Genomic DNA, 287,772 nt, shown 5'->3' on the forward strand with positions numbered 1-287,772 from the left:
CCTGGAGTAGGAGTGTGGTATTCAGCCCTGTATTATTAGTCAAGGTTCTCCAGGGAAACAGGACCAATGGGATGTGAGTATATAAAGAGATACATTTATTTTAAGGAACTGGCTTGTGAAATTGTACAGGCTGTAAGTCTGAAATCTGGAGGGCAGGCCAGCGGCCTGGAGCTCCCAGGAAGGGTGGATGTTACGGCTAAGTGTAAGGCAATCTGAAAAAGCAGAATTCTCTCTTTCTCAGGGCACCTCAGTCTTTTTCCTTCCCACTGACTGGATGAGATCCCCTCACATTATGGAGGGACATCTGTTTTACTTGAAGTTTACTGCATTAAATGTTCATCTCATCCAAAATATACCTTCACAGCAACATCCTGATTGATGTTGGACTCAGTAGGTATTATGGCCTAGCCAAGCTGACACATAAACTTACCAACACATCCACCTTGGTGAGCCTCCAGCTAGTCCTGCCTGTAAAGTGCACTCCGCTTTTCACTATGCTGCACCCCAACGTGGGAAGAGCCAAGTGGGCCTGTCATTTTCCTCATTTTTACAAATTTCTTATAGAAACTCCATGAAAATCTGACTTTAGAATTTCTCTGGGGAACACAAACCACCTTTCCTTCAAAGTCCAATGACTGTTTTGTGCATGTTTTATCTTAAATATTTGCGGGAACACAAAGACACCCTCGCATGGTTTATATTAGCTTCTCAAAGGTATCAGTGGAAGTTATTTTGAACAAAGACATTGGGTATTCCATTTCCCTGGGCCCAGCTGGCCTCACCTACCTTCTCATTTCCTGCCTGTCTTCCAGCAGGTCAGGAAATAGAGAACACGCCATCCTGGGATGCTCCCGAGGCATGTTCACATCAGATACGCAGAAGGACTGCAAGGCCCGAAGGGATAATGGGCAGGCATATTCACTCCTTTAACTATTTCCTCAAATTGACGTGGTCACTGCGGAAAGCTTTCCATTGCTGGTGGTGGGTTTGCCGGACACAGAAGCTCATAACATATGTAAAGGAAAGATCAAATGAAACTAATGCAAAAAGTGCCTTGTGGCTTAATGGTTTGCAAAAGTCCCTCTTTACTTCCTTAATCATGGGCCATGGTACTTTTCATTCTTAGAACTGGTCTGTGACCCACTCTTTGCTCCAGGGTGTGTGACAGTTGCCTGAGCCTGTTTCCCAGCCTCACCCAGGGTCTCCCTCTCTATTTTAAGAGCTCACATTTTCTCACTCATGACCATTTTGAATGTTGACCCAGCTGCCCTCATAACCGTGGGCACTCTGTATGGAAAGCCCACATGGAGAGTTAGCCTCCAAATTTTGTTTTCATCCTTCCAACAAGCTTGGGCATAGATATTTCCTCCCCTCTTACAGGTAAGTAAACTGATTCTGAAAGTTTAGGTGCCTTGGCCACAGCTACCCTAGCAGGCAGGGCCAGGGCAAGATCAGGACTCAGGTTGGCTGATCCCAAAGCCCTCTGGCAGAAGTGGAGCGTGTCCTTCTAGTTCCTCTAACCCTCTCCTTCTCTGTGAGATGCCTGGTCTCAGGAGCTGGAACTCTCCAGCTTCTCCACTTCTGCCCAACATCACTTTATTTCAGAACAGATTAATAAAGTTATCCATCATGAGGTGTGAATAACTGAGGTTGATTATGTATTCCTTCTCCCCGGGGCAGTAGGGGAGCTTGGCAAAGTCTTTATTTCTGGCTGAGGCCCAAGGAATGACACTTCTCATCGCCCCAAAACGTTACAGTTCTGCATGAACCAGGGGGTTCATATCTAGTAATGAAATTTTGGGTAAAGTCATGTGGCTAGGGGAGGTTTTGTTTAATTTCTATTTGTGGGAGCACAAAAGAACCTTCCTTTATCCTCTAGGAGGCATCGCCCCGTAGCATGCTTTGCTCATGAACTCGCCTGAGAGCCATTCTCTGGGGGAGAAGCCACTCTGCAGCAGAGGTCAGGGACATATTCTCTTTGAATCTGAGTCAGGAATGCAGTCTCATTTATTTCTATGTGTCCACAGGGTCTAGCACATCAGAGAGGCTCAAGAAATCCTCGGTGAACTACTCTTGAGTTAATGAATAGGCTTATTTGTTTGTTCATCCAACACAAGGTTGTTGATTACCTCTGATATGTTGGCCCCTCTGCAATGTGCTGGGTACACAGGTGAAAAGATAGACATGATTCCTGCCCTGAAAAGATGGACACAAATCAGGGGATGCACAACAGTGTAAGTGTGACATAGGGCAGGTGACCCATCCCTGCCTGGGGCTCAAGGAAGACTGTGGCAGGGCTCAGTAGATGAAGGGCAAGCAAGGAACTGCAAGAAAAGAGAACATCATGCACAAAGGGCTGGAGGTAGTGGGAGCTGTATGTTTGAGATACTGCACATGTCTAGATACTGCAGATTCTGCATTGTGACCAGAGAATATCGCAAAGCAGGAGAAGTAAAAGAGGATCCTGGAGAGTTGGGCCAGATCCCAAAAGGTCTTGTCTACTAGTATTTTTCAAACTTGTCTTGACTGCAATCCAGGGTAAAAAATAATAATAATAATACATCTTACAATTACACCCAGGGCACACACCCAGGCATGAATCAACAGTCACAAACAACACTGGCCCTCATCATGCACAAACCACTCTACAGTATTTCTATTCTATTCTACTTTTTAAGTGCTGGTTATTGATTTTACAACCTTCTAATGACTCTGCATACACCTTTGTAAGTCATGGAAGGGAGTCTGGACTTTATCCCAAGGTTAGGAGGGAGCCGTTGATGGGTTTTAAACCGGGGAGTGATGTGGTTTAGCTTCCTTGGTGGCATGACACTGCAGAGGGTGGATTGTGGCCGCTGCAGAGGGTGGATTGTGGTGGATGTCAGGAGGGCCACCCTGGGGCCTGCTGGTTGCTGTGATCCAGTTGAGAGAGGAGCACACCCCAAACGCAAGCATTGATGGAAAAAAGTGGATCGATTTTTGAGATTCCTAAAACAGAGAATAGATGGTTGGCTGGAACCATGAGGTGAGAGGAGGGAGAAGTCAAGTGTAACTCCAGGATTCTGCTTTGGAAATTGCAAGGAAAATAGGCTGTCTGTTGAGATACAGAGCGTGGGGAGAGCCCCCTGTGAGGGTGAAGGTACTGAGTTCCATGTTGGGCAGATTGGGTATGAAATATCCAAGAGCCGATGTCCCATGGATTTTGGTACTCAAGAGAGGGAGCTGGGTTTGGTGTGTGGAATTGGGCTGAGCAGCATTCCAGAACTTAGAATAGAGGAGGTATCCTAGAGAGGGTATGTGAGAAAAGCAAGGACAGACTTGGGACACTCACAGTCCTTCTCCAGAGTGATCTTTGAATCCGAGTAAGAATCAAGTCATCATCTGCAATGCACTCCAGGCCTCGGATAATATTACTCAGAGGAGGTTAACACAGAACAGGCTTGTGTTTGACCTGATTGTTAAAGAGTGTCTCAAGAAACCTGACCTGAGCCTCCATTATGGCAAATAAACCTCTTCTCCTGGCTGAATATGGGGGAAGCCACATGCAAATTGCTAACCTGGGGGCTGGTTCACTCCTGTGGCTTGGCCATGTACTTCCAGTGTTTTCCATCTTGGCTGTTTTTGAACTGAATGTGTTCCTCATGCTGGAGAAAACATGTGTTTGATGTTATTAGAAACCTGAACAATTAAAATATGTTGGAAATTACTAGAAATTGGAGCAGCTGGTTTTGAAATATTCTAGCCCTAGGTTTCAATGAGTAAGTTGGCTTCCTTGATAAGCAGTAGTATTAAATTCCAGCCCCCAAATTTGGCAAAGGACTTGGCTGCTATCCAGGATGCGGCCTGAAATAGCAGGTTCTGTCTGTCTCCCTCTCTCTCCCTTCATCTCACTGTCTCTGTTTTCCATTCCTGCCCATCACATCCAAGTATCTTGAGTTAAAACAGAAATGGCATAAAGTAGAAACATATAGATAAAACGCTACTCGCTTTTTCAATTGGCCTTTTCCTTATTAGCAAAATATGTTAACTGCAGAAATCTTAGAACATATAAGTTAGCAATGGAAGAAAGTAAAATAATTCATCCATCTCGTAAACGTTTACTTAGTGGCCACTCTGCTCCAGAGACTTTTAAAGGTGCTGGAGACACAATAGTGAACAGAACCAACAGGAATCCCTGTCTATCATGCATGTTAGTAATAAGCGCTAAGAAGAGGACAGGGGCATGAAATAGCAGTGGGTTGGTTGTTAACATGGTCACTATGATGAACGGGGAAGGACGCACTGAAAGGTGACTTCTGAAATAAGACTTGCAGGCAGTGGGGGAAGGAGACATGTGGAGAGCTGGAGGAAGAATATTCTGGGCAGAGGGAAGGGCACATGCAATGGTCCTGAGGCTGGAACATGCCCCATATGTTGGAGGCGCAGCAAGGAAATCAGTGTGGAGGAGCAGAGTGGGGGGTGGGGGAAGGAGAGAATATGGGGGTCAGAGAGGAAAGGTGGAGCTGAGGGAAAGAGCATAGAAAGCTTTCTAGATTTGTAAGTAATAACTTTGGCTTTCCCTCCCATTTCCAAATGAGTTTGGGGCCAATGGAAAAACTGATGCACAAGAGTGACTTGATCTGATTTGCATCTGACCGGGAGCACCCTGGCTGCTGTGCTGATGAGGGACTTCAGGAGGGGGAGGTGAGAGGCAAGGAGATCAACGGGGTCAGCCCAAGACAACCATTGCACATGCACACTTACTTCCAATCTTGTTTTTAACACTCGCACACGTATAAATGGGTCAAGCTCTACAAGCTCTTCTTGAACCTTCATTTTGTACTTGTTTATTCATGAACATCTTTCCATGCCATTGAATATTTGCCTACAGTGTGGTTTCTGGTGCCTAAGACAATTTTGTTTTAGACATTATATGGCCAGGCAGAAGGATTAAAAATCTAGCCTGTACCTAGTGCTTACCATATTCTAGCCACCGCAGGGCTCTTCCCCATAACGCTGAGAAAGGGAATCTCAAGATGCCCATTTTCAGATGAGGGACCAAGGGTAAGGAACTGGCCCAGGTTCATAAAGACTCACAAAGAGCAGAGTTAACATTTATCCTAAGTGCTATATCACCTCTCCTCCTAACCAACTTGCTGTCATTGAATTTTGAATGAGTTTGCAACTTCTCTCTTTTATAGGCATAAAGCATCCCTGTAGCTAAATCTTTGTAAATGTCAATAATTGTTTTCCTAGAACCAATTCCTAGAATGGAATTTCTAAGTCAATTCATTTAAGGTGACAAAGAAATGATATTTGTTTTGTAAATTAAACAATTATGAACAAATTGTTTCAGATGCTTGGAGGAACCATATTTATTGAACACGATAACTGACAATTGATTTACAAGCAGTAATTACTATTGGTCTGATGGGATTTCTTTGAAATGTAACTTCCTATTTACATAGTTTCTCCTGAACAAGAACTTGACTGAGCATAAGCAGGCATTTCTCTAGCTCCGGCCCTTGGCTCCATGTGCCCCAAGACAGGTTGGTGGCTGTACTCTACAGCAGACACCCACACCAGATCCCACCCCTCAAAGATTCAGGCAGATGCCTCCTGAATAGCTATGCTGCACCATGACAGTACGCCAGGGCAGAGAGGCACTGTCACATTCTAGATGTCCCTCCGGCCCCCACCCCAGCCCAGGAATGAAAGGATGGAACAGTATTAGAGTTAGACCTTCAAGGACTGCCCCATAGCCACCCTGCCATCCTGGGCAGACGAGCTATGCAATCTCTAAGTAGAAATAACCCCTACCTCTGGGTTTGTGGTAAAAGTTAAAATTTGACAGTCTATTATGCTAATATTTGGCCTAGATGAGGCTCTCAGCAAACCGTGGCTAATACCATCATCAGCTTCATTCAGATTTACCATCATGTGTCCTCCCTCCTCTTATGCTTCCCTTCCCCCTCCCAGCCCTCTGCTACCAGAATATAAATATGTGCTAAGAGAAAAGAATGTGCTTATATGAGAGACTTAGAGTAGTCAAATTCATGGAAACAAAGTAGACTGGTGGTTACTAGGGGCTGGAGGAGGGCAGAATAGGGAATTCGAGTTTAATGGGTACAATTTCTGTTTTGCAAGATGAAAAAGCTCTGGAGATTGTTTGCGCACCAGTGTGGATGTACTTACTACTGGACTGTACACTTACAGGTGGGTAATGCACTAAATTTTATCTTATATGCCTTTTACCACAGTTTTTTTAAGTTAAAAAAAAACTTTTGTTCAGGAAATAATGTGCTTACACCACAATATTCTCATTAATCTTGGTGGGTCAAGGCAAGGGTACGCTTTATGCTTTCTGGTTATCATTTCCAAAGCTCCCGCACAGTGAGCTGGGCCCCTGCCCTTGTCTCAGACTCTCCTCTTCCACGTCCCTGCCCCATGCAGCCCATGGAAACCACAGCCGGGTGGCAGGGTGAACACATTCCTGGCAGGGTAAGATCTCTTTTAATGAAGTCTTGTTGTGTTTTTTTTGTTTGTTTGTTTTTTGTTTAATGTAAATGTAAATCCAAGTCTTCGATATCCCTGTGAAACAGGTATTATGACTTTAGAAAACACAAAACCTTCCCTTGACCCTCTGCGCCTAGCCAGCCTGCTGCATTTCTCCCACCCACACCCTCCACCTTTCAAAAATACTTTACTTTTTGACGTCTCCTCTTCCACCTCGGCTTACATCTCCCTGTTTTAAAATGCAGGTTTTATTATTATTCAGGTATGGTGAGGCTGACAGATCAGGGAATGACTGCCATTGAAAAGAGTTTATTGTTCACAGTTCCCAAAACAAGGGGGCATGCCACGCCACACAGGGCCACACGGGAGAGCACCAGGGCCAATCCGGGGAAGCGGGGAAGGGGCAAAACATGGCAGGAGCCTTCATTGTGGTTTCCTTGAGAAAGGCGAGGCAGGCCAAGGATAGGCTAGTTTGAATTTCTGTGAGCTCGGGCGCATACGCCCTAGGTTGTCTGGTATCTGCCCTGGAGTGATTGGGGCAGAGGATAGTGGCCGGGAGCGTGAGAGCCCTACAGCGGAGGTGCTTGGAGTGTGGGCGCTGGATTGTTTGGTTGGCAGATGAAAGGCACACCGGCCGGGCGCGGTGGCTCACGCCTGTAATCCCAGCACTTTGGGAGGACGAGGCGGGTGGATCACCTGAGGTCAGGAGTTGGAGACCAGCCTGGTCAACATGGTGAAATCCTGTCTTTACTCAAAATACAAAAAAAAAAAATAGCTGGGCGTGGTGGTGCGCGCCAGTAATCCCAGCTACTCGGAAGGCTGAGGAAGAAGAATCCTTGAGCCCGGGAGGCCGACGTTGCAGTGATCCAAGATTGTGCCATTACATTCCAGCCTGGGCAACAAGAGCGAAACTCCGTCTCAAAAACAAGAAAAAAAGAAAAAGAAAAAATAAAGAAAAAGAAAGGCACACCCATGGGTGCATCCTGTGTTTGCTATCGCTAAGAATTGGCTAGCCCTGGGAAGGGCACTCCTTCTAGGACCAGTAAAGCCTCAAATGTCAGAACATCAAGCTAAGATGCTCTCTCTAGCCCCTCCCCACTGCCCTGAATCTCCTCTCTCCGTAACTGCTAAGTCCGCTCTTTTCTTCCAAGGCTTCGCCCTTCACCGCATGATATCCTGTGTCACAGGTTCTCACCCCTGGCTGTCCAGAGGAATTGCTAGAAGGGATATAAAGATCCGAATGCCCTGGCCTCGCCTCCCACCAGTTATGCCACTCCAGGGAGAGGCACAAGCGCCAGGCAGCTTTAGGGTTCCTGATAATTCCAAAGTGCAGCTGACGCTGGATTTAACCCCCCTTTTCACTCCTCCTTAGGAAAAAATACCTCATTCCCAAAACCCTCCTCCTCCTCGTGCTGCTGTTTTCCCATCACTCAGGCTGTTGTTTCTCAGATGTGCTGCGTCCACACAGACTGAAAATAAGCTAAACAAAGGGAACTGTGGCAATGACGCAGCCCAGGGGTTCTCTGTCATGGGGCATTGCAGAATCACTCAGGTGGGTGCTGGGGGTGCATTTCCTAAGGCTCACCCCCAAAGTGCTATTCTGGTGGGAATCTGCTCTGCTGAGAAGCACCCAGTTTTTTCCACGTTTTCCCCATTCTGTGACGTGCTTTCTGCTTTCTTCCTTACTGAATCAAGTACCTACAAGAGATCAATGTTTTGCTAACAACTTTATAAAATAGAAAATATTGCACTGAGAAGATCATCATGTAAAATAGGTGAAGAAATGTTTATCAGTAGTTGTGAAGAATACAGAAGCTTGGGTCTCAAATGGGGCAACTATGTATTTCAAAACATATCCTGAAGACTGATCTAGTTCTAAAAGTTTATTTGCTCTTCTTTCCTTTCTCTTTTTTGCATTTCATAGTATTTTGGAATTTTGTAACAAGAAAATGAGGTGCATTAAAGTAGAAAAACTTAAAGGACAGTAAAGTACGATTGCTTTGCTTCAACTGAGAAGGGCTCTTTTGTGTACACAGTCAGCTTTCGGACCTCCCCCTGATCATCTGTGGCCAGTGGAGAAGAAAGGCCTGACCGGGAAATTGAAGGAGCCAGCAGGGTACCTCCACATGATGGAACTCTTGGAAACATTCGAAAAACCCCACTCCCATTCTCAAGATGAAAAATACACCAACCTGGCCCCGCGGTTTCCATACCTAGTGAGGACACACCGGGGAGGTGGTCAGGGGACTGCGGTGATTATCCACCTTCACACATACAGAGGAAATACGGCCTCAGATGCAGGCCATGTGCCCCTCTCCTTCTTGATGTAAATGTTTTTCATTATTCCTTTCAACTACAGTCACATCAGTCAGAATTAAAATAGCCTTCAAAAGTTTGGCTGTCGAATCTACCTCAAGTCATGGCTAGACTCCAAAGCCCATATTCATTTTATTATAATAAATTTTCTTGGCCAGGAGCAGTGGCTCACACCTGTAATCCCAGCAATTTGGGAGGCCAAGGCAGGCAGATCGCTTGAGCTCAGGCGTTCAAGACCAGCCTGGGCAACGTGACAAAACCTGCTCCTCTATAAAAAAAAAAAAAAAAAACACCCCACAAAAATTAGCTGGGTGTGGTGGCATGTGCCCTGTAGTCCCAGCTACTCAGGACACTGAGGTGCGAGGATTGCTTGAGCCCAGGAGGTGAGGTTGCAGTGAGCCCAGATTGCACCACTGCACTCCAGTCTGGGCAACAGAGCCAGATCCTGTCTCAACAAACAAACAAACCAATAAATATAAATATTCTGTAAAAAGTTGTAGGAAAAATATTGTTTCGTATTAATTTTTTCTAAGTTTTTTAATCTTTCAAGCAAACTAATGTACTGCCATTAACTCCTGAGGTTGTAAAAGAATGGACAGAGAGGAGGGGGAGAGAGACAGAGAGAAAGGCTGAAAGGAAAGAAGAACTTTTTTTAGGAAATGAAAACTAAAATATCACTTTTCTCTTAATTAAGAGTAATTTTCTCCAAATAGTAATATTCTAAGTCAGAGAGCTTTTATTATTATTATTATTATTATTATTTATTTTTTGAGATGGAGTCTTGCTCCATCGCCCAGGCTGGAGTAGAGTGGAGCGATCTCGGCTCACTGCAATCCCCGCCTCCTGGGTTCAAGCGATACTCCTGTTTCAGCCTCCTGAGTAGAGTAGCTGGGACTACAGGCACACGCCACCATGCCCGGCTAATTTTTGTATTTTTAGTAGAGACGGGGTTTCACCATATTGGTCAGGCTGGTCTTAAACTCCCGACCTCAGGTGATCCACTTGCCTCGGCCTCCTAAAGTGCTGGGATTATAGGCGTGAGCCACCACGCCCAGCCCAGGGAACTTTTAAATACCTTCTTCTGTATTATTATGAATTCTCTGTTGCCAAAATTAGGTTTGTTTTATCCATTTGGGCTCTTTTCAATTCATAGATTCAAGGGCACTGTTTTGTGTTATTTATTTCAAGGACAGCTTCAGAAACAGTTCTTTGAAAAGAGAAACAAACAATATATAATAAGTCCAGAAGGGTTTTTTTCCCAAATCAGTTTGCACAGTCAGTCACTGGGGGAGTTTTTGAATGGTCTTGGAGTTCTGGTTTGGGTAAAGATGATATCCGGACTTCAGCTGGTCCCTCCATGCTACCCCTGTCTAGAAGGGGCCTCTGGGGATGGGATCTGGGAGCAGAACAGACCAACTTGTTCTTATTGATATTTAAAACCTGCTGTGCTGAACCTAAATGGCCCTGCACTGGGTTGGGTATTGTCCCCACCAAAATTCACATCTACCAGGAACCTCAGAATATGACCTTATTTGGAAATAGGGTCTTTACAAATGTAACCAAGCTAAGATGAAGTCATACTGGATTAGGGTGCAACCTAAATGCAATGACTGGTGCCCTTACAAGAAAAGGAAAGGAGGGGCAGAGACACAGAAGAATGCCAGGTGAAGGCAGAGGCAGAGATGGGTGGGATGCGGCTACAAGCCGAGTGCCAGGGATTGCCAGGAGCCACCAGGAGCTGGCAAAGGCAAGAAAGGATGCTCCCCTAGAGCCTTCAGAGAGAGTGTGGCCCTGCCGACACCTTGGTTTTGAACTTTCACCCGCCAGAACTGTAAGAGAATAAATTTGTGTTGTTTTAGGCTCCTTAAGCTTGTGGTAATCTGTTATGGTAACCCTAGGTAGATTCCAGCCAAAGAGGCTAGCATTCATTGGGCCTCACTCAAGCCAGATCAGTAGATGCTACAAGATGAAGCAGCCCCCTCATGGCCTAATAGATTAATAATAGATTAATAACATCAAGTCTTTAGGGATGACAGAGCCTGGAATTGTGGGGAGGAGAAAGAGAGCAATGGGATGGAGGAAGAGGAAATAATATCTTAGTAACAATTTCAGTAATAATAACAGTCACTGTATTAAGCACTGTGCAGAGTGCATTATGTATTTCTTACACCAACCCTGGGTAATGAATATTATTGTCTATATTTTATATGTCAGGAAAATTAATTGAGAGGGCTAAAGGGCTTCCCTCCAGTCATGCAGGTTGTAAGAACCAACTCCGAAGCCCCAGTACTAACCATTCTGCAGTGCCTCCTCTCAGAGCACAGGTCTTCCTGGATTGGGGTTTCCAAAGGAGCCTTCCAATGTTAACCTTTTGAGCAGCAAACATTATCACAAGGGTGGCTTCTGGGTAACTTAGATAACCACTTAATTAGTAATGCATTAAGCATACCACTCTCTCTGGGATGTATCTGGATAGTCAAGAAGGATGGAGGGACTCCATGGCTAATATCCTCTTCCCTTTGCTAGCAAACATGCAAATATCACCCTCTCCCTCAGCCTAATGTGAGCACTTTCTATTTAAAATGATGGATACTTAAAAAGTGAGGGTGGAGTCCACTGATCTTTTACAAAAGAGCAAAGGCAATAATACAATGGAAACAAGACAAAGAGAGTCTTTTCAACAAATGGTGCTGGGACAACTGGACATCCATGTGCAAGAGAAATGAATCTAGACACAGACCTATGTCCTTCACAAAAATTAACTTAAAATAAATCACAGTGTAAAATGTAAAACTATAAAATTCCTAGAAGATATATGGAGATTGGAGATTTGTTTTAGATACAACACCAAAGGCATGATCTATGAAAGAAAGAATTGATAAGAGGGACTCCAGACTCCATTAAAATTAAAAATTTTTGCTCCACAAAGACATAATGAGGAGAATGAAAAGACAACCCACAGACTGGGAGAAAAATATTTGCAAAAGACATATCTGATAAAGGACTGTTATCCAAAATATGTAAAAAGCTCTTAAAATTCAACAATAAAAATGAAACATCTGATCAAAAACATGGGCAAAAGACATGGAAGAGGATAGACTAATGGCAAACAAACATATGAAAAGATGGTCCAAAAGCCTATGTCATTAGGGAATTGCAAATTAAAACAACAATGAGATACTACTAAACACCGATTAGAATGGCCAAACTCCAGAACATTGACGACGCCAAATGCTGAGATGGATGTAGAACAACAGAAACTCTCATTCATTATTGGTGGTAATGCAAAATGGTATAGCCACTTTGGAAGATAGTTTGGCAGTCTCTTACAAAGCTAAACATACTCTTATAGTATCCAGCAATCACACTCCTTGGTACTTACCCAAAGGAGTTGAAAACTTAGGTCCACACAAAATCTTGCATATGGAGGTTTATAGCAGCTTTGTTCATAATCCCCAAAACTTAGAAGCAACCATGATTTCTGTCTTAGTCTGTTCAGATTGCTGTAACAAAATACCACAGACTGGGTAGCTTATAAACAACAGAAATTTATTTCTTGCTCTTCTGGCAACTGGGAGGTTCAAGATCAAGGTGTCAGCGGATTCAGCATCTGGTGAGGGCCTTTTTCCCTGTTCATAGAATGGCACCTTCACTGTGTCTTTACATGAAGGAAGAGGCAAGGGATCCCTTTTGGGCCTCTTTGAAAAGGACACTAATCCCGTTCATGAGTCCTCTACCTCCTAGCCTAATCACTTCTCAAAGACTCTACCTCCTAATATCATTACCTTGGGCATCAGAATTTCAATGTATGAATTCTGGAGGGACACAAACATTCAAACCATAACACTACCCTTCAGTAGGTGAATGGATAAATAAATTGTGGTCCCTCTATAGACAATGGAATATTATTCAGTGATATCAAGCCATGAAAAGACATGGAGGAAACTTAAATGCGTATTACTAAGTGAAAGAAGCCAGTCTGAAAAGGCTACATACAATATGATTCCAACTACAGTCTTTTCCTCAATATCCATGGTGGATTGGTTCCAAAAATTCCTTCAGATACCAAAAATCTTTGGATGCTCAATTCTGTGACATAAAATGGCATAGTATTTGCATATAACCTAACCACATCCTCCCACATACTTTAAATCATCTCTAGGTTATTTATAATACCTAATATAATGTAAATGCTGTGTAAATAGTTGCTGTAGTGTATTGTTTAAGGAATAATGACAAGGAAAAAATACCCAAACATATTCAGTACAGAAGCAATTTTTTTCCCCAATATTTTCAATCTGAAGTTGGTTGAATCCACAGTTGTGGTGCTCAGAGCTACAGGGCTGACTGTATATGACATTCTGGATGAGGCAAATCTATGAAGACAGGAATAGATCAGTTAGGTGCCAAGGATTGAGGAGTAGGGAGGGATGAACAGGCAGAGCATGGGGGTGGTTAAAGACAGTAAAACTATTCTCTGTGACACTACAACCCTGGAAATTATACATTTGTCAAAACTCAAAGAACATACAACACGAAGAGTGAACCAAGGGTGATTATGATGTGTCAGTGCAGGTTCATGGCTGTAACAAATGGACCACTCTGGTGGGAGATGTTGATAATGGAAGAGGCTGTGTATATGTGGGGCAGTGGATGGATGGGAAATTTCTGTACTTTCTCTCCATCTTGCCGTGAACCTAAAGCTGCTCCAAAAACAATTATTAAAAAAAAAAAAGCAATGGGGTGGGAAGTAGAACTAACTAGGCACGTAGATCTCAGCGCAGGCAGGTTCATATGACACCCCCGCCAACTACCCAGCACAACCGTATAAGACACAATCTTTTATAGCTTCTCGTTTCATCAGGAGTCTGACACAATTCTTTTATTTATTTATTTATCTATTTATTTATTTATTTATTTATTTATTTATTTATTATTTTTTTCTCTCGCTGTGTTGCCCAGGCTGGTCTTCAACTCCTGGCCTTAAGCAATCCTCCCACCTCGGCCTCCCAAAGTGCTGGGATTACAGGTGTGAGCCATGGTGCCTGGCCCACAATTCTTAATTGTAGATGATAAATTCTCTTTGCATCACAAGGCAGCAGAGATCAGCCTCTTTCACTTCTCTGTGCTGTTACCATCCGCTGGCAGTCTCGAAGGTTGGGGCATTAAGAGGCCTCTGAGACCAGAGTCCTGGCCCCTTAACCGGGTATTTTAATCCAGTGAGTCTGCCATGGGGCCCCAGAATCTGCCCTCTCAATAAGCAGCCCGTGTCATCTCTATGCAGCTATCTGCAGATCACATCTGGAGAAAAGCAAATCAGATTATAAAGCTCTAAAAGGCAGAGCTCACCATTGACTCCCTCCTGCCTGCCCCATGGTAACACTACTCAGGAAATATTAACTGAACAAATTAATACATTAATTTCTTGTCCAGTGTCTTAGAAAGTTAGGAGGATTTTACATCCAAGTTTTTTTTTTTTTTTTTGACGTGACAGAAAAGGAAAATGGCATAGTGTGCTAAGTTTGCCGACCGTACTGGGGAAGGAAGGGTCTGGCACTCCTTGGGATTCTGGATATGTGCTTTCTGCCAGCTGGAGAGCTCTAACCTGCTGTTAGGGAAGAATGGCAAAAGTCCAGCTTGGAGAAATTTCAAAAGGATAACCCAGGTGACAAGCTTCAGCCTCACTATGCAATGCTGTGTGACCTCATGGGAGTAAAACAGCTCAGATAATGAGACCATGAAAAGTTGTACAAAGCATTAAACACCATACATTTAAAACATTTAAAGTTGACTTTATTATGAAGCAAAACATTCAGGAAGAACTCAGGACTCCACCCCAGGGGACCCACATATCTACAGTTGGTTCAGACAGCCCCCAAAAGCTGGCATGCTGTGTGCTTGGGACAGAACTTACCAACTGTCCCAATAAAGACCCTTCCCAGGCTGGGCATGGTGGCTCATGCCTGTAATCCCAGCACTTTGGGAGGCTGAGGCAGATGGATCACTTGAGGTCAGGAGTTCGAGACCAGCCTGGCCAACATGGCAGGAACCCCGTCTCTACTAAAAATACAAAAATTAGCTGGCCGTGGTGATGTGCGCCTGTAGTCCCAGCTACTCAGAAGGCTGAGACACAAGAATCCCTTGAACTTGAGAGGCAGAGGTGGCGGTGAGCCGAGATCACACCACTGCATTCCAGCCTGGGTGACAGAGCGAGACTTTGTCCTCCCCACCCCCACCCCAAAAACAACCACCACAAAAAGCACAAGACCCTTCCCTACCCCTGTCTAGTGTTTTGTGATATGCAGCGTGCTTTTCTACGTATTGAATCTTCACAACAACCCTGTGAGGTAGGTACCCTCATATCATTTTACAAAAGAAGAAACTGAACAGTTGGGAATTTTTCCCAGGCTATAAGGCAGAACCAGGACTATAATTTCGATCTTCTGAGTCCGAGCCTTGACTAGGACTTTATTACGGAGGGCCTCTTTCCTCCTGTATCTCATTGGTTCATCATGCCTTTATCTTGGTTGGTACTTTGGTGGCTTTACATGGGCAAATAAGTTTAGCTTGTCCCACCTCCTGCCCCACTAATACTTCCTAATTCAGATCATGGATATTAACATGGGACAGGGCACAAGGGCTCAGTGATTTAAATGTTGTTCTAACCTTGCTCCTCCACATGTCATGGGCCTGGGTAGGAAGGGCAGAGGTGCTGCTAGAGTTACCCGGCTGTCAATTAGACTTATCAAGTTATGGCTGGAGGTGAGGCTGTGGCTCACTCCTTCAATCCCAGCAATTTGGGAGGCCAAGGCAGGCGGATCACCTGAGATCAGGAGTTGAAGACCAGCCTGGCCAACATGGTGAAACCCAGTCTCTACTAAAAATACAAAAAGTAGCCAGGCTTGGTGGCGGGCACCTGTAATCCCAGCTACTCAGGAGGCTAAGGCACAAGAATCGCTTGAACCCGCGAGGTGGAGGTTGCAGTGAGCCTACATCTCGCCACTGCACTTGAGCCTAGGCAACAGAGCTAGACTCTGTCCCCAAAAAAACAAACAAACAAAAAAAAAACCGGAATTGTCAAGTTCTTGGGTTACATTAAGAACACTTTTTTCAAAAATAAATTGGAGCAATTATAAAAAGTACAATCAGCTGACCACAAACAGACATGAAGGATCTTTTTGGAGGTGATGAAAATGTCCTCAAAGCAGATTGTGGTGATAGTTGTGCAACATTTTAAATTGGCTAAAAATCATTTAATTGTCCACGTGCAGTGGGCAAATGTCATGATACATAAACTAGATCTCAATGAAGCTGTTAAAAACATTCAAATATCGGCCAGGTGCAGTGGCTCCCGCCTGTAATCTCAGCACTTTGGGAGGCTGAGCCAGGCGGATCCCCTGAGGTAAGGAGTTCGAGACCAGCCTGGCCAACATGGTGAAACCCCATCCCTACTAACAGGACAAAAATTAGCCGGGCGTGGTGGCAGGCTCCTGTAATCCCAGCTACTCATGAGGCTGAAGCAGCAGAATAGCTTGAACCTGGGAGGTGAAGGTTGCAGTGAGCCGAGATCACACTACTGCACTCCAGCCTGGGTGACAAGAGCGAGATTCCGTCTCAAAAAAAAAAAAAGAAAAAATTCAAATATCAAAAATAATTTTACTAGAGTAAGTAAGCTGTGTCTGTTTTCTTTACATTACAAATGAAAAAGTATATTTTTTACCAGGCTTAGGGATTTTGTTTGTTTGTTTAGAATTAGGGCATAAAATGTCAGAAAAAAATGCGCAAATAAGTTTAAAATTAGTTTTTGAGAAAGTCAGGTGAAAATGTAGTAGAGGGCCCTGCAGATGTAATTTTGGAGAAGGAAACAGGTTTTATAAAGCAGCCCTGTGAAATCTGATGTGTCAGTACTGGGTTTTTCTCCTGTGTAAGCCGCACCTGTCCCGGGAGCCCCTGGGTATAGGCTACTTGAGATGTCACATGCTCTACCTGGAGAAACACAAATTGGCAGGTATTATTTTTTAGCATCTTGAAAAAGTGCTAATTGTCTCAGATTCTGTTAAAATATAAAGCTCCATTTTTAAACAAGTGCCATATGCTTTGTGCCTCTAGCAAAATCTTCCTACATGGTTTGGGGACTTTTAAAATCCTACCTTAGATGTAACACCTCTAAATTAGTTAAGAAAGGAAGTGAATAAGTTGGCTTTTAATAGTAAAATGCACAAACAACATTCTCGAGGATTAATTTGGAAGCTGGTGACCCTAAGTGAATTATACGCTTTGGCCTCCTCTAAAGCAGTGGTCCCCCACCTTTTGGCACCAGGGATCCGTTTGTTGGGAGGCAATTTTTCCACAGGACCAGGAGCGGATGGTTTTGGGATGAAACTGTTCCATCTCAGCAGATCATCAGGCATTAGATCATCGGGCATTAGATTCACATAAGGAGTGCGCAACCTAGATCCCTCACGTGCACAATTCACAATAGGGTTCCACTCCTATGAGAATCGAATAATGCTGCTGATCTGGCCAGAGGCGGTGCTCAGGTGGTAATGTGAGCGACGCGGAGCAACTGTAAATACAGATGAAGCTTCGCTCGCCCTCCACTCACCTCCTCCTGTGTGGCCTGGTTCCTAACAGGCCAGGGAAAGGTACTGGTCTGTGGTCCCAGGATTTAAGAACCCCTGCTCTAAAGAAAGGTGGTAGCACAAAGATACTTAAAAAATGAGTATTTTATGGCCATCCTGTGGGTTATTTTGGACTTTTCAGAAGTTCTTAAATAATCAGTTGTTCTTTCTCATAACCAGAGCAAGCATAGGCAGTCAGTCTGAGCCATAATCTATCTGAATCTGTAGAAATAAATTTGTCCACACTATGAAACCCTCACGTACACTGAGTGGGTACCACTAACATGGGGCTTGCCCAGGACAGAGGGAAGGAGGGAAGAGTCAAAGAGTAAAAGAGAAGATATGACTCGATTTTCCATTCTTCCATTTGTATCTGCTTAAGCAAATCATCTCATTGCATTGATTGAGTTTCCTCATCTGTAAATGGGAATAGTCACGTATCATCCCAGTGGCTGTGAGAAAGAAGTAAAAGCACATTTTAGATGCACTTTGTATATTTAAAGTCTTATTCTAATACTACCTATCACTGTTTCTTTGGTCAGAGCAACATTTCAGTCATCATTAGATTGGGGATATGTAAAGGCCTGAAATCTTCAAGCTGGACTCTAAGATTAGAGTCTCCCAGCCACCAGCTGGTATGCAAGGCTCTGGAGCTATGAATGGGTTGCTGGGGTGTCTGAGGCAGTAACCTCTTAGCCCTGCCAGCAGCAGCACAGGCCTGCGGTCGGTCTCTCTAGTGTGCCCTACAAATAACATTTTCTATACGAGTCTTGACTTTAGAAGGGTGGGGAAGCACCAAGGATTGAACAAAGAGATGAGACAGTGTCTGAATCCTCACAGCCACCCTGCATCTCCCATGGATCTGGCGTTAAATCCTACACTCTTGACAGCCAGCAGATTTTACATTTGAGGAGACAAATAGATCTCATCCACATTTGCTTGAGAAGCATCTGCAAAAGCTCCCGCATCAGATGCACACACGGTCCTACAGGCCCAAGGGCATCCTGTGTCCTGAGTGCCTGCCAAGACACCCGTAGCCCTGTGACAGTCCCACACACACGCCCTGCACCCACGGCCTTCACATCTTACCTTTCCTGCTGAAAGACATCCTTCCTGTGGCTCCCAATGCTGACTCATTCCTGATATAAAAGTCTGATAGGAACTGCTAGTTACATCATTATCTGAGTGGCCTCTCTCTGCATAGCCTAGGGGTTAAGGCATGGGCCCTGGAGTCAGACTGTCTGATTCTAATGCAGGGCCCTACTACTATACTTTCTAGGTAAATAACTGTGCATCCAGTTCTTCATCTGTAAAGAGGAGTCAATGTGAGGGTTAATTGAGAGAAACCATGTCAGTAGTTCCTACAACTGAGAACGTTTACCCTGGATGACTTATTAAAATGCAGTTTGCGCCCCCTGGCGTCCCAGGGTTTCTAATTCAGTGGGTCTGGAGTGGCCCTGAGAATTTTCCTTTCTCAAGTTCCTAGGCGATGCGGATGCCGAAGACGCAGGGGCCGAGCTTCCTGACCACTGAGCTATGTAAGGGGCTTAGCCTGGCATGCTATCAGCACACGAGAAATGTTAGCCATTACTAAGAAGAATAGGCAATGAAGATTTGCCTCATTAAAAGACTTCCCAGTTGTGTTCTACTTGAAAATTTCTCCCCAAGAATCTTGTTCAAGTCGAGGAATAAAAAATCTGGTTCCTTTCAGCTCACTTTTCTTTGAAGTTAAGACACGTGGCACGACACCTGTTTCTAAACACAGCTACTTGATGTATTACTTTTGGCAGCTCTTGCATATTTTTTCATCGCCAATAAAGTTATTGAAATTGAAATATACCATCTGTTTGAGAGTTTGTATCAAAAAGACAGGTGACAAGGTTGCAGGTAATGACAGAGTCAAGCTGTTCCCACAGCAAAGGGCTGTTCCTAGCTTCCCCGTCTGCCAAAATTGACTTCATTTCTTAGATTTGACATTTTTGAACCAATATGTTCTTCTGGAGCAGGGATTAAAAATCCAATATCACAAAACCAATTGGTTTTACCTGCAGCAATATTAAAGACTATGGAGAAAGAGCCCAACAAATTTCCCACCATTTGGCTGAAATAGAACCAGCAGAGAGAAAGCAAATTCTATCAGATGTACATATATATGTAAATGCATATATATATATATAATTCAAAATCTGATAATTAAAATGTAGATGTACCTGTGTGTAGTGTGTACCTGACTTTTTTCTTAATGTTTGTGAAAAACAGTTCCAAAAGAACTGCGCCTACTCCCACTGCGCATATGAGCGCTTCCTTCGCGGATCAGGGGTTGGCAGCCTTACACCAGGAACGCACCTGGGCGCAGCCTCGATCCCACAGGGTCCAGGTGCAGAGGCACCGGGATGCACGCAACACCTTTCGACGCAGAGCTGGGGAAGGGGCCAATAGGAATGGATGCTCCGACAGACGAAGCCACGTGGGAACAAGGACGAGCCCAGGGCAGCTTTTGCTGGAGGTACAGGGGCAGTGTCACAGGGGGCAAGTGGAGTTGCTGGGGAGGATACGATAGCATGTGGGATTTGAAGGTGGGGAAGATTCCGTTATTTTCCTGAACACCTAACAGTGATGCTGCAGGCTTTCTGGACGGGACGGGACCTCAGACACAATAATCCATTCCGCCGTCGCCACGCAGTGCCTTTCGACCATTCAGTTTCAGCGCTGGGAGGAAGGAGAGGCGTGCGCTCTTGCTGAAGGTCGCGCGGGGCTCACCGACCGGTTGCCAGGAAGTCTACCTCCTCCACGTGGCAATCGCCGCTGCTGCTCGGCTCCCTGCCACGGGGCTGCCCCGACTGTGCCTCCGCAGGTCTCTCTGGTTCTGCCCGCCTTTGTCCCCTCGCAAGGCATTATCCCTCCCCGCTTCAATCAGGGTCCGGCGGATCGTCTTCACGCCTGATCTTGAGGATGGGAAAGGGAGACAGGATCGTCTTCACGCCTGATCTTGAGGATGGGAAAGGGAGACAGGCATTTCTTACCTTCTCCTTCCTGACCACTTAAAGCCAAACATATTCCCAGCCGAAGATGAGAGTTGCTACCTGAAACGCCAAGTTTGCGAGCAGAAGGCCACTCGAATCCCCGCTTGACCAGGCCTTAGGAGGACGGTAGAGTCCTGGAGAGCTGCCCTGGCGCCGCTGCAGGGACCTCCGCTGTGTCCCCCAGTCCCTCAAAGCTCTCCTGGGCCGCATTTTCCCCTCTCATGTCTGTCTCACGAGGCCACTCACAGCCTGGCCTCCTCTCCCCAAGAAAACCTGGCAGGATCTCCCTACTGCACTGGAAACAAAAGCCTGGACGGGAGGTGTATGTGGACCAGGAAGTGCCAGCTTAAATGGAAGGAAACGGAGGGAACACAGCTCAAAAGCGTAGCCAAGTGGTGCTTTGCTATACTATGTTATCTCTTTTTGCATGTTTGAAATTTAACATAATAAAAAGACTTTTAAAGTTGGCAAAAGAAAAAGGGGAAGAGAACAAAGAAAGATAAAAGAAAGAAATGAGAGAGAAAAAGAAGGAAGGAAAAAAGAGAGAAGTAAGGAAGGAAAAAAGGAAGGAAGGAAGGAAGGAAGGGAGGGAGGCAGGAATGGAGGGAGGGAGGCAGGAAGGGAGGGAGGGAGGGAGGAAGAAAGGCTTTGGCAGGCCAGACACTGATACTTCCTAGCCTCCCGAGGCTGCCCCAGCGCGCCCCCTGGTGGTCGCACATAGAGTTGTCCTATTTGGAGAGCAAAGACAAAGGTTCTTTCCCTCATCCTCACTAAGTTCTTTTTTTTTTTTTTTTTTTTTTTTTTTTTTTTTTTTTGAGACGGAGTCTCGCTCCGTCGCCCAGGCTGGAGTGCGGTGGCGCGATCTCGGCTCACTGCAAGCTCCGCCTCCCAGGTTCACGCCATTCTCCTGCCTCAGCCTCCCGAGTAGCTGGGACTACAGGCGCCGGCCACCACGGCTGGCTAATTTTTTGTATTTTTAGTACAGGCGGGGTTTCACCATGTTAGCCAGGATGGTCTCGATCTCCTGACCTCGTGATCCGCCTGCCTCGGCCTCCCAACATGTTGGGATTACAGGCGTGAGCCACCGCGCCCCGCTGAAGGTCAGTTTTTAGAAGCCCATTCTTTATCTACTGGGAAAGGAGAACAGAGTGGGATTTTGTTTGAAATTTGTCTGTACCTCAACTGGTGTAGCTTGGGGGTGGGAGGATGGTTTTTCTTTTCCCTATGCTTGTCAGTGTCACAGACGTGAAGTCATCCTCCCCAAGCCACCGTCCTCACCACAGAACCATCTTTCTGTTGGAGTCTCAGCTTCCAGTCTCGGCTCCACTGGTCACTACTTTGCTGAACTGGGGCTTGTCGTGACTGTATCTGAGCTTCCCTTTCATAATTTCCCTGCCTTCTTGCCAGGCGTGAGGATGCAGAGGGAAGGCTTTAGAAAACCTTGCAGTAAACACAATGCATGGGTGGCCTCGTGTCCGCTTTGCTGAAAGCGCCTTCTATCTTTTGCGTGGACACAGCTCACTGAAGCCTCTGCCAGAGCACAGCTAGCCACACCATGGCACACAGCAGCACACAGCCTGGTCACACTTTCCTTAGTTGATTAATCACACTTCAGTCAGAGATGAAGATTTACCTCCTGACACTTGCACAGCCTCCCAGTTCCAGGGTGAGATCATTTGGAAAGGAACTAAAACAAATACCTTGAAACGGTTCAGTTCCCAGCTCGCTTCTTTCACAGCTTTAAATTCATATTGTGGCACCCATTTCTCATCGTGAAAGTCGCTGGAGACGGTGAGTGCTGTTACTCCAAGAACACCAGCAGAATATTTCTTGTTCACTTGTTACCTTTTACTTAGATCTTAGTGCCCTAGTCCCTTGTAATAAAAGCACTGTTGATTCAGATATTAACAACAGGACTGTGACCAAAATGCTAAATTAAAATACCTAAGACAGGTTGTTGTCCAGAAGCCAAAAGAATTTTAATCAGATTCAACCACAAGACATATACATTAAAAAAAATACCTTGCACTATTTGTTCCTTTAATTAAGCATGAAATCACTCTCTGTAACTATCATTGTGGGGAAAATCTAAGTTTATAGCATGGAGAGGAATGCAGATGAAGGATTCACTATCGGCTAAGATTGACAGGCACATGGATGCACGATACTGTGTTTTTTCTCAGTGGTCCTTTATTCTGTGCTCCAAGAGGAGCTTAATCCATTAGGGCTTCCTACATGCATGTCATGGTTCCTGCCATGAACAAATTTGCAGTTTAATCCAAGAGACAGAAACCCCTAAACTTGAAACAGTGAGGGAGATGGAGTTAATTTATTAATGCCCTTCTTTTACCAGACATTGCACATTATATTTACCAACTCTGGAGGTAAATATGTAATTACCTCCATTTCACAGATCAGAAAATTGAGATGAAGAAGGGTCATAATTTTGGTCTGAATGAGAGATAATTCCCACTTATAAATTAACACACCAGGTTTCTGATTTTTATAGCTCAGAAAAAGTTTGGATACTGGTGCCCACCACTGAGAGATGAACCCATTCTGGGTGTGTTTGGGAAGGAAGACCAAGGATTGGTTGGGTCTAAACTGAAGTATAGCATCACCAAGACACTGCCACTCCCAGGTCCTCTAAGCCTGCTCTGAGGCCTCCTGGCTTCTTACATTGCCCACATTCCTCTCAGTGTGAGTTATCTGTAACAATGACCACAAGGAATTTAGAAAAGAGAAATTTCTTACAAGAAGAGGTGCATCCAACAGCCAGATGTCCAGGGTGGATAAATGGCGCAGGCTGGATTTCCCCCAGCCCAGGCGATGTGACTTCAGACCTGAGCTACTGAACACACTCTTGCCACATCAGTGAGACAAAATTAAAATTATATTTATCTTTTTGAAAGTGAAAGCAAGTTTATCAAGAATGTAAGGAATAAAAGCTCATTTCATTTACTTTTTTTTTAAGAGACAGGGTCTCACTCTGTTACCCAGGCTGGAGTACAGTGACACCTTCTTAGCTCACGACAGCCTCGAACTTCTGTGCTTGAGCAATCCTCCTGCCTCGGCCTCCTGAGTAGCAGGGACTATAGATGGAAGCCTGGCTCATTTTTTTGTGTGTGTAGAGATGGGATCTCTCTATGTTGCCCAGGCAGGTCTTGAACTCCTGGCCTCAAGCAATCCTCCTGTCTCTGCCTCTCAAAGTGCTGGGATTATAGGCATGAGCCACTGCACCCAGCTAACATTGTATTTTAAAAGGCCTTACCTTTGGGGAAAGTTCCCTTCTCCCAGTCTGTGCTTCCAGAAGTAATAGTATAGCAGCCCCACAGTTATCCAAGATGTTACCATTAGGGAAAACTGGGTGAAGGACACACAGAATTTCACCATAGTATTTATTATTATAACTCCATGTGAATTTACACTTATCCATGTGAATTTACACTTATCAAATAAAGTTAAACAAACAGACTTACAATTTCTTTTAAAAAATTAAAACTTAAAAATGTATACTTAAAATTTGCTAAGAGGGCAGATCTTAGGTGAAGTATTCTTACCACCAAAACAAAATGATAATACTAGAAAAATGGCAGGAGAGAGCTTTGGCAGGGGGAGTGGGATATGTTTTTGGCCTTGGTGGTGATGGGTTTCTGGTATATTGAGATGTAAATTTGTACAGCTTTTGACATGTCAGTCATTCCTCGATGAAGTGGGGTTTTTTAAAGCTAAACAAATATTATAGCAGCAGCATCAACTATCACTTATTCATCTACTCAACAAGCATCCAAGTGTCCTCAACAAGGACACTTACTGCATGCCAGCCACTGTTGTCAGTACTGGGAGATAGCAGAGAATGAAACAAGCAAAACCTTTCTCTTGTGGAGCAGGATTCTAACGTTAGTTGGCTAGACCAAGGCTTCATTCCGACAGGTTGCTGAAAACTCAAGTTATTACATAAACACTAACTACAAAGTGTACTTCCTCAGTTTCCTCAGAAGATAGCTGATTAGGTTTTTCTGGGCTGCTTGACAAGACTCAGACAGTATTTGTGAATATCAAGCTTTGTCCCACGTGGTAAATAAACTTGTTTAGAAACACCTGTAAAGCTTAAACGCGTGCTTTCTTCAACGCGTTTGGAAACTCTAACCCCCTTCTCTTTTGTACTTTTGCTTGCTGTCCACTACAGAGGGTCCAAGCACGAAGCTGTGCACAGAGTCGCTCTCCACAGAGATGCTTAGGATGTGATCCATGAATCGCAAATCCCAGCTAGTGCTCACAAAGACGGACATTTCTCCCCAAGACCATTCCAGTGCCCCAGAGGTCCACAGACATCCAGGAAGATGCAGCCAGCAGACAAAGAATGGCAGCCACCCAAGTGCTGAGGGGAGCCCTCCCGGCCATTTCTGTCCCAGCTCCAAGGGTCTCTCCACGATGGCCTGCAACAGCACGTCCCTTGAGGCTTACACATACCTGCTGCTGAACACCAGCAACGCCTCAGACTCGGGGTCCACCCAGTTGCCCGCACCCCTCAGGATCTCCTTGGCCATAGTGATGCTGCTGATGACCGTGGTGGGGTTCCTGGGCAACACTGTGGTCTGCATCATCGTGTACCAGAGGCCGGCTATGCGCTCGGCCATCAACCTGCTGCTGGCCACCCTGGCCTTCTCCGACATCATGCTGTCCCTCTGCTGCATGCCCTTCACCGCCGTCACCCTCATCACCGTGCGCTGGCACTTTGGGGACCACTTCTGCCGCCTCTCAGCCACGCTCTACTGGTTTTTTGTCCTGGAGGGCGTGGCCATCCTGCTCATCATCAGCGTGGACCGCTTCCTCATCATCGTCCAGCGCCAGGACAAGCTGAACCCGCGCAGGGCCAAGGTGATCATCGCGGTCTCCTGGGTGCTGTCCTTCTGCATCGCGGGGCCCTCGCTCACGGGCTGGACGCTGGTGGAGGTGCCGGCGCGGGCCCCACAGTGCGTGCTGGGCTACACGGAGCTCCCCGCTGACCGCGCCTACGTGGTCACCTTGGTGGTGGCCGTGTTCTTCGCGCCCTTTGGCGTCATGCTGTGCGCCTACATGTGCATCCTCAACACGGTCCGCAAGAACGCCGTGCGCGTGCACAACCAGTCGGACAGCCTGGACCTGCGGCAGCTCACCAGGGCGGGCCTGCGGCGCCTGCAGCGGCAGCAACAGGTCAGCGTGGACTTGAGCTTCAAGACCAAGGCCTTCACCACCATCCTGATCCTCTTCGTGGGCTTCTCCCTCTGCTGGCTGCCCCACTCCGTCTACAGCCTCCTGTCTGTGTTTAGCCAGCGCTTTTACTGCGGTTCCTCCTTCTACGCCACCAGCACCTGCGTCCTGTGGCTCAGTTACCTCAAGTCCGTCTTCAACCCCATCGTCTACTGCTGGAGAATCAAAAAATTCCGCGAGGCCTGCATAGAGTTGCTGCCCCAGACCTTCCAAATCCTCCCCAAAGTGCCTGAGCGGATCCGAAGGAGAATCCAGCCAAGCACAGTCTACGTGTGCAATGAAAACCAGTCTGCGGTTTAGGGGGTCAGGGGGCCACAGAGAAGGGGCAGCTGAGCCCCAGTCCCAGGGTGGATCTGTCCTGCTCTGTTCCCTGGCATGTTGGTCATAGTCTGCACTTTGTGGTGGCAATTTAAGCACAAAGGTACTCATTTGTAATCAGATGAGCTGCAGCTCCCAAATTTCAAATTTTGGCACGATGAATTATTTTTGTTTCTCTTTGCAGAGAGCCAAATATGGGGCTGATGGGAACTGCAACGTCATTAAGTCAAAAATGGAGTGGGCTGGGGAGTGCAGAAGTTGGGCAGAAAGGGAGGAGGAGGGCAACAGGGAATGAAGCTGGTTGAGTGTGGGGCAGGAGGACTGGTCAGTCACAAGAGCTTCAACCTGCCCTGCGAGCCCTCTCTGCACCTGCTCAAGAGAAACCCTGAGAAACCCCAGTAGGTGTGAGCTCCTGGGTGTTCATTCATTTTGTTTGACACCAGGGTTCTTCAGCTATTGATGTTTGTGGTGTGTGGGGACTCACATGAGGTTCTTTATGTTGATCAGATGTGCATTTCTTCCCATGCCTAAGTATCTTTTCTAGAAAGAAACCAAAATCACACGGGGAAGCAGAGTGAGCCTCTGTGCTTTGAGCTCCCTGCAATGACGCATGGGAGGCCTCAGAGGCTTGAAGCCCAGAGAAGGTCCTGGGCAGCCCAGCTGAAGTGAGAAGCACATCCGGGAACTCCTGCATGTCCCCAGCGCCCCCCACCTGCTGGGCCCACCCCGTCCCTGCACCCTGAGGCCACTAGGCCTCCCTGTCTGCTGGAGAGCCCCTTGGCCCTTCCCTCTTTCCTCCACCCCTCTCCCTGCCTCCCTTCGTTTTCCTCCCATCCATATCCAGTGTGCTATAGCTCACCCGCTGAGCAAGCATCTGTAGTGACCTGCTTTCAGTGTCAGCAGTGAGCAGGCTGGGCTTAGTTTACACATTTCCTTTGGACACCCTGGAGCTCCAGAGCCCTTCAACCCACCAAATCCACTTCAGCACTGGACCCGCTGCAGGTGCCACACCAACGAGCCCAATTCTCGGGGTCCCCACTGGTCTCTGTGTTCCTCCTACCTCATTCAGATCCACTGCTGCCATCCTGTTTACCTACTGGGACCAGATCCCAGAAGTGAAGTTGCCCAAAGGGGGCTTCTCTGCTTGTGCTCTATTCGGCCACCACCAGGGGTCCCCACACTGGCATATGAGGGTCCTGAGTCCAGGGCATAGCACTGAGCCCACTGAGCTCTCTTTATTGTTCCAGATCTGAAGAGGGTGGGAAATTTAAGGAGAGATTTAGAAAATCTGATTCCAGGTCTGACTCTATCAGGAACTAGTCATTTGACCTTGATCGTTTCTCATTTCTGTGGGCCTCAGTTTCCCCATATGCCAAATGAGGAAGCAGATCTAGATGATTTCCAATGTCCCCTTTCATCTCTCAAACACTCTGATTCTGAAATGTGTGTTTTCTGTCTGTAGTCATCAGATCCCCTGCATTCATTTATTCATCCATGCAAAGAGCATGCATTAAGTGCCTACTAGGTGTAAGGCACTGTGCGGGAGATAGTGATGAATGAGGCATCATAGGCCATGCCCAAAAGCAGTTGTCTGATTTATCTCAGGATCATGGTAACTCAAATTCAGCCTAAGAGCACAGAAGCCCCATTTTTGCTTCACTTCCCGTTTCTTTCTAAACTGCATTAAGAGCCAGCTCCTCCTTCTCATACTTTCTTCCCGCAGTAGTGGTAACATGGGCAGAGAAGAAAGGGGGGTGAAAGGGAAAACATCATTTCTCTTAACCCTCCTCTTCAGCCCAGAGGAGGGTTAAGAAGATAACTGACACTTGTTCCCCCTCACCTCCCTCCCTGTTTATACCCAGATGGAGAGAGAGGGAGAAGATGAGCAATTGATGTGTGACCGACGGAGGTGGGTTCCATCAATTCTGTGTCCCCAGGTCCCCCAGCAAGGTGGGGATTTGCCTTCAGCTCCATGGAGCAGGGCTCTAGGGCCTCAGTAGTGCCCAACAGCACAGCCAAGTCACCAAGGGGACCAAGCCCATGGGCACCTCCCCTCTGGTGGGCATTTCAGATAATTTTCTTCAGGAGCCTTGAACAAAAGGGAAATCACAACTGAATAAATGAAGGTACCAAAATTTACATCAATCAGTGTTATATGATGTATGTTGGACAGTAATATATATGTTTCAAAGTAATAATTTTGTATATATTTTAAATAAAGTATTATTGCTCTTTCGGTGTATAAGCCTAAGTTCTTGCCAAAATTTGCACCAAGACCATACATATTAAGCCCAGGATCCAATACCCAATACTCCTATATCAGTTTGTTCAGACTGCTGTAACAAAATGTGTTAGATTGGGTAATTTATAAACAACAGAAACTTATTTCTTCCAGTTCTGGATGCTGGGAAGTCCAGGATAAAGGTTTAGGTAGATTCAGTGTCTGGTGAGGGTTCCTGCTCTGCTTCTTAGGTGACGCCTTGTTGCTGTGTCCTCGCATGGCAGAAAGGGAAGGGGCACTCCCTCAAGCCTCTTTTCAGGGGCACCAATCTCATTCACCTCCCAAAGGCCCCATCTCTTAATACTATCACATTGAGTATTAGTTTCCAACACATGAGCTTTGGAGACACCAATATTCAGGCCATAGTGATGCCTGAATAAGACAAAAGACTTCAGGAAGTCTAGAGCCTGAAAGTTAGTAGCAAAGCTGGAAAGACTAAAGATAAGATGACAACTGGGAGACTGTTGCAATAACATGGGTCACAGCTGGGTGCCCAGGTGTTTTGTTTTGGTTTTATTAGGATGCTGCTAAATCACTCCAGCCAGTTAGTCTTCTCTGACTTGCAGTGTGCCACTTTCATAATCCTATCTGGCCTTACTTGAACCTTTAACGAACGTTGATTTCCTAAGATACCAAGATATCTGGTTCTGGTCTCCTTCCCTGAGACTCGCAGGATCAGCACTGCTTGATTGTTTTATTTTTTTGAGATGCAGTCTCACTCTGTCACCCAGGCTGGAGTGTAGTGGTGTGATCTTGGCTCATTGCAACCTCCGCCTCCTGGGTTCAAGCGATTCTTCTGCTTCAGCCTCCTGAGTAGCTGGGATTACAGGGCTGTGCCACCAAACCTGGCTAATTTTTGTATTTTTAGTAGAGATGGGGTTTCACCATATTGACCTCCTGACCTCAGGTGATTTGCCTGCCTCGGCCTCCCAAAGTGCTGGGATTACAGGTGTGAGCCACCGTGCCCAACCCATTGATTTATTATTATTATTATTATTTTGCATCTTCTCTCTAGTCCTATGGTTCACCCAAACCCTGGACTCTGTGTGAAGTCTGGGCAGCTTCACAGCTAAATTGTCTTTGTAGGGCCTTATGCAAGAGCTGGAAACTGGCTGACCATGATAATAACCCTGGAGGCAGACACGGGATCCTTGGGAGATTCTTGCCTTAAAAATGAGACACAAGGAAGTCTCAGAAGTGTCCTCCTATTTGTAACTACTCCTGCAAATCTGCCACCTTTTCATCTTGAATTGTAGTCCCCAAGGTCAGGGTGAAACAAAATCAAAGGTTCCCTAGGATGTTCTGATGACCAAGATGAGCAGCAAATACCTAGATCAATTCTTACTTTGCCATTCTGAGCCCTGGGTGTATTTTCCCTGCACACAAGTCATGGTGAGTGCTTTTTTTTTGGACTAAAAATACCTTCTGCGTTAAGTATTTTCAACACTGCTCAGCTCCCTTGTTCATGTAGTTGGGAACTTTGGTCCCAGAACCCTCACAGTTGCAGGAGTGCCCAGTGCTCAGTTTCTGCTCTTATGGAAACACAGGGGATGTGGAGTATGTGCTTGAAACAGGACAGTCTGAACCCCAGGGTACCTCGCTCTCTGTGGGTTTCTGGGCAAGTGACACGGCATTCCTGTATCCCACCTGCCTCATCTCTGAAATGGCAGAAATACTCCCAGCCAGAAGACCACGGTGAGGAATAAAAAATATCATACATGTAAAAGATCTAGTCCAAGGCTGAGTCCATGGTAGATGCTGAAGACACAGAGGCATTAGAGTTGCACTGTCAACCTGCTGATAGCCAAGGTTTGTTCTTTTTGGGCAAGGGTGGAAAGTTCTTTGAGAAAATGGCTATTTGGTCATTCTGGAAAAAAACAAAAAACAACAAAAAAGCAAGCAACTCTCTAGTGGAAAGCAGCTGGGTGTCCTGTAATTCAATTCAATACTGACACTACCTACCTGGAGTTAGAGTCAGATCCCACAGGTTGAGGGCTCGGTCCCACAAGACTACCACCCCCATTTCAGATGCCAACCACAAGTAGTTGGTCACCTGTGCTCCTGGCCCACAGGCTATAAATGGGAGTTTCTCACAACCCCTTTCTCAGGTTTGATTAATTTGCTGAAGTTGCTCATAGAACTCAGGGAAGAACTTTATTTATGTTTACCCATGTATTACTGTATTACTCTGTTCTCATGCTGCTAATAAAGACATACCCAAGACTGGGTAATTTATAAAGGAATGAGGTTTAATTGACTCACAGTTCCACATGTCTAGGGAGGCCTCACAATCACGGCGAAAGGCAAATGAGGAGTAAAGGCACGTCTTACATGGTGGCAGGCAAAGAGCTTGTGCAGGGGAACTCGACTTTATAAAACCATCAGATCTCATGAGACTTATTCACTACCATGAGAATAGTATGGGGGAAACCATCCCCATGATTCAATTATCTCCACCTGGCCCTACCCTTGACACGTGGGGATTATTACAATTCAAGGTGAGATTTGGGTGGGGACAAAGCCAAACCACATTAATTACAAAGCTATTACAAGGGATACAGGGCAAGGCATGTGGGAAGGGATGTGGAGCTTCCACGCCCTCTCCCAGATCACCACCAGGGACCTCCACACGTTCAGCTACTCAGAAGCCCATCTGAACCTAGACCTTTTCAGGTTTTATGGAGGATTTATTCCATAGGCATGACTGATTACATCACTGGCCATTGTTGATCAACTCAACCTTAGCCCCTCTCCCCTCTTCCTTCTCATGAGATTTTGGGGGTGGAGTGAAAGTCCCAACCCTCTAATCCTGCCACAGTCTTTGTAGTGATCAGCCCTCCTCCTGAAGCCACCTAGGGGTCCCCAGCCACCAGTCATCTCATTAGAATACAACAGACACTCTTACCACTCTGTAGATACTAAGGCCAGGAACCAGGGGCAGAGACCAAATATATAATATATTATATCACAATATCACAGACTCGTTCCTCATCCTCATGTGGTCTAGGATTTCAGGGTTGAGTTGACACTAACACCACATCCACAGAAGCCAGGAGCATGAGTTTGGCTTTAAAGAGCAAAATTCTACTTGCTGGCCTCAACTGCACCACTTCACTCCATTCAAAACTCTCCCTAGGTTGTAAGCTGACCTCACAGGGATGCACAGAGGGATGAGATGGATGTATGATGCAACCCATTCCCATGCCTAGAAAACACAGCCTCTGGTGCACATCACTGCTCTCAGGGCTGTTCTGAGGTCCCCAGGGCACTGTGGAGCCTGTCTGGGAATGCAGAGAGGCAAGAGGAGGGTGGAGGCAGATTGGGTAAAAGGCTGCTGTCACAAAGACAGCCAACACTAAGGGCCTGAAACAGACAAACTTTGTTTCCCTCCAATTAATAGCCCAGGCAGCCAGGTGGGTGCTCTGCTCTGTATGGTTGTTTAGGATGCAGTTGCCTTCCATCTAGTTTCCCACTGTCCCCGGGGCACTGTCCTTATCTTTATGGTCACTCTGGGCTGCAGCCACTTCCATGTTCCGGCTCATGAGGAGGGGGAAGAGGAGGGGGAGCATGTGCAATAAGACACCCCACACTCCACCCTGGTCTTCCACCACCAAGAGTGGAGGCTGCTGGCCACACCTAGCTGCAAAGGAGCCTGGGAAATGGAGTCCCTCATCGGGAGGCCGTCTGCCCAGCTGCAACCTACTGTGGAAGAAGATGGGAGCTGGGTGCAGTGGCTCACATCTATAAGGACAGCACTTTGGGAGTCCTAGGCAGGAGGATAGCTTAAGCCCAAGAGTTCAGTTAAAGATCAGCCTAAGCAACATAGTGCAGACCCTGTCTCTACAAAAAAATACAAAAATTAGCCAAACGTGGTGGTTCACACCTGCAGTCCCAGCTACTCAGGAGGCTGAGGCAGGAGGATTACTTGAGCCTAGGAGGTCAAGGCTGCAGTGAGCCATGATGGCGCCATTGCACTCCAGCCTGGGCAACAGAGAGAAACTCTATCAAAAAAAAAAAAAAAAAAAAAAAAGACGGGAAGGATTTGGTGGACACCTGGCAGTGTCTGCCAAAACATTACACAATTTTGAAAAAAACAGGAGATCCTAGCAACACATACAAACTACGAATTTCACAAAGAGCCTTTGTTTATTGTAAAGTAAGCATATCTCTAACACATCAGCCAAAGATGGTTGCCTCTTTCTTTATCCCAGCCCCCAACACACAGAGTTCTACGTCCAAATACAGAAAATACATGCATTTATGCATGCGGTAAGGAAAAAAAGGCACCACATTTAACCTTTCAGACACAAATGGTGGAAGACATAAAATAACTAGACTGAAAATCTGGAGCCACAAGGAGATGAACTTTGCCAGGATAAGAAAAAAAATTACTATTTAAAATAACAAACAGTCAACACTGATTACGATCAACTCTGCCCAAGAATTTGATTACATTAAAGGAAAGAAGGTAGTTTCAATGCTCTGGCTGTTGAAAGGTGGAGGCTGGTGGCCACGGCACAGAGGGAGCACCACAGAGTATGCGCGGGGTTCAGGCCAGGGCACCATAATTTAACTATTCCAGTGGACGGAGGGCTTGGGAACCCTCACTGGGAGGTCAGCATCTGGATTCTGTAAGAATAGAAGGATGTTTGCATGCAAAAGTATGGTGTGTGCATGTGTGTGCGTGCATGCACAGGTGTGTGCATTATTATGGGCTGGTGTCCAAGGTTACTTTAGCAGAGAGTTCCAATGTCCTTTCTGCTCTCTTGCCCCTTCATCTGGGAGGAGCAGGGAACAAGGTGTTCTAGGAATAGGAGAGGTGCCAGCGATTGCCATGGTCAAAGAGGGAACCAGTAGGAGCTGCAGCACAGACTTCTCTTAGTTAGTCTGATAAGAACGGAAAGAACTTATCTGTGTGAGAAACACTTAGATGAGACCAGAACTTTACCTTCTGCATCCACCAATCCGAGGGCACTGATATGCAAGTTCAGCCTCCTGGGTGTTCAGGTAAACTCCTGAAGATCCCCAAGGTCCAGTTAATGAGAACAAATTACTTGCCCTGGGTCTCTATGTTCCATCTCCGTTCTCTCTGCTGCTGCCTCTGGCATCTGCTGTCCCTCTGCCAGCTATTCCTGTCTAGGAAAAATAACCAAGTTCATTTTCGGAAGCATTTTTTAAAAGAAAGTCCTGCTGTTCTTTATTCATGGTCCTTTGGAGGAATATATTTCTCATTTCCTCCCTCATTAAAATACTGCTGCCGGGAAGGAAGGAAAGAAAATTGGAAAGGCTCCTCCTCTCCCTCTCCCTCCTCTCCCTCTCCCTCCTCTCCCTCTCCCTCCTCTCCCTCTCCCTCTCCCTCTCCCCACGGTCTCCCTCTCCCCACGGTCTCCCTCTCCCTCTCTTTCCACGGTCTCCCCCTGATGCCGAGCCAAAGCTGGACTGTACTGCTGCCATCTCGGCTCACTGCAACCTCCCTGCCTGATTCTCCTGCCTCAGCCTGCCGAGTGCCTGCGATTGCAGGCGCGCGCCGCCACGCCTGACTGGTTTTCGTATTTTTTTGATGGAGACGGGGTTTCGCCGTGTTGGCCGGGCTGGTCTCCAGCTCCTAACCGCGAGTGATCTGCCAGCCTCGGCCTCCCAAGGTGCCGGGATGGCAGACGGAGTCGCGTTCACTCAGTGCTCAATGGTGCCCAGGCTGGAGTGCAGTGGCGTGATCTCGGCTCGCTACAACATCCACCTCCCAGCTGCCTGCCTTGGCCTCCCAAAGTGCCGAGATTGCAGCCTCTGCCCGGCCGCCACCCCGTCTGGAAAGTGAGGAGCATCTCTGCCCCGCCGCCCATCGTCTGAGATGTGGGGAGCGCCTCTGCCCTGCCGCCCCGTCTGGGATGTGAGGAGAGTCTCTGCCCGGCCGCCCCGTCTGGGAAGTGAGGAGCCCCTCCGCCCGGCCGCCACCCCGTCTGGGAAGTGAGGAGCGTCTCTGCCTGGCTGCCCATCGTCTGGGATGTGAGGAGCCTCTCTGCCTGGCTGCCCAGTCTGGAAAGTGAGGAGCGTCTCTGCCCGGCCGCCCATCGTCTGAGATGTGGGGAGCGCCTCTGCCCCGCCGCCCATTGTCTGAGATGTGGGGAGCACCTCTGCCCTGCCGCCCCGTCTGGGAGGTGAGGAGCGTCTCTGCCTGGCAACCGCCCCGTCTGAGAAGTGAGGAGCGTCTCCGCCCGGCAGCCACACCGTCTGGGAGGGAGGTGGGGGGGGATCAGCCCCCCGCCTGGCCAGCCACCCCGTCTGGGAGGTGAGGGGCGCCTCTGCCCGGCCGCCCCTACTGGGAAGTGAGGAGCCCCTCTGCCCGGCCGCCACCCCGTCTGGGAGGTGTACTCAACAGCTCATTGAGAAGGGGCCATGATGACAATGGCGGTTTTGTGGAATAGAAAGGGGGGAAAGGTGGGGAAAAGATTGAGAAATCGGATGGTTGCCATGTCTGTGTAGAAAGAGGTAGACATGGGAGACTTTTCATTTTGTTCGGTACTAAGAAAAATTCTTCTGCCTTGGGATCCTGTTGATCTGTGACCTTACCCCCAACCCTGTGCTCTCTGAAACATGTGCTGTGTCCACTCAGGGTTGAATGGATTAAGGGTGGTGCAAGATGTGCTTTGTTAAACAGATGCTTGAAGGCAGCATGCTCGTTAAGAGTCATCACCACTCCCTAATCTCAAGTACCCAGGGACACAAACACTGCGGAAGGCCGCAGGGTCCTCTGCCTAGGAAAACCAGAGACCTTTGTTCACTTATCTGCTGACCTTCCCTCCACTATTGTCCTGTGACCCTGCCAAATCCCCCTCTGCGAGAAACACCCAAGAATGATCAATAAAAAAAATAAATAAATAAAATAAAATAAAATACTGCTGCCGTATTTCCTCCTTTTGGCATTTTTGCGGTGGTCTCATGAAGACTTTAGATGCTTTATTACACCATAACAAGAGAGTCACTAAGCTCACTGTACAAGATAAAAAGACTGAATGATTTTAAAAATGCACAAGGAACAATGGGAAGCTTAATTTGCTTTGAAACTATCTGAAACAGGAGGCTCTTTTTCCCCAAGGCCTTGGAATTCTCTCTGGAATCTGAAGGGGCTCTTGGGGAGCAGCCAGTCTAGGCCACTAGAAAGTCCTTTCCCCCTTGCAGGGGGTTCTGGGGAGTGCCGGAATGCATTCCCTTCAGACCCACACAGGTGGCTGTGGGCACCATGCGGTTTCCCTCCAGCCAAGCCCAGATGGGGCCCCTGGCTGCTTCCACATTCCCCAGGATGATGATCCATGATTTTTTGTCCCACTCATCTCTAAATCTCTGTTATACTTCATGGGAGCCTCCTTTTGCCTGCATGTCCTCTTCATTCCCCTACCTTCTTCTCTGGTTTCCTTCTCCTTAAACCATGCAATAAGCAGATACCAGCCCTTCCTGTGATGTGAGATGATATTAACATCTTTTTTTTTTTTTTTTTTTGAGACAGAGTCTTTCTCTGTCGCCCAGGCTGGAATGCAGTGGCGTGATCTCGGCTCACTGCGACCTCCACCTCCCAGCTTCACGCCATTCTCCTGCCTCAGCCTCCCGAGTAGCTGGGACTACAGGGGTCCACCACCACACCCGGACAATTTTTTTTGTATTTTTAGTAGCGACGGGGTTTCACCGTGTTAGCCAGGATGGTCTCGATCTCCTGACCTCGTGATCTGCCCGCCTCAGCCTCCCAAAGAGCTGGGATTACAGGCGTGAGCCACCACGCCCAGCCAAGGTGATACTAACATCTTAAAACTTAAGTTATAAATTGTGTACAAGAATGACATATATGAATAAATGCCCCTTAGTTTTTTGTTTGCTTGTTTTTTGAGATGGAGACTAGCTCTGTTGCCCTGGCTGGAGTGCAGTGGTGCGATCTCGGCTCACTGCAACCTCCGCCTCCCGGGTTCAAGTGATTCTCCTGCCTCAGACTCCCGAGTAGGTGGGATTACAGGCATGTGCCATGACACCTGGCTAATTTTTTGTATTTTAGTAGAGACAGGGTTTCACCATGTTGGCCAGGTTGGGCTTAAACTCCTGACCTCAGGTGATTCGCCTGCCTCGGCCTCTCAAAGTGCTGGGATTACAGGTGTGAGCCACCGCGCCTGGCCTTGTTTGTTTTTTTTAAAGAACAGGGTCTCACTCTTCCTCCCAGGCTGGAATACAGTGGCGTGATCATAGATTACTGCAGCCTTAAACTCCTGGGCTCAAGTAATCCTCCCAGCTCAGCCTCCTGAGTAGCTGGGACTACAGGCGTGTGCCACCATGCCTGGCTAAATTTTAAAACGTTTTTTGTAGAAAGAGGGTCTCACTATGTTGCCCAGGCTCATCTGGAACTCCTCGGCTCAAGCAATTCCCCCACCTCAGCCTCCCAAAGCACTGGGATTACAGGCATTAGCCAATGAACCTGGCCTCCTAGTTTAAAAAAATTTTATCTCCTGATTCTTTAAAATTATAAAAGTAACGTGCTCCTTGTAAAAACAAAACAAAAACCAAACAACCAGTGTGTTTATTGGAGGGTTTTTAAAACTAGTTTTATTATTATGTATAAAAATATGCTTTTTCTTTTGCAAAATTCAGATCATACAGCATCACAACTTTGTGGCCCGGTTTTTATCTTTGTTTTGGTTTTGTTTGCTTTTGTACCATTTTTGGAAGTGATTTCTGGTGGCCAGGAGTTCTCCATTGTGGTGATATGCCTCTGATACTTAAGGCTTCCTATTTTGGATATTCAAGGTTTTTTTTTTTTCTATTTTTTACCATTTAAACAAATGCTATAATGAGCATCCTTGACATAAATTTTTCTGCCTAGCTGCTGATCATTTTCCTAAAATAAACTTCTAAAAGTGGAAATGGTGGTTTCTGGTGCCATAATAAAATCGCTTTTCAGAAAGTTAGTGTCAAGTTATTCTCTCACCAGCTGAGCTGGAGAATTCCCAGAACCATGGGAAAGTCTTGGAGAGGTCACGAAGTACTTCTCATCAGCCACCCCTGGCCCTCACAGGCAGGCTGTGTCAGGCTCCTTTGGGCCACAGGTTGGATTATGAATCAGGTTAAGAAGGTACTGGGGAGAGCAAACACAGCCTTTTTGACTTAGGAGGCATTATTCAAGAACTTTGCAGTTTTACAAAAGCTAAGACCAATTAATATATATTTACTAATTATATATAGGAGAGTATAAAAGAAACAATTATTGAAAGTATTTTGCACCTCCCAGAAACCAATTTGGGCTGGAAGAATTGCTCGTGGCCACTTCAGGCCCATTTGAGTCACCTAGACTCAAGAAACCCTTTGAACAAGCAGAAGTAAGTATGCTTTCTGCCTGCCAGGCTGGCCTAGGAAGGGTTTCCAGACTCGTGTCCTGTTTCTGGCCCCTTCCTACTACTATGGCATGAATTGCGTCTCCCTTGCCAAATTCATATGTTGAAATCCTCACCCACAATGTGATGGCCTTAGGAGGTGAGGCCTTTGGGAAGTGATTAGGTCATGAGGGTGAGGCCCCCATGATGAATTAGGAAAAGAGGTAGAGACCCCAGAGCTTCCTCTCTCTGCCATGTGAGGACGCAGCATGAAAGGGGCCATCTGAAGCCAGGAAGAGAGCCCTCTCCAGGAACTGAATCTGCTGGCATCTTGGTCTTGGACTTCCAGCCTCCAGAACTGTGAGAACTAAGTTTCTGTTGCCTAAGTCTGCAGTCTGTGGTATTTTGTTACAGCAGACCAAGCTGACTAAGACAGATACTCGGAGGCAAACTTTTCTGCCTTGTTGTGAGAAGTATATGAAAATTTTAATGTTCTATTCTCTGTCCTGAGAAGCAGAATACAATTTCAGCTGTCCCAGTGGCCTAATCAAAAAGATATAGTAACCATATTTTCTATTTTCTGTAACTGATGCTTTGATAACTGGGCCCTTGCTGACCCTAGAGGACAGACTGCCCCTCCCAGCATCAGCCAATTCCTAGAGGCAGTAAACAGCTCGCCCACAAGCAAGCTTTCCTTTCTTTCTTTTTTTTTCAGTGACAGGGTCTCACTGTGTTGCCCACAGTGCAATGGAGTGCAGTGGTACAATCATGGCTCACTGCAGCCCCAAACCCCTGGGCTCAAGTGATCCTCCTGCCTCAGCCTCCTGAGTAGCTGGGAATACAGGCATGTGCCACCACACCTGACTAACGTTTTACTTTTTGTAAAGATGAGGTCTCACTATGTTGTCCAGGCTGGTTTCGAACTCCTGGCCTCAAGCGGTCCTCCTCCCTTGGCCTCCCAAAGTGGTGAGATTACAGATATGAGCCACCCCACCAAAGAATGCTTTTCAAATGCAAAACAACCATTCCAGGGCTTACACCCCAACCACCTCCTTTATGGAGCTCTCACCCATGGGGTCGCCATCCACCTGTGCCAATCACCCCAGAGCCAGGTACCAAACAATTAGGGAAGCCCCTGCACCCCAAAGCCCACTGAAATCAAACCAGCCAATCCTAAGCCTGCTCACCCTGTCTCTCCCATTCCTTCCCATGGAAGCCACAACCACGGGAAGGCTCCTGACCACATTCCCCACCCCTTCCTCTGCCTCCTGACCAACCTGGTGCCTCTCCATGTGGCCCTGCATGGGATGCTGTGCCCCTTCTCGTGGGAGCTGTGGTAACAACCAACCTGTTCAGCAGCAGTCATCTCCTGATCTGTTGGCCTCACCATACCTCACGTTTTCTATTAATACTCTCTATTTTAAAGCAAAGTATTCTATGATGAGCTGATTGGCTAAAACAATTTGCATTCTGCACCCCCTCCCTTTCTTATGTTTTAAAAAACTTTGACTATGCAAAGCTCAAGATGAACAGGCAGAATACCAGAAGGAAATGTTGGCAGTGGCTCTCTTGGGTGGTAGAATTGTTGCTCTTTCCATAGCTCAAATACTTGTATTATTTTGCTTAGAACCAGGAGAAAGCCTCCCCTCCAGCCTTATCTCTCACCATTCCTCTGTTACTCCCTGGGGTCCTGGTTACTCAAACTGACCCCTTTCTCTCATTTCCAAGGGGCCATCACCTCGCTCACTTCTAGGGTTGGTCCTGCTGCTCCTTCTGCCTGGGGCACTTTTCCCCGACTTAAGGCTCCCCTCCTGGGCTTCTGGCTTACCCGCACTGCCCACTCTAGCATTTGTCCCACTCTGTTGTAACTGTCCCTGATTGTTTACAAGATAAAACAATGTAAACGTCTAAAGAGATTCCATTTCTTTGATTTTAGTCAGTTTACAAGAAGGTATTCCCTTTATATGAGTACACAGTCAAAAACTCAATTTTAAGCCTGCCCCGCCCAAAAGACAGGTTATCATATTACTGGTCTGGCTATATTTAAGTGCATTTTCCATGTATGTTAGTGTCAGAGGCGTCTGAACCAGAGCACTCCATCTTGAATAAGAGCTGGGTAAAATAAGGCTGAAACCTACTGGGCTGCATTCCCAGATGGTTAGACATTCTAATCACAGGATGAGATAGAAGGTCGGCACAAGATACAGGTCATAAAGACCTTGCTGATAAAACAGCTTGCAGTAAAGAAGCAGCTAAATCTCACGAAAACCAAGATGGCGATGAGAGTGACCTCTGGTCGTCCTCACTGCTACACCCCCGCCAGTGCCATGACAGCTTACAAATGCCATGGCAACGTCAGGAAGTTACCCTATATGGTCTAAAAACGGGAGGCATGAATAATCCACCCCTTGTTTAGCATGTAATCAAGAAATAACCATAAAAATGGGCAGCCAGCAGCCCTTGGGGCTGCTCTATGGAGTAACCATTCTTTTATTCCTTTACTTTCTTAATAAACTTGCTTTCACTTTATTCTATGGACTCGCCCTGAATTATTTCTTGTGCGAGATCCAAGAACCCTCTCTTGGGGTCTGGATCCGGACCCCTTTCTGGTAACATTAGTATTCTTGCCATTTTCATACTGTATTTTTTTATGGTGGTAAAATATACATAACATTAAGTTTATCCTTCTGACAGATTTTAAGTGTATAGTTCTGTGGCATAAATACATTTACATTGTTATGCAATCATCACCACCATCAGAACAGAAACTCTGTCCCCATTAAACACTAATTTCCCCTTTCTCCCTTCCCAGCCCCTGGCACCCACCATTCTACTTCCCATCTGTATGAACCTGACTATTCTAGGTGTCTCATAGAAGTGGAATCACACAGTATGTGTCCTTTTGTGACTTGCTTATTTCACTTGGCATAATGTCCTCAAGATTCATCCATATTGTAGTGTGTGTCAGAATTTTCTTCCTTTTTCACACTGAATAATATTCCATTTCATGGGTTTTAAATTGTATATTTAGTTACAAAAGTGTTATGTGCATAGACTATTTGGATGCATTTTATATAAAATTAGAATTGCTATTTCATATATTCATATCAACATAAAAAATATAACCCTATATCAGACCATCTAAAAGTCATCTGCTTATTGCCCTAATCCCTCCCATTGGGTCCAGACAGACCAACAAGCAAAGCTCCTGAATGGTCTAAGGTGGGCCCTTGAAAATGGGTTCAAAATCAGCACAAGGTCTTTGCCAAGACCTGTTGGTTTTTTCATCATTTTATCCACAGAACTTTGCACAATGCCTGGCACACTGCAGTCTCCCAACATATACTTGTGGAATGAATGAATAATTGAACACATGAATGAATGAATGAATGGAAAATGGAAAAACTGCCCCCTTTGCATGAAACACAGTTCTTGATGAGTCCCTCAGTCCCTGAGCTGCCTCCCTCTATGACCAGGTTATTGCTAATTCTGCAGTTGCATGAACATGATCATAAACTTGGAGTAAGTCACTGCTGCTGAGGCTCTGCCCCAGGAGGAAACAAGGCCACTCGCCAGCTCATCAGCCCCAGATGCTTCCCAGACAGAAAGATCCTTCCGTCTTCCTGGCCCACTGGATGAATGTGATGGTCAATTTCATGTGTCAATGTGACTGGGCCACGGGATGCCCAGATTAAACATTCTTTCTGGGTGCCTCTGTGAGGGTGTTTCCAGATGAGATTAGCTTTGGGGTTGGTGGCCTCAGGAAAGATCTACCCTTCCCTATGTGTGGGCATCATCCAATCCACTGAGGGCCTGAATAGAACAGAAGGCAGAGGAAGGAGGAATTTGCCTTTTTTTTTTTCTTAACTTGGCTCAGTGCTTGAGCTGGGATATCTCCTCTCATCTTCTCCTGCCCTTAGACTGGGATTTAGACCATCAGCTCCCTGGTTCTCAGGCCTTCAGACTTGGACTGAATTATGTCACAGGTCTTCCTGGGTCTCCAGAAGCTGATGGCAGAACATAGAAACTTCTCAGCCTCCAGAATGGCCTGAACCAATTCCTCACAATAAATCAGTCTCTCAATCACACGCCCTTTCTCTCCCCACCCCTACACACACACACACACACACACACACACACACACACACACACACTGTCTCTCTCTCTCTCCTATTGGTTCTCTTTCTCTGGAGAACCCTGCCTGTTGCAATGTGCATCCTGGCACGGCCATGGCAGTGGGAAAAGCTGACCTTCCCTGTCGGTTGCTGCTTAAGAAGCAGCTTGTTTTCCAGCATTTGTGTAAACACAAGATACCTGAAAATTACACCAGTAGGCGCAAATCGAGCACAGATGGGAAACTGGCACTGCCACTGCATGTTTCCAATGTTGAGTTGCATGAAATTACAGTTATGGGAGCAGAGATAATGATGGGTTTACAGGAGGCTCTCAAGTTTGATGTGATGTGACAGCCAACCTTCCCTCTGTAATTGCATAACCTTTGCTGTGGTCTATTCCACACGGAATCGCCCAGGACACTGGCCTGCAATGCAGGTGTGGAAATATGTTAGGAAATCTACAGCATCAAGACACCACAGCAGTGGGAGAAGGAGCCTGACCAAGGAAACAGGCTGGTTCTAATTTGCTGAGGCGCTGCGCCCCGACTGATACACAGGGAGAAGTGAATACCAGCCCTTCCCCTCCCAAGCCCAGACACAAACACGCATGCTGTCTATACTGCCTGCAAAGTCACTTCTTGCCCTCCCAGGAAAGTGAGGATAAATGTCCCCTTACTGTCCTGTGATCAGCTTCAGCAGCTCTCTGCACTTCCAGATGTCATGCAGTGGTGACCCTCTCAAAAACAGGAATTGGAACCCTACTAGCTGAAGCAACCATCCAAGAAGGGGCATGACTAGAGATCTGGGCACACAACACACCTCCTTCCCTTCCCAAAAGATGTTGTAGAGGTTTATATGAAGAGGGGTTGGGAAAAAAGATGGAAAATGTGCAAACCTTCATTAGGGGACCTGCTAATGAAACACACAGGGCAGGTGGCCACTCTGTCATCTGCTCTGACCTACAGGGCAGCAGCTGCCCTGTCTCTGGCCACATTTTCCTGTAAGTTAGTCTGGATCTCGTTCTGAATCAGCTTTACACAGACCTCTGCATAGGAACAAGTGTCACATCATGGATGGGGAAACCTTTGTGCCTTTCCTTGTTGGCAAAGGATTTTGAACCCATTTTCAAGGGACCACCTTAGACCATTCATGAGCTCTGCTTGTTGGTCTGTTTGGACCCAATAGAAGGGATTAGGACAATAAGCAGACGACTGTTAGATGGGCTGATATAGGGTTATATTTTTCTATGTTGATATGAATATAAAAAATAGAAATTCTAATTTTATATAAAATACATGCAAAGAGTCTATGCACATACACTCTTGGTGACTACACTATTTTAAAATCATGAAATGGAATATTATTCAGTGTTAAAAAGGAAGAAAATTCATGGCTGGGCATGGTGGCTTATGCCTGTAATCCCAGTACTTTGGGAGGCTGAGGCGGGCAGATCACTTGAGGTCAGGAGTTCGAGACCAGCCTGGCCAACGTGGTGAAACCTTGTCTCTACCACAAATACAAAAAATTAGCCAGGCATGGTGGCATGCGCCTATAATCCTAGTTACTTGGAGGCTGAGGCAGGAGGATCCCTTGAACCCGGGAGGCGGAGGTTGCAGTGAACTGAGATCTTGCCACTGCACTCCACCCTGGGTGACAGAGTGAGATTCTGTCTCCATAAAAAAGGAAGAAAATTCTGACGTATGCTACAATATGGGTGAACTTTGAGGACATTATGTCAAGTGAAATAAGCCAGTCACAAAAGGACACACACTGTGTGATTCCACTTTTATGAGACACCTAGAATAGTCAAGCTCATAGAGATAGAAAGTAGAATGGTGGGTGTCAGGGGCTGGGGAGGGAGAAACAGGGAGTCAATGTTTAATGGGGACAGGGTTTCTGTTCGGGATGATACAAAAAGTTCTGGAGATGCATGGTGATGATGATTGCATAACAATGTAAATGTATTTATGCCACAGAACTACACACTTAAAAATTGTTAGAATGATAAACTTAATGTTATGTATATTTTACCACAATAAAAAAAATACTATGAAAATGGCAAGAATATTAACATACATGCAAAATGCACTTAAATATAGCCAGGCCAGTAATATGATAACCTGTCTTTTTTGGGGAGGGCATAAAATTTGAGTTTCTGACTATGTTTACTCATATAAAGGGAATACATTCTTGTAAACTGACTGAAGTCAAAGAAACTGAATCTCTTTTGAGGTGTACATCATTATGTCTTGTAAACAACTGAGAAATGCTCTCCTGTACTCTGTGTTAAGAAAGTAAGTTTAGGATTTCAGTTATATTCGTTTATAAGCTTCAGTCAATAGCTGCCTGTAAGTCAGCAACATATTAAAAAACAGTTTGGAAATAGTTGGTGGGGTTTTACCATAATGTGCTGGCTGCAGAGGCGGGAGTGAGGGAGGGTAGGCCAACTGACCACCCCAGTTCTATCATGCACATTGCTGTGGAGGTAAATCATAAACATGTGTGGGCAACCAGACAGAGGCAGGGGCTGGGTGAGTCAGCTCAAAGCACGTAGCGTCATCTTAGCTCACATTCCTGTTGAGGTCAGGTTGGGGATTGGCCACCCCAGCTTCGTTGCACACACATGGATTCCGAAAGGGAAAAACTGATATTTCAAGCAAGACAAATGGAAAATGTTCTCTAGAGAAAGAGGAAGGACTTGTGAAACCTAGAGCACATGAGAAAAGGCAAGGGGAGCCGGGCACAGTGGCTCAAGCCTGTAATCTCAGCACTTTGGGAGGCCGAGGTAGGAGGATCACTTAAGGTCAGGAGTTCAAGACCAACCTGGCCAACATAGTGAAACCCTATCTCTACTAAAAATACAAAAATTAGCTGGGCATGATGGCATGTACCAGTAGTCCCAGCTACTCGGGAGGCTGAGGCAGGAGAATCGCTTGAACCCGGGAGGTAGAAGTCACAGTGAGCCGAGATCACGCCACTGCACTCCAGCCTGGGCGACAGAGCAAGACTCCATCTCAAAAAAGGACAGGACAGGCAAGGCAAGGCAAGGCAGAGGCTGGAGGAAAAGGGGCAACTGAAAACCACTTGAAAAAAGGTATGTGTAGACCAACTCCTCTCCTGGGTCCAGCTGGAACCGGGATTGAGGAGTAGAGTGGGCTAGAGTCACTTTCCAAATCAAGGAACCATGCAATGAGATTCCGGAGTGCTCAGACACACCTGTGGGGGCACATCTGTGGGATGTGTGCATGAGTCCCTGTGCTGGGTGCTTTCAAGGGCCACCTGAGACCCTGGTCCTAGAGGACATCTTTTGGTAATGAAGACTGAGACCACACTGCTACCCTGCCCTGACTTCCATTGCTTGGAACAGAAGGTTAACACGAGAAGGGAACTCAGATACTGCCCAGCTCCACCTCCTGCTTATGGACGATGCCACTGATATGGTTTGGATGCGTGTCGCCCTCCAAATCTCATGCTGAAATTAACCTCCAGTGTTGGAGGTGGGGCCTAGTGGGAGGTATTGGAACCCGGGGACGAATCCCTCACGAATTACCTCCCCGTGGTAAAGAGTGAGTTCTCACTCTGTTAGTTCACGTGAGAGCTGGCTGTTTAAAGGAGTCTGGCACCTCCTCCTCACTGTCTCTCTCCAGCTCTTGCCATGTGATGCATCTGCTCCCCCTTGGCCTCCCACCATGGCTGGAAGCTTCCTGAGGCCTTCCCAGAAGCAGATGCCAGCACCACGCTTCCTGTACAGCCTGTAGAACAATGAGCCAAACAAACCTTTTCTTTATAAACTATCCAGTCTCGAATATTTATTGAGAGCAATGCAAAAATGGACTGACGCAGGCACGGAAGTCTGGGTGACCTGACTTGCTGAGGACCACAGCCAGGTGTGTCAGAGCCCCAAGAAGCCCACGCTCCCGACACCTGACATTTGACTTCTCAAGTCATGCTCGTCCTGTTGAGTTGCGTGCGTTGCTTTCCAAGCTCTTCTTGCCACGTGATCTCATTTAACTAATTTACGACTCTGGACTGCAGGCTGAATGATAGCTATTTGTTTCCCTCCCCCAGTTGCAAGCTAAGGAAAAGTAGGCTTCATTAATTCAAGTGCTTATCTCCCAACAACTGCTAAGCCTTGGACGGTGCTCCAGCCAGTTAGCTGTTTTGAGAAGGTGAAAGGGCCTCTAGTCCATATGGTCTAGATTCTTGTACAATTTCGTTTCAAACGCTAAGGCTGACAGATCTGCTAAGAGCAAATGGGGTGTTAGTTAATATCTAATTACTCTAACACGAGTCACAGCCCATTTAACTGAGTCAGACACCAGTCTTTGCTTTCACTGACAGACACATTTAGGACATCAATTTACATACTCTCTCTCCAACCACTTAGCCTAATCTGCCGTTGTAACATTCTCACAATGCAGTTAGTGTGAATCTACATGTCTTCCTTTCCAGTCAGGTTTATAAGTCTAAAGGCCCCCTCTTACTTATTCTCTAATATGCTAATGGGCCTTCAGATACCAATGAGGTAAAAATGAGAAAAGAATATTGCACCTGCTGCTTTATGATTTTCTAAAAACCGCAATGCGATGGTTGGAATCTAAAAGCCAATGCGAGTCCACCCTGGGCTGTGTTCTGGTTATCTCCTCATGGTTGGTGAAGCCCCAGGTGGGAGGACCTGCAGGTGGGAGCCACAGATCTAGCTTGGCACCTCCTCCAACTCCAAGAAAACACGCTTGACACACTGCACCTCAGCTTCTTCAAATTCAAGTATGCGTGAGTTCATGACACCTTGCCTCTATTCACACGTATTTGGGATTCACCCCAATCCACTGAAATGAAATAGGGTCAGAATACTCGGGGGGCCAAGCATGGTGACTCACGCCTGTAATCCCAGCATTTTAGGAGGCCAAGGCAGGTGGATCACCTGAGGTCAGGAGTTCAAGACCAGCCTGGCCAACATGGTGAAACTCTGTCTCTATTAAAAATATATATTTTTTAAATTAGCTGGGTGTGGTGGACGGGCACCTGTAATCCCAGCTACTCGGGAGGCTGAGGCAGGAGAATCACTTGGACCCGGGAGGTGGAGGTTGCAGTGAGCCGAGATCACACCATTGCACTCCAGCATAGGCAACAAGAGCGAAATTCCATCTCATAAAAAACAAAACAAAACAACTCAGAGGATTATCATGTGTGTGAACATACCCCTTTCTTCAGGGTGGGAATAGCACCTGGAATTAAAGAACATGAGAAAGTGCTCTGAAATTCAACAGGATAGCTGAAAGACCTGCCATCAACAACAGTGTAGGGGATGAAGCAAAATTTAAAAGGTACGATTTTGTAAGAGTTATGTTCTTTGAATATGCTCAGGGTTAGAAATCCAAGAGTGCAGCCTTATTTAAGAGTATCTGGCTAAAAGGTAAAGTAGATAAGAAGTAATCAGAAGTCTCCCTGGTTGAATTCCTCAGTGCATGATTAATCTGATGGCAACCAATGTCAAGGAGCACCCTAAAATATGCATTGGGTAAATTCAGAAGCAGACACGTTAAAATTTGGTAAAACAATAGCAGAATTTAAGGGGTTGGCAACTCAAGTCCTCTGTAGGTGCTAGGAAAAGCAAGAAGGTACAGATTCTAGAACTCTTTATTTAGACTAGGTATGGTGCGAGTGAAAACCATCACTCCATCAAGGCAATTTTTATTTTAAAAAATTACAGAAAGAACAAAGAACTAAAAGAATTTTAATAAAATGAGCAAGTTTACATTTGTACATTTTGTGTATCTGGGACCCAATCGGGACAAAGGATAAAGTTGCAAGGACAAAGGTTTCTGTGGGAGAGCAAGCAAAAAGCAAGGGCTGCCCCAGTTGCATCATGGGCATCCATTCAGAGCTGGGACCCCGCAGCCACCTGCCTGTGCTCCGGAAGTGAGAAGCACATGTAAGCACGCGTCAGTGAGAGCGTCGCAGTTGAACTCAGCCCAGTGCAACGCAGCCTGAGTGACATCCCTACATTAATACTTGATAGGGAACAGCAGATAAACAGTTCCAAAAACCAAATGGTATTGCCCATAGAATATGAATGTAAACTGAGTTCAGTTCATGCTGTTTTAACCAGAATGGTTCCACTGAACCTAATGAGGGGAAAAAGGTCTGATGGATCTAATTGCTCTATTCGATGGCACAGTTACAAATCAGCAGGCCTGTGAGAAAGAACCATACATTTCTCTCAGAAATATGATTTGAGAAAAGGGCCTTGTAGGAGTGAGAGAAAGGTTAGAGAAAAGTACAGTTTTAACATATGAGACAATTCTTCATACTGTAATAGAATGCTGCTTGTGGTGAAGGATTTGGTAGAGATGGAAAACTGCTCAACTTTAATTCCCATTATTCTAAAGGATGACAAACATTTTAGAGTATTGATCAATGTTCAGTGAAAAAATAAAAATGACTAGTGTTGGCTGGGCGCAGTGGCTCACGCCTGTAATCCCAGCACTTTGGGAGGCCGAGGCAGGCAGATCACGAGGTCAGGAGACCGAGACCATCCTGGCCAACATGGTGAAACCCCGTCTCTACTAAAAATACAAAAATTAGCTGGGCGTGGTGGCATGCACCTGTAGTCCCAGCTACTCGGGAGGCTGAGGCAGCAGAATCGCTTGAACCCAGGAGGTGGAGGTTGCAGTGAGCCGAGATTGCGCCACTGCACTCCAGCCTGGGTGACAGAGTGAGACTCTGTCTGTGTGTTAGGAATGAGAAATTACTAAGTTTTTTCAAGATTTTACCCATTTTGTGTACAGAGAAATAAGCTTTTAATGGCGCAATGTTGCATATACGGGTAACTTGTTCTTTGAGAAATATAAACTCAAACTCACAAGTTGTCATGATAACATATGCAGTAATATGACCATTCTACAACAGAGTCACCCACAGGTAAAACACATGACTGGGCTTTGAGCTCACACCAATTTACACAGCATACAGTTGTGCTACAAGGAGAATTTCTTCATCATTTATTCTTTAGTTAATTGAAACATAGTCAGGAAAAAATGGTGCCAATTCCCCCCAAACAACACATGGATGTTTTTGCTTCTTGACCCACTTAGAGTCCCAAAAGGACAAAAAATACATGGACCAATATTAGTTCACGAAACATGTTTTAAAGAACAGAGAATGAGGTCTTCATCCCACCTCAGTAAGGCTTGGGCTGATGAAGAGAGGGTGTATTCAGGGTCCTCTCTTGTCATATGTACAAGCTGACGCTTGTTTCCCAAGCATGATAGTAGTGGGTAGACTGCCTTTATTGTTAGCCCCTAATAGAATCAGTCAGCACAATGAAGAAATTCCAAAGAGGGCAGTGAAGTGACAACAGCTTCAGCTCGTCATCGATGTTATACAGAAACACAAAAGGAATCCCCGGCCTGTGATGAAGGAGAGGCCGTTGCTGTGTGTTCAGGACACCTCAGAGCAGGCACATAAAGTGCTGGAGGGTGACACAGCCTGTCTGGATGTCCTCGGGAGGGTGTGCCATCCAGGAGGCGACACCCCCATCCAGCACACGGGCCCTTCCACCCGCTGTCGGTCCTGCTAAAGGTACGAGGCTAAAACCGGCCTCTCCAGAAAAGAACGCTCAGTGTGTGCTGACCACACTTCCCTTTGAATTTCCCGAGTATTCAACAGGAGATACATTTTAACAAGAAAAAATACCCCTAACAAACAGGACAGATGACTCTCTCAACAAGAGAGCAACTACGAACATGATACAAATTTAAATAAAAATGTTTAGTTCAACGTGTTCGTCATGGAGTTTCAAATCAGCAGATGCCATGACAGGAAAGGAGCACACAGCTGGGCCCTTGCCCGCCGTGGGTTTCCCGTGTCCGCGGCTTCTTCAAGGAGGGGAGAGCAGCTTCTCTCTTGGAGCGTTCTCAGTTTCTCAACAGATCTTCACTTGCTAGGCAGCCAGAAGCATTAGTTCACCCAAGAGTGAGTGCTTGGGTACACAAGGCAGAATCTTTTGGGAGCTGAGAGCCGGAGAGGAAGAAAGAAGGAACAAAGGTACTTCTCCAGGGTCAGCCGTTTCTGAGGGCAAAGGCAGAGCCCACGAGGTAACCCTGGGAAATGGGCCCATGAGTGAGCGGCGTGGATGGAGAACGTGTTTCTGCAGGAGGGCAAGGCTGACCCCCATGAGGCTCTGTGCCCTCGCCACTCACCCAGGCAAGAGAGGACTTTGTCGCCAGCCATGGTGAAGCCACGTTTCCAGTGCAAACATGAGTCTAAAGGTTGGAGTGTGGGGGTGGTGGGGGATCCCCCACCTGGGTCTGGACTGCATGAGGAAGACTCCCTTTTTTTTTTTTTCAAAGTAGACCTCTGTCTTGGATTACTATGTACCTGGACAGGTGAACTCTTGTATGTTTCTGTTTTGGGGATTTTTAGGGGTTTTCCATGTACATTCATAGAGCCTGGTCATTCCATGTACATTCATAGAGCCTGGTCAGCAGCGAGGAGTCCTTGTTGCGTATGGACGGAAGGCTCCCTGGCACCCAGATGTCTCCCTTCGTCCTGGCTGACACAGAGCATGGTGGTCATCTGCTCTTCATGTCCAGCAGGCTCAGAAAGAACTCGGAGTTCCCCTCGCACCCTTGGGCCAAGCTTTTCAAGTCCGAGTGCCAGGACTGGATGAGCTGGGGTTTGTGTGTCTGCTGGCGGCACAGTGGGTGTGCACAAGACCACCATTTGGGTATCTAACAAACACAGGCTCACAAAAGGGATTTTGGCATATCTGACAAAGCTTTTTGTCTGAGAGTTGGATTGAGCTTCCTTTCAACTTCATCTGCAAGAAGAAACCAAGACTGAGAATGCTGTCATGTGTTAAGTATATTTAAAGTGGCTACGTTCTAGTTTTGCAGAGTTGACATGCATTACTCCATGGGTTATTATTATGATGAGGATTTCTTTAATATCAACTTCTTGAAATGAAATGCTAAAGGTGTAAATAAAACCATCCTTAGTAACTGGACAAGGAAGAAAGTTACACAATTGCTTTTCTTATTTCACAAAAGTAATTGTTGCTTGTCTGGCTGAGGCATTTCTACTTAAGATCCTCTCTCCAACATTCTCTGGCTCTGATCATTTCAAGCAAGGCCTGTTAGAAAGTCATGAATGTTAATGCTGAATGAGACCATATAATAGTGTAACTCCAGGGTTCTCTCATTTGCAAATAAGAAAAGTAAAGCACAAACAAATAAGGGATGTAGTCAAAGTTACACAGCTAACAAGTGGCATATTCCTGGTTGGTCCTGGGAGACACCCTTCCGTTTCCTTAGAGGTAACTGGTGAAACTGAGTCTTAATGCCATCGGTCCCTGTCTGATCAACAGGACTTGAGTTCTGAAAGTTATAAAGTTTTTCTACACAATTCACTCGTGTCAACCGAGGCAGGTTGGTCTATTGGCAGGATCAAGCAGCAACTTAGCGATTCATCCTGCACTCCTTAGTTGCATCAGTCATTCCACAAACACGGATTAGATGCCTTCGACATGGCAGGCTTAGCCCTACAGACACTGAGATAAAGAAATGAAGTTCCCTGTCCTCAAAGAACCCAAACTCTAATAGTAGCGGGTAACAGCTGTGAATGCGAACACCAAGTAAAAGTGGGTGAAAGAGAAGGTGATTACTCTACTTAAGAGGTATGAGATGGCTTCACCAAGGGAAAAAAATAAAGGCTAAATTTTGACTGGGCATTTGCTGGGGACAAAGAAAAAGGTAAGAATATCTCAGGCAGTGGGTACAGCATTTACAAAAGCAACAAAGTATGAAATACCAAATCACATCTGGAAGGTTGTGCTAAAGCCAGGACATGAGCTGGGAAGCAGAGAGAGGTGGGGAGGGATATGCTGAAGGAGGTGGGACTGCATCTTCCAGGACAGGGAGCGTCAGCAAAGGCTTCTAAGTGGGAGGGGAACACGTCGGATACCCGCTCTGGAAAGAAGACTCTGCCAGCCATGTGGAATTTAGGCCCACAAGAAAGAAGTCTCCCGAAGGTGAGTACAGTGTGGGGACGAAGAATGTGGGGTTCTCAACTGGCCTGGGAGGCAGCTCTGGGCACGCCCATTTCCTGAGCATGCGACTGCTCTCTGCCTCAATTTCCTCTCCTGTGAAATGGAGATGCTGACAGTAAATACTGCATAAAACTGTCATGATGACAAAATGCAAGCATGACGTAAAATGCCTAGGTCAGTGCCTGGCACACAGCACATGCTGGGTAAGCGCCTGATATTCTGATGCTGCTCTCCTCCCTACAGACTCTCTTAATCACCAGCGTCCAAAAGGGGAGAAAAACTACACCGATGTTACACCTACCAGCCCAGCCTCTGCCTCTGCTCACACAGACCTCAGTTTCTATGAGTAGGATCAGATATTGATGTGTTGTAGTCATAGAGACAGAAAAAAGAAAAACCAACAAAGACTATTTTTCCATCAGTAAAATCTACCTTCAGTACAATGTTGACTGACCAGGAAGCAGCTCGTGGGGGCCAGCACTTACCTTATCGTAGGTGTAGATTAAGTTTTCGGACCTGGCCAGGCCGAGAGCCACCTGCATGGTCCTCCTGGCATGGATGCTGTCCCTCATGGCCCCCATCAGGAATGGGCAGAGGAGCTGCACTGACCAGGTGTCAGGCAGCATCTGCAGCACCTGGGCTGCATCAAATTCGGTGGCGTGGCGGTTCAGCAGGTCCACGGCAGCCACGGCCAGCTCGTGGGCAGTGGGGCCAGCATGCAGGTAGATGGCCAGCAGCGTGTGAAAGAGTTGCTGGCGGTGGGGTGGGTCTCGGCCCTCGGAGCACCACAGGCAGTAGTCCTCGGCCGCTGCAAAGTCCTGCAGCTCGTGCACCAGGATATGCAGCGCCTTCTCATGCTCGCCCAGCTTCCCGTGCAGGATGGCGCTCTCCATGGGCAGGCCAGCTCCCTGCAGCCTCTCTGCAAGACAGAACCTGCAGCTCAGAAAGAAAGGGGCTCGCCGGCCACCCGCCCAGCGACTGGCCTCCTTGCTGCTCTGGGCTTCAGGAGGGGAAAAGTCAACCTGGCTCCCTCACAATGCCAAATGCTGCCACCCAGATGACTGAGGGTAGGTTTTCTTGCATTTTCACACTGTGAATCCAGGTGTTAGTAAAACAGAAGGCAGACTCTACTCAAAAGTATAGCTGGACCACAGAATAATTCCTTTCTCTAGTGTTCAGAGGATGAAAAGAACAAATGAACCACAACTACAGAAAGGCCCAGTGGCTCAGTGAGTATCAGCCTTCCAGGTCTCCAGTCACTCCATCATCACTCCTATCCTCCCAGGACAGTATCTTTTGACTAAAATAGAAGGACACTATGTCCCCTAAAATCCTAACAAACACTACTTCCCCCCAAAAGATGTGCTGAACCCCTTTATTCCAATGTAAAGTAGATTTCATTGAATGGAATATGAGCTCATATTATTCAAAATCCATCTCTACATTACTCAACAGAAGGTTGCCAATAATAGGATTTTTTTGTTTGTTTCACCTGCAATTAAGCTTCCAGGTCCTAAGGAAAATGACATAACCCAAAGCGTCATTCCTGACCAAGGCCCCACCCTTAGTGGGCTGTGTCTCACGGGCAAAGTCACCTTGCTTCCTACCCCATCTGTAACCCCATCTGTAACTTCCCACCCAGCCCGTCTGGAACTGCACCAGCCCTTATCTGCATTGCAATTAAACTCTGAGTCTCTAAGGACCAGAAGTGAGGCTCATCTGTTTTTACATCCTCAAGAGATTATAAGATCTCTTCCTACTGTGAAGAAATATTATGAGGACAACCCCTAGTTTAGGGTCAAGACTAATAATCAAATTATAGGCATTTGAATCTTGGCTGTCGCTTAGGCCTGAAGAACATGGCAGACATTGCTACCTGTGTAGCCAAGGGCTGGCCCTGCAAGGTACATCCCTTATAGCACTAGACACAGAAGCCACAATACGCAACGCCTTCATCCTCACAGTGGAAGGCCAACAAATAATTACTAAGTGGCTGCCATAGTTAAGACCCTGGGTGAGGTACAAAGACAGTTAAGAAAAGATCACTGTGGTGATTTACACTTCCACATCTATCATCTCATTTATATTTGACTCCCACAGCCACCCCGAGTGGATAGGTTGGGCTGGAATCGTTTTTACAACTTCCCTAGACTGACATTTCCCCAAGTCATCTAACTAAGAAGGGATACAAAATCAGTGTTTGGATTTCCAGTGCTCCTCCCACAGTGCTGCGGGGGATACCCCCATTGCCTGAAAGCTCCCCTGTGCTACCTGCAAGCCCAGGCTTATACCTAATGACTGCTCATATAGGGCCTCTTCCGGGAGGCTGCCTCTGACCCCTCCACCCCAAGGCACAGCTCGTGGGTTCCTCGGCCCTTCTAGAACTGTACCTGCCCTTAACTGCATTCCAATTAAACTCTGAGTCTCTGAGGACCAGGACCAAGTCTCATCCATCTTTGTATCCTCAATGCACAGTGACACACTCTACATACTCAGAAAAGCTGGCGGAATGCAAACATTGAACCACACACTTGTGGCTGGCCTGAGAGTTTTATAAGGAGATTTGTAAAGCAAAAAGAATAAGTCAGGAGTGAGTAAAAATTCAATAGCTGGGACACCCTGGCACTGATCAGTCAGGGACGGTGGCTGTGAGTGAACAGAGATTGCACAGCGGATCGCCACAGAAAGTCCTAATGTAGGTGCAGGTACAAGCCAGAACTAGTGTTTGCTGGTTTCATGAAATACCAACCCACACCTGTGTTCTGGCTCTACTGCTCGTGGGCTGTGTGACCTGTGGCAAGCGGGGTAACCTCTCTGGGCTTCAGTGCACTCTTCTGTAAAAATGGAGGAAAAACAGGCCTCACTTCACAGGGTTGTTGTGGAAACTGTGTCATAAGGCAGCCTCAGCGTTTCAACCTATGCTGGGCATATCTAGTCAATCCTCATTATTTGTGGATTCTGTATTTACAAAGTCATCTACTCGCTGAAATTTATTTGTAACCTCCCAATCAACACTCGCAGCAGCTTCAAGGTCATTTACGACAAGCACAGAGCCTGATGCAGAGCTGAGGCCAAAGAAGGAGCGCCCTCCTTCCTTGCTTCAGCTGTCGTACTAGCTACACGTTTCCTTTTCACGGGCTATTTATTGCCATGCTTTTTTGCATTTTGGTGCTTCTTGTTGGTGATTTCAGTGTAGTGCTGAAGTGCTGCCTAGCGCTCCTAAGCTCTGGAAGGTTGTGATGTGCTTTATGGAGACAACACGTGTGTTAGATATGCTTTGTTATTGGTCAAAAAATGGTATTAAAGGCCATTAAAGAAAAACACATCACTAACCCCAGTGAGTATAAATGCAGAAATTCTTAATGTGGCAAGAAACTAGTTAATTCTACCAGTTGCAAGCACCATGCTGCGCTGTGGAACTTTACACAATACAGAAACTGTGGCCTCTGTACCCCTGAGGAACAGAAACCCAAATGCCCTCCAAGACACCTGCATAACCTTCTTGCTTAGAGCTCGAGGGACCTGAGCCTTGAGCAGCTCGGGAATGGGTCGCTGGGGGCAGTGCCTACTGCAAAGCCTTGATCAGAGACTGAAGCCGTCAGAGGGAACTATGACTCAGTGCTTTGACATTGAATAAAGACACTGTGTGTCAAGAGACACACAGACGTCTAAAGTCTACCAGGGCAGCACCAACATCATCAATCAAAGGGCACCGTCCATCTAGAGGCACGGTCCATCTCTAGAGGCACGAGAAGCCTTATTTCTCCCTGCAAGGAGGCTGACTCTGTCAAAAGAGGCTCAAGGGCTGAGTGTGGTGGCTCACGCCTATAATCCCAGCACCTTAGGAGGCAGAAGCAGGAAGATCACTTGAGGCCATGAGTTTGAGACCAGCCTGGGTGACAAAGCGACACCCTGTCTTCATTTAAAAAAATCTTTTTAAAAAAAGAGGCTCAAAGAATCACCCTGTGCAATCAACCAGCAGCTGTGCCAAAGCCCTTCTCTCTGCTTCCTCCCACCCGCTTGATATGAGTTTTTTCCAAAGGGAGACAATACTGAGATCATCCTCACCGAGAAGAAAGTGGACTCGGTATAAATCAGATTTCTGGAGCAGCCGCCGCAGCTTGGCCTGCGTCTCGGTGGCCTCTGCACCCTTGCCACTGGCGGAGGCCCTCTGCAGCAGCACCTCTTCCAGGTACAGCACAGCTAAGTGGGTGTGATACTCTTCTTTCTGCAGGAAACAGGGGGAGCCAAGCAGACAGACAGTGTTTTCAAGTGGGAAAGTCAAAGCTCTCCCCTGTCAGCCAGGGCTTGGAGACCGCGGCTGCACTGACATGAGCTGGGCAGATGCTCACTTGCTGGATCGAAACCCTCTCAGAAACCATGATACTGAGATGAGTTTACCATCTATGGGGAATAGAACAAAATGTCACCTCTTATTTCAAGAAGTAAGGGCCACAGAATTTAGATAACCTACAAAAAGGTATAGCTCCCTTTATTTCCTTTAAGGATAATAACAAAGAAGGAAAAGAGAGGAAAAATAAAAGCTGAGTGGGTGTGAGACGGACGGAGAAAAAAATAAAGCTACCTATTGCTCCAGGTCTCTTTCCGCAAGCCTCAAGGCCGCCATCAGACCATCAACAAGTACGGATGGATCACCCAGGGAACAGACATTACACAGAATCACATGCCAAAAAGTGTTCTAGTTCAATTCCGTCTCTCCAGCCCACACTCTTTAGTCTAACTTCTGCAGTGCTCACCTGCAGTCTCTTGTCTATCACAAGATGTTCCAGATACTTCACAAGGGCTTTAGGGTATTTTTTAAGGCAATTGATAATGTCGTCTGGATTAAAACTGTTCTTCTGCTGTTCATCCAAAGGTCTCTTGGTGAAAACCTGAACTCCGACCTGAAAGAGGAGCGACAATACAGTGACTGTGCTTCCCAAACCCACCTTTCCTTTAACTTTATTTTGGTCATTGCACATTCAAGCTTTGGATAAAATCATCACTTAAAATATGATTAAATTATTATGTATGCACAGCTTTTTGTATGTCAATCATATCTCAATACAGTGGCTTAAAAAATATAATTATGGAGAAAAACAGCCCAGCATGAAGCACTGTCAAAGGCCAGAGGGCAAAAAATCAAGATAGAAAAGCCAGCCTATACCCTGAAGTCCTCCTCACACACCCCATGCAAATTGGAAACTGAAGAACAAAGCATTTACTGGTGACAGATTTTGACAACCTATAATAATAACATTAAGATCATCCAAGAACAGGGATAGCCAGTTGCAGAACAGTATGTGAAAAGATATCAAAAGTGCTGAAATTTCTGTACAGTAAACTCACTTCTCTGAACATGGATTATCTACTCTGGGTTATTTATGATAGATGGTTAATCTGAGATCTGAGCTTCCAGTCCCTGAGTAAGTTTCCGGGCTGCCTTCCTGTGTCCATCAAGTGGAGGCACTGGTCCAATCCTCTGGTTCAAGGAAAGGACAGTGAGGCAGGCAGGAAAGCAGCTCTCCACTGCACCTCCCCTGAGCACTTACATGTGGGAGGTTCTATCATGTGCACGCACACACGCACCTCCCCCCTCCAAGGCCAATACATTCACGTATCATGTATTATGGTATGAATTTTGGATTCTATAAGCCTGGATTTGTGTCCCAGCTCTACCAACTATAGCCTCAGTTTCCTCATCTGTAGCTAATGCCCACTGAGGGGCTGCTATGATGTTTAAGCGATGACCTTTGTCAGGGGATTGTCCACCGTGCAGTATCTGCTGTTATCATCCATAAGCATTGGGAGAAGCCTAAACCTTGCAACGGCACTGAGATCCATGTTGTAGGTGTGTGTGAGCAGGTCAGGATGTGCTCTGCAGGCGTGTGCACAGAGGCAAAGTAAAGATGGAGAAACAAGTATGCAAAGTGCAAGTGCCTGGCTCTGATTTTCCAGGGAAGCCAGCACCACGGAGGATATGAGAATATATTCCAACTCAGGTCTTAGAAAGGCAGATGCAGCACTCAGAAACTCTCCATTCAGGACCAACGTCCTGCATCAGAAAGCTCATTTTGTCTCTCCAAGGGGAGCCATGGAAGCGTATACGTTTTTCACGATGAGAACTGAAATGCTTGCTGTCTTCTTCCCAGTCACCTGTGGTCACCTGTGGGGCTTTACTAAGGATACTGTCCTGAGCCTGCTACCTTCCCTCTAGCCAACAGGTGCTTTTTCACTGCCAGCATTTCTCAGCCTCCAGGACAGGCCGAGTCTTGCTCATGGCTCCCCTCCCTCCTCCAGGCCCACAAGCTCCATGTTGGCAGTGGTGGGAGCAGGGATGAGGGCCCAGTGTGGCCCAGGTCTGGGTGCTTCCTCCTCCCAAAGATCAAGTCCTTCAGGGCAACCACCTAATCCTGCTCCAGAAAACAGCAGTGTCAGACTTCTGAGGGGTCGAGGAGCGGGGTTCACAGACACAAGTTCTTAAGAAGATGCTAAAAATGCAAGCTGGCTATGTCTTGCTTTTCTATACAAGTGACTTGCCCCAGCAAGGGGATTCTCAATGGAATGTCTCAGCAGCAAGATGCAGAACTGCCCTAGAGCTAGAATCCAGAGAGCTCAAGGGAAGGTATTAAAAGGGGAATAATAACAACAACAAAAAACAGAGGAGGAGGTTGAAATGTAGCTTTCTTTTCCCCTCCTAAAAGCAAAGCTTTTGGGGTCTGTTTTTACCACCTCCCCCAACCAAAGAGAATGCATTTTTACGAAGCACAAACCTCTTCACTTTTCTGCAGGACCCAATCAGCATAGGCCCACACTAGTTCCTCGTCTAAGCAGTAGGTAAGAAAATCCACGATGTATTCATACAGGTCTGAGCGTGTGGAGTCCTGGACATCGCCATTCACAATGTTCACCCACAACTGGAAAGGAATCAAAAAGAAAAAAAGAAAAAGAAAAGAAAAAACAATCATAAAGGCACATATCTCAGAATTAGTTGAGAAATGGCATATGTTTACTTATTTGGCTTTTTAATACCTTTTAAAGTAGTTGGAAAAACTGTAAATGCTTAAATTTTAGTTTTTTTGGAGAAATAAAGAAATGTAAAAAGACATAGTCCAAGAAATAAAAAAAAAAATTAAGCTCTAGGTTCTTTTATCTTTCTTTCTTTTTTTAACAATAACACAGTAAACAGAATATATGCAGGGAGGTGAATATATTAAAAATGTTTCTTCATGAAATAAAGAAAACGGTCACTGATAACATCTCGACACAGAGAAGATTCACCTACAACCATCAGCCAGGCTCTGTTTCCATCTTCTCCGTCACAGACATTCTTGATTTTGAAGTCCCCTTTGGACTGTGATAGGCAGATGTTGTGCTTTTACAAAAGCTTCAGTGATTCTGTCCCCTGAGTTCACACTGCCTTTTGCACAGGGGGCTCAGGATAGACTCCAGTGATAAAAGCCTTTTGCTTTTTCAGCCAGAAACTTCCCTACCATGTTAAGTGAAGCCTACTTTCAGGACCCCAGAATGAGGCAGCATCACTTGGGGGTAGAAAGGATGACGGTTGCGTGGGTTCCTTCTGCAATACCTGCATGGCGTGCCTCACCCACCCATACACAGCACCACCCCTCCAAGCCACAGCACCAGGAAGGAGCCCAGAAACAGGGGTGGCATATGAATTCTGGAATTCTGATGTCAGCATACGAACATTTTTTATGATACTAGTTTCTTCAACACAGAATTGCTGAAACCAAATAATCACACATACCTTGAAATATGCCATTTTATATAAAATTCTACCACGTATGGAGATTTATCCCATATCACTTCAAGTTTGCAAATCTATCTCTCTACAGCTCTGCTAAAGTTATTACTATACTTATATAAAGCTGTAACTGAGAACACCAGGTTTTTGAAAATGAAAATTTTATCACTGACACCCAAATCTACTCTTGGCCATTGGGTACGTGTTAATTCACCCAACTCCATTTTTTGTTGTTGTTGTTGTTCTGCTCTGCAATCAGGTTACCACAATAGTCTCACAAAGCAATCAAACACTAAATACATGTTCAGCCTTGCCAGAGTCATGAGGTTAACTTTAGCTTGGGGAACATGGCTGATGCTCTTGGCCCCTCACAAAATAAAGCAAAAAGGCACATCAGGAAACAACACGGTGCAGTACAAATGCATAACTAATAACGAAGGGGAGAAAGTCTCCCCCTGAGAGTGTGAGATGAGGCTTTTCTCAAGATCAGTAGCAAGATGTAAGATACAAAATGTGACAATGCTAATAAATCGATGCCATTTTGATTAGGGTGCAGGACCCCTGCCAGGCCAATGGAGCGCGGTTCAGATCCCAGATCTACCACGGACACATGGCCTCGGGCAAGCAACTGGCATGCATCAGCTTTGGTTTTGTCACAGGTGACACAAGGATAATAATGTACCCAGCTCATTGGCAACAGTGATCATCACTAACAGTGGAAATGGTAAATCCGACTATCATTCACTGCCTAAATTTTCTGATAAGGGTAGTGATATATTATGACTTGGAACTCTGTGAGATCATATTTTCATTTCTTAAGTTTTCAAAAACTCAGTCTTGATAATGTTCTTTAAGGAGATGGAAAGACAATGAGAAGAAAACTCTTGGCCAACATTTCTCCAGGAATTCACTTTCTAAAACAGAATCATTTTTATTCTGTATAAAAGGGTGTAGATCAGGCAAAAGTGGTCTCTATCAACTTGTGAATTTTTTTTAAGTAACACTAAGTATTACTTACATGGTGCTGATTTTTAAATCATGTGGAAACCCTTCTAGACTCACCTGAACTGCAGCAGCATCTTGGTTATTATAATGATAGAGCAGTCCAAGTGCAAAATACCTGAAACAGAACAACACGGTAAGTACAACCTCTCCCCATCAGCTCCTGGAGGCGACCTTCACACAGTGACACCCCCAGTCCAAGCTCCCCATATTCTATTCAACTCGAGTTCAGGCTCATGCCTGTAATCCCAACACTTTGGAAGGCCAAGGTGGGTGGATGGCTTGAGCCCAGGAGTTTGAGACCAGCCTGGGCAACAACATAGTGAGATCTTGTCTTTATTAAAATATTTTTAAAAATTAGCCAGGTGTGGGGCACACATCTGTAGTCCCAGATACTTGGGGTGCTGAGGTAGAAGGATCACTTGAGCCCATAAAGTTAAGACTGCAGTGAGCCCTGATTGTGCCACTGCACTCCAGCCCGGGTGACGGAGTGAGACCCTGTCTCAAAAAATATATGTGTGTGTGTGTGTGTGTGTGTGTGTGTGTGTGTGTGTGTGTGTAGTTCAACAACAACAAACAAACAACCAAAGGATTCTCATTGCTGTATATTTACTTATGGTACTAAAAATATATGCTCTATCAACTTCCAAAAAGAATCTGATTCCAATCTAAGATGAGCTGAAAAAGTAAACTATGGAAAAATCACAGCTGGAGTTGCTTTACAATTTGCTTCAAATATTAATATAATTTCATATGTCTTTGGTCTACTACTATTAACCCACATGAGGTACTAGAAGAATATGCAGAAGCTACTTTGCCTAAGCAGAGACTGAGAAGGAGGGCAGGGGCTCTGAACATGAGGAACAGCAGGAAGTGCTAGTGTCCGGGACTCGCAGACCACAGAGTCAGGGAGCGTCCTGGGGGAGAGTGCCCAGAGTTCAAGAACCTGGGTTTCAAGTCCAGCTTCATTATTTATAACCCGCGTGACCTTGAGCAAGTAGGTTAACTTGCCCAGCCTCTAACTCCTCACCTATAAATGGAAAAGATCGGCAATAGCATTGGCATTGCCTGGGCAGTGAGCCCTCAGCACCCTCCCAAAGTCTGCAAGGGTGCCACACTCCTGGTCCTCCTTCCCAGCAGGAAACTGGAGTAAGTTGACCAGTGAGGGGTCAAGCATCTTCCCTCCAAGGGCACACTCTCAAGATATTGAGGCATCTGCTTGAATCCTTCTCTTTTCCTCAACCTTTTGGAAAGTCATGCTGACTCTACGGATCCCACCATCCCTTGTCACTACCATAAGGTGGCAGTGTGTTTTCTGGCTCCTGAAAAAACTAACACTGATTCCATAGCATATCCGAGTGGCTGATGGAAACTGCTGAAAAGGCCAATACCCACGTGGAAGGCTCTGACATCTCAGATACTAGCACAGTGACCCCAGGGTCTCTGTGGGAGTTCATCCACGCTTTTGTCATTTCAAATCCTTAACGAAAATCATAGACCGAAAAAATCTTATCCTGTAAATGGAGCTGAGGGATCACCCAACCCCTCTCATTTTTAAAGATAAGAAAAGTGAGGCCTAGAATGGTTGGGCTATGTGTTAGCTGCCCAGAATGGAGAAGCTGCTGGCCCCAACTAAGCCAGGCACTATGCATTAACAGTCCATGATACATAAGGCCATCTACTAACTCATGCACATAAGGAAGGCAGAGTTTTTTGTTTTTTTGAGACAGGGTCTAGCTCTGTCTCCAGGCTGGAATGCAATGGTGCAATCACTGCTCACTGAAGCTTCAAACTCCTGGGCTCAAGCAATCTTCCTGCTTCAGCCTTCTGAGTAGCTGGGACCACAGGCGTGAACCACCACACCCAGCTAATTTCTTCTTAATTTTTAGTAAAGACAAGATCTTACTGTGTTGCCCAAGCTGGCCTCAAACTCCTGGGCTCAAGCAATATGCCCACCTCAGCTTCCCAAAATGCTGGGATTACAGGCATGAACCCCCATGTCCAGCCAAGGAAGGCAGAGTTTAAAACCATACCATGTATCAACAAAATCAAGAAGCCTCCCTTTGAATCTGTTTATCTAGCTATCTATTCAATTCAGTTGTCAGTAACTAAAATGCACTGTAAATTTTACCAATAAACATGTGGCATCTCCCACAAGTGAATACGAGGCTGACTACAAAGGAAATTGAAAAATAACTTCATGGCTGGGCGCAGTGGCTCACCCCTGTAATCCCAGCACTTTGGGAGGCCGAGGCGAGCAGACCACCTGAGGTCAGGAGTTCTAGACCAGCCTGGCCAACATGGCAAAACCCCGTCTCTACTAAAAATACAAAAATTACCTGGGTGTGGTGGCGTGCACCTGTAGTCCCAGTTACTTGGGAGGCTGAGGCAGGAGAATTGCTTGAACCCAGGAGGTGGAGGTTGCAGTGAGCTGAGATCACACCACTGTACTCCAGCCTGGGTGACAGAGCGAGACTCCGTCTCAAAAAAAATAGTCATTAAAAAAAAAAAAAAGAAAGAAAATTAACTTCATTTACTCACAAAGCATATTACTAGTTCCAAACTATACTCCAAATTATTAAAGAATGGGAATGAGAACAAATGCCCTCCAAGACCCCTTCAAGGGGTCTGCAGATGGTGGAGACAGAGAGGGCATCTGAGGAGCACATGCATCTGCTGTCACTATGATTTCGTGGCAGTCACCTATAGGTACTTGGGAACATAAACATCACACTGGCTAAGTCACTTCACGAGGATCTCCCCAGCAAAGAGCCTCAGTAAGGGTGCAGGGCGGGAAGCCCTGATCATATCAGGAAGGGAACACTCACTTTTTGTGCTTCTCTAGCCAGGCAGCACTGTCCGTCAGAAGACAGAAGTTCTCAGTGACCAGGAGGTCCAGCAGGCTGTCGTGGTCAGCCTCTGCATACAGTTTGAGCAAGGCTGTGTCGATGTCCTCCTTGTAGCCATTTGCTACCTCTGTGCTGCGGACCTCGTTCAGGTAGCTCATGAGGAAGCGTTTGCACTTGGCCATCTTCTCCTGGTCCCCCTGGGTCAGCTGGTTCAGGTCTGCGTACTCATGAAGAGGAGGGTGGGACCGGGTGAAGGAGGAGGAGGTGGGCAACAGGAAGGGGTAGAGAGAGATCAGCTCCCGGACATCAAGCTGGCCGCTTCTGCAATTACAGTGTCAAACTAAATGAAGCAAAAAGAGAGAAGAGTACACATAGGCACACAAAACAGCACTGGAGGGGAGCGCACGGTGGCACACGTTCACAGGGGGCTGGGGAGCTGGGGACAGGGTAATCATGTCAGAGCAACCGTTCTAATCTGAAGTGCAGCAAAGCACCATCCAAGTGGGTGCTGCCACCTGGCTCCAAAAAAGAACAGAAGGGACGAAGGTGAAAGACACATACAGAACTGGTGTGAGAGTGGAACACCAAAATGCCTATGATGAAGAGAATACCCAGCTGAGCCTGGAAACCAAGGCAGAAAAGCAACACCCAGGATAACACGCCATCAGAGTCTGCGCAAAGGCACCATCACAGCTCTGCTGAAACCAGCATTTTCCTGGCACTAAATTACAAACAGATTTGTTGAATGGTCCTTGAAGAAGGGACTTTATAAAAACAGTAACTTACAACTTCCTCACCAACATCTCACAACAGAAGACACAGAAATATTCATGTGGCCATTTCTGTGGGGACTCTCGTAGAATTTCAGAGCCTAACATTGTAATGCAACAAACAGTTCCTTTCCCATCTCCTCTCCGGAACCTCCTTGTCCTGGCTACAATCAGAGCAGGAGCTGTGGATCTCAAACCTGGCCCAGTGTCAGACCCAGCTGTGGAAAACCTCCTGAGGGAACAGAAGCAGGGGCCACCCCACCCCAGACACATGGAATGGCGAGGAAGGACCCAGGATCCATGCTGCCTGCGATGTTCAGAGCATCCTCCTTCATCCAAGCTCTGATCAGCTGTCCTCCTCTACTGGCTTCCACCTCTGGCTGCCCTTCCTTCCACTTCACTCAGCCTCTCCTGACCTCCAGTGATTTGTATAACCCACAGGATAAATTTCAAATCTCTTAGTATGGCATTCAAGGCCCTTCCCAAACTGATCTCAAGCTACCCTACACCTTCAGCCTCAAGCATCCCTCCCACACCCCAACACTTCTACTAGACCCACTTATGTTGCCAGTTTGTACATTTCATGACTCTCAGCCTTTGCTGTGGTTGTTTCCTGGCCTAAAGCAGTGGTTCTTGGTGAAAAGCAATTTTGTTCCCTGGGGAACATGTGGCAATGCCTGGAGACAATTTTATCATGACTGGGGCGGGGGTGTGCTATGGCATCTAGTAGGTAGAGGCCAGGGCTGCTGCCATTAAACACCCTGTAATGCACAAGACAGTAACCCCCTGCCCAAAGAATTATCTGGCTCAAAACGTCTACAGTGCCACAGCTGAGAATCCCTGACCTAAAGTACAATTCTTGATTTGAGAAATTTCTGCTCATTGTTTAAGATCCAGGACGAATCCAGGGAAGATTCCTCCACTGGCTGATGTGAGCCCATGCAACGCTCCCACAGCAGAGCAGCACCTGTGCTGCAGGAAAGGCACACATCCAGTTTCCAAGCTAGAATGGGCATGCCAGAGAAGCAGGCACTGGGTTACCCTTCCATCCATTGCTCAGATGCTCAGGCCACGTTTGCTGAATGAAAGAAGAGCTGAACCTAGCTGATACAACGACAGGGTGCAGGTGGTCTAAAGGAAGAGACACAGAGCCCACATCCCCAGGTTATGTATGATCAATTTTCTCTTAAGTTTCAACCATAACTAGCTGGTAACTGTGGCCTCCGGCACGGCACTGAGGAGTCAGAGGACGGGTCCAGTTCAACGAGGAAAAGAAAATCACAATTTATTAGCAACATTTGCTGTGAGCACAGAAAAGGAAGTGGAATCATCTTTGTCTTAGAAGTATCTTCTTCAAATATCAATTCTCAGGCTGGGCCTAGTGGCTCATGGCTGTGATCTCACCACTTTGGGAGGCTGGGGCAAGAGGATGACTTGAGGCCACGAGTTTGAGACCAGCCTGGGCAACACAATAAGATCCCATCTCTACAAAAAATAAAAGATTAGCCAGGTCCCGTGGTGGCATACACCTGAAGTCCTAGCTACTCAGGGGTCTGAGGCAGGAAGATCATTGAGCCCAGAAGGTCGAGGCTGCGGTGAGCTATGATTGCACCACTGCACTCCAGCCTGGGAGACAGAATGAGATGCTGCTTCAAAACGAAAAAAAAAAAAAAAATCCGTTCTCTCAGCCACACTTTGGACCAAAGACGAGCAGCAATTTAAAGTTAAGCCATTAAGAGAGTGAGGTGCGGAAGTACAGGAATGTCATCCTAATAACAGGCCCCACATCTATTCTCTTACAAAATCCGAGGACTCTTCTAGGAATCCATCTGTGGACAATCACCTAATGTTTCAGATTAACCCATAAGAGAAAGAAGACACCTTGGGATACACCCATGACCCCGGTGAGGAGGTCTTCAACACTGTAGGGCTAACACAAGATACGGCAGAAAAGAGCCTAGGTCCAAAGGGGCAAAAAACTGACTTAAACCCTGAAGCCACGGGTCTTTCCAAGAACAGAGAACAGCATGTAAGAGTTGTACAAGAAAAAGTTATATGGGGCATCATTATTCAAGGAATGATTCCTCCTTTACTTAGAAATCCATTCTCTACAACCGATTGTGTAACTGTAATCATTTTCAGTAATGCCATTCTTCAAATATCCAGCATAGAGTGAAAGATTAGAGCCACCGTGGATGTAAGGACGTGGCTGGTCATGGGCAGACCTCCTACAGAACAGGCAAGGGAGGCATTCTGCTCAAGTCACTACTTGGATGAAAATATCTATTCAGGGGCTTCCTATACATGTTATTTCTTAGATAGCTGTAAACTGTGCACAATCTATTCTGGAGAGACATTTTGAGAACTTACTCTAAAGGCAGTGCCTGAGTACGATATTTCAAGACTCTCATAGCAGGTCTAACTTAATCTTCTGCAAAGAGTGCTGAGCAAGGCCTGGGATGGCTAACTCCTGCCTCACTGAGCACTCAGCTGTGGGACAAGGGCAGCTGGAGGTGGCATGACAGCAAGGCGTGCCTGTAAGGCAGGTGTGGCGGGCAGGGGAAAGGGGAGAACACAATCAACAGCCCACAAGCACATCCGACAAGCACAAGAGTAATCACAGTGCCAGAAGGGACCTCCTTAAGAGAAACTCAACTTTCTGAGAGCTGACCAGGAATAGAACATTTAGAAAGTCTTTAGAGGATGACAGAAAGTTTCATAAGTCTTCCCAGAAGCACTGTCTTTTCCCCCCTGCACTAAGCTCATAGCTTCTTGTAAAAACACTGGAGAGAAGCAAGAATGAACCAAAGCACTTTCCTAGGGGTCCTTTGCGTGCTATCAGATCCGCTCTTTAGAATTTTCTCCTGGCAAAACAATCTCGATGCCTCCACAGGACTAGTGTCTGTGCCCTTTGTCTGCTCCCACTCTAAGACATAGGCCAGTTAAATTAAGGCTCCGGGTGAGGGGTGACGCTGAGGAACCAGCATTGGCGGGGTCTGCTGTCACGAGCTACCCCCACCGTATCCACCTGAAGCACAATCTAACCATGCAACACATCCCACCGCGACGTCACACCAGAAACGCAGGTTCTGGCCACAGAGGGACACTGTAGTGGCAGTCTTGCTACCAGCACCTCAAATTACCTGAAGAGCTCTTTAGCTTCCAGGAACTGAAGTTGTGCAAACTGTATAAATCCCGCCTGCTGCAGAATCCTTCTGTACATTACCTGCAAGGAAAGACGGGTGTAATCTCTTAGTGAATCTTGAAACCATCACGGCAGGGTTAAATTTGTCTAACCCTAGATAAGTGTTCGTTATAACATAGAAATGTAAAATTACAAGCTGAGGAAAAAACAAGGTGCATATGAAATTATATGTATCTGTCTCTTTATGGTTTTATTTTTGTAATTCCCCAATCTTTCCCAAATGCACGTCTTGATCTCCAATACTCCTCCTCATTAACTCACAGGGCTTCAACGAGTCCCTGTACTTGTGATTGCTGAGATGGATATCAACAACCCTGGTGTTTCTGGCAGTCCAGGAACCGCCTGGCCTTCTTCCACTCTTCTGGAATTGAACTCACAGTACCACCTTTCAGAGCATCCCTCAGAGCACAGGGCCGACTCATTTCATAATGAAACAGACAAACACCCAGGCTTTCTTAGTCAGAGATGCAGAAATGCTGCATGTTCCATCTCCTGCTGGTGACGTCCAACCCACATGAACACACCAACATCCGACACTCCTGCAATAAAGGGGCCAGTTTATCTTGTTTACTCCACTATGACCCACATTTCCATGACCACTTTGTTCTTGTTACATCCAGCAATAGCAAAATGCACATTAGGAACCTGCTGTGTGGTGTCTCTGATCCCACGCCCCACTCCGTCACCGTCCAGCATGGCTGGTGTCCTCGTCTTGCCATTGTCTATATGAAATGGCTCCTGGACATGTTTCTTCACTCTGTTCCTACAGATGCCAACACCATAGCCCAGGCTCTAATCGCCTCATGAGTAAAGACTGTGTTTTAATTACTCTCTCTGACTTTGACACCTCCTCCTTCTAACTCATCCTTCCATTTGACAGCCACACATTTTGTGAAGGCACGGCAAATACATCACTCACCTAGCGTCTCCCACTACTAGCCATGTGTCTGCCATTCAGTCGGTGCTTACTGATCAACTCTCTGATCCATTTGTATGAAACTCCACTTCCATTGTCACTCACTATCCCCATCTTACAGGTACAAAAACTCTGCCCAGAGATGCTACGTTTTTAGACCCAACTTACTAAAGTAAGAATTGTTGGACCATGATTTAAAACCAGGCCTTTCTGATTCTAGAGGCCAGATCTTTCCACTCACTGATTCCTCCAGGTACACAGCAGGCAGCTGGTGTGTTACCCACTGAAGGTACAACAGAAGTGGAACCTCGGTGTTGAAATGCTATCAACCCTGTTCTCTCAAATTACCTTTCAAAGGGCTTTCACTCAGCACCATAAGACAGGGTGGAAGAAAAAAAAGCTTTCACTACACAGTAGTTTTAAAGGACTCTCAGAAGCATAGCAACCATTCCTCACCTACTTCCAGTAGAAATCCCTTTAGAGATGTCAGACAAAGCAGGCTGCTTAAACCTTTCAGTTTTCCCTTTACCATCAGTCTTTAATTTTCTTCACTGAAACCAGCCATTTCTGACCTAAAGACCAAATCAATTATACCACCCAACAATAAGCAAAAGGGAGCAAGGCAACGTTCTGTTGCCTGGGAATGCCAGTAACATTTCTGAAAGCAGAAATACTAGAGGCCAGCCACTTAGCAAAAGGGATGCAAAGGACCCATCAGCTGCAGTAGAAGAATTCTCAATCACACCCAGGCTTGTTGAGGAGAAATCAGAACGGCAATTTATTCCTTATGGCGGTAGGATTCAAATGGCATCCGCTCTTCCTCTATCTGCAGGGAAATGGAAATTACTCCTGTGGACATTCCAAATCTCCAAGAATAAGGGGTTATTTTCTATAATCTAGTCTGGGAATGCTACATGCACACTTGGAAGGGGAATGCAAAGAGGTTCTTCATCCTGGATGTAAGCATCATGGATGCTGAAGCCCAGGATGATACAGAGAACACCGTCAGATTCCACCTAAAAATGCCTGATCAGAAATTTTACCAAGCATGGCCAATTCTTGGTTCTCTGAAGGTGACGGTCTCATTTCCAAACTGTCTACTACGATCAATGCCTCCTCCTGCCCTCTGCTCAGATGATCCTGAGCTATAAAACCTGGAGCCAGGTAGGCTGTCAGGGAAAAGACGAAAAGGATGAGTACATACGAAGGACAGAGAACAAGAAAGTCCATTTATCTCCAGAGCTAACTCATCAGTGGATGCTCCAAGTTTCTTTTTTCATTATCAGCTCATCCTTCATTATAAGGCAGTGGTGCAAATTGCCAGGTGAAGAGAGTAAGTCAGCAAACTAGCCCTCTAAGGAGCCACTCTATGTCTACTCTGTACAGAGGCTACAGGCCAAACACCTGGCTTCCGGCAGGCTTAAGAGGCTGCATGGATTCTGGAAGCAAGTTGAAACTGAAGTCAAAATCCTTATTATCAGTATTATATTTCTGAACTGAGATTTCTAACATTTGTGATTTGGGGAATTGAAAGAAGATTCTAATCTAAAGACTTCTAAACCTGTTTCCAAGGCTGCATTGTCCAAGTTAAACATAACACAAGCGCTTCTGGAGAGAACAGTTCTTCTAAGCACTTAATTCAAAGGGCAGCTTCTCTCATGGCTCTTTACTATGCACTGCCTAACAAAATACACCTTTCTAACTAATGGAATGCTACTCAGTCTTAAAAAGGAAGGGAGTTCCAACACAGGCTGCAACACAGATGAACGTTGAGGACAACGTGCTCAGTGAAGTCAGCCAGTCACAAGACAAATACTGTATGATTCCCCGGATGCGAGGTCCCTAGTGCAGTCAGATTCATAGAGACAGAAAGCAGAATGGGGGCTGCCAAGGGCTGGTGGGGGTGTAGGGTGGGGAGGTGGGGAGTTAGTGTTCGGTAGCACAGCGTTTCTGCCTGGGAAGATGAAAGGTCTGGAGATGGTGGGTGGTGACGGCTGCACAGCATGGTGAATACACTCAATGCCACAGAACTACACACTTAAAAATAGTTAAAATGGTAAAATTTATGTTATGTATATTTTACCACATTACAAAAAAAATAACTTCTCCAGGTAGATTTTTTTCCTTTACTGAATTTTGGTAGTAGCCAAAGGCTTCTCATGTCTGTGGTGATCTGTGGTGGAGGCTGAGGTGAAACGCTCTAAAATCAGAATGTGTGGGTCTGAGTGCAGGCTCTGCTTGTCATTAGCTGTGTGGCCCTGGGTGGGTTATTCTATCCCTCCACGCTGCATCTTCATCTTTATACAGGGAGCAGAACCGTGCAACCTCAGAGTTGGGGTGAGGATTAAGAGAGTGCAGCTGGGTGTGGCCGTCACAACAGTGCCTGGCATGCAGTAAGCACACAATAAATGTTGTCTGTCTCTTCAGGCTGAGTCTGTAATTAGCACTCCTAACTAATCCCAGGCTTTAACTTTTTCCATCACCTTCCAGGTCTATCTGCTTGATTCTGTCACATCTCTGTGAGTAATGGAGGGAGGTGGATAAATCCTTTTTTAATGAAAGAAAGACTTGAAGAAAATCAGATTTTAAAAGGAAACTTCCTACAAGCACCTGGAACAACCACACGATGGCAGCACCGACACCTTCACGTGACAAAAGCCAGTTCCTCAAACATGGGGCCTCAGGTGGCTACACCAACTCCTAGGCCAAATGTGATACAAAAACGCATCAAGTGGTGAGGCGTGGATAAGGAATATAATGGAGTCATTTACTGCAACTCAGAAAGATATTTTCTTTCAAGTCTGTAAAAACTGGGTAGGTCAAATGTGAGCTCAGACTAGAATATTTTTCACAGCTATAGTAAGAATTTTTTGAGAAAGATGACAACCACAACCAAATGAGTCTGCAAATATCACAGCAGGACACACACCATGTAAACCCTGGAGCTGAGGGAAGATGAACAGGCACACGGGGACGACACAGACCCCTGAGCCAGTGCACCCCTGAGCCAGTGCTGAGGACAGCACGAGCAGGCTGCCTCTCCCCTTCCTGAGCTCTCGGCTCTCCAGGGCTCTCGGCTATGGCTAATTCAGGGACAGGATGGGGCTAAGAGGCAGTGGGTCACCCTGGCTAGATTATACGATCAACTGCAGACCTGGAGAAGGGAAACTGGCAAACACAGTTGTTGCCAGCCAGCTACCAAAGCGCAGAGGACAGTCTACTCCTGGCATGGGGCAGACCACTGAGATTTATGTTATAATGCCCCATAACATGGAGAATATAACAGGAATATATGAGACATAAGTATCATTCTTGTAAGTACAGCTAAATTCTAAACAAAAATTGGCATGAGTGTTACCATTTTAACTATATTCATACCAACCCCTTTTTTTAACTTATTAAAAAACCATGTAAGTTATTGTCTAAACAGAAACATCTTTCCCGAAATATATTAGGTGGAACATGAGGACCATGGCATTCTCCTTGTTAAAAAGGCAATGTGTCCTGATTGAATAAATTTGTAAACAGGTGTGCATGTATATGTGTATATATATCCCTTTGTGAGGGTGCACAGAAAGACAATAAAAATATAATAATATATGATATATACCCTCTTGGGGAATCACAATAAGTGTTAGAATATTAGAGGCTCTGAAAAAACCTTCAATTAAGAAGCCCAATTAACTTAGCCTTCCAAAATAGAATCTTCTTCCCACCCTGCACCTGTTACTGTCCCTGCACATGTGTTTGGTGAAACAAACTGGAAAGCCTTGATTCAGAAGGAAGCCTGCAATGGACACATTCAAAGCACAAAAGGTGGTCAATTCCAAACATGGGAATGGGGAAGGGACGCAGCGAGGTGGTGGCAAGAAAAGAGGGAGAGCACACATAAGCAAAATTTACAAAAAAAAAAGTGGGGGGGTGCCAAACTCTCTTGGGAAGGATATACACAAAAAATTGCAACACTGGTGACTTAGAGAGAAAAATGATGTGCTAAGGAAGAAAAAGGGACTTGCCATTTGATTTTTCTTTTAACCACATGCATGTATTTTTTTCTCCTGTACTTTTCAAAATTCCTAAGTAATATATTCAATATGGCTCAAATTTTGAGGCATTGAAAACGGATACAGTGAGCCCTCTCATTCCTGTCCCTGCCAGCAGATGCCCTCCAGAAGGAATCAGTGCTATTAATTTCTTGGGTAGCCTTCCAGAGATATGTTATGTATTGAGGAGCAAATACTTTTATGCCATTTTAATAGTGGTAGCATGTTATGCAGGCTCACTTGCACTCTGTGTAACTTGTTCTACCTTAATGCTATGTGTTAAGCCCTACAGGCCTCGAAACTCTTCCTGGCTGCACAGCGCTGCAGCACCCCTCTGGGCCATAATACATTTAATCATGCCCCACTGGCAGCCTCTAGGTGTTGTGGTTGTTGCTTTTTAACAAACAATAATCGAGTGAAAAGTTTTCTACATTTGTTATTTCGAATTTCAGTGATCAGATCTGTAAAATACACTTCTGAGTATAGAATTGTAAGTTTTAATGTTGACAGATATTCTTGAATTGCCCTCCCAAGAGGCTGTATCAATTTAAATTATTACAGGACACCTGAAAGTGTCCATTTCCCCACTTTCACCAATACGGTATTATCAAACTCTCTGATCTCTGATAATCTAAGGAATGAAAAATGTATTGGTGTATTCTTATTGTGCATACCGCTATATGAGACAAAAAGCATCTTTTCATACATTTATTAGATAGGCAATTCTTTTTTTGTTGTTGTTGAGACAGTCTTGCTCTGTTGCCCAGGCTGGAGTCCAGTGGTGCAGTGGCACAATCTTGGCTCACTACAACCTCCGCCTCACGGGTTCAAGTGATTCTTGTGCCACAGCCTCCTGCGTAGCTGGAATTACAGGTGCATGCCATCATGCTCAACTAATTTTTGTATTTTTAGTAGAGATGGGGTTTCACCATGCTGGTCAGGCTGGTCTGGAACTCATGACCTCAAGTGATCCTCCTGTCTCAGCCTCCCAAAGTGCTGGGATTAGAGGCGTGAGTCGCTGCACCTGGCCAGCAATTTCATTTTCTATAAAATGTGTTCATATTCATTTTTCTATTGGGCTATTCATATTTCTTTCATATAGCCCAAGGAATTCTTCAGATATTAGAGAAATTAGCCCTCTTTTTGTGCTGCAAACTATAAATATTTTTCCTAATGTGCTATTTTTCTTGAATTTGTTTATAGGTTTTGCCATGCAGGATGTGTATATGAGAGAAAGACAGAGAGAGAGAAAGAGAGAGAAAGAGAGAAACAGAGAGACAGTGTGTGTGTGTGTGTGTGTGTGTGTGTGTGTGTGTGTGTGTGAATTTAAGTTTTCTTTGTGGATTCTGGGTTTTCAAATAAATTATTTTAAAATGTTCCAAAACCAGCTGGGCAAGGTGGCTCACACCTGTAGTCCTAGCACTTTGGGAGGCCAGGATCGGCAGATCACCTGAGGTCAGGAGTTCGAGACCAGCCTAGCCAACATGGTGAAACCTCATCTCTACTGAAAATACAAAAAATTAGCCAGGTGTCATGGCACGTGCCTGTAATCCCAACTACTCGGGAGGCTGAGGCAGGAGAATCCCTTGAACGCGGGAGGTGGAGGTTGCAGTGATTGCGAGATTGCGCCACTGCACTCCAGCCTGGGTGACAGAGAGAGACTCCAACTCAAAAAAATAAATCAATAAAATTTTCTAAAACCAAGGTATCTGGGAAGGTGGTGGCTGTTACGGACGGAATGCTTGTGTCTGTGTCTCCCTAAAATTCCTATGTTGAAACTATTCCCCTGAGGGTATTAGGAGGTGTAGTCTTGGGGAGGTAATTAGGATTACATGAGGTCATGAGGGTGGAGCCCTCATGAATGGGATCTGAGTAGTGCCCTTATACTAATCCTGAGAGAGCTTGCTTCTGTCTCTGCCACGTGAAGACAGAGAAGACAACCATCATGAATCAGGAAGCTGGCCATCCCCAGACTCCAAACGTACAGACACCTGGATCTTGGCCTCCAGAACTGAGAAATAAATGTTCCTTGTTGAGGTCACCCAGTTTACAGTATTCTGTTCCAGCAATCTGAGATGACTAAGAAAGTAGAGGTGTAGTTTTTTAATCTCTCAGTCTCCTCTGAAAAGAGAGAGAATGATTGGTTCATAACAGCACTACTCACCACAGCCTAAGGTGGTAGCAACTTATTCATCGACAGATGAATAAGTAAACAAAATGTGGTAGGTACATACAATGGAATATTATTCGGCCTTAAAAAGGAAGAAGATTCTTCCATGCTGCAACATGGATGAAGCCTGAGGACATTATGCTAAGAGAAATAAGCCAGTCACAGAAGGACAAATATTGTATGACTTCACTTATGTGAGATTCCTAGAGTAGTCAAATTCATAGAGACAGAAGTGGAAGTGGGGATTGCCTGGGCCGGGTGCGGAGGGAATGGGTGGGCATACAGTGGGAAGTGGGAGGTGATTTTGCAGGCTCCAGTTTGCCATGTGTGCCAACATGGAGAAATTTGACATAAAAGAAATTTGTATGCTTTGAGCCTCTAAGCAAAAAGATCAAGTCACTACAAGGGAAAGAAATCCAGATTGTCATCAGATTTTTCACTGCAATTCTATCATGGTAGAACATATTTAAGTTCCTCACTGAAAGATGAGTGGAGGATTTTGTCTCCAGCCAAACTGGCCCTCAAGTATAAAGGCTGCAATGAACTGTCACTGTCATCAACAAGCACAAACTCAAGAGACAGTGTCCCCATATTCCCATTGTGAAATATCTACCATAGGACTGCTTTAGAAAACCAAAATGACTGGAAAGACATCAACAGAAAATTCAATGGTGAGCATTCCACACATATTTGTCCACAGAACTAAGAAACCAAATAGCATGTGGAAGGCTCGATGCTCTGAAAAAGTACAGACAATATAACCATCAAAAAATAGGGAAGAATGAGAGATTATACAAAAAAGACAAGATGCTTGCTGACTGCCTTCCGGGTATCAGCTGGGAATTGAGGGCTATTCCTCCAAAGCAGATGCTGAGGAACACAGGGGAAGAGTGACGAAGATGTTACTGGCTAATTTCAAACACAGCTCCAAGTGGGGAAGCAACAGACAATAGAAACCCTCCCAAAAAAGAGAACATAAAGGAATTTTATAAGATGAATAATATCAAGGTAATCATTAAAACAAAAAATACAACACAAACATTCACATCAAAAGGCAGAGAAGAAGGGAGGCAGAGAGAGAGACACAGAGGGACAGTGGGAAGGGAAAGAAAGAACGAGGCGGGTAGAAAGGTGGGAGGGGGAGAGGGAGAAGGAGGGAGAGAGAGAGAGAAAGAATATATGCAAATAAAACAGACCAGACAGTAAAAGGGGGGAGGCAGTGAACAGAGTGAAGGAGAGAAACTGAGTTTAGACTTCTTTGAATATACTTTGTTTTACTGATTTGACTTTTGAGCTATGTAAATATTTTATAAAATTATAAAACAAATTAAATTTTAAAAAGCAATCCCCAAAAAACCAAAAGTCAAATGAAACAAATGAACCTAACTACATATGTAAGAGTTGGTGGCAGAACCACACAGAGGAGAACTATCCCATGTGACATTAAAACAGTAATTTGAGTGTACAGGCTAGCGAGATTTTTCCCTAAGGATTAAAAAAAAAAAGCAAAAACATTCACTGGACGAGTTTGGAAATATGAGCACTGACCAGATACCCAGCACACAAAGGAATCAGTGCTGATATGGGGGAATGACGACAATGGTACTGCGGTTACATTTCAAAGGGGGCATCCGTGCTTTTAGAGACATGTATTGAAATGTTTTTAGATGAAATGGAAAAAAAAATCTATCGGAGCCCAAGCTTAAATATAAACACCATCCATATTATGTGACAGAAATCAGGTAATATTTTGTGTGTGTGACACAAATCTTTGTCTATAAAGCAAGATGTCCCTTTACTGTCTCTTATTTTAAATACAGCATTCTAAACTGTAATATAATTTAAGGCTTGCTTTCTAAAGTTCTGAACAACCCTTTTGGATCTCCTGAAGAAACGATCCTTAATCCCAGCCCCACAGTCAAACTTCTTGACAAACCCCTTGCTAATTCAGAACTCAGAGAAGCGAAACCAGCCCTTGCTTTAAATGAAGGGAAAGGAGTGCAATGGTGAAGAAGTCTACTGAGCTCAAGCTTCTCATCCTCTCCCTTCCTGGTTTCTCTAAGCTTAGGGTCTAGCATGTGGTCACAAACACTCTAAGACTAAAAGAAGCAATGTAGTTAACCATATGAGCTGAATATAATCCTTTAAAACATACACATTTATGAAAAGTCATTTCTAAACCTTTTTTTTGCATCAATATTGTTTTATTGTTTAAGGTTTCTATTTCAAACAAAAACCCCGTGCTGCCAATCCATTATATCACAGCTCTGCTGGAAGGCCAGTTGGAAGCTCTGAATTACTCATTCATTCTTTCCTTGGTATTAAAAGGGAAGAACCTACCCAGGACCTAGGGGAGGGAGAAGTATGGCGCTGAGGGGTGACATGATAAATGGTATGGGCCACAAATCGCAGGTGCATGAGGTAAGAAGTCTTTAGCTCTGCCCAGAGGAAAGGGAAGGCTTAGTGAAGAGGAGATATTTATGCGAGGTATCAAAACTATTTTTTCGAGTAGAGAAGTACCCTCCAGTAATTGCAGGGTAAAGGGCCCTGTGGGAAGCGCCAGCCTGACTTAGCCAGCCTGATGCCCAGAGGCATGGCTGATCTGCCATGTCTTGTCTGTGAAATGAGGACAATTGTACCAGTCATTACCGAATTCTTTTGAGGGTTAAAACAACAAATGTTTTTAAATGCCTTGAAGCGTTCCTGACATACTATCCGGCTCACTGGTTGTTTGTTCTCTTTGTCTTCCACCCTTTGAGGCAGAAATGTAGAATGTAGGCATGTGCTTCATAGGAGTGAGGGTGTGTGTGTGTGTGTGTGTGTGTGTGTGTAAAAGACAAGGAGGCCACAGAAGAGGGTGGGGTCAGCCATGCTTCAAGGTTGTGGACTTGACCTGGGCAACGAGATGCCCCCTAAAGTATTTTAAGCAAAGGACTCGGTCCGTAATGGAAAAAGATCATTTCCATATAGTTGCATGGATGATGGACTGCAATCACACAAGGAGGCTGTTAAAAACGTGGGCAAAAGTGAGCATGGTCTGAATACCAGCAGTAACAGTGGGAACTGAGAATAATGGGTGAACTCGAGATAATTCTGAAGGTGTATTTCCAGGGCTGGAGATAGGAGCTTGCAGTAATACAGGGAGAAGCGGGAAGCAGGTTAGAAAAGAAACAAACAAACAAAAAAACCCTGAGATACCAGATTGGAGAACAAGATGACTAATATTTTCTAATACTGACTGTGTAGCTCTACCCTGGCAAAAAGCATAGGGAAGAAAAGAGCAAAAATCAGATACACAGCATTGAAAGCCTCTGTAAGAAAATGCTACACGCTTAAAATGTGCACATGGTGTGTGTGCAAGAAGGGAATACTCCACAGTGGCAGCTGGAAAACCTTGGAATGTGGCCCCCCTGGACTTCCACACATCCACCGAGAGCAGCTTGCAGGAGAGGAGAAGGGGCTGAGAGCACATGCGGCAGTGGCAGGCCTGGGACTGGCGATCTGCCTCTGGTCTGCACCCTCCCCTCCAGGGCACAAGAAGCTCAGCAGCTTTCTTCTTTTTGCCTTTGCTGCCCCCTGCTGAATGCTAGTAGATCAGTCTTACTCAAAAGTTAGCAACAAAGATGAAAACTTTATCAACGTTTAAATGTAGAAAAGAGGTCCTGCTCACCTTCACAGCCCACAACCATAAATCACACAACCTGTCTTCTTTCATTTTCAGAATCTACCCTTTTCTGCATAAAGCACCTGAGGCCAAAGAACATATCATTCCACAACAATTACACTGTCTTCTCTAAAATCTGACCAATATTAAGAACTTTTTCATTATTAATTTAGATATTCATACAAAGCACACATACATAGCAATATTATGTTTTGTTCCCCTCAAATATGGAATAACCTGTACAACCTAATAACTCATCAAGTAACAGTTTTTAGGAGACCCGATTTATATCAATTGCATTTATTATACCAAATTATATTTAAAATGAGTGTTTCTTAAGTGCATTAAAAATGTTCTCCTGGCCGGGCACGGTGGCTCACGCCTGTAATCTCAGCACTTTGGGAGGCGGAGGCGGGTGGATCACGAGGTCAAGGGATCGAGACCATCCTGGCCAACATGGTGAAACCCCATCTCTATTAAAAATACAAAAATTTGCTGGGTGTGGTGGCGGGCGCCTGTATTCCCAGCTACTCGGGAGGCTGAGGCAGGAGAATCGCTTGAACTCGGGAGGCAGAGGTTGCAGTGAGCCGAGATCGCGTCACTGCACTCCAGCCTGTCGACAGAGCGAGACTCCATCTCAAAAAAAAAAAAAAAAAAAAAAAGTTCTCCTAAGGAAATCAACTAGATGGGGTTCCTACAATACCAATTTAGTTAGCAAAATGGTTATCAATATGTTTAGTAAAGCTTTTCCTACAGATGATAGAAATCTAAACTTTAATTCAACCCCTTCCTGACAAATACAAATTCTAAATTCAGAGACAAATTAACCTGACCTCACTCTTTTGCTTTATAAGAACTATGTTATTGATCCTTCTCTGAAGGTCCACGGAAGAGGAAAGTTGATTAGAAATACAAGCCTATATCTAAAATAGCAGAATTAAGTCACAAGTTAGAAGCCTGACTTCTCCACTCTTGGCAGTGCCTTCTCAGTCACAAGCTGTTTGACCGCCCTAAAGCCTGTTTCCTTATCTACACAATATGTATTTGTTGAGAAAATTAAACAACAGATATAAAAGCAGTGTGTACAGCCCGGTACACAGGAAGGGCCGATGCATGTTAGTTAAATCTGAATGTCCTCTAACTGGTGACTTAGAGGCATATTTCTGTGACCAGTTAATTACAAACCTGAAATTTTTCCTTTGGAATGTTCCTCCGGGCTCCTTTTGCTAAAACCAAAGCCTCTTCTACTCTGCGGCTTGCTAGAAGATCCTGTATTTGTTTTTCCAAAGGTAATGGAACCAAGATGTAAACTCCTTTACTTGTGGCAACGATCACTCTTCCTGTGAAGAAATTCAGCATTGTTGGAAAGAGAAAAAACACACTGCCTGCAAAAAAACACACTGCTTTCCCCAAACTGGATCATTACCTGATTTGTTCAACAACTTCACCATAGTTTTCTCAAAGGAATTCCTACAAAAATTATAAATTATAATGCTTTTCTTTTTCCCACACTGTCAACTGTCAGAAAAGGGCAAACTCTTACTATGACATTTCCAAAGAATAATATCTTGCTTTCTTTTTTTGCCTTTTTTTTTTTTTTTTTTTTTTTTTTTACTGAGAAATGCTGGTAAATGTAAAATCAGTGTAGTAAACGCATAATACATAGTCCAGTGAAGATGCAGAGTTCAATCAGGGAACATTATCAATAAGAATACACAACATTTTTAAAACATTCTTTTCCCTCCAAGTTAGTTTATATAAAATTAAAATTTTAATGTGATATTTTGAAGCATGAGATAATATTTCATGCTCATCTGCCAACCAAAAATACCTCCAAAGTCTTGCCATTAATGTATTCATCTCCCCACAATCCTGCAAGTTAACCTGGCCCATGGTCAACACTGCCATCCTCATTTTACCTGTGAGCCCCTCCACAGGTAGTCTGTGGAAGAGTCAGAACTGCAGTCCAAGACTAGCTCCTACTACTAAGCTTCCAGATTAAAACTGGCTCCCTTCTGCAGAAACTTTCAGCTAAGCACCACCTGTTCATAGGAAACAATCTAACTCTTTCTGTCTTCTGTATCACAACTAAGGCAGTTTTTCTCATTCTCAAATGACATTCTGTCCCTGCTCTGCCTGGAGTCACTTTTCCCAGGAAGCCTCCCTGTGTTCTCACCCTGGGCCTGTTACATCATCCTTCTCTGTGTGTCCACCACACCCTGAGCCCGACTCTACCACTCAACAGGCACCGCACCACAACACTGCTCTGTGTGTGACCCCAGCGCATGCGCCAGAGCCCCACCGGAATTAGCCCACTTAATGGCAGGAACTGTGAGTCTTCTTATCTCCTATAAGCATCTATAAGACAGCACTTGGCACAGCAAGGGTAATGTTTGGTGAACAAAAACCCTTAAGTGGCAAATGCGATGCATAAATCTAGATTCGTTCCTGGTTGGAAGAAAATATGATAAAAGCCATTCTTAGGTCAACTGGGGAAATCTGAATATTGGCAGGACATGAGATGGTATTGTAAATTAATGTGAATTTTTTTCAGGTGTGAAAATGGCATTGTGGTTTTGTAGGAAAATGCCCTTATTCTTGGGAGATATGTGTGGAAGAATTTTGGGATTAAATATCATGATATCTTCCTCGTACTTTCAAATGGCTCAGCAAAATGTTAACAAGCGTTGAATCTAGGTGAAAGGTTTCTGGTGGTTTACTTTGTCTCTCTTACCACTTTTCGGTCTGCTTCAAAGTGTTCAAAATAAAACTGAAGAAAAGTAGAGTAAATCCTTCAAGTGGCTCACCATACACACGAAATGAAGTCCCTCCTGCCTCCGCCACCCTGACTACCCTGGTCTGCTGCAGCCTCAGCTCACGCTGCCCCTTCAAACACACCATGCACTACAGTCACAGTGAGCTGCTTGAGTGGCCTGAAGCCCATAGTACCCTCTTGAACAGATTCGCATACACCTTTCTCTCTACCAGAAGGTTCTTACACACAACATCTGCTTGGCTGACTCCTATGCATCCTTAAAGGTTTGGCTAAAACAGCACCTCCTTCAGGAAGCCCTCCCTGATATCTCTAGGAAATACTTTCTCCTCTGCTCTCACAATGGGCCTTATTCCATCGTGATCAAGCTTTTATACTGCCATAGCTATTTGTTTAAATGTCTGTCTCCCCACTAACTGTGCAGCCCCTGAAGCACAGAGACTGTATTGGAGTCATCTGTGTATCTTTTATGCTTAGCGCAAGGCCCAGTTCCTAAATGATATTTACCGAAGAAATATCATAAAAGAGTTAAGTAAATTTCACTAAGACTTCTATGTGAATGAGTACCTTCAAAGTCCTGTAGGATATGGCCCTCCTTAAAGGGCAGCGTCTGCTTCTGTTGCTGATCCAACATGCTGTGGACTGTGATGAATTCGTCATCGAGCGCTATGACGTATGGAAAGGACACAGCCGCCCCAATCACATTCTCCGACCAGTGCACGGGGGCGCGCTGGGATATCCCTGCGACTGTGGCAAACATGCCTAGAAGTAAGAAGAAAGAGTTAGGTAGGCTTCCAAATAAGCATGGTGTCATTTTCCTGTAGCTATGTCTGGATGCAGACCGACCCCTGCCCACCAGCAATTTTCCTGTACAGTCTTATATTTCAAGGAAGGAAAAACAATATAATATGCTGTATGTGTGAAGAGCCCTACAGGAATTTATTTCTGTGAAGAGAACTACCTTACCCAGAATGTATATCTGATATTTACTTCCAATTAAAAATGAAGTTGTAATAATATTACCACAAACTTAGCAAAATAAAAAATAAAATAGGCCGGACGTGGTGGCTCACACCTGTAATCCCAACATGTTGGGAGACAGAGGCGGGCAGATGGTGCTTGAGCTCAGGAGTTCAAGACTAGCCTGGGCAACATGGCAAAACCTCACCCTTACAAAAAATATAAAAATTAGCCAGGTGTGGTGGTGCACATCTGTAGTCCCAGCTACTCGGGAGGCTAAGGTGGAAAGATCACTTGAGCCCTGAAGGTCAAGGCTGCAGTGAGCCGTGATCACGCCACTGTACTCCAGCCTGGGCGACAGAGTGAGAACCTGTCTAAAAATAAGTAAGTAAAATAAAATAAAAATGAGGTTAAAAATACATTTCCATATAAGCCACATGAAGATTGACAAAGCATGTGTCCTCACGTGAGGACAAAGTGACTTTCAAATAGGGCGTAATCCTGAGGATTCTGCTGAATTTCTGCTCAAGTAACATGCTCTAGACAGCACAGCTCTCATGGTCACATGGACACCAATAACATCGCCCAGCCTCACCCTGGAGGTCAAAGAGGGTCACTGCATTTACCTGCTTAAGGCTGAACATCGCCCAACCAGAGAACTATGCAGCACAGAGGCCCTGATGAATGTTTTTAAAATAAAAAGGGCAAGGACCTGGGGCAGTGGTGCGTGTCTATAATCCCAGCTACTTGGGAGGCTGACACAGGAAGATTGCTTGAGCCCAGAAGTTCAAAACCAGCCTGGGCAACATAGTGAGACCCCACCTCAAAATAAATAAATAAAGGGCAAAGGATGAGGAGTCAGTAACAAAGGCATCCACGCAAAAAGCAAAGCAAAGCTTTCACTAGAATAAAAAAGCAAGCAGTAACTGGCAAAAGAGGAGTCCAGGACAAGCACTAGGAGAAGCCTCGAAGCCCCACTTGGGAACAGAGGGGACTGTGATCAACACCCACAAACTAATTCTATTCTTGCCAAATAGGTGATAAAGTCTATTGTTTCTGTAGTGCTGCAGGAGTGCAACTGCTGTCAACAGGCACATGTAACAAATGTGTAAATGGCACACCTTTTAAAACCATTATTTTCAATCGTGTACCCTTTATGTTTCATCCACCCCCTTATCTAAGCTGGGAGAAGGAGAGGGAACCATGTGTGGTGAAGAGTAGCTGAATTATTTACCTTCTTCAAGAAGCACTGTCATAGGACAGGGTTTAAGACTATAAACCTCTGGTTTAAAGTCTGGTGGTTACTATGCTGAAGATAGAATCTGTATATAGGTACTGTGTGATAGGCGTTACAAGTAATCTTTCAATTTGCTTATAATTGTGCCAGTTACAAGCAGAACAAAACTTAAGAAGGTTGGTTCATTTAGCCAGATGCCCATGTAGCTGAGACACAGTGCATCATAAAGATTATTGACTATTATTTCCCATCAATCCTAACACTACAACCAACATAGGATAATGGAGTAAAATCTTTTTTTTTTTTTTTTTTTTCCGAGACAGTCTCGCTCTGTTGCCCAGGCTGGAGTGCAGTGGCACCATCTCGGCTCACTGCAACCTCTGCCTCCCGGGTTCAAGCGATTCTCCTGCCTCAGGCTCCTGAGTAGCTGGGATTACAGACATGCACCACCATGCCTGGCTAATTTTTGTATTGTTAGTAGAGACGGGGTTTCGCCACGTTGGCCAGGCTGGTCTCGAACTCCTGACCTCAGGTGATCTGCCTGCCTCGGCCTCCTGAAGTGTTGGGATTACTGGCATGAGCCACTGCGCCCAGCCTATCAAATCTTTATAACTAAAACAGTTAGGTATTGGCACGTGAATAGGCAAATGAACTGACAGAATAAAACAGAAAATCCAGAGACAGACCCAATACATTAGGAAATTTAGTGTACATTAAAGGCCATCATCAGTGAGGAAAAGATAGACTCTTTAATCAGTTTGTTAGGATAACTGGACAGCTATATAAAAAAGATAAAATTGAGGTTGGCCGCAGTGGCTCACACCTGTAACCTCAACACTTTGGGAGGCCAAGGCAGGCAGATCACTCCAGTCCAGGAGTTCAAGACCAGCCTGGGCCATGTGGTGAAACCCGGTTGCTACAAAAACTACAAAAATTAGCCAGCCTTGGTGGCGGGTACTATTCCCCAGCTACTAAGGGGAATGAGGCAGGAAGATCACTTGAACCGGGGAGGCGGAGGTTGCAGTGAACTGAGATTGTGCCACTGCACTCTGGCCTTGGTGACAGAGAAATACCCTGTCTCAAAAATAAATAAATAAATAAATAATTTAAAGAGATAAAATTGAATGTATTCCTTACACTCTTCAGTATAAGAAATGAAACTGGTCAGGTGCGATGGCTCAGGCCTGTAAGCCCAGCACTTTGGGAGGCTGAGGCGGGTGGATCACTTGAGGTCAGGAGTTTGAGACCAGCCTGGCCAACATGCTGAAACCCTGTCTCTACAAAAAAATACAAAAAATTAGCCAGGAATGATGGCACCCACCTGTAATCCCAGCTACTAGGGAGGGTAAGGCAGCAGAATCATTTGAACCCGGGAGGTGGAGGTTGCAGTGAGCCGAGATTGTGCCACTGCACTCCAGCTTGGGCAACAGAGCTAGACTCTCTCAAAAAAAAGAAAAAAAACCACACAGGTACTAGAAGAAAACACAGGTGAATTTGTCTTTAACCTGGAAGACAGAGAAATCTTCCTAATTATGACTCAAACTCAAGAAGCAATACCTGAAAATATTGATACATTTGATTATACAGAATTTTCTTTTTCTTTTTGAGATGGGGTCTTGGTGTGTTGCACAGGCTGGAGTGTAGTGCCTAGTCACAGGCACAATTACAGAGCAACACAGCCTCCAACTCCTGGGCTCAAGCGGTCCTCCTGCCTCAGCTTCCTGTGGCTGGGACCACAAGCACATGCCACCACACCTGGTGAGATCATATCGAAATTTTTCAAAAAGCTTTTTCACGGTAAAATATGGAAACAAATACCTGAAACTTATATAACAGAGAAGTTGGTATCTCAAACATATAAAGAATACTAAAAAAAAAAAAAAAAAAAAGGCCTAGAGATAAGAAGAGATAATTCCCATCGGAAGAAATGTAAATGGCTTTTAAACGTGAAAAATGTTCAACCATGCACATAAACAAGAGAAATGGAAATTAAAACTACACTGAAAAACCATTTCTCATGTACTAGACTGGCAAAAACACACAAGTTTGGACAACATCCTCTGTTGGCAAAGCTGGAGGGAAACAGGTACTTTCATAGGTTGCTGGGGAAAAATAAAATGGTGCAACCTTTATCAAGGGAGACTATCGCAATACCTCACATTTATACTTTGACTCTGCTATCTCATCTCTAGAAAGCTTTCCAACAGATACACTGAAAACACACACACATACACACAAATATAAGTCCCCAGGAATAGCTAAAGACTGAAAAAGACCCCAAATGTCCATCAATAGATGGAACGCATTATGGTACCTCCACACAGCAGAATAGTGCGCAGCTATAAAATGAAGGAGGAATACCTCTACACTCTGAAGTGATCACTTTAGTATATTAAGTAAAAAAAAAAGCAAGGTGAGGAAAAGTACTCTACCATTTAGCCAAGGAGGAGATACAAATATTTACATATTTATGTTGTATTTTAAAATGAAAGAATAAACCCTAAAAATAAAGGTTACCTATGGGAGAGGGAGACTTGGTAAAAAGCTAGCTGTGAGCTTAGACCTCTTTGACGATATCTTGCTGTATCCGTCTGTCTTGGAACTTTGTAAACATTTATATAATAAAAAACACACCAAAGCAACTTCTAAAAATCAAAAGTAAAATGAAACAAACAAATCTAACTATAAATCTAGTTGATGGCATAACCACACAGAGGAGAACTACTCCAAGTGACTTTAAAACACAGTAATTTGACTAGATTTCTAATACCCTAAGGACAGAAAGAACCACAAACCATCAGAGTTTCCAATAATTATACTGTGGGAGCGGTAGTGCTGGTCCTGTTACTCTGTTGTATGTACTGTGGGATAAATCAAAGGAGTAATTATGTTGAGGTAGTAGAGAAGTCAGATCTTTGGTGTGGTTGAAAGGAGATACAGGTACAATGATGGATTGGTTCTATCAACATGATTTCACAATGAAATTATCTTTACAAACATATACTTTACCCAGGTGCAGTAGTGCACGCCTATAGTCCCAGCTACCTGGGAAGCTGAGGCGAGAGGCTTGCTTGAGCCCAGGAGTTCAAGGCCAGCCTCGGCAACATAGCAAGACCTCGTTTCTAAAAGAATAAAATAAAATAAAAAAGACATACTTCCCAGCACTGTCTACTGAAAGAAGGGCCTAGAAACAATGAGCAGTAAGCACCTCTGGCTCCCAGACTGTGGTCTGTAAACATCAGGGCTTTTTGGAGAAATGGCTGAAACCAGACCCAGGGCAAGAAATGTACGAGGTGATCTAGGAATATCCTGAAACTCAAGGAAGCAATCAGATTTCTAGTGGCATGAAAAAGGGACTGACAAGTCCACCTGAATAAACTCCCACCAGGCATGGATGAAACCAAGCACATCACATACATTTGCGTCCACGAGTTTATAATGATACTTTTCAGAAAGCCATTTCTGTAAGACAGAAGAGATCCCCATATTGAAAACTGAGTAACTGAATTGATCTGGGCAGTAACTGTCAACAGCTGCTAACATTACAGAGCGATGAAGGCATTATGCAACCTTGACAGAGGTACTCCACCACTAGGAAGTGGTCTTGCCTCCCCACAAAACAAGCAAATTTTTAAAAACCCTGAATCTCCTAATTACTATTTGAAGAAAACACAGAGGTCAGAGAGGCATGTTAAACAATACTATGGGAATGAAATCATTAAAATCCAGATTGTGGGACACCATACATGAAACCATCCAATTTCTTCAGCAAAAAAAATTAAAGAAAAGCAAAAAAGAGATGAAGCAGAAAACTGAAGATTAAAACAAAGTAACAGATCAATCAATTGCAATGTATGGGCCTTGTATGAAACTGATTCAAACAAACTAAAAATAAACATACAAATACTTAAACATAAGTGTATATATATATTTACATCGATTATGGTGTATGCTAATAGGGGAAATATGACACATCTACATATATTTGATATTTAGGAATTACTGTCAGGTTTTTTAGGAATTGTGGTTTTCTTAGGTATCTGTAACTTAGAAATATGTACTAAAATGTTTACAGATGAAATGCTATGATGTCTGGGATTTGCCTCAAAATAAACAGAGGGCATGATGTGTATAAACTGAGAGTGCCTGATGCTAGGTGATGTCTCTACCAGGTTCATTATGCTATTCTCTTTATTATATAAGTTTACATATGTTTTCTACAATAAAAAATTTCACAGTACAGAAATCCTCAATTTTCCGAAAAAAATGTGGCTGGGCTAAAGAATGTTTTCTTCAAAAAGTAAGAATCTATGGTGTGAAGCCATAAAAAGACATGGAGGAAACTTAAATGCATATTACCGGCTGGGCACAGTGGCTCACGCCTGTAATCCCAGCACTTTGGGAGGCCGAGGCGGGTGGATCACCTGAGGTCAGGAGTTCAAGACCAGCCTGGCCAACATGGTGAAACCCCATCTCTACTAAGAACACAAAAATTAGCTGAGCATGGTGGCACATGCCTATAGTCCCAGCTACTCGGGAGGTTAAGGCAGGAGAATCGTTTGAACCCAGGAGGCGGAGGTTGCAGTGAGCCGAGATGGCACCACTGCACTCCAGCCTGGGCGACAGAGCGAGACTCCGTTCTGGGGGTGGGAAAAGAGAAAACCCTATGACTAAGCGAAAGAAGCCAATCTGAAAAGGCTACATACTGTATGGTCCCAACTAGATCACACTCTGGAAAAGAAAGAAAAAACCCCATGGAAACAGCAAAAAGATCAGCGGTTGCTGGGGCTTAGGGGAAGGGAGGGATGAACAGGTGGAGCACAAAGGACTTTTAAGGTGGTGAAAGGATTATGAATGACACTACAATGGCGGATTCATGTCATTACACATAACACATTTGTCGAGCATGGCCCCTAATATAAACTATGGGCTTCGGGTGCTAATGATGTGCCCCCTGTACCACTGTCGTGTGGATAACGGGAGGGCAGGAGGTCTACAGGAACTCTCTGTACTTTCCCCTCAGTTTTGCTGTGAACCTAAAACTGCTCTAAAAAAATAAAGTCTATTTTTTTAAAAAGTGAAAAACAAGAGATATACATGAAATAGTTCATGACAGGAATTCGTTATCACAAGAAAATGTGTTTGCACTCAGCAATTTGAAATGAGGTGACTATACAAAAACTTGCCAAGGATAAAAAATACCAGTGTTAAAAGGAATGCGCTCTCACCAGCATCCCTGTACCATAAACACATACACTAACTCTAATATGAGCCACCCCTGGCTGGAAGAAAATACCAGGAGACATCACTAAGGTTAAAGCACTGATTCTTCATCTTGATAAGGCTGTCCAGAGAATTAGTTAAGTCCATAAGAGCACTGCTAAAGCCCCTTTTGAGGAGCTAGCTACAAAAAACTTTTTGGTGGGATGAAATGACAGGACATAACAGAGAGAAAATGTTATGGACATGACATTGAAAATACTTAGTGAGCTACCTCAAATCCTTTTTATTTTTATTAATTAATTAATTTTATTTACTTTTTTAGACAGAGTCTCACTCTGTCACCCAGGCTGGAGTGCAGTGGCACGATCTCAGCTCACTGTAACCTCCGCCCAAGTGATTCTCCTGCCTCAGCCTCCTGAGTAGCTGGGATTACAGGTGCCCACCACCACACCAGGCTAATTTTTGTATTTTTAGTAGAGATAGGGTTTCACCTTTTGGCCAGGCTGGTCTCGAACTACTGACCTCAGGTGATCTGCCTGCTTCGGCATCCCAAAGTGCTGGGATTACAGGCGTGAGCCACCTAGCCCAGCCTCAACAACTTTTTAGAATGAGGAGCAAAAACAATCAAATGACAACCCACTCTTGTGGGAAAATCTTACCAGGAACCCTTACGGAGTTTTCTGGTTTTTTGTTTTTTGTTTTTTGTTTTTTTTTTTTTGAGACAGTTTCCCTCTTGCTGCCCAGGCTGGAGTGCAATGGCGTGATCTCAGCTCACCGCAACTGCTGCCTCCTGGGTTCAAGCAATTCTCCTGCCTCAGCTTCCTGAGTAGCTGGGATTACAGGCATGCACCACCATGCCCGGCTAATTTTGTATTTTTAGTAGAGACAGGGTTTCTCCATGTTGGTCAGGATGGTCTCGAACTCCCCACCACAGGTGATCCACCTGCTTTGGCCTCCCAAAGTGCTGGGATTATAGGCGTGAGCCACTGCGCCCAGCCCAGAGTTATTTTTGTAGTTATTTACTTAAAAGAATTTTCCCACTGTTAAGAGTGGGTAGATAGCTAGCTAGACATGAATGGGAGGGAAGAGCCCCTGAGAAAAGGGAGGTCTGGAAAATCCCACATCCCAGAGACCATCAAAAAGATGCATGCTGGCCAGGCATGGTGGCTGATGCTTGTAATCCCAGCACTTTGGGAGGCCGAGGTGGGTGGATCCCTTGAGGTCAGGAGTTCAAGACCAACCTGGCCAACATGGTGAAACCCCATCTCTACCAAAAATACAAAAATTAGCCAGGCATGGTGGTGCATGCCTGAAATCTCAGCTATTTGGAAGGTTGAGGCAGGGAGAATCGCTTGAACCTGGGAGGTAGAGGTTGCAGTGAGCCGATACTGTGCCACTGCACTCCAGCCTGGGCAATAAAGCGAGACTCTGTCTCAAAACAAAACAAACAAACAAAACATGCATGCTAGATATGAGCAGAGAGGAGGGAAAGAGGGTAAAGGAGAAATTCCAAAGAGACATTCAGGTGCAGTAAGTATGGACCTAACCGCTGTACAACCTTCCTGGGGTGGAGGTAATGAGCAATGCAGCCATTAGGTGGGATTCACATCCAACACCGGCTGTACATGTGCACCAACTACTAGTAAGAGAGGGTCCCACAAGCTTAGAGTAGAAATTAGGTGGGAGGAAAAGGTGGGGACTTAAGGCAGAAGCGGGAAAACTAGACAAAGGAAAAAGGCAGAAACTTTAAGACAGAGGTGGGAACTTCAAGAAAAACTCCAGCATCATAAAAACCCGATGCAGAACTCTCAGGGCTGCTGGCTCACTCTCTCAGCATCCCACTCTGCCTCATCTTTCAGAACGTACTGTCTCTCTCCATATAAATTCTCTGTTCTCTATTTCCCTTCAGAAAGCTCTCTGCTATCTCTGAATTGTCTCTTGGCCAAAATCTTTCTCCCAAGATGACTAAGGGCTGAGAATATCCCCACTTCCCGGTAACACCACCAGAGCTGTCTTCAAGCTCCACTTTAATGTGAAAGAAACTGGTTTTATGACTCCAACCCCACGTTCACAGAACAATCGAACTGGATTTCATCAAGCACTGGTCAAGCACTGCTACCTCTGTCTTGCCACACACGCCCAATGTCACTGAGGATTTATTCTGCACAGCGCCAATCTCACTCTCCAGTTTCAACACGCAGTCACCGAGGCCACCCAAAAAGATCAGGCGCACAAATGCATCCTCCTCACCCAGCCCTCCGGGGCCCGCCAGCAGGAACTCCTGTCTCCCTATCCTCTTGACGATCGGCGGCCTCTCCTCACTGCAGTAGGGAAACAGGTCCTGGGAGACGCCTGTGCTGTAATTGTGGATGATGTACTGAGTGGTCAGAGCCAGACACAGGAAGTGGCCGTCCACAGCCACAGCGAGGGGCTGCTCGGCAGTCGACACCTCCTTGACGATCTGCACCCGGTCCTCGTACACCAGAAACATCTGGATGGTTCTGCGTTTGACAGAGATGATGCAAACTTCTACACAGAAGGGGTCCCCACTCACAGGGTTCTCGTTCAGTGCAAACGTGGCTGCCCCCTTGATGCGGGCCCCCGAAGGCACTGGCTCGAGGTTCAGCATGTTGACCAGGCTGATGGAGTTGTCACACAGCACCAGCAGCCTGTTGAGTGCTGAGGCCGCACGCAGCTCGTTCACGGGCTTCTTGAAGCCCAAGTGTCTCTGCAGCTGTTTGGTGGCAGTGAACGTGGCTGGCCCAGCAGGCACTGGCCTCTCCTCCAACAGGAAGTGGTAGACGAAGCAGTCGTTGGTGCCCACGTAGAGGTCCCTGCCGCAGCACTCCACGCACTCTATGTTGACGCGCTCCTTGTCGCCCATCAGCAGCTCCCGCTCCACAGCAGAGACAAGCGTAAAGGCTTTGATGCTCATCATGTCTACTGGCTGATCTGCTGGAAGAGAAAGAGGAAAACTAATTTTAGAGGAACAAGGAAGAAGCAGAAACAGAGGCTGCAATAATGATACGTGGATTCCCTAGTTGTCATTTTCATTAAAGAAAGTCATTCCACGCTATCAAAAAATGGAAAGAAACCATTTCCCCACAGACCTCCCCCATCAGACAGCAGAAGACCCAAGAAGAAAACCACAGACACATACACACACACACACCCATATACACATATGTATGTGCTTGTGATCACGTGCCATCCTGCTCAGTCCCCACACAGAGTCACCTGGAGCCTCCTCACATTGCTCCTGGGAGACACGCTTGAAGGCAGAAGACAAATGCATGCATTCACCCACGGGCAACATAACAAAAGGATTTCTGTGAGGCAGGAGGATGGCTTGACCCCAGGAGCTGGAGGCCAGCCTGGGCAATATAATGAGACCCCATTTAAAAAAAAAAACAAAAAGGATTTCTGAAAAAGGCAGAAATGATCCTCACTGATCTTCCCTGAGTTTCTACAGCTACTTGAATATGCACTTTAGTCAATGAACACAACCACAGTCACAGGATCCTGCCAGGAACACCGAGGCAGACGCCAGGCCTTGGATTCCTTTGTGTTCTTCCCAATAAGGCAGGCGCATCAGCCTCAGCTCCGGAGTAAATGTATTCATGTGGAGAGTAAAGGTGTGCCTCGGATCTCGAAAGGCTTTCAGATGGTGAGTGGAGCTATTTAGTGGATGTGTGGACCGACCGGTCCCTGGCTCCCATTGGAAGTGAGACTTTCCCACACACTAGCCCGTCGCCTCCTACTTCATCTTCTGCAGAGAACTGTGGCTTCACACTCCACAAAGTCACAGGGAGAAGATCAGGCAAGGTGGCCTTTCTGACTTCTCAGGCAGCCAGAAGCAAACTCAAAGGCACAGTCCCTGTGAGCGGGAGCAGGGCAGGGGATCAGAGAGCTGGAAAGAGGACTGCAGAGAATGACGGGAGCTGCAGGGCAGCTGGCTGGGCTTGCGTCAGCACTGCTGCATGTTCAGAGAGCTTGAAGTGAAAGGCTGCTATCACTGTCACTTCCTCATCTCAAGTTGTCTGAACATGGAACAGTGCTGCTTCATGAGAGCTTAAGTTCCTAATACTTGGAGGCATTCCAGCAAAGCAGGGAAGACCTCTCAGAAATATTCAAGAAAGGTTCACGCATCAGGGAAGGGAAGGAATCAGAGAACTTCTTTGGTGCCTTTCAAATAGAAAATTTGGAATTCTACAATTTTGTGTCTGCCCCCATCCATGGGGGCAATGACAGCTACACACAAGTGAGACTCCAGCCCCCTTCCTTAGCTCTACAAAACCCCCAGGAGGGAGGATACCCCAGGGTTGAGGAGGAGGCTTGTCTGTAGACACATCAGTCCTTCCTGTTTTCTTCCCATCACTTGAGCAAATTACTTGGTGCTATGGTCAGAATGTCTGTGTCCCCCTAAAATTCATATGTTGGAACTTAATCCCCAGAGTGGTAGTGTTGGGAGGTGGGGAGGTGATTAGGTCATGAGGGTGGAGCCCTTATGAATGGCATTAGTGCCCTTATTAAAGAGGCCCCAGAGAGCTTATTTGTTCCTTCCATCCACTATGTGAGGAGGCAGCTGCAAGGCACCACCCCTGAGGGATGGGCCCTCACCAAACACTGAGCCTACCATGCCTTAATCTTGGACTTCCCAGCCTCCATGAACGGTAAGCAATACATTTCTATTATCTATTAATTACCTAGTGTATGGTAGTTTGTTACAGCAGCTGGAATGGACACTTGGCTATTCCAGCCTCAACTGCCTCATCTGTGAAATGAGAATAACGGTACCTACTTCATAGGATTGTTGGACGATTAAGTAAGTGACCTCATATAAAATGCGGACAGCTGGCACACAGCACTCAAACTTTTGGATCTCATCATAAATACTATGATTCCCTCCCAGTCTGGATCAGCTCTCACTCCTCTCTCAAACTACCAGCTTGCTTCAGGTGTTTATTTCCCAAGCTGGGCACCAAGAGATTAGACTATGCTGTCTTCTGTCCTCAGATATGGGTAACCTGTTCACCTCCGCCAAAACACAGCCTGCATCATAAGCCAGAACACACACTCACACACCTGCCCCACCCCTAAGACATCTTCACACTCACCTACGGGAGCTCATCTTCACAGAAACTATGGAAAAGAGCTGGGGGAAGTGTAGAGGGAGGTTCTAAAGGCACCACAGAGAAGGAATCATGTCCATCTACCTCGGGGCTGTGGGAACATCCCCAGAATCCCAGGTGAGGCCGAGTGCAGAACTCTTGCAGGCTTCTACAAATAGTCTCTGGCACAAACAGCTCTTAAACAACATCATGTATTTGTCCCAACCAAACATAACCACCAAAACCCACCTAGACAACATTTTTTTCTCCATTTAAGAGCTAATGAGTAAAACCCAGATATTGAAATGTCAGCTTCCAGACATCTAAGTTAGTGAAAGTGAAGTAATACAAAATACTTCTTCCTTCATTGATTAATCAATCAGGGTTGTCTTTTTTAAATGGCAGGAGTAAGCAGTTCTGCCATTTAAAATATAAATTGTGTCTCCCTTTGCGGAAGGAATAGAGAAACAAACTCTGGGCACCTACAATCAAACTCCTTTTATTTAGCTTCTTAAAAGTATAATATTCATAATTCCAGCCCCTGTCTTCAGTTAGCATAAGGGATAAACTAAACACATTTGCAGTAAAGAATATTATAGAAAGAATCAAACGCCTCATATTTAGTCTAAATCCTGGGGTAGATAGAGAAGGGGAGAGGGAGAGAGAGCTGTAAAAAAAAAAAAAAAACAAAAAACAAAAAAACATATGGTTTACTAAAAAGTCATAACTCTATAATATTTAAAAACAAATGCAATATTGTTTCATTATCTAGTAAACTGTTATTCAAGCCTTGCTAAAGATAAGCTTCCTATTATAGGCCTTTAAATTAAGGACTTGCTTTGGTAATTAAATGGTAATAATGCAGAATTACATGGAGGTAAATGAAAGCTGAAGAAGTAACATGCTAGCACTTAAAAATGACTTATCCTTAACCCTGTCTCTACAAAAAAAATATAAAAACTTAGCCAGACCTGGTGGGGCACACCTGTATTCCCTCCTCCTCAGGAGGCTGAGGTAGGAGGGTTGCTTGAGCCCAGTGGTTTGCGGCTTCAGTGAGCCATGATTGCACCACCGCTCTCCAGCCTGGGAAACAGTGTGAGATGCTTTCACACAGAAAAAAAAAGAAAAAAGAAAAAAAAATTGGCTAGGAGTGGTGGCTCACACCTGTAATCCCACCATTTTGGGAGGCTGAGGCAGGCGGATCACCTGAGGTCAGGAGTTCAAGACCAGCCTGCCCAACATGGCAAAACCCCGTCTCTACTAAAAATACACACACAAAAAAAAGTTAGCCAGGCATGGTGGCGGGCACCTGTAATTCCAGCTATTCAGGAGGCTGAGGCAGGAGAATCGCTTGAACTGGGAGGCAGAGGGTGCAGTGAGCCGAGATCGTACCACTGCACTCCAGCCTGGGTGACAGGAGCAAAACTCCATCTCAAAAAAAAAAAATTAATTTAAAAAACTATTTTTTTTAAGCAGTGGGAAAATTCTCTCCATGATCTAATTCACATGATATATTTACTTAGATAAAATATGAATCATAAAAAGATAAACTTTAGGCCACACCTCTATTAAATATAACTTGCTGGGGTTCTGAATCAGAGAAGTTTCAACATGGTAATGTTTCAAAAGGAAACGTTTCTCTAAGGTGTAAAATTCATACTTTACTGTGTGATCTCAAAATGATCGAAAATTTAAACTTTTTGTTAGAACTTCACTTTAAGGCTTACCTATAATCCTAACACTTTGAGAGGCCCAGGCAGGAAGATCACTTGTGCCCAAGAGTTCAAGACCAGCCTGGGCAAAATATTGAGACTTGGTCTCTATTTTTAAAAAAAATAAGAATATTAAATTTAAAAAATTCACTTTAAAAGTATGATTATAATAATTTAAAAGATCAACATTTTAATGTTTTCTTAAAATTTCAAAATACATACCCAGGTAGGGAAGAGATTGGAAAATGCTAGGATGCTCAAGGACCATAATTTAATTAAGCTAACCTTGCATATGCAGCAAGCACCTCTAAGTTTGCAAAAAACTAAACAATTACAAGACACAATCCCACTTCCTAAGAGTCTCCCCGTCCTATTAAGGAAATAGGACTAGAAAAATAAATCAGTAATAGTATAAAGCAATACATGCTAAGGGTCAAAATAAAAATATTAGTAATTATTTCCTACCAGGTTAAGAATATGCACATTGTCATTTTAAAGATTCTGCCACTGGTGATAGTCAGAATCTTAGTCAGCATCTTTAAAGATGCTAATGTAAAAATACAAATCTTTTTCTACAAATGTACACAGAAACATTATCTTTTAGTCAGTATCTGGCATCACTTTAAAAGAACTGATGACTTTTGGCCGGGCATGGTGGCTTACACCTGTAATCCCAGCACTTTGGGAGGCCGAGGCAGGTGGACCACCTGAGGTCAGGAGTTCGAGACCAGCCTGGCCAACATGGTGAAACCTTGCTTCTACTAAAAATACAAAAATTAGCCAGGCGTGATGGCACATGCCTGTAATTCCAGCTACTTGAGAGGCTGAGGCAGGAGAATCACTTGAACCCGGGAAGCGGAGGTTGCAGTGAGCAGAGATCGCGCCACTGCACTCCAGCCTGGGCAACAAGAGTGAAACTCTGTCTCAAAAAAAAAAGAGAACTGATGACTTTTGGCATCTTCCCTTACTCCTTAGGAAGTTTCCTAAACCTCAGTTCAAAAATGACAATTCTGTTCTTTCCGGCTACACATGGGGTGGGCGCCACAGATTTTATATTACCCATAAGTTTCAAAGGAAGTTTCTGTGTTCTTTACTTGGAGACCTGTTACAAAAGCTATGTAGGCTTCTAGAGGTCCCACTTCTTTTCACAGCACAAGGCCAAGGCCAGGAGAGCTGACTGGGATGAGTTTATGGGCAGCACAGAGCACTGGCTACATTCTGATTTAATAGACACTGTCTATCCTACAAAGCAAGCACTGGGTCCAGATGGATTTCCTAGCGAGTTCCACTAAACACTTAGGAACCACCTAATTCCAATTTCACATAATAAATGTTTCTAAGGATAAAAAGATAAATAAAAGAGGGAACATATCCTTACTTTATTTTATGAAAGTAGTAGAAAGTAAAACTTTGATATTCAAGCCAGATAAGGATACAGGAAAAAAGAAAAATCACAGATCATTCTTACTCACAAATAAACCTGCAAAAACACTAAATATTAGCACACGAAATCCACAAATATATATTAAAAATGCAATATGGCTAAGTTGGGATGCAGTATTGGTTTAAGGAAATAAAATCTGTTTAGCTCACCACATTTATAAATTAAAAGAAAAAACTATTTCAAAAGATTCAGAAAAAGCATTAAATAAAATAAATTAATAAATTAAATTAAATTAAATTAAATTTTAAAATCTTTCCTTTTGAAACAAGGAACAAGACAAGAATCTGCCATCTGTTATGGGTTGAAATGACTCTCCCCCAATCATGCTGAAGTCCTAACCCCCAGTACCCATGAATGGGACCTTATGTGGAAATAAGATGATCAGAGTCATTTAGGGTGAGCTCTAATCAAATATGACTGTGTCCTTATAAAAAGGGGAAATTTGTACACAGAGACAGATACATACAGAGAAAAGACAAGTGAAGACACAGAAAGAGGAAGGAGATCTATAAGCTAAGGAATGTCTGAAGTTACCAGACCTTGCTCTCAGATTTCTACCCTCCAAAACTCTGAAGTAATATTTCTGTTGTTTAAGGTACCCAGCCTGTAGTACTTTCTCTTTTTTTTTTTTTTTTTTTTTGAGACAGTCTCGCTCTGTCGCCCAGGCTGGAGTGCAGTGTTGTGATCTCGGCTCACTGCAAGCTCCACCTCCCGGGTTCACGCCATTCTCCTGCCTCAGCCTCCCGAGTAGCTGGGACTACAGGCGCCTGCCACCACGCCTGGCTAATTTTTTGTATTTTTAGTAGAGACAGGGTTTCACCGTGTTAGCCAGGATGGTCTCGATCTCCTGACCTCATGATCCACCTGTCTCAGCCTCCCAAAGTGCTGGGATTACAGGCGTGAGCCACCGCGCCCAGCCACCTGTAGTACTTTCTTACGGCAGCCCTAGAAAGTAATACACGATCTCAGTTCAACACTGTATTAGGAGTCTTTGCCAGTACCATAAAACAAGAATAGTGATGAAGAATTGAAAACAGGCAGGGTTTGGTGTCTCATGCCTGTAATCCCAGCATGTTGGGAGGCCAAGGCAGGTGGATCACCTGAGGTCAGGAGTTCGAGACCAGTCTAGCCAACATGGTGAAACCCCATCTCTACTAAAAATACAAAAAATTAGCCAGGCGTGGTGGCAGGCACCTGTAATCCCAGCTACTTGGGAGGCTGAGGCAGGAGAATCGCTTGGACCCAGGAGGCAGAGCTTGCAGTGAACCGAGATCGCACCACTGCACTCCAGCCTGGGCAACAGAGCGAGACTCTGTCTCAAAAAAAAAAAAAAAAAGAAAGAATTGAAAACACAAACATAAAATTATAATTATTCACAGATAACATTACTGTTTACATAGAAACCCACAAAAAAGCTATTAGAATTAATGACTTTATAGTTTAATTTTTTTAAAAACCAAAGTAGTTTGTATTTCTAGCCCCAAAATTAGATACTTAAAAAAAACTTACAATAGTAGAAAATATAAGGTATGAAAGAATTATCTAACAGATATTTAAGATCCTTATGGATAAAATAATAAAATTTTATTGTTAGACATTAAGGAAGACCCAAATTGTCATCTTAGAAGGCTTTTCTGCAGAAATTGAAAAGCTGGTTTTAAATTTTAAATGGAAAGCACAGAACATAGCATAGTCAAAACAGTCTTGAAAATGAAGAACAAAACTGAAGGACCTACACTAACTGATTTCAGAAATTGCTCTAATACTACAATAATTAAGACATGAGGATAGACCAACAGGTCAAGCCCCAGACTGGGAGAAAAATTTGTAATGCATATATCTGGCAAACGACTCATATCCAGAATATAGAAAAACTCCTACAAACTAATAACAAGAAGACAAACATTTTTAAAATGGGCAAATGACTCAAACACTTCACAAAAGGCATATGAATGACCAATAAGAACATGAAAAGATGCTCCCTATCTTTAACCGAGATATTTATTTTAAGCCACAATGAGCTATCACTTCACACCTACTAGAAGAGCTACCATTAAAAAGATCGACAACACCAAATGTTAATGAGGATGTAGAACAACTGGAAATCTCATACGTTGCTGGAAGGAGTTTAAAAGGGTAAACTTTGGAGATCTGTTCAGCAGTTTTTTATAAACTTAAACATGCATTTGTCCAGTTACACCATGTTTAATATTTCCATTTCTCTTGGGTATATATCTATATCCACAAAAAGACCTGTATAAGATATGAGATATGCACAGCAAGCTTATTCATATTACCCAAAAAAAGGGAACGGCTCAGTTTTCCCCACTTACCCCCATTTAATTGTGGCATATTTATACAGTGGAATACTACTTAGAAATAAAAAGAAGTAAACTACTGACAAAGGCAACAAATAGATGACCCTCAAAAACACTGAGTGGAAGAAATCATGCCTATATTGTATATTTCCAATTATCTGAAGTTCAAAAGTAGGCCACGCTAATCTATAGCGACAGAAATCAGAACAGTGTTTACTTTGGAAGGAACTAGATGCGTAAGTGGAAAGGGACACAGTGAACTTTCTGGGTGACAGACATAGTCTGTATTTTATTTAAGGTATTAGCTATGCAAGTGTATGGAATTATCAAAATTCATTGGCTTGTGCCTTTATGTTCTGTGTATTTTACTGTATGCAAATTATGTTTTTTACAAAAAAAAAAAAAATTCCCCTACCTGATCCAGAGGAAAAAAAAAATGCCATTCCAATACAAACTCTTACAGGTATAGGGAGTGTGTGTGTGTGTGTGTGTGTGTGTGTGTGTGTGTGTGTGTGCGCGCGCGCGCGCGCGCACGCGCACATAACTCAAAAAGCAGATTCTAAAATTCACATGGCAGACTGGGAGCAGTGGCTCATGCCTGTAATCCTGTAATCCCAGCACTTTGGGAGGCCGAGGCAAGTGGATCACCTGAAGTCAGGAGTTCGAGACCAGCCTGGACAACATGGTGAAACCCGTCTCTACTAAAAATACAAAAATTAGCTGGGCGTGGCTGTGCACACCTGTAGTCCCAGCTTCTCAGAAGGCTGATGCAGGAGAATCGTTTGAACCTGGGAGGCGGAGGTTGCAGTGAGCTGAGATTATGCCACTGCACTCCAGCCTGGGTGACAGAGTGAGACTCTGTCTCAAAAAAAAAAAAAAATTCACATGGCAGAAAGGGCCAGAAAAAGTTAGACACTTATGAAAAAAGGTCAGGAGACTTGACTCAACATATACAATATAATCAAAAACCGTGGTAATTAAGATAATGTTGGACTAGCACGAGGACAGACCTAGAGAACACAACTGGGTGCCCAGAAACAGGCCATGCATATGTGGAAACTTGAAACCTGACTAGGTTGGCACTGTACATGTGGGGCATATACCGTGTATACACATGTACAGTAAACAGTACTTGTATGTCCATAGGAATACAAGTACAGTATTTGTATGTACTAGATGTCCATAGAAAATATAAGAAAGCTAGATTCTGCCAGGTATAGTGGCTCACGCCTGTAATCCCAGCACTCTGGGAGGCCGAGGTGGGAGGATCACGAGGTCAAAAGATGGAGATCATCCTGCCCAACATGGTGAAACCCCATTTACACTAAAAATACAAAAATTAGCTGGGCATGGTGGCGGATGCCTGTAGTCCCAGCTACTCGGGAGGCTAAGGCAGGAGAATTGCTTGAACCTGAGAGGCGGAGATTGCAGTGAGCCAAGATCGTGCCACTGCACTCCAGCCTGGCGACAGAGTGAGACTCATCTCAAAAAAAAAAAAAAAGAAAGCTAGATTCCTACCTCACACCACACATCAAAATTATTCCAGGTGATTAATATTCTTAAGTATAAAAGACATAACTTTGAAACACTGGAAAAAAAGCATGAAAAAATATTCTCATGACCTTCTTAGGGTAAGGGAGAAGTTCTAAAATAAGATATAAAAAAGCACAAACCCTAAGGAAAAATGATAAATTCTCCCATGTGAAAATGTACTGTTTCTGTTCTTCAAAAGACACCATGAAGAAAGTGAAAAGATAAGGGGAAAAGGGGGCTAGGGAGAAGACACTGACATCATGTATCTGACTAGAAACATCTGGATGATGTGGGAACTCCTGCAGCAAGAAAGTCAAGGATCTAACAGAAGGATGGGCGAAATACACAAACAGACCTTTCAATGGAGAGGAAACATGAATATCCAATAAACACGAAAGAACACAACCTGATTAGCACCTGGAATTTGCAAATTACACCTATAATGATACTTCATTTTCTACCCATTAAATTGACAAATATTTGAAGTCTGACAACATGAGGTGTTCCTAAGAACACAGCACAATGAGGAGGCTCCACCATGCCAGGGGAAGGTTCGGAGCTGGTAAGGACAGGTTATCATTACCTAGGAAGCCCCTGCCATGACTGAGTAAGCCATGACTCTACTCCTAGGCATCTGCCTTACTGAGTCTGTTTTGTGCTTACCAGGGCAAAGAAAGTCCACAGCAATCCTGTTTGAGACACAGGAAAACTAGAAACACCTCATGTTTCCTCCAAAGGCTGAAATACTGTACAGCTGCAAGAGAATGAACTAGAGCCGCCCACAAGGATGAATCTTAAGAGAATCTTAAGGGAATGATGAACACAAATCCGGGGAGGATGGGACTGGGTATGGGTGTGCATGAGATTCCCAACGGTCAGTAATGTTTTATTTCTGAAGCTGAGGGTTGCTTTTATTATGACTCTCTATATCTTATACAGATTACAAATATATTTTTATAGGCATTAAATATTAATTAAAAATATACACGTACATGTAGAATGTATAAAATTCTACTCATTTCCCCAAACCAGCTTACCCTGGAAATAGAGAAAGAATCTGTTTAATAAACCTGGTAGAATTCACAAACTGTATGTTCCTTGTTAAAAATTTCATTGCATGGAAGCACATTTATCAAACAAATAAGTGATTTATAATTTCTTAGTTTATCTAAATGCAGTGCTTAGCTTATTTTATATCCATATTTAATGGCCATTTCTCAGGATATCAAAGTCCAATTTGGGGCATTCCATCCATCATTTCCCATAAACATACCCTAGAAGGTAAAGGGAAAGACCAGCATGTGGTAGATGGCTCAGGGGGCGAACACCCTGCCCCATGGGCGTGTATACCGTCTGGGGCAGCAGCTTCTGTGAGGCTAGCCCCTTACCTCATGGGCCTCTGTCCCTCTCCCTTCCACTTCCAGGGCCACATAAGTATCTCCACTCTCAGTTTCAACCAGTTCAAAACTGGTTTTACTATCTTACTCTTCTTTCCATTTCCTCTATACTAAAACTCACCAAGGACAGGCCTCATTAAAAAAAAGTCACAGCAGGAAGAATAAACGTGGAATGAGAGCCTTTTTTTGTGTGTGTGTGTGAGACAGAGTCTCACTCCATCACATAGGCTGGAGTGCAGTGGTGTAATCTTGGCTCACTGCAACATCTGCCTCCTAGGTTCAAGCGATTCTCGTGCCTCAGCCTCCTGAGTACCTGGGATTACAGGCGTGCATCATTTTGCCCAGCTAATTTTTGCATTTTTAGTAGAGACGGGAATCTCACCATGTTGGTCAGGCTGGTCTCAAACTCCTGACCTCAAGTGATCTGCCTGCTTCAGCCTCCCAAAGTGTTGCAATTACAGGCGTGAGCCACTGCGCCTGGCCAAGAGCAATATTTTAAGTAGATAATCTAGACATAAAAAGAGGCTTGTAGGCCAGGCGCAGTGGCTCACGCCTGTAATCCCAGCACTTTGGGAGACTGAGGTGGGTAGATCACCTGAGGTCAGGAGTTTGAGACCAGCCTGGCAAACATGGTGAAACCCCATTTCTACTAAAAATACAAAAATTAGTTGGGTGTGGTGGCAGGTGCCTGTAATCCCAGCTACTTGGGAGGCTGAGGCAGGAGAATCACTTGAACCCAGGAGGCGGAGGTTGCAGTGAGCTGAGATCATGCCACTGCACTCCAGCCTGGGCAACAAGAGCAAAACTCTCTCAAAAAAAAAAAAAAGGAAAGAAAAAAAAAGAGGCTTGTAACTCCAACATTAACTATATAAATATTAGCATAATACATATATAAGATTTTAATATATATGTTTAACATATATAGGTATATATGTGTTTAATGCATATATACATATATGTATGTGTGTATATATTTGTTATATAGTGAAATATATATTTGTTATATATTGAAATATATATATTTGTTATATACATACATACATACATGTTATATACACACATACATACACACACACACACAATAGGAAACTCCTAATCTGGTACAGAGATAAATATATTCTGCCAAAAAGAATGCTATGACAAACTGGCATTTATTAAAATGGGCTCTTTACCAGTAATTATTCTTGAATCAAAGAATGACACTTTGTTATCTGCTCTACCAAATAATGTCCACCTGAGAGCCAACTTTAAGCTTGGCCTGGTGTCCTACGTGTCTGCAAAAAACCCTCACATTTTCTAATTACTTCACAGCTTATAAATGAAACAGACTCTTCAGAAACCTATGCAGCTATATGTGCACCAGAACTTCATCACCCTGGGGGAGGAACCGCAAAAACTCAGCCCTATAATAGAAGGCACTGTCCTATGAATAAGCTAAAAATTAATTCTGTATCTGCATTTTAAAAAGGACACACTACCTCAAGTAAGATTTGTTATTTTCTCATTTTACAGCAAGAAGTTTTTTTTTTTTCTTTATGATAGTCCATCAAAAATGAATAGAGATCAAGTGGTCATTCTAACATTTGGACCAAAGCCAGGTCAGATCTGAAGGCAATGCAGAAAGGAGGCAGGAATGTGGGCCACACACCTGAAACACTAGGTCATTATCCTCCTTATAACATACCAGAAGGTAGTTCCCTGCCCAAAAGATAAACTCCAGACTCAGCTTAAGAAGCACAGCCCTTAAAATTTTAACCTCAGCCAACCTTTCCTCCTTTATTTAGTAAGAAAAATTATAGCTATTAACCTATTCTTATTGTTCCATAATATCAGTCTCTTATTGTATAAGCTACAATCAGTTCGGAATTGCTGCTGAGTTCCAAAGAGCCTGTAAGTGTCCAAGGCACTCCACAAACCAAGCAGTTGTCAAAAGGGATTTCAGTAAACACTACTCTCTAGATACCTTTCCAAAGGATTAACACTATGAGTCAGAAAATAGTTACCATTAACTACAGTGGTGGGATCGAATTTAACAACGTAATAATCCCTAAAGGAAAACACACTGCCTCCTTCTCATCTGTCGCTAGTCCATATGAAAAGTAGCAACGTCTGGTGGACAAGGGCAGCCTCAGAATGGGCTCTGGGGGACGGCACAGATTCCCACACACTGGACTTCCTCTGACTGGCTGATGGCAGGGATCCTGGCTTTAGGCGTGAGTATCTTTCTTTCTTTGCATCTTCCTACAATTTACAGTTTTTGTATAAATACAATGACTTATTTATTTATTTATTTTTTTTTTTTTTGAGATGGAGTCTCTTGCTTTGTTGCCCAGGCTGCAGTGCAGTGGCACGGTCTCGGCTCACTGCAACCTCTGCCTCCCAGGTTCAAGTGCTTCTCCTGTCTCAGCCTCCTGAGTAGCTGTGATTACAGGCAGCCGCCATCATGCCTGGCTAATTTTTTGTATTTTTAGTAAAGATGGGGTTTCACTGTGTTGGCCAGGCTGGTCTCGAACTCCTGACCTCAGGTGATCTGCCCACCTCGGCCTTCCAAAGTGCTGGGATTACAGGTGTGAGCCACCATGCCTGGCCTACAATGATGTTTTTCAAGTTTCTATTTTGCCATTTTAATATAGAACTTTTATAGAAAAAAAAATGTTTCTCTGAGAAGCAGTTTCTCAATTAACCTGGATAAACATATCTACTAAGACCATGAAGCCATAGACAGATAGCAATGTCCATCACAGGGGAAAACTGAACACAGTGGCGTGCTGTATAATGACATTTCCATTAACAACAGACAGCATCTACAACAGTGGTCCCATAAGGTTATAATGGAGTTGAACAATTCCTATCACCTAGTGACAATCTAACTGTTGGAACATTGTAGCAAAATGCATCACTCATGTGTGGTGTTGCTGGCGTACACTAACCTACTGCAGTGCCAGTCGTTGAAAAGTCTAGCACATTCAATTACATACAGTATGTAGTACTTGATATAATAATAAATGACTATGTTACTGGTTTATGTATTTACTCCACTACACTTTTTATCATTATTTTAGAGCGTACACCTACTTATGCAGGAAAAAATAAGTTAATTGTAAAACAGTCCTTCAGGAGGACTCCAGAAGAAGAAATTGTTATCACAGACAACAGCTCCACACATGTTACTGCCCCCGAAGACCTTCCAGTGGGACAAGATGTGGAGGTGGATGACAGGGATAAGGATGATCCTGACCCTGTGCAGGCCAAGGCTAATGTGTGTGTGTTTGTGTCTTCATTTTTAACCAAAAAGTTTAAAGAAAAAAAAAGAAAGAAAAAACTTATAGAATAAGCATATAAAGAAAATATTTTTGTACAGCTATACAACATGTTTTCAGCTACATGTTATTACAAAGAGTGAAAAACTTTTAAAGAAGTTTATAAAGTCAAAAAGTTACAGTAAGCTCATTTATTACTGAAGAGAAGTATTTTTAGAATAAATTTAGTGTAGCCTAAGTGTACAATATTTACAAAGTCTATGGTACTGTACAGTAATGTTTTAGGCCTTCACTTTCACTTGCCACTTACTCACTGACTCACCCAGAGAAACTTCCAGTCCTGCGAGCTCCATTCACAGTAAGTGCCCCATACAGGTGGACCCTTTTTTTAGTATTTTATACAGTATTTCTACTATCCCTTTTCTGTGTTTAGATGTGTTCAGATACACACATACTTTGGTGTTACAAGATTCTCTTGTGCTTAGAGATTCAGGACAGTAGCATGCTGTATAGGTTTGCACCCTAGGAACAATAGGCCATACCCATATAGCTTAGGGTATGAAGCTATACAGGTGTATAATACACTGTACCATCCAGGTTTGTGTAATTCACTCTATGATGTTCATATGATGACAAAATTGCCCCATGGGAGATTTCTCAGACCATAACCTAGTCATTAACTGATGCATGACTGTATATCATATATTAGCTCTAAAAACCAAACCTATAAGTGAACTGACAAAAGTTGCCATAGATCCTAACAGCCTTTGAGACGGATGGGGGGCAGACAGAGCTTGGCACACTTCAGCCGTTCACAGCTCCCAATCAACCAGTCAGGATGCTGGTGCCATATAATTAGGAGAGAAAGCTAAATCACCGAGGACTCAGCCAAAAGCAAACCATGGTGGTGAGGAGGAAGGTGAAGGAAAAGGGTGGTATGCAACACAGTGGGACACCTTGCCTTATTCCCCATGTTTTTTGAGGCTGGTCCTGAGAAGTTTAAGAGAGAAAGACTCAGAAGCATGCATTGGAGGCCAGTTTTCTTGTGGTCCCAGTGATGGTGGCTCTTGTGACGCCTGGATGAGGAGGGAGAGCCTGGAAAAGTCAGGTGGTGACTTCAGTAGAGGGGGCGGGGGGATGTGCTGACACCCACCTCTGGCTTTGTCAGCTTCCTGAAACAGAAACAGCGTGGGCAGCTGCCAAGGGACCTGCTGCTCAGCCTCTATCTCTGCGACCCCTTGGGACTCAGTGCAAACTCAGACCTTCCTATCTCCCTTTGGCACAGGCACCAACCTCATGCCCATTCTTCCTCTCCTGACCATCATATCGTGGGTATTGAGCAGGACAGGCAGGTATGACTGGACACTTTTTTTTGCAGGCAGCAGGGAGTGAAGGCTTGAAAACCTCTATTTCCCATGCTGCATTCCTGACTGAATGAAGAGCCAAATCACAGCCTCAAAATTCTATATTGGGTGAGAAAAGGCAAACCTTGCCAGCAATATTCTCCCACTGCAAGCTACCTTCAGATGCAGTGTTTGTGCTAAATGAGTGAAATGAGATGTCAACAAAAGTCCCTACTAGAAAACAAACTGCCAAACACCTCCAATTCCCATGGGGGGTTTGATAGGCTCTCTGACAATCACTGAAGTCCCATCTGAAAAATGCATTTTGGTAGGTTTACGGGTTGACTTAAAGTCTTGAGATACTGATGTGGTTTTCTTAAATGTGTTGTTTCTATAGATTGTGAAGGTGATTGTCAGAGAGCATCTCGAATCCCCCATGGGAATTGGAGGAGTTTAGATAAATCCAAACTGAGGGATGGTCTACAAAATCTCTCACACCCTTTCAAGTGTGTTAAGGTCACGAAAAAAGAGGAAAGGCTGAGGAACTGTCACAGATTAGAAGCCAAGAATAAGTGACAATTAAATGCAAAGTGGGGAAACTGGATCAGAAAAAGGATCCTGGAACAGAAAAAAGACATTAAGCAGAAAAACGGGTGAAATTCAAATACTGTGTGCACTTTATAGTGGTATACTAGCACTAATTGATTCATTTTGATCATTATACTACAGCCATACAAGACGTTAACAAAAGAGGAAGCTGGGTAAAGTGTATTCATGAATTCTGCACTATTTTGCAACTCTTAGGTAAGTCCAAAATTACTTCAAATTTTAAAATGAAAATGTAATCGTGGTATATTGGGTAATTATCTCACCTTAGAGTGATCAAGAAATAGAAAAGAAACCTGGGAATCTCCTTTTCTAGCAGGAAAGGAAACAGTCATAAGACTGTGTCAGTGACTAAAAAGGACAAGCATGAACCAATACCCATCAGTCCAGCCCAGGACTGCGCTAGCACACTCTGGGCTACTGGAGCCTTTTTTATTGAGCCACTTTTAGAGGTGATTTTTCTCCAGCCAAGTGTCCTCGCTTAAAATTACAAGCATGAATAATACCCATAAGTTAAAAGTTTTTTTTTCCTTCTGAAAATGCATTTCAGAGGAGAGTTTGGGAGTTTTACTCATTTGGAGTCTTTCCCCTGACAGAGGGGCTGAGATTGGGTTGGGGTGAATGTGAGCTGACTCCTGCTGTGTTCAGAATTGGATATACCATGAGCTTTGGGAGAAGCAGTTAAGTGGGGGACTCTGAGGGTGGACACTCAGGCTGGGAAGGAGCACAGCCCCTCAGTAATAAGGATCAAGGCCCCAGAGCGAAACTGGGCCACCCCGGCAGTGAACTGTGGTAAATGTGGGCACGCTGCATAGCAGACATTCCCGACATTAATCTGGGAATCCTGAGCTCTGCTTGTTGCTTGGTCACTTCCTGATGATCTTAGGCAACTCACTAAGAGGCTTTGTCTGGGCCTGTGTTCTCTATAAAACAGAAATTTGGACTGGGCTGTGTGCTTCTCCTATACCATTCTCCAGCTACTTCTGGATGAAGAGGAAGGGAATGGAGGTCTTGAAAGGTGGAAGAGTCATGCTGGTAAGTAGAGAGCTGGGATTCCAACCCAGGTAGTCAGCTCCAAAGCACACATCCTTAATCAGATGCCACACTGGCTCCCAAGGCCAATGCTGCCCCAAGCCTGGATGATGGATGGCACCCATAGGCTGCAGCCCTGGCTGACACCCTGACTGCCCCCTCAGGAGAGCCCCAAAACTGGGTTTGGTGGGATACTGCACACTCGATATAGCATTATCCTTTCGTTCTTACCTTGACGCTGAGAGGTGGACATTATTATGGAGATACAGAGATCTTAGGTGGCTTGCTCAAGGTTACCTGGCTACAAGGTGATGAAACAGGGCTTTGACCCTAGTTTTTGTTCGTGACTCCAAGGCCATATTCTTATTGATTGAGGGGAACAAGTATGATTTCAGATCCTCTCCTAGAATTCAGTTCTGAACAAAGCAACAACTCTCAGCAGGAGGCCACTATGGTACTTAGAGTGGCATGCTGCTGCAGTTCCTGAGGAGTCTTTGCTATTGCTTCCCCACCGTGAGTCTAGAAGAGGAATCCTGTGGCTCTATCTGCTTGCTGAAATTCAGACACAGAATAGTATGTTGACACAGTTCTCTACTAACATAGTAATCTACCAAAACAGGATACACATTTATGTGACAGCAACTGCTTTTCCTGAGCTGCACCCCATGCTGGTCCCGTGTTCTTCTCTAAGTCCCACAGCCATCTGTTGAATGACTCAATCTTGAAATTTGTCAGGAATCAACAATAAATTTACTGGCTTGTACAAAAGTCAACTTTTCCCCCCTTTGAAAATGAAGATACTGCTTGACAACCATTTTATGTTATCTTTTGCACTCATGCAACAGAGACAGCAAGATTAGTTATAGTGCAATGAACCTGCTCTGATAATCTGCAAGAGTATCTAAAAAAAGAGGATTAAAAAAAGACAGTTAAGGTCTAATATCTAACTTGTCATCTTAATATTATCATGATGTATATTTAATATATGTAACTATTCATAGTTGGTATCCTTTTTACTGGGCAATACTAATCAAAATTATTTAAATACATATAAACATATATTTATATACACACACATATATACACATACTATATATGGTGTGTGTATACATACATATGCATAAGGGTGTATGTGTGTGTGTATGTACATATATATAATATACATCCTATAAGAGTACCATCAGCAGTTAGAATTAAAAGGGTTTAGGAAGAGAAGTGGGAGGTAGAAGAAGAGCAGAATAGAAATATGGCATTTACTTCATAACATCTTCCTCAATACTGAACCTTCAAACAGCCACAAAAAATTATCGAGTACTGGCCAGGAGCAGTGGCTCATGCCTATAATCCCAGCACTTCGGGAGGCCGAGGCAGATGGATTGCTTGAGCTTAGGAGTTCAAAACCAACCTGGGCAACATGGTGAAACTCTGTCTCTATAGAAGAATACAAAAATTAGCCGGGCATGGTGGCATGTGCCTATAGCCCCAACTACTTGGGAGGCTAAAGTGGAAGGATCACTTGAGCCTGGAAGATGGAGGTTGCAGTGAGCCGAGAACACGACACTGTACTGTAGCCTGGGTGACAGGGTGAGACCCTGTCTCAAAAAAAGAAAAAAAAAATTATTGAGTACCTACAGGACTTGATAGTCCATAATATCCAGTCAGTTGTCATCTTTAAATATGTGATTTTTTCCTTAAATCTTTAACTTTTTCAACAGCAGTTACTTGACTATCAAGAAAAGATCTTGATTTCAAATCATCTGCAAGATTTCATAATTCACTTTTCATGAGGCACTTAAAGTCATTTGGGGTAGCACCAAATTAAGTTGTTACTCTACATTCATTTAGTAGGTATTTATTTTTTTAAATAAAGAAAAACGAGTCAGGTTTGCTACAGAGATGAGTTGTAAAGTCTGAGCCAAATTATTCGGCAGTATCCAAACACCTGGCTGCCACAAATGACTACTTTAATGTATTTCTAATGAGGGCTGGATTCAGACCAAGATGAAGACACTTAACCCATTAAGTAAAATTTCTTCAAGTTTTCTTAAAAGATCACAAATTTGTAATATTAGCATGAAGGAATAAGCCAAATAACTTCATTTTTTTTTTCCTAACAGAAATGTTAGCTGCATATCAGACCCAGAAAATACAGCAAGTTTTTTGGCTGGGCGCAGCGGCTCAGGTCTGTAATCCCAGCACTTTGGGAGGCCAAGACAGGAGGATTGCTTGAGGCCAGGAGTTTGAGAACAGCCTGGGCAACACAGGGAGACCCCTATCTCTACAAAAAAAATTTTTTAAATTATCTGGGTGTGGTAGTGCGAGCCTGTGGTCCCAGCTACTTGAGAGGCTGAGGTGGGAGGATCCCTTGAGTCTGGGAGATCAAGACTGCAGTGAGCCATGGTCACACCACTGCACTCCAGCCTGGGTGACAGAGCAAGACCCTGTCTCAAAAACAACAGCAAAAAAACCACCCAGAAGACAACAACAAAAAGAAAATATAGCATTTTTAAAATAGTGAGCTCTATGCTTTTAAAACTCCTCAACTGGAGCTGCCTAAATGAAGAATGGGCCCTTTACAAATCCCTGTCTCTGGAGGGTTTAAGCTGAGGTTAGATTGGTCCTGGGATTCCTGCAGTGGTGAAAACGCTCTGCCTCCAATGCTATGACAAGAGGACTGCCATGCACAATCATGAGTGTAGAAGAAAAGGCAGAGTGAATGAAGGCTAACAGTGGCACCTCACCTCTCACCCAATTCAATTGTGTAATGCAAACCTTGATGCACATAGCAAATTGGAATTCAGAACCCACAAGTCTAACTCCAGAGTAAATCATTTGTTAGGTTAACAATTACTCAAAACATAAAACTACATATTTTCAGAGCTGAGGGAGACCTGGCTCTACATCCTCATTTATATTTGTCAGCAATAATTTATTGAGCACCTACTAAATGCCAGACCCTGTGCCGGATCCTTTCCAGGCACAATTTCTTATTAGAATTCATGTGCCTTTTCTAATATTATCCCTATTTTGATGGAGGAATTTGAGACTCAGAATGTCCAGCAAATTGCCCAAAGGTCACAGGAAATGGCAGAGGCAGGATTTGAACCCACACTCCACATTCATTACCACCACAGAGCATCACTCCCATTTCATAGATGACCTGGGGCAGGCTAGTTATGGACAGGTTCCAGCAGATTCCAGCCAGTAGACTTTCTAGTACTCCAGGCAGCGTTTTGCTACACATCACAGAAGCAGCTGCAATGACTGTTGAGGCTGCTCGGCTGGCAGAAATGGAAGGAAAAAGAAAAGGAAGCAGCTGACCAAATGTTCCTTCTGACTGACCATGGAACTGCGAGCTCTCAGTTGTCTGCCAGCTTCCGGCTGACCAACAGAGAGAAGCATGTCCACCATGAGAGAGTAGCAGCCACCACACAGTCCCTCTACATTCGTTCATCCTGACTCCAACCAAGCCAACACACACAACGCAGTAGGATCTTCCCTGCACACCTTCTCAGTGCCTTAACTTGCCACCACAATCACACCCGCAGCTGCCTTCCTTCCTGATAGACAAGGTGCTTGCCCATGAGCACTTCATCAGTGATTAAACTCTGCTCAGACATGTTTTGACCACAGCTGCGCGTGCAGTCCACGTGCAGTAAGGCCTGCTGTGTGATCTGTGAGCCCCCATTTTTAGCAGCCAGGTAGGAGGCTTCCTGAGGGTCACTCAACAGTCCTTGGGTAGAAGCCACGGCAGGTGCAGACAACCGGACAGCTTCCGTGTTTAAGGATATCAACACTTAACACAGGGAGGCAGGCGGACTAACTTGCACCTGCACCTCCAGAAGGCAATGGAAAGAAAACAATTCCACAGGGATGACAGCTTCCAGCCCTTGACCTGGTGCTAAAAACAGGGGCCAGGAAGCCCAGCACAGCACTTTTCCCTACTCCCCAACACACCCCTGCCTACTCTCCAGATCAGGACAATTCAGGCCTGAGTGTGACCCGAATTTGAGCTCTCAAATCCAAAGAGCTCCCAGAAACCTCAATCACAGCGCCAAAACCATTCCATACCAGGGATGGAGGTGCAAGTCCTTCCTGGCCCTTCTCCCCGGAAAACCCAAATCAAGGACGAGGTCTCTCAGGTCTTCCCTTGCCCTAAACACACACGCACTCCTCACACACAACATACACACTTGACCCCACACCCGTGCACACTTCATCCCACACACACGTGAACACTTATTTGCTCACCCCAGCAGGCTAGCCGGCCCCCACAAGGGACAGCTACCAAGTCGCACACCCGCACACCTGCCCCCAAGTGTATAGCCACTTGCTCCCCCCACCCCGCGTTCCAGCCCCCACTACACCTGCCCCAGCGCACACGCACGGGCTCGCCCTCCACCCCGCCCCGCCGCCTACCCCCCACTCCTGCTCCCCGCCCTCCTGCCCCACGCGCCCCGCGCCCTGAGCCCCGCACCCCGCGCCCCGCCGCCCTCCTCACTCACCGGCGCCGGCGCCCGCCGTCCCGCGCCGCCCCGCGGCCTGGGGCCCCGCCGCCCCGCTCCGGCCCGCGGCTCCTGGGCTGGCCCGACCCCGCAGCCGCCGCTTCCCGTCACGTGGGGCGGCCGCCAGGCGCTGGCGGAGGGCGGGAGCGCAGCCGTCTCCGCGCCGCCCGCCGGCCCGCGGGCCCTGCCGCCTGGCTCCGAGCACAGGCCGAGACGGGCCCTGCTCCGGGCCTCGGCGTCCCCCTCCGTGCACCGGGGCCACGACACGGCCCGCCTCGCGGGGCGGCCAGCGGGCGGAAGGTGTTCATTCGGGGGGCGCTGAGGCCGCCGGCCCCGGGCGAGAGCGTGGTCCGCGCCAGCTGTGCGAGCCCGCGGGGCTGAGGTCTCTTCTCCGCCCCCGCCGCTGCGGGGAGCTTCAGGGAAGCCGGGCTTTGCCTGGCTCGCTCGCCACCCAGTTTCTGTCACCTACACAGGAGGAGGGCGCCCGGGAAATACCTGCTGCGTGAATGAATAAATGAATGAAATGCTTGGGCCCTGGGAAATGCTTGGGCCCGCGGCCGCCTGACCACGCGGGCTGGAGGATCGGACGTACCGCCGGTGCCCCACCAGGAGACGAAGGCATGGTTGGGATGCGCAGCCCTCCCACGAGGCCCATGGCGCCCCAGGGCCCTAGGGATTGACCGGGACCCCCGACTGGCAGAGTCCACCTGCTTGATACACTTATTTGAGAAGGGAGGCCTGGGACTATCTTACTCCTTTTAGGAAAACCCAACTGTAGCTGCTATTCCTTTGGTTCAGGCCGCAAGGAAGAATTGTAGGTTACCATGAATCCATGAACCCCTCTTTAGTATACAAAGTCCACTTTCATGACGGAAGAATTGGAAAGCTCCCTCCAGAGTTGTCAGTACTCAATTATTAGCATATAAAAAGTCAAATTTTCCCAGGGATTTTCAGACTTTAGAACCTGCTAGTGACCTGTGGCCTCAGCTTTCTTCCAGCCACTCTGAGTATTGTAAAACAAAGATATTATCCCAACCCTGAAGGCAGATACCAGATTGTACGCCATGGTCTTCTGTTTCAAAGGGATAAAAAAAGAAAGAAAAGAAACTGGCCAAAAAAAAAAAAAAAAAAAAAAAACCCAACAATCTTCCTGTGACTTGCCCTCTACCCCTACCCTAGTGTGACTCATGGCCACATAAATGCCCCATCCCCAGTGGTGCTTCAGCTGTGACCCAGTGGAACCAGTGTCACCGGCTCAGCCTCCAGGTAGGGGACTGGCTTCCCAGGAGTGTAAAGCTCTGACCAGCAATTGAGCTTCAAGGGCAAGCAGCAGTGAATGGACCTTCAAGTCTAAGGTGGCCAACAGCTAGTGGAGCCAGGGATTGGGAAGGTACAAGAGCAAATCCAGTCTCTTCATTTTACCCAGGCTCACAGAGACTATGTGACTTGTCATCAACTAATCACTGGCTCAGGTGGTCCTAGAATTCACCCTTGTGCTTTTGTATCTTAGTCCTCTACCAGATCACATCACAGAGAGCTGCACAAGACTAGTTACAGAGGTGATATCTACTGACTGCCAGACAGTGACTTCAGAAACTGCTAGTGACTGAGCAATGAAGTAGACGCTATTAATTTACTTAATAGCGTCAAAGAATAAATTTAATTCTTTGAGGCAAAGAAAGGTGAATGACTTCCTGTGTTAATTCACTTAGGAAAATATAAATAAAAAAATTTAAAAAGGTGACTTGTCCCAAACCCCATGCTAGTAAGAAAGAGCAACAATAAGAATCCAGAATTCAGCAACAGTAATTCTTTTTATATAAAGTTGTTTTGAATGAATAGTTTATGAACAATCTTTGTGTTCTACTTTAGATGATCCAGGAGTGAAAATGTATAACAAGAGATAATTCAGATATATTTATTTTATGAAAGGATTTATTACAGGATTCTTACAATGGCAAGCTCCATATTATTCCATCTAGAAACATCTGTTCCTTCTGAAACTTGATGAGAAGTCTGTGTCACAAATGACAGGCACCTCCATGTAAATGCCTGTACCATAAATGTGCAAATATATGCACAGGCCAAATTCCTTATGTTGTTTCTATTGGTTACATTTAAGAAGAAATATCAACCATATGGCTTTCAAAACAATTATTAACTTCATTTTTAAATATTTATTAAATATTCCTTGGGCCCATACCGAGCGTTACTTTACAGAATGTGAAAAAGATGTGCTCCGATGAGAACAATTAATGAAGACTGAGTTGCATCGATATAACTGAATATTTTCATAGTTGCTGTCTACTCTCAAAACTTAGTATTTTTATGCTTACACATACTCTGTGCTTCTCACTTTCTCGCTGGGTATACGCTTGGGAGGGCAAGGATTGTGTCTATGCTCTCTGCTGTATCTTTCTGCATGTAGAAAACACTCAACCAATTTTTAAAAATTCTTGATGCTCAATATTGAAATATTAACTAGATTACTTTTTTTTTTTTTTTTTAGACAGTCTCTTTTGCCCAGGCTGGAGTGCAGTGGTACAATCTTCTCAGCTCACTGCAACCTCTACCTCCCAGGTTCAAGCAATTCTCCTGCCTCAGCCTCCTAAGTATCTGCGACTACAGGCATGCACCACCACGCAGGGCTAATTTTTGTATTTTTAGTAGAGACAGGGTTTTACCATATTGAACAGGTTGGTCTTGAACTCCTGACCTCAAGTGATCCACCCACCTCGGCTTCCCAAGGTGCTGGGATTACAGGCATGAGCAACCACATCCAGCCTTTAGTACTAAGATTCCATTATTCTAATATATAAGCTATTTAAGAGCACACATGTAGGATGGTTGGTGTCATTTTAGAATATAAGCAAAGAAAGGTTACATTTTTTATTTTTTTTAAAGCAACAGCTTACTATGTGCCATGTTTTAAGAGCTTTTACATGTAATAGCTCATTTAATCACATATACACACACATTCATATACTTGTAATCTAGCTTCAGTAAAATAAACTTTTTTGAACTATTGTTCAATCAACTACTTCTTTAGCAGCTCCTATGTGCCAGGTACTATGCCAGAGGCTTCAGCAGATACTGAAATGAGGAAGACAGTCTCTACCCTCAAGAGTTTAATGGGCAATGGTTTATAAGGTAGAGTTGGTAGCCAGCAGTATCAACATCACCTCTGGACTTGTTAGAAATGCAAATTTTGGTGTCCCCATCCCAAACCTCCTAAATCAGAAACTCTGGGGTTAGGACCCAGCAAACTATTTTTACAACCCCTCCAGAGGATTCTAATGGGCACACAATTTTGAGGACCACTGGATTAGTGTGGTATGTGCAAGAAAAACCCACCTAACGAGATCATAAGGCAAAAAATAATGTGCTCTAGAAGTTTGGTGATAGTGGAGCTCAGTTGGGAAGTATCTGAGGATGGGGAAAGGTTCATTCATCTGTATTCATTCAGCACACACTTACTGTTCTTGTGCTGTTGTAGCAGGCACTGAGAACCCAAAGATGAAAGGTAACCTATGAGTGCTGTCATCATCTGAATGTGTACCTCCAAAATTTGTATGTTGAAACCTAACCCTCAAGGTGATGGTATTTGGAAGTGGGGCCTCTAGGAGGTAATTCTATCATAAGTGTGGAAACTTCATGAATTATTGCCCTTATAAAAGAAGCCTAAGAGAGCCTGTTGCCCCATCCACCATGTGAGGACACAACGAGAAGGTGCCATCTCTGATGAATGGATCTTCACTACACACAATCTGCCAGCACCTTGATCTTGGACTTCCCAGCCTCCAGAATTGAGAGAAATGCATTCTGTTGTTTATAAACTACTCAGTGTATGGTATTTTGTTATAACAACTTGAAATGACTAAGACAATGGATTTAAAAGCAAGCTAGTAGTTTAACTGTTCTAAATAGCTAACAACACAGGTCCAAAATGTGAAATGTTGCTTAAATTATTACCTTCACATTGAAGCTCCTTTATGCTCATGTGTATGTATATACTATATATATACATTTTTTTTTTTGAGGCGTCTTGCTCTGTCCCCTAGAGTGCAGTGGTGCGATCTTGGTTCACTGCAACCTCTACCTCCCGGGTTCAAGCGATTCTCCTGCCTCAGCCTCCTGAGTAGCTGGGATTACAGTCACCCACAACCATGCCCAGTTAACTTTTGTTTTTTTTTAGTGGAGATGGGGTTTTACCATGTTGGCCAGTCTGGTCTCGAACTCCTGACCTCAAGTGATCCACCCACCTCAGCCTCCTAAAGGGCTGGGATTACAAGTGTGAGCCACCACGCCCAGCCTGTTCAAGTATATTTTTGATACAATATTTTGATACAATATTTATAACATATTTATAACATATCTTAACTATTACATTATCAACAAGAATCAACACCAAGAGTCCTCAGTATATATTTTGTTCATCATGCATTCATTCCACAAACATTTACTGAGCACTTACTAAGTACAAGCACTGTGCAGGCTAATGGCTAAGTGAGGGATTCTAAGAAAATGTACGGACCCTGTCCCAGAGGAACTCACAATCTAGTGAGGTGACAATGCCAGGCATTGCAGTGTTTGTTGGTTCCCCACAGCTTTGTTCTTGTCAACTATAGTCACCAAATAAAAATGTTAGTGAATAAAACCTCAGGATCTTTGAGTGAAGCAACAATCCTTATAGTTAGCTTAAAATGTTGAGTGCGTTATGGTTACAGATGATAGTGTAGCGGGAGTAACCTTAGGCCTGCAAACTCAAATGTGTAACAAAGATAATTTTTTTTTCTGTAACTGAAATGTATTTCTATTTGAAGCCTCCATTTACCTGCAGTGACAATAATCTTATCAACAGGAGGCCCTCCTCCTTTCTTTCAATTTGAAACCTCCATTTATCTGCAGTGATATTCTTATCAACGGGAGGCCCGGCCCTTTCTCCAGGGCTTTGTCAAGATTGGGGAGACTTCTGAAGTGCCAAGATGAGAAGAGAGAGACCTTAGGTCCTTGTGTCACTGGTCCCCACACAAGTTCAGAGATGTTCTTTGTCCACTGTAGTGTTGGTTTTCAGTCTTTTGGTTTCAGGCTTGAGGGTTAGAGATGTCTGTGACTTCAATTCCCATGTGGTATGGCAGAATTCTCTGTGAGGCAGCCCTTCTGCCTGGACATACTTGAAGCATCACCTCAGAACTTGTTAGAAATGCAAATTATAAGGCCTCCCCATCAACCTCCTAAATCAGAAAGTCAGCAGACTGCAAATTCTCCAATGTTCCATGCTACAAATGTTCTGCCCAGGAAGGAGTGGGCAGGCATCACCACTCTCTCCTTCCCTTGGAGGAGAGACGGTATGTGAATCTCATTCTAGTTCCTCCTCTCTTAATCTTGATTTTTTTTCCTCAGATGACAATCCTTCCATCTCAAGAGTTCTGCTTCAGAGTCACCTAGAATAATATTAATAGAATTAGTTATAAGCAAGGAAGTACTCTTAGTTTTAAACTGGGAAGTACTGGAAGAAAAAAAAGACATCTTACCTGCCACAAAACATTTTTGCAGATGAAGTTTAAGGCTTCAGGTTAGGCGATGGGTTCAGAAAACCACAGAGAGGAAAAGCATAGCAAGAACCTGTAACCACTTTTTCAGACTATTAAACTCAAGGTTCTTCCCACTTATGCCATCATCCTGCCACTTTTTTCCTTTGATGACAATCAATAGGATACAAGAACTCTCCAAGGAGAGCCCACAGAGGAGGCATTTTACACACTTGAGCTCCAATCCTCACAACACTGTGAGATGGCTTATAATTTCCATCTCAGAAGGGAGGAAGCTACAGCTAAAGAGAGAATGTATGTCCTAGGTGAGTAAAGAAGCCAAGGTTATAATACAACTGAGCTACTCCAAAGCCTGCCCTTTTCTCTAAACTGCCTTCTATGACCCATAACTTTGTAAAAATCAGCTACCAGTTCTTAAACACTTACTGTGTCAAGTGTGTTTATAATCTCCATAATCTCCACTCCTTTGATCATTCTTCACAGAAAGTGCTAACACAGCATTTTCCTGATGAGGGGACTGAGGCTGAGAAACTAACTCACCCAAGGTTTTGGTGCAACAAGAGTAAAACTTGAAATGAAGTCAGGTTTCTAGCCCCGGATTCTCCCAAGGTAGCTGCTTTTGATACTAAAACAATGTGCCTCCCGGTGAAGGAAATGGGGATAATACTAATCACACTTATTTCTCTATTGTAATGAAAATCAAATCAGATTTGAGAGATATGGAATATGATGATGTTAATACTATGACGCTAATACATTTAACTCCAATTTAAGACATTCAGACGCCTGCCTCAGCTCAGATTTAAGACTATTCAATTTTGGGCAAGTCATTTAATCTCTTTCTGATCAGCTTTCTTGGCACTAACATGAAAGAACTGGACTAACTTTTAAGTTCCCTCCCAGCTCTGAAATTCAGTTTCTAGACATAAAGTATTACATACATAAATGAGTAAGAAAAATTGGGAAACACTTCTCAGCTTTATCTTTTTGAGGAGCTCACTTCTAGTACTCTTTCACGGTTTATCTTTTGGCATCTTCAGAGTTCTTCATATTTTTGTAGACAATGCAATAATTTCCAATAAAATGATACCTCATAGAGGATGCATACAATAAACATTCAGAACATACCTGCAAGTTTTATTTTTTATTTATTTTTTCAGACATGGTCCCATTCTGCCGCTCAGGCTGAAGTGCAGTGTGGTAATCCTAACTGCAGGCTGGAATTGCTGGGCGCCAGTGATCCTACCACCTCAGCCTCCCGAGTAGCTAGTACTACAGAGACACTACCATGCCCGGTTAATTTTTTTTTTATTTTTTGTAGATACGGGGTCTTACTATGTGGCCCAGGCTGGCCTGGAACTCCTGGACTCAAGCAATCCTCCCACCTGAGCCTCCCAAAACGCCGTGATTACAGGCATAAGCCACCATACCCAAGTTTAAGTTTTAAATGTGCAAAATATTTAGGGATATGTATCTCTCCCATGAATGATGAAAGAGAAGCAGAAAATATTTCTTAGTAAGTGAATTACTGGGAATTAAGACTATGATTGATACCTACAGCAATTTAAAAAGTTACTTCATTGTACCTATTAATACATGCAGAAAAAAATGTACTTGGATTTTATGCTTGCTACTTCCTCGCTCTTGAGTAAATTATCCTTTCTATGCATCAGTTTCCTCATCTGAAAAATAGGCATTCTAGTAATATATACCTCATTAGGCTGTTCTGAGGAATGTGATAATACACGTAAAATGCAGTCCCTGGCACACTGTAAATGTCTAACAAACGTTTGGCGGCTATTACTGGCGTTTCCCAGCCCGTTATTATTTTTTACATGTGAGCAAGTTAATTCAGAGGATTACTTCAAGAAACAAATACTTGAATACCTATCTGTCCAAGCAGCCGGGGTTACAGGGAATTCACTACATAAAGCCTCTGGTCTTACATTATATAGAAAGGCGATGAAGAGACAAGAAACAGGTTAAACAGAAAAACACGATAATTTCACACATAACCACTGCCATATTTAAAGCACTGTACACCGGCCCTCGGAGCCAGAATTCTTTCCCTCGAGGTTGCCCCAGGAATCCCTTTGACCTCTGCCATTGGACGTCACAGAAGGCGCGACTAATCGTGGCTGGCTCCCGGAGCTTCACTCTTCCCTCTCTTCCTGCGAAACTTGACACGCCATTTGTTTCTACGTCTGACATCCTCCTCTTTTCTCTGGTCCGTGGGAGCTTTTGCAAGCGGGACCAGGCCCCAACACCCGAACCAGCAGCGAGAGAAGGAGCCCGGCATGCGGCGACTCAGAGTGACGACACACGCGAGTCTCCGCCCGAGTACGTCACTTCCGCAACGCTTCCTTCGCGGGGCTTTGTGGGTAGCCGACTGGGGTCTCCTGGCGACGACCATGGCGGGGGATGTGGGCGGTCGCAGCTGCACGGACTCGGAACTGCTGCTGCACCCGGAGCTGCTGTCCCAGGAGTTCCTTCTCCTCACTCTGGAGCAGGTTGGGCGCGCCGGATCGGAGGGTGGGCGGGTGGGCCTTCCCAGGTGAGGCGCTTGCACCCGAGCTTGCCTTAAGTAGCCCTCGGCAACCACGGACACTCCCGCCGGGTTTGTGTCACTCTCCACCCACACAGACCAGGCAGCTGTCTCCTCGCTCCTGCTCCTCGCCCCCTCTCCAAAAATGAGACGTCCGTAGAATATCAGGAATGCTTGGGAAATAGGGCTTATCTATCTGAGTCCCGATGGCTTGTAAAGAGGAGTCCCAGGCGACACCCCCTGCCTGTGTGTAAGCCCCGACCTGAGGAAGAAAGAAGCGTGGAATAGACATGGAATGTAGAAATCATGGACTGTCAGGACTGGAAAGCATCTGAGAAACCGTCCATTCCACACCTTCTAATCGTTTAAAGATGATAAAAACAGTTCCAGAGAGATGAAGTGACTTGTTTAAGGTCACAACATCTGTAAATGGTACTTCCGGGAGGAGAATTCAGGGCTCCTGGCTCTCCATGTAGTGCGTGCTCTTTTCCAGCTGGTGTGGCCTCTGATAATAGGAGAAAAGTGAGAAAGGAAAAAAGTGATGTTTTAAGTGATAGAGAATTACTGGAAGTTTCCTTGGGGTTTATGTAGCGTATTTTGTTGTTTTTCATATGGCTTTCCCCTTAGTACCCTATCTTTGTTGAATTTCAGGTCCTCTTGCCACGTAGAGCTTAATTATGTCAGTAAGTTTTTACCTGTGGTTCTCAAACTTTTTAGGTACTTAAGAATGAGTCGAGGGACTTGCTAAAACACAGATTGTTGGGCTCCGTCCTCAGTTTCTCGTTCAGTAGTTCCGGAATGTGGCCCGAAATCTTGCATTTTTAACGAGCTTGTTGCTGGCCCAGAAAGCATGCTTTGACCACCACTGTCCTAAGGCAATACTTTCCAAAGTAATGGGCTTATGAATTCTCTGGGAACGTTGTCCAAGAGAATCCTGGTAGTTTCCCCTACTTCTGAGCGAGTACGGGCTAAAAATAGATGAGTCTAATATACGAAAGAGAAGTAAAATGTGCTTTTATTAGTTTTTGTTAGAGGATATAGGCTTGTCGGTGGTACTAAACACAAATGTTTTCAAGCCTTTCTGAGTTGAAATTGAAGAGCCTGTGATCTCATTTCCATTCTCATTTCTCCTTCTTAAATCCAAACTCTGTCTTCATGACTACTCCTGTGCTTATGCTATGTTTTTCATGATGTCAAGAACAAATTGGAAAATGAGGAAGAATTTGGTGATTTAGATAGAGATGGTTGGACAATGACTGGAAGCTTACTTGAAAGGACCAGTGAAAATGGGGTGCAGGCTTTTCTAATGATGTACTGCTACTGTCGTCAGTACGGGAATAACAGTTTCTATTTGTGGTATTATTTGAAATCTTGGTAGTTAACTTCAATTTAGGAAGCACCAGATTAGAGAAGCACGAGAAATATAAGACAGACTGAGACCTTCATCCCACTAATCTGATCATGATAGTAACACTCAAGGTAGCTTATTGACAGAATGTGGTGATTGTTAATCATTGTTAGCTTTCTTTTGTCAACAGGCAGTCTCCCATTTTCAATCCCCTTTGTATATTAAGATAATTTTACTGGAAATGATCTTTCATGCTTGGTGTGTTGGCTGAGCAGTTGTGGACAGCAATCCCTGTCACACTGAGAAAATATGACCATTGTTTTTAAGATGAGGCTGAACCTAGTATCTACAGAATTTAACCTTTAACACTGTCTCTAAGTGCGCGTGTTATTGTGAAAATGGCTTTTTATAATTTGTTATTTAAGCAGTAATGTTTTACCATGTTAGGTAAGGTGGTTACTTGTTAAAATTAAAAACATTGTTTTGAAATTACTTTTGTTTCCTTTCCCGCAGAAGAACATAGCTGTTGAAACTGATGTAAGAGTAAACAAAGACAGTCTTACTGACCTTTATGTCCAACATGCAATACCATTGCCTCAGAGGGATTTGCCGAAGAATAGATGGGGGAAAATGATGGAAAAGAAAAGAGAACAACATGAGATTAAAAATGAGACTAAAAGGTACTTTTTGGTGGTTCTAGCTTTCAATTTATCTTATATAACTAAAGTTATATATAAGTTATTGATTTTTCCTGAGATAAACTTAAGTAAAAAATTTATTTACTCAATGACTATCTATTGAGCACCAGGCACTGTGCGTATAGCAGTGAATAAAACTGACAAAATTCCCTGCTCATATTTTTGATGGGAGAAACATAACAACAGTTAAAATATGGTATTGTTATATAGTAATAAAGGCCAGGGAGAAAGATTACAATTTTTGGTAAATTATCCAGGAAGATCTTAGTGAAAAATGACATTTTAGTAGAGAGACCTGTAGGAAGAAGAAAACAAGCTAGGATTCCAGGCAGAATACAAGAGGCTGGATCTGGAATGTGCCCATCATATACCAGGAACAACAAAGCAGCTATCAGGGCTGGATGGAGAAGTAGGAAGAACGAGTTGTACTGGGGGCAAACGGGAGAGATTGTCAGATCATGTAAAGCTTTGTAAGTCATTGTAAGGACTTTGGCTGTACTCAGATGAGAAGCCACTAGAAGGTTTTAAGCAGAGTGGTGACATCATTAGATGTACATTTTGACAAGATGACTCTGGCTGCTGTCCTAAGAAGTGATTTAAGGTGTGTGGGGAGGGGAAGCGGTGTGTATAAGACTGGAAGCAGGGAAACAAATTAGAAGCCTGTACTGTAATCCAGGCAATAGATGGCAGCAGCTTTGACTACAATAGTAAATTTGGTGGGTTGGAGCATGCATGTATTTTGAAGATAGAGCCAATAGGATTTCCTGAATTTTGAGGAAAAAGTCAAGTCAGGTAAAACTCTAAGGTCTTTGAATAATACACAAATGAAGGGCCTGTTAACTAGCTTAAGTTATGCTATTTAAAATTATTTAATTTCAAAAACAGTTTTATAAAACCACAAGCAAGTGATTTTTTCTTTTTTAAAGAAAATTACATTTGATTAATCAGTGTTGTTGATTGGTTAATAAGTACAAAGTGTCCTAAGATCCTTAAGTGAACTCTTCTGTGTCTATTATATCTCAAGTGGATACTATTGATCAATTAATTTTTTTTTAGGGCCTTCTATTTGTAAGGCACCGTCATAGGCAATCCACTAGAAGCAGTGAGAGAAGACAGAGTAGGAGGGTAGGGGTAAAGGGGAGTATGTTCCTCTGAGTTTTAATCTCTGTTTTACAAAGAAAAATTTAATGATTGAGATTATTCTCCAATTATGAAGAATAGTCGAAGAATACATGTCTGCTCATTGTCTTTTGGAAAATACACACACAGTCTGACCTTTGATCAAGAATGCATTTTAGATTGACCATTTTAGCTTGATGGTTACTTTACTTACTAGTACAGACTATGTAGTGGTGTTAACTTTCATAAATATGGGTTACACTGCATATGGCTTTTAATTTACTTTTGCTGTTATTCAGCCAGTATTTTCCTCTTGATCAGCACATTCAGGCATATTGTTCTAGTAAGCAAAACTTTATGTGCCAGTCATACTTTCCTTTGAAGCAATCTTTGTACAACTGTCTTGATTAGTCCCCCAAAATCATTTTGGAAAGGATCTTTGACTCTATTTTTTAAATACACAATTGAATCAGAGCATTAAAACTGGAAGGATCCAAGAGATCATCTTGTATTGTTGAACTACTTATTATTTTATCTGTGGAGGAACTGAGATCCTGAGAAGTGCTGTAACATGCCCAAGGTCACACAGAGCTAGGACCAGGTCCATAGCAACATAGCCCTGTGCTTCTCAAACTTTAATGTGCTTCTTGAATCTTAGATTAAGCAAGCTGTCAAACCCTGCTCTCAGTCCCTGTTTCCCTTCTACAAAGGCAGTGGGTATACAGTGAGCTTACTTCTCATTTTCTACCAAATGATGTTCAGTGATGACCCAAGAATTGTTGAGTTTGGCCAACTGCTAGAAATCTGGTTAAAAGGTGAGTTCTGATGTATTCAGGTTGATGCCCCAGATTCTCCATTTCTTACAAGCTCCTAAGATACTGACTGACGTTGCTGTGCTGGTGCTGCTGGTCCCTGGATCACACTTTGAGTGGCAGGGCTAAAATGTTCTTCCTGATAACTGGCTATCTCAGATTCTTTTAACATGTTTAATTAAAAGGGTTTTTTTTTGGGCCAAGAGCAGTGGCTCACGCCTGTAATCCCAGCATGTTGGGAGGCGGGCGGATTACCCTGAGGTCAGGAGTTCAAGACCAGCCTGGCCAACATGGTGAAACCCCGTCTCTACTAAAAATACAAAAATTAGCTGGGCACTGTGGCATGCACCTGTATCCCAGCTATTCGGGAGGCTGAGGCAGGAGAGTCACTTGAACCTGGGAGGCAGAGGTTGCAGTGAGCCGAGATCGCGCCATCGCACGCCACCCTGGGCAACAAGAGCGCAACTCCGTCTCAAAAATAAATTTTTTTTCAATTCATCTGTGAGATAGGTGATATAGATATTATCTGAGGTATAATAAGTAATAAACAAATGAATGCTTTCCTTATTAACCTTTACTATTAAGAGTGGAAATTAGATTTCCAGAAGGTAAGTATGAGACACTTGCCAGATTTTACAATTGAACTTGTACAAATGTCCAGTTACGATTAGTTTAGAAAATGTCTTGGCTTTAGAGACCTTTGCTGAATGGAGTAGAATGCTGTGCCCCATTTGTAGATTGCTGCTGTGGTAGTCTTGGTATAGTTTTATAGTTTATCATCCTTTTAAAATAATAACTGATTACATGGTTAAGATAACCCTATCAATAAGCTGGTGTTTGTTTTTTAACTAGGAAATCTCATTTTAAGTTCCAGGGCTAGATGGTTAATTGATGTTTTAAAAATAGCTGCATGTTGTGTATACATGAAAGCTAACTTTGAATTTCTTGTACATAAATATTTTAAACTTTGAAATAAAACACTAGGAAATTCTTTCATTTAGAATGAACATAGAAAATTTCATTTTTAATAGTCTCAGATTAGTCTTATCAGAAAATCTTTTTGTTTACTGCTTATTTTAACTTGAATCCCAGTGAACTGGTTTGCCGTTCCAGATGGTATTTTTCAAGAGTGCATCTCTTTGATTTCAGGAGTAGCACTGTAGATGGGTTAAGGAAAAGACCCCTCATCGTATTTGATGGAAGTTCAACAAGTACAAGCATAAAAGTGAAAAAGACAGAGAATGGAGATAATGATCGACTGAAGCCTCCCCCGCAGGCAAGCTTTACCAGTAATGCCTTTAGAAAATTATCAAATTCCTCTTCGAGTGTTTCACCCCTAATTTTGTCTTCCAATTTGCCTGTGAACAATAAAACGGAACACAATAATAATGACGCTAAACAGAACCATGACTTAACGCATAGGAAAAGTCCTTCAGGCCCTGTGAAGTCGCCACCATTGTCCCCTGTTGGAACTACTCCAGTGAAGTTAAAGAGAGCTGCTCCTAAAGAAGAGGCAGAGGCCATGGTAAGTATGGGGGTGGTTTCCATGCTGGTAAGTGGTCTGAATGAAACTTGAGCAGTCTGCCTCATGACGGGAGGTGGGTCGACTGTGCTACATTCTGTTCTTGAACCCTTTTGATGGTCTGTCTGATTTGTATAATACAACTTATTACTCCAGTACTTGAATCCTGGAATTTAAAAATCCATGGTGATTAATGTTTTTAAAAGTTCACTCAAGTTATTTCTGCTTAAAATACGTAGAGAGAGGATCTGTTAGGCAGTTTTCCTAGATTTTTCTCATTTAGTTCCTTTAACTGTCTTGGAACTAAAACAGATAAATATTCCTTTATTAGCAAGGTTTAGAACATTAAGTAATTTGTCCAGGGTCACACATTTATTAAGTAGCATTTGGGGCCTGACCTTAAGTCTGTCTGTTTGTGCATACCTTAAAACCACACCAGACACCAGAATCTTTTTAAGATTTACCACTTGCCTCGCCTACTGCTCAATTTACCTAGCTTTGTGGGGATAGCAGAAGTTGGGGAAATCTATTATGTTGTGCTCCACTATGTTGAATCATTTGGATGCTTGTTGGCACATTTAGTGCAGTTAACACAATGTATTAGAGTTTAATTTGTGAGATGATTTATATATATATAATATAAAATATATATAGGCGCTTCAGAAAAGTGCTTTTACTTTTAAATACCTAGTAGTTTAATAGCCATTATTCTGTAGAATACTTTGCCTTTATTATTATTATCATCTAATCATGTATCAAAGGGATCAAAACTCAGAAAATTCAAACATTCTAAAATAGTAGACTGGAAAAAGAAAACCACCTGACTGGTCATGAGTTTTTTACTTTTATTAGTTCATTGAATCCTTTCAGTAACTATGAAGTAGGCATCTTCGTTATTCCTATTTCACAGATAAGGAAACAGAAACTTAGTAAATTTAAATAAGTTTGTCCAGAATTCCAGAGTTATTAGTAAGCCACCAGGCTGCGATTTGAATTTAGGTTTGTTTGATCCCAGGGCACACACTTTGGAGGCCATGCTTCGTCCATACTCCTTTCAGCTACCTTTGTGGGAGAGAGGAGGAAGGTGTGGGATAAGAGTTAGAACAATAAAGCCACATCTCAAATATTGCCATAAGGAGTAAGCCTCAGAGAATTTTTTTTTTCCAGGCTCTTAAACAGCATTTCTCTACCCTACAAAATTTTACTGTTTTATAGATATGAGATATATATATATATAGAGAGAGAGAGTGTGAGAGAGCTATATGTGAAACACTAAGGATAAAAGATTCTTTTTTATGTAGGGCCCACATATAAATCTTTTTCTTCTTATTAACATTTCCCATTGACTTTGTGTTTTTGTTGTGTTGTTTGTTTTTTGAGACAGAGTCTTGCTCTGTCTCCCAGGCTGGAGTACAGTGGTGAGATATCAGCTCACTACAACCTCCGCCTCCCAGGTTCAAGCAATCCTCCTGCCTCAGCCTCCCGAGTAGCTAGGATTATAGGCGCCTGCCACCACACCCAGCTAATTTTTTTTTTTTTTATTTTTGTAGAGACAGGGTTTCACCAAACCTGTTGGCCAGGCTGGTCTCAAACTCCTGACCTCAAGTGATCCACCTGACTCGGCTGGGATTACAGACGTGAGCCACCTGCCCAGCCTATTTGCATTGACTTTGGATTGTTAAATTGTAAAGTTGATGGAGGAGATAGGCTGGACAGGGAGAAAGCAGATCTGGAGCAGTCAGTGGTTTTCAACTCTGATTGTATGTTAACATCACTTGAGGAGCTTCCAAAAAAAGCAAAAAGAAGTCAGAGCCTTATCCCCCTACCTTTTATGGATTCTGGTTTAATTGGTTCTGTGATAAGACCAGGCCTGGGGCATGTTTTTAAGTGCTCTAAGTTATTCTAAACTACACACATTTGAGAACCACAGAGCTAGAGAACTCACCCCTGTTTCTTTAAATATATTCCCACCAGATGGCAGCAGTGATCTTCCATTAATACATTAATAGTAAACCTTGGTTGTTTGAAATGTTCATTTTAGTTGTTTTCTGATATTTCTGCAAGTATAAACTGATTTCTGTTCATGTCTTTCAGAATAACCTGAAGCCCCCACAAGCAAAAAGGAAGATACAACATGTTACTTGGCCCTGAAGAAAAGTTTCCAAAAATGTAAATATACTGTAACTGTAGTTTTTCAAATATGTTCATATATATTGACAATATTTACAGAAATCCTGATTATTGTGGAATTTTCTTAAGAGGTTTCAAATAGGTTTAAAAAAATAAAGGATTTATTTTCCTTCCCTTCTTCCCTCCCTCCCTTCCTTTTTTAAAATTCTTGCCTGTCTTGCCCTGATTAGGAAAGAATATCTTTTTAAACCAATGGCTTAGTATATGTCATTTATATTGACCCTACTGAAATTATTAGCTACAAATGTGCTATAAAGCATCCATTGAATTGGCCAGGCGCAGTGGCTCACGCCTATAATCCCAGCACTTTGAGAGACTGAGGTGGGCAGATCACCTGAGGTCAGGAGTTTGAGACCAGCCTGACCAACATGGAGAAACCCCGTCTCTACTAAAAAATACAAAATTAGCTGGGCATAGTGGTGCATGCCTGTAATCCCAGCTATTCAGGAGGCTGAGACAGGAGAATCGCTTGAACCTGAGAGGCGGAGGTTGCGGGGAGCCAAGATCGCACCATTGCACTCCAGCCTGGGCAACAAGAGCGAAACTCCATCTCAAAAAAAAAAAAGCATTCAGTGAATTTTCGGAGTTACTCTCATTAGCCTTGTTCAGAGTCTTTGGGGGAAATTTGAGATTTTTGAGATTTTTTTTAAAAACTCAAATATTTTACTAGTTTGCCTGCCATTTTATTTCTTTTACAAAGCAGAAGCATATACCAATTTATCACAGTATTTTAGTAAATACTGCAACATTCATCCTTAAATGTTCACCAAGAAAAGCATCTTTGTAGTAGTGCTGGAAAACTATTCAGAATATACAGATAAAAATGCTGTTCTTTAATTGCTTACATTGCTTCTTCCCATAAAAAGCAAAAAGGAATCAGTGCTTGCTATTGCTCCTTTCCTTGAAGTTGTAACAATTGATACATATATTATGAGTTGACTGGTCGATTCTGTACCTGGCCCATCCTTTAGAATGTTCTTGTCATGTAGCAGTCCTACGTACTCTTTTCATGAGCAGTCTGTGATCTCACTCTGTGAGTTCAGCTATTACTCGCTCGTGGGAGCTTAATCTTTTCAAAATGAAGTTGATTTAAAAAGTCTTCAGGCAGAGTAATCATGTTAGAGGTGGTATTCGATGGAAGAAAGTTTAGAGAGTTAGGAGTGGGGGTAGAATTCTAGAATTTATAAGAGTCCAGGAAGCATAGCAGTCAGGGGCAAAAATTAGCGTAATATGGAGTAGGCAATAGAGGAGCTACTGGAGTCAGAAGTCACTGCAGAGTGCAACATAGGAAGATGGACTCCTAGCTTACATGAGATTCCCTGCAGCTGTAATATAGACAATTCCCACATGGCTGTTCTACACAGAATTACCTGCTAAGATTTTTTGTTTATTTTTGTTTGAGTGGTATTTTCACTCCAATTGTATAATGGAAATCAGTGGGAAAATAGGGTTTACCTTATATTCATGAGTTCTAGTTTCTACTGTTCTGCTATGTGTTTCTAAGCAAGAGCAAAGGATACTTCATACTTTTTTCGTTATATGATTGATCTTCAAATTGGGATTTACCTTTTTCAATATGTTTTAAAGTAGTCTTATTCCTCTTTTGATTTGTTAAACAAGCATTTTAGTTCAGCTATTGAATAGCCTTCCAAAAAATTAATTCAGCCTTGCAGGTAAGTACCATACTAAGACTTTAACCCAATAGTTTTTAATCATTCTGCCTTTATTCCAAACTGTAAATCTGTACACATAAGATAAAACATACTAAGTATTGCATAAATTGTTAACGTTACAGTAAATTGTTATCTGCAGGGCTGACAGACATAATGTTGGTGGGCAACTGTGATCCTATACATACATATATGCAAAAGGGGATTTTAAAAGTGCAGATTATAGAGTAGATTGACAAATTTTATTTTATATTCAGTTGTCCTCTCTGCTTCCATCTGTGTTGCTCTCTTAGTTGAGAGAGAGTTAGCCATTTGACGATTTTAAGTCAGTGGGAACTTATTTTTAGTTACTCAATAAAATTAATATTTTATTTGTATTTTAACTTACAGAGTAGGTTGGTAATAACAGCTGAACTGTGTAACATTGTTGCTTCAAATTGAAGTTTATATTATGAACATTCAGAATCAATGCTCATGTAGCAGCATATTATTGAGCTATTTTGAGTTTGAAATGTGGAGAAACGCTAAACCATGTACTATGTGTTAACATAATCCCACCTTCTTAGAGCTTTGTTCCTTCTGAAGGTGTATAGATACAGCTTGTCTTGAAATGTCTTTCTCCACATAATGAAGCATGCTGAATGCTGGGAATCTGGAGCAGCAGCCCTGGGAGCCCTGAGTTTTGAAGTGTTTTGGTTTGCTTCAAAGGTTAGAAGAACTTGATATGTATGGCAAACAACTTTAGAATACTAGTTACTCACTAACATGAGGCGGGTAATGTTGCTCTAGATTCTATATTCCAGTAAAGCCAGCTTTTCTTATTATTGGAGTAGGCAAATGAATGGCATTAGAATTAGTGGGTGGCTTGTAAGTTGTAGTTATAGGCACTTTACCACTTCCTGCCATTAGCAGGCATCCTTGTTTTTTCTTTTCCCTCTTTGTTCCTTCTTTTCCCTTTCTCCTTATACATTTTCTTTCTCTACTTTAATTCTCCTTCCTCCTTACTGTAGATCCCAAGCTTCTAGCTTAGGTTTGCAAGTCATATTGCTTGGCCCTCCACATTCACTGAGAGGTGAAGATAGGCTGACCCCCTGTCCTCTTACATTTGAGGGATCATAGACTGCTGTGTGAATTCTGGAAAGTCTCAGGTCCCTACCAGGGCACTGAATGGCTTCTCAATGGCTGTAGAGACAGTACAGTTTTCCAAAGCAGCCTAATTCATCTGGACAGCTACCAGGCACTTTGGAAAGTTGGTTCAGTTACTACTATGAGGCCATAATATATTTGCTGGTATTAAAATTCTTCAGAATTGGAATTACTATTTGAAATAATATTTTGGTTGACTTAAGTTTTGAGAGACAATTCTAAAATTGATCTAGAGACTCATTCAATAGCAATGTGACCTTTTAAATACTTACATTAAGTAAAACTGCCAGTAGATTAAATCATATATATATATATATATATATATATATATGTAAGAGCTTCCTCTATTTACTACTGTTGAACTTCAGTAATTTTTAGAGGCTAAATAATGGTCAGAATGTTTTTAAGTGTGCTCTTTTATTACATGCTTGTGCAGGTTTTGTAATTCAGTACAGAAAAGTTTAACCTTGTACATTTTTGTATGTAAAAAGTCTTTTAAGTAGTCTTATCCTTATTTAAATAAACAGAATAAAATTACCTTGAGTAGGTCTGTTATTCTTATTAAAATGGAAAAATGCTCTGTAATGACTTGATCTGTTTTTATTTGAGTGAACAATTTTGGAAAGTATTCTTTATAGTACAACTTTCTATACCTGGATTGATTAAGATCAGATGTGATTCGAGTAGTCCAGCCATATCTTGTAGCCCTTCTTTGAATGAGAGGGTGGCTGGAGTGGTCTGGTGCTGGGATATCACGGTGCTACAGAGCCTGACATGTTGACTGTCACTACATGTTGAGGGATGGAAATAGAAGTCTCTGAACTTCCCATGTAATATTAAAGCTCTTAACAAAATGAGACAAACTAGAGATTCAGTTGAGAGATTTTATGTTAGAGTGATCTGAAAAAAAGTTAATTTCTAAACTGCTATCTTAATATTATTATATTTGGAGACTGATGCTGTAAATTAAATAACTTGGAAAAGACTCAGGTAACTTTCTACTTTGTCTTTTGTTTTGTTTTAGAGATGAGGTCTTGCTCTGTCGCCCAGAGTGTAGTGCAGTGGCATGATCATAGCTCACTGCAGCCTTGAACTCCTTGGCTCAAGTGGTCCTCCTGCTTCAGCCTCCTGTAGCTGGGACTACAGGCATGCACCAGCACACCCAGCTTCTACTTTGTACTTAACACATAGATTCTTCATTTTTTTTGTCTGGACAGAAGAGACAAAAATCTTATTTCCACTTAGATTGTTTTTACTAAAGTGCATTTTACTAACTAAAGTGCATTGCTTTTTCAGTTGTTTAGTAGCTTGATCATCTTATTGTGGAATAAAAAATAGAGATTAGAATTGCCTGTGTATTTGTTGAGTACCTACTATGCTAGCTCTTTCTTGGGAATGAACAAGGCAGATTAAGTACTTGCTTTCATAGAGAAAACAGACAGTGAACCATGAAATAATGGGTAATTGTAATGGTAGAAAGTAAAACAGGGTCAAGAAATGGTGAAGGATGAAGAAAGTAGGATGAGAAGCTATTTTAAATACAGTGGTTAGGAAAGGCCTCTGAAGATACTATATTTTGAAGAGAGCATGCCTAAGGCATAGCTATGGAGAGCTTTCAGGAGAAGCATTCTACATGTGTCCAGTTTTAGATGGCTGCATACTCCTCCCATCAAGGCTGGAGTCAGCTTCCCACCACTTGTATGTGGACCTGGCCTTGTAACTTGCTTTGATCAAGTGAATGCTTCTACTCTTACACTTGGACTTCTGCTTGCAGCCATGTGAAAAAGCCCAGGCATACCCACTGGAAATACATGGCTCACCCAACAGCCAGCACTAACTGCCAGATGTGACCACTAGTCACCTATCCCCCCCGGTCTAGCTGCCGGCTGACTAAAGTTGTATGATGAGCTTCCTGGTGGGATCAGTCCAAATTGATGACTCTCAGAATCATGAGTGAATAAAATGGGAGTTGTATAAAGCCACTAAGTGTCGGGGGTAGTTTGCTACCCAGCAGTAGTTAACAGGTCCCAGACAAGGACAAAACATGAAAGCCCTAAGGCTTACTAGGTTCTTAGAACAGAAAGACTGGTGTGGCTCCAGTGAATGAAAACGGGCAGTGGTAGTATAAAATGAAGTCAAAGAAGGTAGGCAGGAGCCAGATGATGTATGAATGTAGGACTTTGGATTTGATTCTAATACCAATTGGAAGCTGTTTGTTAACTCTGTTGAGACTTAACCAAGCATTCAGTTTAATCAAAAATAGACTAGTTGAGTAAGTCTGTAATAGCCCTGTCTTTTATCCTCAAGTAAAATTAGCCAAGTGTTGTTTTCTTTTTTAATCTTCAGGTAAATAGTTTAAACTAAAACTTACTTCTTTGACTAACAAACATTTAGGAGACTGTAAAATGCTTTACCAGTTATGGTGAAAGACAAATGCTTTTCATAAATATAAAACCATCCTATCTTTCGAAGCCTTCTGTTTTGTCTGTTCTGCCTTGCTATATAAGTTTTTAAAATAAACTTTTAAAAAATAAACTAGGACAGTTAGATTTCTGGAGAAATTGCCACAGTAGTACAGATTTTTAACATACCCCACACTGTTTCCCTACTAACATACATTCATATGGTACCTTTGTTGAAATGACTCATTGTTAACTAAAGTTCTTAATTTTTTTCGATTTTCTGAGTTTTTCCCTAATACCCTTTTACTGTTCCAGGATCCTACCCAGGGTACCATGTTATTTAGTTGTCATGTCATGTTAGGCTTCTCTTGGATGTGACAGTTTCTCAGAGTTTCCTTGTTTTTGATGACAGTTTTGAAGAGTAATGGTCAGGTAAATACCTGGAGAATGTTCCTCAATTGGGATTTTTCTGTTTTTCTCATGACTAGACTGGGGCTATGTGTTTTGCGGGGAGGACTACAGAGGTAAATTGCCATTTTCATCACATTATTTTGAGGACACATGCTGTAAACATGATACTACTTTTGAGGTTAACCTTAACCTCATTTGGCCGACGTAGTGTTTGTCATTTTTTTCCACTATAGTTATTGCTTTTCCCTTCTAAATGTCATTTTTGCCCACCGCGCCCCCCCCCCCCCAAAAAAAAAGGTTATTTCTGTTTCCCCTTTTCATACATACTGTGCTCTTTGGAACAAACTCACTTAAGGAATGCAGAGTTACTTTGCTGGTGAAGTACCTAAATTATTTGGAATTCTGCACAGGAGACTTAAGTATTCTCTACCATTAATTTTATTTAATGATTTATGTCAGTATGACTCATGGATACTTATTTTATATTTTGGGTTAAAGTCTAATGTGTGTTTTTGTTTTGTTTTGTTTTTTAACTCCAGTTCTTTCTGCTTTGGCCATTGAAAGCTCTTTCAGTTCGCTCCCGTTTCCCTGTGACTTATCCCATGATTGTGTTTTCTTTGAACACATCCTTTCTGGTATTATAGGATGCTCTAGCGTCATTTTGTATATTTCTTGCTCAAGCCGTAGAATGAGCCATTTCTCTAAGGAGCCTTTGCTCCTTTTATTAAAAACTGAGATCTGGGTACTAAGTATGCTGATTGCTACTGGGGTGTCATTGTTTTTAGGCCTCCTCAACTGACAGAGCAAGGAAATATATGTACCTATATTAACCCCTATAGGTGTACATTTCTATAGATATTTCTATATGTAACCATCTGTATCTATAGTAACTAAAACATGAGTTCATACTATGTCTCTAACTCTAATCTATTACCATATTGATCATTCCAGACTTCCCTTGCATGTCTGGAACCTCCCACTCCAACAGTGAGAAACATGGCTCCTACCAACCACCGTCCATTTACTTAATTGTTCAATTGCAGTACACATGTATAGAGGTTGCAGAATTGTTAGCCTCTACCCATGTGAGAAATGACTTTACCAGCTAGATGAGAGTGATTATGTTCATTCCTTTTGCCTTTAATCTTACAGACTCCACTCATTTCTAATGTTGCTTAAGTCATATCATTTAAGATAGTTTCACAGTTTTGTTTTAATGAAAAAGAATGTCAAATAGACTTTTCTCTATTAACAACAACAAAATAAATCCCTAGACAAACATCCATTCAACAGTTTTAAGGTGTCTGTACTTAGGCTGTAAATAAGGAAATGGAGTAAATAAAACATGGTCCCTGTCCGCAAGGGCCTTTTCTTCTTTTGTTTGTTTGGGTTTTTTTTTTTTTTTTTTTTTCGTTTTTTTTTTGAGATGGAGTCTTGCTCTGTTGCCCAGGCTGGAGTGCAGTGGCAGGATCTCGGCCCACTGCAACCTCTGCCTCCTGGGTTCAAGCGATTCTCCTGCCTCAGCCTCCCAAGTAGCTGGGACTATAGGCACGCACCACCACACCCGGCTAATTTTTTGTACGTTTAGTAGAGACGGGGTTTCACCATGTTAGCCAGGATGTTCTCGATCTCCTGACCTTGTGATCTGCCCGTCTCGGCCTCCCAAAGTGCTGGGATTACAGGCTTGAGCCACCGCACCCAGCTGGGTCTTTTCTTCTTCTTAATCCCAGTTGTTCAATCTAGATAAAAATTTGAGAAGGAATCTGAAGAACATTTAACAATTAAAGTCGCAGTATTCTGTGCACTAGGTAGTTTACTAGTTATATTTTTTTAATTCCTTGAAGCCTAGAGAAACCCATCAAAAACAAACAACTGGATTTTTCTTGTAGAAGATCCTCTCTTAGTCCATTTTCTCTCCCTATAACAGAATACCACAGATTAGGTAATTGATAAAGACCAGTTTATTTGGCTCACAGTTCTGGAGGTCCAAGAGCATGGCACTGGCACCTGGTGAGGGTTATCCCATGGCAGAAGGCAGAAAGGCAGCAGCGAGTATGCAAAGCACAGAAGAACTTGGGCTGAACTCATCTTTCTTTTTTTTAATCAAGAAATCACTTCCATAATAACTGCCCTTGTGATAATGGTATTAATCCATTCATGAGGACAGAGTCCTCATGGCCTAATCTCTTCTTTAAGGCCCTATCTCTTAATACTGTTCCTATGGCAATTAAGTTTTCAACACATGAACTTTTGGGGGAGACATTCAAACCATAGCACCCTCAGAACGTAGTGAGTAAAATGCATAAATGCTAATAGATGTCAGGGATGAAGTCAGTCTGCTCTTATTTTTATAATGGAGTTCTAGTCTCAATTTTTTTTTCTTTTTCACTGAAAGGTCACTACATACATTTTGGCATGTATGTCACCTGGACATTTCCATCTCAGTGTTTAAAAACTCATGTATTTAGTTTTTACCCCATCTTCATCTCTGTGTAAGAAAAAAGCCCATGTTTTAGGGGACGGTGGGCTAGGAGTCAAGATTTCTGATTTCTAGTGTGTTGGCCTCTTTGCAGTCTTGAGTAAGCTTTATTCTTCCTGGGCTTCCACTTCCTCCTTTGCAAAGCAGATGGATTTCACTCTTATCCTTAAGACTCTTCCAGATCTTACTTCTTGGTATTTCTAGAATTAACCTTATCCTTATCCCTGAGCCTCTGTAATCTATCATTTAATAACTAGGCAGAAAATGAGAGGTACCCTCAAGTCTGAATGGGCATCACTAAAGATGATTGAGAATTGAGTATATATTTTAAGTTTCTAAAGTAATATGATTAAGTGATATGCAAGTTAATATAACTTTTATTTTGCTTTAATATAACTAGTTTTACAAAGTCTTGTCCAAAGGAGTTAGGGTTTATTTATTGTGCTGACTTAAAGACTTGAGGGCAGCCCTCTGCTTACAAATTGGATAGTGTCTAGTTGTAGCAAGTCAACAATGTTCAATACATATACCTCGGGCTTCATTTTTGTGATCACAAGGTTTTCTTTGCTAGTTTCTAAAGTTCTGCTCTATTAACACCACTGAGTTCTTTTGCAGGCATTTCTCTAAAGTTTTTCCAGAGATAAAGCTTTCACTAAGGGCAATATTGAGGGAGTAGTAACCATTGTAGTTCCAGGGCACATTGCACCACAGCAGATATATTTAATGAGTTTCTTGCCTTGTTTATGGTTCATGTAGAATGATTCCCTCATCAGTGAAACTGTTTCTTTGACTTACTTCAGTGACTAAATTTTCATTGTTCCGGTTGAGGGTAGACTAGTTCTATTAAGCATTTTATTATACCCTGGCCAGGTGTGGTGGCTCACGCCTGTAATCCCAGCACTGTGGGAGGCCGAGGTGGGCTGGTAACTTGAGGTCAGGAGTTCGAGACCAGCCTGGCCAACATGGTGAAACCCCGTCACTATTGAAAATACAAAAGGTCAGCCAGGAATGGTAGCAGGTGCCTGTAATCCCAGCTATTCGGGAGGCTGAAGCAAAAGACTCAACTGAACCCTGGAGGCAGAGGTTGCAGTGAGCCCTGATCGCACCATTGCACTCCAGCCTGGGCGACAACAGCAAAACTCCATCTCAAAAAAAAAAAATTAAAAAAGAATTTTATAATATCCTAAATATTAAATATTATCACAAAGTTTAAGTATGTAATTTATTCTACAAGGTAGTTGTGCATTTAAATTAAACCTTAAGCCAATGAAATAGATGTGATCAACGTAAATCTTAACATTGTAGAATGTGTAACAAAGTAGAGGTAACTAATACAATATTTATAATTAGGTTTTTCATTTGCTAAACAGAGAAAAATGCTTGCTGTTAAATGGAAGGAGCAATTCTGCTGGGAAAAAACATGGGTTTTTCAAACATAAAAGCACAGAAGAGCTGACAGGCTAAGAGACAGCAAGAACCCAGAGAAGCAGGCAATCTTGTTTGATGCTCTGTTGAAACTCAGCTGTAGTTTAGGTGACTGTAATGTAAGGGAGAGAGAAGTCAAATCTCTGAGTGTTCCAAGAGGGGAACCTAATAGGTATGACCTCAAAAAACACCACCACATATAAGTGTGAATTAGAAATACATCTTTCCTTTTCATGCATGGAGGGAGGGAAGAAAAAGAAGGAAAAGAAGGAAGGAAGAATAGGAAAGGGAAAGGGGACACAGTGGGGTGGAGGCAGGCAAGCCGACTCTCATACAGACTTGTAGCTAAGATTTACATCCCCAGGAAGGTGAAAGTAACTCTGGAAATGACTGGGAAGTAGTTCTAGTCTGGTGGTAGCCCATGTGTCTGGTAAAGACAATGACAATCGTCTCTGCAGGAAGACATCCTTATTCTAAGTCTCAAGAAACACCCCGGATAACTTTTTAAAGGTAGTGATTAACACAAGTCAGAGTTATCCTTGCATACAAGAAAACAGTGGACCCAGTGTGGGCTGCAACAGAAACATCAGGCAGTAGAGACTGACCCCCAAAGGTTTCACATATTGTAATAATCAAGTAAAGATCAAACAAGTTGGCTTGCTGTTTAATGAAAAAAAAGACAAGCTTTAAAGTAACTCAGAGTGTACTCAAGTGCACTCAAGTTCAAAGTGTAACATATTTTAAACTTTTAAAATTTTTACTGAGTTACAATAAAATGCTGTAAAGTTAGAAAAGTTCTAAGTTATATAGCTCAGGAGAAAAAATTTTGTGTGTGTGTGTGTGTGTGTGTGTGTGTGTGTGTGTGTGTGTGTGTATCACTACCCAGATCAAGATACACAGTACAGCACAGGTGGCAGGTTTTTCTGTAAAGGTCCAGATAGTAAAAAATTGCCAGCAAACCAATGCGTAAATGAACATACATGGCTGTGTTTGAATAAAACTTTTTTGTTAAGAAAACAGACCAGGTGTGATGACTCATGCTGGTAATCCCAGCGTTTTGGAATGCCAAGATGGGGGGAATCGCTTGAGCCCAGGAGTTTGAGACCAGCCTAGGCAACATAGTGAGACCTCATCTCTACAAAAAAAATTTTAAAAATAGACATCAGCCAGGTGTTGTGGCTCACACCTGTAATCCCAGCACTTTTGGGAGGTCGAGATGGGTGGATCACCTGAGGTCAGGAGTTCAAGACGAGCCTGGCCAACGTGGTGAAACCCTGTCTCTACTAGAAATACAAAAATGAGCTGGGCGTGGTGGCAGGCGCCTGTAATCCCAGCTACTCAGGAGGCTGAGGCAGGAGAATCACTTGAACCTAGGAGGCGGAGGTTACAGTGAGCCAGGATCATGCCACTGCACTACAGCCTGGGCGACAGAGCAAAACTCTGTCTCAAAATGACAACAACAAAACACACAGGCACACACACACAGCCAGGCATGGTGGTGCGTGCCTGTAGCCCTAGCTACTTGAGAGGCTGAGGTGGGAAGATCACTTGAGCCCAGAAGTTCAAGGTTACAGTGAGCTGTGATCATGCCACTGCACTCCAGCCTGGGAAACAGAGCGAGATCCTGTCTCAAAAAAATAAAATAGGAAAGAAAACAGGCAGTGGGCAGAATTTAGCCCAGGGACCATAGTTTACAACCCCTGATACAGAATATTCCAACATCTCATTGGTTTAGTTTTGCCTGTTGACATTTGCTTTGTGTACTTTTGTATATGTATGTTTAATTTCCCAATTTAATAAAAAGTCTTAATTATATAGCTATATTATTTTACATCTAGCCAGAGTTTTCTCATTATCTTTGGCATTCAGCATTTTGAATGTAATGTGTCTGGGTATGGTCTCTGCATTTATCTTACTTTGAGTTTATTGAGCTTCTTGAATATGTAGATTAATATTTTTCATCAAATTTGGGGCCTTTTTCAACCATTAACTCTTTTTTTCTTTTTCTTTTTTAAGAAGGTCTCACTATGTTGTACAGGCTGGAGTGCAGTGGCTGTTCACAGGTGCTGTTTTCTCACACTGCAGCCTCAAACTCCTAGACTCAAGCAATTCTCTCACCTCAGCCTCCTGAGTAGCTGGGACAACAGGCGCATGCCACTGCACCTGACTAGTCATGAACTCTGAAAAAATATTTTCTCCTGTTCTTTTTTTCTCTCTCCTAGCCTTCTAGTCCTTCCATTACACATATGTTGGTATGCTTAATGGTTTCTCACATTTCTCTGAGGCTCTTTTAATTTCTCTTCACTCTTTTTTCTGTTTTTCAGATTGTATAATTTCTGTTGTTCCGTCTTCAAGTTCACTGGTTTTCTTCTCCTAACTCAAATCTACTACTGAGCCCCTCTAGTGAATTTTTCATTTCATTTAGTATACTTTTCAACTTCAGAATTCCATTTGATTTATTAAAAATAATTTTTATCTCTTTATTGGTTTGTTTGGTGAGTAAAGTCATCTCTTGGTATCTGTGGGGGATTAATTCCAGGACCCCCTACAAATACCAAACTCCATGGATGCTCAAGTCTCATATAAAATGGCATAGAATTTGCATATAACCTATTCACATCATTCTGTATACTTTAAATAAATCTCTAGATTACTTATAATAATACCTAATACAATGCTTACACATCACTTCATTTGCATGGATTCAACATAGTACTCAGCATGTGGAAGATCCAAGTTTTGCTTTTTGGAACTGTGTCAACTTTTTTTTTTTTTTCCTAAATACTTTTGATCCACAGTTGGTTGAATCCACAGATGAGGAATCCATGGATATGGAGGAACAACTGTAATTGTTCCTTTACCTTCCTTTTTTAAATATGATTTCCTTTAGTTCTTTGAACAAACACATTTATGTGTTCAGCCAGTGTTTGGTCAGAGGTTCTGCTTAAGCACTTTGAGCTAATAAGATTTCTGCTCTTTGCTGATGGATCTGTGTATGCCTTAGAGAATGCTTTCAAGTTTGTTTCACATCTGATTGCTCCTGAGTGGATACAGCCCTGTCCATACATACTTCCCGAACCTCAAGGATAAACCAGATTCCAGGAGGGCTCTTCTTGGCTATCTCTTTCTCTGGTTTTCTGTGTTAAACTTCTGGCTGGTCTGTCATTTTGCTTTTTGCTACTAATAGCATGGAGTTACCAGCCCCTTCCTTAATGGCTCACTGGTAAGATGTCTTATTGTTTTTGACAATCCCCTTAGGCAAAGATTTCTCGTTCTCCGTACCAAATACCAGTCCCCTTGGGCATAACTGCTGGGTTACCAGTCTCAGAGCCTGGATCTCCTCTGGGGGCTGGACAGCAGCCTGCTTCTCCAGGACTGACATCCCTTCTCTGTGAGTGGGTTGATAGCCGCTGGTCTTCTCAGATTGCCCCTCCCAATGTGGAGCCTCCGCACTAAGCAGGCTAGGGTAGGGGCAATTGGAGCTCTACGATTCTCAGCCTGTCGCACCTGGGGCAAAGCCCTAGACTGGTAGCTGGAGGAAGAGAGACCCCTTAATTTTTGGCTGCATTGGTCCAGAATAGAGTTTGTCACATGAAGCTGGGGAGTGGGGATGGGATAGGATGAGGCTGTGGCTCAAATGCCACAGACTCACTGTTCTTTCTAAGACTTAGTAGTGGATTTTCCTGAATGAATGTTTATTTGTTGTATGCTTCTGGGGAAATTTTCAGAGACTTTGTGTTGTGTGGTTTATATACAAGTAATTTCCTTCAGTAGGAAGAGGGTCGGTCAGCTAAGCCCTGCAAACCACTATCTGTAAAGTCCTGTCAGTCAATGCTTTTAGCCTTGGCTGGGCTGCTTGGAGTCTGGCCTAAGTATACACGGTTCAGTTGTCAGCCAGAAATTTCTAAGTTCATGCGACGAACTTGGGGCTCTCCTTTTCAGGATTTTCTTCCTCACTTTCCAGAGGCTGTTTGTCCCGAACTCTGGCCTCTGGTTCCTCAGGCCAGTAAGACTGCAGGTTTCCTAACAGAGTTTTAGATCCCTGGCGGGGGCCTGCCATTGGATAAAAGGCCGAAACAGGAAAATCACCCAGTGTCGTTCTCTTCTTCCAAGTGTCTACTGCCCTCCAATATCTGCCTGCTTTGGATCGTGCTCCAGTGTTCTTAACAATTAAATAAATATTTTGTCCAGAATGACTGTTAATTTGGAGGAGAATTAGTCCAATTGGAGCTATTTACTAGAAGTGGAATTCCCCCTAACCATTAATTTTAGAATGGGTAATTTAAGGTTGGGAGAGTCTATGGTTTTAATGAGGAACAAGTAAGATGTTCCAAAATGAAATTTGGAGTGCTTTTACTTTTATATTATGAAGTAGAAAACAGCAAAACAACTAACAAAGGATGAAATTATTCTTTTTAAGCAAAACCTCAAGTCAACTATAAAACCAAAAGACTCATTCCAGACATTATCAAACATTCTAACAGTGACTAACACTCAGATTAAGAAACTGATTTCACATATGCTCAGCATATATCAGACTTGATTTCCACCAAATTTTTCTGTTGCTCAGCCTATCATTTTATTATATTGCATTGTCTTAGAAAACTAAGGACAAAAAGGTCACTGATGCTCCCATTCTAAAGAGAACTGTGCAATGTTCTATCCCATACATTGGCTCCGTGCTTCCCAACTGTATACTGCTATCTGAGATTATTCCACAGACTACTGCCACACTAGTAGCTCAGAATGTTATTTTTACTGTAATGACTGTGTGTCTCTCCTGCTTTACTGCCCTTTTCAGAAACACTGAAGGCTCCCAGTGTGCCCTCAGTTGCGAGGGTGTTGAGAACATAAAGATGAACAGGATGTCGTCTCTGGCCTCAAGTTGCTTATGTCCTTGTGCAATCTTTCACTTTATGGAAGTCGGTGTAAGATGTGGATCCATAACACTGGGACAGAGCCGATAAGCTCTGCCAAGAAAAATGACCTGAAAATTGGCTTCACTGTCAGTTTATGTTACTGTGTCAAATGCAGAGGATTACATTCCAAGAGAAAGAGTATGGGAAAGACAGAGAAGGTAGCTGGGTGCGGTGGCTCATGCCTATAATCCCAGCACTTTGGGGGACCGAGGCAGGTGGATCACCTGAGGTCAGGAGTTCAAGACCAGCCTAACATGGTGAAACCCCATCTCTACTAAAAATACAAAAATTAGCCGGGCATAATGGTGGGTGCCTGTAATCCCAGCTACTCAGGAGGCTGAGGGCAGGAGAATCGCTTGAACGCGGGAAGTGGAGGTTGCAGTGAGCTGAGATTGTGCCATTGCACTTTAGCCTGGGCGACAGAGCGAGACTCTGTCTCAAAAAAAAAAAAAAAAAAGGGAGAGAAGGTAGCAAGGAAGAGGTGCCTGGTGCTGACTGAAGGCTTTTTTTTTTTGAGACGGAGTCTCTTTGTCTTCCAGGCTGGAGTTCAGTGGTGCCATCTCAGCTCACTGCAAGCTCTGCCTCCCGGGTTCATGCCATTCTCCTGCCTCAGCCTCCCGAGTAGCTGGGACTACAGGCGCTCACCACCACACCCGGCTAATTTTTTGTATTTTTCGTAGAGACGGGGTTTCACCATGTTAGCCAGGATGGTCTTGATCTCCTGACCTCATGATCCACCCGCCTTGGCCTCCCAAAGTGCTGGGATTACAGGCGTGAGCCACCGTGCCCAGCCGAAGGCTTCCTTTAAAGGGTGTGATGCTGTTCCAGTTGGCAATGCCCCAGGCCATTGGAACATTGGAACTGCACTTCATACAGTGACCATGGGACCATGCAATAAAGTGTTACTTAGACTCAGTGCCTCGACCTGTAATCATGATTTCACACTCTGTGCCTGGCAAAAGATTCTGTTCTGAATAACTTTATTGCAAGTCACATAATCTTGGTTTAGACTTGACGCAACGGGAGGTTACAGAGCTGTAAATAACAACTGGTCATTACCTTATTGAGTTTAGAAAACTTTCAAGTTCGTGACATATGTTAATTGCACTTAAATAGACAGTGAGAGAAAGATTTATAAAGGCATCATTCAAAAGGATTTTTACATTTGGGTGTGCCTTACTCGATTACAAAAATTTCAAACCATCTTCCCACCTAGGGCCTAGGGCGAGTTTTCTCTTTCCCTGGGACTGAACTATCACAAAGCACTAAAGGGTTTAAGCAAACGTGAGTATCACTGAAAAGCACTAGAAGAAAGTCTCAATGTGGCTGGAAGAAACCAGAAGGCAAGATTGCCTGGGTGAGAAAGAAAACATAAAAATCTGTGTGTGAGATCACAAGCAGCAACTTCTCTGTGTTGAATTCAGATGTCTTTCCCACAGTCGGGGCACAGGATGTCGTCCCTCTCTGTGAGGAAGCCACGCCCCACCAGTGAGAGGGAGCACTTCTTACAGTTAAAGCAGTCGTTATGCCACTGCCGTTCCTCAAAGGAGATGTATTTTGTGCCACCAAGTCCTGTTAACAGAGAGAAAATAATACCGGATGAAGAAAGTTAGAATCAGGCAACTGGGACTGAAGAAGGAATTCTGGTTTGATCCATTTCAAAGTTTGGATTGTGTAATATGGATAATGTGAATTTCTAGTGACTGGGTGTTGGGAATCCATATGTAAATCAGATTCTATGCACAGCCTGGAGGATCTCGTGAATATCAGAAGAGATATATAAACTGGTTCCAAAACGATGGGATAAGTGCGATCAAAGAATGCTGACTGTGTATTTGTTATGTGTTTTCCCACAAAATGAAACTCCATGAGAAGAGGGAGCAGATTTCTCTTATGTCTTCACTAGGTGCCTCACGTTGCCTGGTGCTCAAATTTTTATGACTTAATGATTGAAGCAGTGAAGGGAGTGTAGAAGAGGAAAAGGTTAATCCTCCCTGGGATGGCCAGGAAAGGCCTCACAGATAAAGTGCGATGTGGGTGGGAATGAGGGGAGAGGGATATTGTCGCAGTGGGAAGATCCTGAGAAAGCTGCAGACAGATAGAATGGAATCAAATATTTAAGGTACATTGGTCCGTGATTATAATACAGTTGGTTTTTACCTAGTGTTTTTTCTCAGTGCCACAATAACCACAATTCACATTCATATCTAATGTTTTACATTTAAAAGTGCTTTTATATAGATTGTATCACTTTATAAAGCTTAATGTTATAAACATTTACCTCAACAGAAGTTACTGCTGAAAACAGCATTAAAGATGAATATGTTCTGGCAAAAGATTACATTTTCCCCCTAAAAGATTCCAAGGGAAATCTGGTATATAAATGACCAGAAACAGATATTTTAACATAGGTAAAGTGTAAATACTGTGCTTTTCTTCATATTTTAATTTCACATGGAAATGTAATGAGCTCTGCATTACACATGAGAGTACTGTTTTAGCGACCTGGGAAGGTGAGTTAGCTGAGTTAGGTGAACTTGGTTCTAGGCCTAAGGGAAAGGAAAGTCAAGGACAAGTACACAGGGGGTGTATAGATGTGTTTCTGTAGTTACACTGAAAAGCCACACAGGAAAGCCAGGCCACCGGGTACTCCAAGTGTCTGCCACCTTCCTCTGATAGGAACGAACCAGTCAACTGAATGCAACGGGATTGCAAATCCCACATCATAAAACTTCTCCTGTGTTATTACAGAACACACACTTTTCTCTCCCCACCCAGTCACTCATTTGTGTAGCGATATGTGGTGACCATTTAAAGGACTTTAGTGTGAACTCCTCTGTTCTCCACACTGAATTTCTCCAGCCTGCTTAATAGTCTAGTCCAGAAGCCTGGTCTGCCAGCCAGCCAGATTTTGGGCTCTCACTTAGCTGAATTCTTTGGGGGAATACAATATGAAAAACTCCTTAGAATGTACCCTCTGCCCTCATATAGCTATGGCCTTGTGGTAGAAGTTTCCCATTAAGATGTTTTGGAGTACAACCGTCCCACTAAGATGCTAGGGGACACTTCTAAGAACACAGCACAGCTGCTAAGCCTGAAAAGGCCAGTTTTTATTGTGCTTTTGTGATGTCACAGGCTCACAGACTGCAGTTTTAGCGATAATCCAACCCAAAGCAGAAACTAAACTGGAGCACTGGCCATATGGTTGTGATCAGGTGGGCTGCAGAGGAAGGAATCATTACTTGCTGAAGCATAGCCAGTGCACCAAGGAGAGGAAAGCAGATAGGCAGAAAAGTCTGCTGTGTTCAGAGCCTTAGGGAGGTCTGGGGAGTTGAGGGATATAGACAGGGTCACAGGCTAAAATGCTAGGCCTTGTTCAAGCTTCCAATCGCCCCTGGAAATGGGAACCCCGGGACACTCACCGCTGATGGGGTTGGTGCACCCAGCACACTTCTTGGCATACAAGTCACAGAAGCAGTTCAGGCAGTAGGCAAAGTCATCGCGAGCTGTGAAGCGCTGCCCAGACAGCTGCTTCCTGCAGGCGGTGCACACGAAGCACTCCTTGTGCCAGGGCTGCTCCCGGTAAGTGACCCCTCCCGTGGTGATGGGCTGCAGGGACGAGGGGGAGAGTTAGTGTGGCCTCTGTGCTTGGCAGACATCTTCAGTCTCAGCTACTGCCACTGGACGATGCAAGATCCTCATCCAGAAACGTCCAGTTTGTTAAGTCACCAAGAAGCTGCTTTACAAACTTCACAGTCACTCGTCACCCTCACCACACGCTTTCATTCCAGTGTCATAGGCCCTGGCTTTCCCGTTAGTGAAACTGGAGCTTGGGGTTGCCCTCAGCCCTTCCCAGGGATGCTGGGGATCTAAGGCATAGGGTGCCTCAGTGGTGTTGCCACCTTTCTGAGCAGGGAAGCAGCACAGTGGAGGGGTCGGGATTCAATACAGCATCAAGGAGACCTGGGTTTGAATCCTAACCCTACTCCTTACCAGCCCTGTGGCTGGGAGCAGGTCATGATAAAGATCTCTGCACTTCAGTTTTCTCATCCAGGAAGTGAGGGTGATGAGGTTAATTGGGCAAGTTGATGAGGAGTCCTTACTTAGAAGCCTGGCAGGGCTGGTGGCTCACACCTGTAATCTCAGGACTTTGGGAGGCCGAGGCAGGTGGATCACTTGAGGTCAGGAGTTCGAGACCAGCCTGGCCAACATGGCGAAACCCCATCTCTACTAAAAATACAAAAAATTAGCTGAGTGTGGTGGTGCACCTGTATTCCCAGCTACTCAGGAGGCTAAGGCAGGAGAATCGCTTGAACCCTGGAAACAGAGGTTGCAGTGAGCCAAGATCATGCCACTGCACACCAGCCTGGACAACAGAGTGAGACTGTCTCAAAAACAAAACAAAACAAAACAAAACAAAAACCCTGGCAAGTGGTAACCTCTCCAATGCCACTCACGAGCCTGTCTCTCCAGCCACTTACGGTGAAAGAAGGAAGAGGCTTAAAGGACAGCCGGGACTAGCACCTGCTGATGCCACAAGAAGAGATGGGCATCTTGGAAGTTTTGGGAAAAATAAGCTGGATGCCTTCATTCTCACCTGTCTTGTGGTCTTAGAACATCTGTGAGGTGAAGCTGCAAAGCCACATGAGGTGGAACTGGCCATCAGTACCTCAATTTTACCTGATATTTTTCTCCAAATGTTGCATCTCACATTCTATTTAAAAATGAGTGCTTGGTGGAGCTGAGTAAGCTATCAGAGAGGAGTGTAGGTGGCCTCAGCTTGGCAAACGAAGGCTGTGGAAGATGGAGTGCAAGCACCTCACAATCACACTTTTTTGCTTTTTATTTTTTGAACATTTCAGTATCATGCAGTAACTCCTTTGGTCTTTACATAAAGCTTGTGAAGTAGGAAAGATATTATCTTAATTTTATGGATGAGTAAACTGAGACTCAGAGAAATTAAAAAGTGACTTGCCAAAGAATTCATAGCTGGTTAATGACGAAGCAGGAACTAGAATTCTGGACTCCCTTCTATCTTGTATTCTTTTCATTAAACCATAAATCATGAAGCATCTTAGTATAACCCACCCCACTGCACAAGAGAATGAACACCAAACACGCTTGGTTGCAACGTATCCATGTGAATGCAGTAGCCTGTGTGTGTAAGACATCTCTGCCTGCAACATGTGTCCTCAGTCCTCCCTTGCTCCGGATTCCATGCTTCCCACCCACATCAGCTAACTCAATGCCTCTGAGCATAGCATGACTTTCTCAGAGACTCCTTCCCTCAACACCACCCTGGCCCCCAACTCCTCAGATTAGTTGAGGTCCCTCCATTCCACACTCTGCTCTTCTCCTCCATAGCACACTGCTCAGTAACTACTGACGGGTTTGACACTGGAGTGTACTTCCACCTAGACTACAGTTAAGTGTCTGCATCTTGTCCAGCATCAGATCCCCAGTGCCTGAGAGGGCCAAGTTCATGTCGAGGAATGGATGCTTCTGGCATGAATGTTTTTGTGTATTTAATGAACATGCACACAAAAAGCATGCATCCCAGAAGGATGTGTTGCTTTCATTTCTGCAAATGAATAAAGCACACATTGGAAAGATGACAGAGGAAGAGCAACTCAGATGAACTTCCGTTAGGTCTTGATGAGAAGAACAAACCAAAATAAAAATAAAAAGGGGAGAGAACAGGGAAGAGGGTTCCTAAAATAAAAGCAGGAATGAGAGCTCAATCTAAGAATAAAGAAAAAAACAGGAGTTTGTGACCAGTCTGGCCAACAAAGTGAGACACCGTCTCTACTACAAAAAAAAAAAAAAAAAATTAGGTGGGTTTGGTGGTGGCACCTGCCTGTAATCCCAGCTGCTCAGGAGGCTGAGGCAGGAGAATCACTTGAACCCAGAAAGCAGAGGTTGCAGTGAGTTGAGATCATGCCACTGTACTACAGCCCAGGTGGCAGAGTGAAACTGTCTCAAAAAAAGAAAAAAACAGAAGCATAAAAGGAGAGGAAATAAAGAGAAATAAAATTTAAAATAACAGTAAAGAACAAATGGGGCCAGGCATGGTGGCTCACGCCTGTAATCCCAGCACTTTGGGAGGTGGAGGCAGGTCGATCACCTGAGGTCAGGAGTTCCGAGATCAGCCTGGCCAACATGTTGAAACCCCGTCTGTACTAAAAATACAAAAAAAACCGGCTGGGCATGGTGACGCACGCCTGTAATCTCAGCTACTTGGGAGGCTGAGGCAGGAGAAATTGCTCGAACCCAAGAGGCGGAGGTTGCAGTGAGCCAAGATCGAGCCACTGCACTCCAGCCTGGGCGACAGTGTGAGATTCTGTCTCAAAAAAAGAAAAAAAAAAAGGAAATGAGAGAAAGACTGAATGGAAATTGGTAAGAATACTCAGCACTTAGAAAAGGTGTGGGCAAGGTGGGGATATTCTTGCCCAGGCCAGCCAGGTACAGGTAGCAGCATTGGGGATGTTTCTCCATGGCCCAGACGCAAGGGTAGAGGCCCCAAGGGCAAAACAGCAGAAGCTGGGTGAGCAGAGTCAATAACAGGAGGAGAGCGAACAGAACCTGTGATGAGTTCCACAGCTGGCGCTGCCCAGGGCGAGTGAGCAGTGGGAGGGTGCCACTCAACAGGCTGATGCAAATCCTAACAGGACAGAGACGCTGGAAGCTATAGCATAATAAGAATTGCGTGTGTCTAAGAGTCAGAGGGCACAGCAGAAAACTAAGCTACACCCTGAAGGGTGCAGGTCGGGGGGCAACTGGGCAGAGAGATGGCTTCCTACAGATATGCAGTTCCCTTTCTTTCTTTAACCCTAACAGAGCCATGACTGGAATAGCACATTATCGAGTAGATAAGTTTATTTATTTATTTTTTTAATTTTTTGAGATGGAGTCTCGCTCAGTCGCCCAGGCTGGAGTGCAGTGGTGGGATCTTGGCTCACTGCAACCTCCACCTCCCGGGTTCAAGTGATTCTCCTGCCTCAGTCTCCTGAGTAGCTGGGACTACAGGCGTGTGCCACCACACCCAGCTAAGTTGTGTATTTTTAGTAGAGATGGAGTTTCATCATGTTGCCCAGGCTGGTCTTGAACTCCTGACCTAAGGTAATCCACCAGCCTTGGCCTCCCACAGGTGATCCACCAGCCTTGGCCTCCCACAGTGCTGGGATTACAGGCATGAGCCTCCATGCCCGGCCAGAGTAGATACATTTAATAAATGATCTGTCCCATATCCATGGAGGCAGACTTTTCTCCTTTACTTTTCTTCTCACATCCGTCTCTCTCTCCTCCCTTCCTCTCCTCCCTCTTCCTTCCATCTTTCTCTCCCTCTCAAGTTTGCAGTTGTTTTCTTGTTTTATTCATGGAGAGAAGCTGAACAAGACAGCTTTGGGATGGTGGCTCCCCTTCCCTCTAACCTCAGGTTATCAACATAAGAACATATTTAGAAATGGTCTAGAAGAAGGCAGGGTTAAACGATTTGATCACAGAGCTCAACAATGTTGATGTCTTTGAAAGAAGGATGGACACCCAGACCCGATGGATAAATGCTCAGAATGTAAGGCAGGACAGGCACAGCTCCCACGCCACTTAAGTATCACAGGTATCCTTGGTTTTGGAAAGAGAACTGACAGACATGGACCATGGAGGCAAACCAGCCAGAACGTGCAAGGGCCAAGGGGGCATCTGAGATACCTTTTTGCACTGAACGCACTGCATGGCATGTTGTTTCTCATAGCAGGGCACACAGAAATTCTGATTGTCTTTGGGGATGAAACTCTTGGTTCCAATTGGCTGCTGGCAGCGGTGGCAGATGAAGCAGGTCTCATGCCAGCTGCTGCCCTTGTACTCCATCTTGCGGGTACCTGTCATCAGGGTCAAGAGGAACACAGCAGAGTTATGGTTAGAGGGGTGTGGAGTCCCAGCAATCTGCCTTCAGAGCTTGCTGCCCTCTAGTTTTATGACCAGAGCAAGCCACTTCAGCTCTTGAAGGCTCGCCTCTACATGGAGGTAATTCCTATTTTGTGCAGGGCGTGGACTTTGTCTTTTGGTTCACTACTGTACACCCAGCTCCTAGAACAACACGTGTACATTTTAGGCACTTAACATTTATTTATTGAATACCGTGGTTAGGAATGTTAAATCTAAAAAAAGTTAAGTCTCTCTCAGCAATGCAAAGTATAAAGAGAAGTGTGGCATAGCTCCGATGAATTCCCATGGAGCATGACTTTTGGAGTCTAGGGACTGTATTCACCTATTGCACACCTGATAATGAACACCCCGTCTGGTTCACAGCAGGATGGAAATGGCTAGAGTGTGAATGAACCTGGAACCTCGAACCTGATTCAGTGAGCAGCCTCTACAACACTCACTTTACATACTGCCTGTTGAACCAAGTTGTGATGTATCTAGGTAGTTTTATGCACTGTACTAAGTGCTATAATTAAAACCTACATGTAGTTTTTTTTTGTTTTCGAGACAGGGTCTCACTCTGTCACCCAGGCTGGAGTGCAGTGGTGCGATCCTGGCTCACTGCAGCCTTGAACATCTGGGCTCCAGGGAAACTCCTGCCTCAACCTGAGTAGCTGGAACTACAGGTGCACACCACCATGCCTGGCTGAAATCTTCATGTGTTACTTGTACATCCCATTTAGTAATTGCCTAAACCTACGCCATCCATTGTCTTTTGAATAACTATTAGCATTTGATACATTTCTACCATTTCTCCAAGTGAACTGAGGAGCTCTAGAGAACTGAAACACTTATGGGTCACCCCTGCCACCACCAAGCTGGACTCACTGCAAGTGCTCGGTGTCTGTTGACTGACATTTTTTCATTTTTGTTTGCCAGAAAGAAGTGTATCTATTTATAGTAACGGATGATTCCAGATAGGCGTATAAACAAGTACCCTTCATATAAAGCAAAGGTAAAGAACAATCTGGGGAAATAAGTATCAGGGACAAAGAAAGAGGAAAGTGTTGTAAGTGCCCGGACTAGCTGAGGGGCCTGGCCACTGTGTAAGACCAAATCCAGACTGCTGCCTGCTTTTCAAATGAAGTTTTATTGGAACACAGCCACGCCCATTAATTTACTTCCATTGTTTACATCCGCTTTTAAGCTAGACGGCCGAGTAGTGTGCAGCTGTGTGCAGTTGTGCAGTTGTTGTGTAGTTGTAATAGTTGAGTAGTTGTGACAGAGACTGTATGGTCCACAAAGCCCCAAATATTTATCTGATTTTTGAAGGAAAAATGTTGCCAATCCCTGGGGACTGTGGCATGAGGGTCACATACATGTGACTTCAACTGGGGGTCAGGGAATGATGGGGAATCAAGCCGACAGAGGGACTGCCCCGCTCCAGACCAGGTGGAAGCAGCTGCAGTAACACAGGTGGCTTATAGGAGTCTATAGACTAGTCCATAGCTCTCAGCCCCAAAATCTTATGGTCCCAAGGACAAAGCTAGGGGTTGTATTTTAGCTGGCTAGAAAGTTGGTCATGAAATGTCTGTCCTCCAGTAATTAGGAATGTGCTGAGAATTATCACGATTGTTATTTAGGATCATTTTCTCAGCTTCCTGTACTTCCAAGACCAGACATTTGAGATTATATAAAATAAGCAGGGTGTGTGTTGGGGGGCAATGTGTGAGAGGGAATTTGGGATGGTGACACGCAGCGATCTTTTAATTCAAAACTAAGCTGTACAATCTATGGAATTCAATTGTGGGGTGATGAATCCTAAAACAAACATTACATGAAGCAATTGAAATTCAAGTAAAAATAGTGGAAGGACTTTGAATTCACAAAGATTTTCTTCAACCTCCATGCATACTTTTGTCACTTGCTCTTTGGATCTCTGACATTCATTCTGATCAAGCAGCCCAGAAGCCAAAGGATTTTGCCAATGAATATGGGGCAATTATGACTCTCATGGCATTCTTGTCGAGTTCTGAAATAAGTCTGATCAGATCAACACCAGTTCGAGGGCAACTCTACGTGCAGGGAATGCACAGGGCACCTGGAGCCTCAGGGACATGGCGCGTGCACCTCAGGCATGGCGACAGCAGTGGCCGCAAGCCTGCATGGTCATATGCAGCAATACCGGCAGGTGGCAGGAGCGTTCCTTCTCCTAACTGAATCGCACACTCTGAACCAAGTCTCCCGCAGGCGGAAGCGCAGTCTTGAAGAAGGGATGTCTTAATCTGATTCAAATAGTCAAATGAGGCTGGCTGCGGTGCCTCAGCCTTGTAATCCCAGCACTTTGGGAGGCTAAGGCGGGAGATCTCTTGAGCCCAGGAGTTGGCGACCAGCCTGGGCAACATAGAGAGTCCCTGTCTCTACCCCCCCAAAAAAAAAATTAGGCGGGTGTGGTGGTGTGTGCCTGAGGTCCTAGACACGTAGGAGGCTGAGGTGGGAGGATCATTTGAGCCCGAGAGGTCAAGGCTGCAGTGAGCAGTGATCGTACCACTACTCTCCCGCCTGAGCGAAAGAGCGAGATCCTGGCTCAAAAAAAAAAAAAGTCAAATGAGGAGCCAGAAATTTGGTTGCAGGGTTGGAGACAGAATCGCTACTTGAGTCTGCTCAGAGGCTGTGGTGCATCTGTAAGCAACGTCTGCTAATAGGGGCGCGAGAGCCGGTAAACCCCAGCACTGGGGTTACTGATGGTATTCCAGTTTCCTGATTGGTCATCAGGAAACTGACTTGTGTGGGGGGTGTGGAGCTGGTGGGTGAGTTTTTCACTTGTCCTCTAAATGTAAATTCACCGCAAAAGCTGTGCACTGACGCTGTAAACCCATATTCATCTTGAATGGGTTCTAACACTTTTAAAAATCAAACCCAGGCAAGCAAGTGCTTTGATTCAGTGTTTTGTCGGTGCTGGTTTGTTTTGCATACACCGGGATTCTTCTAGACGCCCTGCCTTTGGTGCCCAGTCCGTTTCTTCTGGCAGAGGCACCTGTAAAATGGGGATGAAGCCATCCAACCCAGGGAACACCGAAGATTCAATGGGATTCTGTAAAGCAGCAGGGTCTGACGCCTGTGTGTGTGCTCAGGGGCTGGAAGCTGTAGCTGTGTTGTTATTATTACTACACAGCATTTCTTACCACAGAGCCTGAATTCTTGCTTCCCCCATTCCTTAGTAGAAGAGGCTGCCGGCCAGTTAATTCTCAGATATTCAGTATGGGTTACCTCTCACTGAACATTAGGTTTTTACTTCTTATCTGATCATGTTTTTCTTTTCTTTCCCTCCCCAGTAAACACCATGAGAAAGGGAAGGTGTGATGGTTAATTTTATGTGTCAGCGTGGCTGGGCTCTGGTACCCAGTTGTTTGGTCAAAAAACAGGTTTACTTGTTGCCGTGAAGGTGTTTTTTAGATGTGACTAACATCTAAGTCAGCAAGCTTCGAGTGCAGCACGTTACCCACGTATCAGGGCCGGGCTTCATCTAATCGGTAGTGGGCCTTAGGGGCAAAGACTAAGGTTTCCCTAAGGGCAACTAATTCTTCTCAAGACTGCAATAGACACACCCTGCCTGAGTTTCCAGCCTGCCGCCCTACGGAATTCAAATGCTCCCATTTGGAACTGCAGTATCATCTCTTCCCTGAGCCTCCAGCCTGCTGCCCTGTTCTATAGATTCCAGACTTACCGCCTCCACAATCTCATGAGCCAATCCCTTGAAATCTCTCTCTCTCTCTCTCTCTCTCTCTCTCCTTATGTATGTATCTATGTGTATACATTTCCTTGATTGATTCTGTTTCTCTGGAGAACGTGACTAACACAGAAAGTCAAGACAGGTGAAAAATTCAAAATCCGGGAAATATGCATACTTTTTATGTCATGGTTGGTGCTAACAGTTAAAGTCTTTAAACAGCCCCTAGAGTCCCCAGTGGAAGCTTCCTTGGGCCCTTGTTCAGGAAACTAGTAAGGGTTTAATTTGTTTTTCAATTAATGTCGTGGTTCTTATTGTTACTGAGTGTTGTGTCTCTGCAGTGACTCCCTGTGGGGCAGGACACAGGTCAGCCTGGCTTTCTACGGGCTTCAATTCTCATTTGCACTGTCGCACAGCACTGGGGCCCGAGTTTCCAGCCTCTGCAGGATCCACATGATCTTAGAAGAGGCCTTCTTGCCTGGAGCTGCCCCATCTAAAGTCACCATGCAGCCCTTCCAGCTGTTTTCCCTTACAGCTGCCAACAGGGCTGGGACTGTGTCAGCCTGGGCATTTTTCTTCCCTGTCATAGTGTGTCACAGTTGTTTTAAAGTTATATTAACCAGAGAAATGTAGTGGCAGTAAGAAACCATCTTACCAAAGGTCAGATTACCTCCTTGCCTTTTTAAAAAATGATTATTCCTTATCCTACATAACTTTCTTTTTTTTTTGAGACGGAGTCTCACTCTGTCACCCAGGCTGGAGTGCAGTGGCGTGATCTCAGCTCACTGCAAGCTCCATCTCCTGGGTTCAGGCCATTCTCCTGCCTCAGCCTCCCGAGTAGCTGGGACTACAGACGCCCGCCACTATGCCCGGCTAATTTTTTGTATTTTTAGTAGAGACAGCGTTTTACCATGTTAGCCTGGCTGGTCTCAAACTCCTGACCTCGTGATCCGCCCTCCTTAGCCTTGCAAAGTGCTGGGATTACAGGGGTGAGCCACCACACCTGGCATCCTACATATATTTCTAAACTATTTCCCATATGTCAGTCTCTTCAGTATTTCTTTATTATCAAAAACAAAGCAAACCAACATGATGAAACCCCATCTCTACTAAAAATACAAAAATTAGCCAGGTGTGGTGGTGCACGCCTGTAGTCTCAGCTACTTAGGAGGCTAAGGCAGAAGAATCTCTTGAACCTGGGAGGCAGAGGTTGCAGTGAGTCAAGATTGCACCACTGAACCACATTGGCCAGGCCGATTTCAAACTCCTGACCTCAAGTGATCCACCCACCTCAGCCTCCCAAAGTACTGGAATTACAGGTATAAGCCACCGCACCCAGCTTCTTTCTGTATTTTGAAATTCCACATATTTTTGTCCACTTTGCTTTTTAAAATAAAAGATTCTGCTCTCCTACATAAAAAACAAAACAAAACAAATAACTCCCCCCACATACACACACAAAAAAACCATGAGGGACACAGTCCCATCAACACACAAGGCACCTTTATTGCCATCCTCGGCACCTGGCCCAGTTGCGGCTGTGCCCTTTTTGACTGTCCGTCTAGAACACCAACTCTACAAGGGCAGAGGACCAGGTGCACCTCGGCTCACACCCTACGAATGCTCAGCTCGAGCCCAGTGCCTGGCACGCAAGGGCACCATGCACACTTGGTGAAATAACTGAATGAGTACAAATTCAGCAGGTAGAAGGGAAGAAAAGAGAAACTATCTATGGTGGTGGGAGAGTGGGGGCTGATGCAGGAGATGTATTTTTAAGGGGGATACCCACCATTTTCTTACTCTAACAATTTGACTGCATAACACTGCCCCACGTGCACAGCAAAAAGATCCCGTTACTGCCCATGATAGAACCTGTATGTCCCTGCTTCGTAAGTACTCTAAATACTCCTCTGCAGTTCAAGGTCAAACTGGAAAGTCAACACGAGTGTCTGGAACCAAGTCAATGTGAACAGGGGGTCAGAGGAACGTGCACAAGGCTTGAAGCTAGACTGGCTCACGCATGAGAAAGGAGTGCCTCCTGACCTGGCATGATGGTCTTCTTGCATTCCTGGCACTTGGATGAGTACTCGTTGGAATAGCAGTCTGTACAGAGCAGCTGGTCCTCCTTGGCAGCAAAGGGCTTGTCCACCAGTGAGTTTCTGCACTGCGAGCAGTGGAAACAGGCTTCATGCCAGTGCCGGTCCTTGTAAGACAAGTCCTGTGGGGCCAGACCACACAAGACAGTCAGAGGCAGGACAGGAGGGCTTGGACCCACAGCATAGGGGCCCCTTGCGAATCTGCAGGGCAAACAAGGAAAGAAGTTGGGCCGAGGCACCCTGGCGCACCCACATTCATGCCCCAGGACCACCTAACTGCTGAAATCAATTAAGACTAGGCTGCTTTTCTCTTGCTGCATTTTAGAGCAACAGGTTAGACAGATGTGCATGTATGCACATGTCTGTGTGTGAGAGATGCTTCTAAAAAACAAAGGGATTTCCCTTATGTATTGCCTGCAAGAAAGAGAAACAGAAAACATGAACACCTATCAATTCGTCTCACACCACATCCGGTGACAGAGAAACAGACTGCAGGACATCCTTGGCTGAGGGAGCCCTGCCCAACTCAGATCACTGTGGTCACCGGCATGGCAGAGAGGCTCTGGGTGTCGGGATGTTCACAGGAGGCCCAAGGACTGTTTGGTGGGAGACGGTCAGGAGAGACTGTGTGTGTGGGTGCTACCTCTGTGGGTGGCCGTGAGCTGGGGGAGGAAGGGAATTTCAGGCAGAGAAAGAGCACAGACACAGAAGATCTGGGGACGGGGGGCATGTCAGATTGGAGGGACCACAGGCCAGGGGCGAGGTGGGAGGGCCCCCCGGCCTGGCTGGACTGGAAGATATGGCTGCCTTTTTGCCTTTTATGTCTGTGTAGAGATTCCATTGATCCTGAAGGCAGTGGACAGCTGCTTTTCAACAGGAGAGTGAAGTGCTCAGACTGGGGGACGGGTAAGGATGTGGGAGTGGAGGGGCGTGAGGGTGGGAGAAGTGAGACAAAAACTGAGCACACATGAGAGAGGCCCTGAGAAGACAGACGTGTGCTTTTGAGTAAAAGATGAGGGAGAGAAAGGAGCCCCGCAGAAAACTCGACTCCACACTTGGCTTCATCTTGCCTGAGGAATAAGAGAACCCTCCATATTTGCCTTTTAAAAATGACATACGGCATTTTTAAAGTGCCAACACAAAATTAAAATAACAATCTCTTTATGCCCAGCTTTATCTTAGAAAGGATATGTTTCTATTGCTGTCTTTGTGTTCCCAGCTCTGACCCCAAATCATCATCCATTTATACATGAGGCAGAAACAGAGTATTAGGCTCTGCACGGTTTCCTGGGCAGGCTTCCAGTTGGTAGGTATCCTGAACAGGGCACAGGAGGGCTGTTCACGCGATGGCCCTGAAGAAGAGCCTGCCCACGATGTCTCTGTTACTGAAACCGAAGTCGAAGCTGGAGTTATGCTGAATGTAGGATGTGAAGACATGGATCTTGGCCTTGATTAGAAAGTCCTAAAACACCAGCTAACTCGGAACCAAAACTAGAACAAACAGTTCTCTTTTGCTGAAGTATGTGTGTGTGTGTGTGTGTGTGTGTGCGCGTGCGTGTGCACATGTGTGCATGTATGTGTGTTTTCCCGGAACCTGGAACCAAACTAGTTATTTGATTTAGTGATCTCTTTGCGCATTTTGTTTTAGTTCAAGGAATTTTAAAAATGTGAACGCTGAGACACTTTGAAGACAGTCATGACTATGGCCTTTGTGAGGGGTGACCTCTTGTGCTATCCCTGTTGGAAGTTTGCTTCCTAGAACATCTGGGAATAGGATTATTGCTGACGCAAGACGATAAAGAATGAAGGAGAGGTCAGGAGTTCAAGACAAGCCTGGCCAACATGGCGAAACCCTATCTCCACTAAAAATACAAACATTAGCCGGGCGTGGTGGTGCATGCCTTTAGTCCCAGCTACTTGGGAAGCTGAGGCAGGAGAATCGCTTGAACCTGGGAGGTGGAGGTTGCACAGCCTTGGTGACAGAAGGAGACTCAGTCTCAAAACAAAAGGAATGAAGGTGAGAGGAGCATAGAGTGCTCTCAAAGCTGGACTAAATGCCCTTGTTTCTGCGGAATTCATTCTCACCTGAGCCCAGCACCTCTGGGTATTGTGGGTCCCCTGGGGTAGGCACTGCCTGTCAGGGGGACTCGGGGGCAGGTTGCTGAAATGCCCAAGCCCTCTTCATCCTTGAGAACCCAAACTGGGTATGCACTGGGAGTTGGGGGCAGAGGGCTAACCTGTCTTTTGTATTTTTAGCTTAAAGTATTTTCAGAAATCTGAGGGGAACATCACCTGTGCTTTATTGGTTATTTTGACAAGTGAAATAGAGGACAAACTGCTTTGATTTGAGTTGATGTCTACACATGTGAACTCATGAGAAACAGCAAAGCCCACAATCCACATGGACATCATCATCGTTCGGGAACAGGCATGGTCTCCATTCTTTCCATGCACACGCCCCGGCTTCAAAAAGACATCTGAAACACTAGTGATGACCATCATTACCCCATCTGTGAGCTCCAGGCACGGCACAGCCCTGCAAGGTAAATGTTATTACTGAAGGTCAGAGAAGTTCCGTAACTTGCCCAGTCACATACCTGGCACGGAGCTAAGCCAAGCTTCGAGCTCAAGTCCTCCTGATGCGAAAGTTATTTCCACTGAACCAGCCCAGGCAAAATCCTGGTCGGGTCTGTGTTACTCTTTGCTTTCAAAACAGATAGCCTTGAGGAGATGTGTGTGTGTGTTCATTTAAAAAAATCCAGAAACGACCAAACTCTGGCAACTTTCTAGAACATATTTTGTACCTAAATGAATGTGGCTCAGTATTGCCTTTGTTTAGACTTTGAATAAAATTGAACAAATCATTAGAAGCCCTATCCACCCAAAACAGTAATCTGCCTAATTTAAGAAGAGATGGAGATTTTATTCATGTTATCACTGTTAGAATGCTGATTGTGGAAGAAATGCATTAAGAATAAATTTTGTGTGGAAAACACCATGGCTGATATTAAAAGTAGAATTACCATATGATTCAGCAATTGTACTTTTGGATATATACCCAAAAGAATTAAAAGTAAGGTCTCGAAGATATATTTGTACATCCACGTTCATTGAAGAATTATTCACCATAGCCAAAAGGTGGGAGCAAGCCAGATGTCTATCAATAGGTGAAGGGGTAAACAAAATGTGGTCTGTGCATACAATGGAATTTTATTCAGCCTTAGAAAGGAAAGGAATTCTGACTCATGCTACAGCATGGATGAATCTTGAGGACATGACGTTAAGTGAAACGACAAATCGGTCACAAAAGGACAAATACTGCATGATCTCACACATGTGAGATACTTAGGGAAGTCACATTCATGGAGACAGAAAGTAGAAGAGTGGTTGCCAGGGGCTGGGATGAGAGGGGAATGGGAGTGAGAATGTGTTCTGTAACCCATTCATGCCTGAGGTTGCAATTTTTTGAATTTCTGCAATCAGACCTTGGCGATGATCTTGAGCAGTAAGATATACATAACTCCCACATGCTTAGCATTCCACTAATGGAATACTAGGCGTAAATGGGCTTGATGGGGGTAGTATTTCAGATTTGCAAGAAGCAAAAGCTCTGGGGATTGGTTGCACAGCCATCTGAATGCACTTACTACTGAACAGTACTCTTAACAGTGGTTAAGAAGGTAAGTGTGATGTTCTGTGTATTTTACCATAATTAAAAGAATAAAAAAGTAAGTTTTGGCCAGGCGAGGTGGCTCACGCCTGTAATCCCAGCACTTTGGGAGGCCGAGGCAGGCGGATCACCTGAGGTCATGAGTTCGAGACCAGCCTGGCCAACATGGTTAAACCCCATCTCTACTAAAAATACAAAAATTAGCCAGGCGTGGTGGTGCATGCCTGTAATCCCAGCTACTCAGGAGGCTGAGGCAGGAGAATCTTGAACCCGGGAGGTGGAGGGTGGAGGTTGCAGTGAGCCAAGATCGCACCATTGCACTCCAGCCTGGGCAACAAGAGTGAAACTGTCTCCAAAAGAAAAAAAAGTAAGTTTTGATTGTTATGTAGCAGGTAAAAAACACCGTTTCAGAAGTTACCTCTGTCCCCCTGTGCAGGCGAGCCACCTCATAGAGGACTGCTCGTTTGGGGAAAAGCTGCAGAATGTTTTCCATGACCCAAGAGTCACTGTCTGGCTGGGACAAGAGACCTGAAGGAGTAGGCGCCAGGGAGAGGGGAGGAGATCCTTGGCCTCTCTCTGGGAAGATAGTTGCTTTTTACATGGTGGCTGCCCTGCCCAGGGAGGAGGCATTACGCCCAGAGGGGTGGCAAGTTATCAGTGACAAGAGAGGGAAGAGAAATACAATTTCTAGAAAATTTGCCTTTTGGGACTGACCTTCAAGAAAAACTGAGAGAGAAATCTCCAAGGTCAACAGGAAAGCAAAGCCACTAGATGTCACCACAGCCAGTGCTCCGGTCATTAAGTCCCCAGATGGAGGAAAGAGCACATCAGCATGCCTGCACAGACATGGAAAAGCTGGCTAAGACATGCACATGGGTCCAAGGCACTGCAGAATTCCATTTTTCCTACAGTTAATATTTATGGCACAAAAATGCAATAGCTACAGTTTAAGACTGATTCATTGACACGTGACACTTGAAACTGTCCCTCTAAATGTGGATATTATCCACATGTTACTGGACTAAGCATCCATGCAAGACTTGGAGACCTTCTGCAGGCGCAGCCTGTCCCCCCACACCCTGCTCTATCGGATCCCACCTCGCAAGGTGAAGGCCGCATTCTCTCAGGACAACCTGGTCTGCTATATCCCCTGGGAACCATTTCGCCTTGGCTCCTGCCAGATGCTGCCCTTTCCCTTCAGGCTGGTGTAGAGTGGACACCTGAAAGTGCTCCCCATCCCATTCGGGTTGGGGCATGCAGAGATCCAGGTTTTGTCCTAAGAAACAAAAGACAGAGTGCCTTCCACAAAGTGCCTTTGCCTGCCCAGGGCTGCGTTATCTCGGCATCATTCCCTGGGGCCATCTGCACTCAGCTCCGCAACGTTTCTCTCAGCCTACCTTTATGACTGCACACACAAGCATTCCTGAGTGAATATGCGTGCAGCAGTTCCTAATTCTAAAACCTTCTAAAGGAAACTCTTTTCCCTGAAGATAAATATTAACCTATGCTCACGTTCTTAAGTTTTGTGGTGTACAATAACTAAAAATACTCTGTAAACAAGCTTGCATCATTGTTGTTGGTGGGTCCTCAGTGGGAACAGAACTGGCCCACCTCCCTGCTGCAGTACAGGGTGGTGGGCTTCCTGGGCCAGAAATGCCTGAATGCCTGCTGCATGCAAGCAGGATGGGAGAGCATGAGGTCCCACAGTCCACATCTCTTGTATCACTGTGGGTCAAGCGCCCGCCCCTCTGGGATCCCAGGAGCACGTGATTAAATTGCTTGGTTATTTCACCCTAGGGGTTCAATTCAAGGGCCCAAATGCCAGATTGACTAAACTTAAATCCTGGCTCTGCCCTATGCCACGTACATCACCATTGGGAAGTAATTGAACCTCTCTTGCCAGATTTCTGACCTGTACAGCAGGAATAATGGACCCACTACTGGCTGTAACAAGCATGTATAACAGTTGCTGGTATGTATTACAATTGCTCAATGGATGTTAGTATAAGTCATTATTTAGACCACAGCTAATAATGAGAAGAGTTGCCTCAATGTGTCACTTGCTGAACCTACATTTCCTTATGAAGACAGTCCTATCAATGAGAATATCTGCCACCTTAAAGCTCCACGTTGGTAACTCTACCACTCTACTTTTGTAGGTGCTTTTTCATTTTAAATCTAAAATTCTTTTTCTTAATTCTTCATACCTATTTTGAGCCATACGATAACTCTATGAAATAAAGTTTTATTCTTATAGATGAGCAGATTCAATGTAACGACACCAAAAAGTGTTTTCTCCAACATTCCCACTGCCCTTCCACCTGAAATGATCCGACAAAACTAAACTGTGCTCCTGTTTTTTACCTGGCACGTCAGCCCCTTTGCAGATTGACCCCAACTCGCTTTCCAACCTGACCCTCTGCTCTGGTCCCCTCTTCCTCATCTCCATGCCTTTGACCATACTCTGTCCCTGGCCTTTGAATGCCCTTTCCCTTCTCCCCAAAAGGCCAAATCCCACTTGGCTGCAAGTCCCAGCTGAAATCTCATCTGTTCTGCAAAGCTTCCTTGGCCAGGGCAATGCTGGCTTCAGGGAAGCCATGTGCCACGCCGGCGACCTAGTTTGTATGTCTCCTTCCAAATCCTATTTGGAAACTCGTAGGTAACTAATTATGCCACGGGGTTTCCCTGTCACTCTCTGAATGGGGCGCCCAGTTTGTGTTGTCTTTAGAAGTCTGAGTCAAGTTAATAAATTCATGTCACTGCTTCCTCCTGGACTCGCTTCTTAAGAAAGTTCACAATAAGGAGGAAGTGAGGAAAGACTTTATGATAAGAGGAAGGTAACTCAATACTGCCAGGTTTGATTGTTTTAGAGATCTTGGCCAACATGGTATTCTCTGAGTCTCAGCAGGAGGGAAGATTTTAGCCACACGATTCCCTAGAGCTTAGAGGTAGACTAGAAAATGCCACCAAAAGGCCTAGAAGCGAGATTGTCATTGATTAGACCCGGGTGCCTGAGCCTGTGCTTCCTATCACACTCTGAATCTTTACCTGTGAAGACCTAGTGCCAAGTGACCCTTTTCTTTTCTTCTATCTATCTGTTCTGTCTGTCTATCTATCATCTATCTGTTTAGAGACAGGGGTCTTGCTATATTGCCCAGGCTGGTCTCAAACTCTTGGCCTTAAGTGATCCTCCTGCCTCAGCCTCCCAAAGTGCTGGAATTACAGGCATGAGCCACCACGCCCGGCTCAAGTGACTCTTTCCAAACAGAAAAGCTCCAAACCGATTTTTAGTTTCAGTTATTAGCACCATGCCGGTAGCTTAATTTTGCTATTTCATTAGTACTCCATTGTGAACAGCAAACATGAGTGTAACAGAGATAGCACTTCGATGCTGAGAGGAACAGGGTAAGAAATATGGACACCTTGACAGACTTGCTCAAGAACTTTAAGATGGAAATATCCGGTTTTAAATTCCTCTAGAGAGAAATTGAAAACAAAAAGAAAGAAAAAAAAAGTCTTTTATACTTCCCAGAAAAAAATACCAAGGCTAATCTTGTGCTCACAGAAATGTCATACATTGCAGTAAAATGTTGATAAACATGTACGATTAGGCCCACACACTTCCTTTCTGGTTTTGTATTTTTCCATTGCAGAAACATTCCTAACATGGGCTGTGCCTGTTGCTTGGCTCCGAATGTGTCCTTTTTGAGACTTTAGCTGAGCTTTAGTGGCAAGTGGCCTGGAGGGAGCCCTGGACCCCTCAGTTAATGGAAGGTGGCTCTGGGTGGCAGGGTCACCCAGACTGAAACGTCTGGCTCTCATCCTCCCTCCTTCGCACCCCATTCCACCAGGGCTGGCACCAACCATTCTTCAGATCCATACGATTTCACTTCAGACATGGATTCTCATGTCATTCATGCTCAGCGTTATGAAAAGATATTTTCTGCTTGAGATCATCAGGTTTCCAACTGTACATTCTTTCAAATCCTTACAAATAAAGATGCAGAAAAATGGACAACAGCAGAAATGACAGCACTGTGTTGGCATGTCACAGGTGCTCCCTAGACGTTAACTCACTCAATTACCCCGACAGTCCCGTGAGCTAGGAACCCCAGTGTATAGACATGGAAACGGAGGCTTATAGGTGGCAGGACTTGTCCCCTTCGCGCAGCTTGTCAAAGGTGGAGCCAGGGAGATTTGGTTCCGGGGTCCAGCCTCGGTGCATGCGAGGTCACTGCTGAGCGCTGTGCACCTCTGCTGCTATGTCTTGTGGCTGAACTTTTGGTTTTATGCACTGACAGGCCAAGTTCGTGCACTGACAGGCCCTTCTCATGAAATCCATCCAGACAGCTTTGCTTCTGATCCTAGGACCCTGCTTGATTAAATTCCCTTCACAGACAGATTTTTGTCTTTTAGGAGGAAATCCAAATAAATACGCGTTTTCAGTGCTCGTTACAAACTCTGTGGACAAATTCTACACGGAAGAAGATCCAAGAAGGTAATTTGCTCATTGAGAACTTAAAAACCACCCCAACAAATAAAAAAGCACCAGGTTGGCAGGCTGGACCCTGAGAATGTGACTGGAGTAGGTGCTCTTCCCAGAAAAGGGTCCAGAAAGACCAGCGAGGGAGGCCTGTGTTACACCGAGGACAGAAGGGTGGGTTTTTCAAACCTGACCTTACACCTTTCACTAGGCTTGGTCAGAAACCTTCCAAAATATACTAGGGGCATCTAGATTTAACCTGTATGTGTGAAAACCTTCGTCTCCTATTTCAGAGCCCTGCCAGGTTGCTTTCTGCCAAAATATCACTGAACATTTCTGTCCATTACCAAACATTAACTGAGACTTTTACAGCCAATTTGATCATCACTTCAATGTTTCCTATTAGCTACAAAAGCTGGAAAGAGAGTTTGTGAAACAACTTGAGCCTCAATTCTGCAATGTAATCATCACCATCTAAAGGGGCCCATGAGAAGAGTAGGGGCCTCTGACTGAAGGTCACTTGATTGAGGCCAGGTGGTCACCATCTCTTACTCATAAGGACTGACCACATCTGGCCCGAGAGTCACATAGACAGGGTCCTGCCCGAGGCTGCAGGTAGCAGGTGGCATCACATGCTAGGTGAGGACCCTCCGGGTCTGGGCTCAAATTGTACCTCGGATACTTCCTAATCCCTTTAACCCTTGGCAAGATCCTCATCCTCTCTAGGCCTCAGCGGCTACTCCATAAAATGGAATGAAAAAAGTTCCTACCTATAGGGTGTTAGGAGAAATTTAGATCATGCAGTTTAGGCATTTACAAGTGCCTGGAACAAGTCATCAGGCAATACACAGTGGTTTCAAAGACTACCACTAGAAACTAAACCCTGAATGCTAGTTTCTGATCTGCAGATCTTTTGTTCTTGTTTATTATTTTTTTTTTCTCTTTGTAGCACCCTCCAAGCACATGGGTGGGTATGGTGGCCAGTCCAATTTCATGGCATTGCTTGCAGACCCATGGAACATTCAAAGTCTAGGTTACGTGTGTCGCCCAGGGCTTAAAATCACCAATTTGTTAAATGCACAGTATTAGCAGCTGTCTCTGGAGTTATTGGCCAGCCTATTTTTTATTTTTATTTTTTTAAGATGGAGTCTTGCTCTGTCACCCAGGCTGGAGTACAGTGGCGCAATCTTGGCTCACTGCAACCTCTACCTTCCAGGTTCAAATGATTCTCCTGCCTCAGCCTCCCAAGTAGCTGGGATTACAGGTGCACGCCACCACACCCAGCTTATTTTTGTATTTTTAGTAGAGACGGGGTTTCGCCATGTTGGCCAGGCTGGTCTCCAGCTCCTGGCCTCAAGTGTTCCACCTGCCTCGGCCTCCCAAAGTGCTGGAATTACAGGCGTGGGCCACTGTGCCCAGCCCTATTTTTTCTTTAGTTGGTTGAATTTTTGAAGCCCAGAACGTAGGCAGATCCCCCAAAAACTCTGTAATCAGTCTACGAAAATATTTTGTTAATGCTAACAGGTATCCAAGAAAAGGTTCAGGAAGCATGTAATGTCAGAGGATCATAAAATTGTATTAGCATTGTCTATTCTCCACTATTACACTGGCCATACAAATCAATAATCTTTACCCTTTGAGATCACAGCATTTTCCCAGAGTAACTTAATAGAAATAAAGATTACAATTCAGTGGCTACATAGAGAGGATGTTCAAACTATATAACAGGCTCTGAAGTCTTGCCTGTCTCATTTAAGTAGGTCAGGACTCTCAAAATTAGCCTAATTCCCATAGGCATGCCAACATTTAAAACTCACACACATGAACATGTCCTTTAGAGGGAAGTAGCTGAGGCCTGTGGTGGCTGTGCTATTTTAAGAGAAGAGATTGGCCACCAGACCTAAGAGCACAGTTCCTCTATCAGGTATCTCCCCGCCTGCCAGGATTGTGGGCTTTACTTCCAGAAAAAAACAGGAACATTTTTTTCTATCATTGCTTCCACTACAAACCCAACTACCCGATTATTTTTGAAAGTCAAGAAAAGCACGCCTAAAGCATCAAAAGCCCCAAATGCCAAGGTCTCGCTTCAACTCAATGTCTCTTTTTGTTCCAAAATGTACAAAATCATACAGTGTAACCCCACGTATCTCAAAACATTAATCCGGGTTGAAAAGTTCAGCACAATTCACTCCTGGCTTGACAGCAGCCTTGATGATTTTGGCTCCATTTGGGAGACTCTTGTTTATTTGCTCATAAAACATGCGTGGAAGGATGACGGCTTTTAAGGGTCTTTCCACTAAATCACTGGAGAAACAGCAAGTGATTTTTGTTTTGTTTTTATTTCAGCCACTGGTCAGGGATGATTAGCCCCAAATATCCAAAATCTGTCCTTGAAAGTGAGACTTACCTTTTGCCAGATGATATCTGAACCTCTCACCTACGTAAGTATTTCTTTTCCAGCTAAAGCTTTTATAATTATATTTTTCTCGGGCTATCTACTTCTTCCTCAAACTGGACATTTTTATTGATGTTTCCAAAATGAAAAGCGACAAAGAGAGAGGGTGAAGCTTCTGAAAGGTGTGTGGAAGGGACGTGTCACGAAAAGAATAAGGAAGTAGTCAGCAGAAAGGTGGCAGTCTGGAGCTTACCCTGTCAGCTGCTAGAAGAGTACGAGTGCGAGTGCAAGGGCTTGTATCTACATACTAGAAAGACCCTATGAAGCAGACCCCTGGTTCTCCCCAGTTTTTTTTGGGTCTTTTTTGAGACAGAGTCTTACTCTGTGTCCCAGGCTGGAGTGCAGTGGCATGATCTCGGCTCACTGTAACTTCTGCCTCCCAGGTTCAAGTGATTCTCGTGCCTCAGCCTCTCAAGTAGCTGGGATTACAGATATGCACCACCACGCCCAGCTAATTTTTGTATTTTCAGTAGACACAGGGTTTCGCCATGTTGGCCAGGCTGGTCTCGAACTCCCGGCCTCAATTGATTCACCCGCCTTGGCCTCCCAAAGTGCTGGGATTATAGGCTTTGAGCCTATGCCCCTGGCCTGGTTCTCCCCATTTTATAGATGTGGAGATGTGCACGGAAGGGTCAAGTAACTGACCCAAGGCCACACAGCAAGTGAGACACAGAGCCTGGGCTGGAACTGGGCAGTCTGGTGGCTGAGCTCTCATGCTTGTCCTGTTAAATACATGAAAAGGGACAGAGAAAAGTCGTCAGGTGCAGTGAGACACGCAGCAGGCAAGACAGGATACAGGAAGATACACAACTTTTAGAGTAGCCAGATCAGCTATTTTTGCTTATGGTATTTCAAAGGTTTGGCACAATACCACTGTTGAGTTTCGTTTCTTTTACATTCAGCACAGCATCTGCCCTGAAGCCAAAAGACACAGGGCTGCAGCATTGGTTTAGGGGGCTGGTGCTGTACCTCTTTCGTCTCTGCTCAAGGCAGAGGTCTCTTTCGCTACAAGATGGAAACCATCCCTCAACTGTCACTAAATCCCTGGGAACAGAAAGTGATGGTGCAGCCTTCTGATTCCTGTCTTTCCTAAGAATGATGTGATCAGAGAAGGAAATAGAAGGAACACATGTTGGATGTGCTAGAATGATCCAACTGCATGCATGGCCTAAGTCAATCAGTCAGCGGCAATGTGCTGATATTAACGACCAGGGAGGAGAGCAGCAAAAATCCCTACAGAGCACAAAGCAACGAGAGCAGAAAAGAGATAGTAAAATGCCATGAACTGACTTGGTGCCCATTCAGTTGGGAATTCCTTTAGAGATGCCAAAGGAATCCCATTTTGTAGCCAGTTTCACGGCACTCAGGATGACAGCCACATGAGGGGTTTCACTGGAGTGTTTTAGAAGCCGTTTGCGGGTGAAGGTATCAGAGAGTTCAGAGCTATGGATGGGTCCCCCAGGGTGTCCTTCAGCAATCCAGGTTGGAACAAGAGTCTGCTGAGAAGCGCAGGTCAGGGTTCACCACCCTCAACCACGGGGCAGTTGGTACAAGTGACCAGTGGTCTTTGCTGAACCACGCTGTGACATACCAGGAGAGCCATGAACACATTTCCCCATTGAAAGGAAACAATACAAATCCTGTCCTTCTCTCATTAAAGGAAAAGAGCTCACAATCTTCCAAGGACTTTGTGCTTTTATGTGCCCATTTATCCAGGAACCAACTCTGGTTCTCTCATGTACACATTCATTCATCAAATATTGACTGAGCACAGCACCTGCTCCACGTTACTCACCACGGGGCAAACAGACAAGAGGAAGAGAGCACCACCCTTAAGAAAGTTCCAGTATTGGTAGGCAGCTGGGTAGTTAGATAAGGGCACTAATTGCTAGAATACAGAAAATGTACTTAGAGATACTAAGCACAAAAGTCCTGGCAAGGCCCTCACCCAGTGCTTGTGGGCAGAGATCACATTCGCTAGAGGGAAGAAGCTTCCGAAAGGCTACACGCAGGGTCCACGCCCCTCAGAGGGGGCTCAAGAGACAGACTTCAGTGGTGGATCAGGGCTTCAGCACAAACCACAGAGAAACCCGTGTTTCCTAGGGGAGCGCCGGGGACCCGCAGAGGCCCGCAGCAGGTACCTTGCAGTCACAGCCGATGGGCTTCCCACACTCCTCGCAGGTGTTGGCGAACAGGGTCTCAAAGCACACCACGCAGTAGGGGCTCTCCTCCCGCAGGATGTACTTCTTGCCAAAGAGAGATTCGTTGCAATGGTGGCAGTCAAAGCGCTCAGTCATTTTGACTCCTGGCTTTTCAGCAACCTATCAAAAAGAAAAGAAAATCCAAGTCCCATTAAGCACTCTCTGAAAGGGGTGCACGCAAAGGCATTAACTGTCCCACTGTCTGTCATCTTTAGCCGAAAGGTGGCTAATTCCTCTGGATGAATAATTAAAACTCACCCTTTAATCGGTCATAATTTTTAATGATAACACCTTTTTTCATTAGCTAGGGCGGTTTTGTGTTTGAATGCATTCCACTTTTTTTTTTTTTTTTTTTTTTTTTGGAGACAGAGTCTTGTTCTTTTGCCCAGGCTGGAGTGCAGTGGTGCGATCTCGGCTCACTGCAACCTCCGCCTCCCAGGTTCAAGTGATTCTCCTGCCTCAGCCTCCCAAGTAGCTGAGATTACAGGCACCTGCCACCACACCCAGCTAACTTTTATATTTTTAGTAGAGACAGGGTTTTACCATGTTGGCTAGGCTGGTCTCAAACTCCTGACCTCGGGTGATCTGCCCACCTCAGCCTCCCAAACTGCTGAGATTACAGGCGTGAGCCATCACGCCTGGTCACATTCCACTTCTTGAAAAGCACAAATTATTTTTTACTGTGTCAGAAAAAGCTATCTCAGTTTTAAATGCAGGTAAGGGCTGACACCAGAGCCCCCATCCTGTCCGGCTGTGACCCGGCCTTGCATCTTCCCCTTCTCCCTGCCTCCAAAATAGAAAGGCAGGCATAGAAATAATACGTCCATTTCTATAAAAAGATTTTCCGTGAGCTCCTCTTTATGATTCATGATTTGAATAGGAAGAAATCACAGTGGCAAAAGGGAGGGAGATCTGACCTGGGAAACCTGAGATTAGATGCAATGAGGGCACTAATACCCTTGACCTGGGAGTGCAAGCTGCCCTTGCACAAGAAAAACTGCCAAAGTCCCTGAGGATGAATCATTGCTCCCTGCGGGTAAGATCATCCTGCAGCTGCCCAGGTACCCTGAGAGCAGGATAAATGGAAAGACTCACTTCCCAAAACAATGATATCAAATAGTCAGAAATGCAGTGGCTGCAGTCAGTGGCTCTCTGGGCAACACCTCAAGCCCTTCCAACAGGAACAGGACACTGGCGAGGTTGCAGAGAAAAGGGAACATTTATACACTGTGGGTGGGAGTGTAAATTAGTTCAACCCTTGTGGAAAGCAGTATGGTGATTCCTCCAAGAGCTAAAAACAGAACTACCATTTGACCCAGCAATCCCATTACTGGGAATACACCCAGAGGAATACAAATCATTCTACCATAAAGACACATGTACATGAATGTTCATTGCAGCACTCTTCACAATACCGACAACATGGAATCAACCTAAATGCCCAGCGATGACAGATTGGATAAAGAAAATGTGGTACATATACATCATGAAATACTATGCAGCCACAAAAAAGAATGAGATCATGTCTTTTGCAGGAACACGGATGGAGCTGGAGGCCATTATCCTTAGCAAACTAATGCAGGAACAGAAAGCCAAATACTGCATGTTCTCACTTGTAAGTGAGGGCTAAATGAGGGAACACATGAACACAAAGAGGTAAACAACAGACGCTGGGGTCTACTTGAGCGGGGAGGGAGGATGGCAGGAGAGAGAGGAGCAGAAAACATAACACTTGGGTACTAGGCTTAATACCTGGGTGATGAAATAATATGTACAACAAACCCCTGTGACAAGAGTTTACCTGTATAACAAACCTGCACATGTACCCCGAACCTAAAATAAAAGTTTAAAATAAGGGGTCTCCATGCCCGGCACACTGCATTTTTCTAGGATGAATACGCAGTGTGAATAAGCAGCAAGTGATGGGCCCTCCTCTTATGACCATTCCTATAAAATCATGTTAGAATGATCCTGGAGAGAAAAAGCCTACCACAGGAATAGCTGGTGTGGAGAAACGGCCATAGGGCATTAAAAACACAGACAATTTTCTTCAGGAATAAATGGCAATATTCCATTTGCTAAAAGTGGAAAGTTTTCTCTGTTCTTAAATAGGTACACTGGGCTGGGTGCAGTCACTCACGCCTGTAATCCCAGCACTTTGGGAGGCCGAGACAGGTGGATCACCTGAGGTTGGGAGCTTGAGACCAGTCTGGCCAACATGGTGAAACCCTGTCTCTACTAAAAATACAAAAAAAAAAAAAAAATTAGCCGGGCTTACTGGCACATGCCTGTAATCCCAGCTACTCAGGACGCTAAGGCAGGAGAATCATTTGAACCCAGGAAGTGGAGGTTGCAGTGAGCTGAGATGATACCACTGCACCCCAGCCTGGGCAACAGAGCGAGACTCCGTCTCAAAAAAAAAAAATAGGTACACTGGTTGGCTATGTAACTCTGAGCAAGAGTTCACAGGATCTAAGAAAACTTGGTTCAATTTGCAGTCTTCAAAAGATAGGCGAGTGAAATGCCAGAATCAGACCTTCTGATGCAAATAAAATATTGCCGCCTGGTTTGTGATTACAGTAATTTTGTACTATTGCGTATACACGATCCTGACAACTGTAAGCAAGGAAAAGATCATCTTTCAAGAATTCATTCTTGGATATTTCTGTGTTTACAGAATAATTCTCTTCCAAGAGCAATAAATATGCAGCTGGACACATGCGGCAAGATCCGTCCTTCTAAATCACTCTTCCTGGAGTTAAAGAAAACATTGTCTGGACATTCTTGTGATAACATCACAAGATGAGGCTCTTGAGCACTTGAATTATTATTCTGAAGCCCAACGTATAAATATCCTTTGTACCGCAGCCATCTCGAGTTGGAGCAGCCATGCTGGCACAAGATTCAATGCTTTCCTGTAATTGTTCAGTTATTGGCCTTGAAAGTTGCTGTCATTTATTTCATCACAATTGAGAGCTGTTTTTCCAACATATATGTTTTTCCAATAAAGGGTGTGATTTAGCTGTGGGACAAGAGGCTCACTGCCCATTCCATGCCCACAAACATAAGAATAATAATTTGGGAATTTGAAATAAGAACGATGAAAGGACAGAGAACTATAAATTGCGGAATTGTAAAAGCTGGAAACAAATCCCCAGATTATCTATGACAACTTCCTCATTCTATGGATGGAAAAACTGAAGCCCACGCATATTTATGAAAAAGAGGGTCCACTGAGCTTTCTCAAATAGCCGTCTGACTTACAGAAAATGAACTCCCAGTCTAACTTGAAAGGCCGTCTGTGTGGGTCAGGACAAGCACCAGCCCTGCTAGGGAAGGGAGACAGTCTACAGCCTCTGTTAATGTCTGCAGAGCTCCATTTATGTTGGCAGCTGGTGAAAGGGGTACACCTGTTTTCCTCTGAGGTAATAATCGTGATCACGGTGCTCATATACCTGATATGTGTTTTCCACTTCCTCTGATTCTACAGGACCAGGACAGAAAAAAACAAAAACAAAAAAAATCTGGCCAGGTGCGGTGGCTCACGCCTGTAATCCCAGCACTTTGGGAGGCTGAGGCGGGTGAAACACGAGGTCAGGAGATTGAGACCATCCTGGCTAACACGGTGAAACCCCATCTCTACTAAAAATACAAAAAAAAAATTATCCGGGTGTGGTGGCGGGCACCTGTAGTCCCAGCTACTTGGGAGGCTGGGGCAGGAGAATGGCGTGAACCAAGAGGTAGAGCTTGCAGTGAGCTGAGATCGTGCCACTGCACTCCAGCCTGGGCGACAAAGCGAGACTCCGTCTAAAAAAATAAAAAAATAAATCTAAGAGAATAAACTCTGAAAATAAGTAGGGCTCCACATTTGCTCAAAGTACGACTGAGGTTATGAATGTCATCATGGTGAATGTCATCATCAGTGATATGATGAATATCATTATCAGTGATACCAGCTCCCAGCAGGAACAGTAGCAGCTGCTATCTGCTCAGTGGGTCCACCTGGGAGGAGGCACTTGGCCCTGTGGTTCAGCTCCTAATTCTACAGAATTCTTTCTGAGAGTGGTGGATCCCTCTTCTACCTTGTTCCTCATCTTCTAAGAGGACACTAGAGTTCTACAAAGAGCAGAGAGCATTTCTACTCCAACCAACAGGGCAGAGCATAAAATGAGCAACTGCTGCTACCTAGGAGCACAGCAGGATGCACTGTGTGAAAGCAGGCCCCTGAAGGAGTTCCACACAGTTACATACTGCACAAGCCCTGAGCATCAGAATAAAAAGTCCATGAGCTAATAAGCAAGCTCAGAGCTTCCCTTCTATTACAACATGTTTAAAAGTATACCTATTGTCCTGTATTAGAAATCTCCTATAACTTGCATTTTTTTTTTTTTTTTGAGACAGAGTCTTGCTGTGTCACCCAGGCTGGAGTGCAGTGGCATGATCTCAGCTCACTGCAGCCTCCACCTCCCGGGTTTCAGTGATTCTCCTGCCTCAGCCTCCTGGGTTGCTGGGATTACGGGCACACGCCACCACACTCAGCTAATTTGTGTGTGTGTGTATGTGTGTGTGTGTATGTGTATTTTTTTTTTTTTAGTAGAGACGGAGTTTCACCATGTTGGCCAGACTGGTCTCAAACTCCTGACCTCAGGTGATCCGCCTGCCTTGGCCTCCTAAAGTGCTAGGATTACAGTCATGAGCCACTTGCATTTTTTACATCCCATAAATACCTGATTGCTCATTCATTCACTGAATAAACATTGGTTGAGCTGGAACTATGTGTCTAAAGTCATGAAAAGTGCAGAAGATACAAAGATGAATAAAATGCAGGCCCCTCCCCTCAAGGGACTTGTTATCTAGTGAGGAAAAGAGATATATACCAAACAGACTACCAAGCCCCTTACTCAGTGCGTGCTGGAGGTGCACAGGTATGATGGGCACGCAGAGGAGGAGCCCCTGAGAGAGCAGGCAGGCATCCCAGAGGAGATGCTATCTGTGCTAGGAACAGGTCAGCCAGGTGATATGGCAGGTCAGGTCAAGGGGTGGAGTAGGCAAAGCCAGAGACATGAGAGACAGAGTAGGGTAGGCAGAGAGCCCAGGAAGATGGAAGACCCAGTCAACAGCCAAGGCAATGAGGGCCTGGATGCCTTGTTCATGGACTTGGGTATGCCTCGCAGGCAGTGGAGAAACGGACAGCCCAGTGAAAGTTTACTGCATGGAAGCCTGCCTTTACTATGCAAGACAGGGGGCAATGACTCCTAAAAAATGTATCAGGGTATCAGAGCCCATTTCTGAATGATTTCTTCAAATAAAAGTAGGACATCTTGGTTCTACAAGGACTTATTAACCTAATTGTGTACAATCCATTTACTCTCTGTGAACTCCACATCCCTCCTGACAGGTTATCAATAATTCCTGCTCCTTAGCTGGTACACAGGAATGCTGAAAGCATCAGGCAACAGCCTGCAGGGAGATGCCCAAACATAAGGCGCAACCCCTCCTTTTTATTTCACTGAATCAAATTCCAAATCACAGTTTCCTGGAGTTCTTATTCCTCACCAAGCTAAATCATTCCATGATGTCATTACCCCTTCGGCCCTGAATAGGGTATTTGAAAAAGCTGGATCTTAGGGTACAGGCTTGACTCCAGGCCAAGGGAACTGCAATGGGTGAGGCAGGTGCCAGGTGCAGCTCGGAGGTCTGGGGATGGCCCAGGGAAGGCTTTGATCTCTGAGTCTCTCGCTAGCCCAGCTTTGACTCAGATGTAAGAATAGGTCGGGTACAGAGGCTCATGCCTGTAGTCCCAGTACTTTGGGAGACCGAGGCAGACATATCGTTTGAGCCCTGTAGTTCAAGACCAGCCTGGGCAACATGGAGAAACCCCATCTCTACAAAAAACACAAAAAATTTGCCGGGTGTGGTGGCATGCATTTGTAGTCCCTACTACTCAGGAGGCTGAGGTGGGAGGATCTTGAGCCCAGGAGGTCGAGGCTGCAGTGAGCCATGATAGCATCACTGCTCTCCAGCCTCAAGGAAACAGCCTCATGGTGACACAGACCATGTCTCCAAAGAAAAAAAAGAAAAAGAAATAAAAAGGATGTAAGAATAAAGGTTCAGAGGGCCAGGGAGCAACAATGCACTCTACTACTCACAATTCATACTAATTTTAAAAGTTCACAAGCTCATCAGTGTGATCTATTTTTAAATTTTCAGATTCAAAAACTGTAAAACAAAGTATGAGTGGGGAAAGTATCAAAGCTGGAGGAAAATAAAGGGAAAAGGAAACAGAAAGAGTAAAGAGAAGGGGAGAAGGGTGGTGACAGGACAAAAAAAGGAAGGAGGAGGGTAAATGAAATGAGGCAGAAGAGAGGCAAGGACCCTGCATGCCAGGAAGCTTTTTTTTTTTTTTTTTTTTTTTTCTTGAGACAGTGTCACTCTATCACCCAGGCTGGAGTGCACTGGCCCTATCTTGGCTCACTTCAGCCTCCACATCCTAGGTTCAAGCAATTCTCCTGTCTCAGCCTCCCAAGTAGCTGGTATTACAGGCGTGCATCACCGCACCCAGCTAATTTTTTTTTTTTTTTTAACCAGAAAGATTTCGATCAAAGGAGGGGCTGCCATGACAGACAGCCTCCCTTGGCTTGCTGGCTCAGGCCTTGGAGTTCCAGGAGCCTGGCAGATCCCTACAGGTAAAGCCTGAAGAGGTCAGATTAGCAAAAGAAGTCTATTTAAGCATCCTTTTCAATGCACCTTTTATTGACTACCTACTTTGATCTGACCCCAATGGGCCCATTTTCTCCTCCCCCTTTGAAACCCCAAGTGCTTCTCCCTATCAACCCTGCTGCAGGAGGCTCCTCTAACATAGCCATTTCCTAAGGAGAAATCTGTGAACGTCCCCAAGCCCTTCCTGCATGCAGCCCTTCAACACATGCAAAAGCAGCTTCGGTAAGTCAGTCCCTGTATCTTTAGATGTCACCGGGGATCCGCAAGGGATATTCAATTACTTATCAATAATCAACCAGAGCTTTCCAGAGACAATTAGGAAAACTGGTCTATGTGGGCTCTTTTAAAAAATACATTATAAAAGTGCAGTGTTTTCATGCAATTGCCCCGTCTTCTACCAACCGTAAGCATTGGGAAGGGTGCCCACTACCTGTCGCTGAGACCTCACCAGCAGGGAACACACACAGGACCAGGGGCTTTGTGAATACTTGTGGAATGGATGAACAAATGAATTGACGGGTGGATGAATACAAACATGTCAGAGTACAAACATACAGGCAAAAATCAAGCATGAAAAATTAGAAACATATTATGTGAACAATCCACTCTGCATAGCAAACCCAACATGTAATGTGGTTTGGCATATGACATCATGAGCTTCCATCGCTGCCCTCGTCCCTCCTTCCAGATAAGCTGCTGCTTCCGCAGCGGATATAACTCTTCTTATTGTGTTTGGACTCCAATCCCATGTGAACACACAGCTGCACAGTCCAGGATGCAGCCTGGCCAGGTCAAGAAGCAAAAAGCCAGCTGGGAGTCGTGCCCACTTTGGGAAGAACGCACAGATCCCCAACACGGGCTCCAGGTGTCAGCAGAAGGCCCTGATGTTCTACAGACATGTGATGCCTATAATCAAAGATCCTCCATTCAAAGGCACGGGACTCTCACACCTGGAAATGTGCTCAGAGAATACCCCGCACCATTTTATTTTCCTACGGATGGGAGTATCTACACACAAAAACCGCTCACCCCCAACACTCTTCATTTGTCTAGCTAAACGGGTTGTTTTAAACAGAAATTCTGATAAAACGGAGAGGGCCATCATGTCAAGGAAAGTTGCTGTTTTATAAACTAGAATAATGGATCAAGCCTTGGAGTCCCTAAAGAGAGAGGATCTCTTGAGCCCAAGAGTTCGAGGCTGCAGTGAGCTGTAGTGCTGCCACTATACTCCAGCCTGGACCACAGTGTAAGACCCGGTCTCTAAAAAAAAAAAAAAATTTATATCAGTTGGATATGGTGATGTGTGCCTACAGTCCTAGCTACCTGGGAGACTGAGGCAGGAGGACTGCTTGAGCCCAGGGGTTTGAGGCTTTAGTGAGCTATGATGGCACCTGTGAAAAGCTACTGCACTCCAGCCTGAGCAACAGAATGAGACCCTGGGAAAAAAAAAAGAAAAGAAGGAAAGAAAGAAAGAAAGAGAAAAAAGAAAGAAAGAAAAAAAGTATCTAGCATCCACTTGAAATCTATTTTTAAATTGTTGGATTTTAAACAATCTTAGTTTGTAAGGTATAAAATTGACTATGCTTACCACTGTATAATATATTTACAGATTAATTTAATAAGCCTTTACTAAATGCATGTACAGACAGGTGTCAGAGGTGTATTATAGTTTACATAAACTGGTAACTTCCAACTTAAAAAAAATAAATAAACATCTTCATCTCTGGTGGTTCTGCATGAGGCAATGTTTGAATAAGGTAAACTGCTGTCTTCTGAATTATCTTTTGAATATTGAATACTAAAAATAAAGGGAAAACAATAAATATCAAATTTCTGATCTGAAGTCCATGACTACAAGAGGAGTTACACTTGTTTTGATGTCGTTCAGCCTTTTGAACCCAGCCGACAAGAATGTGTTGAGTAACCACTGTTTTCCATGTGCTACGTGAGGCACTGGGAAGCTGAGATAAAACACACAGTCTATGAAGGAGTTCCAGTCTAGTTCTAGCTCCAAATAATTTAAATCACCTTTAAGATCCCATCTTGTCATTTAATCTCAAAACACATCAATTGCAGCCATGCAGGACAACCATAGCTGCACACGCTAGAATGGCGGGTGGCCTCGGGTCCGTCAATCACACCAGTGTGGGGACCAAGGGAGACTCCATCCTGCATGCTATGGCTCTACCATGCCTTCCCTGAGTGAGTTACGAACACTTCTACACCTACAAAACGAAAACCACCCACTCTTCTTCATGGCAGGGGTCTCCTCTCACCTCCCAAGTGCGGCTCACTGTTCACTCTCCCAGCTATCTGAGGTGCCTATGACCCCCACCCCCATGCTGGCCTTTCTCTTGGCATCCAGCAGCTTCCATGAATGACTGGCCACCTCCTTCTCACTGCAGTCCTGCCACTCTGTGGGGTTTCTCTGGCGCACTGCAACAGGACTCTGTCCCGAGAGGCTTGCACAGTTCCTTCTGCTTCCTTCATTGACTGCCTGCTTCTTAGTGACTCCAAAAGTTGTATTAACCCAAGCAGACAGGTCTATTTCCTTGTTGACTGACAAGCTCCATATTTACATACTGCAAGGACATTCTGGCATTAATTCTGTTCACCCATGAAAACAGGGCAGCTGCTTCTGCCACAGACATCCCACATCTCACTCAAGACCATATGACGGGAGGATCTTGAAGCCGCAGACAGAATCAGGCTAGTAAAGGCGTGGGCCACCGAAGGCTGAGGATGAGTGTGAAGTCTAAGTTCACACCAGGCAAGACACCACCCACGAGCACTGGGATGGACCTGGGAGACCAGACGCTGCTCCAGACCCCTCGTGACATCCCCATGCAGAGAGCATGTTTTACAGCAAGAGGAAAGCCAAGACTCCCAGGAGCAAAGTAGTGATCAAATCTTAAAAAAAGGGAGAATGACAGTTGGTGGGGAGACTTTTTAAATAGATGTTACCAGAGAGCTGTAATAGTCAGGGTTTTCTAGAAAAATAGAACCAACAAGAGATGTACATAGAGAGATTTATCGCAATGATTTAGCTCACACAATTACGAAGGTGAAAAAGTCCCAAGACCTGCAGTCAGTAGGCTGGAGACCCAGGAGAGCCGATGGTGCAAATTGCAGTCTGAAAAGAGGAGACTCTATAGACCCAAGAAGAGCCGATGTTTCAGTGTGAGTCCAAAGGCGGAAAGGACCAATGTCCCAGCTCAAGCAGTCCGGCAGGGGGGCTTCCCTCTTACTCAGTTTTTTTGTTCTATTCAGGCCTTCAACTGTTTGGACAAGGCCCACTCACATTATGGAGAGCAGCCTGCTTTACTCAGTCTACCCATTCATATGTCAATCTCATCCAAAAACACCCTCCCAGACACACCCAGAACATATGACTGAATGTTTGGGCACCGCATGGCCCAGTCAAGTTGACACATGAAAGTAACCATCACAGTAGCTAAAACTGAAATCCACAATTTAGGATAACAGAGGAAATTCACTTGACTCACCCCAAAGTCAAAATGCCAGCCTAGTCTCCAGGAAGACACAGTTCTCAGCCACTAGAGAAAGCACACGTGTTTTGTTTCAGATGGTCATCTTGAGGAAGCGAACTCAGTATAATGCAACTTGAGATGGACACTTAATAAATGTGGCTTTGATCAAATTCTCATAATAAAACCGCACAGAAGAACCCAATGTCTAATGTTTCCATTCACCCAAGCTCAAGGAACTTTGTACCTCAGGGCATCTGAGTCAGAGAGCCGCTTAGCGACTCAGGCCCGGTGCTGACAAAGGAGGCTGCCTGAGTCACTGAGGCTGAGTAACTGGCCCTCGGCACAGGACAGGAGTAAACTACTCCTGATATCTAGTCTGTTTTTTTTTTTTTTTTTTTTTGGCAATATTCTATTGGGCGTTTTTGACTGCAATTTAAATATCTTTCAGTACTGGAAATGGTTTAACACGCAATCTTGGGTCAAAGTATGCATCATAAGGCCTCATAGAAATATTCAAATGTTAAAAAAAATAAATAAATATTCAAATGTTCCTCCCGTGGTGCGTTTAGTGGTTAGAACTCAGGTTCTCCAGTTAAGCTGCCTGGGGTCAGATCTCAGGGCTACCATTTACAGCCCGGGAAACCCTGAGTTAAAGTTACTTTGATCTCTGTTTTCAGTGTCTTTACCTGTAAAAATGAGGCTATCAAATATGTATACACTGTCTATGATGTCCAGGCTTCTTAACAACCCTAACAAAAAGACAACATCATTGTCCCTGTTTCCCAGTGGAGAAAACCGAGACACTACGAGATTAAGTGACTTGGCCCAGGCTGCACAGGTTGAGGGACCCGGATGTAAATTTAGGCAGCCTACATGCAGTCCCCGGCATCCCCTAGCCTACTGCATCTGCCTGTGGCTATTTGTGAGACGGTGAGCTAAAATGAGACAGAACCTATGTGCCCAGAACAGTTTCTGGTCTGTAGTAAGCCCATCATTAGCCTTCATCGACATGTTATGGTGTAAACGCATTTTAAACCATGGCAGGCTAATAAACACCGTGGAAACACAATTCTGTGTATTAACTGATGATCTTCTAAACTGGGGGGTGATCTAAATCCAGTAACACTTGACAAAATTTTATATAAATGCACAATGAAATGTTCTTTGAGTTTGGTTTTATTAAAGTTTAATTGATAGACTAGGAATTCCTGTACTTCTAAGACTTGATGCAAATGGTTTTTGTTTTTTTGTTTTTTGTTTTTTTTTGTCTAAAACATCTTCAGGATAGTGCAAAACCTCTTTTCTTTAATATATTATTATAAAACACTCATTAGTAGAGTCAGCACCAAAAATGTGAGATGTATTGGGAGTTGTGTTTTGAAGACAGTTCTCCTGATTCTAAACCCAAATTGTGATTTATTACCTTCCAAAATATGTGGAAGGGAGTGCGGGCCTTAAGTTCAGTGATGTCTAAGTACACTGCTGCTTGCAAGCCAGCTACACATTTCAGCTAACCGGATTAGCCTACTTCCAGTTAAAACCCGACTGAGGATATGAAAATAAATATGACTGATTCATTTAAAATCAGAAAAACACTCAATATTTTCTTCCCTCTATTTCTGGTATGCTAAGATATCACACGAGTGCGACTTAAGAAAAACTTAGAATCTTTTCATTTAAAATAAGCCATTTTTGTTTTAACCGAATGGTTCAGTTATTAAATGTCTACCTGAGTCAAGGAGCGAGGTCACACTGCAAACTCCACTTATTTCTACTAAAGGGAAATGGCCCGGACTCCCCCGCGCAGACCACCGTGCCAGGACAGCCCGCTCGGGAGTCGGGCCTGGAAGCAGGCGGACAGCGTCACCTCCCCGCAGCCGCCGGCTGGGACCCGCGGCCAGCCTTTACCCAGGCTCGCCCGGTCCCTGCCCGCATGGCGGTGCCCCACCTGGTGAGGACGCGGGCTGCAGTCCTCCCTCTGGGGATGAGTCGGTGGGCTCCTCTGAGCTCCAGCGCCCCCAGGGTCTAGACCCCTCCCATTGCTCCGCTCCCCTCTCCCCGTGGTCTCCCCACCCCCAACCCCCAGGGTTCGGCTCTCCTCTCCCGGGTCTACCCCACAGCTCAACTCCTTTCTCCCGGCTTCTCCCCGCACGGTTCGGGTCCCCTCTCCCAGTGGTCTTCCCGGACCCACAGCTCTGCTCTCCTCTCACCAGTCTCCCCAACTCCGGCTCTGCTCCCCTCTCCTTGGGTCTCGCACCGGATTCGGCCCCCACTTCCGAGCCCTGGTGGCTAAGCCCCTCGGCCTCCCTCCGGGGCGCAGGGGGTTGGAGGTACTCACGGCACCGCAGCGGGCCGGGGACTCCCGGACGGGGCTGGAGGGCGCGGGCGGCTGGTGGCTGCGGCTCCGCTGCCGGCCGAGTGGAGCGCTGCGCAGCTCCCGCCCTCGAGAAACCCCGCCGTGTCATTTGACCATATAAGGAGATGCACGCCTCGGCTCGCTGGCACCGGGCGTGGGGCGCGGGGGGCGGGCGCCCCCAGGCCTCGCGGTTGCCGTGCCCCCGCCCCGGGCTGCGGCGGTCCCGGCCCGTACCCTTTGTTTGCCAGGGCTCCTTTCTTCGTGCCCTCCGGGTCTTGGGAGCACAGTAGTTATCGGGAGCGTCGCCTCCGGCGTGGGCTCTCGGGCGCGAGTTTCGGACGAGGCCTGGGCGCGGTGGCAGGGGTCTGCCCACGCCGGGATCTCTGCCTGGTCCCAGGAGCGGGAGACTGGAGAAGCCCCAGGACGTGCCGGGGGAGGCGGAGGGAGGAGGGGGTCACTTCTCAGGAGGCATGTGCCTGGGATATATTTGCAAGGTGGACGTTTTTCCTTCTTACCCTGCAGATGCTTCTTTACGAAATGAACACCACAGATGACCATAAAGAATCCTTCGTTCCACTACGGAGGGGACTAAAGGAAGGTCCTATCCCCACCTCTCCCTCTCGGGGCCAGAAGACTAGTTAGACATCTTGGATTCCCCTCCAGGGCGGGAAAACCAAAGTGAGCTGGGAGCGTGCCTCCCACATTCCAAGCCCGGGCCCTCTGCGTGACGCTGACGCTGGGTAGGGACAGATGGCACTGTTCAGCATTGTCGCAGGGAGAGCACAGGTTGAGCCCATCCCTGGGAGAGGGTGCGTCGTGATGGAAACATTTGCTCCTGAGCAGGTAACCGGTCCACTTGCAGAAACCGGTGGACGATGAGTAGGTGGACCACAAAGGCGTCCTCGGCACTTTGGGGGCAGGTGTATTATTTTTAACATTCGGGGCAGCTCATAGGAATACATCCTCCAGAGAAGGCGGGAAGAACTCCGTGATTGCTTTCTTTTAATTGATACTCTCCGTCTGGTAGGCCTCATGGGTCTCCATCATGGAATCACAGAACTTGAGAATAAAGGGGCTTCATCACCTTAGCTTCCACTCGGTGAGCACTAGCTCTACCTGGTATCTCATTTGATCCACACTCCTTTAAGGTAAAGATTTTTACCAGATTTACGGTGAGGAAAGTTCAGCTCAGATTTGCTCCAGGCCACGTGAACGGTAACTGTGCCAGCTGAGATTTGAACTGGGATGTGGTAGATGGCAAAGCCATGTAAGTATATTACGGGATCAGAAATGCCTCTCATCCCTCAGTCACTCAGGTGACTCCAGAGGACTGAGACTTGCCATAAGCCCAGCCAGAACTAGATGTGCGGAATACAGCCCTCCCCCGACCCCACCCCACTGTGTCCCTGAAACAGGACGCTTTCCTGAAGAACCTGAGTTAAGGCCACCCTACCTGAATTTCCACTAAGTGTCAAGACAGGCTAGTATTTTGAAATTCAGAGCAAAGTTTGTGTAGAAAAGGCTCCCAGCCCCTGACAGCTACCTAGATGTGTTGTTGATATCGTTACAAATTAGGAAATGGTCTCCTAGTTCTCAAATGGTGAGTCTTAAGCTTCAGTTTGTAAAAACAAGCCCTAAAATGATGAAACATTAATTCTGCATTTATCTTCTTTCTGATTCCTTTTGTCTTATATTTTAATTTTTTTTTTTTTTTTAGCTTTCTGACTTACGGGTGTAATCCATTTAGCTTTGCTTTTTTACTGATAGAGTTATTTAGTTCTGTTATTTTTCTTCTAATAACTGCTTTAGCTGTGTCACATAGGTTCAGCTATGTTGTGTTTTATTATTAAGAAATTCTGCAATTTAATTTTGTGTTTAATTTTTGACCTAATGGGTAGCAGAACATTTTAAATGACCCTGTGGTCATTCGATAGGGTCAGTAAAATCCGGACTCTGGAAACAAACATACCCAGTTTCTACAACAACGATGCACAAAGAAAAACAAGAGAGATGGAGACAGAACCAAGAGATTAAAAAAAGACTTAGCCAACTGCCATGTATGGATCTTATTGGATTCTTTTTTTTTTTTTTTTTTGGATCTTATTGGATTCTAATCAAAGAATAAACTAGTAGAAAATCAATTTTTATGAGACAACCTTGGAAAATATGACACTGACAGGATATTTTCTAGTATTAATGAACAATTTATGTTAGGGGTGATAATGTGATTACACACACACATATATTTTTCTTTTCTTAAGTCCTTGCTTTTCAAGAACAGTGCCAAAATATTTCCTAGTGAAATAACATTATGCCTGGAGTTGTTTCAAAATAATTTGGGGTGGGGAAATGGATAGGGCCTATATATATACGAAATACTATCAGCCATGGATTGTGGATAATCGCTGAAGCTTGATGATGGATATGCAGCAGTTCATCTTACTAGTCTGTCTCCTTTTGTAATGCTTGAAAAATTCCATAATGAAAACATTTTTAAATTACAGATGAACATACCATTTTCTCTTTACCCAGCATTTCCCTTTATAGGAAATTATCTTGTAGATATACTTGCTCCTGTGTAAAACGATAGACACACAAGAGTAGTCATTGTAGAATTGTTTGTAATAGAAAAATACTGGGCCATGTTATGTGTTCGTCAACAAGGGCTTAGTTAAATACAGTATGGTGCATTTTAGAATTATTTACATATGCGGCTGTTAAAATGAACGAGGTAACTATATTTACTGATTTGGCATGATCTCCAAGATAAATCAACTGAGAAAAATAAAAGTAGAGAACACTTTGTAGGTAGAAACCAACCATTTGTGTTCATGAGCAAAGAAAGGACGGGGGAAGACAATGTATATTTATAAGCGGTTGCTTCTGGGGAGATCTGAGTGGCTAGGGGTCATGGGGTGGAAAGGAGATTAATTTTTACTGTACACATTTTTATTTCTTGTAAATTTTGAGCTATGTTAATGTACTCATTCAAAAACTAAATATATATATACACGAATATATACATATATACGTATATATACACGAATATATATATACGTATATATACGTATGTATGTACATATACATGTATATATGTGTATATATACGTGTATATATACACGTATATATACATATATACATATACACATATACACACATATACACATGTATGTATATGTATATATGTATCTGTATGTATATATGTATATATATGTGTATATATGTATATATATGTGTGTATATATATATGTGTGTGTGTGTATATATATATGTATTTGAGATGGAGTCTTGCTCTGTTGCCCATGCTGGAGTACAGTGGCACTGTCTTGGCTCACTGAAACCTCTGCCTCCCAGGTGCAAGCGATTCTCCTGCCTCAGCCTCCTGAGTAGCTGGGACTACAGGCATGTGCCACCATACCCGGCTAATTTTTTATAATTTTAGTAGACACGAGGTTTCATCATGTTAGCCAGGATGGTCTTGATCTCCTGATCTTGTGATCCACCCACTTGGCCTCCCAAAGTGCTGAAATTACAGGCGTGGGCGACCATGCCTGGCCCAAAAACTAAATATATTTTAAAAATAAAAGCAACAGACTCCTTTAAGGAAAATAGGAAACAAATTTGTTAAACTGATATTAATAGTAAGTCAAAGGAGGATGGCAAGAAATTGAGGAGGGGAATGCAATTTCTGGGTTTAATGACATATGCTTTCATGAGCAATTCCATCGAAGGACAAAGTATTAAAAACAAATTTTCATGAGACAATCTAAGAAAATATGTTTTGAAAAGTTCCATCCATCTTGTACATCATTATATTCCTAGGACCTAATTAATTATAGAGCATGGCACATAGTATGTGCTTAATAAATATGTGTATTGAATAAGTGACAGATCACAGAATTGTTTGTGACAAGTCTTTCACTATAGAAAGCGTAATGCTGTCTATGGCAGCATAGCTTGATCTTTGAAGTCAAGCCAGGATTTGAATCTCTGTTCTATCTATGACTACTATGATCTCCAGTAACTACAAAACTTCCCTAACCCTCAGTTTGCTAGTTTGTAAAATGGGCTAATAACATATAGTCTGTGAAATTGTGGCGAAGGTCTTTTGAGATGCACATAAACCACTTAGAACTATTAACACATTACTTGGCATGAAGTAGGCCCTTTGTAAAGTCCTCTGTTTTATTCAATGGCAAAGGGGAAATTAATCCAGAATAAGAAGGAAATGGACTGAACTCCCACCAGAAGAAGAATTAAGGTTCAGATCCTGTTCAGATCCTGTTTCTTCTTGAGAGAAAACCTCTCTGCTATGGATAAAAGGCTAGTTCATGGAAGAAAATAAAAACAAAAAGTACTATTTCCTGGGGAAAGGATCAACGGTGACTGTGATCAGTTATTCAAGTTCTTCTTTTGTTTATTCCAATTATCCTGACATTCCTTCTTGAGACAACACTGCCCATAACGTTTTCCCGTCTCTCCTGTAGGTGGGCTTCAGGGAGAGGCACAGCTAGGAAGGGAGGAAAGAGAGGAAAAGACTTCCTGCGGCTAGCAGGTCTCAAAGCCTTGTCCCAGAGTGCAGCAGGATCCCCTGCAAACCTGTTAGAAGTGCACATTCTCAGGCCAGCTCCTGCTTTAACACGCCCTCCAGGTGATTCTGATGACTAAAGGTGATTTGAAGTAAAATAAATACCACTTAGGGCTTCCAACTCTGGACTCGGTAATTTACCAGAAACCTACGAAATGTCAGTTTAGGGCGTGGGGGAGGGACAGGGAAATAGAGATAGACTAAACATAGACTAGACTCAGGAACTCTAAAATCCAGTTGGAAGTATTACTTCCTCTGTCAGTTACTTCACTCAGGGAAGCAGGAGGTAGAAGTTTGAGCCAGGAGGTAGAAGTTTCAGCCAGTGGGTCTGAGCTGTACAAATGCTGAAATTTCATTCTCTGGGAGAGGCCAAAGAAAGGCAGGGCTTCTAGGCGTGTGCTCGCAACTGCCACCCTGTGGTGGGGTCGTGGGGGGGAGGCTGGTGGGCTAGACCCATCTGTGCAGGGGCCAACAGTAGCCTCCTACCCGGATGGGGGCTACCCCAGGGGGATTAGGATGAGCTCACCATTACCAGGTAGAAAGTGAACACAGGAAAACATGAGCTGGAGGTCAGACCGCCCTATGTTCGTTACCCTAACTGACCACTGCCATCAAGATTGTTAAGCATTTTGTCACCGTTAAAGGATTTCACACAAGCTGTTCCTCCCACTCAAACCTTGGCCAGGAAACTGGTGGATGATTTGCCCTTGATTCAGAGGCAATCATTCTTAATTGCCTCACATGGTTGGAAGGTGAGTAAGTGTCTAAGATCATAAATGCTGGCGGGAAGGGGTCAGGAGTGATCAAACCAGCACCCCTCCTGGCAGTGGGGTCAGGAGGCAAGTCCCTGCATGCCTTCCCATGACACAGTACCAGATCCCAGGGTGGTGGCACAGAAAGCTGGATTCGCTTTTTCTGGAAACACTATTTGCCCGGATCCAGCAGGGAAGTCTATGAAAGATGACTCTACGGGCAGGGTATGCACCTGCCTGTGCCCGTGAGCTGGGTGCAGTTGTGACGGGAGACCCAAGGGCCTCCAGCAAACAGGAGGAACTTGATCTGGTTACAGGAACGATCTTGCAGGATCCAAACTTTGTTTCTCTGCCTGTCAGACTTTCAGGAAAAGCTCAGCTTTCCACAAAGGGCAAGCTCTTTTCCTTTTCTTCTCCCTTCTGCCATGCTCTGGTTAGGAGGGAAAATGATTGGCTCTTTCTTGAGATACACAATTTCCATATCCCATTTCTTCCCTCTCTCCTTTTTCACAAACTATTTGTTGGATATAAATAATCAGTGTTTAAAGCCTCAAAACATGCCTGACTTTTAGCCAAATCCACAAACAACTCCATGATTCCGAGTTTCCCATCCTTGGTTAGAGTTTATTTGGAGCGTCGGATACAGTTTCCACTGTGGCTTTGATACCTCTTTAAGAAAGACTCTGTTTGGTACATTAATGACCAATAGAATGAAACTATTCACACCCATAGTTCATTTGGGCCAGTAAATGTTGCTGGATGGTTTCAGATGAAAAGTATTTGTAAGGTAGACTCTGAAAAACTTTGCTTCTTATTTGAGATCTCTTTGTCTCTGATTTCAGTCCTTTTCAGGAGCAATCCATTCACTTCTCTGCCTGCCTTCTCTTAGAGTTTTACTCTTTTTTTCCTCTGTCAATGATTCCAAAATCCATTTAAAGGAAGTATTAATGTCTAAAGTCTGTGCAAACCTGGCAAAATTCTCTTTTGAGTGAACGGTTTGCTTCCCTAAAATACCTGAAATGGGAGATTCTTCCAGGCATTTCTGAAATGGGGGAGTCTCATGCCTCACTTGTTCCTCAGAATGTTTATGTTATTTTATTTGAGACAGAGTCTTACTCTGTCACCCAGGCTGGAATGCAGTGGAGCAATCTCCGCTCACTGTAAACTCTGCCTTCCCTGATTCAAGTGATTCCCCTGCCATGGCCTCCCAAAGTGCTAGGATTACAGGCGTGAGCCACCATGGCTGGCAAGAGTGTTTATTTTAAACCACACCAAGATCTGTTATTCTTTGTGAATTAACTTTATGAGTCAACATTAAAAATTTGAAATCCCAAGTTCTCTCTTCACTGCCACCAAGGTCGTTTTGTGCTATTTCCACTTTGATTAGGGTCATTAACAGAAAATCCCAATAGTCTAACTAGAAAGAGCCTGGACTGGCCAGGCTCTAGGAGGCAGGGGGTGAACCCCAGGTCCAGGAGCTCCTATGGAGCAGTGTATGTGGCCACAGGTAACACCCTTCACCTTTGTATGTCTTCTTTACATTATCTGTGAAATAAAGAATGTACCACCTCTCTTCTTCCTTTAAAGAGTTATTTCACATTATCTAGTTTTTCCTCAAGCCACTTTTATGGCTAATTGACAATTGAGAATGTCTCCTGTGGCTAATTCTGCCCCATGGTACAGATTTGTGTGTGATGAAAACCTATGCTTTAAGTTCTAGAGAGCATGTTTAGGAATACCTTTCACCTATTTCAGAAGGTACTTTAAAATTGGACCTGGGAGTCATGACAGAGCTTCCTGGAACAACCAAGCATCTTTCTCCATCCTTGCAATAGTAGTTGACTGCTGAAGTACCAGAAACAGATTTTCTAAAATATCTGACCTTCAGCATCTCCTGGCAGGACTGTTTGGCAAAAATAAAAAAACCTTCAAAAATTCTGGGCCATCCTAACACTATAAATATACTTGGAATCGTGTGTACAGTCAGAGATGCTGAGCAATTACTCCTCAGTAAGACCAGAGGAGTCATTGTCTCCATGGAGGGCCGGAGGGGTTCCAGCGGTGAATCACCATCAGATATCTGAACTATTCATGTAGCCATCTTTAAACTCGAGGGCTTTTTCTTATCTTTTTTTTTTTTTTGGCCTTCCTTTTGATAACTTGAAATTCAATTTCCATTTGGCACATGGCTGTAATGTAATCTAGCTTCCCAGCCATTGCTAACACTTTCTGGACTCAGTTCTCTGTCTCACGCTCTTTGCATGGAGGGTCTGTCTGTATTGCTGTATTGCTTCTGGTCCCTTGAATTTCCAGGTCAGGGTAGAAGCAGATGGAAAGAATGCTTGAGAGGTTTTCTTTTTCTAAGAATATGTTTGGAAAATGATGAGGTCAGGAAAGCAGACACTGCAATCCTGCGCAGGAGAGAGTCTTTGAGAGCCCTCGCTGCTCACTCTCTTTGCACCTCACATGTTCTACCTGCGGCCAGTGAGGGGAGAGCCTTTCATCCTGTGACTGCTGGAACTCCCTTCCTCACTCTCTTCTGCCTGGTGGACTCCTGTTTATCCTTAGACCAAATAAGGTATCCCAACTAGGAAAGCTGCATGGATAGCCATCATAGCCTCATTTTTGACCAGTCCACTCCTTCTTTCCCATGTTTATAACAACAGAGGAGACTGTGAGCTCCTTAGGGGCAAGAACTGAGACATTTGAATCTGTGTTCACAGCACTTTGCAGCTTGATCAGTATTACTGAATTTAATTCAGTTTTCTTGAAAATGCCTAAGCTGCTGGGCGTGGTGGCTCACGCCTATAATCCCAGCACTTTGGGAGGCCAAGGTGGGTGGATCACAAGGTCAAGAGATAGAGACCATCCTGGCTAACACGGTGAAACCCTGTCTCTACTAAAAATACAAAAAATTAGCTGGACGTGGTGGCGGGCGCCTGTAGTCCCAGCTACTCAGGAGGCTGAGGCAGGAGAATGGCATGAACCCAGGAGGTGGAGCTTGCAGTGAGCTGAGATCGCTCCACTGCACTCCAGCCTGGGTGACAGAGCGAGACTCTGTCTCAAAAAAAAAAAAAAAAAAGAAGAAGGAAAGAAAATGCCTAAGCCAACATAAGGCTGCTATATAATGGCTCTATATGACCCTGCTCAGAACAAACACATCAAGCCCATTTCCCATTTAGGCAGTCGAGTTATCTGGGCTTTGCACCGAGATCCAGTTGGCAAATAACTTGAATTAAAGCAAAGCCAAGAGCTTGGCCTTCCAGATATCAGCAGATGCAAACTTGGGAATCTCTGCCTGAATTAAAGGAAGTAACCCCCAGGTTACAGCATCCGCAGATACAATGAAGAGCTGAAAATGAGGCTGCAGGGAAGTGTGCATGTGGACGTTCTTGGGATGGTGCTTCTCTCTCAGAGTCCAGCTTTTCTTTGCTAGTGAGGGGCTTCTTCTCCTGCCCCAATCCTCCCCCCGCTGCCACCACCACCACCAGCCTAGGCCTTAATCGCAGAGAAGGCCACTCATTGAGGGACTTCCTTGAAATCTGCATCCTGCAAACGGAAGCCACCATCTTAATTTTTAGGAGTCTATCTGGGGAATTCATGGCTTTAGTTTCTGCTTGAAGCTTGTTGATTTTCTATCAAATGCTTTAAAAAATTTCTGTCTGCATAAATGGTAACATACAAAGTTAAACAAAAATTCTGTCTCCCACAGAAATTCCATAAAGGTTCTTTCATCTCTACCAGCATGAGCATGTCTCATTTGTGGAAGCAGGCCTACTTGCCATGACAACAACTATTCTGTGGCTTTGCAGAGGTACCCTCACAGTTGCAGTGTGCTTTTGCTAGGCAGCCGGCAGAGATGGCCCACATATGACCACTGCCTTTCAACCCTACCTGTTTTAAGGTGGACTCACTTGGATTGAGAAACTGGTATTTTCCCCTCACTTGCACGTATTTTGGATGTATAAATATTTTCAAAAGATAAGTTTGACTAATACATGCACACCTTCCTTGACTATCACCATCCAAACCCACAGAGATGACTGGGAATTTCCAAGTCATGTAATCCTAATGTTGATTTGAGCATCCACAGCCTGTCTTAGAACACTTTCCAACCAAGACTGGAACCAGCACTTTGGCACTTGCAGAATCACAGCCTTCCCTTCACAGCCTTCCCTTACGAGAAGTACGGCTTCACCCAGCCAGTTGGCTTTGTATCGAGAATTCATTTATTTTGGACAGGTCACTCTTCCTCACTTACAACTGGCACGTGGATGCAGAGAAAGGACAGCAGCTCCTGGCTGGAGCAGAACTAATGGGGCAGACAGTTAGTGAGCATACACATGATGGCCCTGATCCTAGATGCAGAGTTTGGAGGAGCAATCTTTCGTCATCACTACTACCACCATGATTGCCACTATGATGTTCATCTTATTTATTAGCATATTTTGACTGCTGATAGGGTGACATTTTTGGTATAGGAAGGTGAGATCCAGAGTGGATCTTACTCTTAGAGTCTTGAAAGATTACTTTCTTCCCCTTTCCGTCTGAAGCTCTCAGAAGACAGGCAGTTTCAGAGGGACCCTACATCCAACGTGATGTAGCAGGCAGCAGAGCAAGGGCAGAGGGGAGACCAGGCTGAGCCAAGGCAGCACCAGGTCATGGTGTCCTCTCTGTGGGTGCAAGAAAGCAGCAGGAGGTGGGGGTAGGAATGGCTGAGAGAGGGTGTTGTGGCCCAAAGAAGGAGAAAGCCTTCATGCTTTGAGGCTTTAGCTCACAGAGAGGGAACCTCAGAGACCAGTTGGGAGGAGCAGGCCCAGTGAGAACAAAAGGAGACCCTCTGCAGGAAAAATGGGCAAGTGAGGGAAAGAAAGAGACTATGGGGAGAGCAAGCCAAAGGAAGTTTTTGTTGGGGAAATATTCAAGGAGTCTGCACTTGGCAGCTGTGCAATTTATATGTGCAAACAAGGGCGCTGGGTGTAATTCACCTGCTGATTTCTGGGAGTCGGGAATCATTTTAGAGGAAGAAGCTGAAGTTGCCCCCAGAAGTCTCCCATGATGCTCATGTGTGGCTGTGGCTATTCTAAGTAGGCCCTGGCATTGCAAGCCCAGCAAGATAGCCAGATAGGGAAGGATAGGGGAGATTTGCCAGCTCTTTAGGTCAGCCCCCAAGTTAATAGTAAATTTTACATTTTTGTGCCATAAAGGCATTAACATAATTAACAGCTTGGTGCCAGTTTAAATATGCGTATGTGCTTAGGATCAATGCTACCATTTTGATCATTGTTTGAGAGAATCCCATTTCTGATGTGTTAGTAAATAATATGATATTATTGTTCACATGCCCATCTAGGCTCTTTGTCCCAGAAAGAGGATGCGAAGGGGTGATATAAAATCCACCTTGGAGCCATCTCAGGGCTGGTTGTTCTTGATTCCTCTGAAGACCTGGAGCTGCCTGTGTGAATCAGACTGGAAAAACACGTGGCTGCACTTTTCCATGAAGTAGGTAACAAAGCCACAGTTCATGCCTGGGAAACTTGCCCTAGCATCTCCGCCAGGAGAGCAAGCCGACTCATGCCTGGACTCCCACACGAGGGCCAGTGCCAAGTACGCTGGAATGAAGGGACACTGCCAAGGATCAGGAATACCAGGAGCTCAGCCCACTTACCAGGCTGAGCTGGGGATGCTGAGATTACTGTGCACACTCAGGCAGAGCTGGAAGCTGAGTCTGCCATCCAGAAGGCTGGACCCAGACAGAGTTCAGGGATCACACCAGAATCGGGACACAGGAGAAGTTTGCTAACCTAGGTCCAACCCAGAATCAGATTCAGATTCAGAGCAGGAGGTCAGCAGGACAGCTTTGTCCCCCAAAAGGAATCAGGCGGAGGCCGGAGAGGCAGCTTGCCAGCTAGGAGAACACCTGAGCAGTCTTAAACCCAGGCAGGTTACTGGCAGTTGCTTCACCTTCTAGTGGCCTCACTTGCACACCAGCTTTCCCCAAGCAGATAACCCCACATAGCTGCAAAATGAATTATTTTCTCTTGTCTGCTTCTAGAGGGTCCATGACCATTCTATTGGCAGTTGGAGAGGTGAGAGTTAAACTGAATGTGAGCCTGTGTCAGGGGCCATGACCCATTTTAATGGAGGGTCTCTAACAGCACCAGTCTCTCGGTAGATATCACTCGAATGGTGCTAAGCTACCTACTAGCAGATTTAGCAGGGTGATGCCTTTTGAAGTCTAAAGTTTTGACTGCTAATCTCTGGGAAACATGTCACATCGTATGCTATTATTTGGTGGTGGTGTCCAAAACCAACACATTGGTCTTTCTCAGACGAGAAGGATTCTTGGCACAGGCAAGCAGAGGGAAGTGTGTGGTATGTGCGTCTTCCTGTATCAGCTTGTGTTTCTCTTATGCTGGAGACCTGAGGTGTCCACACTGGTGGAAAAAAAATGCTGCCAGATTTAAGGTGAGGAGCAATGGCATGAGTAATCCTTTCAGATAGAAGTTAGCAGTGCTGGACCTTGGAGGTTGCAGTTACAGCTGCCAACATTCGAAAATGGACTTAGTTATTTTAGGAAGCCAAGTGCTGCACATAGAGCCAACCTCAGTTGAGATGCCTTGGGACCAGTACATAGAAGGTGTTTAAGATTCTACAGTTCCATTTCATCCTTTACAAAATGTCCACCCTGAATCTACAGCTTGCTTATTGAATCTTTGTGAAATTTGAAGGGGAGAGGGAAACAGTAATATGACCCAACATAAGAGAAGTACCAGCGAGCCTCTGTGGACACAGGTGTGTGCATAACCACCATCGCTCTAATCCTTAGGTTCATTCTTTCTCATTTCAGTCAAAAAACTGATTCTAAAATTAAGGCAGACTGACACCCACTGCGTCCTAAACTGTAGATGCATTAAAGGTTATTAGCACAATTTCCTAGTATTATCTTTGAGTTTGTTTTAAAAAGTAACTTTTTAAGATAAAGACAAATTGTAACTTTAGAAAGAATACTATGAACTGTCAATTCTGTCACATACTGAGCAAATTTTAAAAAAAAGTATAATGTACAATTTTTTTTTCTCATTCTTTTTCAAGCACAGCTTGATAAACCTTGTCTCTTACTCCTGGTTTTAGATGGAATTCTTTTTTCCTACTCACCCAGAATCCTCATCTTTGAAATGATGAATTTGTAAATGGTCCTGAACTTAGGGTTTTTTTTTTTTTTTTTTTTTTTTTTGACTTTAAAAGTTCTCATGGTTCCCAGCACTTTGGTAGGCCGAGGCGGGCGGATCACTTGAGGTCAGGAATTCAAGACCAGCCTGACCAACATGGTGAAACCCTGTCTCTACTCAAAATACAAAAATTAATTGGGCATGGTGGTGAGCTCAGAAGGCTGAGACAGGATAATGGCTTGAACCCAGGAGGCGGAGGTTGTGGTAAGCCGAGATCACGCCAGTGCACTCCAGCCTGGGCAACAGAGCAAGACTCCATCTCAAAAAAAAAAAAGTTCACATGGCATCCTTCTCCTAGTAATTGGATTGAGTAGAGAGCCCGAGGGAAACTATTGAGCAGAAACTTGTTGATTGCTAAGTGACTCATCCTCACAATGCCACCAAGATGAATAAATCTCACTCCATCCCTTCTAAGGGTTAAAGTCCAGTGTGACCAGAAGGGAGGGAGCCAGCTGAGTAAAGATGAAACTCCAATAAGTTCCGGTCAAGGTTAAGATATGAAAGTATACCCCACTTCTGGGTATATATCTAAAAGAATTGAAAGCAGGGTTTGGAAGAAATACCTGCACACTCATGTTCATAGCAGCATTATTCACAATAGCCAACAGGTGGATGCAGCCCAGGCTTCCATAGATAGGTGAATGCGTGAACAACATGTAGTACATCCATACAATGGAATCTTATTCACACTTAAAAAGGAAGGACATTCTGACACATGCTCCAACAGGGATGGACCTTGAGGTCATTATGCTAAGCTTGAATGAGAATTGCTTGAACCCAGAAGGCAGAGGTAGCTTGGATAACCAAAAGGTATAATCATCAGGAAAATAGAAAAAAACAAACTGGTGGTGGAGGATGAATTCAATTTTGACTTATTGAAACAGAAGCAGTTTGGGGACAGCCATCCAAATAGAAAATTTTCCCAAACTTGTAGAAGGATGAGATTCAGGGAGAAGGTTGGAGCTGATGGTATGAACATAGGGGTCATTAGCCAAATGGTAGGTAAAAACCAGTAGAGCAAAAGAGCAAATAAATAAACCAGGAGAGTGAGTGAGGTCGTGCAAGAAAGCACGTGGATGGTTAGGAGTGGGTCGAAGGTCAAGCTCCAGGGGAGCCTAAGGTTTAGGGGGCAGCATCCGCAGAGGTGGCTGAGAAGGCAGCGTCAAGGAAGGATGAGGAGAAAGAGCCAGAGGCGGGGGCAGTGAAGCCAGTGACTGACACAGCCGAGGAGCAGTGGCCAGGGGGTGCTGAGAGTGTGTTGCACGTGGCAGCACAGTGGCTGTTGGTGACGTCTGAATGTGATCAGTGGCATGATGGGGACAGAAGCACATTGCAGTGGGCTGAGGGTCAGTGACAATGGAGGGTGTGGAGACGGTGATGTAAGAGGTCTGATGGGAAAAAAAGGAAGAAATTCCACGTAGCTCAGTAAGGAAACTGAGGCCCAGAGAGGGCAAATAATGTACTCAAAGTCAGAGTTAATGGTGTAGAAGGACAGGATGCAAATGAGGACAGCGTGTGACTGGTGTGACTGCTCACGTTTCCTGGTTCCATCCCTTCCACCAGGCTGCCTCCTGAAGCAAGGCAGCGATCAGTTTCTGAGCTCTCATGACCCATCTTCATAGCGTCTCCTTCTCAACCAGCACAAGAAATACAATAGTCAAAACAGAAAGGCAAAGCCTCTCTGCAACCCTCTTCCCTATTTCTTCACTCTCCTGACAAAAAGGGACTGAAAAATTTCCAAAATCAAGAAGCATAAAGCCTGATTTCTTTTTCTAGTCAGACTAACGAAACGATTTATTTTCTTTCCACTCTCTTTTAAAGAAAAGAGGAACAGCACCGCTCCCTGGAGCTATTCTAGCAGTTAACAACAAAGCTAAGCACTACTTACCACAGAACTTTGTAAGATATCAGAAAAAAAAAACAGTTTACAAAAATTTTTTTAGAGGCAGGGTTACCCGGGCTGGAGTACAGTGGCATGTTCACAGCTCACTATAACCTCAAGTTCCTGGGCTCAGGTGATCCTCCCACCTCAGCCTCCCGACAAGCTGGGACCACAGGTGCTCCACCACACCCAACTAATCTTTTTTTAATTTTTGTTTTTATAGAGACAAGGTCTTGCTATGTTGCCCGGGCTAGTCTTGAACTCCTGGCCTCAAGCAATTGTCTTTCTTTGGCTTCCCAAAGCCCTGAGATTACAAGTGTGAGCCATCACGCCCAACCCCAAGCTGTTTTTCTTCTACTGGATGCTCACAATGCAGAACACTTCTGTGACCCCAGATGGGGGTAATTTTCCCTCCATATACCAAGCAATTCTGCAAACGATTCTCTAGAAGACACCAGCTGGGTGTCCTCAAATTCAATTCTGACACTATCTACCTGGAGTTAGATCCCACAGGATGAGGGCTCAGTCCCACAAGACTGCCACTCTGTACTTCAGATGCCGCTTGCAAATAGTAGGTTGTCACCTATACTTCTGACCAACAGGCTATTAGTTGGGGAGGGGGTCCTAGAACCCCTCCTTGGCTTCCATTAATTTGGTAGAGCAGCTCACAGAACTGAGGGAAGCACTTTATTAATATTTACCATGTATTATGAAGATATTGTGAGGGATACAGAACAAAGCATGGGGAAAGACACGTGGAGCTTCTGTTTCCTCCTTGGGGTCACCACCCTCCAGGAACCTCCCTATGTTCAACCATCCGGACACCCATCTGAACCCTGCCCTTTAGGGTTTTCATGGAGGCTTCATTGCATAGGCATGATTGATTAGACCATTGGCCACTAGTGATCAACTTAACCTTGAGCCCCTCTGCCCTCCTGGGAGGTTGGCGTTGGGGCTGAAAGTCCCAACCCTCTAGTCATGCCTTGTTCTTTCCAGTGACCAACCCCCATCCTGAAGCTAGCTAGGACCCGCCCCCCCTCCGCCGCCATTATCTCATTAGCATACAAAAGTACTCTTGTCACTCAAGAGATTTAAAGGTTTTTGTTTGGTTTGGTTTGGTTTGGTTTTTGAGACAGAGTCTCGCTCTGTCGCCCAGGCTGGAGTGCAGTAGCAGGATCTCAGCTCACTGCAACCTCTGTCTCCTGAGTTCAAGCAATTCTCCTGCCTCCGCCTCTAGAGTAGCTGGGGTTACAGGCACACGCTACCATGTCCAGCTAATTTTTATATTTTTAGTAGTGATGGGGTTTTGCCATGTTGGCCAGGCTGGTCTCCAATTTCTGGCTTCAAGTGATCCACCCACCTTGGCCTCTCAAAGTGCTAAGATTACAAGTGTGAGCCACTGTGCCTGGCCAGATTTAAAGGATTTTAGGAGCTGTACATCAGGAAACTGAAAGAAGACCAAATATCTGTTTCACAATATCACCAGCTTCTTTACAATTCCTCAGTAACCTATGACTTACAATTTTCTCTAATACAACTGTAGTCTAAGTAATGTTGGCTTACATATCTTTTGATCCTTAAAGTTATATTAGTATATGTTTGTTGTACACAAACGCAGATGTATACAGATACTAGAACATTCTTTAAGGTAGCATAAGTTGGGAAACAATCTAAATGTTTATAGGTAGGGGCAGAGTCAAGTCATTCGTCCATACAATGGAGCAAGCGCTACACCGCTATAAATAGTGAGGCAAAATCTCACTCTCTGGGACAATCTCCAAGACAGGGTGTTAAGTGAAAGAGGAAAGTGCAAGTCATTGTGTGGAGTATCCTACCATTTGTAAGAAAAGGATGTGTGGCTATTATACATGTTTGGAATATCTGGAAGGATGCACAAGGAGTTGGCAATAGTAGTTGCTTCTGGGGAGAACTAAGGAAGAGAATGGAGGGAGGGGGAAAATTACTTTTAATTATTCTCTTTTTGTTGCTTCTGAATTTTGCACCGTGTGCATTGATTACCTGTTAATAACTAAAATAATATAAAGTAAATAAATAATCAGCATATCTTACCACAGCAAAGGTGGTTTAAATAATGTCTTTAAACAATTAAATTCAATAACACTTTTAAACAGAGATTGAAGGTGGCTTCACAATGGGCAGGGAAATAATATGTGACACAGTTTGCAAGAACGAAAACCGTGTCTGAAAATCACATTAAAATGTGTTGGGAAACAGCCTGAAGAAAAACTGTTCCTAAAATAGAACCAACAATAAATAAATAAACAAATGAAGTAAGCAATGCAAATTTCTTAAAAGCACCGGGATTCCTGTGTTTTTAAGTTATTTCTTTGTGGCCCTAACCCCAAGTTAAGTACCAGGGACTCCTTGGAACCGAATGGTACCCCATGGTGGGAAAATGGCCCATATGGTACAATTATCTAGATGATTTCAGCAAAAAATACGTCTTTGACTCAGTGTTTTATACAATAGGAATAGATGGGGAATATTAACAAGAATTGAAACTGTGTGTGGAACCATATTCAATCAATTTCAAGTTTAATTAAACCAGCTACTCTTAACCCCTGTTCTTAAAGAGTGCCTCAAAGAGTACAGCCCTATCTACTCTTTAATATTATTAAGAATCCCAAAGGGCTTTTGTTTATGTAGGTTATATCTATTATATTTACTGCATTAGAAAATAAAACTTAGAAGCTAAAAAATTAATTCATTTAAAATTAACATTAAATCCGTAACAGGTAACATAGAATGTTTTCATGAAAAATAATTACACTTTCCAAAACAAAACAACTAGTAAGAAGAGTGGTGTGGTTTTGAATTTTTGCAAATCTCTTTAACATTGAGCTTAATAGAAGACAGCTGGAAAGCTCAATGCTCATGTCTGCTTCTGCATTCGATCTGTGGAGTATGTGGTTTTGGTTGAAATTTATGAAGGAAATGCAACCTTATACAGAAATGTCGTTGGAAAAGAGAAATATCTTGATAGCCATCTCAGATCATCATCTCTCTCTATAAATGGATAGATTCTACACCAAAATTTGAAAAAGAGATGTTTCTTAACTACTGCTTAAAGATTGCAATGTGGAATCTGAAATCACATCAATACTTTTCATATTCTATTACATTAAAGCCCATTTGGTCTATCTTAAGCTTTAAACAGATCTTTAACCTACACATTGTTTTGTTAGATTTAGAAAATATTGCTTCTATAGATCTTCCAAATGCTGATACATTTCATTATACAATATTAACAAATTACAGTAATTGATATCACCATCCATCTAATCAGGAAAGTTTTTACACACTGGGAAGCTGCCACACTCACAGTTTCCCAAAATGCTAATTTTCACCTGAAAACTCAAATTTTATCCTTGAAAACAAAAACAAATACTGTCAGTTGTTTCCCTTAGAATGACAGGCTACTCTGCATTTTTGGGAAAATATCTACTGCCAAAATCTAAGTATGCTTTGTCTGTCAGTTGTTCTTCCAAGTGAAAATGGAAGAAACATCTTGTTGAACTCACGACTTGGGCCACTGCACAACTTCCTTTCCTCAAGACAGTCACAGTTCTTTGATATGAGCAGAAGTGCTTCATGCATCTTCCCTTTCATCACTCTGAATACTAAAAAGATGTGTGTTGCGGCCGGGCGCGGTGGCTCACGCCGGTAATCCCAGCACTTTGGGAGGCCAAGGTGGGTGGATCAAGAGGTCAGGAGACTGAGACCATCCTGGCTAACACGGTGAAACCCCATCTCTACTAAAAATACAAAAATTAGCTGGGCATGGTGGCACGTGCCTGTAATCCCAGCTACTCGGGAGGCTGAGGCAGGAGAATCGCTTGAACCCAGGAGGCAGAGGTTGCAGTGAGCCAAGATCTTGCCACTGAACTCCAGCCTGGCAACAGAGCTAGACTCCATCTCAAAAAAGAAAAAAAAAATGTGTTGCTGGGCACGGTGGCTCACGCCTGTAATCCCAGCAATTCGGGAGACTGAGGCGGGCAGATTGTCTGAGCTCAGAGTTCGCGATCAGCCTGGGCAACATGGTGAAACTCAGTCTCTACTAAAATACAGAAAATTAGCCAGGTGTGGCAGCGTGTGCCTGTAGTCCCAGCTACTCAGGAGGCTGAGGCAGAAGAACTGCTTGAACCTGGGAGGTGGAGGTTGCAGTGAGTCAAGATTGTGTCACTGCACTCCAGCCTGGGCAATACAGCGAGACTCCATCTCCAAAAAAAAAAAAAAAAAAAAGAAAGAAAGAATGAAAAAAAGAGGATGTGTGTGTTTAAGGGTCCAGATTTAATAACATTAATAATTGTTACTGTTGTTTTGTCAAGGTCATTCTGGAATGCAGCTGGGCTTTTCTTTTTCCCCCTACTGCTTGGTGATGAAGAATATCATGATTACTAGTTTGGTTTGGAGCCACCACCTTGATTCCTGCTAAGGCACTAGGAGTCTTCCCACCACAACTTTTGTACCAGCATAAATGTCAACACAGTGAAAAGATGAGTCATATCTTAATAGTATCAAAAAAATAGCTTTAACCACAAAAACTCCTTGAAAAGGACTCAGGGGTATAGGGACCACACATTGAGAACCACAGAATTAAAACACTTTAGGCTGGGGAAGTCATTATATTTTGTAATAGGACTGGAGGTAGTGTATTTTCCACCATGTGGGTAAATGGTGGAGATTCAGACACAGTCTGTATAGCTAGTGTTTCATATCTGTCCTTATTTTTGACTCTGCGAATGGCCACCCAAGGCTGCCAAGGGCTCATCATTGAGATAGTGCTGGGCTTGTTAAGCTGGATATCCTAACTCCTGGGCCTTCTGGTTTGAAAGATGTGGGGACCAGGCAGATAAGCACCAGGGCAAGCCACCTGGGCCACAGGGAAACACTCTCCCCAACAGAAACCACTTATTTTCCTCCTATTGAAAATAAGCCTCAGAGACCCAGGTGGTCAAACAACATCAACAAAAAAAAAACAAAAAACCCATTTTAATCTCATAAGTAGGTCAGAGTTGCACATTTCATGAGAACTGGGTCCAAAAGACCAGGTACCACTAATTATCCAGATATTTCAGTTGAGCTGATTTAGTGAGCAGTTTCCGTTCTGCACTTTACATTTTTATGAATACAACTGTGGATAAAGTATGCGCAGACATAGAGTATTCTATTTCTTCTTCAAGGATATATCTCTCTATAAAGTGTATTTATTCATACAGTAGCGCCCTCCTCCCGCTCCCCTTATCTGCAGTTTCTCTTTCCACGCTTTCAGTTACTCATGGTCCACTGTGGGGCTGAAAATAGATTAAGTACAGTACAGTACAATATTTTGACAGAGAGAGGCCACATTCACATACCTTTTATTACAGCATATTGTTATAATTGTTCTATTTTATTATTATTTATTGTTAATCTCTTACGGTGACTAGTTTATAAGTTAAAATTTATCATATGTATGTATACACAGGAAAAAACATAGTATATGCAGGGTTTGGGACTATCCACAGTTTCAGGCATGCACTGCAAGTCTTGGAACTTATCCCCACCAGATAAGGGGAGACTGGTGTGTAATATTTGTATACAAGTATTTTCTTTAGTATATGTCTGTCCACAAAGTAGGCTTTCCTATACCCATACATCAGAAAGACAGACATGTAGATCTATAGAAGGCCACTGGAGAATCAAAATATGCCAAACCAAAATATGTCACACCAGAATATGCCACTTTGGCATAAGGATTTTTAAAAAATTTTTTTATTTTCATAGGTTTTTCGGAACTGGTGGTGTTTGGTTACGTAAGTAAGTTCTTTAGTGGTGATTTGTGAAATTTGGGTGCACCCGTCACCCAAGCAGTAGACACTGCACCCAATTTGTAGTCTTTTATCCCTCACCCCCTTCCCACCCTTTCTCCAAGAGTCCCCAAAGTCTATTGCATCATTTGTATAAGGATTGTTTTGAGGTGAAGGCAATTAAGAAGCAGCAAATGCAGAAAAAGGAGGACATAAATTTCCCTTTGTGAAGGTGTTTCTCCTCCCATCTTCCATACCAAGAGGAGACCAACTCTTGTCACTGGAAACAGAAAGTCAGCACCAAGACAGGTCTGCACAAACAAACCTCACCAATATCACCCTTATCTTTCATTAGGTTCCCCTATATGTGTACTCTCCCAGTCCTAGAAGCCCAGGTTGCTTTTTGCTTGTTTTGTTACTTCTCTGCAAATTTATCACCCTTTGTTAAAATGGTATATAAACTCCTGGGTCTAACAGCCTCTTTGGTTCTTCACTTCTTTTCTATGAATGTCCCTTCACATAAAAATTAAAATAATAACATAAAATAAGATTTGTCTGTCTTTTCTCCTGATGGTCTCACTTTTGCCAGTGTAATTAACAGACCCCAGCTAAGGAACAGAAGAAGGTTGAGGAAAAGTTTTATTTTCCTCCCCTATACTACATAGTCCAGTATGACTGAACATGCATTGTCATTAAGGGAAAGTGTTCAGTTGAGGGTGGGAGGGGATGCATTGGCCAAGGTCTCAAGAGGAGAAGTGACTGCTTGGATTCAGTTCTTCATTTGCTCAAAGATAAGCCACCCAATGCCCCATTGTGTTAGTCTGCCAGGGCTGTCATCACAAAGTACCACACACTGGATGGCTTAAACAACAGAAATTTATTGTCTCCAAGTTTTGGAAGCTGGAAGTCCAAGATCAAGGTGTCAGCAGGGTTGGTCCCTTCTGAGGGCTGTGAGGGAGCATTTGCTCCATGCCTCTCCCTAGCTGCTGGTGGTTTGCTGGCAATCTTTGGCATCCCTTGGCTTGTAGACTCACTTCCCTGATCTCTGTCTTCACGTGGACATAGTATCTCCCTGTGTGTGCGTCTGCCCAAATGTCCCCCTAATATCCCCTTTTACAAGGGCACCACTCATATTGGATTAGGGATACCCTAATGACCTCCTCTTAACTAATTACTCGGTAACAACCCCATTTCCGAATAAGGCCATAGAGTTATTAGGAGTTACGGCTTCAGCATATCAATTTGGGGGAGAGACACTCAACCCATAACACCTTCACTAATAATAGTAGCAAATTATTCATAACTAATAGTAACATGAGGAAGAATCTAACAGATGTGGGGCAGAGAGAGGGATGGCGAGGAGGAACTAGTGCAGATATCCCTAACCTTTTTGGCACCAGGGACCCATTTTGTGGAAGACAATTTTTCCATGAATTGGGAGGTGGGGGGCAGAGGGTTTCAGGATGAAACTGTTCCAACTCAGATAATCAGGCATTAGATTCTCACAAGGGGCATGCAACCTAGATCCCTCACATGTGCAGCTCACATTAGGGTTCATGCTCCTGTAAGTATCTAACGCCTCCACTGATCTGACAGGAGGTGGAGCTCAGTGGGGAATGCTTCTCGCCTGCTGCTCACCTCCTGCTGTGTGGCTGGGTTCCTAACAGGCCATGAACCAAGTACCGGTCTATGGCCTGGGGACTGGGGACCCCTGAACTAGTGGGACAAGTTTTAGGAGAAAACGGGGCTCCATCCACACCATGAGAATGGGGCACTGGGGTTGTACAGAGCCAGTGGTGGCCCAGTGTCCCTGTCCTATACTGGATCCAGCTCATGAGACAGATGCAGTTTATGGTCAGACTCCATGTGGTCCAGTGCTCCCTTGATAAAGAAGGTAATCCAATGGGAAGAAAGTGAACTGTCCCTGGTCCCATCGTCACTGGGTTCTCTCTGGCTTGTAAGGACAGCCAGTTTCACATGGAATGTCTGGGACAGAGTCCACACAAATTTGATTTGGTGTCAGTGATCTGGGGCTTTGTGGCAATGTTCTGCCCTGCTTGAGGTTACAGGCCAAAGTTCAAAGACCAGCAACCCAAAAGCCTGGTCACTGGAGTGTAGATGCTGGGTGGAGTATTCACAAGCACGCTACAGAAGGCCCAATGCCTGAAGTTAAGACCATAAGCTCAACTCTCCTGATCAAAAAGACAAACACTATTCTCTTAACACAAATGCTGTCTCTAGGACAAATGCTATCAGGATGATGAAAATCAATTTTCTGCCCATTTTTTGTTGTTGTTGTTGTTGTGACAGATCTCTGGCAACAAAATGCTCCAGATGAAAGAAATCAAAATTAAATACTGTCTGCAGTTTAACACTGCCACCAAATTCCATCTTTAGGTTGATTTTTGTGTCCTCTTTATCAAAAGGCTGCTTGATTGAGAAAGTGTCTAGCTCAGTTATACTATGGCTTGCATTGACCAAGAGAGGTATCCCAGCCTCATGACACTGATATCGTAACTGTCAAATGGAGGCACTTCTGTGATGCAGAGGGCACAGTTCCATGCATGAGCTTGCAATGCAGTCTCTGCCATCAGGGACTCAACATTCTAGGATTTAGTTTTCCAGATCTGTTTCTTTGATTTAATGGAAAAGATGTTTCTATTACCCACCATGCTAGTTTTATATTAAGACCAGAGTTCACTGGTACATCTTTTTGTTCCCATCAGCTTTTTGCCCCTCCTGGGGTCCTGTTGCGTGCATTGGCAGCGTAGCTCAGAGGAGTTGCCCTAGGAAAGAATCACGGTGGAGGGCAGTCCTTCCCCACATACATGCAAGTCCTCCAACACCATGCATGTCCAGCAGCAATCTTGGCCGCGTTGTGGACCAGAAAGGAAAAGCCATAGTAAGAAACAGCTGTTTGGCTTGAAGATGTGTTGGTTTGCTTATGTTTGTAACTTGTTTGCTTTTATGCTTTGGGTTTTCAAGATGCTGGTGTTATTGGTGAGAATGGCAAGAACTCCCATGCCTTGTGAACCACAACCAGCTCCTGGCATTCTCAAGTTGGTGGCAAGATGCATATGGAGGTGCATGTCATGTGCATGGGAATTGCAGGGGCCCTATGTGGATGGATCCTTGGTGCTTCTCAGATAAGACAAAACTACTTAGGAAGCAAAACTGTGATGGGAATAGTGGATCACATATAAGAGAAATATTTTTTTTATTTATAGTTTCCTCTTGGTTTAATTTACTTTTTCATTATAGGATTATAGCTCTAGATAAGACATGATCTACAAACTAAACCACAAGCCACTTAGAGACAACAGGACCATGAAAATCAATTTTCCGCTAATTTGTTGTTGTTGTTATTGTTGTGACAGATGTGATTCATCTCTGGCAAAAAAAAAAAAAAAAAAATGCTCCAGGTGAGAGAAATCAAAATTAAATACTGTCTGGAGTTTAATACTGCCACGAGATTGCATCTTTAGGTTGATTTTTTTGTCCTGTTTATTTTATCAATTGATTACTTGATTGAGAAAAGGATTGTCTGTATCAGTTATACTACAGGTTGCATTGTACAAGATACCAAAATCATTGCAGAACCACTGTTTTTCGTTCTGACAGTTTTACTCAATAGACACTGTACCTCTCAGATAACTAGGAAACGAGAGTAAAGTCTTCCGTCAATAATGTCAGAACACTAATTTACTCTCCCACTTCTTTCCTTTTCCTGCAGCTCAGACGGCATGGGAACCCATTACAACTCCCTCATAGTGGAAAGCAAGCTGAGGATGCTTGCATTGGGCCTGACTCAGGAAGTGGTATCAAGCGTCAGGTCCCTGGGGCAGCTCTTCCATTCCTCTCTCTGATGTTTGCCCCCAGAGGAATGAAGATTCTTCTAGATTTTAGTACAGAATGGAGGCTGTCAGTGATACCCATATGTTAGAAAAAGCCAACAGAGCAATAATGTCTCCAAAAAATGAAACATGAAGCTTTTAGAATGATTGGAAATTACAGTTCGATTTTGAATTATTTGCAAGCCACTTGAAGATTTCATAAACCTATTGCATCAACTCTAACAATAGTCCTTTACTGGTATAATTATCTGCATTTTGCAGGAGTAGAGATTGAGGTACAAACAGAGGACACATTTTGCTTGCCTGAGGCTTCGATGAAACTTCTGACAATATCAGGGGACATATTTATACTTCTAACAGTATTTTTAGCTATTTGATAGACAACAGTTGCTTCTCTTTTCAAAGATCACAGCCATTGAGGAATCCACCATATTTCTGTAGCAGGAAGAATGTTTATCTCTGTGTCTTGTCTTTCTGGTTAAAGGTATTTACTTCCATCACACTACCTGACTTCAAACTATATTACAAGGCTACAGTAACAAAAACAGCATGGTACTGGTACCAAAACAGATATATAGACCAGTGGAACATAACAGAGGCCTCAGAAACAACACCACACATCTACAACCATCTGATCTTTGACAAACCTGACAAACAACAGAAATAGGGAAAGGATTCCCAATTATATAAATGGTGTTGGGAAAACTGGCTAGCCATATGCAGAAAGCTGAAACTGGATCCCTTCCTTACACCTTGTACAAAAATTGACTCAAGATGGGTTAAAGACTTAAACATAAGACCTGAAACCATAAAAACCCTAGAAGAAAACCTAGGCAATACCATTCAGGACATAGGCATGGGCAAAGACTTCATGACTAAAACACCAAAAGCAATGGCAACAAAAGCCCAAATAGACAAATGGGATCTAATTAAACTAAAGAGCTTCTGAACAGTAAAATCAACTATCATCAGAGTTGAACAGGCAACCTACAGAATGGGAGAAAATTTTTGCAATCTAAGCCATCTGACAAAGGGCTAATATCCAGAATCTACAAGAACTTAAACAAATTTACAAGAAAAAACAAACAACCCCATCAAAAAGTGGGCAAAGGATATGAACAGACGCTTCTCAAAAGAAGACATTTATGCAGCCAACAGACACATGAAAAAATGCTCATCATCACTGGCCATCAGAGAAACGCAAATCAAAACCACAACGAGATACCATCTCATGCCAGTTAGAATGCTGATCATTAAAAAGTCAGGAAACAACAGATGCTGGAGAGGATGTGGAGAAATAGGAGCACTTTTACATTGTTGGTGGGAGTGTAAATTAGTTCAACCATTGTGGAAGACAGTGTGGCTATTCCTCAAGGATCTAGAACTAGAATTACCATTTCACCCAGCAATCCCATTACTGGGTATATACCCAAAGGATTATAAATCATTCTGCTATAAAGATACATGCACACATATGTTTATTGTGGCACTGTTCACAATAGCAAAGACTTGGAACCAACCCAAATGCCCATCAATGATAGACTGGGTAAAGAAAAAGTGGCACATATACACCATGGAATACTATGCAGCCATAAAAAGGATAAGTTCATGTCCTTTGCAGGGAAATGGATGAAGCTGGAACATTCTCAGCAAGCTAACACAGGAACAGAAAACCAAACACCACATGTTCTCACTCATAAGTGGGAGTTGAACAATGAGAACACATGGACACACGGAGGGGAACATCACACACCAGGACCTGTCAGGGAGTGGGGGCCTGGGAGAGGGATAGCATTAGGAGAAATACCTAATGTAGATGATGGATTGATGGTTGCAGCAAACCACCGTGGCACATGTGTACCTATGTAACAAACCTGCACATTCCGTACATGTACCCCAGAACTTAAAGTATATATATATTGTAGGGAAAAGAAAGAGAGATCAGACTGTCACTGTGTCTATGTAGAAAGGGAAGACATAAGAGACTCCATTTTGAAAAAGACCTGTACTTTAAACAATTGCTTTGCTGAGATGTTGTTAATTTGTAGCTTTGCCCCAGCCACTTTGCCTCAGCCACTTTGACCCAACTTGGAGCTCACAAAAACATGTGTTGTATAAAATCAAGGTTTTAAGGGACCTAGGGCTGTGCAGGACGTGCCTTGTTAACAAAATATTTACAAGCAGTATACTTGGTAAAGGTCATTGCCATTCTCTAGTCTCAATAAACCAGGGGCACAATGCACTGCAGAAAGCCGCAGGGAACTCTGCCCTTGAAAGCAGGGTATTGTCCAAGGTTTCTCCCCATGTGATAGTCTGAAATATGGCCTTGTGGGATGAGAAAGACCTGACTGTCCCCCAGCCCAACACCCGTAAAGGGTCTGTGCTGAGGTGGATTAGTAAAAGAGGAAAGCCTCTTGCAGTTGAGATGGAGGAAGGCCACTGTCTCCTGCTTGCCCCTGGGAACTGAATGTCTCGGTGTAAAACCCGATTGTACATTTGTTCAACTCTGAGATAGGAGAAAAGCTGCCCTGTGGCGGGAGACGAGACATGTTTGCAGTAATACTGCCTTGTTATTCTTTACTCCACTGAGATGTTTGGGTGGAGAGAAACATAAATCTGGCTTACGTGCACGTCCAGTCATAGTACCTTCCCTTGAACCTAATTATGACATAGATTCTTTTGCTCACATGTTTTTTGCTGACCTTCTCCTTATTATCACGCTGCTCTCCTACTACATTCCTTTTTGCTGAAATAATGAAAATAATAATCAATAAAAACTGAGGGAATTCAGAGGCCGGTGCCGGTGCAGGTCCTTGGTGTGCTGAGCGCCGGTCCCCTGGGCCCACTATTGTTTCTCTATACTTTGTCTCTCTGTCTTATTTCTTTTCTCAGTCTCTCGTCCCACCCAACTAGAAATACCCACAGGTGTGGAGGGGCAGGCCACTCCTTCATATATAATATAGATGTATTTGGTATTTGCTTCCTCTTCGGCAATGTAATGGCCACACTATGTCATCATCGGGGGTGTCTTTCTATCTTGCATGCAAGCTTTTACCCGGTGCATTTGTCAAAGTGCTCTTAGCTCTTGGAAAAACAGGTTCTCTGCTGCCATAAGGAAGTGAGAAGAAAAGAACTTTCCAGCTTTCTAAAAGGCAATGTGCATTCTGTCTTAGCCACTTCCCATCACCCCCAGCCCCACTAGGAAAAGTCAGTATTCATTTTTGACGTATAAAAGTAATTGCATCTATGTTACCTTAACCAGGCTCCATAATTCAAGTCAAAAGTAACCAAAAGCAGAATGAAAAACACATGGTAAAGAATGGAAACAGCATGGTCTATCAAAATACCTTTGCAGTTTGCTTTTATCTCTCCTTCCAGACATCCTGCCTAGGGTCGCTCTCTTCTGCTCTGCACCAGGGTCACCCTCCTCCCTTCCCTGAGCCAGCAGTCCTGGAAGGCAGCCTTTGATGTGAGGGCTCCCCACTCCTGCACCTACCTTCTGCAAAATTACAGGAAGAGGCTAGAAGCCCCTGTGCTGCTGCAAAGACCCCGAAACAATGCAGAAGGGGGGCCAGGCACTCAGGCGGAGATATTTTCCACTTATGTTGTGGCACAGAAGGGAGGTGCATGAGAACACACGCACAGCAACACCCAGCACTCCCACACTTAGGCACAAATAGTGCTGGGGTGCAGATGCTGCCGAGGAGGTGTGGGGTTGCTGAGAATTAGCCGGGTTGCTTTGAAGCTTCTCAGAGATCTCTACTCACATGGCCCTTATCACTCCTTGGTGAATGGTGCAAGGTTTTGGCTTTTTCTTTCTTTTCCTTTTTCGATAAAGACTTATGTTGATAGAACTGATCAAATAGGAAGGCATTTCGTTGGCTCTAGCCTAAAGGATCAAACTAAGCCATCTGCAGAGAATGGAGGATGCCTGAGAGGGGTGTGTAGGAGTAAGAGAGCCGCCCTTGGCACTGTAAGAATCCAGGCGAAAGGAAAAAGAAAACCTGCAAAGATGGTTTATAGCAGGGGACTGCAAATTTTGGTGGCTGCCCACACCAGGAAGTACATTTTTTACATCATAACCACATCAATCACCCTCACATTTAATGCTAGAAAAATATACTGTCATGAAAAAATTCTGGAAAGAATTTCTTACTATGTGAAAAGCATTCTATTCCCTTTAATTCTATTTTTTCCTGCTCTAGTCAATTTCATTTTGTTGTTAAAAATATGCTGATCTCAATCCACTGAACTGATTTCATGACCCATGATATGCACTATGAAACTCACCCGGAGCTTGAAACACTTCTGTTTCAGTGAAGTCTGGACAAGAGAGAGTGTCTTGTGAACATGTGGAGAGGGCAGCAGAAAAGCACCTCAATTTAGAACAATGTCACAAAAGAAAAGTGAGCTCCGGGGCTTGGGGGATGGAGGTGCAACTCTCAAATGTCAATAATCAATAGGATAAACGTGTCCCTGACTTTCGAACAGAGGCCCTTGTGAGGGAGTTACATCATTGGTCTGCCTCAAAAGAAACTTTATTCAGCATTTCTTGTCTTGCATGTGAAAGGAATGAGAGTGTTTGAGGTTGCAGGCAAGCATTTAGATGTTGAATAATCCCTCTAAACCATTGTGCTTACAGCTAAGGCAGCTTCACTAGGCCCTGGGTGCCTGGGTGTGAGGCTTTGGGCTCAGAGAAGGGACCCCCTCTGACAGGGCCCCGAGAACCAGCAGTTACACCTGTGGACCTCACATACTTATTAAAAGTGCTCTCAAAAGTGCCTCAGTTTGGACCATAAATTCAATAGTCACTCTAAGTATGAATAACTGAGGAAAGTATGTCTAGAGTATGCAGTCTACTTTATTCTTATTGCTTTGTCACAAAAACACACAGCCCATGTAAATTCACCTCTGATTTCTAACACTGTGATGCTCACATTAAGCAAAGGATCAAAGCAACTGGGTACCAGGTAAGTAATCCTGTTCTGAGAACTCATGGTCATAAAAGGTCTCAGTCAACTAGAAGCCTGCTGAGGGTGGCCCCTAGTCTTTCCCACCTGGAGGAACAAAGGTCCTTTTAGATTCCAGTCCTGGAGGCCCTGAGCCACCCCCAAGTGAGTGGAGGTATGCGTATATGTGTAAGGGCGGCCCGTGCCACCCATAGGTGAGGTCTGGACATAGCTCAGCTGACACAGATTTGGGAGCCAGGGGCTTGCTGAGCTGTGAACACCCCATCTTCCCCAAACTACAGCTCATCTCCAGCTTCTAGTTTCCCTGCAACCCCACTTCTTTTGTACCCAAATAATTCTCATGTCCTGTTGACTTGCTCCCTCCCTGGTGGATCAAACCTGGCTGGTTTGCTGGGCCTTGGAATTACCTTCGGGATCTTTCCATCCCTGAGAGGTTGGGCTCCTCATAGGCCGCCAGCCTGACTCGGAGGACCGTCTACTACCCTCTCCTGCGGACAGGCCCGCCCATGGCTGCCCCATGACCATGCTTGCCCTGTCCCTTGGCTTCGTGTGGGTCAGCTTGTTCTGCCACCTTGCTAGGCTGGTTCCTGGAGCTTCTATCTGTTGTGGCCTGGGTTGCCACGCTCTCCCTGGTCACCTGTGTGCCCGGACCCTGTGTCCCTCACTGGAGCACTCTGAGCTAGGCCGCCTCAGCTCTTCCTTACCTGCTCCTCTTACTGTGGGGATCCTGCTTCCAGGTCTGCCCTTGGCGGCTGCTCTGTACTCTGTACAGACACCCTGTTGGATGGGAGGCATGTCATGGCCTGTCCCCATGCTAGGCTTTCATTTTTACTTTGTAACCTACTTTTATCAAACGTCTGTGGTTGCTTAAAAGTCAATAATATATTTGGAGATGGGGTGAGATGGATTGTTTTAAACCTTACCTTCATAAGATAAAACAATGTTGAAAGTTAACTGTGAGCCTTTGGCGTCCTATACTGCAGAGGAGAAGGGCAGAAGGGGATGACCTGTCCTGTTTAATGTGGCATACAAAACCTGAATCTGGGATCCAGAGGTTTCCACCCTCCCTCCACTGCCACAAGGGGGAAAAAGGACTTAATAAACACCAAAGACTTTGCCCCACAATATGATGGTCAAGAAATCGGCTGGGAGTCAAATCGCAGTTCTGCCTCTTAGTAATTGGTAGCAAAATGATGGTCTCCCAAAATGTGCACATCTGAATTCCTGGAACCCATGAATATGACACCTTACATGGCAAGAGGGGCTTTGCAGATGTGATTAAGTTAAGGATCATGAGATAGGGGGATTATTCTACATTATCTGGACATCCCCCAATGTAATCACCAGTGTCCTTATATATGAAAGATGGAGACAGGAGAGCCAGGGTGAAAGAGAAATGTGAAGATGCTATGCTCTGGGCTTTGAAGATAGAAGAAGGGGCCATGAGCCAAGGAACGTAGGTAGCTTCCAGAAGCTGGAAAAGGTGGGGAAACATTCCTTCTCTAGAGCCTCCAGAATGCAGCCCTGCTGATACCTTGATTCTGGCCTAGTGAGACCTGTTTCAGACTTCTGACCTCCAAAAATGAAAGTAAATTTGTGTTGCTTTAAGACAGTAAGTTTATGGTAATTTGCTACGGCATCCATAGGAAACTAGTACAGCAACTATAGCTCCTTAGTTCAGATACTTTTCTAGGTTTGTTCCCTCATCTGCAGCCTAGGAATTGTAATTGTCCCTGCACCAGGTGGCTGCTGTGAAGACGGGACAGTGCAAAGCAAGTCAAGAGTATGGGGTACTTTCTGTGATACAACGTGGGCTCAGTTCATGGTAGCCATGGCTGTTAGTGCCTCCTTGAATCCCTGCAAGTGACCGACAAGGTTACTGTTATTATTCCCATTTTACAGACGTGGTTCTGGGAAGTTAAAATCTTGCCTGGGCCCAGTGTGAACAGCAGAACTAGGACCTTGTGCCCTGGCAACCTGACTCGTCAGCTCCCACCTCCCTTCCTTGACAAAATGCAAGTGTAGTGGAAATTTTTAAAGTGAAGTTTAAGTGGTGAACAAGGGACATTAGACTTGAATCCTAACAAGAACACTGTGACCAGTGATAGGCATCGTTGGGGCTTAGCAAACGACACCCCAAAGTGTGGCGCTGTGGCTTGCTGAGTGCTTTGAATTGAAGCACACTGGAAAGGCCTCTGAAGCAAAGTCTCTGTCTGATCTTCTCCTGTCCTCCTCTTGTTTCCTTTCCTCCCTTAAAGCAGGTCAGAGAAGCCAGAACCACTCTTCCTCCAAAATAAAACCTAGAAATAGGCCAGGCGAGGTGGCTCACGCCTGTAATCCCAGCACTTCGGGAGGCCAAGGCGGGCAGATCACCCGAGGTCAGGAGTTTGAGACCAGCCGGGCCAACATGGTGTAACCTCGTCTCTACTAAAAATACAAAAAATTAGCTGGGTGTGGTGGTGGGCACCTGTAGTCCAAGCTACTCTGGAGGCTAAGCCATGAGAATCGCTTGACCCTGGGAGGTAGAGGTTGAAGTGAGCTGAGATCGCGCCACTGCACTCCAGCCTGGGCAACAAGAGCGAAACTCCATCTAACAAAACCCTAGACATATTACTTTAAGCTTTCCCCAGCCCTTTTGTGTAGGAGTTGGGTATAAAGAAATTCCCAAACCTACCTTGTCTGAAAGGAGATCCTAAGACCTCATTCCACAGAGGTCCTGCCCTGTGTCTGGGAGAAAAGACTGCCCCATACAGAGGCCAAGATGAATCAGAGCAGACAGGCCTTGCTGGGGTTCCCCACTAAGTCTGTTGCCATTAGGCCATACCCATTATGTCCAATCACATTTTTACACCACTGTACACTCTTCCTCGACTCTAAACATAAAAATGGACAGTTTTCTCTTTGATCTTTGGGTCTTCCTTTCTCAAGCCTCCCATATCACGAAATAAATTAGTTATGCTTTTCTCTTGTTAATCTAGATTTTGTGATAGGAATGCCTGCCATGACCCTTATGATGGGGAGGAAGAGTTTTATAACATTTCCCCTCTACAATATGAATTACAGTCAAAAAGTTTCTAAGATCTCAAATTAAATACATGAAAATAGATTATTCACAACTTCATCGTTCAACAGACATTTATTTAGCATCTAGTAGACACCACTCACTGCTGTAGGTATTGGGCATATCTCAGTGAACAAAATAGAGTCTCTGCATTCATTGGAGTTCACATTTTATTGGAGGAGAGATAAACATATATGTAGGTGGATGTGTATATGTGTGAGATAGCAAGTGAACCAGGGTAAGGAGCTAGAGATTGATAAGGAGTGTCATTTTAGATGAAGTGTTTAGGGGTAGCTCTCAGATTGGGTATGAATGAAGGAAGGAGGAAGGCATGTGATTGTCTTGGGGAAGAGTCTGACAGAGATGCCAGCAGGTGCAAATGCCCTGGGGCAGGGCAGTGCTTGGCACAGCTGGGTCAGGGCAGTGTGACTGGTGCCTCTCTAGATGGACAGAGAGAGAAGGAAGAGATGAGGTCAGATTCCTAGGGCCTGGATCATGTAGGGCTCTGTTGGCTATGGTTGGAGTTAGGATTTTATTTTGACTTGGGAAGCCATTGGAACGTTTGGGAAAAGGAGACACACTGTCTAATTTAAGTTACAAATATGATCGCAAATTTTAAACAGAGACCTGTGGTTAAATTGGGCTCACATTGGCCTCTGGGGTTGCCTGGCTGCTCCTGCCCAAGGCTGGCGGAGGTTTGCTGACACTTCCCAGGAAAGAGTGAAGCACAGCAGACAAAAGTAGAAGCAGCTCAGGGCAGCAGGCCAGGATCCTGCCGGAGCTCATCAGCAGCCAGAGTGGAGGATGTGCTGCTGCTGCTGCTGTTAATAAAAGTAGCTGAAGGGTTTATCAGTCCTTCTACCCAACTTTCATTATTCAAACAATGTTGAACTTGCCACTATGAGTTTCCAAACTGTCTGACTTGTGGAGAGCCCTGTCTTAATTAGAAGGTCCTCATCCCACTTTTCCTTGCTGCCTGCAGAGATTTTCCTTCTGAGAGTGTTTGTAGACATGAAATTGTGGGTGTGCTTATTTCTCCCCTCACTTGGATGATCGCCCATGCTGGTTCATTTGAGTCCCAACACATTTGCACCTGCTCATAGATTTTTGCATTTTCAATTTGCAGGAGTAGAGAAACAGGGACCTAAAAGGAGTTTGTCTCATGCACTTTCCACATCTCAGCTTTATGTCTTACACTCGCTATTATTTTTTCTCTGAACCTAACTGATTTGACTGTCTTGTTTGACCTCTGTCTTTGATTTTGGGATTGGAAGGGCATAACATTTGGCCATTGGTTCTCTATTCAATGTAAATAAAGTTGAAGGAAAGAGACTATCCTCTCTCACCTGCTTTTTCGGTTCCTAAATTATATTTAAAGAGAGCAAAATATTACAGTTTCCTAGTAAGTTAATTAAAAGATTCTGAAGAAAATTGGACGCTTTTCAAAAAGGAAGTTTACAGAGTTTAGAATTTTTTCAGCATTTCCATCCTCTTCTCTTCCCCCAACACAAACAGACTTATACAGAGGCACACACAGACACACGCAGAGACATGTGTACACAGAGACATGTGTGCACACAGGCACACTCACACAAACTAATAAATTAGTAAATGGAAGCTTTCAAGTCAGAGAATCTACTCCTTAAGCATACATTATCATCAAATGTTAATACTGATTGCGTCCAAAAAATTCCATGTAAAAAACACGTCCTTGTGCTACGTATTGAAAGGTAGGGAGTGAATATGAAACCTGGTTCCCAGCCAGGATTGCAGAAGGGAAAAGTACTAGCCAAGAAGAGAAACTTCTAGCTCCTTCCTTTGGATTTCAACACTCCTAGAACTCAACTGAATTAAACACAACAGTTTGGTTCAGCAAATATTTATTAGTCAGTTGTGCACTGTGTGCAGGTTACAGTGCTAGCTCTCAGGGTTTAACTAGGATGGATGAATACCCTTCCCAGCCTCTTGAGAAGGTGCTGAAACTAAAGGGAGAATTAAAAACGAAAAATAAAAATAAGTTCAAAGTCCTCATTCTTCTTCTTCTTCTTTTTTTTTTTTTTTTGAGAAGGAGTCTCTCTCTGTCACCCTGGGTGAAGTGCAGTGGCACGATCTCAGCTCACTGCAACCTCCACCTCTCAAGTTCAAGCAATTCTCCTCCCTCAGCCTCCTGAGTAACTGGGATTACAGGCACGCTCCACCATGCCCAGCTAATTTTGGTATTTTTTAGGAGAGGCAGGGTTTCCCCGTGCTGGCCAGACTGGTCTTGAACTTCTGACTTCAGGTGATCTGCCCACCTCGGCCTCCCAAAGTGCTGGGATTACAGGCGTGAGCCACCGCGCCCGGCTTCATTTTTAAGATGAGGTCCTTTCTCCGTTGTGGAGACTTTTCCAAGTTTCTAGTGGGATTAGTGTGAAACTGGCATTGCACTGCTTGTATTTAAATCTGGCTTCCCCTGTACTGCCTCTGTGCCCCTTTGCCTCTCAGTGCCTCGGCGTCCTCACCTGTAAACAAGGAAACCAGGAACACTCCTCATAGAGCCACCCTGTACATCCTGAGTGTGTGTGCAGCATACACAACACTGCTGCACACACCATGAGCACTCGAACGCCAACAACTATTATCTCTCTAATTCAGAGCTTTATTTTATTTTAAATCTGGAATCCAAATCAGTCCTATTCCAGATTCTTTATGAAAATGATTTTTTTCTTTTTTCCCCTTTTACTTTGGGGAGTCAAGAGACTTTCTTATTTCATCTTACAGAATGTTGAGTTTTCAAAATGTCCAAAAGAGAACAAAGAGAAGTGAGGTAGCCCTTGTCCTTAAGTCATTACCCACCCCTCAACACATTTAGCATATTTTCTGGTACCTTCAAAGGAATCCTATCACTTTCCATCTCCATATTGTTCACATTCCTTCTCACCTGTAATGTTCTCAGCCTCTGCTAATTTCTCCTTTCCTTGAGGCACCACGTCCCTTTCTCTGCAAACTTTATCCCAAGTATTTTAAAACATTCATAGATTTTGCCCTCAATACCTGAAGCATTCATTTATGTCATTCAAACCATGCTGTCCCTTGCATATGGCAACAGGGTTGCTCTTTTGCAATTGAAGTCTAATGCCAACTGGATCGGAAAGTACTGGAAAGAAAGACATTGACCAGGCACGGTGGCTCACGCCTGTAATCCTAGTACTTTGGGAGGCTGAGGTGGGCGGATCGCCTGAGGTCAGGAGTTCGAGACCAGCCTGGCCAACATGGTGAAACACTGTCTCTACTAAAAATACAAAAATTAGCAGTGGTGGCCTATGCCTGTAATCCCAGCTACTCAGGAGGCTGAGGCACTAGAATCACTTGAACCTGGGAGACGGAGGTTGCAGTGAGCTGAGATCTTGCCACTGCACTCCGGCTTGGGCAACAGAGTGAGACTCCATCTCAAAAAAAAAACAAAACAAACAAACAAAAAAAACAAGACATTATCTTTAACTTGGTTGCACCCTCGGCAATGAATAACATGGTTATAAGCTTCAGTTTCCTTCTCTGAAAATAGGAATAATAACAAAATTAATAATAATGTTTACCTATAGTGCTGTTGTATTAAATGAGCTAAAACATAGTTACTGGATATAATGATCTTTCAATAAATTTCAACTTTTTTTTTTAAATGGGGTCTTGATCTCTTGCCCAGGCTGTTTTCAAACTCCTGGGCTCAACCAATCCTCTCACCTCAGCCTCCGAAACTAGCTATTATTTTTAATAGACTAAATCATTCTGGTTGGTTATTTATGATTTTTATAATTGGTGGTAATAATTAGACTGTTTTATGTTTGCATAGAATTTTGCATTACGAAAACTTTCATGATCAGACTTAGTATAGAAAATTTAGTAAACTATTTAAAATGTAGAGAAAAATGTAACATTACTACCAATCTTATCCTTCAGAATCAATAATTTTATATATTTTGGTGTATTTTTTCAGTTCATATATTATGAATATTGCTTTCTAGTTTGAGTTTTAAAAATCAAAAGTTCTATGCAAACTTTATTTTTGATGGTTGCATATATTCCATACTATGGCTAATCATATTTTATTTAACCATACTTCACTTTTGAGCTATTGCACTGTTTATTGGTTTTAGTTATTACATATTATTACATATATGTAATGTTTTCATATAACCCATTGTGCCTTCATCTTAACCATTTCATCTTCCTACAAAGGATACGACTTGGAGTAGAACATTCAAATCATGTCATTTTCTATTTTGTGTTCATACGAAACCGTGAACTGATACCTTGAAATTACTCTAGATTTATCTGCACAGAACTAAGCCCAGGCAAAAAGCACTATGATGGCTTCTACTTAACGTGAAAGTAGGTGGTTCCCATAGCCGCTTCAGATACCATCTAGACATGCTTACTCTTTAAAGACCAGAATGACAGCACTTTGGGAGGCTGAGGCAGGTGGATCACCTGGGATCAGGAGTTCATGACCAGCCTGGCCAACATGACGAAACACTGTCTTCACTAAAAAAACAAAAATTAGCCGGACATGGTGGCAGGCGCCTGTAATCCCAGCTACTCGGGAGGCTGAGGCAGAAGAATCACTTGAACCCAGGAGGTGGAGGTTGCAGTGAGCCGAGATTGTGCCACTGCACTCCAGCCTGGGTGACAGAGTGAGACTCCTTCTCAAAACATAAATAAATAAATAAACAAACAAACAATAAAAAAAGACCAGAATGAAATTCTTGCACTTTCTTCTTAATATCTAATTATCTGCTCCTCCTTAATAAAACAGATCAAGTATGTTTTATGCATTGTTGCCTTGATATGGTCTTAGTTCAGTTTAATTTTTCAGTATTACTTTTTAACTATAACAAAAGTCCTGTGTTAAAATGGATTTTTATTCCTCTTTTCTCCATCTAAAATGTATCCATTAAATTCAAATGAAGTATCAAATTGTAAAACATTAAATTGCTCAGAACTTATGTGAGTTCTTTTCTATTTTTCATCCACATTTTAGTGTATTAGAGATTAAGTGAGGAGGTGCTGACAAATCAACGGTAATAAAAAAAAATCAGTAAACCAGATTTTGTGGGGTGTGGAGGGCATGCAGATCAAGGCGCAAGGTGGTTGAGTTTTTCATGATTCAAAAGGGACCAGTAATAGTGTAGAAGTCAATTACCAGATCATACTTTGAACTGATGTTATATTGCTATATTCTAATAAAATGTCTTATCTAAATCTTTATCCTTTTTTACTTCTCATCTATCCAACTATTATGAATATTTTAATATGTTGACTAAACAAATTGGTCATAATGATATATAGAGATAACCAATTTTCAAGGAATTAGATTTTGAATCTACAGTAAAAGACATTGGCCATAAATTGGAAGAAAGAAGATTAGCAAATAACTTGATTTATATATACATATATATATGTTTTGTTAATTATTATTTACAGTTTCCCACATAATTTAATGTTTTTGGATTCACCTTAAAATATCTCATAGTGGTATTTTTTTAAAAAAAACGAATATTAAGTTAATGGTTAATCTTTCAATCAAAGATATCTTAGAATGAATAAATAATTAAGATAAACAATTAACTGCAAAAATAGTTATCTTTGAGTAGTAAGACTATATATGATTTTCCATTTTCTTCTTTTTGCTGGTCTGTATTTTTTATAGTAAACAGATTATTTGTAGAGTGAAAAAGATATAAACAATCAATATAATTTTACCTCTTTCTTTGGTGGGGAGAGAATGAATTAGAATCAGTCTCTGGGCCATATCTTGTAAATATGAAACATTTCAGAGATCGGTAGAAAGAGTGCAGGTCCCTGTGCTTTAGGTCATGGGAATGCAGTGAGAGGCATGGCTTGGCCTGGCCTTGGGGATCTGAAATCAATGGAGAACTCTGGAAGCCCTGAATAGAACAATGAAACCTAAAAGTACGAAACCTGCTGAAAGGCAAGATGGTGGGTGAGCAGTCAGGGAACCCCGTATTGGAAAATATGCAACTTTTCATGGAAGTTATGCATTAAAATATTTTTTAATATAAGAAAATGCCTCCAAAGTGTAATCATTTGAGTGGATTAGTCACCTACTCAGTTAAATACAAAAACTTGTGTAAGGGGTCGGGTGGATCTCAACACATAATAGACCTTATTCCAGCCCATCCTGGATACCCCAAAACCCTGACTTGGTCATTACACATTCTATGTATGTACTGATACACATTCTATGTATGTACCGAACACTCACATGTACCCCATAAATATGTAAAATATTATGTATCGATAAAATTTTGAAAGCCTAGCAATAAAATAAAATTCAAATAATATTCCCAAGAAACAAATAAAACAACTATAGTAAACTTACATATAGCAAATATGAGCTACAATAGCATTAATCTGTAAGGCAGGTGTTTATTAACACTATCTTTGGACGTCAGAATAATTTAGAAAAATAAACTGGACTGACAACTTTATTTTTCTTTTTAGATTAGACTTGATAAAGTGTCTTACATGGAGTCTGGCTAGAGGATGTTTATATATATGATGTCTATTATCATATATATGGCATCCTATCAATATTGAGATTATTACACAATTGGCCAGGGCATTACTCAGGACTGTGCATTTTGGAGTTTGCCCTGCTCTGGAAATTGTAAAATATTCATGCATTTCCTTTTTAAAGCATGCAATAGCTCTCTGGGCTTTCAAACCATCAGCTGCGAAGAGTCATGTTGCATAAACACACTTTCCCAGAGTAATCAGACTCATCAGTAATTTGTCTTTTCATCCCAGGCTTTCCGGAAATTCTGTCAGGGAGAAAAAGTTCAAGTGCACTGTGGTTTTCTCCCTTTCCAATGTTTATTTTATAACATTTCTTCTTTTGCTTTCCCCTTAAAAAATGTTTTCCGTTGTTCAAAACAGATTCCCACTGAAAGGGGGCAGAGGTTCAATTTTATTTAAATCTCTCCTCATTCCCAATGAGCAGGGGTTCTCTATCTTCAAGCTGACACCCCCTGTAGCTCTGGGCAGGGTGGCTTCTGTTCTTGGGCTCTGCCGTTGGTGGGAGCCAGCTGCCAGCAACACCTGCATCTCTGCTGGGGTCAGCGAGCTCCCAGTGCCTGAGAGCTTCCTCCCAGGGCTGGACACTCCCTCTGCATGCAACAAGATGCCTACAGAGCTGCTGCAGAGACAGGCTGGGAAGGATGGCAAGGGTGAGAGAAGGGCACAGGGGAACCAGTGGCCCTTACCTGTGGTTTTAGGGTTCTGTCTTCTGTCCTCCAGCCCGATGAGCAGGGACAGCTGCTGTGCAGGCGGACTGCCTGGTTGGATGGCCCCAACCTTCTGTGCAGCTGCCAGCCAGCTGCGCTGCCCTTGTCAGTGGCGCTATAAATAAGGCACGTCTGGACATTGGCCAGGCCTAGGAGATAAGAACCCAGCCCCTGGCTCCCACGTGCCTTTTAAGGTCTCCAGATTAAAGAAGCCTCAGCTCCCAGATGGGAAGGGGCTGCCATGTCCTCGTTTGTCCTGCCTGCTTCAAGGACACACGAGGCCTCATATTTTCCAGGAATCCAAAGGGTGGCTAAACTGGGAAGGCCACCAGCACCAGAAAGGGACCTCACTTTGTCATACAAGAGGCAGAGCCTCCAACAGGCTGCTCAGCTCCACCTCTGTGCACCCCCCAGATTAGGTAACTGGCATGGAGGCCCAGGAGTGAAAGGACACTTCCCCCAGGCTACACAGCACCTCTGTGAGCTGGGAAATGTGGATTTCTAGTGCTGCCTTTGGAACGAGCTCTCTAGCTTACAAGGGCATTTGCTTGGGTGAGAGGATGTTGGGAAGATCGAACAATCGGCTTAATAAATGCCAGGCATTTGTGAAGCCGTGGAGTGGAATACATTCGCAGAAAGTTCTCTCCCTCCCTATCCTCCCTGCTCATGCATGATTATAAGGGTTTCTTGAGCCATACACTGTTTTCTCTATAGAATTAAAACAGTGAAATCTTCCCAGAGCATTTTTAAAGCCATATGCTGGGAGAGGAAGAGAAACTGATTTGGGGGACCAACAGCTCCTGATTCTTCCTTAATGTCTTACTTACGAGTATGCTGAAAAGGCACTCACCCATGGCGAGGGCCAACTTCTTCTGAGGACTATTTGGCGACAGCTGTCTGCATTACCACAACAATTCTAAGCCTGCAGATTTATCCCGAGGAAAGAATAGTGGATGTGGGCAGAGATACAGCTGCAAGGACATTTCTCGAAGCTCTTTTTATCTTGGAATTAGGAAAAGTTGGAAACAACCTAAATGGCTATCAAAAGGGGGCTGATTAAATGAGAAATAGTATATAAAAAAGCAGAACAGACCAATCACAGTGGCTTATGCCTGTAATCCCAGCATTTTGAGAGGCTGAGGCAGGAGGATCACTTGAGCCCTGGAGTTCAAGGCTGCAGTGAGTTATGAACGTGTCACTGCACTCCAGCCTGGGCAACAAAGCAAGGCTCTGTCTCTAAAAATAAAATCAAAAATAAAGCAAAGCAAAACACGCTGCAACCTTTAGAAATGTCAAAGGAGAATATTTAATGATATAGGAACAATACATATAATTATAGATTGATAATAAAAAGCAGGTCATGGCCCACGCCTGTAATCCTAGCACTTTGGGAGGCCAAGGGGCGGGTGAGGGGGGGGCAGATCACATGAGTTCAGGAGTTCGAGACCAGCCTGACCAACATGGTGAAACCCTGTTTCTATTAAAAATACAAAAAAATTAGCCAGGTGTGGTAGTGGGCACCTGTAATCCCAGCTACTTGGGAGGCTGAGGCAGCAGAATCGCTTGAATCCAGGAGGCAGAGGTTGTGGTGAGCCAAGATCGCGCCATTGCACTCCAGCCTGGGCAACAACAGTGGTCACCCTTGAGGGAAAAAGGCATATGTATAACATGAAGTTACTACACACAGGTAAGCACCCCCCTCCCACACACACACATACATCCTGAAAGGATGTGCCACAAATGTGGAAGGTGTTGATGGCTGGAGGAACGGATATAGCTCATTTTATTTTCTTCTTTGTCTTATATGCAATCTCTAAATTATTTACAATAATATTGTATTCTTTTATAAGAAAATTAACTTCATCTAAAATCTTAGTTTCCGAGACTCAGAAGACAGCTTTCTGTGTTTCTGCACTAATGAATCTCAGTTTATTTTAAGGTTACAGAATTCCTTGGGGTTTCCCCACTCTTTGGAAAAACCTATGTAAGGCCCAGAAGCTCTTTTTCATGCCAATTCCAATGATCTGATGTAGCTGGACCTGTCAAATCCTCTAAGTGTCCCTGTCAAGGCAAAGGCAAGGCAAGAAAAGAGAAAGAAAAGAAAAAAAAACACTAAGAGAAAAAGAAGGAAACAGAAAATAAACAATATAATATATGTAATCATAATGTATAATTTTATCACACAGGTCACTTTTATCTGACCTAACATGCCCCAATTTATGCTCCAATCAGGACATTAGAAAGGCACTTAATGGGCCTTTTATTTAAAGGAGGTGCATGTTCTGATGATTATTTTGTTTTTTAAAAATTGTTTTTAACTTAAGTAATGACCTCCTGATCTGACTGTGTGATATAGAGGAATTCTTCTTTTACTTCCAACTCATTTTCAGTGATATGTATGATGGAAGAGGGGACCCCTCTCCTGACCTGGCTCCTGCAGTACAGAGGGTCCGAAATCCTTTAATTCCCTCTTCTGTCTACAGACACCAGCATGGGGTTGCCTCCCCCATGAATAGGACCTGGCCTAAGACATAGCACGGGGTAGTTTCAATGCTTTTGTGTTGGGTCTTACTGCCAGAGGAGCCTCTATGACAGACACAGCCCAGGGCAGAGCCTGCAGGCTGAGCCCCATCCTCTGGACTCTTATTTGAATTTGCAGTGCCAAAGCCCTGCTTGGACTATCCAAAGTCCCTCTCAAGTAAGTGCTGACTGCCTACCTCAGAGACTAGCCAGCTGAACCATGGAATGCATCCTACAGGTGTCCAGGGAAGAGGGGGGCTTCCAGTCTTAGGTCAGCCTCTGGAGTAGGGTAGACTTTCTCAAGAGAAGGACAAGATCAGGAAGAGATGGCACTGAGAGTCCTAAGGAAGGACCTCTCTTGGAGGAAGCTGGGCTGGAGGACAAGGAATTGGGGTGCCCAAATAAAGGACTTCTGAAAGGACTCACCAGTTTGCAGGGCTCATCTTTGATCTCTGGGAACAGCCCCCCAAAATGAAAGAGAGGAAAAACAGTTTTCTCTCTACCCTTCATGAGTTCTTAGCTGGGATGCCCTGGAACACAAGACAGATCAACAGGAGAAAAACAAACAAGTTGAATATTAAATAGCGTGGATACCTTGTATATCCATGGGAGTTACACAGTGAGCTGAGCAAATCTCTAGGGTAGATCCAAGAGGGAGTTGAAACTTTGGGCTGAAATATCATTTTCTGAAACACAGAAAGAATGGCGTGGGAAAACCCTGTTATGGGGGAGAAGAATGCCCAGAAAAAGCACAGAAAATGAACAAAATGGATCATGTTAAGTTGGCACCTTCTCCATAGATACATCTCGAAGGATTTAGTCATCCTTCTCTTCCTGGTGCAGGAATGGAGATTTCCTTTACAGATGTAAATCCTCTTTGAAAGGGTAACTTTTCCAGCATATTTAGGGGTGGTGTATTTGGTCTCTAACAACAGCATCTGTTGGGACTCAGGAAACAATAGTCTTTAGTATGATGCTTTGGCAAACTGGCTACTCAGAAGGCCTCAGCCGCAGCCTCAGCAGCAAGGCCCTCTGACCTTTTCCAGCCTTCCTATCTTCCACCTCTTTTCCTCCCCTGAAGCTTTCAAAGAAAGCGGAATCCTCTTCCCAAGGCGAGTCATAGAAATCAGAACTCTCCTGCAAAGCCAGCCTTAAATCCTGAAAGTATTACTCTACCCTTTTCCTACCTTTCTGGGCAAGAGCTGGCTGTAAAGAAATTCTCTGAGCTGCCATGTCTGAAAGTAGATCATAAGATCTTCATTCCAGAAGGTCTCTGCTCTATAGCTGGGAGGAAGGATTGCCACACAGAGAGGCCAAAAAGAATCTGAACAGACAGGCCTTGCTGAGTTTTCCCACTCAGCCTGTTAGCGTTAGATCATTCCCTTTTCATCATGTTTCCACGTGACTGTCCATCCCTCATCAAATCTAAGCATAATAATGGACAGCTTTCCTTGGGCCTTTTGGGCTTCATTCTGAAGGCTCCCATGTCACATAAAGCTTTGATGAAATAAATTTTTTTTCTCGAAAGGTCTGTTTCTGTCACTCAGACTGGAGTGCAATGGCATTATCACAACTCACAAAATGCTGTCTCAAACTCCTGGGCTCAGGCAGTCCTCCTGCCTTAGCCTCCTGAGTAGCTGGAACCACAGGCATGCACCACCATGCCTGGCTAATTTTTATTTTTTATTTTTTGGTAGAGACAGTGGTCTTGCTATGTTGCCCAGGCTGGCCTCCAACTCCTGTGTTCAAGTGATCCTCTTGCCTCAGCCTCCCAAAGTGCTGAGATTATAGATGTGAGCCATCGCACCAAGCTTATTATGCTTTTCTCTTGTTGGTCTGTCTTTTGTTAGAGAAGTGTTGGCTGTGACCCTGCTGAAGGCAAGGAAAGGTATTGTACGCTTCTGCCTCTATGCAGCCCTGTTTGACATTCTTCCTGCTCCACACTGACTCACTCTCACAGTCTTGGGGATGGGTGAGATGTGAGGGAGGGTGCCTGCCTGACATTCACTACCTACAGCAGACACTGTGGGAAGGAGCCATATCTACAGGGAGCGCCGTGGCCAGGACTTGGGGCTGTGGTCAGGACTGGGCGTGCCAAGGAGAGGAACTGCCCATGAATGTGGCACTTGCCTGTCTTTTATGGTATCATAGGGGAAAGGTGGACAGATACTTTTTGGTCATGTTTTCAAAAACTTGGAGACCAAAACTACAAAACAGATAGGTCTGAAACAAGCATTTTTTATTCAATTCGGGAAATATGTACTGAGCCTCCACTAGGAACCAGACACTGGCAGGCACAAGGATCGACAGGATGGAGACTCACAGATGGCCATGAGCTCCTCCAGTTTATCCCCAGCTACCAGCCTGGGTGAGGGCACCCCACCGTGGGCAGAGTCTCCTGCAAAATCTCAGCACCCCCAGGCCAATGCACTAAGGCATTTTGCCTGTGGGACATAAAATCTTCTTGTTCATCCATCAGTGCTATTCATTCATTTTTTCCAAGAACTGTCCATGGAGCTTCCTCCATGTGCCAAGCATTGTGCTAGGTCTTGGAGCCTCAGCCCTGAACATAAGAGAAGAACCTCAGCTCAAGGAGCTTGCAATGAACTAACTGTGCACTGTTGTCACAGCCTGAGGCTCTCACCTTGAACCTGGAGCACCTTTCCCTTATAGTCACTGTAGGTGCCATTTACCACTGTTGCCACCACCCTCATCTTTGAGGGAGTCGCTGTCACTACAGCTTCTTGCTCAGGGGTGGGCAGCCTTAATCTTTCTGTGAACCTGGTTCTGTGGCTCCTGGAGCCTGCCAGAGCTGAGCTTTGTACGTAGGATGGTACAAAGCTCAGCCACCTGAGTGCCGCACAGGCCACTGCTGTAAGCCTAGTGCTGCTGAGCCTGCTGGGGGGTGTTTGTGCTTCTTATCTGTCACAAGGGCCAGCCAGGCCCACGTTTCCCTCCATTTCCTCTATCCCACCCAGCTTGACTGCTGCTGGGACTGCCTTTCCCTCCTCTCCCTCCCTGAGCTGAGAAGCCATGGGGTTGGGGGTAATGCACCTGGCCCCTGGCTGGAGGGAGCTGGGTCTCTTTCACCATGGGCAGGCTTTTCCCTGCTGGCTTGGTGGTTTGCATGTCAGAGGAAGACAGCTAGCCAAGGAGCCAGAGAAGGATAGCAGAGAGGTAAGAGGAGAAGCACTTAGTTCTGGGGCAGAGAGAATAGGGTTTTAGGAGGGAGTGCGTGGACCGATACCATTTTTTGTAAGCTGAAAAGAGTGTAGACCAAGGAAAGTGTTGTTTTTCTGGACTGGAAAGTCCTCAGATGCAGAACCAGTGTGTGTTGGGGTGCAGAGGATGAGTGGTTTGTGAACCGCGTTGCCTACCAAGCGCCTGTCTGCAGAATCTGGAAGGACAAGCCCAGCCTCATTTTCAAGTGAATACCTTTCATTGCCTAACCACTCCATTTGCTATTCCTGAAACCTCTACATAAACATTCCTTCTGCACTTCCCAGAACAATAAACAGGCAGGAACGGCTGCATAAATGTCCAGTAAGTGTAAATACATTTATGATCAGCTCTGGGAAGTTTCAACCTGAAAAATAGCACCACCATTTGCTGGTGTACAGAATCCAGGCACCTCTTATTTTTGAACTTGTCTTATGCTGACCTAGTCTGGGTGTTGAAATGAACCATGTTATCCTATCAGAAAATTGACCCAATAATAATCTCAGTATGATGTTAAGGAGTTCGGGCCATAACCTGGAAAGATACAGTCCCAAAGCCCATAGCCCTGAATGTTGAATTCCCAAAAGACCCAAATCCCCAAAGTTTAAATCCCTAAAATCTCAATCCTTAAAGATCAAAATCTCCAAAATATAACTCCAGAAAAAATAATGGAAAATTCTTTACAAGACATTTGTTTACATTTTTAAAAGGGGACTTATTAGAGAAACATCAAAAAAATGACAGACCACTTCATAGGCCACTAAATACAATAAAATAGGCAATAATAACATACATCTTTTTACAAGCATAACCACTCTAGGTATACTAATGATAGTCGCACAGGTATAACAGTTATGAGCAGGTGATCCAGATTGCTAACTGTGGTCTTGTGAACTACCATCATGGACAACCTGCCTTTTGATGAGACTGATCAAAAACTACATGATGCCAGGCGCCGTGGCTCATGCCTGTAATCCCAGGACTTTGGGAGGCCAAGGCGGGCGGATCATGAGGTCAGGAGTTCAAGACAAGCCTGACCAACATGGTGAAACCTGGTCTCTACTAAAAAAAATACAAAAATTAGCCAGGCGTGGTGGCGGACACCTGTAATCCCAGCTACTTGGGAGGCTGAGGCAGGAGAATCACCTGAACCCAGGAGGTGGTAGAGGTTGCAGTGAGCCAGGATTGCACCACTACACTCCAGCCTGGGTGACAGAGTAAGACTCTGTCTCAAAAAAACAAAAAAACAGAAGAAAACAAAACAAAACTACATGATGGTCACTACCACATATGCAGTCACCAAAAGAATCAAGACCTTGAGAAACTTTGTCTTTCACAAACCCGGATATAGAAAAAGGACATGTCTTCACTTAATGAGAATGTACACACATAATGCTTACATACAAAATAACGTTGTGATAATGCACTTTCATGGAGTCAAATTTGCAAAAAAAAAAAAAAATGCGTAAAACAAATTAGAACTCTCTCAAAGTCTTTACACGATTTAAACCTCCAGTATGGCAATGATGCAATAATGAAATACATAGCAGAGAGAATTGTAAAAAATAATGCTGACAGTTTAAAATAGTGGGAAACAAATTTAAAAAGAACCCTCCCCCAAATAAACTAAAAAGAAAATTCAGCATGTGAAAAAGTGTATTACAGGGATGGATTATGGGCGATTGCACAGAGATAGTTCACAAAAGCTGGCTGACTTTCACTATCATTAATTTTATTTTAAAGTCTTACATCACAAATTTTCTTTTAGGACATGGCCCTCCTCAGAGAATACATTCACCTCCATTTTCTATATGATGCTGTTCTTTTCGAAATTCTTCTAGGAGTCCGTGTACACTGACATGAGCATTCCTTGTTAAATTTTCCCATCTTCTGTGCCATGCGTCTAAGTTGCTTTGGGTACAGTGAAATCCATTCTGCACGCACGCCTATACAGACCACAAATTTGGCAGAAACAACACTGTTGATCAAACAGCAACAGCGCTGTGTGTCACTTTGTTTTAAACATTAGGGTTCTAGGATTTAGGAATTTTGATCTTTAGGGATTTCAGCATCTGGGATTACAGCGTTCAGGACTGTAATGCTTTCCAGGACTATGATCAGCACCTCATGTTACGCTATTATATCTTCAGCAAGAAAGTAAGCATGCTTACTGTATGCTGAGGACTGGGCTGGGCTTTTCAAACATCCGCTAAATTCAGGACTTCACTCTGTCTCAAGTCACATGCTAAAAATATACACAAAAAATGGAACACAACAGTATACCAACAGGTCAGTATCACTCTGCACATTCCGGATACTGTGTACCCTTGTTTTGTCTCCCTCAAATTTCTCTCTCAAATTTATGCGTAGAGTCTTCATCCACACCAACTGACATTATCGATGACAGCTGGTGACCCCTTGGCTAAACTTATTTGTACTCTAGCAGCGATCAACACCCTCAATTAGAGGGACGAAACATGAACCGGTGACATGCCAAGCCTCAAATAGGAGCTGAGGGAGAGCATAGAGTGGACCAAATGCCTTGCTAGCCCCTGAGTTTATATAGGAAGCCACTCCCAGATGTGCCCTGTCAATTACTGTAAATAATGGGCTGTAATCTGGTCAACAAGACTCTAATTCTAGAGCCATTTACAACCACCATGTGGCGGATCATTGGAAAAGCTGGGGTGGAAGGGGCCCTGGGCAACTCTGCTGCTCCCCCACACACCCTTGCTGTGTGCCAGGGTGGTTGATGTGAACAAGCATCAAAGGCCTCCTTTGCTGTCTGGCTTCTGGTTGGGTTTAGTCATTGGGTAGAACCAGCCAGAGACCAAACACAGGAGAAGAGTGAGGTCAGGTCCTCAGGTGCCCAGGTCTTCCCTGGATACCAGTTCAGGACAAAACCACAAGGTAAATAGACATTTTTGAAATTAAAAATGTATTATTGTGGTAAACATAAAATTGACCATTTTAACCATTTAAAATATACAGTTCAGTGACATTAAGTATATTCAAATTGCTGTGCAACTGTCACCACCATCTATCTCCAGAACTCTTTTCACTTGCCCCAACTAAAGCTAAAATGCTGTCCCCATTAAACAGCTCTCCACTCCCTGTCCCCCCAAACCCAGCACCTGGTGACCCCCACTCTAATTTCTGTTCCCATAAACTTGATCACTCTAGATATCCCCTCTAAGTGGCATCATACAGAATTTGATCCTTCTGTGACTGGCTTATTTTATTAAGTATACAGCCCTCAAGGTTCATCCATGTTGCAGCATGTGGCAGAATCTCCTTCCTTTTTCAGGATGAATAATACTCCATTATATGGATAGACCACAACATTTTGTTTATTCTTTTACCTGTGGATGGACACCTGCATTGTACAAGGTCAATATTTGCTTTCTTCATTAAATCACCAAATACCCTTCAGAATAACTTCGCACAGACATAACTTAAGCATCAGAAAAATTCAGCCTGTGTGACTCAGTTAGGAGAAATGTCAGAAGAGTGGGTGTTTCATGAAGCAGGTGCGTATCCCAGCCTAGAAATGTAAGTTTGCAGGAAAGGTCACTCTCTTTATTTCCTTAGTTGTCCAACACCATTTTGGGAACATAAGCCAGGCTGTTAAAAGATGCAACGTGGGAGGCACTATGGCTAAGACTCTGCCTGAGTATGCGGCTGGAAGGGGGGTTGAGACAGTTATTTTCTTCAATCCTGTGGACATGCAGTGGTTCCCAGTGGACAGAGGCACACGTCTCACTGTCAGGGAGCCATGGAGTAGCCTCAGCTGCCCACATCATGTGGACTGTGTTGGAGCCTGGAGAAGGAAGGCTGGGACCCTAGCTTGGGCCTTTGCCTTGGGTCCACTTCTCAGCCCTTCTCCTGCCTGCTCTGCTCCAGGTTGCCAGAGCACATTGCCCTGGAGCCTCCTTTCTCAGCTTCTGGGGCTTAGCTGGGTGGTCCCCTCTCTGTGCCTATGTTGGTGTCTCTGGCACAGCTGTGGCCCCTGCCATGGTTTGAGCTTCCTTTGGGTGACCCCGGGCCACTGGCAGTGGCTTTTCCTCACTCTCCCAATTCAGCCTCTCAACACCCCCATCATCCACGCACCCGGTTCCTAGCATAAATTCCCTCTGTTGAAATTGTTTGATGTAGATTCTGTTTCCCTATTTAGACCTTTTTTTTTTTAGATGGCATTTCGCTCTTGTTGCCCAGGCTGGAGTGCAATGGCGCGATCTCTGCCTCCCAGGTTCAGACGATTCTCCTGCCTCAGCCTCCTGAGTAGGTGGGATTACAGGCACCTGCCACCTTTTTTTGTATTTTTTGTAGAGACAGGGTTTCACCATCTTGGCCAGGCTGTTCTTGAACTCCTGACCTGAGGTGATCCACCCGCTTCAGCCGCCCAAAGTGCTGGGATTACAGGTGTGAGCCACTGTGTGCGGCCCTATTGAGACCTTTTAAACCATTTCTGGAGGTTGACAGATTTTATGTAAATTAAAGTGTCATTTTATATGAAGTTCTGAACAAATTAACTAGAAATATAATCCCATCCTCAGAGGCTCTCTATTTTATATTTTCATGTTAAAGTGAGCTCAGTGTCCTCTAAGATCAGTAAAGCGACGCTTTGAGAAGGGGAATTCCTTAACCAGCCTAAATCAGTGAATAGGATTTTGCAGAGGGAATTAGCTAAATACATTCCAAATTAGGGAAGAAGGGATTTTGACAGCTAGAAAATGGGAAAGTCCGGACTGCAAAGGGTACCAGCAAAGCAGACATGGAAAATGGAGCATAAATACACTAGCCTTTCGTTTAATTAATCACTTTGATGAGTATTTAATTAGAAGAAAAATCTATTGTGTTAGAGGAGAAAATGTCTTAAATTTAGTTAGTAGTAATAAAATGGATTAAATCAGTGAGCTCATGGGACTGTGTATCCAACAGCAGGAGAGCCAAGAGATGGGCTGGGCAGCTGAGGGTGTAACAGAGCCCTGCCCAAGTGCCTGTTCACGTAGGGCAAGGTTGGGAGGGGCAGGACTGCAGCACCCAGTCCAGTGCCCAAAGCTTCCTTCCATGCACCCAGGGCCCCAGGCACGTAAGGCAGAGTGAACTCATGAACACCTGTTGATTTACAGCACTATTACCCACTTGAGCCAGAGATACAACAGATGTTGAGCACCCAAGACTTCCTGAGCACAGAGGCTCGGTGCATTATCAGCTACTCTGCCCTTTACAGTATCACAGTGAGGTCATCAACAAGCAAAGGAGGTTGACATTGATGAGGGGTGGAGCAGCACTTGGTATTATGGCTAGTGCTGGCTCGGTAGAAGACCTGTGGAGAAACTTACAAACAAAGGATGGGCTCTTTTGGGCATGTCTCACATTGTAAGTGGAACACATTTCACCAAAGGAGTGAGTTCCACTTAGAGTATAGAAACTCCAAGTGAGCCAAAGAATGGGGAGGTGGGCCATGCACGCACACCATTATAGTGGGAGGAAGTGGGGTATGTTTAGCTTAGAAAAGCTGCTCAGATGGCTCTAATGAATCCCTGCCTCCACCTCCAACCTCTCTGAGAGTTACCCTCAAAGATATTTGCAACAATCCTCTCTTAATGGCATACGAAGAAACTAGAGATCAGAATCATTTGTGTTTGTTCCTTTATCATGGTTTACCATAGATACATTATTTAAGCCTTAGGTGATCCAACAATAATGTATTTTGAGTTTCATTCAGTCATACATTCATTCAACAAACCCCTACAGACTACCACTTAAGTGACAGGTGCTAGTGCACACAACCTTGCGTATTCATTTCACACTACCTTAATGTAATGGCTTCTTATTACCTTAAAAACCCAATGCATCTGCCATATTAAGAAGAGATGTCCAAATAAAATCCATGTTTAATGATTCATTCTTGATCCCCTAATTGAATTTTTTTTTTCTTAGACGGAGTTTTGCTCTTGTTGCCCAGGCTGGAGTGCAGTGGCGCAATCTTACCTCACTGTAACCTCCGCCTCCTGGGTTCAAGTGATTCTCCTGCCTCAGCCTCCCAAGTAGCTGGGATTACAGGCATGCGCCACCATGCCTGGCTAATCCTTTGTATTTAGTAGAGAGGGGTTTTCACCATGTCAGTCAGGCTGGTCTCGAGTTCCTGACCTCAGGTGATCCTCCTGCCTCGGCATCCCAAAGTGCTGGGATTACAGGCGTGAACCACCGCATCTGGCCCCCGAATTTACTTTCAATTAGTCCCTGTTTTGTCTTTAGCCACTCTTCAGCTTTGTGTAATTAGAGTTAAAAGTTTGAGTCTGGTACAGTTTGAAAACTCTTGTCTCCTGTAGAAGAAATTCCTAAGAAACAAAACAAACAAACAAAAATCACTCTGAGCTTTAAAGTCCCACGAGGGGTTAACTTTGCAGACTGCAGTCACTGGCATTAGCTTGCGCTCAGTACGTGGGCACCGTTGAAGACATGTGGACCCAGGTGTCTTGGAAGCACAGCCACACAGCTGCTGCTGTGTTAACTGATGTGTATCTTCTGTGATCATGTCGAAGTTACTCCTGGCACCTAACTGGTAACCCAACCCCTGGCACCGGGCTGGCCCAGTGCTGATGGAGAGCTTCTATAACTACAGTGGGAGGGATGGGTTGGTTTTGATCATCTTGGCACTATAAAGAGAATTTAGGAAAGGGGGTAGAAACTGGCTCTGTAGGCAAAGAGTAGGGTGAGTGTTAACAAGCAGAACACATAGGATTTTTGAACTTGGAAGCTGGATGTCCCCCTAATTGTCAGATGCTGAAACTTACCCAACGGAATATTTTCAGAAGCCTTAGATAAGGGAAGGCATCGATAATAGCAACTATGCAGGAAGACATTGAATTGGACTACCTGAACAGTAAATGGCATAACATAACACATAACACACAAGGGTTAAAAAGCAAACACAAACTGGAGAAAATATTATAATATATATGATGAAGTATTAATATTACTAATACAAAGTTTTTATACATTAATATAACAAAAGTAATCAATCCAATAGAAAATTTGGTCAAGTACATAAAGCTGTTAATTTACCAAGCAACAACAAAAGACGCCATTGACCTTATGAAAAATGTGCCTAACCTCACTAGTTATAAAGAAGTGCAGGCCAAGCACGGTAGCTCACACCTGTAATCCCAGCACTTTGGGATGCCAAGGTGGGCAGATCACTTGAGCTCAGAAGTTTGAGACCAGCCTGGGCAACATGGTGAAATCCCATTTCTACAAAAAATACAAAAATTATCCAGGAGTGGTGGTGGACTCCTGAGGTCCCAGCTACTGGAAAGGCTGAGGTGGGAGGATTGCTGGAGCCCAGGAGGTAAAAGCTGCAGAGAGCCATGATTGTGTCACTGCACTCTAGCCTGGGCCACAGAGGAGAAAGTCTCAAAAAAAAAAAAAAAAAAATGTGCAAAGTGAAAAAACCCCAGCAATATCAAGATACCACTTTTTCCTACCACACTGGTAAAAATTAGAAATTGGCAGAGGCCAATGCAGGTGCCGCTGGAGGCAAACAGCAACTCTGGTGTACTGCTGGTGTGAGTATAAGGTCAGATTTCTGGAGGGCAAGTGTGATAGTTAATTTTGTGTCAACTTAACTAGGGCATAAGGCATCCAGACATTTGGTCAAACAGTACTGTGGGTGCTTCTGTGAGGGAGATTTTGGATGAGATTAGTATTTGAATCAGTGGACAGAGTAAAGAAGAATGCCTTCCATGGGTGGGCCTCGTCCAAATAGTTGAAGGCGTGAAAAGAACAAAAGGCTGGCCTTACCCCAAGTAGGAGAGAATCCTTCTCCCTGGTGGTCTTCATCAGCCATGAATCATTGGGTCTTCTTGGCTGTACAGCAGACTGTTGGTTTTTGAACTAGAACTAGACATCAGCTATGCAGATTTTAAACTTAGCAGCCTTCATAACTGCATGAGTCAATTCCTTATAAGTCTCTCTGTCGTTTTTTGTATACGTAGGTAAATAGATCTATCCTTTTTCCCTTGCTCTCTTTTTCTCCATATACATATTTATATATGTGTGTATATACATATATGTGTGTATATATATATACATATATATGCACACAAATCTAGAGGTCTCTAAGAGCAGTTTAACAATGTTTGTTAAAATTTAAAATAAGCATGCCATTTGATGTAGAAATTCCATATCTAGAACTCTGGTCTAAGAATATGTTTGATAGGATGCAAGAATTTTCATCATGAACATATAGTAGAAAAAATGGAAACAAAGTGCTTTCCTACAGAGTTTTATTAGGTTGGTGCAAAAGTAACTGCAGTTTTTGCCATTTTTATAAGTAATGGTAAGGGGAGGCCAAGGCAGGATGATTGCTTAAGCCCAGGAGTTCAAGACCAGCTTGGGCAACATAGTGAGACCCCTATCTCTACAAAAATATATATAGTTTTAAATTAGCCTGTCATGGTGGTATGTGCCTATGGTCTCAGGTATTCAGGAAGCTGAAGTGGGAGGATCTCTTGAACCCAGGAGGTTGAGGCTGCAGTGAGCCGTGACAGCACCACAGCACTCTAGCCTGGGCAACAGAGTAAGACCCTGACTCCAAAAAAAAAAAAAAAAAGATGAAATAGCGCTGTATTTATTGACTTATTATACAGTGAGTTTAAAAAGCATATTATAGGCTGGGTGTGGTGACTGAAGCCTGTAATCCCAGCATTTTGTGAGGCCGAAGCAGGTGGATCACCTGAGGTCAGGAGTTTGAGACCAGCCTGGCCAACATGGTGAAACCTTGTCTCTACTAATAATACAAAAATTAATCGAGCGTGGTGGCACAGGCCTGTAATCCCAGCTACTTGGGAGGCTGAGGCATGAGAATCACTTGAACTCAGGAGGCAGAGGTTGCAGTGAGCTGAGATTGCTCCATTGCACTCCGTCCCGGGCAACGAGAGCGAAACTTGTTCCCCCCCACCCCCCAAAAAAAAAACATAAGTGTCATGTATAGTATGATTCGACTGCTGTAAATGGCATGTTACTTGTGTGTATATGCATATTATGGAGAAAGCTGTCCAGAAATACATTTAGTACTATGTTGACATTAGATCCAGTGGGTCATGTGTGGGTAGTGGGAAATTGGGTCTTTATTTTATGCTTTATACTTTTCTGGATTACTATGTTTGATAATAAACATATTTCTTTTTTTCTTTTTCTTTTTTTTTTCTTTTTTCTTGGTGGGGAAAGGGTCTTGCTTTGTCATTCAGGCTGGAGTGTAGTGGCATGATCACAGCTCACTGTAGCCTCAAACTCCTGGGCTCAAGCTATCCTTCTGTCTCAGCCTCCTGAGTAACTGGAACCACAGGCATATGCCACCACACCCAACTAATTTTTAATTTTTTCGTAGAGACGGGGTCTTGCTATGTTGCCCAGGTTGGTCTCAAACTCATGGGCTCAAGCAATTATTCCACCTCAGCCTCTCAAAGTGCTGGGATTACAGGCATGAGCCACTTCACCCAGCAAATATGTATCATTTTTAGTCAGAAAAAAGGTAAGTTATGTTCAATCAAATAATAAATTTCCACAAAGATTCGAGGACTCAGCTGGAACTAAAATTTTACCTCCAGGATTCTGTCTAATCTCTTCTCACCCACCTTGTTGTGCAGCCGCTGTACGTTGCACCAGCAATCCCAAACCGTAAATTCTCTCCATGGGTAGCAGTATGGTGGGAGTCAGGGGATGCTCCATTAGAAACTTCTGAGACTTCCCTGGCAAGAAATAGGAAGGTTCTCAGGTTCCTCCCCCATCCATTTGTGAAGAATTTCCACATCCTCTTCTGAACCCCACCATGTCAACAATGACAGCAGTGACAAAAGTGTCTGATGTCCAAGTGGACACATCACTCTCAGTTCAAAATTCTGTTTTAATAGAAGCACCAAGATAATAATTGGAGGTATAACCATCCTTGGCGGCAGCCTCAAACAGTTATAATCCTACAGCAGAGATTCCACTTGCCCCTTTAGAATGCACATTCGGCCAGGCATAGTGGCTCACGCCTGTAATCCCAGCACTTTGGGAGGCTGAGGCGAGTGGATCACCTGAGGTCAGGAGTTCGAGACCATCCTGGCCAACATGGTGAAACCCTGTCTCTACTAAAAATACAAAAAATTAGCCGAGCGTGGTGGCGCATGCCTGTAATCCCAGCTACTCAGGAGGCCAAGGCAGGTGAATTGCTTGAACCCAGGAGGCGAGATTACAGTGAGCACATTCAAGCTAACAGATGCTCACGTTTTAAAAACTGATTATGCATTTTGAACCTGTTTACATCTTCAACAATCTTGGATATTATGCAGTGTTCCTAAGTTTATAACAGGCTGTACAAAGTAGTACTTTCTTGCATTTATCTAAGCACACCTGTTTTATACTTTTGGTAAGAGGTGCTCTTCGGGTTTGAGCTTGAGCCCTGGTTCACCTGGAACATCCTATTCAACCATCGCCTTCTCCAGGCTTTTGTGTCTCTTGACAAAAAATTCTCAACTGTATTCTGACTTTCCGTGGCAACATCTTAGTTACCTAACTTCAGTCCCACTGAGTCTTCTTAAAATTGTGGCAACCAGAACTTCCCAAAGAGAAAACGAGTGATGATTGGTGCAGGGATAACATTCAAAGAATTTTACTGATGGGATGCTGGCCAATCGGAATGGAGGTGGGCACAGAGGCCTCCTGCTGTGCAGGTACCGGGGTAACCATCAGGTTGCTGGAACAGGCAGCAGTCCAGTAGAGTGTGGGGTGACTTAGGCATCTTCATGCCATAGTGGGGCCGCCTGGGGGAGCTTGTGAGGCTGCTATTACCAAGGAATAAGGAAGTATTTCAACATTTTAATAACCAGAGGGCAAGCCTTGGTTTTGTGCTTGGATAATGCTGTCTCTTTCCATCATTGTACTGCCATCAGGCTTGCATTTCAAAGAGGAGAACTGATTTCTAATTCCAGTTTCTCACTGAGTACTCATGAGAACTCTGGCCAAGTAAAACTAGGGTTTGGGGCGCAGCAGAGAGTTGGGTCAAATGGCTCCCAGCAACATGAGTCATTAGTTCCAGACTTTGAACTTCTTCCTCTAACTATAGTCACTGATTTACACACACAACACAGATGCTTCAAGTGCCAACAGCCAATAACCTATAACCCGAATGACATTAGGCTGGGACTGAAAGAAGTCAGGCAGCAGGCAGGCAAGCCTTTTAAAGAAAACTGAATCCAAGATCAACAACCCCGGAACTATGTGCCATTGGATCTCCAGCAACACTGAGGATTAGGGGTTGGACAAAAGAAATTTTTATTAAAAAATGTTTATCTTAATTGGCTATTCCTGTACTTTGTGTCAGAATTTCCTGTTTTGTTGTTTACTTCCTTTTTAAATTGTAAACCTCCACTTGCATTCTCCTACCCTCAGATAGCAATCATCAGGATCAGTCATTCTCTTCCTATATTTTCATTTCTTCCAGTTTCTAGCTAGGGTGTTTGTGTTTAGGGCAGTGCCATGGACACACAACATGAGAGGCAGGAAAGCCAGTAATCAACGCGTTCAGGAAACAAATGCCAATAAAGAAGCATTAACGTGAATGATTTGCCTTTGAGTCAGTGAACAAATACCATCCCCTCCAGCCTTTGCCTCTCCTGTCTTTTCTACTGATTGCATCAGAGAGCAGAGACCTGGCTGTTGGCCATACCACAAAAGACAGCTGGTTACAGGACAAGCATCCTTCTGAGGTTACCAAGTCAAAGCCACCTGGGAATAGTCCTGGGTCCCTAGTCACACACTGAAATTCCTCTTGCTTAAGTCTGGAGTAACTGTGGTAAAAGCTGTGCTTTAAAGTTGGTTTTGGGTCCTGGAGTGGAAAGCTTGTCGGATTCAGGGAATCCGACAAGCTTCACCTCCCCAAAACACACCTCCTAATATCAGCACATTGGGGCTTGGGATTTTACAGTTGGTTTTGGGATGAGAGTGGAAAGCTTGTTGGATTCAGGGATATGTGGGAATAAAGAAAGTCCCGTGTGCCTCTATGTGCATGTCTGTGTGCATGAGTGCATGCGTGTGTGCGTGTGTCTACTTGCAGAGTACCTAGGGATGTGAATTAGGTGTGAACCCTTTCCTAAGTGTGTTGTTGGCACACACAAAAGGGAGCATATTGACCAGGATCAAACCTAGCAGCCAAGTGATCATGGTAGGAAAGTATATTCCTGGAGCATCCCCAGAATCTTCTGACTGGGCTGAACTGAAGACACTCTATCATGTGTAGTGCAGAGATAAATTGTGGGGGAATAAACCAGATGGTGATCTGAATTATTAAGTAATGGAAAAGGTTGGTTTCAGGTTTTTGAGCTCACAGTGACACCCACCCATTTGGAGAAAATGCACATCAAGAGAGCCTCAGACTCAACAGAATCCTTTAGAGATTTTCTCAAGGTCTTCGTCTGTGATAATACATCTTTCCTTTGATAATTATGCTTTTTATGTTCTTCAGTGACACCATGAAAGGTGAAAATAGGGTCAACTATTTTGACAAGATCTTCATATCTATACATGAAGATAGTTAATTTGATGTCTGAGATGCATGGGTCCTGGGCAATTGTAACATGTTTAGCAGGATTTTGAAATCATTAGGAAGACAAAGCATTGAGCTTCTGAGCATTCAAGGTCTAAAGGAGTGTTTCCCATTAAAGCAACACACGTATACCACTTCCATTCTGCTGCAAGCCCAGCCTAGTTGGAGGGAAAGTAATGGTGGTATTTATCAGTTTTAAGAGGACAGTAGTCATATTGCAAATGAGCTTTTGCAACTTCATTAAGAGCTTGGAGACCAATTTAGTTAACATACTGAAGTAATTAGCTATAAAAGTCCAAGGATGGCATTTGGGTGGAGGAGAGGATGGTGGACAGGGAACCTCTGAGTGGGAAGGCAATGGGGTCTAGAGGTGCCATGTGAGAAGGCTTCTGGTGATGCCAGGTTGAGCATGTCCTGATTTAAATATAAAACCTTTTATTGATTGTGCTTGTATGCAGATTGAATGACCACTCACACACCTTTGCATCAGAACTTGAATGGAAGCATTAAGTTGGTGATATAGAGATATATAATGCAATTATAGAATATATTTATCATTTAATATATGTACATATATATATATATATATATATCTAGTGGTTATAAACTTGTTTGGGAGTTTCACATGCACACACTTTTGAACCAAAGGGAACAGAACACATTTTGTCAAATTCAGCAGGCTCTTTAATCATGTTGGGTGCCTGGTGTGGAGGCTACACTTGAATTTTGGAAATGATAAAATTTTATTTACCCTTAGTAAAATATAGTTTCCTGGTTTGGGGCCTGGGCAGAAGAAAGCCTTTTAAAAGAGGCTTATTGAAATCTCTTAAAGTGTTCTTGGACATTAAGAAAACAATAGTCAGTTTTATTAAGTGCAAATGTTGTAGAAACATAGAGGTTATATTTCATCTAAAGTACACATGAAATTCAACAGTCACAGTAAAGTTATAAAAAGTCCAGGAAGGGAGAGATTTGGTTTTGCTGAGCTAAAATAGTTGAAAAATAAATAGTGACATTTGACAAAATCAAGATGTCACCATATTTGTCAATGTCCCCTTGAAATGAACTCTTCCCTGTGTAGAACAAGAGGCCTTGTTCTCCAGTTCACTTCACGGTACCAGACCATTATAATTTATGAAAATATGGAAGGTTTTAAGCCAACATAGATTGACCTGGAAAACTCTCCAGACACATATGAGTGGTCTTGGCACTAATTGATTCTCTGATGTCTTGTTGGTACTACAGTGAAGACATTTGCACAGAGGCACGAAGAATTGCCACTTAACTGGGAGAGGTGAAGGGTGGCCAAGAGAGATTAGTGAACATATGAGGCTGGATTTCCACCCTCAAGCTGAAAACTACGGACTTCAGGTCTAAAAGCAGGGCTGACGGGGTACAAAGAAGGGAATGAGGGGGAGGAAGAATGTGAGAGTGCTGGAGAACAGGACGGGGGAGAGGACAGAGAGAGGGAGCCGGGGGCGGTGACAAACATAAATAGAAGATGCACACCAGGAACAAGCGGGACTGCAGCCATCTTGTTTTGATTTAGAAGACATCCAGAAAATCAAATGTCACATGAAAATGCTACCACACACCCAACAATTTATTTGCCAAGGGGATGGATGGGCTGCTCCTCCAAGAAAAAGTCAAAAGGATAAAGTAGATAACAAACCTTTCTAAGCATATCATGAGGAACTAATTCAAGGAGTTGCCTAATCTTCTCCACGTGTACATTTTTCTTACGTACAGGTTGTCTTAGTCCATTCGGGTTGTTATAACAACTATCATAGACTAGGTGGCTTGCAAACAACAAAAACTTATTTCTTACAGTTCTGGAGGCTGGGAAGTCCAAGATCAAGTGGCAGGCAGATGCGGTGTCTGGTGAGGGCTTGTTTCCTGGTTCATAGATGGTGCCTCCTCACTATAACCTCACATGGTATAAGGTGTGAGGGAAGGGCCGGGCGCGGTGGCTCAAGCCTGTAATCCCAGCACTTTGGGAGGCTGAGGCGGGCAGATCACAAGGTCAGGAGATCGAGACCATCTTGGCCAACATGGTGAAACCCCGTCTCTACTAAAAATACAAAAAAAATTAGCCGGGCTTGGTGGCGGGCACCTGTAGTCCCAACTACTGGGGAGGCTGAGGCAGGAGAATGGCGTGAACCCGGGAGGCAGAGCTTGCAGTGAGCGTAGATTGCGCCACTGCACTCCAGCCTTGGAGACAGAGCAAGACTCCATCTCAAAAAAAAAAAAAAAAAGGTGTGAGGGAGCTCTCTGGGGTCTTTTTAATCTCCTGCATGAGGGCTCAGCCCTCATGACCTAATCACCTCCCCAAAACATACCTCCTAATACCAGCACATTGGGGCTTGGGATTTTAACATACAAATTTTAGGAGAATAGAAACATTCAGACCACAGCAAAGGTTTTGTACTGTCTCAAAAAAAGCAGCTATGTAACTGGTGATAATAACGTACTGTGACATATCCATTCTTCGAATGCATAAAGTTTACTCTGTTTTTTCATAATCATCTATTTCTGTGTAATCCTGGCACTTTGGGAGGCCAAGACGGAAGGATCGCTTAAGTCCAGGATTTTAGGACCAGCCTAGGCAATGTAGTGAGATCCTATCTCTACAAAAAGAAATTTTTTAATTTAAAAAAAAGAAAAACATTAACTGGGCGTGGTAGCTCACACCTGTGATCCTGGCTACCTGGGAGGCTGATGTGAGAGGATTATTTCAGCTTGGGAGTTTGAGGTTGCAATGAACTGAGATTGTACCAGTGCACTCCAGCCTGGGTGACAGAGTGAGACTCTGTCTCAAAAAAAAAAAAAAAAAAAGTATAAGGAAGAAGGCATCCCAAGTTAATATTCAATTTAGGACGGGAATCAAACAGAGAGGACTTTGAGTAAGGAGGCAATACTCATTTTCCCTTGTGAAGCTATTCATTGATTTTAAAACACTTAAGGTGGGAAGGAGGTAGAAGAAGAAGTCCAGATTATAAAATAAAACAACAACAAAACAAAAACATCCTATTTCTTTTTTCTCAAAGCCAACCTCTCCAATAAAGGGTGAGACAGCCAGTGGTGGGAAGTTTGAGTAGCAGAGGTAAAAGGTTACTTCCAAGGGTTTTAGAATTCAGTATGAAAAAAACAATTAATTCAGCAGAAAAGGAAGCCTTTAGGTATTTGGCCTCACATTGATAAGTGTGGTACCCAATTAGCTCTTTATTCTAGAAAGTTTAAGGGTCGCTCTGTTCTCCCACTGTGCTAGCACATCATGAGAGGTGGATGAAGACATTAAGGTAAATGATTTTGTCCTGCTTTAATCTCTTGTTTTGATATACCTGGGCATATCCAGATGAAGACAGTTAAACCCAGAATGTCATTAACTCTGTGTTCTTTATGTGGATAATGAACTTCCTCTTACGCCCATCAGTGGGCTCTGAAGGGTCATTGATTGTAAACTCCTTTGGCTTAAGAAATTCTAGTCTTGACTCCAGAACTAATGTGCAGGTCTGAAAAGAATGTGTGCATTGGCCGATGTCCCTGAGAAAGCCAAACAAGCAAACAGAAACTAATCAGGAATATCTGCAGCTTTCAGTGATCATGTTCTCTTCTTCATAAATTGAGATATTTATGGAAAGTCAGCTTTTCTAAGTAAGCTGTTTTCAGTAACATTCCAGAAGCAAGAAACTCAAGGTCTGTTTTGCTTAATGGAGAAGAAAAATGTAGGAGGGAGAGGGAAAGGGGAAAGAAGTGGGGCAAACAACAGAGCAAAAGGCTGATGCACGTAACTGGGTTTGGAAGAGCTAGAGTTCCACGTCAGATGTCTGGAAACCTTGGCTAGCACTGCTGGGGCCAAGGCCTCTGACCCTGGTATGATTTTCCAGCGGCCTTATCATCTGAATTGGCCAGACTGAACTTAGGTTCTCCTCCAGGGCTGCCCGTCTGCAGCTGGGGGCTTGGATCCCACTGCACCCTTTTTCTGTGGTTCTGTTTGTCCCCTTCAGTGTCTCTCCACTATTTCCTCTTGTCTTAAGTGGTCCATGTCACACACTCATGCACTCACCTGGCTGTTGGCACATGAGTTTGCAACCTCTGGACCCTCTCTTAAAGGTTGTAGATTCAGTAGTGAAAGTTTCTTACCAGGTTCCAAAGGGATGCAAAAATTGGGACAGGAAGGTACCTGCCCCCAATATGTCCCATCAATACCTACCTGGCAGTTCTTCTTATGCACATAGCCGTGACTTTGTAAGTTTTGACAACGCTAAGTTGACCTAACCACACAGACCTACCCACTGGTGACTCCTAACCCACTTCAATCTCATGGTGTGAGCATGTGTTGAGTCTCCTAAGAAGCTCCTTGGAAAAAAGAAGACAGTCCTTGTGGCTCATGCCAAAACCAACCTCTCCTGCCCCATCCACCACAGCTACACTTACACACAGACATCAATCCCAGGATCAATCTGTACATGTTGATTTCTATGTGAGGCCTATGAAGACTTCCATGATCTCCATCCTTCCAGCCTGGGGCTATTTTGGACTTTTACAGAGATTTGGAAACCAGAGTGGGAACCATACTGCCAAATAATTTGGCAGAAAAGCAGTTTATAGAAGAGCAGCAATTCAGAGTGTGGTCTTATCTCTGTGACTGGGGGTTGGCTATCAAGCACAAGCTGGCTCTGCAGCTTGAAAAAAGATGCAGAGTTTGGGCATGGTGGCTCACACCTGAAATCCCAGAACTTTGGGAGGCCAAGGCGGGAGAATCGCTTGAGCCCAGGAGTTTGAGACCAGCCTGGGCAACATAACAAGACCCTGCCCCTACAAAAAATACAGAAATTAGTTGGGCATGCTGGTGTTTAACTGTAGTTCCAGCTATTCAGGAGCTGAGGCAGGAGGATTGCTTGAGTCTTGGAGGTCAAGGCTTCAGTGAATAAGCTGTGATGGCACCACTGCACTCCAGCCTGGACGAGAGAGCAAGACTCTGCCTCAAAAAAAAAAAAAAAAAAAAAAAAGTGCAGAGCAGGTTCCTTTGCAGTGCCTGAGTGTTGGTAGACATACGTGCCTGTGGCTATTACCTATCCCTTAAGGGCTAAGAAAGTGTTTTCAAAAATCTCATATACTGGAAATTTAGTTCTTTCCCTAATAAAAATTCTGGTATCAGCTCTTAGGATAATTTTTTATCCAATTATAAGTGTTTTACCTACTAATTTCAGAAATGAAAAACACTGTTATTCTCACCATCTAGAGTTAGCCATTGCTAATAGTATGGTTTATTTATTTCTGTTAAATAAAAGGCATGGGAGGTTATTGTTTTCGACTGAGCCCTGCACTGGGCCCCAACAGACCAGACAAATCAGAGTGGTGTCATTTATGTAGGTGCCAGCTGATCAAACTGAACTTTAACAGTTTTCCAAAAAATGAGATTCACACAACCAACCAGAAGGGTTCCAGTTTACCTGAGCTGGCATGATAAGGGAATCCCCTCTGTTTTAATCCTATAAGGAAAATGACTTTGAAACAACCAATCTGCTTTTTGTTCCTTGCTTCTGCTTTCTTCAGCCTTTTTCTGCCCATAAAGCTCATCTCTTCTGCTCAGCTCATCAGAGCATCTTTCTAAATCTTTACAAGGAATGCTGCCTGATTCATGAATCATTGATGAAAGCCAATTCGAGCTTTAAACTAAGTTGTTGAAATTTTCAGTTCCACTCTTTTTACCCTAATATATATTAAAACTAGATATAAAAACAATCTTAGGCTCATACTGTATATTCTGTTATGGATACTGTTTTTTCCATTTAGCATTGGGTGAACATTTTCTCCTTAGAAACTTTTTTTTTTTTTTTTTTTTTTTTTTTTTGAGACGGAGTCTCGCTCTGTCGCCCAGGCTGGAGTGCAGTGGCGGGATCTCGGCTCACTGCAAGCTCCGCCTCCCGGGTTCACGCCATTCTCCTGCCTCAGCCTCCCGAGTAGCTGGGACTACAGGCGCCCGCCACTACGCCCGGCTAATTTTTTGTATTTTTAGTAGAGACGGGGTTTCACCGTTTTAGCCGGGATGGTCTCGATCTCCTGACCTCGTGATCCGCCCGCCTCGGCCTCCCAAAGTGCTGGGATTACAGGCGTGAGCCACCGCGCCCGGCCATAAACTTTGATTATGAAAACTATCAAGTCAAATAATCAAAAACAATTCAAATAAAGCAGAATGCTATCAAATGGAAACTAAAGGCATCTTGCTTCCAATTGAAACCCCTCCTACATACCCCAGGAATTATACCCCAGGAGTAGCCACCTGTATCCGTTTTACTTGTTCTTCTAAAACAATTTAATAGCACATATTCATCCCTCTGGTAATTGATCAGATTTAGATGGAATCTATTATCTTTCCATCACGTATGTGAAGAATTTGGCTCACAGAAATTTCCCCCATCTTCTCCACCCCTCTTCATTTTTTAATATTTATTTTCATTCTTCTATTCTACTTTTATAGAATATAAAACCCCCACACCACCTTGCACCCCTCTCTGCCCTTCACCTCACAACTCTTAAGCAATTCCATTCATTTTCTTTGATAGAATTCATAACAATTTACATTCTCTTCTTCCACTATTTTGAATGGTATATCTATACTTTGCCTACAACATTGATACCAAATACTGAAAACCACGAATTTTTATAATACTATGCAGATGCAAAGATTATTAGTCAAATGAACCCAATAGTAAGGATGGATACATAAGAAAAAAATATTAACCCATATCATTAAACCTATGGCTCTTGAAGGAGAAAGACATAACTTTTTATTTTTTTTATCTGATGCCATGGTTCCCAAACTGCAGTGCCCTGGATATACTACAGCAAATTCACAAAGTCCCTGGGGTATTTCAAATTCTAGTGGGGAAGATTGTGATGCTTGACTCTGGCCCACACCATGTGGACTCCAAGCTTGAGGTAGTTTGTAGTTTCAGCCCTAAATGATATGCTGTTTGATGTCAAAGGTAAGTCACTATAATAAAATAAAATGTAAAGAAAGGAAATGTGGGCCGGGTGCAGTGGCTCACACCTGTAATCCCAGCACTTTGGGAGACCGAGGTGGGTGGATCACCAGAGGTCAAGAGTTCGAGATCAGCCTGGCTAACAAGGTGAAACCCCGTCTCTACTAAATTTACAAAATTAGCCAGGTGTAGTGGTGCATACCTGTAATCCCAGCTACTTGGGAAGCTGAGGCAGGAGAATCGCTTGAATCTGGGAGGCGAAGGTTGCAGTGAGCCGGGATCATGCCACTGCACTCCAGCATGGGTGACAAAGTGAGACTCGGTCTCCAAAAAAAAAGAGAAAGGAAATGTGGATGATGGCGTCTTGGTTTGCTAGGGCTGCCGTAACAAAGTACCACAGACTGGATGGCTTAAATGGCAGAAATTCATTTCCTCACAGTTTTGGAGGCTTGAAAGTCAAGATCAAACTATCAGTGGGTTTAGCTGCTCCTGAGGCCTCTCTCCTTGCCTGACAGATACCATTGAAGGGAATCAAAATATGCCACCTCAAAATATTTTTCGGCTTAAGGACCATCTTGAGTTGAAGGCAGTTAAGAACCAACAAATATAGGAAGATCTGTCTGCTCTTTCTGTCTGTCTAAAAGCAGGGCATAAATTTCCTTATGTGAAGTTTTCCTCCTTTCCCTTGGAAGAGAAGAGCACTCTTATCAATGAGATGAGGAGTCAGCACTGAGATGAGTTTGCATAAACAGACCTTACTAAACCTTATCTGCCATGCGTTCTCCTATATATTACCCGGTCACCAACTCAAGATTCACCATCCTTTGAAGCCCAAATCCCCTTTCTTTGTTAAAATGATGTATAAGCTCCTGAGTCTAACAGCTGCTTTGAATTCTACTTCTTTTCTGTGAATTCCTATACATGTAGATATTGAGAAAAATGATGTATCTTTTCTCCTGTTAATGTATCTTTTGTTAGTTTAATTCACAGGCCCGAAGTATTAAACCTAAAAAAAATTTTCTTCCCCTACACCTTTTCTCTTTGTCCTTGTGTGGCCTTTCCTCTGTGCTTGTACATTTCTGGTGCATCCCTTCCTTTTCTTTCTTTCTTTCTTTTTTTTAATTTGAGGTGGAGTCTCACTCTGTTGCCCAGGCTGGAGTGCAGTGATGCGATCTCAGCATCCTGCCAACTCCGCCTCCCAGGTTCAAGCGATTCTCCTGCTTCAGCCTTCTGAGTAGCTGGGATCACAGGCGTGCACCACCACGTCCAGCTAATTTTTGTATTTTTAGTAGAGATGGGGTTTCACCATGTTGGCCAGGCTGGTCTCGAACTCCCAATATCAGGTGATCCACACGCCTTGGCCTCCCAAAATGCTGGCATTACAGGCGTGAGCCGCCGCGCCTGGCCCCTTCCTTTTCTTATAAGGATACCAGTCCTATTGGATGAAGGCCCCGTCATTATGGCCTCATTTAACCTTAGTTATCTCTCTAAAGGTCCTGTCTCCAAATACAGTCATACTGGGGGTTAGGGCTTCAACATATGAATTTTGAGGGGCCACCATTCAGTCCATAACAGGTGGTGTTAAATCTGATTGTGATGTTCAAAAAGTGCTTCAGTGCCCTATAGGCATGAATCTGAATAATAAAAAATTGTGGTTATTAAAGAATAAAATAAAAATTTTATTTTTTTCATTTTAGATGTATTTTTTTTTTCAGATGGCTACTATGTTGTTAGGGCATAAATACTTATTAAGTTGTTTGAATGTAATTTCTTAACATAAAGAACTGGTGGGGGCCGGGTGCGGTGGCTCATGCCTGTAATCCCAGCACTTTGGGAGGCCGAGGCGGGCAGATCACAAGGTCAGGAGTTCGAGACCATCCTGCCAAACACGGTGAAACCCCGTCTCTACTAAAAATTCAAAAAGTTAGCTGGGCGTGGTGGCGGGCGCCTGTAGTCCCAGTTACTCTGGAGGCTGAGGCAGGAGAATGGCGTGAACCCAGGACGCAGAGCTTGCAGTGAGCTGAGATCACGCCACTGCACTCCAGCCTGGGTGACAGAGCGAGACTCCATCTCAAAAAAAAAAAGAACTGGTGGGTATTTCTTTGGCCTAGAGGCAGCGTGAAGTGATTTCTCAGACACTAAGGGTGCTATGAGCAGAGCCTCTGGCAGGATGGGCAGTCTTTCCTTGCACTGTGGATGGTATGATGTAACTATGTGGTCCTGGCAGCAGGGACTCTCCATCCTTGCTCTAACGAACATCCTCACTTGTGTCCTGAGTAATAGGAGTTATTGTCTCAGAGAAAATGGCCACAGTGGAAACTGAGATCGAAGGACAATTCTTGGCTTTTTAAGTTAAAACATGAAAACTAAATCAAAACAAAAACACCTTTGTCTAAGTTTTTAAAAGGGAAAATCTGTGTATAACACCATCCGGCAGAACTGGCCTGTTTTCTATTCATGACCTTCATCTCCTACCGCCCCAAGCCTAAATAAAGTGAGGGAAGGAGCAGAGAGGGGCGAGGTAAGAGATGATGTAGGGAAGTGGACACTGGCATGGGTCTGTGCCGAGTCTGTGGTAGGCACAGAGCTGCCAGCAAGTCTGGGGGTCCATGGTCAGAGGGTCTGTGCACTCAGTCCTAAGGGATGTCCTGGTAATATAAACAGGACCCCAGAGACCCTGCTCACGGTGCCAGCTGGGCTGTGGCTGGAAGCAGAAATGGGGGAGATGGTGGTTGAAGTGGAAAGTAGGATTCAATGTATTTCAATCTGAAAGGACTGAAAAAAGACTGAAATTATCTGGAAATGACTAGCTGGATTTTCTCCATTAGGTGGAATGGGAGCGCAAGGTAAATGTTAAAAAATCACTGATAAGAGAATAAAAGTAGATGCATTTGTACATATTCGAATTTATAGGTCAGGAATGCCACACCACTGTCTGCTCCATTAATTTGTAAACATTTTCTTGAATGTTCAAGAATATGATTTGAAGAACTAAAATATCTTTGAGACTCAGTAGAATGAATCTCTAGTGACTGTTTTGGGTATTTAGAAAATCTAAATATCAAGGGGAGGTCTAAACTTATTGTATATAGTAGGTTGAATAGGGATCTCCCAAAATCATGTCCACTGGGAATCTCAGAATGTGATCTGTTTGGAAATAGGGTCTTCACACCTATAATTAGTTACTTTTTTACATTTTTTAAGATGCTGGATTTTGGATGGGCTCTAAATCCAGTGACTGGTGTCTTTAAAAGAGGAAGGAGAGGGAGGCGTAGACCCAGAAAGACACAGGGAGAAGGCGATAGAGTAGAGATTAAAGTCATTCCTTCACAAGCCAATGAATGCCAAGAGACACCAGATATTGAAATAGACAAGGATGCATTCTCTCTAATGCCTAAGAAGGGAGTGTGGTCCTGTGGGCATGCAGACTTTGGACTTCTCTCAAAAAAAAAGTGTGAGAAAATACATTTCTGTTGTTTGAAGCAAGTCTGTGGTCATTTGTAAGGGTGGACTGCCCTTCTTAAGCATCACATGTACCTCTGCGCTCCTCTGGGCATTGTACAAACGATGGCCCATTTACTGCCCCTTTTTTCAGCTTACCTTTCTTGAGTGCCAGGGTAGTCTGGATACTCAGGGTAGAGAAGAAACAGAGCTTGGAGCTCAACTAGAGAGACCAAAAGTCTAAGTAACCAAGTCCTATATTGGAAATAGTGGTGTGAGCATGGGGACAATCACAGGGTAGGAAAGCGGGGAGCCAGGGAAGCATGGTGCCCCAAAAGCCAAGCCAAGAAAGTATTTCCAGAGGGAGGGACTGGATGGGGGTGGCCAGTGCCCCAGAGGCATAAAATAGGACAGAGAAGGGACCCTCAGCTATGCAGAGTGGAGGCACCCATGCCCTTGATAAAGAAGTCCTGTGGAAATGTACTTATGACAGCCCCATTGGACTTGCTGGTGAGGAAGTGAAAGAACTGGAGGAGTCAACCCTCCTGAGGGGTTCTGCTTGCAAAGGGGCCAGAAAATAGAGAGGCAATTAAAGGGGGCCTTATTTGGTTAGTTTGTTTTTATATTTAAGACTGAAGATAGTGTCAGAGGCATTTGAACCAGAGTGACTCCACCTTGAATAGAAGCTGGGTAAAATGAGGCTGAGACCTACTGGGCTGCATTCCCAGAAGGTTAGGCGTTCTTAGTCACAGTATGAGACAGGAGGTCGGCACAAGATACAGATCACAAAGACCTCGCTGATTGATAAAACAGGTTGTGGTAAAGAAGCCACTAAACCCCACCAAAACCAGGATGGTGATGAAAGTGACCTCTGGTCGTCCTCACTGCTCATTATACTCTAATTATAATGCATTAGCATGCTAAAAGACACTCCCACCAATGCCATGACAGTTTACAAATGCCATGGCAATATCAGGAAGTTACCCTATATGGTCTAAAAAGGGGAGGAACCCTCAGTTCTGGGAATTGCCAACCTCTTTCCCAGAAAACTCATGAATAATCCACCCCTTGTTTGGTATATCATCAAGAAATAAGTATAAGTGTACTTAGGCGAGCAGCCCATGCTGCTGCTCTGCCTATGGAGTAGCCATTCTTTTATTCCTTTACTTTCTTAATAAACTTTCTTTCACTTTACTGTATGGACTTGGCTCGAATTCTTTCTCGTGCAAGGTCCAAGAACCATTCTTGGCGTCTGGATCAGACTCCTTTCCGGTAACAGTAGTATAGTGTGTTTGCTGATGAGAAGAATCAGCAGAAAGGAAAGGCAAGAGGGTGAGAGAGAGGAGGAGGAAAATGCAGAGGAAGTCCTCGGGTAGGAGGAGGGGGTGAGACCCAGTGAACAAAAGACGGAGCGGCCTTACTGGGAGCAGGGTGGAGCCTCAGTAACAGTTGGGTGGGGAGAGTTGGTGGTGGGGAGGTAAGGTGGTTCTCTTCCTGGTTTTTTTTCTTTTCTCAGTGAAATAAAAATCAAGATGATCAGGTGAGAATGAGGAAGGGGAGAGGGTGCTGGGGACCCTTGGAGAGAAGATGTTTTTGCATCTTCTCTGCAGGTGTTCACATCCTCTACTGGGCCCCCAGATGCCACATGCAAGCCAGCTGTGAGAGGGTCAAAGTCAGATCACTGAAATGCCTGCGAGTCACCCCCAGCGGTTCCCACAGCACTGCCTGCTGGACTGTCACTCCTCTGTTTAAAACCCTCAAAGAGCACCCACAAAGACAAGGTCTAAATTCCTTGGCTCGGACTTGGAGCCCCATAATGGGCCCCCGGCGGACCCTCCGGTCTCCTCTTGTCCTGCCAAACAGGCAACTGCAGGAGAGTGGAGAGGCCTGGGGCCTCCCTGACTTGTCAGAAGCGCTCCCCCCATCACTGAGATGCAGGACCCAAGACAGCGCTGCTCCGGAGTGAAGGGGAGGTGCCAGCAGAGGAGCAGCCTCTACTCACCTCGGGGTGCTCCGCGAGGGCAAACAGGCCCAGTGTTGCCAGTGCTTCCCATGTTGCCAGAGAATCTGGAAATGCAGAGTGTTAGATGTTGCCGGAGCAGTTTTCTGTACTCTGCAGATGAGCTAGTATTATTTTTTCAGCGCATTCTCTTAAAGTCCCCCACTAGTATTGTAGAGCAGGTTCTCTTCCTATGAGTGGGTTAGACTTGCAAGACTTCCCCAAGTGAACTCTTAACAAAATTTCTTCTTTAATGTTTCTGCAACTCTGTTGGGAGCAGATGGGTTCCAGATAAGCCTATGCCAGAGAACAGGCAAAAGGAAACCATTTTTGCACTAACTGTTCTATTTTGGTTTTGAGTCCTCTAACCTTCTCCTCCTTCTGCAAACTCATTTCATCTAAGCCTTTGCCAGGAGGACAACCCTTGCTGCTCAGAGTAGAGAGAGTGAGGAGCAGGGGCTGGGTGCGGGTGTCCACAGGGTTGGGGAAGGAAGAAGATTCCAGTCACTTAAAAGGCGCTCCACACGTTGGGGCTGGGGAGGTGTAGATGGTAATCCCGTGTGGACATTGGTCCTGTTCAGCAGCAGCCCTAAGTTGAAAGCAATGGTGATGTATGAACACCAACACAGAATGGAAACCTAGAGCTTGATGCATCCAAAGTCTTCCAGGCCCAACCACCTGCCTATGTGTGCTCCATCCCGGGCCCTATCCAGTGGGATCACTTGTTCCTGCAGGGCGGTGCAGAGCCAAGGACACACAAGCCACGCTGCCCCACAGGGTCTGAAGGAGTCGCCTGCTTTCCAGTGTTGTCTCTCCTCCTGCTGAATGTCAGGAGCCCACTGACAACAGAGACTCGAGGTGAGTTTGGTAGGACACGCATATGATCTGTACATGGCGAGAGCGAGGCCTAATCCATGCACAAGTGGCTCATGTTTGTATACTTTGCCTACCTTGAAGATGTGTTTAAAACTCTACTGCTTTTCTGTACTTCAGAGAGCTTAGGCAACAAGGACAAGACATCAGATACACCTTTTTCCAAAAGTGTGCATACTCTCATTGTGGTCTAATTATAATAACAAAAAAACAGGAAGCAGCTTGAATGTCCAATGCTAGGAGATGTCTGATAAATTATGATGTCCCAGTAAGACGGGTCCCATGTAGCCAGCCACACAAGAACATGCTCACCTGTGACCTTAACTGAAGAAAGTTGGATATAAAAACATAAAAAATGAATAAGGAGCACAATCCTACTCTGTCATACAAAAACTTTTGTTACATAAAAACACCCACATATGTGCACAGAAGATATTCCCTAAAATAAAATAAAATATTACCTAAAATAAAATAAAAATAGGTAACTTTTATTTTTTTCTTAAAAATTTTCTCTAGTTTACTTTTTTAACAATAAATATTTATTATTTACATAATAAAATGTGTATGCATTTTAATTATATATATTCTATTATATATAGTATGTGTATATATATATACATATATTTGTTTTTTTTTTGAGACTGTCTCCTTTCTGTCACCCAGGCCGGAGCACAGTGGTGCAATCTCAGATCTCAGCTCCCTGCAACGTCTGCCTCCTGAGTTCAAGCGACTCTCCTGCCTCAGCCTCCTAAGTAGCTAGGACTACAGACACACACACCACCACACCCGGCTAAATTTTGTAGTTTTGGTAGAGACGGGGTTTTGCCATGTTGGCCAGGCTGGTCTCGACCTCCTGACCGCAAGTGATCCACCCTCCTTGGTCTCCCAAAGTGCTGGGATTACAGGCGTGAGCCACCATGCCTGGCCTCCTTCTGTTTTTCATTGTGAAAAGCAACAGTTCTGCCAGGGAGCCCTCTTTACAGCTATTGCCTCTCTCTCAGGCTGGTGGTTATCACATTTTCGCCGTCCCTCCAAGTCCCGGGTGGTATATGCTTTTGCTTGTTGCCTGCCCTAAGGAGCACCACTATCCCTTGTTAAAACAGTCCTCTTATTAAACTCGCTGCAGACCTCCCTCCTGCAGAGTGCCATCTGTTTCCTGCCTGGACCCTGCCTGGCTCAGTGACTTTTGTGCTCAGCCCCCAAGCTTTCTCTGGTTCTCTAGAGTCTGAATCAAGCAAACCAAGTCGCATGTTCTGTAGGCTGGAAAAGCCATTCTGCCATGTGTAAAACTGGATATTGTAAAAGAAAAAGAATCTCACAGGAAAAGAGGCATAAGAAGTAAGTAGTAGTCACCTTTTTGGGGTGACTGAATTCATAGACAAGCTGAGCAAGCAAAACACAAGGAAGAAGATCACCTTTTTTGAGCATCATTTCTTTGTCAACAAATTAAAGGGTTGAAAAAGGACCAGTCCCTCAACTTCCTTCCTTCCTGTGTTCATACCCCTGAGGGTGACCCAACATCAAGCCAGGAACACATTTTTCTCAGGCCCTCACAGTTGTCACCTCCTAATCTGGGGTCCTCATCCTAAAGATGGTTCTATGTGTCCTGACGTCAGGGCTGCTCTGAAATGTTGACCTGAGGGATGTGGGCATGAGGTCAAGTGGGAACAGCCTTGGGTACATGAGTGTAGCTAGAATGCTGGCCCAGAACCTCTGCCCAAACTCTACCTGCTATTTGGGGGCAGCCTGAAGTCTATTGCTTATTTGAAGACCTAGCTCTTCTCTGAACTCTGAAACAATTCGCCATGAATTTAGTGTACCCTTCTTTCTTTCCTGAATTAGCCTGTAAACTCCCAGATCACCTACCTTATAGGGATGTACCTCTCAGCACTTCCCAGGGTGTTGGATGCAAACAGTGCTGTGTAGACCTCAGTTGATGAACAGACATGTGAACTGTCTGGTCCATGACAATTATAATAGAGGTAATTACCTAGACTTAATAGCTAGCACATGCTTTACCCTCTATTGGCCACTATATTGTGTTTGCCCAGACAACCTCATTTAATCCCTACAAACATCCCATGAGTTAGGTAATATCCCTATTCCTATTGTATAGATGATGGAACTTAGGCTTAAAAAAGCTCAGTAACTTGCTAACAGTCACACAATTATAAATAGCAGAGACCGAAGCCCAGGTTCTTAGCCGCTCGGCCATTCTGCCTTTTTCTTTGGTGACCATCCCCACTCCTCCATAATAATGTGATGACAATTTCAGTGAACCATTCAATCACATGGGACAGGGTGCTCATGCCTTAACTGGGCACTTTGATGAGATCAAGAGACTCTGAGTTCACAAATTTCTACACCTGTGAGGGGAATAATAGGTCTCCTTCAACAGTCTTGCCCTATGCTAGGCTTCCTTCGAGTAGGTTCATACCCAACACAGACCCTTCTCTATGCTCAGAACAGCCAACATGAACCTAGAGAGACAAGCACACCTTTTCTTTTTTTTTTCTTTCTTCTTTTTTTTTTTTTTTAGACGGAGCCTCACTCTGTTGTCCAGGCTGGAGTGCAGTGGCACGATCTCGGCTCACTGCAGGCTCTGCCTCTGGGGTTCACACCATTCTCCTGCCTCAGCCTCCTGAGTAGCTGGGACTACAGGCACCCACCACCACGCCCGGCTAATTTTTTTTTCGTATTTTTATTAGAGACGGGGTTTCACCGTGTTAGCCAGGCTGGTCTCAATCTCCTGACCTCATGATCCTCCTCCCTTGGCCTCCCAAAGTGTTGGGATTACAGGCATGAGCCACTGCGCCCAGCCACACCTTTTCAAGGGGCCTCTGCCTGAACTTTTCCACAACTGTGAGCCAATCTTTTTTTTTTTTTTTCTGACTTGGTCTTCTGTTTTAACTCAGGGTAGAAGCTCTTTTGAACTCCCAATTTTAAAATGGAACAGAAAAGAGAACGGCTAAAAAATTCTGTTAAAGGTGCATTTTGGCCAAGCGGCCCAAGGGTATTTCCGTGGTTCAGAAGATTTTTTTTAGCATCCACTTTGAGAAACCCTGCAGCAGCTCCCAGTCTGTGCCAACTTAGGTTTTGGCTTAATGAGATGCAATGTTCACGCTCAAGTCAATAAAATGAGATGAAAATCATTCTTAGGCTGTGACAGTAAGATTAGGACCACAAAACCACATAAAATATTTGGTCACTAAATACTTTCTCTGATGCCCTGGGATGGAAAGTCTGACTTAAAATTTAATGAGGTGATCCTGAGATTTCAATTTTTGTAATAACATCCCTTAGGTTGATTTGTTCTCAACGTTCTCTGTCAATTGAAGAGTGTGAGCTTAGAAATCATGACCTGGGGTGGTGTGTGGGGAGCACTGCAAAGCTAAACATCAGCTGCCGAGTTAAATTTAGTTAAATTAGGGTATTGGAGAATCTGAGGAAAAGGACATTGGGTTGTGGGGTGTGGCGTTGAAAAACATACCTTTTCTAAGAACTTGGCAATTTAAATTCTGGCCACGATCAATCACATTCCTCAGGCTCAGAAAACATGGAAATGCACGCAAAAATGTTTCTTAGTTTTCCCCAGAACAGGCAGGAATTCTTTGAGATGGAAAGTAAACAGAGCTATCAGCATATCGGCCTGGGTTCAATTCACTATTTTTAACTGACTGGAAAAAGGAAAATATATGGCCCTGTTTTCTTTGCTTGAGTGATGTAAAGAGCATTTTTACAGAAATACGCATTTTCCACTAGATTTATCTGCGATAGCATCTCTCTACTGCTCCCATGAGCTGCCTGTGAGATCCATACATATCTCCTGGGCTATGAGTCTGATCAACCAAACAGGCACCAGGGAGTGGGAAACGTCCAGGCTGTTCCCCACTTGTGTCTTTTTGTTGTGGTGATGGTAAAATATACATAATATAAAATTTACCCTTTCACCATTTTTAAGTGTACAATTCATTGCCATTAAGCTCATTTATAATATACAGCAACCAGCACCTCCATCCATCTCTAGAATTATTTTCATCTTCTCAAACTGAAACTCTGTCCCCATTTTAATGGGGACCGACTCACTCCCCATTCCCCCTCCTCCCAGGCCCTGGTAACCTCTATTCGACATTCTGTAAGAATTTCCCCACTCTAGGTACCTCATATAAGTAGAGTCATACGATACTTGTCCTTTTGTATTTGGCTTCTTTCATGCAGCATATTTTCAAGGTTCATCCATATTGCAACATGTGTCAGAGTTTTCTTCCCTTTTAAGGCTGAGTAATATTCCATCATACATACATACCACATTTTGCTTATCTGCTCTTCCATTGAGGGACATTTGGATTGCTTCCACCTTTTGACTATTGATGTCTGAGTCTCTGCTGTAAATCCTTTTGGGTATGTCCCCAGAAATGAAGTTGCTGGGTCATATGGTAATTCTGTGTTTAACTTTTTGAGGAGCCACCATATAGTTTTCCAGCATTTTATGCCAGCACACTGTGCTAATTTCTCCACATCCATGCCAACACTTGTTATTTTCTGCTTGTTTTGTAACAGCCGTCATAATACATGTGAAGTGGTACCTTCCCACTGAATGTCTTTTAAAAGAAGCACAGTTCAGGATGTGTTTCAAATAGGGTGGCAGTTATATCTGCATTTTGAAGGAGTTTTTAAACTCACATCCCAGAATCTTTTCAGTATGTTTTGTAAACAACAACAACAAAGGAAGTGGAACTTAAATGAGTAAATGAAAACAGAATGAAGAGAGAAAAACAATTAGAAAGAGGAAAAGTTTAAATATCTAAATGGACCCCGCAGTGGCTTAGCTAGTGATGTATACATCTGTCCCTGCGTTGGCCTATGGGAAAGTTCACAGGTGACCCCAACACCAGCACATTTTGGTGGAGTCTGGCTTATTAGTCGAGCACTTCCTGAGAAGATTCACCAGGTACTCTCTCTAAGCAGAGGCCTTGGAAATGGAATCCCCACTCCTCCTCTTTAGGGCACGTCTCCAGGGAGAACCATTAACAACATCATACCCAGCCTGCCAGTTTGAGGGTAGACAGCTCCTCCACTGAACCAGGAGGAAGAGCAGGGTACACGACACAAGGGCAGGGCTTACATCCACGTAGTCACAGAGGCAACTGCCTTTCTGCCTTGCTCTCATTTCTCCCAATTCCTTAAAAACAAAGAGCACTCCCTACCTGTGATCTTCATCCCAGCACGATCATGTACACTGGGGAAGTTGTCTCAGCTTATAGACAAGGAACCTGAGGTCTGAGAGGCGAAGTGACTGCCGAGGTGACCCAGGACAGCACAATGAGCTGAGTTTTGTTCTGCTGGCTTGGTCTTGAATGACAGGTGGAGCTAGGGGAGTACACTGTCCATCCCGGAACCAAGCCAACTCCACCCCCAACCGGAGAGATCCTCCTTCATTTTTCCCCCACACATGAGTGCAATAGTCCTAAATCAGAGGACAACACCGGACATCTGTCTCACCAAGCTCATGCAACTATATCAAGAACATCCTGTGTGATGCCCCTGGGGTTTAAAAGCTAGCACTGTTCATGTAGTTTCAAAGTGGTCTACAATGCCAGGTCCCATGGAATTGAAATCTATCCCATAGCCCGTTGAGAAAAACAGTAACTGGAATCACTGTGCTTCAGTCTCTGGGGATTCATCGTGGCCTCCTAGTCTTTGTTGCCATTAATTGTTTTATGACATTGTTTAAATTAAGTCACTTAACTTTCAGCTTCTTCAGCTATTGCAAGCTTTCCGGGATAACAGAGCACGTGTTCTTCTTCTCAGAGCATCTCCCATGCTTAGCACAGGTGACTCACTAGTGAAGGCCAGTTGTAACTTCTGTGTTATCCTTGGGCCCCAACTCCCCCCCAATCACTTTCTGCCTTCCCACACTTATATAAGTTCAGACCTGCTGTTTCATCTTAAATCTGGATGGCACACAGCACAGCTAAGACGCTCAAGCAAGTAAAAATGCATGCTGTTTGGCGAGTCATGTAATCATACAGGTACTTTTTGATCTTCAAGTATAAGATTTGAGTGGATTAATTTTTAAATGAACCATGTGTCTGTATCTGAATATAGAATTACAGTAAGGATGACATAGTAGAACTTCACTTAAAGTTGGTGACTAATGGAGCACTAGACCTAACTCACTTGTGCAAATTAGAATAGATTGGTAGGCTTGGGCCATGGGGTAAGTATATCAATTTGTATCAGTTTGCTAGGGCTGCCATTATTAAGTACCACAGACTGAGTGGTTAAACAACAGAAATGTATTTCCTCACAGTTCAGGAGGCTGTAAGTCTGGCTGGTTTCTTCTGAGGCCCCTCTCCTTGGCTCATAGATGCTGTTTCCTCCATGTGTCTTCACATGACCTTCTCTCTGTGTGTGTCTGTGTCCCAGTCTCCTCTTTTTACAAGGAGACCAGTCAGACTGGATGAGGGCCCATTCTAAAAACCTCATTTCAACTTAATTACCTCTTTAAAGACCGTGTGTCTAAATATGGTCACATTCTGAGATAGGTGTTGAAGTTAGGACATGAACACATGGATTTTGGGGAGACACAATTCAGGTCATAACACAATTAAAATGTAGATGCAAGGAAATTATTAAAGATTTGAAAAAACAGAATGATAATGGATTATTATTTGAAAAAAACGGAATGATAATGGATTATTATGTGGTACTTCAGCCAGATACTGAGAGTAGAAGGAGCCCGTAGGCAGTGTGATGCCACATTTCCTATGTGCGGCAGCTCAGATGTTAGGGAGACTTGGGTCTAGGATCTGTCTCCAATACTGCCAGCCACATGGAGATGAAAAGTTTGACAAGGAGAGAAACATGAGAGGCAGTTTTCACATCTATTAAAGAGAGATGATAACAGTATCTCCCCTGTAAGCTTGTTATGAGGATTAAAATAAGGAGCCTAGACCACTGTTTAAGTGAGGGGTCATGAAACAATGAACCCAGACCAACATTCACACTTTAGTTTGAATCACCTAGTGATCTGGCTAGAAAGCAGATGCTGACTCAGTAGGTCTGGGCCTGAGACTCAGCACTTCTTTTTTTTTTTTTTTATGAAGTCTCACTCTGTTGACTAGGCTGGAGTGCAGTGATGCAATCTCTGCTCACTGCAACCTCCGCCTCCCAGGTTCAAGCAATTCTCCTGCCTCAGCCTCCTGAGGAGCTGGGATTACCGACGCATGCCACCACGCCCAGCTAATTTTTGTATTTTCAGTAGAGGCAGGATTTCACCATGTTGGCCAGGCTGGTCTGGAACTCCTGACCTCAAGTGATCCACCTGCCTTGGCCTCCCAAAGTGCTGCGATTAGAGGCGTGAGCCACCGCGCCTGGCCAGACTCTGCACTTCTAACCAGCTCACTGGTGGCGTAGATAAGGCTGAACTGGGGCCTTCTGGAGCCTTGGGGTCTAAGATACTTCACCCTGTGCCTGATAGACAGGTAATGTACACGCAGTAGAGAGAGCTGCTATAAATACTACTCCTACCTCCATGTTGAGCTTAATAGAAACCTAGTCCTCAGACTTTTCATTCCTCTTTGATTGGGCTACTCTTAATGGGTGAAGCACAGGCAGGCCACCCTCTTCTACCCACAAATATTTTCCAAGTTAATTAAGAACACACGGAGAATAAATCTATGAATCCCTTGGGCTCTGGATTTCTGATGACAGTGTTTAAGGCATGAGCTTGGGTCCAGGGTCTGGTCATTAAAATTTTGTTTATTTATTCCAATGATGATCATTAATGACCAATTGCTGAGCCTTCTCTGTTCCCCTTTGGAGTCAGCATAGACTTCAAAGGCAAACTGGCACAAAATGTTAGCCTGCACCCTCTGATTGCTCTTCCCTCTAATCCCTCTATACGGCCCCGCCTCCCCAAATCTTGATCCTCTGAGTCTGCATTGCCTTGGCAGCTCTCTGATAACTTCAGATAGATTTTCTATTATCTTGTCCAGTTTTGTTTTTTTTTTTTTTGAAATGGAGTCTTCCTCTGTCACCCAGGCTGGAGTGCAGTGGCACGATCTCGGCTCACTGCAACATCTACCTCCTGGGTTCAAGTGATTCTTCTGCCTCAGCTTCCAGAGTAGCTGGGATTACAGACACATGCCACCACATCTGGCTAATTTTTGTATTTTTAGTAGAGATGGGGTTTCGCCATGTTAACCAGGCATGTCTTGAACTTTTTGTCTCAAGTGATCCACCCATCTGGGCTTCCCAAAGTGCTGGGATTACAGGTGTAAGCCACCATGCCCGGCCTGCTTTTCTGGTGTCCTTGGAAAGGTGGGTCTGGAACATTCTGGTCAGCCATGGCTGGAGAATATAGTATTACACACTGAACATAGAGATATTAGTGATTCTTGGGATGTGAATTGTGGCTATGTTATTTTTGAGAGTTTCCTTAAATTAAATAGTTTTTTTAAAAAACATCAGAAATCATTTGTAAGAAAAGAATCCCATCTTTGCTCTCTGTGTGAAGATGCAGTTAAAGTGCCCCAGAAGAAGGCAAATTATGACTCTAACTGATGATAAACGTCTATAAAGACAGAAATGTTAGGGAGGTTTGGGGAAGGAGGAGAGAATACCATTTCTAACCATGATAGAGTCAGTAGTATTAGACTATCCCTCCTGCTGAAAACAATAAAAGCTGGAAAACATACAGAATAAACTGTTTGAAGGTATTGAAATGCAATGAACAGCAGCAGGACCAAACATGAGGCAATCCTCGAGAGGAGGAACCCTCTGTGGGGAACTGGCCTCTTTCCTTAACCTTATTTGCCAGTTCTCTGCCTGGGTGAGCAGGATGTTCAGAGTCCCACTGGGCTGAAGAAAGAGAGGTTGAAGTTCAGGGCTAGAAAAAGGTCTAAAGCGCATCAACAAAGGAACTGCAGAGAAATGAACCTTCTATACACACTTTCCCTTGAAACATTTGCCAGCTCTTAAGGTGTAACAGGCAAGACTAAGAAACCAACAGAAATTTGCAACTTGGAGGTTAAAGAGATAATCAGGGATTCCAGCAGCCACAAGGTGCTGGGGAGACAGAGATGGAGTTTAAGACTTAGGAAGGAGGACAGGCATTGGTATTACTGAATCTCAGTTGAGCCCCCAGAAGGGCCCTATCTTAGGAATAAGGGCTACACTACAGAGGCAAGGGCAACACTGAAACAGACCAATGCTGTCTGCATAAAATTAACTGTGACAGGGTCATGGCGGTCAGCAGGCATGCTCTCTGCCTGCAGGTGGAAAATTAATCCAACCACAGAAAGGCATCTTTCAGACCCCCTGTGATTTTCAATATGCAATATCTGTAATTCAGAATAAATCACAAATCATACTACAATTAAGACCAAATGACAGAAAACCAAGAGACGAGAAAAAAGTGAAAATATAAAGTCTTGCAGGTAATTTATTGAGTTATCAGATTTTAAAATAACTATGATCAATATGCTATAGTTAAATGAACAGTTTTCTCATAAGATTAGACTCAGTATAAGAAAGGACTAGTGAACTAAAGACAGGATAAGCAAAAGTATTCAGATTGAAGCATGGAGAGGAAAAAAGATGGAAAACACAAAATGGGACAAGAAAGACAGGGGACATGATGGAAAGGGCTAATGTATGGATAATTGGATTACCAGGAGAAGAAGAGGAAAGACAGAGAATGGGACAGAAATGATATAATTTTTAAAAATATTGCTTAAAAATACTGTCTGCAAAATTAATAAAAGACCAAAAGCCATAAATTCAAGAATCTTGGAGAATGCAGGCAGATAAATATAAAGCCAACAAAATCTAGTCACATCATAGTCAAATGGTTGAAAATGAAAGATAAAGGAAAGTTTTAAGAGAATACATAATAAAAATATGCATTATCTTTAAAACAGTAAAAGTAAGACTGATGACTGATTTTTTAATAAAAGTCTGGCCAGTTATCTGGCCAGAAGACAATGACATCTTTATTGTGTTGAAAAAAATGCCAGCAAGACTTTTTTTTAACATAACACCCTCATTAAAAAAAGTATTAGATGGAATTTTTTAGGCAGAAAGAAAATGATTTTAAAAGAAATTATAAAAATACAAAAAGAAGTAGTGAGCACCCTTACCCTGTAAGAGCAAATATGAAGGCAAATAAAATTAATAATAATAATAACTATGAGTTTGAAATATAGGTACAGTATATGACAACAATAGCACACACACAAAAAAACAGGAGGGGTGTAAATGAAGTTAAACTGTTTTAAATTTCTTGCGTTATTCAGAAACAGGTAAAAGTACTAATTTAAGATAGGCTATACTAAGTCAAGGATGCATTCTTAATCTCATGGTTAATCAAGAAAATAATACAAGAATGTATAAGTAACAGGCTAATAGATTAAAAATATGGAATAAAAATGCTTATTGATAAATAAGGTAATAAGGAAAAAATAAAAGAACAAAGAAGAGAGAAGACAAATGGAAAAAATTAGCAAGATGATAGACAAATCTAAACATTTCTGCAGTTGCATTAACTGTGACTAGATTAACATTGAGATTAAAAGATAAAAATGCCAAATTGGATTTTAAAAACATCATTATTTACTGATTATAGAAGACACATCTTAAATATAAAGACACAGATAGGATAAAAGTAAATGGATAGAAGAGATACCAAGCAAATGCTGACCAAAGTAAAGTTAGTGCAGATAAATTATCAACATGTAAAGTAAATTTTAAGAAAAAAAGAGTTACTAGTGGTAGAGACATTTCATAATGATTAAAATACCAAATCAACAGGAAGATATAACAGTCCTAAACTGCTATGCAAAGGATAACATAGCTTTAAAATATATGAGGAAAAGGTAACAGAACTAAAAAGAAACAGACACACAAAATTATAGTTGGAGATTTTAACATACCTCTCTCTGGGACTGTGACAAGTGGACAAAAAAACCACGAAGAATGTAAAAGATTGAGCAACACAAAAAACCATCTAGACTTATTTGATATATGTAGAATAATTCAAACAACAACGATAGAATACAAATTTTTCATGACCACAAAGAACACATATCAACATAGACCATATTCTGGGCCATAAAGCAAGCCTCAACAAATTTCAAAAGGCTGAAATCACATACAGTATATTGTTTGATCACAATGGAATTGAACTTGAGATCAAAAGGAAAAAGAAAACTGTTAGATCAATACATATTTGGAAAATAAGAAATACATTTCTAAATAGCCTATAGGTAAAACAAAAAATGGAAAAGAAATTAGAAATATTTTGAACTGGCTCATAATGAAAATATATCACATCAAAACCTGTGAGTTGAAGTTAAAGCAATGTTTAGAGGACAATATATAGCACTAACTGCATATATTATAAAAGAATAAATGTTGATAATTAGCAATTTAAGTTTCTGTCTCAAGAAGCTGGTAAATGAACATAAAAAATAAACCAAAAATGCCTGGGACTAAATGCACATCTTAAAAAGAGGAGAAATGTTGAAAAATCAATTCTCCTAATAGAAGAAACAATATTATAAAATAAATCAGTTAAATGAAAAACAAGCACACAACAAAAAAAATCGACAAAACTAAAATTTGATATTTTGAAGACTTACAAAATTAGTAACGCCCTGTCCATACTACTCAAGGAAAAAAAATGGGTAAAAACACAAATTGCCAATACAAGAAAATGAGAATGGAATATACAGATGTTAAAAAGATAAAAAAGAATGTGATAAACAACTTCATATCACTACATTTGACAATTAAATAAAATGCTCAAATTTCTTAAAGACAATTTATCAAAATTGACTGAAGAAATTTGAAAAAAGTACAATCCTTGTAAACCAGTTAAATCTGCAATTAAAATCTTGTCCCCATAAGAAAACAATAGGCTCTAATAATTCACTGCTGAATTCATCAAACATATAAGGAAGAAATCATATTAATCTTACAAAAGCTTTTCAGAAATTATAAGATAAAAGAAGTTTTATTAACTCATGTCATGAAGCTAGCATAACCTCTATACCAAAATGTGCCATGGACATTACAAAAAAAAATTATAGACCAACATGTCTCACAAACTCAGATACAAAAATTCTGAACAAAATATTAGCAAATTTAATACAGTGATATTTTTAAAAGATGATGAAGCAGACCAATAGTGTTTATTCCACAAATTAAAAAATTCAATAATTTATTCAAAATAAATAATATAATTCACTATATTAATTGAATAAAAGATAAAATTCATATGATCATCTCAAATGATGCCCAACAAACCATTTGTAAAATTCATCACCTAATCAGGTTTTAAAAATTGGCAAAAGAGGGGAATTTCCTTATTGTAAAATAGAAAGTCTACAAAATACCTATAGTAAATATTATAATTGTAAAATATTGAATACTTTCACTCTGAATTTGACTAAAACAAGAATGTTCACTAACATTACTTCAATTTACATAGTGCTAGAGGCCCTAGTGAGAGTGATAAGCAAGACAGAAATAAAAATTTAAATACTGGAAAGAAGAACTACAACTGTCATTACTCTCAGATGATATGATTGTGAATGTAGAAAATAAAAAACTCCATAGATAAATATTAGAATGTGTTTATAAGGTCATTAAATATAAAATCGACATAGAAAAATGCATTGTATTTCTATACTAGCAATAGACAATTAGAAAATGAAATTTAAAAGAATACTGCCACTTATAAATATCAATAATTTTTTTTTTTTTTTTTAAGATGGAGGAGTCTCCCTCTGTTGCTCAGGCTGGAGTGCAGCTGTGTGATCTTGGCTCACTGCAACCGCCGCCTCCCGGGTTCAAGTAATTCTCATGCCTCAGCCTCCCAAGTAGCTGGGATTACAGGCATGTGCCACTATTCCTGGCTAATTTTTGTATTTTTAGTAGAGATGGGGTTTCACCATGTTGGCCAGTCTGGTCTCAAACTCTGACCTCAAGTGATCTGCGTGCCTTGGCCTCCAAAAGTGCTGGGATTACAGGTGTGAGACACTGCACCTGGCCCTCAACATTTTTAACAAGCCTGTTAATAACTGCAACTCAAAATGTGTAATTCTTCACCAACTTTTACAGAATATTGATGAGAAACATTAAAACTTACATAAGTGTTCTTGAATTGGAAGACACAATATTATTATGATGACAGTTCTCTCAAAATTCATCTATAAATGTATTTTGTAATCTCATATAAAATACTAACAGATTCTTTGTTGAAACCTGACAAGGTGATTTTAAGTTCTATGTGGAATTGCAAAGGGCCAAGAAGAGCTGAGACAATTTTGAAACGCACACACACAATGCAGAAAATAGTCAGAGGTCTTCCTGATATTAAGATTTCTTATAAAGCTATAGTAATTAAAATAGCATGCTATTGGTACAAGGCTAGAGAAATAAATCAATAGAGTAGAAAAAGTTCAGAAACATACCCACACAAAAGGGCCACCTGATGTACCATAAAGGTGCAACTTTAATGTTGTAAGGGAAATGAGAGCCTTTTCAATAAATGGGGCTGGGTCAACTGGCTACTTATGAAAAAACATGAGTCTTGACCTCTATCTCACACCACAGACAAAAAAATAAAAATCAGTTGCAGATGGATTGTGAGCCGGAATGAAAAGGGTGAAACAGTAGTTTCTTTAAAAATGTAGAGTATCTTTATGACCCTTGAGTTAGGCAAAGAGTTCTCAAACTGTACATGCAAACCACTAACCACAAATAAAAGTTTGAAAAACTGTTTTTCACTAAAATGAACAATTAAGGGCACCATTTAGAGACTGAAACATCAAGCCACAGACTAGAATAGATATTTGCAGCCATATACTAAAGACAAAGATGAATATTAAGCAGATATTTTTAAAAACTTCTTTAAGTAAATAAGAAAAAGGCAGACAAATCAGTTTTTAAGCCTGGGAAGGAGTTGAACGGGCACTTTACAAAAAGAGGATAACCAAAATGCCAAAATCCTTATGAAAAAACAGTTCAATGTCATTAGGCCATTAAGAAACACTAGAACCGCAAGAAGACATCTGTTAGGCATTAGAAAGATTGGCAGTACCCAGTGTTGGAGAGAATATGGAACAATTAGAAGTCTTATACAATGCTGGTGGGTGTGTAAACTCGTACAAGTGCTTATGTATTAAAACTAAATATATGTCTACCTTATGGCCTAGGAATTCCAATCATAGGCAAATATCCAAGTGTGCATGTTTTTACCAGAAGACATGTTTGAGTATGTTCATAGCAGCTTTATGTATACTACCTCAAAACTATCAAGGACTCAGATGTCCATCCATAAATGGTGGTATAAAATGCAATAAAAGGAACAACTTACAGCTACATGTAACAGGAAAAGAAAAGCCCTTTCAATAAATGGTGCTGGGTCAACTAGCTGCTGTCTATGCATGAATCACAAGACATGTTGAGTGAAAGAATACATACAGTATGAGACTGTAGGGTCAACACACCTGACAGCAAGAATTTAAGCATACCCTTAGAATGACCCTGCATGGAAGACACACTTGAATGTGTGCTCCAAGCTAGGCAATCCAGGAGTGACCGACCCTGAGATTTGTTCCTTACCCAGACAAAAATCTCAGGCCCTGTCCTGTCTTGGCCTACAGGGGACTGAGGCCCTGAGTTTTGGGTTAAATGAAGGTGGTTGACAGGTGGAGGTCATTGGGAGGAGGGTGCTAAGTGAAAATGCGGTATAAACTACATGTTTGCAGATGCTTGCAGTTTTCCTGCCTTGGCCCCCCGCCACTGGACTCTCCCCTGTGTTTAAGCCCCTGATAAAACCCCATGTCTCATTTCCTGGCTCTGGGTCTCTTCGTCACCCTCTTGAACCTGTAGCCTTCCCTACTGAGGTTCATAGGGGTTTGGCATGAAAGATACCCTCTACATAAATTTTGAGAACAGGCAAAATTACTTTATGGTGATGGAAGTCAGCATTGTGCCTATGTTGAGGGGGGATTTGATTGTGTAGGGGCCAAAGACCTGCATCTTGATCTGGAGTTTTTTCTCTTATTTTTGAGACAGGGTCTCACTGTGTTGCCCAGGCTGGAGTGCAGTGCTGAGTTTCTGCTCACTGCAGCCTCAAGTGATCCCCCCACCTCAGCCTCCCAAGTAGCTGCGACTACAGGTACACAAAATCATGCTTGGTGAATTTTAAAAATTCTTTTTATAGAGACAGGGTGTTACTATATTGCTCAGGCTGGTCTCAAACTCCTAGGCTAAAGTGACCCTCCGACCTCAGCCTCCCAAAATGCTTTACAGGCATGAGGCCATCACATCTGGCCTTGATGTGGAAATTTATCAAATGTCCACGTAAGGCTGGTGCCCTTTTTTACTGAGTTTATGTTGTGTCTTAATGATTAAATATTGTTAATAAAGAAGTCTTCCTCCCTGAAATCCCCTCCCCCCATCCTTTATCCAAACTCTCTTTTTGGATCTCAGTTTTCAAGGTCTTACTTGTGCTTTTCTGCTCAATTTCATTCCAGTTAAATGTTAGATCCGTGGTATTCATTCTACCCTAATCAACCCACACCTGGTTTGTTGAAATCCTTATAGGTCCAAGGCCACTGTCAGGCATGAGTGTGCAGCATGGCAGTCGTACAGCACCCTGTGCCTAGAAGGGTTTAATGCTCTGCCGTCACCAACTTGAAGTTCTTAATTTTGGAACAGAAGCCTCCAATTTCATTTTGCACAGAACCCTGAAAATTATGTAGTTGGCCCTGCATGCAGGCATTTTCATCCTCAGAAGGCACAGAGGTCGGTTCATGTTTTCAACCGTGGCTGCTCATTAGAATAACCAAAGTTCCAGAGATTCTGAGTTAATTGGATGAGGGTGAAGCCGAGGCATGAGGAGTTTTAAAACTCCCAGCTGATTCTAATGCTCAGCCAAGGCTAAGAATGGCAGATCCAGTTGGAGAGGTCATGCCAACGCAATGGTTTACCAAATATCTGGAGGGCTTAGAGGATGGAGGGATCACTTTGGGCTTCGGGTTGGAGGTGAAAGCCTGATGTGAGTTTATGGGGTGAGTTTATGGCGAGAAGTCAAATGCTTAATGTGATGGCGTTCCAGGCAGTGGCACCTGTGGGCCCAAGAGCTGCAGGCAGAGATCCCTCTGGATAGGAACAGCGCTCAGAGCCTCCTTCCTCAGCCACCATTCATGTTCTCTCATCAGCCAGTGAAAACCTGCCGATTCTCTTTTGTAATGAAGCTGTAAAGGTATGAACGAGAAAACGATGGACTTAGTCTCCAGTTGATTTTGAGAAGAGAAGGGCTCTGAGGTTTCAGATGTGGGTGCCCAGCTTGGTGGCTGCCGTGGAGGAAGGAGTGCCAGACTGCACATCAGAAGGCAGAGTTTCTAGTTCTCATCCTACCCCTGGCCACCCAAGACGCTTGCCCAATTCTTTGGGCCTCAGTTTCTCATAAAAACTGGACTGATTTGATCTGGAAGTAATTTTCCATTCCCACACGGCCATAAATGTATGGTTTGTATCTTATTTCTTGGATATCTTTATTGTCTTATAAAGTTATCGATTATAGACTATTTATATGGGTCAGCGATTATAAAGCAATTGAAGTCTCATAAAATAGGAAGTCCATGGACAGAATCCAGCCAGTAGAGGTTTTTTTTTAGCCTGAACAATATTATTTTTTTCAAAAATGTGTTGTCCACATTATGAGATTTCATATTAAAATGCACATTTACAGTTTCTCTTGAAACAACAGGAGATCTGGCAACTCTGGGCCTGCTTTGGGCAATTCTTGCAGACACTGGTGCTCAGGAGGGGCTGCCCTTTTGGACAGAGCATGCACTTGCCAGCTCACCCCAGTCCTCACCACTCCCTATTCTATCCCAGTGGCCTCGTTGACTTACACTAGCAGTCATATCCCTAGCGGTGCATTCAAGTTCCTTCATGCACTGAGGATTTCTTGAGGACTCCTTCAACTGAATATTCATTGCCTGCTTCTTGCTGGCTTAAAATTAGAATTAGGTTTCGTTAGAAATGACAGTCTAATGGTATTAGACATTATTCCATTCCCTCGTTTGTCTCGTCTGACTGTGACCACAGAGCACGTCTCTGCTCTCCAGCCTCAAAGATGATATGACCTCTCTTCGGACATACTGGCTCTAAGAAAACAAACAAAAACTTGGTAATTGGGGCTTCTGCAGGAATGTATGTTCATTTCCATCTTCCTGTAATCCACTGCATTCTTTAGGCCCTCTGAGTCTTCTAAACATTCAGGCCAAGTGATCTTCAAGTTATTTTTCTAACCACAATTATCCAAATCCTGTTTTGTTTTCTCTCTTCTTTCCAAGTGTTCAGTTGGCGTCACTTAGGCTTTGTTGGAGGCAGCTGAGTCTTTCAGGGTCGGGGTGTTTTCCTTGGTTGTGGTCTGAAGGCGATTGGTGGGATAAGAGGTCAGCCCACGGCTTCCATCCTCACCACTACAAGGCCACCTGCCAGAGGCGCCTCACCCCTGACCTTCTCCCAAGGATGGCCAGGGCATGAGGAGGACTGGAGAAAGGAACCCAGGCTGCCCCACCCACCACAGCGGGGCCCTCGGTGAGACTGGTCCGTGGTTGTTTTCTGTGTTGGTCACGGATCCCTCCCCATGCCTTCACCCTTTCCTGCACGTCAGGCGGGAGCCAGTCACTGCCGTCTGAGAGGCACAGCTTGGGCAGAATGCTTCAGGCAGCCCCTGTCGTGAGGACAGCGAAGGGCACCCTTGGGCTCCATTTGTGCTTTGATGAGAACTGCAACTTTGTATCCAGTGTCCAAGTCTGAAGTGATCCGTGATCCTGGCAGACTCGGGTTTGTGATTAGAAGTGCACAGAACATGAGAAATCATTAAGGAGTGGAGGAACATTTTGGAGTGTGGCCTGTCACAGGGAAAGAGTCCTGTGTCCCCTTCGTCAAGCTGACCAGGCCACCTCCAAACCACCCAGTCTCCACTCTCACCAGCCACCACCCCTCCTGTCATCCTTCTTGGAGGGTGGGGAGGGACGGCAAGGTTCTTTCTTCCACCTTTATATTTTCTTGTAAATATAAAACCTTTGCCCCTAAAGGAGGCCACTTGTAAAGAAAGGCTTAAGAAGTGACCTGAAAATAAAACCACAGCTGCCCAATCCACACTGAGGAAGGGGTGGAGAGGTGTCAAATGTTGTGCAGGGCACAGCAAGCCCACTCCCCAGGGCTGCTGTCTTTCCACGACCCTCTCACTGGCTCCTCTTGAAGTCTATGCACTTGGAGTGAGGCCACGTTTCTGCTTTTTCGATGATGAAAGCTGCTGCAGATCCCCTATCTGTGAAGTCATTTGGCAGAATCTGCGTGTTGTTGATATCAGCCATTGAAGTGAAGTCTCTTAAAATAGGCTTCTGGGACTCCGGGCACCGATGTCCTCAAAGCTCAGTGACACCAGCAGCTAAGAGACCTTGCGTAAAAATAGCCAGGGGTGAGCAGGTGGCACTTGCCCCTGACGCATGCTCACCACCTCCTCTCAGCTGTCAGCACCTCTGTCCTCTGATGTCCCACCTTCTCCCTATTATCCACCCCTTCTTCTCCCACTTGGTCCCCTCCTTATAGCAGAGCCACTGAATGATTCCTGGCCAAGGACCAATAAAACCTGGCCGTCAGATTTCCCTGTGCCTAGCATTTGGGAGACTATGGCACATCAAGTTAGATGTTTTTTATTTAGAAAAATGATATAGGTGGACCAGGCGTGGTGGCTCATGCCTGTAATCCCAGCATTTTGGGAGGCCAAGGTGGGTGGATCGCTTGAAGTCAGGAGTTTGAGATCAGCCTGGTCAATATGGTGAAACCTTGTCTCTACTAAAAATACAAAAATTAGCTGGACGTGGTGGTGTGTACCTGTAGTCCAAGCCACTAGGGAGGCTGAGGGAAGAGAATTGCTTGAGCCCGGGAGGTGGAGGCTGCAGTGAGCCGAGATTGCACCACTGTACTCCATTCAGGGCAACAGAGGGAGACTCCTCTGGAATGAATGAATGAAGGAAGGAAGGAAAGAAGGAAGGAAGGAAGGAAGGAGAATGCAAGGGAAGGGAAGGGAAGTGAAGGGGGAGGGACGGAGGATAGACAGAAGGAAGGGAGGCAGGGAGGAAGGAAGGAAGGAAGGAAGGAAGGAAGGAAGGAAAGGAAGGAAGGAAGGAAGGAAGGAAGGAAGGAAGGAAGGAAGGAAGGAAGGAAGGAAAGGAAGGGAGAGAGAGAGAGAAAAAAAGAGAAAGAGAAAGAAAGAGTGAAAGAGAAAAAAGGAGAAAGAAAAAGCAAAGAAAGAAAGAAAGACAGACAGAAAGAAAAGGAAGAAAGAGTATTTAGGCTGTGTCTACAGGTATCATAACCTCCAAGATTAGGACAGAAAATATAACTGAGAATAGCCTACCAAGTAGGACACCTTAAACTTGATTAAGTTTTGAGGCAGCTGGTTGTTGCTACTGCTGTTGTTTTTCCAGGACTTTAGTAATAATCTCTCCCTCCTCATTTCTGAGCAAGTATTAAACAAACCCTTATCAAGCTGGCATTCCTATCTCACCAGGGCTACCATGTCCTGCTGTGCAGAGTGTGCACTGCTCAAGGCCAGACAGCACCGTTCCCATCAACGAGGAGATTAATAGGGTCCCCTGGCCTTGTGTAGTGTGGCAGCCCTACCACCCATAATTTCCTTGTTGTCTTCTCCCCAGTTCTTTCTGTTCTACAGATCCTGATAGAGTGATCTGGTAGGTAGGAACAGAGGCCTTCAAGATATGGGGAATTTGAATTAAAAGGAACTCCCTTATTCCTTCCCTCTGCCCTATTTCAAGTGTTTTTGTCACCCAGACCATCTCTTTGCTTTCCCTTTAAATATTTCCTTTTAAATCTTTTAAAATCCCTAATATCACTTTGATCTAAGATGTTATTGATCTTGTTGTAGGAAGTCTGAGAACACTCTAAGGGCTATTGACAAAAGTGAGTTCTCACCTTGGCCACACTTATTCCCCTAATCTCATCCTCTTCTCTCTCTCTACCTGAGAAAGATAAAAAATGTGGAAGCGATTCACTGTCAAGAGAGACTGCCTGGGATTCTAACAGCAGAGTGGCATCAATATTAATTGAAAGCTCCTTCAGCTGGAAGGGATCTGAGAGGTCATCTATGACCCTTTACCCAGTGAGAGGAATCCAATTCTTCTTGATTATGTTTGTGACTAAACACTCATCATCTCACCGGATAGTTCAGTCCATTGTTGACTTTGTCTTATCGTTTGATACTCTTTGAGCCAAAATTATACTGAACCAGAATCAACTGGCTTTCTGGCTGGAAGTCCCTACCATGTGTCGAGCAAAGCACTGGCAGCTGGGGACACAGAGGTAAATTAAAGATACATGCTGCCTCCCACGAGGTCACAGCCAGTGACTGTTCCACAAAGGGACAACCACAATGAAATAGGCAGAACATGAGGAGAGTACCCAGCAAAGCCTCAAATTCAGCTGAAAGTTCTGCAGGTGACTGAACTGGGTTTTGAATGTTTTGTTTTCCAGAAACACTCATTACAAGTTACACTTCATCTACATAACAGCTCTGTAATTTTTATAATAATAATTGTATCCCACCTTTATCTTCTTGTATTATAGTTTAACATCCTCATTGACTTCAGCCATGTCCTGTAGCACATGAATTTTTTTTTATTACGAGGGTTTTCCCTATCTAACATTCTCTTGGAAATGTTAAACCCCAACTGAGCCCAGTATTCCCAACGGGGCAGTGTGCAGAGAACCATTATTTCCCATTGCCTTGGTGTTCTAGTCATGTGGCCAATGAGTAGATTCCTGTATTTTGGAGGTCATTGTTTGATGGTTAAAACTTAACCCCCTCCTGCCCAAATGTTTTCTGGATAAACAGCTACAAAGCCAGGGACTCTACTTATTTTTTTCAATTAAAGCAGCTTAGAATGACCCACTTATGTGCCTTCTGCTTGGCACTTGTGCTGCATTACTGTGGCCTGCAGTTCACCTTGCCAATGTCAATACTTCTCTGAATGAAATCAAATTGCCTTGCAACTTGGAACTTGGACCCACCTGTTCTCCTTACTTTCACCGTCATCATGGAGACCTTTGCATCTGAGTCATAGGTCTCATGTCTTCCTGGAAGACATCAGAATAATTTTACACAACATATAATGGAAAGGGACAATTCCATGCTTTACTTCTCAACTCCTATTCCCAGAGACAATAACTTCAAATTCTTTTATCTGCTTCTTCTAAACCAGGTAGTACAAACAAGTTATTTGATAAAATGGAACACTTAGCTCCATTTATCAAGTAAGTTGTTTATACTACTATTTCTTGCTTTTAACATTTTTCATATGTTTCTTGATTTTAAAATGTTATTTAGCTCTTACCGTCTTGTTCTTGTGGGAAATAAGGTATTGATTAATTTAAACCTCACTATCTTCCTCACGCTCTCCTCTTTCTTTTGCCTTCCCATGCTTTCAATATGGCGTTAGCAAACATTTTTGTGAAATCAGTGTATGGTGATTATCATTATGACTCTGTGAATATTATACACACTGAGCCTTGGTTCTGTTTTTGTTTTGCCATGACTCTATTTCCTTTCTTGTTGTGTTTTATAGATTTAACAATTAACTCATTTTTTCCTTATTTGCTTGCTTATTATCTGTCATTAATTCATTTTCAAATTCTGCACTGGGAATGTACATCTCCTAACAAACTGAGAGTCTATCAGTTTAATCCAACCCACCCTTTTTCACATCCTTTCTAGAGTCCCCCTGTCATCCTGTTCCAAACTGCACTGATTGCGTTCTAGCTGCAGAATTTCTTTTCATCTCCCTTGTGAGAATTCCTTTTCCTTTCTCCTGGGTTGTATCTCTTGATTCCTGGATCTTAAACCTTCTTTTTTAATTTTTTTGAACATTTACTCATTTTGGTAGAATACTTTCTTACATAGCTTCTTCTTTTTTTGTTTAATGTTTTATTTTTGTTTTAAGTTCTGGGGTACGTGTACAGGATGTCCAGGTTTGTTATATAGGTAAATGTGTGCCACAGTGATTTACTGCACCTATCAACCCAGCATGCATTAGGTATTAAGCCCAGCATGCATTAGCTATTTTTCCTAATGCTCTCCCTCCCCCGACCCCACCCCTGACAGGCCCCAGTGTGTGTTGTTGCCCTCCCTGTGCCCATGTTTTCTCATTGTTCAACTCCCACTTATAAGTGAGAACATGCAGTATTTGGTTTTCTTTTCCCACCTTAGTTTGCTGAGGATAACGGCTTCCAGCTCCATCAATGTCCCTGCAAAGAACATGATCTTATTCCTTTTTATGGCTGCATAGGATTGCATGGTGTATATCTTACATAGCTTCTTGAGAAAGACTGCATGGGCAATAAAATCTCTGATATTGTGAATGCTCAAGTACTTTAGTCTGTGCACACATATAACTGTCATTTGGCTAGGTATGGAATTCTAAGATGGAAATTATTTTCCTTCAGGATTTTGAAGGTATTTCTCCATTGTCCTCTAAGTTCCAGTTCATTGTTGAGAAATTGAATGCCATTTTCATTTGCATCTGTTGAATTTTGCCTGGTTAATTTTACTTCTTTCTTTCTGGAGAAATGTAGAAGTCCTCTTTGTCCCTGGGGTTCTGGGGCTCAAAGTTTACCATGATGAGTCTTGGTTTGAATCACTTGGGATTCTTTCAGTCTTGAAACATGTCACATTCAGTTCTGGAAAATTTTCTTGTGTTTTATCTTTGATTATTTTCCCACCTCCATTTTCTCTATCTGCCCTTTTTAGAAGTTCTAATATCTTCAATGGATCTACCAATGTTCCTATTTTTTCTTTTCTATTTTCTCTATTTTTTGCCTTTTTATTCTGTCCTTTAGGACATTTCTTCAATTTTTAACTTTCAATCCTTCTAACTGAATTTTATTTCTGCTATCACAATTTTATTTTTTTTAAAGCTCCATTTTGGTCTTTGAATGTTTCTTTTTATTGAATCTTCTGCCTGTCCCATGAATACAAAGTCTTCCTTTACCTCCCAGCATATTAACTTCATTTTTTAATGTCCTTCTACTTCTATATTTTCTGTTTTTTATGAACTTGTCTTGGGTTGTGTGTGTGTGTGTTGCTGCCTTTCATGTTAGAGATTTTGCTTAAATCTTTTATCTTTGGCTATACACTCATAAGCCTTATGGCTGCAGAAACCTCAGGTAAGTCCCCTTTATTTCTCACAGCAGCAGCTATTACTCATTTTATATAAGTTTATAAAGTTGCCTTTGGAAAGAAAATCAAGCTCCATCTTTGATTTATTTTTAATTCATTTTAATTGAGTATTAAATGTTCAATGCTACATTTGAAAAGTAAGAATCAAAACTTTGATTTTCTAAAGCCTGAAGTACAAATATGTAGGACTAGATTCTAAAATGTTCTTTAAAATAAACATTCCTGGTTGAACATTGTACAACACCATCTCTATTGCCAGAGATTATCTTGCAAAAAAGCATGACATTTGTTGTTGTGGAAAATAGAGTAGGAAATGGAAGAGAAGAGGATGAGGCTGAGAGAGGAGGAGCCTTAGAAATGAGCTCCAGAAATGAGGAGGGGGAAGTGGCTTCCCCAGATCCGAGGACTATCCCCATGTGGGACTGGTGGTAATTGGTGCCACGAAGCACTCACTATATGCACCTACTGTGAGTGATATGCTCTTTATGTAGATTATCTTGTTTAGTCTTTACAATTTTATGATACAGTTTTCTTGTTTTGGAGGTGAGGAAACAGAGGCTCAGGGAGGTGAAGCAAAATGCTAAATTCTACGTAAGCAGTACTAAGTGACAGAAGTGGAATTCAAGCTTAGTTTTGCCTAACTCCAAAACCCATGTTCTTGAACTACTTAGCCTCCAAACTGGATTCTAAAGCTACGCCCAAGGATGAGAAAATGGACTTCTATAGTGGTGGCTTGAGAAAGAAGACCTACAAATAGAGCTATGGTTTAAAGGATGATTCTGAAACAGGAAAGGTTCCCTTGTCCCTCTCTCAGGGTGTGCGATGGGGGAGTGGCTCACTTCTTCAGTGCCCCACTGCTCAAACTTCTAGGGGAGCATACAGACAGGCAGGCTGTGGGGCTCCAACCACATGGCGGTGTCTAGGGGTGAATGTTTACAGCTGAAGCCCCAGTGGGGGTGTGTTACAGGGTGGTCTTTTAGTTTAGCTGTCTATAGGCAGCTTGTATTAACCAGCTCAATTAGACCCTCTACCTTGTCACAAGAACAGAGGCTTTCTGTATCCTGGGTTCTTGCCTTGGTGTACTAGAAGAATCGGATCACAGGTGGGCTTGGAGAATGAGTGCAAGGTTTTATTGGGTGTAGGTACCTCTCAGCAGATGGGGGAGCCAGAAGGGTGATGGTTTTCCCCTGGAGTGGGGACACTCAGTGGCCTGGGCTCTCCTCCCACCACCCTGGCCAAACTCTACATTTTTCTGCCAGTCGACTGCCTGCGGGCACGCCAGTGCCTGTCAGTGTGCTACCAACCTCCTCTCGACAGCCAGCCGCTTGCGTGTTCCTCCGCCAGTGTGTTTCTCTTGACATCCAGCTGCTTGTGTCTTCTTTCCACCGATCCGCTCCTCTCAACGTCCAGCCACTTGTGTGTGTGCCCCCTTGGGTCTCAGGGTTTTAATAGGCACAGGATGGGGGTGTTGCGGGCCAGGGTGGTCTTGGGAAAGCAACATTTGAGCGAGAAGGCAGGAGTGCCTGTCCTCACCCAGGTCCGTGGGCACAGGCCCCGGGTGGAGCCCTCACCAGGGACCCGCCTTTCTCTACCCAGCACTTCCCTGCCTCCTCCTGTATCAATTCCTTACTCAGAAAAGTGTGCTTTCAGACTTTTTACTTTTGGATTTCTGGCCCCAATCAGCCAATATCAGTTCATTATAGAATCTACAGAGACACCATAATCTTCCTATTTTAAGACACAATTTTAATTGTAATTTTGCTAAACTCTCTCCTAAGACAAGCAGCAGCTTTTTATCGCCTGTTATCTAGGGTGTTGCTTTCACAAATCCACACCCTCTGGGCCCGTCACAGGCAGCCAGATCCTGGGACTTCTCAGTCAGTTGCTTTGCTGACGGTTCTTCAGAGGTGATGAGCTGTGTGTGAAGGCCCCCTTCAGACCATGGTCCCACGAGGGCATTACACATCAGGCATATGTGCAGAGATTAGAAACTTCTCAAGGATTTCATGTTCTATTCCAAGAAGTAAGGTCTAAAAATGAAAACCCATTTTAAGCTCTTTTGTGGTTATACTTTTGGCAACATGGAAGGAGGACAAACCTACACAGTTTTGTGTTGCTTTGTGTTTTTTGTTTGTTTTGTTTTGTTTTGTTTTTTGAGACGAAGTCTCACTCTGTCGCAATGGTGCAATCTCGGCTCACTGCAACCTCCGCCTCCTGGGTTCAAGCAATTCTCTTGTCTCAGCCTCCCAAGTAGCTGGGATTACAGGTGCATGCCACCACACCTAGCTAATTTTTGCATTTTTAGTAGAGATGGGGTTTCACCATATTGGTCAGGCTGGTCTCAAACTCCTGACCTCTGGTGATCCACCTGTCTTGGCCTCACCAAGTGCTGGGATTACAGGTGTGAGCCACCATGCCCAGCCTGCTTTGTGTTTTTGATTTATCAGGCTTTCTCTGGTACTATTTCACAAATTCAGGCTTGATAATTAATTGCACACTGAACTGAGGTCAGAATGTCTAAGTCAAATGTCAGGTGATCTGCTGGAAATGGAGCGAGCAATATCCTTCTTATCCCTTTTGCTTCAGTGAGTGTAAGATCTAATTTCTTGTGCTAAAAAAAAAATCTAAATACACGATGGAAGCCTTATCTTGAGATTTTAAAACTTCAATACAGAAGCATCTTTGTTTTTCTCTTGCGTTCTGCCAGCCTCTTGCAGTAGAAATAAGCCAAGCTTTCTCCTACTCTCTCTAGGGGTAGAAAGACCTTGAAAGCATCGGGGATTTGCATGGCTGAGTTCCCTGGGAGGGTAGAGATACAACAGTTGCCTCTCTGGGACTCATTAGACTGTTTTCCTAATCTGAGCATCCAAGCCCACACTTGCAAGGAAGGGTTTGTAGTTAGGATCTGCAGTCTTCTCATTCTGCTGCTTGTGCAGCAAAGAAGCCTCACCCTGGCATGTAGGGACAAATGAATGTGTCCTAACCTTTTGGGCAGGCAGGCCCCAGAGGGAAGGCGATGGCCCCAGCCGTTATTATTATAAATAGTTAGCCTCTGTTCTCCAAACAGAGGCATGTGTGGCTATCTCAAGTTGCATGTTAACAGAGTTCTAGAGAAAGCAAAGTTTCCAGTCGCCTTTTTGATAAACACATTCTTGGAAAGGACAGCCTGCTACCTAATGAGAGACCCTAGGGAAGATATTTTGAGCAAGTCTAAGGCCATCTGTCTGTACTCTTTGTGCTCACAGTGTGAAGTACTCTCTCTCTAGTTTAATTCTCAGGGGTGGTGAATCAGGATCCAACTGGCAGTTGGGATCAATGTCTGTCAACCGTCTAACTTTGAGCCAGGTGGGCAGCTGGATCCCAGGATGTGGGACTTTCCATGGCCTTTTCTCAGATGTGACATTCCCTGCACCCATCGTGGCTACAGGGATGTGAGGAGAAGGGGTGAGGAAATCCCTCTCAAAGCCCCCAGCCCTGGATTGATGCTCTGCCGCCTTTCACTTGCCCTTTTGTCCAGACCATCCTGTCCTTTGACACCCAGCACACACATGGTCAGGCCTTTTACTGGAATGAGGGAATCTTGAGATACAGGCGATGTAATGAGCAAACTACATGGCCTGGGTTGCATGTTATATACACATGTGTGCACGTGTATGTGTGCTTGTATTTGGTCTCAAAGGCACTGTTTATCCTCATTGTCTGCTCAGTCCTCCTGGGGACAGTGTTCTTTCTTTGCCACACTTCCATCCTTGAAGCCACAAAGATCTCTGGATACAAAGCGACTTTTCCTACTAGGCTTCAGATCCACCCTTCAATTTCAGGGATAAATGAATCTCCTGGAACTAGTTTGCTTCTTTGTTCCTCTGGTATTTCCTGGAATAGGTCCCTAAATAATTTCTGAATTGTCCTTACCATTACTATGAGTAACTCATTCCTTGCCTAGCCCAAGAGCTGTCTGATGGGAGTGGCCTTACAACTCTTACAACTCGGCAGTCCCTGTCCTCCTGGCCTCCGTTGCCTTCTTTCTCCCTCTACTCCCTTCCCTCCTATTTCCCTTTTCATGCCATTCAGTTAAACGCTATACAATTGCCATGTCTTAAGGTCAACATGGGAACTTCATGTGGTTCAACTGAATCACTTTGTCAACTGGTTGCACTATCTCTGGAATCTCCTTCCAATCTCCCATTTTAGATATCACAAACATGAGCCTCCTCACTCCCACCCAAGTTCCCTTCCCGAGGAACAATGTTTCTAAGAATTTTTTTTTTTTTTGAGATGGAGTTTCTTTCTTGTTGCCCAGGCTGGATTGCAATGGCGTGGTCTCAGCTCTCTGCAACCTCCGCCTCCCAGGTTCAAGAGATTCTCCTGCCTCAGCCTCCCAAGTAGCTTGGATTACAGGCGCCCACCACCACGCCTGGCTAAATTTTTTGTATTTTTGGTAGAGGCAGGGTTTCACCATTTTGGCCAGGCTGGTCTTGAACGCCTCACCTCAGGTGATCCTCCCGCCTCGGCCCCCTAAAGTGCTGGGATTACAGACGTGAACCACCGTGCCCAGCCTGTTCCTAAGAATTTATCTCAAATAAACATCAGAACAATTCTTTGAATCTCAGTAACCTAATTCTGGTTCACACCTGCATACCCCCTTCCCAGTCAAATGATGAACCTTCTCAAATTCAAATAGGGTATTTTCATGCCCCACTGTGAGCTCAAAATCACAACACAAATGATCCTATTTCTAAATTTAGAGGTTTAGATACATATAGAAAGGGAAAAAAAAACAGACATGTTATTAAAGCAAAATCAGCAATAAGTGTCAAATATCAATGTCATTTCATGTTATGAGCATGTTTTAGTATAAAATAGTTTTGCATAGAAAAAAATGGGGGTTTTTGCATAGAAAATAGGTGAAATAAGTATCACATGAAGCACACATCAAAAATAACTGGCTTAAGCAGGTTTATTGAGGATCTTAAAAGAGCATCCCAAAGGCAGTGTCCTTCACTCTTGACCCAGCACAGGAAGGCAGGGGTGAAGGGACAGTCTTGCCAAGTCAATCTGGCCAACAGGACAGTGCTGAGAATAGCTACTGGCTCCCATCCTGAGGAGCCACTTCTCTTGTCAAGTCTGTACTCTTGAGAGTTCTGAAATGGAAACAGAAGGGAACACAGGCAAAGCCTTCTCTGAATTGTCCAAAGGAGATTGTTTGGAGGGTAGGAAGCGGTCTGGACTTGTGAGGTGTCCAGCTTTGCAACACACTGACCGAGTGGCCTGGAACATGTCCATTCACCTCTCAAGTTCTTTATCTGAAATTCAGGTGGCTAATAAGGTCGTCACGGGGCTGTTATATTGAGATGAGACCATCTGGGAAGTATTCGGCCCAGTGGCTAACACATAGGTCCTTAAAGATTTGTTGAATCAAAATTCAGTCAGAATAACACATGTCCCCACTCCTTGAAACAGTTGAAACACTGGGAATTTCTGAATCTACTTTGCTTGGAAATAAGAGACATTTTAATAGTATAAGACATCCTGCGATGCAAAATGTCATCTCTATACTCCTACAGTTGTAGAGAATTAGGAATATCTGTGAAGAGTCTGAGAGCTCAGAATGAAAAAAAGAAGAAAAGGAAAAGACAAGAGTGGAAACTACCCATGAGAAAGCCAAATGAAATTAAAATCCCCAAACTATTTTATCGTAGAGACTACAAAAGACAGAAGTCACATCACCTCCTAGCTTCCCACATTCACCAATCACCTAGGTAAGTATAATTCTAGATTATACTACCTAGATTAAAAAACACCTAGAAAGTCTAATTTTGACCTGGGATATGTCAAAAAAAATGTAATGTCTTTAATTGGCCTACATCACATCTGGCTTTCTTCTGTACTCCCACTCACAGTGAAACCCAATTATTTCAGCATCAAAGTGGGTTAAAAACTCAGTTTGATCCAATATCTGAATTAGTTTATTTAGGAAGTGTTTAATCTCTCCTTCTAAAGGTCATATTCTTTCAGGTAGCTTCTCTCTTCCTCTTCTGCTTCTCTATAGGGATGAGTGGTTGCTTATGTGGCAACCTCATGGCGTTGGGGAAACCAAGTTGTTGGAATCCCTGGGTGCGCTTGTTCTGCCCTCTGGTTGCTGGGGACATATCTTTTCCATTTGACTGCTGCATGTCCTGTAGGTTTTCACAGTTGTTTTGTCCACAGTCGTGTACCTTGTGATCTGCTTCTTAAGTAGGGCCTTGGATGACAGCCTTACTTCAGCTCTGCCTGGGGACCTTTGGATTTGAGGTACAACGTAGTAGTGAGTTCCTGAGTTTTTGTCTCACAGATACCAAAGTAGATTTTGGAGAAGCTGGCAACCCAGAAACACTAATGGGAGAAGAAAAAATGCCCCAAGAAAGGCCTGCTCTCTTGAGCCAAAGAACCAAGAAGTGGGCATGGGCAACCTAGCAAAGTAGAAGGATAAGAAAAGATGTTCAATGCAAACATCAGCTTAAATGAAGCAGGAGTGGCTGTGTTAAGTTTAGATAATGTTTATTTATTTATTTACTTATTTATTTTTTATTTTTTTTGAGATGGAGTTTCACTTTTGTTGCCCAGGCTGGAGTGCAATGGTGCAATCTTGGTTCACCACAACCTCCGTCTCCCGGGTTCAAGTGATTCTCCTGCCTCAGCCTCATGAGTTAGCTGGGATTACAGGCATGCGCCACCACGCCCAGCTAATTTTGTATTTTTAATAGAGACGAGGTTTCTCCATGTTGGTCAGGCTAGTCTCAAACTCCCGACTTCAGGTGATCCACTCACCCAGGCCTCCCAAAATGCTGGGATTGCAGGCATGAGCCACCGCACCTGGCCAGATAATGTATATTTCAGAGCAAAAAAATTTATGAGGGATGGGAGGTAAAAGTTTTTCTACTACTAGGAAAACTTAGTAGTCCTAACTGTATATGCACCCAATAATAGTACTGTAAAATATGTGAAGCAAAAATGATAGAACTCAAGGGAGAAACAGACAAATCCATAACTATACTTGGAGACTTCAACACTCCTCTCTCCAAAACTGAAAGAAAAACTAGACAGAAAGCCAGTACAGACGTAGAAAAACAAAATACTACCCTCAAATAGGATCTATTCAGCACTTATAAAACACTCCACTCCAAAACAGCACTACCTATCTTTTAAAGCACCTACAGAAGATATACCAAGATAGACCACATCCTGGACCTAAAAATGAACCATAATACATTTAAAATAATTGAAACCAGGCTGGGTGTGGTGGCCTATGCCTGTAATCCCAGCACTTTGGGTGACTGAGGTGGGTGGATCACTTGAGGCCAGGAGTTCAAGACCAGCCTGGCCAACATAGGGAAACCCTATCTTTACTAAAAATACAAAAAATTAGCTGGGTGTGGTAGCACATGCCTGTAATCCCAGCTACCAAGGAGGCTGACTATCACCTGAACCTAGGAGGCAGAGGCTGTGGTGAGCTGAGATTGTGCCACTGTACTCCAGCCTGGGTGACAGAGTGAGACTCTGTCTCAAAAAATAAAATAAAATAAAATAAAATAATTGAAATCATACAGAGTATGTTCTCTGACCACAATGGAATCAAACTAGAAACCACTTATATAAAGTTAAGAGGAAAATCTTCAAAAACTTGGAAAAGAAACATCACACTCCTAAATAATTTATAGGTCAAAGAGTAAGTCTTGAAGGAAATAAAAAATGCATTGAACTGAATAAAAAAATACAACATACCAAAATTTGTGGGACACAGCTAAATCCATGCTAAGAGGAAATTTTATAGCACTAAATGCATACATTAGAAAAGAGGAAAAGTATCAAATCAGTCATCTAAGTTCTCATTTCAACAAAGTAAAAAAAGAAGAGCCAAATAAACCCAAAGCAATAGAAGGAAGGAAATTTAAGAAGATAAGGGCAGAAATAAATGAAGTTGCAAACAGAAACCACAGAGAAAATCAATGAAACAAATATCTGGTTCTTTGAAAAGATCGGTAAAATGGATGAACCTCTAGCAAGACTGACAAAGAAAAGGAGAGGGAAGACATTAAATATCAAGATCAGAGATAAAACAGGGGCTATTGCTACAGACCCTACAGACACCATAAGGATAAGGGAATACTATAGACAACTCTAAATACAAATTTAACAATTTAGAGGGAATTGATCAATTCCTCAAGACACACAAACTAACTCACCCAGTATGAAATAGATAATCTGAATAGCTCTACAACTACTAAGAAAATAGACTTTTGGCTGGGCACTGTGGCTCACTCCTGTAATCCCAGCACTTTGGGAGGCTGTGGCAGGTGGATCACTTGAGGTCAGGAGTTTGAGACCAGCCTGGCCAACATGGTGAAACCTCGTCTCTACCAAAAATACAAAAATTAGCTGGTTGTGGTGACAGGCACCTGTAATCCCAGCTACTTGGGAGGTTGAGGCAGGAGAATCACTTGAACCTGGGAGGTGGAGGTTGCAGTGAGCCGAGATCCCACTACTGCACTCTAGCCTGGGCAATAGAGTGAGACTCTGTCTCAAAAAAAAAAGAAAAAAAGAAAAAAATTTTAAAAAAAGAAAATAATATTTCAAATTTAACACCCACACCCCTCACTACCCAAAATCTCCAGGCCCAAATCATTTCACTGGGGAATTACACCAAATTTATTTTAAAGAATTCTGTACTATCTCTTCTAGAAAATAAAAGAGGTAGAAACACGTTTCTATTTATTTGATGAAGCTAGTCCTACCCTGATATCAAAACCAAATGTAGACATTGTTCTTACTGGAGAAAGACATTGTTTTCTCTCTAAGATCAGGAACAAGGCAAGAATGTCCTCTTTCACTGCTGCTATTCAACATAGTGCTGGAAGTTTTTACCAGTGCAATACGGCAAGAAAAGGAAATTAAAAACCTGTACATCAAAAAAGAAGAAATAAAATTATCCTCATTTATGGATGATAAGATCATCTTTGTAGGAAATCCTAAGGAACCTACAAAAAAATAAAAAACTGTCTAGGACCGATACATGAGTTTTTAACAAGGTTTCAGTTTACAATACCAACATACAAAAATCAATTGTATTTTAATATACTAGCATTGAACATGTGGAAATCAAAATAAAAAAATAATGGCAATACCAAATGCTGGTAACGTAACAGAGAAACTGGATCTCTTGAACATTTGTGGTCTAATATAAAATGGTAGAGTCACTCTGGAAGCTCCTTCGGGCCAGACCCTGGGCATTGTATTTAATTTGAACTACAAGTATGGCAAGTTCTTTGTGACTATTTTGTATGCTTTAAGAATAGTTAAGCAAAAGTTTAGTGCCTAGATGCCTAGATATGGAAGAAAAATTGATTAGATAGTTTCATCACTTTCTGTTGGTGGGAACTTAAAACAAATCATGCAGTAGTTTATCAAATATGTTTTGAACTTGTATGTTTCAAGCACTGTTCTAGGTGCTGAAATTAAGTGGTGAACAAACATATCCTAAGGCTTTTCACAAAGGTGAAAGGTTAATACTTTCAAAAAAACAAATAAACATTTGGGTCAGTTGATCTCAGTCTTGGAATGAGCATTAATCTACAATTATAAGTACCCTACCCCATTTGTATTTTCATCACACCTCCAAGCATCCCCGAGGCCATAGGAGAGGGGCTGTGCTTGCAGGAGAGAGGTTTGTTAGCAATCTGCTGCTACTCTGACTGTTCTTTATTATTCATCTCTTCCTCTGTGGTTATGGTTATTTGAGCTGGAGATGAGCTCTCTCCCCAAAAACCCTTGTTCTCATTAGTCGGTTGGCATTACAAAGGCAAAAAGGCATGACTCTTCAAACCACTAGAGAGTCACAGTCCTTAGTTATTTGCTGGTGAGATGAAGAAGCCAACTTCTTAGGCTGAGGGCAGAAAACCTGAGCTCTCACCCTGGGAAGGGAGCCTTTGGGAATGTGGTAGTGTATGACTATCAGGACCCAGAGATGTATGAAGTTTTTGTTTTTTAAAATATGTTTTACCGTGATGCTATTCTTCCACTAGTGAACAGTCCTGGCATCTTGGAATATACGTATCCATCTTCCATGTGTTTTCAGGGATTGATGATATTTTCTTTTATTTCCTTGTGAAACTGCTTTCTTCAGTTTGCTCTGGGCATTTTGGCATTACAAAGCACTTTTTGGATGTATTTGCCTCTCAAATCATAAGGACCAGGGAAGAGGAAGGAAGGAAGTAATAGTATCAAGTGGACCTGAAAGGAAACGTCAAAGTTTTCTAGTCAAAAGCCTTGTTTCTTCACCTGTGAAAGTTGGTGTTATCTTCCTCATTGTTTAGGCTCAGAGAAGTTAGGCAACTTGTACAAGGTTTCATAGTAGACAGCAGAAGCAGGATTCAAATCTGCCTTGAAGAGAGGGAGCTATGGTTCCATACTACAGGGGTACGTCACATGCCATCCTAAATGAGTCTGTGTGAGATCTTTGCTCCCTGAAGTCTTCCGTCTCTAGAAGCCTCTGGTACCATGGTGGCACCAACAAGGCTGGTCAGCATCAGCCCCAGAGGATGGCAGCTCTAGACAATGCCCCTCCCATGGTGGTCGTCCATTGACATCATCATCATACATACAACAGAGCAAATTTGGGTGCACCACCAGCATGAGCCACCGTTTTCCAGAGAAGAGAAAACCAGGGCCTTGGAGGGCTTTGCCCATAGAAAATCATTAGAGAATTCAGTCCAGTCAAGAAGTAAAGCATAGCTACTAGGCCAAGAGTTTTCAAACCTTTTGGTTTTAAGACCCCTTGATGGTTTTAAAAATTATTGAGCATGCAAACAGCTTACAGTACTGATATTTAATATATTTGAAATTTAAACTGAGATATTAAAAATAGTCCATTTAACATAACAATAAACCCATTATATGTTTGCATTACAGGGTATATATTTTATGAAAATTAAATATTTTTCAAAACAAAAATATTTAGTAAAAAAATTGGCAAATTGTGAGGCATGGACTATGAAGGCCAGAGTGGTTCCTGCATGGACTGTGAAGACCAGAGTGGTTCCTGCCTTCTCCTTTGAAATTCTCTTTTTGCTTATGCTTAGCATCACACAACATACAAACTTACTTCATTGCCCTGAGTTTTTTGCTGATGTTACACATGTCAGCATTGCCCTTAATGAGGTCCTTTCTGATCTTGGCTCATATTTTTTGGCCTGTTCAGAATCTCTGTCAAGAAGCAAAGCATAGCTTTGCTATGTTGCAGTGCCACAGTTGGAATCCATTAGTACCTATTGACCTTAGCAACAGAATCAACAAGCTCAAGTTCTGGCAGTGAAAATCTCTGTCTGGGATCTGCAGGAAAATCTACCATGTCCCCATGA

At 43.8% G+C, this 287,772-nt stretch overlaps 4 protein-coding genes and 2 long non-coding RNA genes across 25 annotated transcripts, besides 16 other annotated features; 2 read left to right on the top strand and 4 right to left on the bottom strand.

Annotated features, from left to right (window-relative positions):
* Window positions 1-24,773: 24,773 nt before the first annotated feature.
* GPR45 (G protein-coupled receptor 45) lies at window positions 24,774-26,498 on the top strand. The gene has a single exon (NM_007227.3). The coding sequence runs from the start codon at window positions 24,890-24,892 to the stop codon at window positions 26,006-26,008; it is 1,119 nt and encodes a 372-aa protein (NP_009158.3). The 5' UTR covers window positions 24,774-24,889; the 3' UTR covers window positions 26,009-26,498.
* On the bottom strand, window positions 32,435-112,766 carry TGFBRAP1 (transforming growth factor beta receptor associated protein 1). 3 transcript variants are annotated; one of them, NM_001328646.3, is made up of 12 exons: window positions 112,656-112,766; window positions 90,645-91,349; window positions 81,542-81,736; window positions 79,387-79,541; window positions 67,347-67,429; window positions 63,413-63,754; window positions 60,645-60,702; window positions 58,591-58,734; window positions 56,575-56,721; window positions 55,886-56,045; window positions 52,303-52,736; window positions 32,435-33,443 (listed from the first exon to the last, which is right to left on the bottom strand). In NM_001328646.3, exons 2-12 carry the CDS (start codon window positions 91,330-91,332, stop codon window positions 33,375-33,377), a joined length of 2,475 nt encoding a protein of 824 aa, NP_001315575.1. In that variant the 5' UTR covers window positions 91,333-91,349; window positions 112,656-112,766; the 3' UTR covers window positions 32,435-33,374. The 3 variants fall into 3 exon arrangements, with proteins under 3 accessions (NP_001315575.1, NP_001136093.1, NP_004248.2); NM_001142621.3 differs by lacking the exon at window positions 32,435-33,443 and adding an exon at window positions 47,445-50,590 and having other exon boundaries at window positions 90,645-91,346; NM_004257.6 differs by lacking the exon at window positions 32,435-33,443 and adding an exon at window positions 47,445-50,590.
* Window positions 33,298-34,176: an enhancer, noted in NCBI's record as "H3K27ac-H3K4me1 hESC enhancer chr2:105866724-105867602 (GRCh37/hg19 assembly coordinates)". NCBI's record gives its function as "activates a minimal SCP1, AML or CMV promoter by ChIP-STARR-seq in naive H9 embryonic stem cells {active_cell/tissue: H9 hESC(naive)}" and the evidence as "EXISTENCE:reporter gene assay evidence [ECO:0000049][PMID:30033119]".
* Window positions 105,605-105,764: an enhancer, noted in NCBI's record as "active region_16313". NCBI's record gives its function as "activates an Ori minimal core promoter by ATAC-STARR-seq in GM12878 lymphoblastoid cells {active_cell/tissue: GM12878}" and the evidence as "EXISTENCE:reporter gene assay evidence [ECO:0000049][PMID:35858748]".
* Window positions 107,883-108,177: an enhancer, noted in NCBI's record as "tiled region #6730; HepG2 Activating non-DNase unmatched - State 14:Gen5'". NCBI's record gives its function as "activates a minimal TATA promoter and a strong SV40 promoter by Sharpr-MPRA in HepG2 cells {active_cell/tissue: HepG2}" and the evidence as "EXISTENCE:reporter gene assay evidence [ECO:0000049][PMID:27701403]".
* Window positions 112,651-113,080: a silencer, noted in NCBI's record as "silent region_11837". NCBI's record gives its function as "represses an Ori minimal core promoter by ATAC-STARR-seq in GM12878 lymphoblastoid cells {active_cell/tissue: GM12878}" and the evidence as "EXISTENCE:reporter gene assay evidence [ECO:0000049][PMID:35858748]".
* Window positions 114,560-120,524, bottom strand: C2orf49-DT (C2orf49 divergent transcript). The gene is made up of 2 exons (NR_187479.1): window positions 118,190-120,524; window positions 114,560-118,099 (listed from the first exon to the last, which is right to left on the bottom strand). It is a non-coding gene; the product is annotated as a C2orf49 divergent transcript (long non-coding RNA).
* Window positions 120,214-120,603: an enhancer, noted in NCBI's record as "active region_16314". NCBI's record gives its function as "activates an Ori minimal core promoter by ATAC-STARR-seq in GM12878 lymphoblastoid cells {active_cell/tissue: GM12878}" and the evidence as "EXISTENCE:reporter gene assay evidence [ECO:0000049][PMID:35858748]".
* C2orf49 (chromosome 2 open reading frame 49) lies at window positions 120,571-168,930 on the top strand. Of its 8 annotated transcripts, XR_007081586.1 has the most exons (7): window positions 120,571-120,717; window positions 122,614-122,780; window positions 125,879-126,005; window positions 126,132-126,254; window positions 128,346-128,420; window positions 164,729-164,810; window positions 167,142-168,930. XR_007081586.1 is itself a non-coding variant. In XM_017004892.3 (6 exons), the coding sequence occupies exons 1-5, from the start codon at window positions 120,619-120,621 to the stop codon at window positions 128,400-128,402; spliced, it is 573 nt and encodes a 190-aa protein (XP_016860381.2). In that variant the 5' UTR covers window positions 120,571-120,618; the 3' UTR covers window positions 128,403-128,420; window positions 142,776-143,808. The 8 variants fall into 8 exon arrangements, 6 of the variants coding, with proteins under 6 accessions (XP_016860381.2, XP_024308904.2, XP_047301761.1 ...); XR_007081585.1 differs by having other exon boundaries at window positions 125,879-126,254; XM_017004892.3 differs by lacking the exons at window positions 164,729-164,810; window positions 167,142-168,930 and adding an exon at window positions 142,776-143,808.
* Window positions 120,614-120,663: an enhancer, noted in NCBI's record as "active region_16315". NCBI's record gives its function as "activates an Ori minimal core promoter by ATAC-STARR-seq in GM12878 lymphoblastoid cells {active_cell/tissue: GM12878}" and the evidence as "EXISTENCE:reporter gene assay evidence [ECO:0000049][PMID:35858748]".
* Window positions 140,743-221,560, bottom strand: FHL2 (four and a half LIM domains 2). Of its 11 annotated transcripts, none has more exons than NM_001318899.2 (8): window positions 182,001-182,082; window positions 179,678-179,728; window positions 169,392-169,571; window positions 161,027-161,148; window positions 156,590-156,764; window positions 150,601-150,770; window positions 146,316-146,502; window positions 140,743-144,465 (listed from the first exon to the last, which is right to left on the bottom strand). In NM_001318899.2, exons 5-8 carry the CDS (start codon window positions 156,594-156,596, stop codon window positions 144,314-144,316), a joined length of 516 nt encoding a protein of 171 aa, NP_001305828.1. In that variant the 5' UTR covers window positions 156,597-156,764; window positions 161,027-161,148; window positions 169,392-169,571; window positions 179,678-179,728; window positions 182,001-182,082; the 3' UTR covers window positions 140,743-144,313. The 11 variants fall into 11 exon arrangements, with proteins under 11 accessions (NP_001305828.1, NP_001034581.1, NP_001305825.1 ...); NM_201555.3 differs by lacking the exon at window positions 161,027-161,148 and adding an exon at window positions 173,138-173,258 and having other exon boundaries at window positions 143,857-144,465; window positions 181,873-182,082; NM_001039492.3 differs by lacking the exon at window positions 161,027-161,148.
* Window positions 152,441-152,942: an enhancer, noted in NCBI's record as "H3K4me1 hESC enhancer chr2:105985867-105986368 (GRCh37/hg19 assembly coordinates)". NCBI's record gives its function as "activates a minimal SCP1, AML or CMV promoter by ChIP-STARR-seq in naive H9 embryonic stem cells {active_cell/tissue: H9 hESC(naive)}" and the evidence as "EXISTENCE:reporter gene assay evidence [ECO:0000049][PMID:30033119]".
* Window positions 152,943-153,442: an enhancer, noted in NCBI's record as "H3K4me1 hESC enhancer chr2:105986369-105986868 (GRCh37/hg19 assembly coordinates)". NCBI's record gives its function as "activates a minimal SCP1, AML or CMV promoter by ChIP-STARR-seq in naive H9 embryonic stem cells {active_cell/tissue: H9 hESC(naive)}" and the evidence as "EXISTENCE:reporter gene assay evidence [ECO:0000049][PMID:30033119]".
* Window positions 156,926-157,205: an enhancer, noted in NCBI's record as "active region_16316". NCBI's record gives its function as "activates an Ori minimal core promoter by ATAC-STARR-seq in GM12878 lymphoblastoid cells {active_cell/tissue: GM12878}" and the evidence as "EXISTENCE:reporter gene assay evidence [ECO:0000049][PMID:35858748]".
* Window positions 181,816-182,035: a silencer, noted in NCBI's record as "silent region_11838". NCBI's record gives its function as "represses an Ori minimal core promoter by ATAC-STARR-seq in GM12878 lymphoblastoid cells {active_cell/tissue: GM12878}" and the evidence as "EXISTENCE:reporter gene assay evidence [ECO:0000049][PMID:35858748]".
* Window positions 181,816-182,685: a biological region, named in NCBI's record as "H3K27ac hESC enhancer GRCh37_chr2:106015289-106016111".
* Window positions 181,863-182,685: an enhancer, noted in NCBI's record as "H3K27ac hESC enhancer chr2:106015289-106016111 (GRCh37/hg19 assembly coordinates)". NCBI's record gives its function as "activates a minimal SCP1, AML or CMV promoter by ChIP-STARR-seq in naive H9 embryonic stem cells {active_cell/tissue: H9 hESC(naive)}" and the evidence as "EXISTENCE:reporter gene assay evidence [ECO:0000049][PMID:30033119]".
* Window positions 182,056-182,185: a silencer, noted in NCBI's record as "silent region_11839". NCBI's record gives its function as "represses an Ori minimal core promoter by ATAC-STARR-seq in GM12878 lymphoblastoid cells {active_cell/tissue: GM12878}" and the evidence as "EXISTENCE:reporter gene assay evidence [ECO:0000049][PMID:35858748]".
* Window positions 210,440-210,941: an enhancer, noted in NCBI's record as "NANOG hESC enhancer chr2:106043866-106044367 (GRCh37/hg19 assembly coordinates)". NCBI's record gives its function as "activates a minimal SCP1, AML or CMV promoter by ChIP-STARR-seq in naive H9 embryonic stem cells {active_cell/tissue: H9 hESC(naive)}" and the evidence as "EXISTENCE:reporter gene assay evidence [ECO:0000049][PMID:30033119]".
* Window positions 233,358-237,722, bottom strand: LOC105373529 (uncharacterized). The gene is made up of 3 exons (XR_923141.1): window positions 237,594-237,722; window positions 236,834-236,947; window positions 233,358-233,536 (listed from the first exon to the last, which is right to left on the bottom strand). It is a non-coding gene; the product is annotated as an uncharacterized LOC105373529 (long non-coding RNA).
* Window positions 260,331-260,543: a silencer, noted in NCBI's record as "fragment chr2:106093757-106093969 (GRCh37/hg19 assembly coordinates)". NCBI's record gives its function as "represses an EF-1alpha promoter that drives an FKBP-Casp9 reporter gene in an ReSE screen in K562 erythroleukemia cells {active_cell/tissue: K562}" and the evidence as "EXISTENCE:reporter gene assay evidence [ECO:0000049][PMID:32094911]".
* Window positions 268,991-274,205: an enhancer, noted in NCBI's record as "VISTA enhancer hs2590". NCBI's record gives its function as "enhancer in: somite[4/6] | heart[4/6]" and the evidence as "EXISTENCE:transgenic organism evidence [ECO:0001131][PMID:17130149]".

Source organism: Homo sapiens, chromosome 2 (genome assembly GCF_000001405.40).
Source record: "Homo sapiens chromosome 2, GRCh38.p14 Primary Assembly".
NCBI lineage: Eukaryota > Metazoa > Chordata > Mammalia > Primates > Hominidae > Homo > Homo sapiens.

What these genes read in the sequence shown, in the direction of transcription:
- GPR45 (NM_007227.3), top strand. Translation starts at nt 24,890, where the DNA reads ATGGCCTGCAACAGCACGTCCCTTGAGGCTTACACATACCTGCTGCTG.
- TGFBRAP1 (NM_001142621.3), bottom strand. Translation starts at nt 91,332, where the DNA reads ATGATGAGCATCAAAGCCTTTACGCTTGTCTCTGCTGTGGAGCGGGAG. An exon ending in GGCGGGCCCCGGAGGGCTGG is followed by an intron (nt 81,737 to 90,644) that starts GTGAGGAGGATG and finishes TCTTACTTCTAG; the next exon opens with GCATGTTTGCCACAGTCGCA. An exon ending in TTCCAAAGGAAAAATTTCAG is followed by an intron (nt 67,430 to 79,386) that starts GTTTGTAATTAA and finishes CTTTCCTTGCAG; the next exon opens with GTAATGTACAGAAGGATTCT.
- FHL2 (NM_001318896.2), bottom strand. Translation starts at nt 169,547, where the DNA reads ATGACTGAGCGCTTTGACTGCCACCATTGCAACGAATCTCTCTTTGGC. An exon ending in CCATCGGCTGTGACTGCAAG is followed by an intron (nt 156,765 to 169,391) that starts GTACCTGCTGCG and finishes CTGGCCCCACAG; the next exon opens with GACTTGTCTTACAAGGACCG. An exon ending in CAAGAAGACCATCATGCCAG is followed by an intron (nt 150,771 to 156,589) that starts GTCAGGAGGCAC and finishes CCCTGATGACAG; the next exon opens with GTACCCGCAAGATGGAGTAC.
- C2orf49 (XM_047445805.1), top strand. Translation starts at nt 120,619, where the DNA reads ATGGCGGGGGATGTGGGCGGTCGCAGCTGCACGGACTCGGAACTGCTG. An exon ending in TTCTCCTCACTCTGGAGCAG is followed by an intron (nt 120,718 to 122,613) that starts GTTGGGCGCGCC and finishes CCTTTCCCGCAG; the next exon opens with AAGAACATAGCTGTTGAAAC. An exon ending in ATTAAAAATGAGACTAAAAG is followed by an intron (nt 122,781 to 125,878) that starts GTACTTTTTGGT and finishes CTTTGATTTCAG; the next exon opens with GAGTAGCACTGTAGATGGGT.